Source organism: Pecten maximus, chromosome 6 (assembly GCF_902652985.1).
Source record: "Pecten maximus chromosome 6, xPecMax1.1, whole genome shotgun sequence".
In the NCBI taxonomy this organism is placed as follows: Eukaryota; Metazoa; Mollusca; class Bivalvia; order Pectinida; family Pectinidae; genus Pecten; species Pecten maximus.
This window is the reverse complement of record NC_047020.1, coordinates 28,843,595-29,131,952: the sequence shown is the minus strand read 5'-3', so window position 1 is coordinate 29,131,952 and position 288,358 is coordinate 28,843,595. Positions and strand designations below refer to the sequence as shown.

Below are 288,358 nucleotides of genomic sequence, written 5' to 3'. Positions count from 1 at the left end.
GCACACTCGATCTAAAATCACGTGACAGAGATGATTGTAAGCAACTCCTTTTATGGTATGAAAGCGAGGTGTGTATCTGATCGTGAAAAGTTAGAGTTCCTGGAAAATTGCTGTACCTTGAAAGGCGCAATTCGTATAAAAACCCCGGCTTAATGCGCTGTTCCCGTATTACTGGTGACGGGAGTGTAGACAGAATGGAAGCATTAGAGGACGACTCCATTTTTGTAACTTTGATGAACTGTTTATGAAATATTTAAGTATTGGATTAGTTAAGTGGATTTCCTATGGTTGAAAAATGAATACCAGGGTATATTTTATTCTATTTTAGCTTTGCTCGGAGATTTTCGTAAGACCAACTTGTTCTTTTCATCTAAACCCCAGGTCAGACATGCATTAAATAACGTACTGTAGCTGAACATGCATGCTTGAAATAACCCTTATAGCAAGTTGAACTACGGTAACTTGTAAGAGTAACGTCCCTCCATTTTGAAAGTAAATCTAGTTGGTCATCAGTGAGTTTTAATTAGCAGGTAGGAAAGAAATAGTGTATATAGTTTATGATTATAAAGTTTTTGGTAAAAATATATTTTACCTGTATTTGTGATTATTTTTGGTAGAATCAACTGTTTAATATATAGTAAAACCTCGTTATAATGCAACCCGTTAGACTGCCAAACTCGCTTATCGCCATGAATTTATTCAGAACGGATTTCCTTCCATGCTAATGCACCCGTTTTACCGCCAAACTCGCCTACCGCCATCCGCCATCATATTTCCGAAACAAACAGTTAAATTAACATTATCTTGACCTCGTTAATATCGCCAAATCTAGTCCAGAATGACGTGTGTGTTTAGATGTTATTGTGACGTGACTGACAGGTAGGCTAATTCGCTGTACGCCTGTGAGCACGTGTATGTACACACATGAAATCAATCGACCATGGCTAATCCTTTGTGGTTTTTCTACGGGTAAGTTTACAGGTAAGGTATCATAAATAAAGCTCTCTTCTGTGATTTGTACTTACTACAAATCTAAATTAATCCAAGATGAAACAGAAGGGACTCCGCCTCGAAAAAGACATCGTAGTGCTCATCATAAAAAGAAGCCCCCAAGTCTATTCTTAGATACCGCTACACGCTTTGTTAAAATCTCGTGGGACTCTGTTACTCCCGAGACAATCGCGAAATGCTTGATACACAGCGGTATCGTACCACGTGGCGACGCATCGTCATCGATACCGGAAACCCCTGACACAGACATGCAGGCATTACTAGTGCGTGTCCATGACGAACTGGACTTAGATCCAGAGTTGCGACTCACAATTAGACAATTCATTGATATGGACAAACATTTAGCACCGAGTGAAGTTGTCGAAGAAGGCAACATCGTGAAATCGGTGACCACAAACGCGATCTCGGACGAAGATGATGACGACATCGAGGTTTCCATAGCCCCGCCCCCTACTATAGGATCGCGAGGTTACATTGACTGATTGAATCATTCTCGGTAAAGTAATTGAATTTAATATGTATCTATTTACAGTGTACAGTTTTATCATGTATTATTTTGATATTAATAAAATGTTTTTGATATTTTTTTCTTAAGTAGTTTTTGATCTCCCAAGAATCCAGTTGTTATGGGAACACTACCGATAAATTTTGGACATCAAACTCGGTTATGAATGGCAAACCCGATATACCGCCACACTCGTTATATCGCCAAAATTTCGGAGAACAGAAGGTGGCGTTATATCGAGGTTTTACTGTACAAAACTTTTGTACACACAATACAATACGCGATTTGTATGCATGTAGTAAAGAATGAAGTGTAGTGAGGGGCGATAACTCATTAGAGTTATCGTTCCTTACGGAACGTAATGATAGTACGAGCTAATTCGCGATTTTTGCCGGCTATTGTAGCGATTTGGGGGTGGAAAAAATGACACATACAATTTTGATGGGCTTTTGAACCATTGTAAAACTCGGCTCCATCTAGGTCTGGATGTAACTGGTATCCCTGTGGAAATTCGTATTAATGAGATATTTTGGGTCAAACATGCCAAAATCGTCATTTTGACTAAGAGGTTCTGTTAAAACCACCCTCAAAATTCGAAAAAAAAATCCAGAAACATATACAATGCACATATACATAGATAAATGTTTCCTGAAGAAAACCGTCTGTTTAGTTTTTCGATATCTTTATCAGAACGGTCACAATATTGTATTAAAAATGGCCTATTTTTTCGACCCTCCCAGTATTTTTCCATTCGACAGGGGTATTTTGACAGCAGACGATCGCATGTTTTGATGACGTAACGCCCATCCTGAACTCCTCACGAAAGTTTGTTGTGGAAGCCGCATGTTGATTGAAGTTTACTGTCACTGCCAGTATATATTGCCATTTCCAATATCAGAGGCAATGCTCCAGGATATAGATGCTTTGTCACGATCATTGTATGTCGCTTTTCACAAACATGCATGCGAAAAATCAAACCAGCGTTCAGAATGTCAAGCAAATTCCCGAAGCATCGTAGGCATAACGCTGACGCTACTGACGGTAAGTAAACTTGTTTGTTTACGTTGATATAAACAAACGACGGTAGATATGCACGAAGAATAGTTCCCGTTTATTTGCTATTTACTGAAGGGATAGGCCTACTTTGTCTCCAAATTTAATTGATTTGAATTAATATTTCGATAGTCTGTGTATTTGTATAGCCTCGCCAGTGATGCTTGTTTACGTCTAAAAATACCAACGGGAATCTCCAGATTGAGGTGACAAATTGAATATACACAGAGCCATGTTCTCTCAGACACTAGGTTATCTCGTGAACGAGCACACCTAAGACTACTACTTTGCAACTTTTCTGATATATGAATTACTTTGTGAAAAGAGATATGAAATATAATTTTTGATTTTTACCGATCATATACTGACATAGACTTACTAGAGTCCCGCGGTGAAGGGATGCCTTACTCGGGCACGTCTGACTTGCTACCTATACTGACAGTATATAATCGCACGAGAAAGACTAGCATTATCGATGAACATTATACAAATCACTAAAATCATATGTAGAACGCAGGCGACTTAAATATGACTAAGATTTCATTTAATTTGGAAAACTATTTAAATTAAACCATCTACACTGCAGACTGGAAACTTCCTGCATGGAATATTCAATAATGTCAGCCTGTGTGACATTTTACGATTTGATAGACCAGTTCAAACTATTCAAATTATTTGCTTCACGTTACATTATCAACAACTTTTTTTTTTGCAATTAATTCATTTTTGAAATTTTTAATGAAATAGTATCTAGTACATGTCTATTATATTTAAATGTTTACAACTTGAAATTAAAGTCTGTAACATGCCCTTGATTGAGACTGTGCATTTGGACAGGTTAAATCATATCGTCTTTTGCATACATGTAAATAAACAAAATCAATATAGTAAATTTTCAAATTCTTTGTTTCAAATACCATACAACATATTTAAATCTTTCACTTACACACAACGAAGAGAAGTAAAATGCAAGAAAGCTGTTCTTACAATTTGTTGCTAAGATATTGTCAATTATTATGATTGCATTAACTGAATAAGTTAAATTAAGTTAATTTTGGGTGGGAAAAGATGTTATGTACAGTAGCTTATTTTAATATCTTGACTGAAAGTTCATTTCAACTTATTAGAAAAGGCATTATAGAAAATTATTTGACAATATCAGTGTTACCAGAATTCAGCTCTCACAATTTTGCAAAATATTCTTCGAAATGTCACCTGCACACACGAAAATTAGTGGATTTTCAAATATCTTTGCCTCAAATACCATACCAACATATTTAAACCTTTCGCTCGCATACACTGAAGAAAACAATGTGCGAGAAAGCTGTTCTGACAAATTTATGCTAAAATATTGTCAATTATTATGTCAAATTAAGTTAAATTAAGTTAATTTTGGTGTGAAAACATGTTATGTTATTTCTTTTGTAATATTTTGATTTAAAATTCATTTCAACTTATTATAAATGATATATTATAGAAAATTATTTGACAAAATCAGAGTAACCAGAATTCAACCATTACAATTTTACAAAATAGTCTTCGAAATGTCATCTGCACACAGGAAAACTATTGGATTTTCAAATATCTTTGCCTCAAATACCATACCTACATATTTAAACCTTTCGCTCACATACACCGAAGAAAACAATGTGCGAGAAAGCTGTTCTGACAAGTTTATGTTAAAATATTATGAATTATTATGTTACATTAAGTTAAACTCAGTTACTTCGGGCCTGAAAACATATAATATATATATTTTTTTTAAATATTTTGATTTAAAATTCATTTAAACTTATTACAAATGGTAACTACATGTACTTCATTGAACAACACATGAGAGGCCCAGAACTTTGGATTGGATTGATGCTAATTGAATCAACTTACTAATCATCTAATTTAATCAAGGGAAAATAAAGTGAATTAACTTGCTCAGTTGGTCATGATATTTATTTATTATAAATTATAATGTAGTGATTATTGATATTTCTCTTTCTATTCATGATCGATCAATAATTGATCATCGATTGTTTAGAAACTATGATGATCGATTGATCAAGAACTTTATTGTGATTCCAAACACTATAAGAAGTTGCAAACTGTTTAAATAAAACAAATGTAATAGACATTTCCTTATTTGCTTGATATGGACGACGGATGACACTGATCATGACTTTGAACTTCATGGAAATTCTCGAAATAGCATATTATTAAAATAGCTTGGGGAAAAAAACAAACAAATTTCCTTCTATCATACATGCTAAAAATTTGGATTTTCCTCACGCAAGTATGAATTATTAACTTTAACTCCAAGATTGAAATTGGCGCGAGCTAATTCCTCTAAAATCATGAAGATTTACATCTGATTGAGTTAATCCTTATATTGTGAGGAAATTGATTTAATCCCTATATTGTGAGGAAATTGTTCCAAATTAAGATATTGTCCTGTTTTAGTGATTTTTATACGCCCGACCCGACGTACATTATAATGTTATCATGTTGGCGGGGGGGCGGGCACATATGGTGTCCCGACCATAACTCTCGACCCAGGCTCTCCATACTTGACACAAATATACATCTTGATGACTCAGAATGTCGCATATAAATATCATGCCCCTTTTCCCCGTACTTGCAGAGTTATTCCCCTTTGCTGATTTTACTTGTCCTGACCATAACTCCAATACTACTTTACCCAGGCTCTCCATACTTGACACAAATATACATCTTGATGAGCCGGAGTGTCCCATACTAAAATCATGCCCCTTACCCCCGTATTTGCGGAGTTATTCCCCATTGATGATTTTACTTGTCCGGACCATAACTCCAATACTTCCTGACCCAGGCTCTCCATACTTGACACAAATATACATGTTGATGAGCCGGAGCACTACAACCTGTGAAACTACCCCCTTCCAAGTGTCAAATATTGCGCGGGCGTATGTTAAGGCCCTCCAATGGGCCCTTGTTTATTTTTATGTACATCATGGGAAATCAGTCACTTTCGTAACCTGATTTTCTCATTTTAATAAAATCGCTGCCATCAACTGAGCACTGCTTGGTTCAAATTTAGATATTGTCCGATTTTGATGAAATTTGATATGTAGGAACATCATTGAACACTTGTCGCTCTCGTAGCCTCACTTTCACATTTAAACAAAATGGTCACCAATTTCTGGCCTCTGATTGGTCGAAATGTATATAATGTTCAATTTCAATTAGATTTGCTATATGGGAACTGCAAATTTAACTTAATTGATGGGTTTTGTTACCTTTACGAACAACAGTCTTTTTTCAGTCCCATTTCTAGCAATCAGGAGAGCTCTAGATAACAAGGTCAAATTGAAATTGTAATTCTAATTCACTGTAAAGTATTCACAAATTTATTTATAGCTAATATGCAGCCTTGCTTCACTGTAAACGTTTGATGTATGTTCAGGAGAAGGCCTCGATAAGTTTGAAAACTTGTGCCCAAATCCTATTTGTCACTATAATTATGAACCATTTAAATGTTTAAACCAACAAAAAAAAAGTATTTTTATTGGTCGAAACTTAGATATTGAGCGATTTTGACAAATCATGCTCACACAGAGTTATCGCCCCTTACTTCACTTCATTCCATCTGTGACATCCTTCAGGTGTCACCCTCTAGTAGGACGAGTCGTGGCTCCGGGCGTAACACACACTGCTCCGGCTATTAGTATGTCCCGAAGTCCCGCATCGCCTAGTGTTATCAACCCAGGTTCGGTTAGGTTCTAACACTTGTCGGATATTGAAGAGATAACAAACTACATCATTTTAAAGTTAAGGATATTTAATATGGGTCGATGAATTATGTACAGATGAAAATACGCTCACACACAAATAACTATATACAGTCAAACCTGTCTATAGCGACCGCGCAAGGGGAGGCAGAAAAACGGTCACTATAGACAGGTTGCCTTTATAGACAGGTCAAAATTATTGCACCAACCAATTTACTTAAACCTGCCATAAATAAATTGTCATTGAACAGGGCATTCAGAAGACCAGTCAGAAGTTAAATAAATGCATAAACTTTATAAATCTGAAGGGTTTAATATTTAATGATTTGTGGACCCAAACACAAAATATAACTCAAAATGATCTTATGGATGATTTTTTTAAAATATTTTGTTCTGAAATAATGCTATATGTATCTATCAAATTATCTCCCTTTCTTTAAATAAAGAAAAAGAATACACAATCATTAATCAATTAATTATATTTGTGTTACTGCTAATTATTTTGTGTTATAGTCTTACTTCTTAAAACCAAAAATGGTTTTTTTCTGACCCAAGTTGAAATCCGGATATTTGTGTCAGTTTACGACTTTTTATTAGTATTGACTAATTAAAGATGGCGGCAGTACAAACGCTAGTACCGACAGCTACGATTAAGAAAGGCATTATTGGCTTTCATGTGAGTAAATCTTGTTGACAGATATGACCAGTGTTTGTTATTGAAGTGATGTATCCTAGTTGTAAAGACAAAATTAACTGACCGTGTCAAATGAAGCCACCTGTGCACTGTTGTAATGTAAAACCGACACGCATGGTGACCCGACTCCTCTCTTACCGAGCCCCAGGCCAGGGCAGCTACAGTAATTATAGGCTAACTAGGTGGAAGGGGTCTTTTGTTTATATACTCAGGCCAGGGTTGTGGTGGTCCTTTGTTTGTATAATCAAGCCAGGGTCGATGTGTCTGAATTTTCCGGGGATTTTATGAGGGATGACTGCCGAGAGCAGAAGATGGCTGACAGAAATCGGTCGCTATAGAAAACAAATTAGCGACCGCCGTTCCAAAATCACCGGTCGTTAGCCACATTAGACAGGTAGTCGCTATACAGAGGGTCGTTATATAGTAAAATCTCACGGGGAATCTTAAAACCGGTCATTATAGACAGGCAGTCGTTATATACAGGGGGTCGTTAGAGCAGGTTTGACTGTACATTATATCAGCCCTAGGACCCCTCCCTTGGTCATGATCTTACAGGAGCTTGACTTCCGCGCCACCTAACATTATGACCCTATGCCTAAGCTTACATACCCCTCTGCTGCTACTATAACTATCCAGCTAAGCGAAGGCCTGTTGGAATGTGGCACACCTCCGGAAACAAATCCGTTCGACTGCCCACTGAGCGAGCCAGACACCCGAATATATACCCGAGATTGCGCCCCAGGCATGCTCGTGTGAATCTATTTATAAACAGCTACAACTGGATAAGCAACAATAACAGGGTCAGCCAGACATGACCTGGCAACGTCACAATCCCCTCGATCGTCGTCGAGCTGACTGGTAACAAAATAATATAATATCTAATACTGTACGTTGTTTTTACGATGCTTAGTTTTAATCAGTCCCTGAAATCCTCTCCTACTACACAAATGTAATAGGAGTGGAAAAATGCAGGGCCAGACCGGGGTTCGAACCAGGGACCTCTGAACACTAGCCGGATGCTCTACCGATTGAGCTACCTGGTCGCCGATGATCGACTGGTCCAGTTCCGCTACACTCTTCCCTCCTATTTTTTTAAGTCTTCGACCCAGAAGACTTCACAACTCACAACCCAGGTTCGGGTATCCCCTTGTCAAGTATTCACCTCACTTGAAACAAAGTTTGGTCACAGGCACCAAATGTAATAGGAGTGGAAAAATGCACGACCAGACCGGGGTTCAAACCCGGGACCTCTAAACACTAGCCGGATGCTCTACCGATTGAGCTACCTAGTCGCCGATGATCGACCCGGTCCAGTTCCGCTACATGCATATGAATAATGGACTAAGCATATATTCTGAATTAGACATAGAAGGAAAATGGACACAAAAATAAAGCACCAGTACTTAAAATAACCACTAACATCAAATCTGTCTGATGGGACTTAATTTGGTGTAGATGTAGGTGTAGGTGTAGGTGTGATAACGCTGGCCCAGAGGATAGGGTATTTTTAGGCCAATATTTAATATTTCGAAATATTTATTAGGTGTTTAGATGGATGTAAAAAAACTTGATAAACCAAATTCACAGGGTAGGGCCTTCTCTCTTCTCCCTTCATCTTCGCTACGGTATGCGTAACTGCTACTAAACAGTGCTAGGTTAGGACCCATTCAAATCTGGGGGTCGCTTTCAAAAATCAATCACACCATCAATTAGACCATCTTCGCTAGCCAAGGCTTCTGATTACGTTACACTCCACGAACCCTTGGCGGATATAGTCGTGTTCAAACCGTCGCGCCCTGGAATCCCAGGGCACCCAATCAAATCGCGTTTTACATTCAGGCTTGGTTTCGCAGTAAACAAAAATTGCGGCACCCAGTACAGAACTACATTGTCGACTATGTCATGGCATTTTACCTAAATACAGAGACGAACAATCATTGGGTAAACATTCACAGTGTTTGATCAATTTGTATAAGTCATTGATCACACATCTAATCGAAATTGACACAAGCCTTCATGTGTGTCTGTAAATATCACCGATGAAGTACATTGGTAACGCTCATTTTGATTGGTCGAAAATTTCCTGAATAAAAGGAGGTAATTTCGAATCTCCGCTAGAGGGCAAGAACCGACGACTATATCCGCCAAGGGTTCGTGGAGTGTAACGTAATCAGAAGCCTTGGCTAGCGAAGATGCAATTAGACATGCGACTCTCTTCCACCCCACTCTCCTCTTTCATTCTACTCAATTTCATATCTGTTCTCGTCCACTGAAAGGCCGTAATAGCTGACTTAAAACCCATTCAATAGACAAATAAAAATATTTTGAATAAAGTTATCTTATATTTAAAGAACTGAACAAATATTGTGATTCTTTTTTCAGGTTCAAAATTTTTTTCGCCATACTTCATTCTTCCTATTGCGATAAATTTATTCCTGTGTGTTGTTTTTACACCGATGAGAATGGGACACTTAGGCCTTTTTAAAGTCTAATATCTTTTATTTATTTTTTTTTTTTCAATGCTTTCATTTTTCGTTTCGTTTGATTTCATTTCGTTTCGTTTGATTTCATTTTGTTTCGTTTCGTTTTCCTTTCGTTTCGCACTTTACAGGTACCCCACTCAATCACTATATACATTATATAGTGAAAGACAGGGGTAAACACATTTCTGTTGAGTAACCTGGGACGGAATCAAACTAGGGTCTTCGAGTATGATAATCTCCGGCTCTATCTCCCGAGGCAAAGAAGCATGCTTCGTCAGTTGAGTGACAAAAACCATATTTAACACAAGCCAACAGTACAAGCCAAACTGATTCGTTCATTTTACACAGACAATTTTGTAACACAGCTAAACTACATTGTATAACCCAAATAGACCTGTGTGGTTTGGTTGCATGAACTTGACTGAAGAAACATTTCAAGTTTACCTGAAGATAAATTATGTCGTCATCATTTTAGGAGAAAACGGATGATGTTGAGTTACCAATCTATAATGTGATTGTGCCAATTCTGAAATGGGTAAATACCAAATCTTTTTATGATCTGAAACCATCCAATCATGGAATTGAACTCCACCTCTCATAGTGACAGGCATTCTGTGATATCAAGTACACCACCTGATCACTCAATTTATTAATGACAATGTAATAAATAAATGAGACAGCTACTAAATTTACTTATCTAGTGTGTGTTAGAGTATGGACAAAAGACTATTAATTACACAAACGATGATCACAGCAACCTTTTGTTTACTCTTAGCTATTGAAGTATAGACAGAAGATTCATGTGTCTGAGACAAAAAACGGCCAGATTCCCGGTGGTGACCTACATACAGCTGGCTATCAGCTGGTGTTGTCGATATTTCAAACTCATATATCATGGTGTACTGTAGCTGTGTAAAGGGAGACAACTCACACATCCAGTACAGCGGTGAGCTGACACCATACACCATAACACTGATTCTCTGTACTTTAGCTTCAGAGCTTGCCATCATGCAGTTAAAATGGCTCAGTGTCATCAATATGACATACAAGTGTAGGTATTGGCCCGTATTGTGTTTAGTTATGTTGTCAGCCCGTCATATCATACAGGTTTATGTTCACATTCAATATACAGTCGAATCTGTATTAAGCGACCACTCAAGGGAAGTTGAAAAACGGTCTCTTAATGGAGAGTGGTCTCTTAATAGAGTATCTTAGATTTAATGAACGTTCATTAGCTTTTTATTCATTCAAGAATTGGCAATAATATAATAACTGATAATATAAATGAAAAATTAACAATTCATTTTGAACAATTTTTTTTTTTTTTTTATTAGGTATTAATTTTTTTTATTATTATGGTAATGTTTTATCATCGTATATATTTTTTGTAATTCTTTTAGCAGAGCAAAACACATCGATTTAACATTAGAAATATATTTTAGATTACTTTTTAATTATTTATTTATTTTTTTAATTCCTGAAATCTTGCATGGTCTTTATCCGCCCCGATTATTAGTTACATTACTGCATTTCCTACTACATGTATATAAACGGCGACTTTTTTCGATGGCAAATATCTGTTTTAATGTCTAAAAAAAGATAACAAATCATGATTTAACAGTAAGTGGACTGTTCATGCATTTCTTTATTATTATATTTCCCATGCAAATTTAAATATTATATATAAAAAGTCAGAAAATCGTCAGAATTCTAGACCACATCTTCGCCTCCACTCCTGTCCTTTTCATGAAAAGTAAAACTACTTGGGTGTTATCAAGGCGAAAATGGTAATGGAAGGCATTTTGGAGACTTCTGGTCGCTTATTAGAGAGTAATTGTTATCACAGGAATGAAAAATTGTGGTCGCTGGTCGCGTAAACAGAGGGTCACTTTATAGAGTTAAAATATATAGCGAACACGCTCGGGAGGAATTGAAATTGCCGCTTAGAACAGAGGGTCACTAAATAGAGATTGTCGTTTGGATAGATTCGACTGTAGTCTATATCCACAACCCAATGAATGGCATAATCTACTTACAGTACAGACAAGTGACAGGTGATCCAGTAATAGTCTACTTTAACATTTGTATGCACTGTATAGGTAGTTATTATCCAAGATAGAGAAAAATCAGGAAAACATTTCCTTCTAAAATGAAACTTTATGGGGGAAATCAATTTGTCTGTAAATCATTTCATTTCTGCAAATCTTCTTTTTATTGTTCGTTTTGCTTTGAACTGTGAAACCAATATTGAAAATTTTAACCTTCTCAGCATCTTATCATTCCAAGTATATTTTTCTGGCAGTATTTCTATGTAAACATCTTTGATATTAGAAATGTCTCTATAGATATTTATATTTATCAAATAGTTAAATGCTGTAAATAAGTAACTTTTTGAAATTTCAGCATCAGAACTTCATTTAATAATTAACACTACAATGGAGGTAATGGCTCAAAAGTAATCACATTAATGATAGAAGATATTAAAATATATGTCAAACTTTATTAAACCACTTTCAGATATCACTTCAGTCAAATTATATATTTGCAGCATACCTCATACAGCTCAAACCACAGATTGTGTACCTGATGGATTGGGTTGTGATGGACTATTGGTAACTCTGTGGCAGGTCAATACATATATCACAATATATACAGTTTATGTAGACTTGATGCTCAGTTCCTGTTATTTATATCAGCACCCAAGATTATTGGAATCCATTATTTTGTCAGTTTCCGATACATGTAATCATCTGTCCCGTCTCCGAGTTAATTGTATAGGTAACAATTTTGTTTGTATTACTGTGTTAAATCCTCAGGCAAGGTACATTACACTGAACAGTTTTTCTCTGTAAATGCGAGATGACTGAACAGCCTTTTCAGTGTAAACCTGTGAAAGCTGAACACTGAGCAGTCATTTTACTATAAATTTGTGTAGTGACTGAACAGTCTTTTTACTAGTGTAACTGTGAAAGCTGAACACTGAACAGTCATTTCATTATAAATTTGTTGTGGCTGAACAGCCTTTTCAGTGTAAACCTGTGAAAGCTGAACACTGAACAGTCATTTCATTATAAATGTGTTGTGGCTGAACAGTCATTTCATTATAAATTTGTTTTGACTGAACAGTCTTTTTACTATATATGTGTAGTGACTGAACAGTCTTTTTACTATGTATGTGTAGTGACTGATCAGTCTAGATCTTTACATGCATGATCATGATGATTTTGAACAATAATTTAATTCGGAAATTAGGATGAAGAAAATCCAACTCCACAGAATACATGTATATCACATATACCTTTTCTACCGCTGCAGAATATATAACATATACGCTTTCTGCCTCCATGGAATATATGTCATGATGAAAACTAAGGCTTTTAATGGGCTATATCTAATCAATGATAGGAGTTAATATGCCTGGAGCCAGCTGTTGCTGTGCAGAGTCAAACATAAACTGTTGATACACATAATTCAGTGGTTATCTTAATTATTTCAGCGCTTTTTGCAGTGGAAGTATTGGAATAAATATTAATTGTTCTCTATATACTTTTCATAGTAAATGGTGTCGGTCACTAATTCATGATTACACTTACCTGCTATTAATAGTAATTAGAACATGTTTATAAGACATAAAGGCCCCCCGCTGCCACTTGACACCCCGAAACACAGTTTGGTAAGGATTGCATCAGCAGTTCCTGAGATTAGCTGGTTACATTGCATCAGGACAGGGTGGGGCAGGACGTGATGAGACGGGATGGGACCCGACACGCTTAACACTATATGCCCCCCATTTCATGGTGGGGGCATAAAAATGGTTATGCACTAGAGTAGGAGAGGCCAAAAGAAGCGTTTTTACATTAATCATGTGAGCACAATTTTTGACCAGCTGAATCTCGGCATAGAACTTCCATATTCTTCAAAGTGAAGTGATTGGTTATTCCTGGTCTTCAACCAATGAAATGGTTGACCAAAATCTTTTTTTACTTTGTCATAATATACAATGTTAACAGTATATTGCTAACAAAACCCTTGAATTTTGTATATGATCAATAGTAATCTGAAACATATGTTATCAGTTTGTGGTTTGGCAAGAAGCCTTCACATGTTTACTCTCCACTCGACCAAATTTATCTGTCTGTAGGTTACAACATCAGCATCACAATTATCCATTTGTGATCGCAACCCAGAGATTTAAATGATTGTCATGTGGATATGTTTTAAGCTGAAACCATTCCATTAACACTTCTTTATGGCCAGAACACATTATATTCTAGATAGCCTACCTACTGTAGGAAAGGTCATTAGTCCAATAAAGAGTGACCGGCTGACCACTAGCCTCTTTATCACTACTCGACACTACATACAAATATCAACACTACATCAAAATATATATCGGCAGTAGGTTTACGTTTCCCACTGGAACACCCGTGCTAAATTATGAATGTGTTAGCTATAGTTTTTGTACATATTTTATATAATTATTATAATGTAGGTATGACAACTTATACTAATGTTAAAGACTGATGTCTGACATTAAACACAGAAAGTGCTGATAATGTTTATAATTACCATTACATTGAAGAATGTTCACAGCCTAATGATCCAATGTTTATAACAACCTCAATTATTATCTATCCATCTTTGTATTTGTCACGAAAAATTTAGGACTTATTTGTAGTATACAAGAGGCCCAGAGGGCCTGAATCGCTCACCTGGTTTCATGAGATATGAAACAAGAATGATGCTTAAGTATATTTGTCGCTGGTATTGCTATGTTAATATATATCATAAGCATTTTATATGGGTACATATACATTGGTTTTATTTTAATACTAAAAATGCCAAAAGGTGCATTAATCCATGAAATGAAATTGACTTTTGGCGCGACCCCATAGGGATGCTACCACAAAAATGTGAGTGATATCCATTGCTTAGTTTCAGAGAAGATCTTGTTTAGACCAATTGACCCCTTTTGACCCTGCCCTCTGCCCCATGGTGGTCAGCTCCTTCCTTTATACAATTTTGAATCCCTACCCCAATAGGATGCTAATAGTCAAATATGAGTTATTTCAGAGAAGTTGTTCATATCAATTTAGCAAAATTGACCCCTTTTGGCCCAGCCCCTCAGCCTCCAAGGGGTCGGCCCCATCATTTGTACAATTTTGAATCCTTAACCCAAAGGAATGCTACCAGTCACATATTAAAGATATCCATTGCTTAGTTTCAGAGAAAAAGTTGTTTATATAAATTCTGCCAAAATAACCCCTTTTGGCCCCGCCTCTTAGGTCCCCTGGGGTCAGCCCTGTCATTTGTACAAATTGAATCCCTACCCTAGGGGGTTGCTACCAGGCAAATATGAGTGATATCCATTGCTTAGTTTCAGAGAAGAAGTTGTTTATATCAATTTAGCAGAATTGACCCCATTTGTCCCGCCCCTCAGCCCCCAGGGAGGTAGACCCACCATTTGTACAATTTTGAATCCCTACCCCAAAGCGATTCTCACAGTCAAAATTGAGCAATATATATTGCTAAGTTTCAGAGGAGAAGTTGTTCATATCAATTTAGCCAAATTGACCCCTCTTGGCCCCGCCTCTCAGGCCCCCAAGGGGTCACCAACACCATTTGTACAATTTTGAATCCCCATCCCATATTGTTGCTACCAGGCAAATATGAGCAATATCCTTTGCTCGGTTTCAGAGAAGAAGTTGTTTAAATCAATTTAGCCCAATTGAACACATTTGGCCCCGCCCTTCAGGCCCCTGGGGGTCAGCCCCATCATTTGTGCAATTTTGAATCCCAACCCCAAAGTAATGCTACCAGGCAAATATGAGCAATATCCATTGCTCGGTTTCAGAGAAGAAATCAGTATTATCAATTTAGCTATATTGACCCATTTTGGCCCCGCCCCTCAGGCCCCTAGGGGGTCAGTCCTATCATTTGTACAGTTTTGAATCCCCACCCCAAAGTGATGCTACCAGGCAAATATGAGTGATATCCATTGCTCGGTTCCAGAGAAGAAGTTCTTAATATCAATATAGTTATATTGACCCATTTTGGCCCCGCCCCTCAGGCCCCTAGGGAGTCAGCACCACCATTTTACAATTTTGAATCCCCACCTCATAGTTATGCTTCCAGGCAAATAGGAGCAATATCCTTTGCTCGTTTTCAGAGAAGAAGTTGTTTATATCAATATAGCCCAATTGACCCATTTTTGCCCCGCCCTTCAGGCCCCTGGGGGTCAGCCCCATCATTTGTACAATTTTGAATCCCCACCCCAAAGTAATGCTACAAGGCAAATATGAGCGAAATCCATTGCTCGGTTTCAGAGAAGAAGTCGGTATTATCAATATAGCTATATTGACCCATTTTGGCCCCGACCCCTCAGGCCCCTAGGGGGTCAGTCCCATCATTTGTACAATTTTGAATCCCCACCCCAAAGTGATGCTTCCAGGCAAATATGAGTGATATCCATTGCTCGGTTCCAGAGAAGAAGTCGTTAATATCAATATAGCTGTATTGACCCATTTTGGCCCCGCCCCTCAGGCCCCTAGGGAGTCAGCACCACCATTTGTACAATTTTGAATCCCCACCTCATAGTGATGCTTCCAGGCAAATAGGAGCAATATCCTTTGCTCGGTTTCAGAGAAGAAGTTGTTTATATCAATATAGCCAAATTGACCCCTTTTGGCCCCGCCCTTCAGGCCCCTGGGGGGTCAGCCCCATCATTTGTACAATTTTGAGTTCCCTACCCATAGGGATGCTTCTGACCAAATTTGGTCAAATTCTGATCAGTGGTTATGAAGAAGTCAATTGTTGACGGACGGACGGACGACGGACGACGGACGCCACGGTATGGCATAAGCTCACCTTGGTCCTTCGGACCAGGTGAGCTAAAAATGTAACTTAATTCAGCCTCTTGGAGGAAAAGGATAATTCTAATCTAATAACCACAAAAAACATCTTTTTGTATGAATTATAGCCACTTCAGCAAAATGGAACTCCAGCTAACGAGAAGAGTTTATAGGAATGAAACAAAAAGAGTATACAGAATCCAGGTTTAACAGCAACTGTTTGAAATGAGATAAAGTATGATCATTAACAGGTGCATAAAGTTATTTTTTAAATGTAAATGGCTATAATCCATATACAGTGGACCCGCGATAATCTGGACGCCGATAGTCCGGAAAACTCACAGTCCGGATGGAAATGCACGGGAACGGATTTCCGTAACTTTATTTGTACTCACCAGTCCGGAAATTCCGATTCCGATTCCGGAACCCTATTTTGGGAACGGAATGTACTTTTCATTAGTAAATTCCCAGTAATAATCCAGACGATTTTTTTCACCATGTGGACGGAAAAATGTTGGGGCAAGTCATCCATGTCGACAGCTGTACAGACTATCGCTTGACACTGTGCGTAGTCATAGCGACCGCTGCCAGGTCATAGCCCTGGGTGTTTACCTGTGTTACAATGTAGCTCTGCTTTTATAACTTTTTAACTTATGTAAGAATCATAAAATCATGGACTGATAGTAAGACCATGTCTTTTTATTTCAGGTTTTAAACTTATGTAAAAAAACACAAAAACATGGACTGTTGGTAAGTTGTAAAAACCGGTCTTCTAATGTACGTGTAAAAGACGTACTTTGTATATTGCGGGTCATTCATTTCAGGGTTGAAATCATGGTAAAAAAAAACGTAAAAATATAGACGATGGGTAATTTGTACATCCCAGTCTTTTATTTCAGGTATTTAACGTTTGTAATTTCTACTCGTTTGTGAACCTCCGGGACGTGACACATGTGTGTTGTTTGTAGGTCACATATTCCCGCTATCCAAGTGTTTGTTCTAGTACACTATAGTTAAAACCCTTCATAAGGGTCACATTATACAATACACAACAAAATGAAGATTATACTACACGGTGCTGCTCAGAAACATCGGTTTGTATACCCTTTGACGTTGACCATGAAAAATAAAACAACTTTCATATTACATGTTTTTTTTAAAAACATTGTTGATTTTTTTTAGTTTCTACAAAATAAAACAAAAAAAGAATCATATCAGTAACATAAGTATATCTATTTTTAAAAAGACTGACAATTAGACGTGTTTATGAAATGTATGTATGTCATTTAAACATCCCACATTGTATATAGTCAAGGGAGCTAACTCTTACACGACAATTTTTTGACCTGGTAGACAAATTCGGCAGTCGGGAAAACTCGTAATCCGGACGGGGAACGAAGGTGTTCGGATTATTGAGGGTCCACTGTATACATTTGTAATTTCTAGCTGGAGTCATTAAGCATTAAGTCGTAGAATTACATACCCCAGATTTTTAGTATGTAATTCATTTATTCACCAATACAAACAAATTAAATTCCATAATTTGCTAGACCTTTTAGAGCAAATGTTAACCTCTAGGTGATAATTACATACTACAGATTTATAGAAGTTTTAGTGTTAAATGTGGAGCTCTAAAATCCAATGATATGAACCAAATGTTTGTAAACAATGTATACATCATGGTCAACATACAAATGGTTTGAAAAAAGGGTTGAAATTTTAAAATAAAACAAAACAAATCAAAAACAAAAACAGCAAATATGAGACTGTCTTAAACGGCCTAGCAAAATACCTACATTTCGTAAAAATATCAACTGATGGAGAGTAGCAGTGTTATGTAATTCTTATATAAGGTACAAATTTTGGAAACTATTGTTTAATTTCATTTCGCTTTGAAATCAAATGTTAATTTTGTTTTATTATTTTAATGTTTCAATTAAATTTTGTTTCTTTTTCTTCAGATAATATAGCTTATAACCATGCATGTTTTAGAAATAACATTAAATTTCAAAGCGAAATGAAGTGAAATACTATTTCTAAAACATGCATGGTTATACAGCTATATTATCTAAAGAAAAATGAACAAAATTTTCTGAAGAAATTCAAACATTCATGTGTATGTACAAATGTTGACCCTTACATAAGTTCCTGAAATTCTTTCCACTGCTGGCCTCTCTCTCACTCCGATACATCTATTTTCCATTTCTAAAATAAAAATCAGTACTTACCCATCTTCATTTGTCACCAAGATAAAATTTTCAAAATCCAAAGATCAGTCATAAAAAGTTAATGTACATGTATCCATACATCTGTTCTGGCTTCATAACACAGTTGTTCTAGCTTGCTCTACAGCTCCCGGCCACTATAGATAACTACAACACCATTAGTACCAATGGTGAAAACAGTTCCTTAACAGGTATCATTTGTCTGTGTGACGGAACACGGTTGTTCTTCAACACTGCTTATAAGGCTTTTCTCTGTCCAGCCTGGGTCAGATTGGTCAATAGTTGGGAGATGTGCCAATCTACAGTTGTACAGTTATACAAACACAATTTACTGGTAGATCCGTTTGTCTGGCAGAAACTGACAGGCTTCCATTAAATACAGTCATCCTCCTCCCTCTACAGGGACATGTTTTAGTTTCTGTCACACACTCATAAATCCAGGGATAGGCACACAACTTCTGTAATGAATAAATTCCATCATATCAAAGATCTGAAAGTAAATGATGTTTTCCGAGGCCCAACGTGTCACCAGACAAAAACAATATACATTGCACTAAATTACGATTGTACTAAACCTTATGAAGCTAATATCAGATACAACACTGTCATTCATTAGGACATGATACCTATTCAACTGTCACCAAAATCGCATTCATATAGACAATAATGAAATCTGACCCCTCTTAAATAAAAAATACATTGTATTTACATTTTATACATCATTTAAAAATATTCTTGTATCTATTTCATCAAATTCTAAAGAGTTTTTTTTACCTTGTATGTATATTGACTGGAAGAGCTTCCTGAAAATCATAATTGTCAAAATGCTGTGAAACATCCTCTGAGGGAAAGTGAAAAAAAATGTGCATATGCGAGTATGGCGCTAAAATGTCATATCAGTATCATGTGACCAGAATGTAACAATACTTCGGTGAATATTTAATCCAGATTAATACAGCATTAAGGGGAAAAAATAAAAATGTAATATTACCATGTGTTTAGAAAATATATTATTTTTTTTATTATAAAACATCATAAATTGATAGCAATCTTTCACATATTATGTTTAATATTTGAATGGTGTGTCATGTATACTCTTCAGCTTCTGCTACCACTATAAGTGCTAGGTAAGACTGATCTTGCATTGGATGGCATCGATTTATAATTGAATTTTACTTAAAAATCTTTTTTTTGTATTCCTGACTTGGCTGTTGCATAGCTGGTATTCTTTATCCTAACACCCAGTAACAACAGTTACCACAATGACATGGTGATATCGCCATGGTAACTGGAGTATAAAGAGAAATTTGTTGTGACCTTTAGAAACCGTCGCCATTTGGGATTTATTTGACAATCCTATATATCGCAAGACAGCTACCTGAAGAAGCCAGTCTCGTAGTTTATTGTTACTGAACTCTCAATATGTGTCCCGAGGGATGGTTAGTATTGCTTCCTGTAAAAGATCAGGGGATTTTACCGTGAAAACAGGCCAGAGTTAGTCTGACAGTGCTGTAGCAGTCATCTTCAAATAACAACTTCATCAAACATCTTTATATACACTAGTACTTTAACCGCTTAAATCCACAGATCAATCCAACATTTTCAGTTTTCATGAAATCAACCTTATTGAGTAAAGACATTGTATGAATCAACCTTATTGAGTTAAGATATCATATAAATCAACCTTATTGAGTTAAGATATCATATAAATCAACCTTATTGAGATAAGATATCATATAAATCAACATTATTGAGTTAAGATATCATATAAATCAACCTTATTGAGTTAAGATATCATATAAATCAACATTATTGAGTTAAGATATCATGAATCAACCTTATTGAGTTAAGATATCATATGAATCAACCTTATTGAGTTAAGATATCATGAATCAACCTTATTGAGTTAAGATATCATATGAATCAACCTTATTGAGTTAAGATAGCATAGGAATCAACCTTATTGAGTTAAGATATCATATGAACCAACCTTATTGAGTTAAGATATCATATGAATCAACCTTATTGAGTTAAGATATCATATAAATCAACCTAATTGAGTTGAAATATCACAAGAATTAACCTTATTGAGTTAAGATATCATAGGAATCAACCTTATTAAGTTAAGATATCATAGGAATCAACCTTACTGAGTTAAGATATCATATGAATCAACCTTATTGAGTTAAGACATTATAGGAATCAACCTTATTGAGTTCAGATATTATAGGAATCAACCTTATTGAGTTCAGATATCATATAAATCAACCTTATTGAGTATCAATCATCCTCATATGAACCTATTGTAGACAAAACTCAAACTGTAGTATGCATCTTCATATCAAACTATCATAACCATCATGAAACTGTAGTAGACATCCTCATATAGAACTATAGTATACATCCTCATATTAAACTATAGTAGACATCCTCATATAAAACTATAGTAGATATCCTCATATAAAACTATAGTAGATATCCTCATATAAAACTATAGTAGATATCCTCATATAAAACTATAGTAGACATCCTCATATAAAACTATAGTACACATCCTCATATAAAACTATAGCAGACATCCTCATATCAAACTATAGTAGATATCCCCATATAAAACTATAGTAGACATCCTCATATAAAACTATAGTAGACATCCTCATATAAAACTATAGTAGACATCCTCATATGAACCTATAGTAGATATCCTCATATAAAACTATAGTATACATCCTCATATAAAACTATAGTAGACATCCTCATATAAAACTATAGTAGATATCCTCATATAAAACTATAGTAGATATCCTCATATAAAACTATAGTATACATCCTCATATAAAACTATAGTATACATCCTCATATAAAACTATAGTAGATATCCTCATATAAAACTATAGTATACATCCTCATATAAAACTATAGTAGACATCCTCATATAAAACTATAGTAGATATCCTCATATAAAACTATAGTATACATCCTCATATAGAACTATCGTAGATATCCTCATATACAACTATAGTAGATATCCTCATATAAAACTATAGTAGATATCCTCATATAAAACTATAGTATACATCCTCATATAAAACTATAGTAGACATCCTCATATAAAACTATAGTAGACATCCTCATATAAAACTATAGAAGATATCCTCATATAAAACTATAGTAGACATCCTCATATAAAACTATAGTAAACATCCTCATATAAAACTATAGTAGATATCCTCATATAAAACTATAGTAGACATCCTCATATAAAACTATAGTAGACATCCTCATATAAAACTAGACATCCTCATATAAAACTATAGTAGATATCCTCATATAAAACTATAGTACACATCCTCATATAAAACTATAGTAGACATCCTCATATAAAACGATAGTAGATATCCTCATAATAATTATAAAACTATAGTAGACATCCTCATATAAAACCTAGAGCAGACATCCTCATATAAAACTATAGCAGACATCCTCATATAAAACTATAGTAGATATCCTCATATAAAACTATAGTAGACATCCTCATATAAAACTATAGTAGACATCCTCATATAAAATTATAGCAGACATCCTCAAACAAATTTGTAGAAGAAATTCTTTGCCTTTGAAATATGTCAAGTTTATTGAAGAATTAGCAAACTTAATAGTATTTTAATTACATACTTTGATTACAACAAGTAGATATCCTACAAGGAGGTGACTTCTGCCACATTTTGTTTCATGTCCTTAAATTGTTTAATGATATACACTCCATCTCTGAACCGTGGATAAAGAAAATATTGATGCTGCGTTGACAGTAACTACAATAGTACATGCAGATCCAGTACTAAGACTTCACAGATAAACTACGTAATGTTTGGCGGCCGTTAAGACAACCCACACGTCACTGCATATCAAAGTCTTCATGGGAGAGAAAGAAAAATGATCGGGTATGGTTTTATTGTGAATGGTGTGATTTATGGGGTTTTATCTATCAAGTTGTACCTAACTGTTGGGGGAACACAACGAATCATTGAATTGATAAATCATACAACAGTATACAATCTGTACAGGAAAGATTGATGACAATCAGGTCAAATTTTACTGCTCCAATCACTGGACCCAGCATAAACTACTCAATACTTTACAGTTACACAGATATTGGCTAGAGTCGATCGTGTGGAACTCTTGTCTACAGCCCTGTTTCACTTCATGATTAATTTGGTATCAACTTTAATTACTACCATTCAATTTCAACATCAACTCCTCCAATTCTGAAACCCTCAACACGATAGTAGATACCAGCATTTCCATACTAACAATTTTAATCTTAATCAAATCACTACTACATCTTTAACCTCATCTCTCACATCCCAAAATAGCACACCCAACCTCCATTCTCACATCCCAAAATATCACATCTAACCTCCAACATCTCACATCCCAAAATATCACACCCAACCTCCAACATCTCACATCCCAAAATATCACACCCAACCTCCAACATCTCACATCCTAAAATATCACATCTAACCTCCAACATATCACATCCCAAAATATCACACCCAACCTCCAACATCTCACATCCCAAAATATCACATCTAACCTCCCAACATCTCACATCCCAAAATATCACATCTAACCTCCAACATCTCACATCCCAAAATATCACACCCAACCTCTACTCTCATATACTAAAATATCACACCCAACCTCCAACACCTCACATCCCAAAATATCACATCTAGCCTCCAACATCTCACATCCCAAAATATCACATCCAACCTCCAACATCTCACATCCCAAAATATCACACCCAACCTCCAACATCTCACATCCCAAAATATCACACCCAACCTCCAACATCTCACATCCTAAAATATCACATCTAACCTCCAACATATCACATCCCAAAATATCACACCCAACCTCCAACATCTCACATCCCAAAATATCACATCTAACCTCCCAACATCTCACATCCCAAAATATCACATCTAACCTCCAACATCTCACATCCCAAAATATCACACCCAACCTCTACTCTCATATACTAAAATATCACACCCAACCTCCAACACCTCACATCCCAAAATATCACATCTAACCTCCAACATCTCACATCCCAAAATATCGCATCTAACCTCTACTCTCACATCCTGAAATATCACACCCAACCTCCAACATCTCACATCCCAAAATATCACATCTAACCTCCAACATCTCACATCCCAAAATATCACATCTAACCTCTACTCTCACATCCCAAAATATCACATCTAACCTCTACTCTCACATCCCAAAATATCACAACCAACCTCCAACATCTCACATCCCAAAATATCACACCCAACCTCCAACATCTCACATCCCAAAATAGCACACCCAACCTCCATTCTCACATCCCAAAATATCACATCTAACCTCCAACATCTCACATCCCAATCCAAAACACACCCACCTCCACTTCACATCCAAAACAACTAACCTCCCAACATCTCACATCCAAAATATCACACCCAACCTCCAACATATCACATCCCAAAATACACACCCAACCCCAACATCTCACATCCCAAAATATCACACTAACCTCCAACATCTCACATCCCAAAATATCACACAACCTCCAACACTCACATCCAAAATATCACACAACCCAACCCACATACACTAAAATTCACACCCAACCTCCAACATCTCACATCCAAAATATCACACTAACCTCCAACATTCACATCCAAAATATTCACCACACACATCTCCAATCCCAAATATCACACAACCTCCAACATCTCACATCCAAAATATCACACCACCTCCACAATCACCATCCCAAAATATACACACCTCCAACACTCACATCCCAAAATCCATCTAACCTCCCAACCCAACATACCCAAATTCACTCACACCAACCTAAAACATCACACCCAATCCCAAAATGTCACACTCCAACCCTCAAACATCTCACATCCCAAAATATCACATCTTAACTTGCCAAATCTCACATTCCAAAAATATCACATCCAACCTCCAACATCTCACATCCCAAAATATCAGCATCCATCCTCCAACATCTCACATCCCTAAAATTCACATTCTAATCTTCCAACATCTCACATCCTAAAATATCACATCTAACCTTCCAACACGTCTCACATCCAAAATATCACAAATCCTGACACCTCACCAATCTCACATCCCAAAATAATCACACCCAACCTCCAACATCTCACATCCTAAAATATCACATCTCACCTCCAACATCTCACATCCAATAAAATATCACATGCCTAAACCTCCAACAATCTCACATCCAAAATATCACACTACACCAACCCTCCAACATCTCACATCCAAAATATCACACCCAACCTCAACATCTCACATCCCAAAATATCACAAGAACCCAACCTCCAACATCATCACATTCCCAAAATATCACCCCCAACCTCCAACAATCATCACATCCCTAAATATCACATCCTAACCTCCAACAATCTCACATCCCAAAATATCACATCTAACCTCCAACATCTCACATCCTAACTAAAAATATCACACCCAACCTCCAACATCTCACATCCTTAAATATCACACCCAACCTCCAACATCTCACATCCCAAAATATCACACCCAACCTCCAACATCTCACATCCCAAAATATCACATCTAACCTCCAACATCTCACATCCCAAAATATCACACCCAACCTCCAACATCTCACATCCCAAAATATCACACCCAACCTCCAACATCTCACATCCCAAAATATCACACCCAACCTCCATTCTCACATCCCAAAATATCACACCCAACCTCCATTCTCACATCCCAAAATATCACACCCAACCTCCAACATCTCACATCTCAAAATATCACACCCAACCTCCAACAGATCACATCCTAAAATATCACCCCGTCGGCCATATATGGACCGTGGATTTGTCACTTCGTGGCAATGATCATGATGAAACACTTTATACGTATACTATATATCTAGCTACTATAACTTGTGCAAAGTCCTTGTGACAAAAGTACACATATATGGTCGATAACTTACCTCAGCATTTTTGATTGTGTATGTGATTTTTTTTTTTTTTTTTTTCATTCTTGAACGATGTGATCAGCATCTGTCAGGCATCACCACGTGCACGTCGCGTACCACTGTCTAAACTCCTGCCCGTAACCACACTTGGTATCCGGGATCCGGTACGTTTCGGCGACAGCTAGGTTACAATTGTCTTAATAAAGCTTCTAAATTGACGCCATCTATTTAAGAGAATAAAATGAGTATGGGTTATTTAAATTAATTTAACGCGTGTTTTCAAATTTAAGTGTCTATAGTATTCCTGAACATCACAGTTACTGGTAAAAAAAATCCGGAAAATATCGAAACTTATTGTGCTTTCATTTTCACCAGCGTAAGTCTGTCTGGGCCATTCCTAGTACTCGATATTTTTACTTTTGATCTTATTAGACCCTTTTAATTATCTCTTATACTATGATGTTCACGATTCTATGGTGATCCGTTAGGGCCAAATTTCCAATATCGCTCCTTCGACCTAAACGCGAAGGAGCGAGTTTGAACTTCTACTCTTATTAGATCTTTTTCATTATCATTATACTATGATGGTTCACAATTCGTGTCATTTTCGTCTTTCCATGATAAAACTTTGTAAGATTTAGTAGTGTTTTCTTCTTCCGTCTTATACTAGCTTGAAAACACTAAAGAAACTACATTTAGTGACTTCATGTTTTTGTTTAGAATCGAACCACGTACAATTTACCTCTCGGTTTCATATGGTTCAAGTCTGTCTCCGATGTTTCTCAAAAACTGGACAGAGCTGTCATTATCTTCCAAAGCTACCAAGGTCAAATGTATTGTGTTAAATTATTCTTTTATATTTTTTTGGGGGGGGGGGGGTGTATTTATTTATAGGTCTGTATGCTTGGACGGACGGTTTCGTCTCATGTTCAGCTTCATTCAAATGAATGACCTTGATATTACAACTTATATACATTATCGAAGAGATTGGTCAACTATGTACTATGTATGTACAATGCCTCATTGGGACATGGCCGAAATCAAGTTTGGACTCAGATATTTATGAAATGTATGGTGTTCCGTTAGGGCCAAATTTCCAATATCGCTCCTTCGACCTAAACGCGAAGGAGCGAAGGAGCGAAAATACGATGGCGAAGGAGGGAAGAAAACCGTCGTATTTTCGCTCCTTCGCCATCGTATTTTCGCTTCTTCGCTCCTTCGCTCCTTCGCCATCGTGTTTTCGCTCTTTATAGCGAAGGAGCGCTATTGAAAATTTGGCCCAAACGGAACACCATAGAAATGCTATTTATGAGAGTAGGATTGTGTGTACGATAATAGGAAACAAGTTTTATGATAAATATTCAAGAAATTTTATCTAGAAACAAAATTGCTCAAAGACAATTTTAGTCTACAATGTTACCTGAAGAAACCTATCGATCAATCATAAGTTACGCTGTCATAAGCTTGACATTGTTAGTGGAAGATTCCGAAATTTGGCAAGATCGAGTAGAGTAAGTACATTGTGTAATGCTAATGATATTGAGGAAGAGTTATATTTACGGGTCAGATACCTGAAACCATATTATTGGCGTTGTCCCAGTGTATTCAAACTTGTTGAATTTTTCAGTGTTAATAATATAAAAGATTTAATGATCTCGGAATGTATATAAAATTTGCTTTTAAAAGCGTGCTCAGACATCAAAGTATAATCACAAGTGTGTGCTAACCTACGGTATTTAAATACAATTATCTCTCCTGGACATGTTTACCAAGGCTTCGTGGTTGGACGCTCCCTTGCCGTGTTGGTTTGTGTTTCTCGGGAGAATTGAGAAACATGCTGGTCTGTACTGTCCTGGTTGTGTCCTTTGGCAAAGACACTTTACCCTTATAGTTCTGGATGGCATGCAACGGGCTTCTCATATGTTGTTCGGTGAAGTAGTCACCAACTACTGCAGGAGACCCCGTCTTAAAATGACACTGGCTGTGTATCTTAGTTTATGAGCTATCAGACTCGGCTAGGTGTTAATTTTCTGACGGCGGCGACGTCAACTGTTTTGCGTTTAGATCTGTTACTGAAAAAAGTTAAGTCCAGCTTTTGCTAAAACTTAGTAGATAACAAAGTGGACATCTCAACACATCCTTTTCCGCGGAATATAATCGAGAATTTATGGTCCAGTGACTGCATGGAATTGTGTTCTGAGAATGTTCATGTGGAATCTTCATTTTGAAATTTTATGTTAAGCCCTATTTTAAAGGGTATTAATCACTGATCCTCCTCCCTATTTTCAATTCAATTCCATTCTGTTATTGACTACATAGGCGTACAGTCATATATACACCAAACATGTAAGCATACAGTGTAAACATATGAGCTATTAACACACACGTACGTAGAAACTAGTATCATATATTTAAATTACGGCAATTAATACTAACACATCTATTATCTTATATAATGGTCTAAGGGAGACAACTGCATCATGCATTTAACATGTAAGTTATTTTAAATTGTCTATATAGTTGAAACACTCTTTCAAGTATTGACATAGTTTTTAGTAGATAAATAAGTCACTGGATTCACTATTGTTTTAATAGGGTCATCACCTGTGTACATGGTGGCATTAAAGATGTCTCTAAATTTTGACTTAAATAGTTAAGTTTCATTACAGTAAATAACAAAGTGTTTTTCATCTTCAACAAAGAATTTGCATGAATAACAAAAGCGTCTATTCTTAGGAATGGGTGGTTAAGAATACCTGCCAGTTTCAATATAAAGTGAATGCGCACTTATTCTTCGTTTGGTTAAAAAATATCTAGGCATATCAGATTTTCTAATTGGAAATTTAAGGTAGTTTTGTACAGTGTGGTTGTTGTGGATTATATTATTAGAACATCACTATAAAATTTTAGTTTACCAGACCCGTAAGTTCTGAGATATAATATCCAACTGTGTCTTTGATTTAATATTGAAAAAAAAAAATCCTTTTTATTTCTTATCAGTTGACATGGGGTGTCTAAGCTTTGGACATTTAGTCTTTGTTGAAGTGAAGATAGTAGCTTATTACAAGATTTTTGGTAGCCTTTCCCAGGTAAACTTAAGATCAGAGACATAATCTCTGTTAAGATGTTTAAAAAGTGAACGATATTTGATTACACTGCATCAACCGCCTAATGGAAAGTGACCCTTTTTGGTGAATCACAAGAACGCTTTAACTTTTCATCGCGGAGTTCGCTTTTCTTTCAAACGTTAAATTGACCTCGATCTTCCCGCGAAATTGCAATTCCAGCAATCCTGCCCGCCAGAAAGACACGATGAGTTTATGGGTTGATAAATACCGTCCAAATTCTCTCAATAAACTAGACTTCCACAAGGAGCAGGCAGCCCATTTGAAAAAGCTGGTTAGTATAACACAATCATTCTTGTTTTTCTTTTACGTTTTAGTTACATGTACGCAGCTGACAACACATGATCTGTTGAGTGTTGTCCTCCATCGAATAAACAATCGGGCTCTGATATTTCCGTGTTTCAGCAGCGAGATTATAATTTATACATGGGCTGGATTGATAACCGAGGTTTAGTCACATTGTCCCGTTCACTAGGCAAGACGTTTCTGTATCCATCTAACCACTTGAGTTTTTGGACTCTTGCATGTACGTGTTACCCTATAAGATAACCCTATGTATATATAGTATATAATATACGTGTGTGTGCAGCACATGACGTACATATATCTCATCAGTCTAACATCAATAGAAAGCCTTTTGGCTATGTAGATGTATAAATAGTATTTACAAATAAATGTTTAAAAAATTGTATTCGTATATATGATTGCATATATAGATGTACATGCTCAGTTAACCATCTTAGGAATACATGCAGTCCTAGATACTTGGTTGGGATTTTATGGCGTGATTCTTCCAGTGGTTATTTATCCTATGTTTAAAAATGTTCAGGTTTTCGGCTGAAACCACCTCCTGAGGGAAGGCATTCCAGGTATCTATTTTTCTATTGCTGGAAACATTCTGGGCGACATTCAGACGAAAGGGTTTCTTTTTGTTGTGTCCCCTTGTTCCGATATATGTTAGACGTTCTATTCTTACATTTTGCATGGATATATAAAGCTATTTATAGCTATGAAATTTTATACAGGTATGCATAGTGATACATGACATCTGTTTGATGATGCATTGTAATCCCATTGATGAAATTTATTTTAAGAAGATATTTTGAAGTAAAGAAAAATGCTTAGTCGACCTTGCCAATTCCCCATCACATCTGACATTACAGGTAAACAGTGGGGATTTCCCTCACCTGATTGTGTATGGACCATCAGGAGCAGGAAAGAAGACACGGATCATGTGTCTTCTGCGTGAGCTGTACGGATCTGGAGTGGAAAAATTGCGCATAGAGCAACACAACTTTACAACCCCTTCCAATAAAAAGTTGGACATATCCACTATCTCCAGTAACTACCACATAGAGGTCAACCCAAGGTCAGTAACTCATCGTCTGGCAGTGGTAAGGATTTGTATAGTACCAATTAATAATCTCACTGCTAGGTTTTTTTTATATTGATAATTGAAAATGCTGCAATCAATTCGAAAAGACTACTCAATGTTCAGCAGATAAACAAAAAAGTTGGGAAAGACAAAATGTCCATCGCTTACCACTAAATCTGTATAAATGTAGTAGTGTAAAGATTTCACTGTACCAAAGATTAATGGATTGACCGAAGAGATGTCATATGAGCCCATTGGGCCTCTTGATGAGAATAGATGTTTAACATAATTTGATCCTGTGTTTTACAGTGACGTGGGAAATAATGACAGAGTAGTCATTCAGGAGCTCATAAAGACAGTTGCACAGACAAACCAGCTTGAGTCATCATCACAGAAAAGCTTTAAAGGTATACATAATCTGTTCACTGTAAAGTATACAAACCAGCTTGTCATCTTCACAGAAAAGCTTTAAAGTATATCTTGTTGTTGATTTCTACATACTGGACAAAAGAGGTGATAAAAAAAGTTTTCATCTCATGTTGACCACAACCCCATTAAATAGGAGTGATAATCTTGTGCATTTAATACTGACCAAGGTTTTATTACAAATTCGCCATTAATGTCATCATGTGTCATTACTGAATAATTAACCCTTTATACTTGTACTGCAGTGGTCATTTTGACCGAGGTTGATCGTCTCAGTGTTGACGCCCAACATGCTCTACGACGGACCATGGAGAAGTACATGGCCACCTGTCGACTGATTCTCTGCTGCAACTCCACTTCGAAGGTCATTCCTGCTATCCGCAGTAGGTGCCTGGGGGTCAGGGTGGCAGCCCCTTCCATAGAACAGGTAAATATATCTACATGGAGTACATACAGCAGGTGTCTGTGGGTTAGGATGGCAGCCTCCTCCATAGAACAGGTTAATATATCTACATTGAGTACATACAACAGGTGCCTGGTGGTCAGATGGTAGGTCAATGATTGAACACTTATATTAACCCATAGAAAATGTAGATACAGGCATGTTTAGTCTGTCACCAAAGAAACAAGACAGATGTTATCCATGTATTTACTGATTTTGTGAAATGTGAAATCTTTGTCAGCACCACATGAATATGGCACTCTGCTTCAATTTCAGATAAGTCAGATCCTTCAGAGTGTTTGTAAGAAAGAAGGATTGACCTTGCCATTGGAATTAGCTACCAAAATAGCCAAAAAGAGCAACAGAAATCTGCGCCGTGCCCTGCTGATGTGTGAGGCATGCAGAGTCCAACAGTAAGTCATACGTAACTTTAATGCAACTTGAATGTAGTTTGTATAGACGTTAGTCTTAAACACAAACAGCTATTGACCACTGTCAGAAATATCTGGGTTTTTTTTGTCAAGCAGACAATGGAAAAATCCAAACAAAATGTAATGCAATAGTCTCCTATGCACTGGATCAATTTATTAGTCTTCTACCGGTGAAACCAGGGGACTATAGGTTTCATCCCCGTCTGTCAGTTCGTCCGTCCACTCTGTTTTCCGTACTTTTCTCAGTCGTGCTTTTAAGGAATGTTGATGAAAGTTGGAATGTAACTTCAGTAGGAGTAGATACAGATCAAGTTCGAGTTTCAGGATTTTTGGGTTAAGGACACTTACTATTTTTAGCAGGATCACTAGGGGACATGTATTGCTTCAGCAATATCCAGCATGCTTGTTTTTGTCAAGATTAAGCTACTTTATTTGAACTGTGGTACTTTGATTACTTTTATGTGTTTGTGTATAACATCAAACCCACAGGAAACTAGGAATATGTATATATATAGTGCCTGATACCTGTGATATGGAGGTGGAACAATTCACCTATATGGAATCATTATGATGTATAGGTATCCATTCCGACCTGACCAAGAGGTGACTGAGCCTGACTGGGAGTTGTACCTTAAAGAGACAGCAAATCTTATCGTCCAACAACAATCGCCAAAACGGTAAGTCGCTTCAAATCTTGTATTCAAAGTAAAGAACTGATTTGTCCAGTCATTTAAAAAATAAAAAGTTTTCAACAATCCTAGAATGATTGTTTATCATCAATCAAATGTTATCTTCTGTTGATTTCTGAGCACAAACAAAGTGGCAGTTTTGGCTGATACAGTAGATATGAAGAGAATCCAGAATCCCTTTTCTGTGGAGAGATCGTATAATGTAGAACAAGTTTATTCTAAATGACAAATGTCCGGTGAATTTTCAACAACTTGGTGTGATATCCAAGTTAGATAAAACAAAGAATATTTCAATCTTGAGTTTGTTGAGAGATGCTATTTATAACATTACAACCTTAACTATTGTTGCCAGGCTACTGGAGGTCCGAGCACGTCTGTATGAGCTTATCACACATTGTATACCGGCAGATGTTATCATGAGGGTAAGTATGATTTGTGTTTTTAGTTCACTTCACATGAAGTGACCTATTCTAATTGCCTTTTTGTCCATCATTGTGTGTCTGTACACAATTTGCATTTTTGACTTCTCCTCAGATCGTGATCGTTGTGTCCCATGAGCCTCTTGTTGTTTCTGTTAACGTCGACAGTTGTATGATATATACATATTATTTTGTTGTCACTATAGTCCAAGATATAAGAGCAGAAAACACCATTACATTTTATATATGACATTATTATGTATATTACCTGTGTTAATTCTGGAGAGACTGATCCTTCACGAGGGGTCAAATTGACCTTGACTAGTTTTGAGTTTGACCATAAGCATCGTGTTTACATTGTGTATATTAATTATCAGTTTTATATACAAGATAAAAGGGAAAATCCAAAGTCTGGTATTGCTTTCACCTGTCCATCGACATAGAATGGACATTGGTACTCCACGACGATGTACTAGGTGATATTTTCACAGGAGATATAATGTTGTTAATGTAACAGACCATGATTAAATTTAAATCACTGCCTCCGCTAGGAATGGAAGCTGGTACCTCTGGCTTGCTAGCCTTACACTCAACCGATCAAGCTAAAGAGATCTCTTTAGCCGAGTGGCATATTGTGACTAGTATTACCAGGGTTACACTAAATTTCACAGTCATTAAATATAGTGTGAAAATACATATCATAATGTAGTACATGTAACGGCAGAATGTTTACAAGGCATGATTTGGTGAAATTTGAAACCCATTAACTAGGTCTGACTGTGAGTGACAACTGAGAAATATTAGCCCTGTGAAATTGAACAACTCTCCAGTAAAGATACAGATTAACAGTGCAGAATAATATACTTTCATCTCTAAGCAGTTCTTGTAATTAACTTATTACATTAAGTATAACATTATACTCCTCCACATTATCAGTGGTTTGTCCTTTAGTTAATAGACTAATGTTGTGTTGTTTCAGGGCCTACTACAGGAACTGGTGAAGAATTGTGATGGGGAGCTCAAATTGGAGGTGGTGCAGTCTGCTGCATACTATGAACATCGTCTTCAGACTGGACAAAAGGCCATTTACCATCTAGAGGCCTTCGTGGCCAAGTTTATGGCTATTTATAAACGTTTTTTCGAGGAAGGCATTGCAGATCTGTTCTGATGATTTACTGCCTTCTGTAACGCTTCTTCAAGGAAGCTTGTTATGACTTTCTTTACCAGAGACAATTCTTTCACAAAGACATCTCAGATATGTTCTGATGAGACTATACCTCACTGTATAGTACAGTTCTTGTTGAGTTATGAATCTTCATCAGAATGGTTTCATTTACCATGGTAACCAGACTGTAACAATGAGATTTGTTTAAACTGTGGTGTAAGTGGTGAGGGCTTTGATTAACACTGCGGGAGCCCTAGTGAGGGTCTAGACTAACATTGCTGGGGTTCTAGACTAGAATTGTTGGGTTTTAGTGAGGGTTTAGATTAATCTGATGAAACTTGATAAGAGAGTGCTTAGTGATGAGATACATGTTAAACTGTGATTCTACATTAGAAACGAAAATTACGTCAAGTTTTAAAATGAAAAGTTTGTGTGTAAATGAAATTGTGCTATTAAAATGTAATAACATGTATAAATAGTCTGAATCTTTGTTGAATAGTGGCCATCTCAACAAAAGTACTGAATTACTTGTAAGCAATAAAATATAGGTTGCTGAAACCTATTTTTTGTGTGTGATGTACATCATCTTTCCAAAATGTACCGGTATCCACACACGAATAAGTAAGATCCCTTGCGAGTCAGTATTGTTCATGAAGATACAGTCCACAAGATATGAAGAATTGTTCAGAAGCTAGTTTTGGTTATCTTATTCCATTTTAGGCTATTTCTATAGATAGCAACTGACCATACATGGTGTCTTGGCCTTTCCTTCCCATTCCTTAATTACCTTGGCCTTTCCTTCCCAATCCTTAATCACCTCTGCCTTTCCTTCTCAATCCTTAGTAGCCTTAGCCTTTCCTTCCCAATCCTTGATAACCTTGGCCTTGCCTTCCCAATCCTTGATAACCTTGGCCTTTCACTCACAATCCTTGATAACTTTGGCCTTACCTTCCCAATCCTTAATCACCCCGGCCTTTCCTTATCAATCCGTAGTAACCTTAGCCTTTCCTTCACAATCCTTAATAACCTTGGCCTTTCCTTCCCAATCCTTAATCATCTCTGCCTTTCTTTCTCAATCCTTAGTAATCTTAGCCTTTCCTTTCCAATCCTTGATAACCTTGACCTTGCCTTCCCAATCCTTGATAACCCTTGGCCTTTCACTCACAATCCTTGATAACCTTGGCCATACCTTTCCAATCCTTGATAACTTTGGCCTTACCTTCCCAATCCTTGATAACCTTGGCCTTTCTTTTCCAATCCTTGATAACCTTGACCTTGCCTTCCCAATCCTTGATAACCCTTGGCCTTTCACTCACAATCCTTGATAACCTTGGCCTTACCTTCCCAATCCTTGATAACCTTGGCCTTTCCTTCCCAATTATTGATAACCTTGGCCTTACCTTCCCAAACCTTGATAACCTTGGCCTTTCCTTCCCAATCCTTGATAACATTGGCGTTTCCTTCACAATCCTTAGTAACCTTGGCCTTTCCTTCTCAAACCTTGATAACCTTGGCCTTACCTTTCCAATCCTTGATAACCTTGGCCTTTCCTTCCAAAACCTTAATAACCTTTGCCTTTCACTCTCAATCCTTAATAACCTCAGCCTTTTCTTTCCCAATCCTTGATAACCTTGGCCTTTTCTTTCCCAATCCTTGATAACCTTGGCCTTTCATTCACAATCCTTGATATTCCTGGCCGTCCTTTTGAATCCTGAAATAAAACTATTCTGGGATATTATCATAGTTGACCACTGTATATTTAATTGCATTGTAATTGTTAGAAATAAAGTTTCTGGGGGAATGATGCCACTGACTTATTGGTATGAGGAACACTTACATACCAAACTCTCCTTTACATGTACCATAACCCTTCTGTTTACCCTTGCCAAGGCTTTGTTACTTACATATATGTAATTCTGATAAATATTAGCCACAATACACTGCTTGGCTAGCGAGAACTTCTCTTTAGCTCAATTGTGAGACTAGTAAGGCAGAGGTCCCTAGCAGAGGCATTGAAATAAATTTAATTCATCATGCTTTGGTAGGTTGGTGCCCATCTAGGTACTTGTGAAAGGTTACTTTAACCCGTGGACAAGTTCTTCTCTGGAGGGGGGAGTATATAACCAACGTAAATACTAGCCACAATATACCACATGGCAGAGAGAGCTTCTCTTTAGCTTGATTGGTTGAACATGTGACTAGTAAGCCAGAGGTCCTGGGATTAATCACTAGCAGAGACAGTGAAATTAATTTATCATGCTCCCTGTTAAATTTATTAGAACCCATAGTGCACTCAACATTACCAAAGAGTCGGGTGCACTTAAAGAGCATAATGGTATCGTATCTTGGGTATGCATCGACTCCAATTGTGACCTCGACACAACCTTGATAATCTTCGCAGTTACCCTACCAGTTTATAGGTGAAAATGAAATAAAACAGACAAATTTCAAAAGTTAAGTTTGATTTAATATTCTCAAACATAAAATTAGTATGCATGATAAAATCCAGATTTACAAAAAGCATAACATATTCTTGAGAAGAAAAAATTAAATCAAAAATTATCAAAACAACTGTCCCATTACAGCTGTGAGTACATCAATCGGTATCTGATCTGGGACTGAACAAGTCTGGAGATAATGATAATAAATCTTCATTTCTCCAAGCCTCTCACTTTCAACTAAACCATTCCCTTCCTACCCTGACAAAACTCCCTCTAAACTATCGACACCCTTCCACTCTCCACTCTCCACTAACAAAACTCATTAAGGCTCACTCTTGTGCCAATACATTCTACATAATTATTTTGTTATATCCAATCCGTCTATATATATGAATTGATCAGAATATCCTGACAAATTTTGCATGTTCAAAGATATCTTCTGAAGTTTGAAAAAAAAAATTCTTTCTTTACCTAGTCTCCTGTCCGTTTCATATTCCTCAAAGCCCTAGCTAGTTCATGTATTTTAAGGATCCCTACATACCTATTTATTTCTGGATGTGTCAATCAAAAATAACTTCCCAATTAAGGATTTAAATATGGCACATTTGACACTTCTTTAATTCAATATACAGGTTAAAATGTGTATCTGCTGGTAGTACAGTCTCGAGTCACCGGGGGAAAGACTTACCCTGAGCTCATTCTAGAGACAACAAACTGTAATGGGACGCCAAAAACCGCACAGCATTTTGAAAGCACACAACAAAAACATCACAAATTATTCTTTGGAATTGATTATACTGCAAAGTTACAATTTGTAATCCATGATTGTATGAATTCATGCAAAAAATTATTCTGAAGCTTTCTACATAGTAAGTAGCAGCAAAGTTCTTATAAAAACTATGCACGACATAATTATACTGTATAACATCAAATGTTCGTGGGTACTTTCTTTCCTGGTTTGGAGCTTTCAGATTATTTTGTGGGTACAAAGCTAATGTAACAATATTACATACAACACTATTTGTTGCAGTCATATTCTTGGTTCCATAAGCAACAATAACACAACTAAAGTTAATCCACAATGAACATCTTATGTTATACAGTATGTAAACAAAATCATATTTACATAAATCTATACAGCAAAAGTGTATGGTCATACATCAGGAAGTAATACAAAATATGTAAATAGGTTGTGTATAAATGTTGATGGACACACTGGGAAATCTGGGACATTTGTATAGGGTTTTCAGTGATCTCAAATAGATGTAAAAGATGGGGGTTACTATAATTCTGTGTGTGTAGATATGACCTATTATACTTATATCTGGTTAAGGGGGTGTTACTCTACTTCTCTGTGTGTAGATATGATCTATTATTATACTTATATCTGGTTAATTAATTCTTTATAGAGAAAAAAAGCAACATGTAACAGCAGTCTTTCCTTTCTATGTGCAATATTGTTGATACAACTTTTTTTAGGTTCGGATCAAATACACAGGATTTCTCTTTACAGTACAGTCATCAACAGTGCACCACAGATGTAGGTTATTTCACGGTTCTACAGCATATTCCTTAATAAATCTTTTTAAAAATACAACTCTGTTATTTCATGCTGATTTTCTCTCAAACAAGTTATGAGTTTTCTCACTTCAACAAGAATGGCTGTAAGTGATACTTAAACCAAACAGTACCCATGTTGGGGAAACTTGGGAGAAAATGCCAGTCTTTCCATTAGAGGACAGATGCAATCGATAAATATTGCTTTAAAGTAACATTTATCAAATAGCAACTTGTTCAAATATACATCTATAAGAGAAATGCTTGAAAAGATGAGTAAAATTCTGCTTAATATGTGCAAATGATATTAATTTTGTAATACAAATTAAACTAAAGTTTTTTAATACCGCTTGATGTATGTATGACTTTGCTGCATTACAAAGTTATCTCCCCTTTGTATGGAAATCCAAACACACATCTTATGAAACTTAACATACAAGTGATATGTTGCAGATGATTTGAAATGAAACATGAATTATATGAGTTATGTCCCTTTACTATTAAGAGCAAGTAACCGACCTTACATCAGGCACAGGCGTTATTTCTCTGCAACAAAGCAGTAAAGTGGGTTTTGTCCTTTACCACATTTTCTTCCCATATATCATCAAAGTCTGCCCATAGAGGAGAACTACCAGTTTCACTGGTTCCTATAGTGAAGAATACGCCATTATCCTTCTTCATTGCTGGTTTCTTGGAACTGACAAACTGAGGCTGCAGGGTTGAAAGTGAGGCCACATCAAACTGTACCACATCTTTGTTCACATCTAGATCTTCTATGTGTTTGCGTACATAGTCAGTGAGGGAAGGAGATGACAAAGACAATGGGATAGGTTCAACAGGCTGCACCTTCACTGCTGGTGGCTCCACCTGGATAGGCTTTGGGATCCGTATCTCAAGCTGTGGCTCCGCAACAAAGTCATACATGTACTGCTCTGTATGGTAAGAAAAAGCATATTTGAATATCCTTGCACTTAATTTTTGTCATATGTTGTTGGAATGAATCACAAAAAATCTTTCTGATAATTTGACAGCTGTACTTGTTTATAAATATTCTTTTAATGACAACTTTACAGTTGTTTTTAATGGTTTTGCACTTACCATGGCAACCTGAAAAGTTTTGCAGCAGACATTTTGATAGATGAAAGTAGAATGTATAAATAAGAACTCAATCGAAAGATATTCCATTCATTCCTAGCTCAAAGAGTGCAAAATAAATAATGTACCTTTCCAGCTGGGAGAGACCGGATGACTTGGGCCCTCCAGATAGTAGATAGCACTCTCATTTCCTGCATCTGCAGCTTTCTTGTACAAGGTCATAGCTGTAACTCTATCCTCAGGTAATCCTATTAACAAACAAAGCACTTGTGATCTTCACCAACATCTTTGTTTGAAATAATAGAGGATTTATCTTTGCAAAATTAAAGAATAAGATGTTTGCCTTCGCATTAACTTTCACATTGTAACAAGGTGAAAGTAAAAAAAATCTTGATAACTGGCCCGAGGATCAGGAGTCTTAACATAGTCAGATGTTTTAACTTAAAACAACTAGCTTCATGAAAAGTAACCTCTTCTGTGATTGGCTAAGCATTTGAGTCTAAAACTGTTTCATGATCCTTGAGCCAGATGAAGTGAGACATATATAGATTTATTAATTAACACAATGTAATTTCTCTTATAAAAGACTCACCTCCTAATCCATGCTCATGGAAGAAAGCTAGGTTGTACATGGCGCCATCGTGACCCTTAGTGGCAGCCTGACTGTACAAGTCTGCTGCACGACACTTGTTTTCCTCCACCCCTAATCCCTGCTCGTAACACAATGCTAGGAAGTACTCTCCATCCGAGTCCTGTAAAAGTAGCAACACAATCCGTGGTTAATATAAAACAATGTCACCTTCGCTTCCTCCCTAATCCCTGCCCATAACACAATGATAGGAAGTACTCTCCCTCCGAGCCTACAAGTAGTAGCAACACGATCCGTGGTAAATTATTACTAAATATTAAACTATTGGGTCTTGGTGCTAAATAACATACTATACACTGCTTATGCCTAGTGCCAAATGTTGATAACTAATACAGTACATGTATTTCTATCTTGTCCTAAACTACTGGTATAATCTATTATTATCAGGGGTTACACAAATCTTGCATATTATATTTACATCATTATAATTTTGTAAAACAGCCGTAAACGTAGAGTTGTATCTCTGGAATTCCACGATACCTGTCTCAGACTTAAACTAATGAGGTTTGTGTGTAGTAACTGACAAGAAATCATGTTTCCATCACGCCAGATATATCATCACAGACAGGTACTCGGGTCTACATACCACATAGATTGTGGCTGACAAAGTAAGGGGAGGTAACTTACATCCTGATCTCCTGCAGCTTTGAAGTATGCAACTGCTTTGTCCATAAAGGGTTCTTTCTGCTCCATGATGTGTACTCCCATGTAGGTTTGGGCCTGGAATAGAGGTAGATGTGCAGATCTGTAATTATGTTTTCAAAATTCATGGGTTTCAAGTTCAAATAAATCTCTGAACCTTAAGATTTGCATCAATCATTAAGATGGTTTACTTCCAGTAGATACACATACAGGAAATTCTTTAATGATGATGAACATTTTTGTTCCCTTAACCTTTCACCCTCAAGTAACTTTAATGGACTCTGCCATTCATTCATCATTTGAAGTCCAATATGGTCAGTGGGGGTAAAAGGGTTAAATATAAATATTGAAAGGGTGATGAATTGTATGCATTGTTGATATTAATACTAAATACAATCTGGGAACTGATCATAATAAATGTATGTTGTCATCTTTTTACAACTTTTCCATTTAAGACTTTCTCAGTATCTGAGACACTTGTGTGTAGGACTTGTATTTCACAGGGGATGCATGGCGTGACTTTAATTTTGTCATGATATACTATGAGTTATCACAACATGTATGTCATAATTGTGACATCAAAGCAATGTCATATTTTCGTCATGTACATCTATAACACTTTGAATACAATTCAGATTAACGAGGAGTTAAAAGGAACTTGTAAATACACACACATGAAGGTCTGTACACTATAATTCCTATTGAATGTTTGTGGCCACTAATGTCAGATCTGTTCCTACCTTAGCCAGTCCCAGTTCAGCAGCCTCCTTCATTAGTTTTAGACCACGTGCGGGTGATGACAGACCCTCTTCCTCTCCCAGATACAGTAGAGCCAGATTGTACATGGCCTGGGAGTGGTTCTCCTTTGCTGCTCGCTCGTACAAGGTCACAGCCTGCATACACATTTGTACAGTTAATACAATAAAAGTTCCATTTCATAAATAATCATTATTTAGCACAGGTAATGCTCCAAACATGCTATCAGATATACACAGCAGACTAATATCTCTTTGAATAAAGAATCAGAATAGATCATGTCTATAAAGGACAAGTGTGCCACACTGAATATGTATGAAACCAATGTGGAATTTACACACTAGATACATTTCTGATTATCCTTAAACTTTGTGTGGAGTGAAATTACTCCGTGAAATTTGATGTTATCAATAACAATAGGTTATCAACATTCACTCTAATTCACTCTAATTTCCATTAAGACATGATTAAGCAAAACGTATCAAGGCATATTTAAACTAAGCAGGGCTAGAACTTTATTTTCAAAACCACTAGTCAGTCGGGCTAGCCATTCAAAATTTTACTAGTCCAAATGTAAATTTCACTAGCCCAATCGGGCTAGTAAAATTGAAAGTTGCTAGCCCGAAAAAATATTGGAAATATAACAATGAATATCTATGTAAAGTTGTGAAATATTTATTATAATGTTTCTCATGATATTGTACATGTATGTGTCCTCATGTGTAAGTTACTAACAGATCAGCAGTAAATAGTATACTAATCTGTTGTGATAATAATCAGGATATAAACTGTAATATTAATAACATCATAACTTAAATTAATAAAATAAATAAATGAGTTTTGGAATTTGGAGAAACGGCAGAATATGGTCGACCATGCTTTGCAACATAGAACACACTCAAATAATGCATTGACTCTCTTTTGTACAGTAGGATTTAACTTTTGACCACGTTTGTCAGACATTGAACTGTCAATGCATGAACAGTTAGTGTGTCTTTTCTCATATTAAAACAACCCTTACTTTTCTCATATTAAAACAACCCTTAACAAAGGCACCCTTACGATCACTTATCCCTGGATAGGCCTTGCATACCATGGACTGTCCTGTGGTGTCTATTTCGACCCACGGACATTCTTGTTGCCACTGTTCTTTGAACTTCCGTTCACGTTTGTGATCTTTTTCTCTTTTGTATTGCTTTCATCCTCATTATCATCAGAATTACGATCACCCACTTTCCGTTTCCTAAGACGTTGAATGTAGCGGTCCATATTCAGTTACTACGAACGCTTTTACCATGTGTCAAAAAACGAGCTGTCAAAAACGAACCTGAATGAGCCGTTAATAATTCATTTGATACAAACGCGAACATGACCAAGGCTTACCATGTGCTCAACATCGGAATCCTCGGACTTCATTATGATCGTAATGCTTTCGGAACTCTTGGACGCTTACTAATGTATACACACGACAAACATGTCGAGTGAAAACGGAAAGTGGAGGTCCGAGGATCGTTTTTCAGCGAACATACGAATAAATAATACACAAAGGTATGTGAGTTGTTCATTGAAATATTGTCGGGCATGTGACACTGTGATTTTTACTAGCCCGACATTTTGATCAAATAAAGTTATACAAGATTTCCACTAGTCAGTCGGGCTACCAGAATTTCAAACCACTAGCCCGGGTAGAAAATCTACTAGTCTCAGACTATCGGGCTACCTTTAAGTTCGAGCCCTGCTAAGCAAATATATTTAATATGACGTGTGATCAACTTTTATCTTCAAAACTGAATGAGAACAGATGATGTATAGCTGAAACCTTCACCTGCTTTATATTCATCTTCACTCCACGTCCTGTCTCATAGCAGAGCCCGAGATTGAAGCTTGCCTTGCCATAAGCCGAGCTGCTAGCTTCTGACCAGTGATTGGCTGCCTCAGTCAGCTGACCTGCCACAGCCTTCTTAAGCCCAGCAATGTTCTGTCCAACAGCAGCATATCTACGACACACTGTTTCAAACTCCTTCATTACAGTTTCCAAAGGATCCAGATTAGACTTTAAGGCCTCCTCGTCTTTCTTCCCTACAGCTTCAGCATCTGCCTTATCACCATCATCCTTCATAAGAAAACAACATGAACTGTATACATGATACTGTAGAGTAACAAATGGGCAAATATCATGGACACACTGTATCTGGTATTACTTAGGAACATAACTATCAGGATAGAAATTGTGAAAAGGTGGTATCTTTTATATTAGATGGAAAAGAATGTTGATATGGAAATAAATTTCACACAAAAGATCAATCGTAATTTGAACGGAATATTGAACTATAAACTTCAGCAGGTTTATATAAGTTACAGGTAAGTTCATTTTCTGTTACAAACATTCCATACCTTGACATCTTGTGAAAAGGTAAATGACAATCGCCACTGTTTTTCGTATTGGTCTGGCACTTGAGTGGTACGTTTTTCATCTGAGGGAGTAGAATCATTTATTTCAAGGACAGATCTCTTCAGCAGACAGGGTTCGGCCAAAACACTTTTTATCTTGTTGAACAAGCATTGTGAACCCTTATCTTTGTCTTTGAACTTCTCCCATCTGTCTATCAGCAGGTGATATTTGGTGATATGCAGGCCTACCACCACAGCTGTGCCCTAGAAACATCAACCAACACTATGGTTACACCAAAACAAGACTATCACGGTAACACCCAACAGATACAATGCTTATTAGTACATGTAATAAAAGATAACCCAGGAAACATCAAAATATTTCAAAATACAATAATATGTTCTTTATCAAAGAAAGGGACATGGATTATACACCTAATGGATAAATACCAAATTCAGACTTAATACAGGGAATATGCATGATTACCTCCCTTTGCAAACTTTCATTATTCAAAACTCTTGTTTCAAGAAATTTCAAAACAAACTGATTTGACTGATCAATCAGACACTTTTGATTACACTCACCCATCCTAAGGCCTCACATGAGCCTGGTCCACAGAACAGACTCCAGAAGTTAGGGGTGTGTCGGTAGCCTTTCTCCTTGTCAGGCCCCGCCTCCTGTTCCCATTGGTTGTCATCATGGGAACTCTGCTGATAGTCATTTCCAGCCCCTAGTCTGTAATATCATCATAGGTAGGTTTCTTTAGTAAAAGCAGGGTACAACCCATATACTTGTTATTAGACATGGATGTTATGATGCACTAATTCTATCATATACTAGCTGTCTAGCTATATAGGTAGCTAATGCCAGTAACACCAACACAAAAATGTATTTAACGGATAGCTATCAAAACGACCTGCTACAGAAAGAGAAACCGCTTTTAATTCAGTATTTTTCATGGTATCACACCATTAGGTATTTATTGTGACGGAAGTTCAAGTGGTGTACAGACGTACAACAGAACATGATTACAAAACCCTTAATTAGTCAGTATGCACTGATAATACTAAAACAAATTACATTTGTACATAGTATTTATCATCTGCTATTGCAAAAACAGAAATTAACAGTGTGTTTCAGTAGAAATATTCCTTGGAAATTGTATACAAAACTTATATCACAATTCATAGATGATATTATTTTTATATTAAAGATGCAGATTCTCAATTTAAGGTTTTTTGATGTCTCATGGCTCTTCAGGAGAATAACTTCTTCCTGGAGAATTCCTTGGGAGATATATTAAGTACCTATACTGGGCTCTGAAGTGCTGGTGACAGCTTTCTGCACATTTCTTTGCTTCATCTAATTCGTCTTCCTTACAAACACCAGAAGCTGAGGCTCTGGGACCATGGATGTGATGACGGATGGCTGAAGGAGAAAGGTCGGGTCAAAATTACCAATTGACAATATAAACATAGGTATGTAAATGTGATACAAATGTCAAACATGTGTACATAAAAATTAGGATGGCACTCCACATAATCCTGTAGTCTTACATAATAACATATCACTCCCATTGCTATAGAGTTAAATTATGCACCAAGCACATGTATGCATTTTTTCTTATACTTTTTTGGCATTTTTTTCTTTTACTTTTTTGGCGTATGTACTTATTGTTATAAACAGAAACCAGAATAAGAATACATTGTACTATTGTCTTAGAGGTTTTTTGATTAATTAATCTAGATCATTGAGTATCACTTTTTTGGGTTGTTTGACAGATTAATCAATAAAGAAATCTGTAATAGAGTTTTTTTTAAGAAATACCTGACATGATAAACAAAAGAATGTTATAGCGGATAGGTATATTATTTGAGAAAAACTTATCACATTCCATTGCTTGAATGTGGTTGATACCTATATCATAAATATATACAAGCATCTACATGACTGGAATGGTACAATAAGCACTATGAAGGAATGTAAAAAATGTTTAAATTAAATACCAGAGAAAGATGATTAAAAACTGATCAATTGGATAGACAAAACTGATGATCGAGAAGGAAATTTCAACCATTCAAATTATAAGACCATTAGACAAATTGCATTCCTCCGGAGTTAATGCAATTGAACCCATACCCTAAGTAAGATTAACCCATCCCTCAGATTAGATGAATTTGAGAACTCATGCCTCAAGTTAGGAGTTTCAGTAATTACAAGCTGTGACAAGGAAATAAGGCCAGAACAAAGTTTTCTTTGAAAGGTCAAAATGACAGTCAAATTTTTTTCTTTTTTGTAGTGACCTAGTTTTGAAACATGACACATTGCCATAACTTTTTACTAGATGAGCCCCTTACCCAAGTCTTGGGTTCCAGCAACTATTAGAAGTACCAAGTCAACCTAAACCCAGAGTAAGAAGTTCCAGTGACAAGTATAGCTATATATATATATATATAGTGCAGGAGATAAGGTCCAAATACTTGTTTCTTTGATGTAGTTCAAAGGTCAAAATGTAGGTCAAAGTGACCAAATTTTGAAACAAGACACATTGCCTCTCCATGAGAGTGTTGGAAATTTAGTCCAGACAAATTTTTTTCTTGAAGTATGTAGGTCCCAGTGGGGATAATGGATTAATAATTTATTTTTACATATATATATATATATATTTACAATTCCCTCTCAATTTAGATTAAAATTATACTTGCTGAATTTATCCTTGAATAAGCCCTGGGGGCCCCTCCCTTTGTACGTGTAAGAGTTCAGTATTTTGTAGAGTGTCTATATGTGAACCACTTTAAGTTGATCATTTTAAAAATTGATTGATTAGGCAAAGCAGGCACTCGCTATATGATGCTAGACATATATCATATATGTCCCTGGGTTGATTAACCATGTCGTAAATGATGGCAAAATCAGTTCTGACGCACATTCCAAGGAGCATTGCAGATAAATATAACGCAATGAAAACATTCATTAAAACTTATATTTGCTTACAAGTATGTGAGAAAAAAAAATCAAACATGGGTCTGTTCCGCAGACATGCTAGGATAACTCAATTTGAGTGTAAGAATTTGGCTAGCCAGCACCGGCAATCTTAGGGTTGACAGGCCAAACTCTTACACTTGGGTTGAGATATCATTGTCCACAGACCAATGTTAGATTCGATTAGTCTTTAACATATATTGTTTACTGATTGTTTTTGGTATACTTGCACCCTCTGCCACAGCAGACGTCCTATATTATGACTAGTTTTCTATCACTGTGTAAGAGGCATTGTACACTTACTTATTACTATGATATACACAAAAACTTGGTTATTTGCCAATACCCAATTCTTTTCAGGTGACACAAATCTGTGATCTGCTGATAACATATTAATTGGTGGAATATTCCACGAACACATGTATCATTAAATAAATAACTTTCATTTAAATTGTAATATTTTACAGCAAAACAATAGCAGGCGTTTACAAACGTTTGAATTGAGGAAGAAAATACAGTATGCACCACATGCATGCCTACTGCCGTCGAGTGAACATTTTTCTAGTACCCATTGAAAAATTTACACTGATTTTAATACCGAAATAAGGCTGTTTAATGAGAAAATTGATGAAGAAAGCGTTATACGGGTGCTTCTGAGGACGAGGAAGTATTTATCAGGGAGATCTAGATTATCAGGTCACCTTGGAGTTTTGTTATTGTTTTTACTGGAGCGTGACAATCCTACTTCAACACCAAACTAAAGAAATAAATGTAATAAACAATGTAATCGATTTTCATTGGAAAGTCACAAAACAACAGTTGCTTACCTCTGGGAATTCCACTGAGCCACCTCCACATGGCTACATATTTGTTGTAAACATCAAGATAACAGAATAAGAATTTGTTTTAGTGTCCGCTCCACCAAGCCGGACACACGTGATCTTCATTCGATGTTCTCGTATACTACTGTAGCATTTCGAAGAAAAAACCGTGACAGTTCCGAGTAGACATTTTTTGGGATTTCCTGTTACGTCAAACCCAAAATAGATTCAAGGGAGATCACCCTTTCTGAAACGTGGTTCTCTGCAACAAATCAATCATAACCGTCACTTGACACGAATCTGTCAAAACTGTCTAGCATACAATAGACTTGTGCATACGATGGCCCAGTAGGTTTAAGCTCACTCACTGACGCGGAAAACAACTGGACTGGACAAACGTATTGTCAGGTAAAGTTTTTTTTCTTATATAAAGAGAAACTGTATGAGGAAGTTCTATTTTCGGTTTGTAATATATATCCATAACATATATCTGTTGTATAATTACCTTAATTAATAACTTTATTCCCGTGAACGTCATCTTATTCTTTGTCTGAACAACGATAGCAATATGTTGAAATCAAATACAATTTCAAATTCTGTACTTTATTATTTTATAATTTTTATTTTATTCTGAATGTGTCAATATAACTGAAAACAGCAGATAATGAGTTTCTGTGCTCTATTTTGGCTTGTGTCTATACTTACCATACAAACTACAGGGGTGAAATTAAGTGTGACGCTAGTGCCATACTTTCCATGAACCTTGTTAATAAAATGACCTATATGTAGGCCTATGTATATATATAGATGTATGTATGTATAAAACGTCCTTGTTTTTGTGTTGTTTTGTTTTATATCATAATTTCTCTTCCTTTATCATTAACATACCTTTTCATCTGCTTTGCAAATACATTGTATAAGTGATGTGGCAGGGCGGATCATGTCGCCCATTAGTGATTAGCCTCGGGTAATTTGGTTGGTTGGTACATGTACTGTACATGTAGGTCCAGGTTAAAAACTCCCAGTTTGGCCTTTGTTTCCTTTCCTTTTTTAGCAATAGGGAAAATAAGTTTCACAAAATAAGCTAAAATATATTAAGATTCATTTACAACAATCATTTACAAATATTTACTTCAAAAACACATATTTATATACTCTGTCTTGTGTCTGATGTATTGTGTTGTAATGTGATGTTCCATGTCACAACTGATACCTGTTGTATGACTTTCTGTGTCACAACTAATGTGTTGTGTGAATGACTGAATCACAACTCATTCTTGATATCGTATCACTTACTGTGTCACAACTCACACTTTGAAATGTCATTTGACCTTCTGTGTTACAACTGATAGCTGATGTCACATGACCTACTGTGTCACAACTGATACCTGATGTCACATGACCTACTGTATCACAACTGTTACCTGATGTCACATGACCTGTGTTTAAACTCGCTTACCTGATGTCACAATACCTTTTGTGTCACAACTCACACCTGATATCACATGACCTACTGTGTCACAACTCACACCTAATGTCACATGACCTACTGTGTCACTATTCAAACCTGATGTCACATGACCTACTGTCATAGTTCACACGTGATGTCATATGACCTAGTGTGTCACAACTAATACCTGAGGTCATATGACCTGTGTTACAACTGATACCTGACGTCACATGACCTGTGTCACAACTCACACCTGATGTCATATGACCTACTGTATTACAACTGTTACCTGATGTCACATGACCTGTGTCACAACTCACACCTGATGTCATATGACCTGTGTCACAACTGCTACCTGATATCACATGACCTACTGTCATAATTCACACCTAATGCTTTATGACCTACTGTGTCATAATTTTGTTGTATGATACCTAATTGCTGAGCATGGTTACTGTACCACTAATGGGTTAGCAATATATTAAAGTCATTCCTTGTATTTCAGGTATTTCATTCTTTATCAAAAATGGCAAACAAGGTATTGAACTGCAGATTTCGCAGACCAACAGCCTCTTGTCAGCTGTTCTGTTTTCCTTGGGCTGGAGGAGGATCCAACTTCTACGCAAACTGGGGAAACATGGTTCCAGAGTCTATTGAAGGTGAATAGTTAAAATAAATTCAATTTCAAGAGTAATAACTGTATTAGATGAAATAGAGTTTTATAACTCATAGGTGAAACTCCCCTGTGTCAAAATCAGAAAATTGATGTTAATTGATTCATAGTCTATTTCAAAAGATTTTAAAACCTTGTCATGAATAATGAATGGAGTCATGCATAGATATTAGATATGAGTCATATTGATATTAGATAAAACCTGTGTACAAAAGGAGACGAGACATAAATATTGTCTATAAATATCTACTGAGGTATACATGTACATGTACAATACCCTTAAATAATAAAACCTTTTGATGAGGTTGATTCAAACCATATATCAGATGAAACCAAAAGACTATAATAGTTTGTTTTCTGAAAAAATGTGTGTTTTTTTTTTTTTTAGAATAACTCTAGCAAAAAAAAAAAAGTTTTCCCGACACTTAATCACTTAGCGCTCCAACTCTGGGATGCGAGTTCGAAACCTACGTGGGGCAGTTGCCTGGTACTTACCGTAGGCTAATGGTTTACCTCTGGATACTCCGGCTTTCCTCCGCCTCTAAAACCAGGCACGTCCTTAAATGACCCTGGCTATTAGGATGTTAAACAAAGTAAACCAATAAAAACCAAAAATGTTTTTTAAATAAACTATGTATTGCTATAGTGTTGTATCTGATTCAGTGACAGGAATAACATTCCCAGGACGAGAGGGTCGATTTAAGGATGCCTGCTGTCATTCCCTGGAAACCATGCAGAAGGAAATCATTGAAGCTCTTTTACCAAAGTGTCGAGAGCGGCCATTTGCTTTCTGGGGTCACAGGTATGTAAAATGGTTTGAAACTTTGTGCATTAAAACACAATGAGATTTCTATAGATATAAACTGTTGTTGTCAATAGTGATAGTGATGTCAGTTTATAGTGATAACGATATCAGTCTATAGTGATAGTGATATTAGTCTATAGTGATATTGATGTCAGTCTATAGTGATGTCAGTCTATAGTGATGTCAGTCTATAGTGATAGTGATGTCAGTCTATAGTAATGTCAGTCTATAGTGATGTCAGTCTATAGTGATGTCAGTCTATAGTGATGTCAGTCTATAGTGATAGTGATGTCAGTCTATAGTGAAGTCAGTCTATAGTGATGTCAGTCTATAGTGATAGTGATGTCAGTCTATAGTGATGTCAGTCTATAGTGAAGTCAGTCTATAGTGATGTCAGTCTATAGTGATGTCAGTCTATAGTGATGTCAGTCTATAGTGATAGTGATGTCAGTCTATAGTGATAGTGATGTCAGTCTATAGTGATGTCAGTCTAAAGTGATAGTGATGTCAATGTATAGTGATAGTAATATCAGTCTATAGTGAGAGTGATGTCAGTCTATAGTGAGAGTGATGTCAGTCTATAGTGACAGCGATGTCAGTCTATAGTGATGTCAGTCTATAGTGATGTCAGTCTATAGTGACAGCGATGTAAGTCTATAGTGACAGCGATGTCAGTCTATAGTGATGTCAGTCTATAGTGACAGCGATGTCAGTCTATAGTAATGTCAGTCTATAGTGATGTCAGTCTATAGTGATGTCAGTCTATAGTAATGTCAGTCTATAGTGATGTCAATGTATAGTGATAGTGATGTCAGTCTATAGTGATAGTAATGTCAGTCTATGTTGACATTGATGTCAGTCTATAGTGAGTGATGTCAGTCTATAGTGATGTCAGTCTATAGTGATAGTGATGTCAGTCTATAGTGATGTCAGTCTATAGTGATGTCAGTCTATAGTGAAGTCAGTCTATAGTGATAGTGATGTCAGTCTATAGTGATGTCAGTCTATAGTGATGTCAGTCTATAGTGAAGTCAGTCTATAGTGATAGTGATGTCAGTCTATAGTGATGTCAGTCTATAGTGATGTCAGTCTATAGTGATAGTGATGTCAGTCTATAGTGATAGTGAAGTCAGTCTATAGTGATAGTGATGTCAGTCTATAGTGATGTCAGTCTATAGTGATGTCAGTCTATAGTGATAGTGATGTCAGTCTATAGTAATAGTGATGTCAGTCTATAGTAATAGTGATGTCAGTCTATAGTGAAGTCAGTCTATAGTGATGTCAGTCTATAGTGATGTCAGTCTATAGTGAAGTCAGTCTATAGTGAAGTCAGTCTATAGTAATAGTGATGTCAGTCTATAGTAATAGTGATGTCAGTCTATAGTAATAGTGATGTCAGTCTATAGTAATAGTGATGTCAGTCTATAGTGACAGTAATGTCAGTCTATAGTGACAGTGATGTCATAATCTATCAAAGTTGGTAGTGTTGATTATGTCACATGACAGTGATAGTTGATACTGGAATCCTATTGTTTAATTAACATTGGTCTGTGGTACCTGCTAAGGCAAGTAATGTGATGGCAGGACATGGTTTATTAGATAAATGTGATGATAAAGTCAGCCATTTTTACAGTAAATGTTTTGCTTTAGTCTAGGAGCCTTGATGTGTTTTGATGTTGCGAGAACTCTGAAGAGTGAGTACAATCTTGAACCAGAGCGTTTGTTTGTGTCCGGAGTCTCCGCTCCTCACGTAAGTGTGCCAGCCTCTCTCTATATCAACCTGTTCTTGTCTTCCACTGCCCATGTTAACTTCTGTATCCTTGTGCTTGTGTTGAGTGTCTTCATGACCTTAGTTCTTTTGACCTTTAACCATGAGATAAAACAACCAATTGTAAAATTCTCTAATATATATTGCAAACACTAACTTACTATGATGTTGGTATGACATTGTGCCATCTATATCTAATGCACATAACCTACAATAACCCTGCCATTTGTATTATTTTACATCTAAATAGGCTGAAGAATCATAACCAACTAAATCTGAAATTTTACATCTTTTTCTTTTTTTATAGTCAGAGGAAAGAAAGAAGAATAAAGTGTATGTGAAAAATCTCAATGATGAAGAGTTCAAAAAATTTCTTAAGAAACTTGGTAAGTTAGAATATAATATATGGTGTTAAATCATGTCCATGGCTTTGTCTGTCTACAGACTAGAATACATAAACTTGGGATAAAATGGCTTGAGAGCAAACATTATTATCTTCCAGGCTATTTCAAACTGTGAAATAGCACCTTGGTAAGGAGCTGATTGTAACATTTTACATTTGTTCTAAAATTTCAGAAAATTGTCTATGGATTGAGTGTACTTGTAAGTTACATGTATATGATTATTGACCCCCATTCTCCTCTCCAATTCAAAAGTACAGATATAGGAAATTATTTTAATCATATATCCCCTAGGAGATGCTGTTACCATATTTGACATAGGTACTTTGTATATTGGTACTTCCTGATGTAATCCATTTTACCTCCTAAAGGTGGGACACCAGATGAAATTCTGAGCAGTGAGGAACTCATGGCTTTGTTTCTACCTCCCTTGCGGGCAGACTATGGACTGATAGACCAATATGAGTAAGTTTGAACCATCTGTTTTGGTTTCTCTTTTTGCCTTTCACATCTTACTTTTTTATCCCACCATCATCAGATGCCCAACAGGCAACCATCTTAGATTTTGGTGTTTGAAGTTTGTTTGTATCACTATTTCTTAAGAAGTACTTGAAGGATATTTCTCAAATCCTACATGTAGGTTCCCCTTGATCTCTAGTTGTGCCCATTTAATTTTAAGACTGATCAGGAAAACAAAATGGTGGACATGTGATTATCTCAGATATTGATGGTTTAAATTTCTATTTCATCGAAAGTTCTTTTTAGGTCTTTCCATCGCATACAGATTTTCTTTTTTTATCAGATTATTAAGAGGAAAGAAGAGGAAAGTAGAGAAAATATCAGTTTTACATCATTCTATATTTAAAATTTTGTTTTCTCTGAATTTAAAGTATCCAATTACCCTGATAGTATGTTTATATAAAATCTTTCAAACCTTCACATTAAGTTATTCAAGTGCCCTTTCCTTCTTTTTTTCAAGCCACTCATCCAAATTTATTAGGTTATTTATTTTAATCACAGATTTTCTAGTGACCATAAGAAAAATAAGAATATCTAAATCAATAGAGCACTAAAAATGACTTCTGTCTAATGAAATTAATCATCATTCTGTTGTAGCTATGACCTTGAAGCACCTCCACCTCTGACCTGTCCCATAGACATAACTGATGGAGAGTATGACATCAAACACAACCTAAAAGGTAGGTCATCACACAAAACTAACAACATAGAATATCAAACAATCTAAAAGGTAGGTCATCACACAAAACTAACGACATAGAATATCAAACACAACCTAAAAGGTAGGTCATCACACAAAACTAACAACATAGAATATCAAACAACCTAAAAGGTAGGTCATCACACAAAACTAACGACATAGAATATCAAACAACCTAAAAGGTAGGTCATCCCACAAAACTAACGACATAGAATATCAAACACAACCTAAAAGGTAGGTCATCACACAAAACTAACAACATAGAATATCAAACAACCTAAAAGGTAGGTCATCATACAAAACTAACAACATAGAATATCAAACACAACCTAAAAGGTAGGTCATCATACAAAACTAACAACATAGAATATCAAACACAACCTAAAAGGTAGGTCATCATACAAAACTAACAACATAGAATATCAAACAACCTAAAAGGTAGGTCATCACACAAAACTAACAACATAGAATATCAAACAACCTAAAGGTAGGTCATCACACAAAACTAACAACATAGAATATCAAACAACCTAAAAGGTAGGTCATCACACAAAACTAACAACATAGAATATCAAACAACCTAAAAGGTAGGTCATCATACAAAACTAACAACATAGAATATCAAACACAACCTAAAAGGTAGGTCATCATACAAAACTAACAACATAGAATATCAAACACAACCTAAATGGTAGGTCATCACACAAAACTAACGACATAGAATATCAAACAACCTAAAAGGTAGGTCATCACACAAAACTAACAACATAGAATATCAAACACAACCTAAAAGGTAGGTCATCACACAAAACTAACAACATAGAATATCAAACAACCTAAAAGGTAGGTCATCACACAAAACTAACAACATAGAATATCAAACAACCTAAAAGGTAGGTCATCACACAAAACTAACAACATAGAATATCAAACAACCTAAAAGGTAGGTCATCACACAAAACTAACAACATAGAATATCAAACAACCTAAAAGGTAGGTCATCACACAAAACTAACAACATAGAATATCAAACAACCTAAAAGGTAGGTCATCACACAAAACTAACAACATAGAATATCAACACAACCTAAAAGGTAGGTCATCACACAAAACTAACAACATAGAATATCAATCACAACCTAAAAGGTAGGTCATCATACAAAACTAACAACATAGAATATCAAACAACCTAAAAGGTAGGTCATCACACAAAACTAACAACATAGAATATCAAACAACCTAAAGGTAGGTCATCACACAAAACTAACAACATAGAATATCAAACACAACCTAAAAGGTAGGTCATCATACAAAACTAACAACATAGAATATCAAACACAACCTAAAAGGTAGGTCATCACACAAAACTAACAACATAGAATATCAAACAACCTAAAAGGTAGGTCATCACACAAAACTAACAACATAGAATATCAAACAACCTAAAAGGTAGGTCATCACACAAAACTAACAACATAGAATATCAAACAACCTAAAAGGTAGGTCATCACACAAAACTAACAACATAGAATATCAAACAACCTAAAAGGTAGGTCATCACACAAAACTAACAACATAGAATATCAAACAACCTAAAAGGTAGGTCATCACACAAAACTAACAACATAGAATATCAAACACAACCTAAAAGGTAGGTCATCACACAAAACTAACAACATAGAATATCAAACAACCTAAAAGGTAGGTCATCACACAAAACTAACAACATAGAATATCAAACAACCTAAAAGGTAGGTCATCATACAAAACTAACAACATAGAATATCAAACAACCTAAAAGGTAGGTCATCACACAAAACTAACAACATAGAATATCAAAAACAACCTAAAAGGTAGGTCATCATACAAAACTAACAACATAGAATATCAAACACAACCTAAAAGGTAGGTCATCACACAAAACTAACATAGAATATCAAACAACCTAAAAGGTAGGTCATCACACAAAACTAACGACATAGAATATCAAACACAACCTAAAAGGTAGGTCATCATACAAAACTAACAACATAGAATATCAAACAACCTAAAAGGTAGGTCATCACACAAAACTAACGACATAGAATATCAAACACAACCTAAAAGGTAGGTCATCATACAAAGCTAACAACATAGAATATCAAACAACCTAAAAGGTAGGTCATCATACAAAACTACCAACATAGAATATCAAACAACCTAAAAGGTGGGTCATCACACAAAACTAACAACATAGAATATCAAACACAACCTAAAAGGTAGGTCATCACACAAAACTAACAACATAGAATATCAAACACAACCTAAAAGGTGGGTCATCACACAAAACTAACGACATAGAATATCAAACAACCTAAAAGGTAGGTCATCACACAAAACTACCAACATAGAATATCAAACAATTACCTAAAAGGTAGGTCATCATACAAAACTAACAACATAGAATATCAAACACAACCTAAAAGGTAGGTCATCACACAAAACTAACAACATAGAATATCAAACAATTACCTAAAAGGTAGGTCATCATACAAAACTAACAACATAGAATATCAAACAACCTAAAAGGTAGGTCATCACACAAAACTAACAACATAGAATATCAAACAATTACCTAAAAGGTAGGTCATCATACAAAACTAACAACATAGAATATCAAACACAACCTAAAAGGTAGGTCATCACACAAAACTAACAACATAGAATATCAAACAACCTAAAAGGTAGGTCATTATACAAAACTAACAACATAGAATATCACACACAACCTAAAAGGTAGGTCATCACACAAAACTAACAACATAGAATATCAAACAATTACCTAAAAGGTAGGTCATCACACAAAACTAACAACATAGAATATCAAACACAACCTAAAAGGTAGGTCATCATACAAAACTAACAACATAGAATATCAAACACAACCTAAATGGTAGGTCATCACACAAAACTAACGACATAGAATATCAAACAACCTAAAAGGTAGGTCATCACACAAAACTAACAACATAGAATATCAAACAACCTAAAAGGTAGGTCATCACACAAAACTAACAACACAGAATATCAAACAACCTAAAAGGTAGGTCATTATACAAAACTAACAACATAGAATATCACACACAACCTAAAGGTAGGTCATCATGCAAAACTAACAACATAGAATATCAAACACAACCTAAAAGGTAGGTCATTATACAAAACTAACAACATAGAATATCAAACAACAAAAAAAAGGTAGGTCATCACACAAAACTAACAACATAGAATATCAAACAATTACCTAAAAGGTAGGTCATCACACAAAACTAACGACATAGAATATCAAACAACCTAAAAGGTAGGTCATTATACAAAACTAACAACATAGAATATCACACACAACCTAAAGGTGGGTCATCACACAAAACTAACAACATAGAATATCAAACAACCTAAAAGGTAGGTCATTATACAAAACTAACAACATAGAATATCAAACAACCTAAAAGGTAGGTCATCACACAAAACTAACAACATAGAATATCAAACAACCTAAAAGGTGGGTCATCACACAAAACGGGATAGTTGCAAGGCCACAACACTGCTGCATTCTATTAAAGATTTGATCAGTTCCTGTTTGTTGTTGTTGTTGAAGAGCAACTGGCCATTGATTATCTGTCATATATCTGTTACTGACAGCCATACTCCTTCGTGTTTCTCCGTTTCTCCAAAGTTCACTTTTCTCAGCAGTATTCAAATCATTGGTCATATCTTCTCTTCTTGATTCTCTAGAAGCAGCAAACGTCGTGTTAAAAGTCTTGTGTTCTTCCTGAAAACGCTAGTCTCTTGTTTTACATCTTCCTCGTGGTATAAATCAGGCGACTTGTAGAATCAAGGTCAGGATCTTGCCCCCGATTGACAGTAGGTGATTTAGTAGCGTCAAGGTCAAGATCTTGCCCCCGATTGACAGTAGGTGATTTAGTAGAGTCAAGGTCAGGATCTTGCCCCCGATTGACAGTAGGTGATTTAGTAGAGTCAAGGTCAGGATCTTGACCACGGTAGACAGTAGGTGATTTAGTAGAAACAAGGTCAGGATCTTGACCACGGTAGACAGTAGGTGATTTAGTGGAGACAAGGTCAGGATCTTGACCCCGATGGACAGTAGATGATTAAATAGACCAAGGTCAGGATCTTGCCCACGATGGACAGTAGATGATTAAATAGTCAATGTCAGAATCTCATAATCTGCCAACAATGGACAATAGGTGATTTATTAGAACCAAGTTCAGAATCTAGCCCACGAATGACAGTAGGTGATTTAGTAGAAACAAGGTCAGGATCTTGACCACGGTAGACAGTAGGTGATTTAGTGGAGACAAGGTCAGGATCTTGACCCCGATGGACAGTAGATGATTAAATAGACCAAGGTCAGGATCTTGCCCACGATGGACAGTAGATGATTAAATAGTCAATGTCAGAATCTCATAATCTGCCAACAATGGACAATAGGTGATTTATTAGAACCAAGGTCAGGATCTTGCCCACGATCGAAAGTAGGTGAAGTCGTCCTTAAAGTTAAGTGGGATATATCATACCATCAAATAATCAGGAACAACTGATGGACTTTCTACCGGAGACTAATTGTCTTCTTTGTATGTTCGTTGTCACATCCAGGTTCTTGTTGCCAGCTAGTGGCACTGCCTAAGGATTTGACCTAAGTTTACAAAGTGGATGCCGTCGATGAAGCACAGGCGAATATCCTTTCATGTTCTACTTGCACGTTTTGAAGAGTCTCTTTGTAAAACTGTTTTCTTTTCCTCTTTATTTATCAGTTTTGAGGTAGATTTGTGTGGTTTTGTTAAAACATCAGTGTTCCATGGTCACAGTCTTGTGTTTTGCCTTTAGAAAGCAGATTAATCACTCTTAATGTCAGTGAGAACATGTAGCCGATCAGGTCGTTAACCACTGACGAGGAGCATTTCAGTATGCGAACATACTACATACTGAATGGCTCCGCAATTTTTTTCTGTAACACGTTCTATGCGGTCATATTTATCATTTACACAAGTATAAGAGCATGCACTGGGTTTTATTTTTTAATTCTATCTTTCAATATATTTTGTATTGATTGATTTAATGATTTATATTGATTGAATGGCTCGGCACATTTATACGTGATCATTATTATCATCTATTAGATGCCAGTATAAGAGCATGCACTGATTTTAGGAACGTGATTTTATTTTTTACTTAAAATTTATCATGTTTTCAATTGATGGCATTTACTTTCTTTTTCAGCGTGGGGAGAATTGACCACAGGGAAATTGTCCATTAAAACATTACCAGGAGGTCATTTTTACCTGAAAGAGAAGGACAACATGATGAGGATTCTGGAAAATATATCATCGTACTACTTTGAATAGTATACATAATGTTAATTAATAGCTTATGTCTGAGACTGTATTATCGGCATGACCGGTATGGATGGTTGTATGATTGATACTAATATATTATGTTTGAGTTTGTAAAATCAGTACAGTTATATTGTTGATATATACGGAAGCAGGTATGATGTAGGTTGTATGCGTGACTTAGCAGCTAATGAAGGCATAGTGGACATAGTAATGATGGAGGTTGATATCGCCAGCGTGGCAGGTTGTAGGCTAGATACCAAGAGTGTTGACCAATCATATTAAATATTGTTTAAACATCAACATTATTTTTTCTTGTTCGGCATTATCATAATTAAACATTATTTAATTAAGATACCTTTGTTGTTATTTGTAATATCATTAATGGAATATTACCATCATAATTTTAATTTTAATGGGAAAATGACAAAGACCACTTACAGAAGATTGTTATTTGCCTTAAAGTAATCTTCGGAGAATTACATGATAATGGATATTTACACACGAGTCCCATAAGTATCGCTGTATAATTCAATTCAATTCTTTTAATAAGGATATATACTGATATATCGCACGTCTCTGGTATCACAGAGAGTTGTAGAATGCATTGCACTTAGTTAGGTAGGCCCACGGTTGGTGAAACCAACGAGTTTGTTCGGCCGCCCGGTCATGCTGAGTGACGTGATAAGCAATCATATCCAGCCAAAACAATCCGCAAGTGTCCCAATTAGTGATGGATAATTTTGCATGCATGACATAAGTTTGGTAGATGATACGACTGGGCATATCTAAAATCAGACAAGTTCATGTTCTGACCTAATTTTATCAACATATATCGCCTATTTTTTACAGTAGCGCTTTCGTAAACGCAACAGGTTCTGTAGACTTTGCTTTCAATGTATTAAACGGACCATTCATTACAATAATAAAGCGATAGTTTCTGAGTCAAATAAAACACATTACCATGAACAAGAACAGGAAAGCAATGAGGATTCCAAAACCTTCCAGATAATGGCCACTCGCTTTCTGAGAGCTGCATCACATGCATTTCTCGCAGCCAACGACCAAAGCTAAATCAACAGACACGCGAACGCGACAAATTATTTTTTCTCTCCAATTTTGAAAACCATAGACTGTAAAAGAAAATGATTGAAATGTATTTATTAATTTGAATTTCTATGTATCTCTTTATGAGGAATTAAAGAATGATGATGAGTCAAATAAAACACATTACCATGCGGAGACAACGTATCTAGCCTTTATATACAAATATGTTTAACTTTAGTGTACTGTTTAGGGGCCTATAGCTACACAATGCCCGTGTGGCTTCGCGATTAATATACGGCTCCAACATAATTATCGCGAAATGAAGAAAGTTTAACGATCAATTAGCATTGAATTGAATGAAATACTATCATTTTACTAATGTGCCATTGTTCAAGCCGTCGTTGTTCTGTATCAGATTTACATTGGATGTGTTTGTGTCTAATGATTTTACTCTTTGCTGAGATTTTCGTCGATATCGACTCGGATAGTTCGAACTCGCGCTTATTTTCTGAAGCATAATTTCGAATAATTTGAACAGGATCATCATTGTTTGTTTAATTTTGTTTGAATTATAGTCTCTCATCTTTGCTGACTATTCGACAATAACAAATTGTTTGAACTAACCGAATGTTTACCGTAATGCAATTGATATTCGACGAGAGAATACCTCGTAGATGGTCTTATAAAACGACAGGCGTTGGTTGTAGGTTTAACGTTTGTTAGACTTATTTTGATTCGTCTTGATGTTTGTTATACTAATTTGATTCGTCCTGACTTTTGTTAGACTTATTTTGATTCGTCTTGATGTTTGTTATACTAATTTGATTCGTCCTGACGTTTGTTAGACTTATTTTGATTCGTGCTGACGTTTGTAAGACTTATTTTGATTCGTGCTGACGTTTGTTAGACTTATTTTGATTCGTGCTGACGTTTGTTAGACTTATTTTGATTCGTCTTGATGTTTGTTATACTAATTTGATTCGTCCTGACGTTTGTTAGACTTATTTTGATTCGTGCTGACGTTTGTAAGACTTATTTTGATTCGTGCTGACGTTTGTTAGACTTATTTTGATTCGTGCTGACGTTTGTTAGACTTATTTTGATTCGTCCTGACGTTTGTCAGACTTATTTTGATTCGTGCTGACGTTTTTTAGACTTATTTTGATTCGTCCTGACTTCCTTTCTAGATTTCAATATTTTTGGCCCCTAGCATCACTGACGAATTATGCGATTTATATCCAATGATCGTCGTACGCGTTGCCTCAATCTAATCAAAAATACAGACTATCATTACACACTACATTATGACGTGGTATATAATGAACTGTATATCTATAAAATCTGTCATGAAATCATCGACATGTAAAACACAACCAGTAAGCTGATATAACATTAAATAATTGTTTATTTTTGAATAATAATAATTTTGATCGTAGCGTATAATATAATAATAAACTTTAAATTTTGTGTAACGTTCATACAGAATAATGTACATACTTATAAGATAGATACAATGGTACGTCTATAAGGAGGGGCGATATATACAATATACTACTGGAATATGTTAGGGTATCCTAAACATGGTAAAAATATGTCAATATTGAGGAGTATAAAATGTATGTGGTCCCCGTGACTTGGTCTATCTATAGAAAACCTGTAAGATAGGGCGTCAGGGTGAGGGGAACATTGTATACTCCGAAATAACATTACATCTGTGTTATTGTGAATAGATATTACCAGTTATACGAGGAATGTTTTACATTAAACATCTAGACAAAACACTAATTAACAACAGTAACAACAGTCGCCATGTACAGCAGCAACAGTGATGTATCCTAAATGGTATAGCCCCTCTCTGTTCTTAGAGTAATTAGTACTTACGACAGGGTGCAGAAAAGTCCATGTACTGGTTAAAACTACTCGATGAGGAGTTCAGAGAGGACTGACCAGTAGTGTGATGTCGTTTTAGATTAATTTGCGGTACAGATTATATCTGCTATTAAAATCATATTACCTGTATGCCATTTATACAGTTCCTGGACAGTTGATGATGTTAAGATGCATGTCACGCGTTCTGAACTCTAGTTCTGGTTAGGATGAAATACTCGGACATACAGTGATTCCGTCCAATATATCGAATTGATAAATATGATTAAAATGGTTTATACGCCTCAACGATATTTTGATATGAGTTTAAGCCTATTTTGATTGTTCTGACGGAATTACTATATATATTTCCACATTTATGACTCCCATTATCACTGACCAGTCTTAGAAAGTCAGCGCAACATTAGGCCTATACATATCGTTCCATAGTAATTATTTGGGCTAATGTTATTTTTGTTTTGTTTTTTTTACAATCCACGAGCAGCAAAGTCTGGGTTAAATGGAACACATACAGCAAATTCGACATTTTAAAAGAGATGATGTTAAAAGAAAAGATTTAAATATCGTGATTGCTATTTAGAATTTCTGAGCCGAAACTCATTCAGGAGTTCCATGTGACTAATGGAAGAATATGTGTTCTGAAAACGTTGACAGTACAGCAACGTCAAAATGGAAAGTGTTGTTTTGGATAAATGATAATTTTTACACCAACGACAAAATGTTCTACGTCATAACTGCTGGTACTACAATGTTTACATCAACGACGACCAAGACCTACGTCATCACTGCTGATACATTAATGTTTACATCAACGACAACCAAGACCTACGTCATCACTGCTGGTACATCAATGTTTACATCAACGACAACCAAGACCTACGTCATCACTGCTGGTACATCAATGTTTACATCAACGACAACCAAAGCCAGTGTAATCATTGCTGGCACATCAAACTCTTTGACAATATCAAGGTATACTATAATCAAATATTATAATGAAACATAACAATAGAATATACTTCTGCTCTAATATGACCTATATATCACATTAATAATGATACAGTTATGTCGGGTCATAAATAGGTATAGCAGGGCTGTGGATCTGCCCATGGGTAGACATTCTGGAAGTTCTGGAGCGAGGCACTACTACAAAACGCTTGTGGAAATGTCGGAAGAGGAGTTGTATCACACGGAGTTTCATTGATACCGGGAAAAGTCTGCCCTGGGAATGTCTGTTCGAGGAAGAGTTTATCCTCCAAAGATTGGCCGTCCGTAACACCCCCTATCCTTTGATCGGCGATAGGAACTTGAGGACTTTGGGTAGATGTAAATCCGTCCGCAAACACTGGTGGGGTTTGAAAGTTGCTTTCAGATTGTTGTGAAAAGAAGGAGGCAATCCAGTCGGAATTCTGATCTGAAATGCCTGGTGATATGGAGGCACTACTAGACATACCATCAGAACTGTCTGAGAATGAACGAGGACTACACGTATCGAGAGACTGGTCACATCGCGGCATGGCGAAATTGTCCCGAATACTGTCTGTCCAGGGTCCAGCAAGAAGTTCCTGTAACTCGGTTTGTCCGAGAATTGAATCCAGCGTGTCCGTCGGAAGTTCATGATTTGTCACATCTGAGCATAACTCTAGGTCTGTATGTGTATTTCCAGCAGATTGTAACACTTGGTCGGGATCCATTCCTTCTAGACTAGATGCAGGTTCAATAAAAAACGATGGAGGCAAGTTACGTTTTCGCAGTGGAACTTTAGTAGCTGTCGTGGTTTTCGTTGTCTGGTCTGTACAACATTTCGCGTGTAATGTTTTCGGGTCAAATAAGGCCTGAAGGGACTTAATTTGTAATCCTATTTGAGTCGTTTCCTTCCGCGAGCATTTTGTTTGGCCTCCATTACACAATTGCCCCGGCAGGTCTACCGGTCTGCCGTCCGAATAACCCGTGGAGGAGTTCCCGCACCGCTTTAATTGCTTTTGTAAATATTTCCTATGGTTAACTTTTCGTTTGGAGCGGGAGGGCTTGTCCAGAGCTAGTTTGATATTACTAGAAGCCATGTCCACGAAACTTAGTAAGTTGGATGTCTCGGAATCGTGAGGTCGTGAGTTGACCCGAGGCTCCCCTACTTCCGGTAAGAATGGCAGCGACACCATACTAGTCATTTTGATATTATACCAAGATATAACACACGAACTTGTCTTAATGTAACACACCACTATATGTATCCAAGATGGCAGGTTGAGTTCCGGTGTCGTCCAAGTTCAGTTTGTTTCTGAAGTACAATATGCTAGTCTACTTACGGCTGGTGACACAGTGATCTCAGCACCTCCAGTCATATACAAGTCCTGTCGGAATTCATATAACACCACATTGTCTCATCAATAAAAATCCTGTCACAAACATTTTCTCATATTCTTACAACGGAACGGATGGTATATCCATACAAGCTGTACACGACGCCATGTTGCTGAATGTATATCCGTTATAGAATCTCGATGGGAGTACAATAAATGCGGATATTTACCTGGTTGAGACGGTGTTAAGTGCTACGCTCATGAGCACCCGTTTGTCGACTGTGATATTCATTTGGTGTGCCGCGACTTAATCCCTATCACTGCTCTGACGCGCTCTTCATTAATGACCGTCACATCCCTCCCCAACTCAACAGCCAGAAAGGGGCCTCCAGGGGCCAGTCCGATCTAGAACAGTCAGGATGTAAATAAAATGAATTAGGTTCGATATGGGCATACATGTATAAATGTTCCTTAATGGGAGAAGTAAAGTTAAAGGAATGATCAGTCACAAATTCGATTACCTACGGAGACATCGTGAACAAAACTTATTGCCATTAAGGGCACTCAGTAATATTGTAAGGTTCTTATTCATAGAACATATCATTCCATACATCAATTTAATTGTTTCCCTCGTGGAGCCCCGTATGGTGATGAGTATATTGCGAGCGACCCTCCCCGTCCTTACCTTTCAGGTTTTACGGTCGAAGGCAGCACATGAATGGCTGAAGCCATCATACGAACAAAACTGCTATAAAGTGTCGACTCCTCGTTCTCTCCTACAGGTGCGTCCTTACCTTGCGAGATGTTCACCTCATAAAACTCTCCAATTTATCAGGCTTAAAAATCGTTTAAGCCTTCCGTGTCCTATAGCGCTTCTTGTTGTATTCATGGGGCTCAGTCAATATGTCTATTTGTTGGCGTTTGGGAAACCTTTAGGAATAGGATAATTAATTCAGTTTTATGTTTCAGACTTCCCTTGTAATTACATACCCATCATAGACTTGATCAATAACTTACAATCATATTCGACGAGGGGTTCGCTGGAATTGCACAACAACTAGACTGATTTACATTCAAATACTTTTTTTCTGGAATAATATATTTTAGTTATATCCTATATTTGCAACAATACTCCGTGATATTTATTTGTAAAACATTTTTGGTTTTAATGTTGTAATGGCAGATATTACCTGGCTTGTTAGTTTCCGGTCTATATCTAGTGATAGAAAATACGAAACAATATATAAAACAAAATAGTATTAACAAAAAAGAACTGGTACAAACTAGCCGAAACATTACAAACACCTGGCGTACTGTCGACAATGGAGAGCGTCCGTGTTTCTGTGTGTTGATGTAGAGAGTCAAACGTACAGTTGTTTATTTCTATTTCAACGAAAAGTAAAGTTCGGTGGGAATTCAACTCCTTAAGAGAGAAACAAAATCTTGACGAAAGAGAAACCTAATTTTGCGTAATAAGGAGCAGTGTTGATATGGAAATACATTTGCTATTCTTTTTATTTTTCAAGAAGAATTAAGAGGTCATGATACACGAATGTTAAGCATTGTCTCTCAACTAAACATTCTACTCGAGGGAAGCTGTTGGCAACTACCTTGTTACCTTATTCAGTCCTACGTGTGATTCGTGAGGGTCTAGGCCAATCTGGTGCTAGATTAAGAAATTATTATTTAATCAAGTTGGTAATTTGGTGAGCTTTGTCATTTTATAAGAACATTAGATAGATGTGTATATCATAAAGAGATGACATTATTACAATGGCGTGGTGTGTAGGGCATTGTCAAGTCATTCATTGTAGAGATTGTCATCCAACAATCCCAAGGATGAGAGAAAACATTATTTTTAGTTGGTAACCAACAAAGACATCGGGGAACTTAACATCTTGAAATGATTTAATAAGAATCAAAGCTTTGATGGAAAGAAACATTGAATGCGCGAAACAAAATCTGGATGGAAGTTAGTGTTTCATAAGAAACAAAGACTGATGGAAGGGAATGTTCCATAATGAGAAACAAAGACTTGATGGAAGGGAATGTTACATTATTATAGTATCCATGACTTAATCCAAAAACTCATGGGTGGATGACCAATGGCTAGTAAGCCAGTATGGACTTTTTAGGTCTGTATCCCATGGGTGGATGGATTATGTCTTGGATAATGTATTCTAAATCCTCCAAAATTTATACAAATTGAAAATACATTTAAGACAAGCCAAGTTTTATTAATAATAATCATAGAATTGTCCTTACTACTCAAATTACATGTTCATACCATATTATATTATATATGTACTAAGTAATATCTTTATTGCATTGGAATTACTTAATTCTATTAAATTAGCAATTTTATATAATTATATATGTATATACACTTTGTTACAAGGAGATAACTTATATAGGCATATGCCTGTTGTTAAATTCTTTTCTTTATTGAATAAAATTTTGTGAAATTGAAAAATTAGAAACAAAGACTTGATAAAAGGAAATGTTACATTATGAGAAACAAAGACTTGATGGAAAGGAATGTTCCATTATTAGAAACAGAGACTTGATGAAAGGGAATGTTCCATTATTAGAAACAAAGTGGAAGCATTTCCATTGTCCAATAAAAACAACAACCTGACCTACGGAATCAGTCGTGTTGTTTAATGAAAGGAAAACCTTACTGGAGCTTATATTCTAGCAACGAGAAGAAAATGCTTGATAGAAAATTATTTTTGTACGGAAGAGAAACATTGTCACTGAAACAGGAGTAGTGAGTTCAAAGTATTTTGAAATCACTTAATGAGAAACAAAGATATGATGAAAGGAAATATTGATTTGTTTATTGAGAAATAAAAAATATGGTTATAGAAGTATTTTTGACGAGCAAAACAGATCTACGATTAACGATTTTACGATTTATTGCAAAACGAGCAGTGTATGGGGAAAAAAGTTTTTTTGCTTTCTATTGAGAAACGACAAAACTGTATTAAAATGGATACAAGGACCTGATAAGAAAAACGTTTTATTCATAATTGAAAACAAAGACTTTATAGGAGGAACTATTGTTGTTCTAACAGATAAGCGAGTAGGTCCGATGAAGGGAAATATTCAAAACTGGATAATATAAAGAATTTTGGTATTATTATTAACAGAACTGGCTCTTATAATCGTAAGATGTCCTTCTATACCATTCAGTAGTCGGTTTTCCTCACTGAATATCTGAACCCCCATGGCTCAGTTCTCCTATCTATTTTTACCTACAGGTCAATAAAAACAACTTTAAGTATCGTGAATCACTGCTTAAAAATTTAAATACCGGGTGAAATGGCTTTTTATACAATTATATATCAAATGATGTAGGCCGAACTTCCCACACTTTCTTTAACAATTTTACGATAAATACGATTTAATCCGCGCCGACCAGAACAGGCGGCCGGTAGACAGTAAGTGGCGAGTTTTGTGTATAGATGAGTTTACCTATAATAGAAAAAAGTTATGTTTATTTGAATGAAATGGTCATTTTATGTTTTCTGAATCACACATACGACAGAATATAAAAACGCGCACCGACTTGACGCAACTAAATTCGATTACACCTGTAAAAAACCTACTGCGCATGTCCGATCCACATTTACCCGTCGTAAAACTTGTGCTCTAAAAAGAGACATAAATATGTTATTCCCTATGTGGTGGTGTGAACGGCCTGGAGAAGGGGACCCCCGCCGGGTTTAATCCTGAGATTAGTATGATACCCGTGAAACAACTTATGGGACCGACGGGTCATTAACACGACCAGACGGGTGAAGGGCGTGAGAATAATGTCACCCTCTTGTCCATCCGTCCGTTTGACAGTTTTCAATATTCACTTTCGTGTTTACTTCCCTATTTGTAATTCTACACTATTGATAACTCTATTACCTGTTGAAATTAAAATATACTGAAACGAAAAAGAAACGCAACTTCAAATTGTAGGTTTAATAAAATAATACTTGTGAGCATTATGTTTAAATTTCATATGTAATAGTTAATATTGAATATTGATGTAACATCCTTTAAATGTTTAGAGATTTTTAAGAACAGGTCACTTTGCTAGAAGGTCATGATTGGTAGTACCCTACGTGAATCCAAGTTGAAATGGCAGCAGTTTTGAAACCGTGCCCTAATATCGTGTGTGTCCTCCTCGAACAGTTATCACATCTCTAATTCTTTGTTGCATTGAGTTCATCAGGGCATTGACTTTCCGTATTGGAATGTTATTCCATTCTTGGACGAGTGCATTTGCTAACTGAGGGAGGGTATTTGGGGGGTTACGGCGATTTCGAATTCTTCTGTCTAATTCATCCCACAAATGCTCGATTGGGGACAGGTCGGGGCTATATGGAGGCCAATCTATAGGAACAATGTTCTGTGTCGCAAGAAAGTCTCTACAGACTCTTGCAACGTGTGGTCTCGCGTTATCTCGCTGAAAGGTTAGATGATGCTGCCTAACAAACGGCACAACATGGGGCCTAAGGATCTCATCCCGATAGCGTACGGCCGTTAAATTCCCATTGACTATCACCAAAGGCGTCTTCAAACCATGGGAGATTCCCGCCCAAACCATAACTGATCCACCCCCAAATCGGTCGTGTTCCAAAACACAGGCGTCAGCAAAACGTTCGCCTCGACGCCGGTACACACGTTGACGGCCATCTGCTCGAAATAACGTGAATCGAGATTCATCGGTGAAGAGCATAGACCTCCAACGTCTCATAGGAAAACGTCTGGGCATATGTGCCGTTGCCCATTGCATACGACGTGCTCGACGTTGCGGTGTTAGTGGTAAACCAACGTACTGTCGCCTTGCACGCAAATTAGCCTCACGCAGTCTGTTGATCACTGTTTGGGGATGAATTCGACGGTTATGATTACCAATCGTATTCCTTGCCGTTTCAGCGGCCGTTAATCTCCTGTTACGCAGGTGTGCCAACCTAAGAACCCGGTCTTGACGTCGCGACGTTACGCGTGGACGTCCTGATCTCGGCTGGTCATCGACTCTTCCTGTTGCGTTAAGACGTGAAACTAATCGACTAATAGTCGATTTGTGAACTCTGAATTGTCGAGCGACGTGAAGTTGCGTGTTCCCTGCCAGAAGCATCGCTATAGCACGTCCTCTATCAACCTTTGATAACCGTGGCATAATTGTAAAAGGAATTATTGTTTGCAAAAGTATTGGCGATGATGTGGCTCAATGTTAGTGATGAATTGATACTGGTTTGAATGAAAAAAGAACGCATATGTTTGTACAGGCACGGTTTTTGATGTTTTTACCGCGCCGGAAGTGCATAGGTCTCTAGTCACACTTGGGTGATTTTGAAGATTGGTATGGGTGTTAGGCAGGGTGCATGTTTATTTCCGCGATTTTTATACAGATATGTATATTTAATACAAAATTAATCACAATTTTCCATGTTGCGTTTCTTTTTCGTTTCAGTATATAAATGTTTTATACTGAATCGCTTTTGATTATCATCTAAATTAGAATTATCTGAATTAACGTTTTGATAAATCTACAAATCTTGTTATAAATTTACCGCAAGAGCATAATATTGCTATACACAGCATTTATGCATGGGGCATTAAGAGATATCGACTATGCGAAAGAATCCAGACAAATTGCCCCGAAGAAGGTGCTTGGCAAAACGAAACATGTATCTGAATTCAAAATTATATAAACATCAACTTAGCTCTCAAACAGCTACATATATGAATTAAATACTAGTATATACTGGGCATTGCTAAAGCAATATATGTCTCCTATCGGCCGCGCTAAAGATAGTAAAAGTGACTTGATACTGAAACTCGACTTTGTCAGAGGTAGTATGGTCATTTATCATTGTGTGAAGTTTGATCAAAATTTATCAAAGAATGAAGCCGCTAGAACACTGACAAACTTTGGTGTTACGGACTGACATGACGGACGGAGAGGAAACCTACAGTCCGTTCTCACCAACAAAAGAACACTGCGACTTATAAAATAACTGTAAAACCAGGTCTGAATAGGGCCAAGAGAAATATAGGCACGGGAACTTTGGAATACCTTTGAAAAGTAAAATGGGAGTAAGCTCATTTACTAAAAACCAACAGAGAATATCGACATAATAACGAAACTACAATTCTAACTCACAATAGATAAAACGAAAGCAAAATATAAACAAATGATATTGATTGCATGGGGAGCATGCATGATAACAAGACCAGGCGTTCCGAAGGGTATGCGTCTTCTGCTTCATGGACGATTCTCGCAAATGTAAGTCACTTAATACGGGTTAAGATATAAGCACCTAATTAGCGTTTTCGAAATTTCTTAATACGCCTACATTCCCTGAAGACTTCCCTCGTCTATTTTCAGACATAATTCTAGCCAAATATACAAAGTAGTCTGTAACCCTGTCGGCGATGTGCTGGTTAAAAGAACTACCACACAATCGCAAATTGTCAACAAACTCCGTCGAATATCGACGTTGACAATTAGATCCTGGTATATAAGCTTTATCTATCCGTTTCAGCTCTGATACAATACAGCAGAAAAACCGAGTATACTGTCGATTTTTGAAGCCCGGCGGAGAGTACAGGTAAGAGTTGTATTTGTCAAAGAGCTGAAGGAATAAGTACAAATGCATGCGATAAAGTAGGTTAACTTATATGGTGTATTTTGTGATTTCTGGTTTTGTTTTCTGTTATTATGCTTTAATTTTTCATTTAATGTTAGGGGGTTGTGGTCGTATTTTTGTCTGTGTGTGTCATTTAATATATTTCATCATATTTTGGTATATAGAATTTTGTTTTATACTTTGATGTTCATCTATCATGTTAACTAAACACTGTAGGGTATTTTTTCACGGGAATATCGTAGATCTTATGTCTTAAACTAGAATATCTCAGATGGTATAGGAGTCGAGGGTGAATGGCGAGACTTGATGATTTAAAGGTCCCGACAGTACTATACAAGTAACCTAACTGGTGGGGTGGCACTGATCGGCTGGATTTATTGCAATGCTTTGTTTGGATCTGCGTAAATAAAAACACATAAAACGACTCAAATTGAAAGTTTTTCTCTCACACGGCGATACCTTTAAAACATCCCTTTTACAAAAACCAATCAATTTCATGAAATCCCAGTTTGCGTGGAAGACATTTTACCCCGGTTTCTAAAGAAATGGGCTATTGTTGTGTTATATATTTTCTAGTTTCCGGAAATTTGTGATTTTATGTTCTAATTGTGTATAAAACGGATGCACACACATTCGTCACGACCCTATTGATTTGAGCTCAAACAGAAAATGAGCATTAAAGACTTTAGCCTTATTTATATTACTGGGGTGTTTGGTGATTTATGGTAAACCCTGGTGTTTAGTCGGGGGTACCCATGAGAAAGGCCAGGATAGGTTGTGATTGACACGTCATCCGACTCAGTGCATGGCAATGATTGTATTACATTAGTATATCAAACTATTCATCAAAAACAAGAATACAATGGGAGAAAAAAAATCCAAATACGTCTTAGCAAGTATTGCATTTTTGATAATTGTCAATTTATACAAAAAAAAAACAACAAAGATAAAATAAAACAAAAAACGAAGAGTTAGAAATGAACGTATTCGATATTTAATATGAATACAGATGATGTATTCAATTAAACTCTTGATTAGCATTAAAAGTTACTTGTTCCTAAATTGTATCGGTTGAAATGAATATATTATTGCGAAAAAAAATGGAATGATGAATAGATCGAAAGGAAATATAGCAAAATGATTTTGCCAAACGCATACAAGTGTACAACAGCTTTAAATGTAAACTTCGTACAAACAGTAGGCCACAGTATATAAATGTCAAATACTGGATACAACAACTTAATGATTTAGCTGTTTCGTTCTTCCAGGACTCGCCAATAATGCTCGGGACATCATACAGCTGCTTCGTCCTGCTAGGACTCGTCAGTGGTGCCGGAGATATCAAACAGCTGTTTCTTCCTTTCAGGAGTTGTCAGTAATGCTAGAAACATCATACAGCTGTTTCTTCCTTCCAGGAATTGTTGGTGATGCTGGGTACATCATAAGTTGTTCCTTCCTCATGGAATTGTCGGTGATGCTGGGTACATCATGCAGCTGTTCTTCCTCCCAGGACTCGTCAGTGATGCTGGGTACATCATACAACTGCCTTTTTCTTCCAGGAACTGTCAGCGTTGTTGGAGACATCATACAACTGTTCTTCCTTCAAAGAATTGTCAGTGATGCTGGGGACCAATAGTTTGTAAATCAACAAGCGAAGGGTAAACAAAAATAAATGTCTAAACAAATGTTAAAATATACAGGGACCCTAACCCAATAATTCAATTCCTCTTTAAAAAGACTCTTGACCTCCTCGATCAATTTTCAAAATATTCAGGATGAACACCTAATTTTGGTAAAACAAAAACAGTTTGGAAAAAAATCCGAAGTTAAACTGTAGAGAATGGAATTTGGAATGGACAGATAAACCTTTCGTGGTTTTGGTTATAACTTTTAGCCTTGATTTAAAGAAAATTACAGAGATAAAATTCAAAGCAAATTAAACACAGGTAAAAGAGAAGACTTACTGTTCTGGTAAAATAGCCATTAAGTCCTTACTTAATCCAAAACTGACTCCTCTTTTTATGAGTCTACTAAGACCAGATGCTAATTTTTTGAAGGAGTAAGAGAGCATTGGAAAAATACATATCTGGAATAGTAGAGATAGAATTGATAGAAACAAGATTATTCAAGATTTTAAAAATGGTGGGTGTAGAGTGACCCTTTACTGTCCTTTAATAGCACATTAAAATTGACATGGATGGGGAGAATTGTAAAAACAGAGGCTAGTTGGAAAACAATATTATTAGATGTGTATTATACGACAACCAGTAAGTTAATGATGTTTGGTGACAATTACTATACATGTGTAAAGTTATCTTGTAAATACCAAAATCATTTTTGGTGCGAGGTTTTTAGAATATTTGCAGAATGTACCTTAAAACATGATGCTCACACACCTGACTGAGATTGTCACTATGGTTTAATACTAAGGTAAAGGTGAACAAATCTGCTATATGTTACCAAGATTGGCTCGATAGAGGGATTAGTTGATGAGGGTAATAATTGTATCTAAGTCTATGATTTTCAACCGGCATGTATATTGTCTTATGGTCTGAGAAATGCCTTGATGCCTAGATGGCATTCATGTACTCAAAATACTGGGTTTTTTTCAACCCTTTATACCTATTGTTTTTTAATTAATAAATAAAAAAGAAGGGCTGTAGACTTATGCATGATATTTTTATTTGAAGTATTACCTTTACAACCAAATATATTGATAAATGGTCAAATGTACTCAATATAGATGTGGTAGATTCAAATAGATTACAAAGTGTTATTTTATACACAAGAAAAGATGTGACCCTTATGTGGTTCCAGTATAGAATTAAACATAGGCTACTGGCAATCAATAGATTGTTAACACATACTGGCAATCAATAGATTGTTAACAAAAATCAATATTTTAGATAATTCTCTCCGTACTTTTTGTTTTATATATATATATATTATATATATATATATATATTGAGAACTGGATAATCTTCCAAACATGTGTGCTTATTCATATTATCAAACGAGATTATTTTTTGTAAACATGGTAAACAATTTCACGTGCAAAACATAATTATATTGATTGTAAAGCATCACATTCACAAACAGCGTGTGAAAGGTGATATGTTATACATAGAAAGTGTTCAGGAAGAATTACTATAATACTGCAAAGTAAATATCTACATGTAATGATAAGGTTTTCATCAAATATGGAGATTACTAGCAAATTCAGTGACAATTGGATAATTGTGAATCAATATCAAATATGTGTGTAAATGTATATTCTGAATCGGCGCCATTATCCGGAAGACGGTAAACCTCGAATGCTAAAAACTCACACAAAAGAGATTATCCCCCAACATAATTACACAAATACACACAAAATTTTTGTATATAAATATAGGAACTATTTATGCCGAATAATGGATATGATACTGCATCATACAGCTGTCTCGTCCTTCTGTCAGATAAATACAGTGCAGGATATTCAGTAAAACAAAAATATGTATGGTATTTGTAAGTGAAATATTAAGATAATGAAAATACCCCAATTATGTTAAATCAAAGGGAGATATTCATTTCTTAGTGAGGAAACAAAGTAAACGTCGAAGGGAAATCGCTGCTAAAACAATTTACTATGTAAGGTATACGTCATACTGCAACTATTATCAATAGGCGACAGACACCAACAGAGATGGTGGACAAGGAAGCTGGCGGTAACTTACAGGGGCATGTATCAGTGGGGTGACAGATGGGTAATGCACAGGGGCATATATCAGTGGGGCGACATGGGGGGAATGTACAGGGGCATTTATCAGTGGGGTGACAGAGGGGTAATGTTCATGGACATATATCAGTGGGGCAACAGATGGGTAATGCACAGGGGCATATATCAGTGGGGCAAAATGGGGGAAATGTACACGGGCATTTATCAGTGGGGTGACAGAGGGGTAATGTACATGGACATATATCAGTGGGGTGATATGGGGGCAATGTACACGGGCATTTATCAGTGGGGTGACAGAGGGGTAATGTACAGGGGCATTTATCAGTGGGGCGACAGAGGGGTAATTTACAGGGGCATTTATCAGTGGGGTGACAAATGGGTAACGTACAGGGGCATTTATCAGTGGGACGACAGAGGGGTAACTTACAGGGGCATTTATCAGTGGGGCGACAGAGGGGTAACTTACAGGGGCATTTATCAGTGGGGCGACAGAGGGGTAATGTACAGGGGCATTTATCAGTGAGGTGACAGAGGGGTAATGTACAGGGGCATTTATCAGTGGGGTGATATGGGGGCAATGTACAGGGGCATTTATCAGTGGGGTGACAGATGGGTAATGTATCCGGTCATTTATCAGTTGGTTGACAGAGGGGTAATTTCAATGTACACAAATTTATCGGGCATTTATCAGTGGGATAACAGCTAAAGAGGTAATTAACAGGGATATTTATCAGTGGGGCGAAATGGCAGTAATGTAAATGGGTGTTTATCAGTGGGGCGACATGGGGGTAATGTACATACCTTTTATTAGTGGGAGATACAGGGGTAATGTATATTACGTTATCAGTATGGTAGACACATGGAAGGGTGGAGAGAGAGAGATCAGTGGAACCTTGCAGTCTTACACGTTGTGTTCCCCCAGTAGACAAATAACATGTATAAGGTAGATTCGGAGGGCACTGAAAGGCGAACTCCTAAAAGGGATGACCCCAGAGGCTATGGATAATGACCGGAGACCCCCTGCTGAGATGTGAACCCCGGGGATGATGGGCAAAGCCCGCAGCAGCCAAATGGACACTTGGTACACACGCCTACATGTTTAAAACAGACATAAACACGTTCAATAGTGGCACTTAAATTGGCCTCCCACCATAAAGTCTACTTAGTCAGGGGAGCTTACTCGCAGACTTTATCGGAGTTTGATGGCCAAAGCTCGGTGCGGTAGAATCAAACGGTTGTAAAATATAATCCAGTCATTAAATCCAACTATTAAATAAAATAAAACTTTTGTGCAAATCAACAATTTACTGTCGTCCAGAAAAATGAGTAATTTTATGTTTTAAATTATCGGTGGGAACCTAACGGGCAGCTAGTTTTCAATAAGGTACCCAAGAACTTAACGATATAAGAAATACAGCTTTAAATTCACTGAGAAATGTTCAGGTATGTAACATATTACGTGTTTTTAAACTTTAAGCCATACTAAGCGAAATTCCAGAGAGTGCGGCTTTAAATTTGAATAGAAATAAAATGGTTTTATCTTTCTGCTGAAATTGTGAAACATTTCCCAGATTTATCTATTTTACTCTATATGTTTTCCGTACTTGATGACCCAGCGAATCTTCCTTTTTTCATTTAAAACTATTTTATAAAACCAAAGGATTTAACGGGAATTGAGCAGCAGGCTATGATTGTCCAATCCCTCTCCTGTGAGATACATAAATTTCAAAGTTACAATTTATAGTCATTAACATATTAACAAAGGTTTGAAACATTATATATCAATTATATCTCCTTGTGCTTCTCTGAGTAGTAACAACGTCTTTTATAACCGATATATTGGTAGCTCGATTTTTAAGATAGAGTCCTATAAGCTACAATAATGTCCTAAGGGGTACCAAGTTAGTTCATTATTGCCATAGCTATACCATGAAAAATAAAAGCAAATGCCACAAAAGATCCAATTTATTAAATTCATAATATAAAGCATGTGAATTACACATTCATGAATACAATTTTTCAACCTAAATATCAACAGCCAAATCACAAATCTGATACAAAATGATTTATAATTACAGAAATAAACTTATAAAAAACAGTTACAGGTAAGCTTCATATTTTATCTTTTTTAATCTCAAAACAATTTCCCACAACCAATCAAACGATTGAACAAAATACACAGACGTAATATTATACAATAGAATAATAAAATAGTACTTTCCAATATGAGATTAGTAATAGAACAATAAAATAGTACCTTCCAGTATGAGATTATAATAATAGAATAGAGTCCTGATGAAATAAGAGAATGTGTTGACATGAGGTTGCCAAACGAGGCAGTACAGCGAGAAAGACATATTACACCAACGATTGACGACATTTTGGTGGACTTAAATGAAGCAACTGTTTTCTCAAAACTCGATTAAAAATCAGGATATCACCAAATCGAACTGGCGCCGGAATCATGATACCTCACTGCATTCACTACTCATGTAGGCCTTCGCAGGTACACGAGACTTATTTTTGGCATATCTTCCGCGTCTGAGAAATTTCAGGCTACTCTCCGCGATTGTCTTGATGGAATTGATGGTGCTAGAAATATCAGCGATGATATTATTATTTTCGCGAAAGATCAGGAGACACACAATAAACGTTTGCGCAGTGTCATGCAGAGACTCAGAGAAAAGAATGTGACTCTAAATAGGTCAAAGTGCGAGTTCAACAGAAGCGAGGTTGAATTTTTCGGCTATGTCTTATAAAAAAAAGGCATCTTAGCAGACCCTAAAAAGGTGGACGCAATTCTCAACGCTGAAGCACCTTAAAATGAATGTGAAGTCCGCAGCCTCCTTGGACTTGCTTACTATGTCTCCTCTGCTCCTCTGCTCCTCTGCGCATGTTAACAGACAAAACTGTCAAATGGAACTTGGGAAGGGCTGAGGAATGTTGTAGGAGAAACTTGTTGGCGAAGCAATGATTAAATTCGATCCCAAGAAAAGCACAAAAATATTTGATGATGCAAGCCCTGTAGGCTTAGGAGCAGACTATATGTCGCGACACCCTACCAACACTCAAAACGTAACTCGACAGTCGAAGATTGCTGAAGAATATTTGAACTTTATCGTTAATCATGCAGTTCCAGGAGTAATAACTTTGGAGGAGATTGCTGAAGAATCCAGCAAAGATGAAACTATTCAAGAAGTAATTGAGAAAATTGTGTCTGGCAAATGGAAAGAAACTTTTCGAAATGTCACTGCAAAACAGTTTGTAAGATTACGAGAGGAACTCATTGTTGCCTCTACATGTCATGGAAGTGTAATACTGCATCATCGCGAATTGTTATATCTACTACACTCCAACAGCATGTGATCGACATCGCTCATAAGGGACACCAGCAAGTATGAGATTAGTAATATAATAGTAAAATAGTACCTTCCAGTATGAGATTAGCAATAGAATATTAAAATAGTACCTTCCTGTATTAGATTAGTAATAGAATAATAAAAACGTACCTTCCAGTATTAGATTAGTAATATATTATGTACATGCCGAATAATTAATATTGATTACTTCACCAACAGTGCTTCGTCATCCTAGGACTCGTCACAAATTGAAGGGAACAAATGTATGAGAATCACCGAACTTATTGAATAATTAGACTATTGATTTCATTGTTTCCGATGTCTCCTATGTTTCAACACATTGAAGACGGACCTGTACAGGTGTAAATGTTAACATTGAAGGCGGACCTGTACAGGTGTTAGTGTTAACACTGAAGATGTACATGTACAGGTGTTAGTGTTAACATTGAAGATGGACATGTACAGGTGTAAATGTTAACATTAAAGATGGACATGTACAGGTGTAAATGTTAACATTGAAGATGGACATTTACAGGTGCAAATGTTAACATTGAAGATGGACATGTACAGGTGTAAATGTTAACATTGAAGATGGGCCTGTACATGTGTTAGTGTTAACATTGAAGATGGACATGTACAGGTGTAAATGTTAACATTGAAGATGGACATGTACATATGTCAGTTTTAACATTGAAGATGGACCTGAACAGGTGTAAATGTTAACATTGAAGATGGACCTGAACAGGTGTAAATGTTAACATTGAAGATGGACATGTACAGGTGTAAATGTTAACATTGAAGATAGACATGTACAGGTGTTAGTGTTAACATTGAAGATGGACATGTACAGGTGTAAATGTTAACATTGAAGATGGACCTGTACAGGTGTTAGTGTTAACATTGAAGACGGACCTGTACAGGTGTTAGTGTTAACATTGAAGATGGACCTCTTCAGGTGTAAATGTTAACATTGAAGATGGACATTTACAGGTGTAAATGTTAACATTGAAGATGGACCTGTACAGGTGTAAATGTTAACATTGAAGATAGACATGTACAGGTGTAAATGTTAACATTGAAGATGGGCATGTACATGTGTAAATGTTAACATTGAAGATAGACATGTACAGGTGTTAGTGTTAACATTGAAGATGGGCATGTACAGGTGTAAATGTTAACATTGAAGATGGACATGTACAGGTGTAAATTTTAACATTGAAGATGGACCTCTTCAGGTGTAAATGTTAACATTGAAGATGGACATGTACAGGTGTAAATGTTAACATTGAAGATGGACATTTACAGGTGTTAGTGTTAACATTGAAGATGGACCTGTACAGGTGTTAGTGTTAACATTGAAGATGTACCTGTACAGGTGTAAATGTTAACATTGAAGATAGACATGTACAGGTGTTAGTGTTAACATTGAAGATGTACATGTACAGGTGTTAGTGTTAACATTGAAGATGGACATGTACAGGTGTAAATGTTAACATTGAAGATAGACATGTACAGGTGTAAATGTTAACATTGAAGATACACCTGTACAGATACAGACATCAATTCTAACAATTGTTTACATATTAGATAGTTGATGATTTTAGTATGACATTAAATACGTGTATAAACTATTCATCATGTTATAAAAGTGAAATGGAAACGACAAACTCGGGGACTTAAAGTCCACTGACAAAACTTATCACCCAGTATTATCAAATGATTTTACGATATACGCGCGTGCCTTCTAACACGAATTAGGTTATAGACAATACTGCACCATCTGTTTTGTCCAGGTGATCGTGTACAAACCAAATGAACTCTATAATGTGATAATACCGTAAATATTGTATAGTGGATACTAAAAAAACAAAACACGTGTGTGTATTTCAAAACGCCGATAACCCCAGGAGCACCAGCATTGTTTTTCTTAATTGCAAAAGACGTAAATAATATATACCGAAATATTGATAGCAACAAAATCCTATCTAGTTGGGGCAAAGGTCTAGATCCTCTAATATATCTCTTTTGACGTGAAAAATCTACTTCTTTGAACTGTAGTTTGCTTTGACAATTGATGTACAACTGATCAAATCTCTGTAAGTCGGTTTGGGTCGCTCTAAATCTAGACAGTAGATTACGGCGTTAAACTAGGTTGGCCCTGTTAAAAAAATCTTCAATATTGACCTTTGGTTGTAGATCTGGTATATGTTATCCTATATAACTTATATTCATATGGCTTTATAGAGGTCAGTCAATCAATTAGAGATTTATTATATTATCCTTGACAACTCGACTTCTATAAAACAAGTGTGGAGATTATAGGCCACCGTACTATCACAGAATATGTCATTTTTCATTATTCCTATTACACAACAGTTAAAACACAAGTGATCAACCATTTGTGTATCATCGGCTATTATAAATGTTTATATTGTACATTGAAATATTAATCTAGTGACTTTTCCTATGTTTTACCTCAACAGAGAACAGATAATACATCTATCTGTGTGATTTATACCGATAACAATAAGAGAATTTACTGACGTTTTTACAAATTTTCCCTTGTATCCAAAATCTATAAACCAAGGACAAACTGTTAACAACACAAGGATTTTATCAGACCATGTGTTAGGAAAGAACAAGCGTCTTTAACTTCATCAGCCATATCCGCCATGTACATGGACGTAGTATGAGATAAGGCCGGTATACTGACAGAGAAATCACTTAATATAGTAATATAGTAACTACAACAAGGAAATCGAAGACAGCCGTACATTTTTCGAAACCCTTTTAAAATGATTTTGCCGTTAGACGTCGACTTCTACGATGGAAATCGTGATAAATAGGAAGAAGCGTTTGTTATGTTAACAGAATAGTTCGGGGAAGGAGGGAGTTACTATCTGTTTAATTTCTGACTTACGGAGGTGACAACAACTATATGGAAAAGTCACGAAATGATTTTTGTCGTTAAATATAGTACCCGTCATATAGACTGAGTTAGTCCGTCGTTAAACACGTTACCCGTCATAATATCTAAGTATTGTATCCTTAACGTTACATACCCTAACATTCCGTAGTCATACCGTAGTCATATCATTGTGAAGTATGTCGGTAGGAGACAAGTATTCAGTTACTGTATTTGTTAACACAATGATGATAACAATCAGACAATATGTGTAGAACTTAAAACTATGTCATACATACTCTTCACAATTTGTACTTTCATACAATCTGATTAAAATAAAATATTTTTATATATCGTCTGACAATTTCTGAGTAACGCATTTTTTGGACTGGATGTGTAATTGATATTTTATACTGAGGCTTTGCCATGTTGATTGTTTTAACAGACGTGAACTAAACAGTCTGTCTTTATTATATATGGTTGACATGGTAGGCACACTTCCCACCACTACACAGACACTTGGCCTGACTCCATAGGACATCGCAGGAATCATTCACGTCCAAGGAACGTCGTAAGTAAGACATTTCTCTTTATTCTTAACATGTCGTTTTATTGAATTGGTGTATTGACCAGTAAATGTTTAATTATTTATGTAATTAATTTGACACCCATCAACGATTACAATGGAATAAGTGTACGCGTCATAAACGTGAGTCGTGATGTTTATATTAAAGCATTGCACTACTTTCAGTTGGCAGTTATAGGCTGATAATGCCAACTGGACATAAACAAATTATACATGAAATGCTAGCTATTTTGTTTATATCTCAATATCAGGTATATACACTAGACTATCACTGTCCTCGTAGGTTTTTGACATTATCTAAATCTTAGTTATAATGTTGGTGGACGCTTCTGTTTTTATAACTATGGCCAGTAGTACGTACATACCCACTACTATGGCCAAGTTTGTTATTTATTGTATTTATTCAATGAGAAAGTTTATTCTTACATTATTTGTTTTATCTCATACAATTTTATTAAACACTGGATGAACGTTGGTCTATGAATGAATGACAACTTAGTTTGTCAAAGTATACGGTCGGCGATGTTTGTTGATGACGCGTTCGGGTAAGTAGTGACGTACATGACTAATACTAGTCACCGCATAGTAAACGTAGAGACGGCAGGGAAGGCACCACCTCTTCCACATAATGGATAAATTTAAAGATATTCTAATGAATGACTTAGATACTCGACAGTATTCTGAGCCTTTAGGGGAAGGCTATGTTTTACCCCCCCCCCCCCCCCCCCCCCCCCCCCCCACACACACACACACACACACACACACTTTTAGTTATAATTGGATTGTTCAGGAAACAGCATAAATATAAATGAGTTTACCGTTTAATGTTTTAAATGTTTCCAATTAGAAAAATATTATTTTTGAAAACCTAAATATGAATAAATTGATAATTCCATTTTAACTCGTCGAGATGCCTAATTTATAAGTATTTTTTCTTGACTCATTGTAAATATAAATGAATTGACAAACACTTCCCTCCGAGAATATATAACCCTTAACATTACATGCCCTGTGTTAGTGTATGACGTCCTATCTGATCATCACAAGTCCTATTTGACATGGATCTGAATTAACCAGACGGTTGCTCGTATTAATTAATAATCGTACGTAAATGTCGTTATTATCAGATTGATTAAGGTTATGCCAACTATTTAATGTAGCCGCGGTACTATGCCTGGCCTCTCCACCACCCGGGGAGACTTATCGCCAAACATTTACCCGCACCGCTAGTTATAACTTAATGGCTAAGGATCCATGGAACTGGGACCAGTGACTGTCAATACACCCGTTCAAGCCATTCACGAGCTAACGTTCTAAACAATGCACGTGACATGTGTTGTATACCCTAATCTGTATCTGATTGTTTTATACACATTAATGATTAAATATATATGTATCATATGTATATATGGTGTCGCTAATTATACCTTGACCAATCTTCTCTTTTAGCATTAACGGCGGAGTGACTTATATTTACCAGGATACAACAGTATTGCAGTAGTATTGAGAGCAGGCTGGGCTGGTGTAAGTGGATATCCGTCCAACCAAACAACGTATCCAATGTCCCATTGGGCATAGGACAAAGGCCCTTAACCAACCAACATACAAACAACTACATTTGGATGATAAAAAGGAGATGAAAAGAGTTTGGACTTTCAGATTGGACAACATATTAAATGTAGAATTATATATTGCAAACTTCATCTGTGGTTTAGAATCTTGTTAGTGTGGAAGATATTAACATGATCTTATATCAAGGCAGCGGAAAAGGGAATTTACATTGACGGAATTCAGCTTGTGTGATGTGGTTTCTATGACGCCGATACAAGATGGGACAAACATGCGCGGTGATCAAAAGTTCAAAGGTTAGTGGTAAACAGGACGAGGAAAAGGATGAGATCTTAGACGACATCTCCGAATTTAAAATCAGCATCCATGACACCAATTCCAAGGTGACCGTCAATGATACTATACACAGTGGAAATGTCACTGAGATCCATTCCAGAGTGGTGGATTTAGAGGATACTGTGTCGCGGGGAAAAGACAAAGGTGGTGGTTTGTGGGTCACTTATGACGTCATAAATAAACCTGCGTTCAAGCTCCTTGATGATCCAATCATTTTGGCATCGTTTCCTTGTCCCTGCGATGTGCACTCCATATGTCCAAACGCACGTGGTCAAGCATGGACATGTGACATGTTCTCGAATGACATCACGCTCATAGACAACATCGGTTACGTGTTACAGAGGATCGCGTGCCGTTGGCTCGTAGACGATATCAGCCTAGCAGACGACCGACACCAGTCGCCATTTCTATTGTGTACGAAGAAGAAGACAGTAATGGACCTTCGGTGCCCCAAGTCTGTTTTTAAGACTCACCACAGACCTACATCAATATGTTACAAGAGTCCGAATCAAGTGGTGGTAGGGACGAAGAAGAAAATTACTATACATACGAACAAAGGTGACGTAGTCAGAAGCAGTTCCTGGCAGGACATCGGTATCATTTGGCCATGGCGAATATCTGTGTGTCCTATCTCTGGTAACATCGCCGTCATAGACATTGACCTCGAAAAGTATGGTGGTATGGGCAAACCGAATATTCTCGTCCTAAACAGCTTGCTCAAACTACAGTTTAGGTACAGAGGCCGAGGATCGGTATCCGGTATGAAGGGGCCGTTTGAGCCGTCGGATCTGGCCTATGACAGCTATGGTAACTTGGTGATCGTAGACTGCAACAGTCGGAGTTTGGAGCTTATCAGTGGGGAGGGGCAACATCTTAAGACTTTACATACAGACAAGGGTCACATACAGGCCGTGGGCGTTCAGGCTCCAGGTACAATGATACATGAGGGTGACCAGGAAAGGCATTCTGAGAACGTTATATGGACGTCTGTTTATTACCCCGAGGATGAGGATGAGATGGACCAGGTCAAACTATTTAGATACTACTCCTGATGCTGTGCTAGGGTCTGAACGTGGCACTTGTTTGGAACAAATTCATACTGTGTTTTTATGACAAATGGAACTAAACTATACAAGTGTAGCATGCTTTGAATTCAGTTTGGTTATGTGAGAGCAGTACTCAAAGAGTTTGATAAAGTGTTATTTAAAAGTTTCTGGTGAGCCAGTGATATGAATCAGTCGCCTTTAATTTTGACTGTGATGTTATATACTGAAGGAGCAACAAAGCAATGAGAAGAATTCCTTAGAAAATGAAGTTCATTTCTATTGAGTTCTACTCCCCATTCATTTAGCTGTTACTTCCTAATGACACTTTTGTGAACATGAAAACGATCCTGAATGATATTTATTGCACACTAATTATGTTGAGAATACCAGTTTCAAGCAGATGACAGACGAGTCGTAACTTAAAATTTACATCCGCGCTGAGAACAGGGATCCGTCATCACAATACACTATTGTTATTGAATTGTGCTTTGAAATTCGAAATAAAAGACGCTTTCTTACAGAATACAAACGCGTACCTTTCTGATTCATCCTGTGCTTCGTTTTGTACACGTTTTCAGTGTAGAGAATTCTGATGACGAAAATGGTAGCTGTGACTTGTCTCAGAATAAAATAGCACAGCTAAGTTGAGAAATTGTACCCTCAGAAGGTAATCAACACAGAGCCGCCATTTTCCGTTATGATCCTGACAAAGTGAGCAATGGTTGGCGGATTTAATTAATGAGACATTGAAAAACTATAGGGGACGAATAGATGCCTATCCTATTTAGTGGTGGAGTGTTGACAGTACCAAAGTAAAAGTTCGTAGAACATCTGCTTGAAACATTCTTGATCTGAATAATCAGTTTTCAACTCATAGTATGTTGAATAATTTTCAATGCCCCCAACATTTTTAGTATCGAATAATTTTAAATGAGATAGTATTTAGCAACAGTCGTTGTAAAGCCGTGTTATATATATGTATATATCAATATATATATTGACCAGCTAAGACGGTTATATTGTAGTTATATATTACTTTACTGTTGAACTTATCTGTAGTATACGTTACGTAAGTATTAAATAAACTAGGTATGGAGTTTATGATTGTATTATGTTTCTTATTAGTGAATATTGTACTTATAAAACAGTGGTGAGAGTTTGGCTTGGAATCAATGAAAAGTGAATTTCACTTTATTTAGACAGTTTGTTTGACAATGTTTGCCTGAATTATGTTCATCCACCCATATTTGGCACAGAGTATCAACCCATGGTCTTTATAAACAATGTATATATGTGGGCCGTGGATTTGGAAGTTGGGCCAAGTGGTACCGTCTACCTTCTACACACTTACCAAAGGCTTCAATATGCTTGTCATAGCTCATATGTATTCGTCCTTATTATTTATCTATCGGTTATTTTAATTTCATGTAATTTCTCATCACGCCTCGAACATATATTTTAAGTACATCCTATTCAATTCGCTTGTTTCCGTTTTTATCAAATGTAATTTTAAAGAGATTTTATTATGTTCCCAAGCGGTTTTCATTATTTCTTATTTTTATGAGATATTGTGATCTCCATAGTAACCCACACATCACCAAACAAGATAATGCCTACTACTATACAGAATCGTAATCTTAACTCAAAAACGATGGCACGTAAGAAAGTTTAAACGTAAATTAAAATGGTAAAAATACCAAAAAAAACACTTGCACTGGAAAATCGTAATCTTATCTCAAAAACGATGGCATGTAAGAAAGTTTACACGTAAATTAAAATGGTAAAAATACCAAAAGACCGCTTGCACTGGAAAATCGTAACCTTAACTCAAAAACAATACCACATGGGAAAGCTTACACATAGATTCAAATGCTAAAAAATACCAAAAGACCGCATGCACTGGAAAAAAGTAAACTTAACTAAAAAAAAATGGCACGTAAGAAAATTTAGAAGTCAATTCAAAACTTCAAAGGATCAAAGGACTATAAACCACGTGCTCCTATATAATATACTAACCAATCTAATTGAAATTAGACTGGTTATTTCCGTAAATGTGGTGTCTCTCTTGCTTATCAATATGATCAATCATTTTTTAATACCCTGCACTATAAGATAAGTTACTGTTGCTGCCACTAGGTCTTGATTTTCAGCTGAGGTTTCAGTGTGTATCAATAGACCGTTTCACTTTGACTGAGATATTTGGTAAACTCTGAAATGTTCACGATGTACACCATGATTGATTGCTTGCTGCAGCTGATGCTGAACATTGGGCTGGGATCCTGTTATTGAACCGTCCTCACTCTAAACTAAGCTTCTATCTTAAGCCTACTTCGCTGTGTCACTGATTTACATTCCCGACATTTTATATTCTAATGTTAGGAAAGTCTCTCCAGAGAATTAATATCAACTACCGTTTCCATTATGGCGAGTTTACTATTGAACTGTATGTTTTCCCAGCTAGGAATGTATGGTATAATGGTGTATTTCGTTTCGCTTTGATACGTATTCAGACACTTTAAGGTGACATCCCTACTACTGTACATTCACATTCAAGTCAGATTCATAAAACCTAGGTTACAGTATCCTTTATCATTAGTATCATTGCAATTGTTCATATATACATTGTATATTAACATATATATTATTTATTCATATTCCCGATATGTGGATTTAAATCGTTTGTGTAGCAACTAGAAATGCTGTGACCTGGTATAGTAATGGATATGCTTTCATGCTTTTCTGTCTACAATTAATTCACTCTTGTATTAAAGCAGTCAGCAAATGTGTTGCCGATGTCAATTTGATTTTATCAAAGAAAGTAAGTATAGATAAAAAATGCTATGATAACATATAAGTAACAGTGGAAAGCAGACACGAACAAGAGTGAACTGATTTGAAACCTTATCAGACCAGGTAGGAAAGAGCTTGTCAAGTCAGACAGTCGTAAGGAGATACCTAAAATGTCCAGATCGAGGGATATGTCTAGGGATTATATGAAAAACTAATAATGGAGTAAAACTTACATAACTCACGAGCCATGCCTGAATACATGACCTGTGCTGTCTACAGGTATAATCTGGCATGTTCTTATTATCTCAAGTCTCCAGCCTTGGTTAATTTATGCCCAGATGTAATATATTCGATAGAAATATGTCAGTTTAGAATCTGAAGCACTCCACTAGTTTTCTCGGTAATGATAAAGAAAGAACATTTCATGATTACAGGTATGTAGTTATAATTTCAAAGATTGTGACAATGAAGAAGGTTTGAATCAAAAAGAATATTTTATCAAATACCCATTTTCAAGCGAATACATCATGGTTGCATGGTATCATCAATGTCCAGATTTTGAAAATGTGTTGGATAACTGATGAAAAATTTACTTTCATTCTTTTCCATTTTAATGACTACTTATTGCCGAAAACAATGTTACACTAGTATTTTCACGGATTCAAGGTTTAGCTTAATCTAATGTTGTCTGATTTGACACTTTACATGAAGATACGACTTTGTATTTAACATGTGCAAAGGTCGTAAATATATATAATTTCATTAAGTCAAAAGTTACTTCCAAAATATACATGTACATTATTCACATTAAAAATACGGGCTTTAATCAAGGAGATTTATCGGCTAGCACGATCAAAAGACATGACTAGTTTACCACACATAGACTTTTGTTTCCCGGATAAGAATGACAATATGGAAAATATTCACTTGCACACAGCGCTGCATATTTAGTCCCTCAGTAAGATATTTGGATCAACCAGAACACCTCCGCCGTTCCCTCCGAGGTTTATTTTCTGGAAAAAACCTCGAAGTTTTCCGGGCGAAGACATAATGCGCTAAAGTAATATTGCTGATGAAATAGAACAAAGAAAGAAAGTATTGCAATAAATGGCCTAGTCTAAGTTGAAACATAGAAATTCGTCTTTTGTTCCATCGATTGACTTAAAAACTCATAGTACTGTACTGTCTTCTCTGTCATTTATGAACACCGGTTTAGGCAACAACCAATCGACAATAGTTTTAATATTGAAGGATTTTCACGTGCGATACATCATTGTCGCCTTTAAATGCAGCCCACATAACACCACCAGTGTGCATACCGATCGCCTGAGAACTCCCGGTGTCTGTGAGCAATGTCCTGATATGGTTTCCAACACCTGTGACGAGATCGAGAGTACTGCTAGTGAAATCCCCTACCAACAGGTAGCCTTTGTCGTCATACTTCACGTCAAATGGATCAAAGTAAGCCGACGCTGCCGAGTTCGATGTTTCACATTCTCCTGTATAGCGAAATTTGACCGATAATCCGTTGTCAAGGACGACAACATGGCCATTGTCTTTGCCATCACTTTGAAAGCTGGTCTTTTCTAAGAAAGCAATGTTTCCAGTCAACGGACATTGTGTGAGTCGTGTTGGACGTATAACTCCCGACATTGCGGTATCAGTCGTTATAATCACGTGACCTTCAGTGTTATGTAACGTGATTTTGTTTTCCGCTCCCACTAAGACATGTTCGTTGTCCGTTACACACACGCAACGTGGCCAAGATTCTGTGGTAAAACGGCGCATGCGTGTGTCGGTTTTTGGGTTCAGTTCTACAACGCGACACTTCCACGTGCAGTACCAGAGGTGATGGGTTTTTGGCGACAAACTGATATCATTTACGTTAGCATTACAAGTTACTCTCTTGATGATATTACCTGCATTACCAAGAAGTGTTAAATCACGTGACTCTTCGTCACAAGTCCATGCATGACCTTCGGAGGTCAGACAGATGGACGTGATTGCACAAGGCGATGGAAATTGCGACAAAATGACAGGGTGATGAATAGTTCTTTTCGATGCAGCTTTACGCGTTCGTTCCGGTTTTGGAGGTGGTACTTCGGTAGCTTTTGGTTCTTGATCAGGAGAAGAAAGTTGTTGGTCGGAGTTGTTCTGTGGCAACCTTTCGATAACCTCCGTAGCCTTCGCTTCAGGTTTGCGTGAAGATAAATGGTGATTTTGTGGTTCGATTTCATTTGAAGATACTTCAACGTGTCGTAGCTCAGGTTTCTGTGGTGAATGGTCGATATGTGGATCCTTAGGCGGAGAAGGTTCGTGAGATGAAGACAGGATAGCTTGTAGAAGCGATGGAGACGAAGCGTTGGACGGGGGCTCAGGTTTATGAGCCGAGGGTAAGCTCATAGACCGACGTTCGTGTCGTCTAGATACTGACATGGACACGTGCTGCTCGTCTCGTTTTTGTGGAGACGATTTTACCGTAATCATTGGACGAATGTCTGAAGATGTAGATGGACGAGCTGTAAGGAACCGGTGGATGGAAGAGGGAGCGTCCATTGAATTCCTCCTTTTGAAAATAGCGGATCGTGGTTGTGACCTTTGGTGGTATCTGCTTTGGATAGCTCGGGAGACTTAACCCTCACTCTATCAGACGCAGGTCTTGGTGGATGACGGCCAGATCTGAGACCAACAGACTGCTGGGGATTTGGGCGGGCGGAAGACGTGTTATGCCTGGGGGGTTCCTGGGGTGGCTCTACCTGATCTGTAGACTCTAGCGTGTTGCCATTAGCAGTTGGTGATGGTTCGTTCACCGATCTCTCAATGACGACATTAGATACTTGGCTTTCTGGGCCCGACTGGCACTGTTTAGTGGATGGATGCTGACTGTCAAAGGAGGTAGTCAGCTGCCCTAGAGCTTGTTTTAGGAGATCTGTGACGACTTCACAAGGACTGAAATGTGCCGTGTGTAGAGAGGGACATTCGATCGCGTCGTACGTGGGCACATTACACAAAGCATCAAACATGTTGATGTTAGAACCCGTTAGCATCACGTGACGTCGGTATTTTATCTGCTCAATTAAATCCTGTAATCTCGCCTTGTGCTCGGCCATGTATTTCAGCAATAGTTCCATATTTTCCTTTCCCAACTTCTCACACACTGAAACGCACTCATCGACCATATCGTCTAATTCGTCCTTGCACTTGTTAGCCTGTAATTTCATCACACAAACGATATCTTTGATCTGTTTAGTGTTGTCTAGTAGTCTCTGTTCCGTCAATTCGATACAGCTTTGTACCCTGGGTAACTGTTCAGTCTCCATAAAGTTGATACTCAGGTCAAGTTTATTCTTGATGCTGGGCCAAGCATCCGACAATTCCTCCATTATGTGCCCATGGTGGATCGACGTCACACACTTCCCACATACCAAGCTGTTACAATCATAACACACGAAAGTAACCTTTTTGTGTGAATGTGTGGCACACCTCGCGTCTCCTTCAGGTCGGAGTGGGTTCCCGTTAACAGACTGCTCTCTGGTTCCATCCTACAAAATAAATATGAGTATCACGTGACTTTACCGTTTCTAAAATGTCTGTGATTTGGAAAAACGGTGCTTGTTTTCTCTAACTCTAACAATTAACTCGATCCCTATTTTATTTATTCATAGTCTCTTACCACGATCAAGCTATAATGTTAAGCCAAATATTGACACTTCATCGAGCTATACTTAGGCATATTGTGTAGCGGGGACGGCCAACCGTCGTGACCAGGTCCAAACGTCTCATGGCTAGTGTCGGTCTAGATTTCGGAGGTCTCGGGTTCAATCCCATCGTAATACGTACACTATGTTTTTTTTTGTTTTGTTTTAAATAGATACGTACGCCAACAAGCAACAAGAAAATACATTCCTTAAACTGTAGACTACGTACATTTAATCTATACGGCAATAACATTCCATCCTAAGTACAACAATACCTGTGTATTGTACATATGTACATTTTGTATACAGTTTACATGCATGTACAGTTTTAATTAATAATTGTACAACAGATACAGCATTTCACAACAACGTTACTTTATACCCGTTCATATAGTCGGGTATGGTTATTACATGTACAATACATTATACAATAGATTACAGTCCGTATAAGCTATAATAGGTACACCATTCTACAATCATATATATACCCGTATGTACACAAATAGCCCCATACTGTATCTTACCTGGTTTTAGTTCCGTGGTGTTGTGTTGCCGTGACAACAGGACGTCGCCGTCAGTTGTCACTTACCTTCCCTGTTATTAGTGGTGAATATTTATAATAACCATACATGGAATATTAACTGAGAACATGTCAAATGACTCTGGTGAGTACGGTATTGGTCACTAAGTAGCACTGTCGCGGACAGTCTGGTATTCCTGTAGTACATACATTTCACGTGTCCATTATTATTTGTTCCAGTACCGCCAGGCGCGGCTACGTTATTATGACACCGACTACAGATCACTCTGTCACACGACAGTATAAACTATTCGCTGTACTGTTCCTGTGAAATGGTATTGACATTGTACATATTTATAGGTTACCACCCCGAACACCCACACACCCGGAATGTAGACGGCATCACACGAGATAGGGAGATATAAAGATCGCAGACAGAGAGAAACACTGGCTACATAGTGTACATAGTATCAATATTAATTGCTCACGTTCTTAATATAGCAAATAAATTAACTTCAGTGTGTACAACAAATTCCGATATCCCTGGATTAAACTAACCGTACTTTGGCCGAGCGATCACGGGTAGCGCCGATCAACAACTCCCACACAAGCTTTGATAGCTAGCAACGCTGTAATGTCGATCCTCAAGTATCGATTATAAATATCGATATCTCTTGATCGTTTTATGAAAACTTTTTTTAAATACACCACAATAATGACGTAAGCATGCGGACAGAGATACGATTGAGTAAACTAACTGGACCTGATGTTTGATTGAAAGCTGACTAGCCATGTCTAGGTAATTGCAATCAATCGGCCTGGTAGTAGTGCAGATTATATACATAATTTAAATGTTTTGTCAAACGTCTCGCTCTATTACAGCCTAGGCCGTCGTCCACGGGCGGTTAGACATATATAGCAGGTATTTTCATGTATTTACAGGTACACTAGAAAACAACGAAACATTGTAACCCTTATCTGGTGGTAGGGCAAGTCATGAACTTGTCTGAACAACATATCTATAAACTTGACAGTAATACCGGATTTGTGATAGATAATAATACGGATCCTTCCGGACTCTGCATGGACACACCGAAGTGTCTATACAAAAAAAAATCAAACAAAAAACAAAACGAGGGCCCCCCTAGAAATAAAACGACTTTACCACTTCCAGAGACTTGTATATCAGGTATATATGTCTCTGCCACTTCCCCAAAAGGCTAACTTAAAACAAAGATAAAACATACACAAAAGAGTAACAGTGACAGTGTAGTACACAGGTGATATTATCAAATAATGCCATGTTCTCATAATAGGACCGAGGTAGCGATAGCCAAAACACAGCAGTGAGACTGTGTTCAGCTGGTGTTTCGAATTTGGAAAATTTTGATCAAATCAAGAAGAGCATTCTGGGCATCAAGCAAGGGTAGCTAGAAGAGCATTCTGGGTATCAAGCAAGGGTAGCTATCTCCGCAAGCAGGGAATGCAATAGTGTTTGCAGACAAGGAGCAGGGTATTAGAAAATCTACTAAAAGTCGATGTGTATGGATTTGATATCGTGATCGTTATTATTGATTCCATGCACTAATTATTTTTAAGGGGTTTGGACAAAATGGATTCAATCCCCCCTGAAAAGTGAAGTCCGATATGACCTCGTTTTGCCTACTGTCAGGTGGGCGGAGTCTTCCATGGAACCCATCTCATATCATAAAACTTGCACGCCATTTAATAGGAGTCTGGGTATTTTTGGCGCTTGAAGATCGCTAATTTCTATATGTCTATTTGGATTGTATCCGTATGAAGAGGCAGAAAAGGTACACCTTGAAGGAAGAATTCTTCATTGGTCAAATCAGAGACTTGTATATCACATTGTGATATACAAGTCTCTGGTCATATTAACTACCGAAACGTATATAAAACTGTAGTTTTTTTCCCCCGAATTATCAGCAGTCGAAGTATCATGGGTATGGAGAAACGTTTAAATTCGACCGAAAATTAAAAAAATCTACAGGAAGACAGCGCGTCCAGTTGTTCCCTAGTTACGGGGCGATAGTTTTCACCCATCACTGTCGATTTCAGTTGCGTATCACTATAATTATATAGCTAGCTATCTTCAAATACTTGGAACCGGCCAATGACTTGGACACGATTCCACAAGCAATGTCTCGACGAAAAGGAAAGTGATTAGTTAGCAGGTTTTGCACAACCGGATTGCTGGTGCGAGTTACGCAGACTTTATTCAGTACAGTATATTGTCGGATTGATAATTTCACATTTCCAGCCAGGGTATTCAGCGAGATAGAAAGGTTGGAGATTGATCAATACAGCATTAATTGCATTCTGTTACTTTATGTCAATAATATTCCATCACACATTGAAAGAGAAGTGAATTGGTCACATTAATCTCTATTCACCTGCAGTGCGTCATCTCGCACTTGTCACTTCCCCCGAGAATCCTTTCGTACCAAGACAAAATTCGGGCTCATAGCAACCACATTTGCCCGAAGAGGTGCACGTTCATAGGTTTAGTACCAGAAAAAACTGACTTAATACTTATTTTTGCGATTTTGTCGACCACAGTTAAATGGCGCATGAGCAGTGATGATCACCACGCAGGTTTTCCCCAGTAACTCTCAGTCACGGTTTCTACTACCCGAGTGGTTTGGTGAATCATATTGGTATGACTCTTTCTTCAAATGTTGTACAAGACAACGGGAACAACAGTATACACAAATAGCGGAGAAAAACGAGCATCAACATTAAGCCTACAGTTCTTCCATGTGGAAATCGTCCATTACAATACCCACATATGGACTGTTTAATGGTAGATAAAATGGCTTAAAAATCGTCAAAACAGCTCTAATGATTATATCAATATACTTCTGAAACAGAGATCTACAAATGGAAGATACAGTAGGTCGTGAGCTCGACGTGCTTTAAAATCCGTTGCCAAAAAACTGGGTCATTAATGAAGTGACTGCGTTACAGTTCCGTGCCTTAGGCCTATCGAGAATTATCAGGGCTTTAAATTATTGCACGATGACAAGATCGCCACATTATTCTATACTCATCACGACCTCACCAAAGTCGCTGTTATTCCAAATAAGCACTTTGATATTATGAATTTTTGTTGATAGACAATGTATTGCTGTTTATGTGATGTGATATTTTCGTCTACGGAATCTTACAGCATTAAGTCTTATGATACCTTTTTCTTATTCAATTATGAGTTTTAAATTCCCCCGGGTATCAAAATGAATACTAACCTCGTCTACGGTACCAACGTGTCGACGTTCAACGATCTAGTGACACAAAAACAACACGTTTAGAGAGACAATTGTTTACGAAGACTGAGGTATCAGAAATATTTCTTATCTGATGTGATATGACGACCGATAATTATTATACCCGGTGATTTCGTTGTCACTACCACTGGCCCTCACTGGGAGAACATGCCATTGCATGGACATCTAACATATCTCATCGATTCAGCAGAAGATGCTTACACTTTTGAAACACCTGGTCTTGATATCATCTTTTAAAGCACACCAGTGTAAATCTTACATTTGTTCATATCTTACCCTCCTCTCGGTGATTTGGAGTTAGAAGAGCTGCTTTGTTTACATGTTGGTAGACCCTTCTATATATAATATGAGGTTCTGACACTACTTAAAGAATCTTGCTTCTCAGAACACCTGGTCATATTTTCATTGTACTTTTCTGATTCTTTTGTTTTTTTTAATTAGCCTGTATTATGATTATGACAATGTTTTTACATATTTTTCATACAACATGAGGCAAATATAATATTGTGGAGTATTTTATTCTCTGTAATAAATTGTTAAGTTATATATATATAATATAATACAATGATACATATATAATATTATCTGTAATGAACAATAATGTTGAGATAACGATTAACTAGTGACCTCTGACCTGGTCAATTGAATATAATAAAATTTATGTAACAATTGAAAACTACCAAATTACCTCCCTTTAATATTTAGCATACGATTACCTCCCTTAATTCATTTTTCTACCAGTTAGCTCACATTTTACATCAAATTACCTCCAAATTTTACCGTTTACTACTAGAAGCAAGCATATATCCTCAAACTACCCGTTTTTGCCCTTTACTACAAGTAATCTAGCATCATATTACCTCCCTTTATTGCCCTTTACTCTCAGAAAGCCATCATTATGAATCATATTACCCCCTCCCTTTCTGTTCTCTGTGTACAGTTGTTAGCCAGCTGTCTCAAACAAGGGTTGGTCTTGACCAAAACTACATTATACAGAAAACAGATATACTTTATTAACTTTTTTTAAACTATGAAAGAAGGAGCACATCATGGGACATAAATGCAGTTAAAATGTTGATGACGGGTAATATTTTTCATTACCAGGTATATTTTGGCAGTCATCACTGACAACATAAGTTTCTGGTATCACAAGTCAATGTCACTAATAACTAAGTCATCACTGACAACATAAGTTTCTGGTATCACAAGTCAATGTCACTAATAACTAAGGGAGGTAATTTAGGAGTTTTCCACCATAAAGAACGTATACAACGATAATGAATTAATGTCCTAATAATTCTACATTCAGTTATTGTATTTCTCTTTATGAAGTATACAATAGTGTTCAAGGTCAGAGATTTGGTGTTCCCTATGGTAAGCTAGATTTATAAGTTATACCTTACATATCTCATACACACTAATACAGTTTCCACCCAACAAACACTTGTCTCTTACATAGTAACATAACAAAAGTCACTTTATTTTTCTGAGTTTCCTCTCATTAATTTATGATTTTAATCATCCTCAATATGAATTCCAAATATAAATGTCTTAAAACCTTAAATAATGATCGGTTACAAATCTATTGAAATATATTGCCAATCTTTTCAAAAACAAGGAACATGTATTCACAAAAATGACTTGGAGAAACCTAATGAATAAAACGACTCTCTCAAGTATCTCATGTGCTTGCTGATACATTTAATATCTAGTACTTTGGAGCTTCTTGCTGAATCAATCTGGTAATTGATATTTTTTGTTTAAAAAATCTCAATCATCTTGGTCATGATTTTGAATTTGATAACTTATTATGTTAAATCTTAATCTAGATACCAAGTTATATAATAACTACCCTTAAACTTTCCCTCATTCACGTATGTCAATGAACCAATTAAAACCACAAGGGCTCCATATGATGTACATTCTAAGCAGTTGTCTAATATGTGTGTCAATATTGTTCACCTGTCACGTGTTTGTTTGGTTTTTACATCCTGGAACAGTCTAACCTTTCCTAGTACATATTTATGCTTGCATCCCTGATAATTTGTAAATAGTCTGTACACAGAATGTTCTTGCAGGAATTACCCAAAATGATACAATTCATTTATTCATTGTGAGCAAATACCAGACAAATATGTGGAGGCCTTGTACAAGCGTGAGGATTCTACATAGCCCATGTCTGTGGAATGTAGCTGTAAATCCCTGGAATGTCTCACTGATGTTGTAGTTCTTACTGGCAGTAGTTTTGGAGATTGAAATTAATGCTTAATTGTTGATTGAAAATATTAAAATATTTGTGACACAAAGAGTGAGGGAAGGGCCATCATGACCAGGTTGCTTGTTTTAATACTATACAAGTTTCAAATTGCAGTTTGGCTAAATGTGGTCTAACTTTGGGCGTCACCATAGATACAGGTAACTCCCGATTGTATTCTGAGTCTTTCATACGTTTGAAGTGTATTTGGTTACATATAGTCTGATTAAGGGTATTGGTGAATGTGGAAAACAACAGACATAAGTGGCTATAATGCTTTATATCACAGTCTATATATAGTAACAGAATCCTCTTGGTCTTAAGCTTTAACTCAATAACATTTGGTAACAAAAACACTGGTAATCCTCAATAACATACTTCATACAAAAATAATAGCCTATTATACCCCTGGAAATTATGCATCGGTTTCTCAGTATATATTGTAATACAAAAAGTTATGCATCATTTTTGCTCTAATGATTTCAATGTTTTCAGTAAGTTGCTAAGTAGAGTTGCTAGGTTGGTTGCCTGGCGCATGAGATATCGCATATGAGGATCACCGAGGGGTTTGCCAACAGCTGCATGGGCTGCGTTAACGGTGCTCTTGTAGGCATTGGTGACCTTTATCACCTCAAAACCAAGGTGTTGGGCCTGATGAACTGCTTCCATCATTAACATAGTCGCTTGGCAATGAAGGAAGATTTTAGCAAGTGTGTGCATACTTTTGTTGAGATTTTTGGCCATTTTGTCCCGTGTCTGTGTGGCATTACTGACCAGGAGCTTGGCATCAGTCACAAATAATTTGACTTGACCTATCAACTCCTCCTTACACATTCCAAATTGTATCGGCTGGCGGTCGATACGCGATTCTTTCAGTGTCTCCATTGTCTGTTTCAGTTCTGACAAGAGCTTGTCCGAGTCCTCATTGGCACAATGCGAAACTTTCTACACTGTACGTCCGTTTGAGAATGTGTTTCACACTGTCTGAATGATTTTTACTGACATTCTCACGTAATAAAGCAAAGCAATCCTCAGACAAGGAGTCTTTAATGTCTCCATTGATAGAGGAGGTTGGAGAGGATGACAATGAGGATGAAACAGACGATGATACTGAGGGAGCAGGGGTAGTTTTACGAGGAGGTCGTACGGGGGATGGGACTGGGACCGGGACCGGGGCTTGTTTCACTTTGGTCGAGGTACGACCTTTATTTGTAACCTTTTCTGTAGATAAGTCTCTGAGAAGGTCAAAGTTGTTGTATGTGTGAGTCTCAGGCTCGTCTGAGGACGAACTGCTGCGTGACATGGACATGGGGCGCCACATGCTGCCCACGGTCCCAAACGGACTCACTTTCAGGTCCTTTTTGGCCTGTGATGTTTCGGTCACTGATAAAGATAAATCATCCTTTGTTGTGATTTCCACCGGGTCTGGTTTATTGTAAAGTGACAGACGGAGGGGTTCCAGAGGTCGCCGCTCATCACAGCTGGAAATCTGGCCGTCTGACGCAGTCAAAAGAGCTTTCATTGGTCCCATCTTCTTACTGCCCTTCTGGAAAATCAAATGTAACCCAAATAAGCAGCTGTCATGATTTTCTTTTTTAAAATTAGTCTCTTTTCTAAAGTATAATGGGCATGATTGATGAGTGTTTAACATAAAATCTACTGTGATAATGAAAATCACATGATATAGTATCTACATCAGCTGAAATCAAAATAATGGAATTTCAAATCAGTTAAAATTATCTTACATAATGGTATCAAAGTCATCTGATATTCGGCTGATGAAAGAATGGAATGGGCAGAGATGGTTATTGGTTGAACTCATGATGATTAACATAATTCACATCTACTAGGATATTGTATTGTACATCAGAACGCCATGACACTGGAAGGTACAATCACTAAAACTCTGTGGAACTTATATTAGTCATATTAATTATCCCAAAAAGCGTGAGTGGAATGCCGTACTAATTGTAAGCGTGAAATCATTGTCAAATCCAGGTTTACATAATAATATCTCCACTTCAATCAATTAATGTTTTACAATTTGTAAATGTATATATAATTTAATACACAAACACCACACCTATGGCAAATGTTATGATATATATATAACATCTATGTAATTATCTCATACTTCCCTTAACCTGCATTCATGCTGTAAGTCATATGTATTAAGACTAGCTGTGTGAGGAGTAAATGTTTGTCGAGACTGTGTGAGGTGTAAATGTGTGTAGAGACTGTGAGGTGTAAATGTGTGTAGAGACTGTGTGAGGTGTAAATGTGTGTAGAGATTGTGTGAGGTGTAAATGTGTGTAGAGACCGTGTGAGGTGTAAATGTGTGTAGAGATTGTGTGAGGTGTAAATGTGTGTAGAGATTGTGTGAGGTGTAAATGTGTGTAGAGACTGTGTGAGGTGTAAATGTGTGTAGAGACTGTGTGAGGTGTAAATGTGTGTAGAGACTGTGAGGTGTAAATGTGTGTAGAGACTGTGTGAGGTGTAAATGTGTGTAGACTGTGTGAGGTGTAAATGTGTGTAGAGACTGTGAGGTGTAAATGTGTGTAGACTGTGTGAGGTGTAAATGTTTGTCGAGACTGTGTGAGGTGTAAATGTGTGTAGAGACTGTGTGAGGTGTAAATGTGTGTAGAGACTGTGAGGTGTAAATGTGTGTAGAGACTGTGTGAGGTGTAAATGTGTGTAGAGACTGTGTGAGGTGTAAATGTGTGTAGAGACTGTGTGAGGTGTAAATGTGTGTAGAGATTGTGTGAGGTGTAAATGTGTGTAGAGACTGTGTGAGGTGTAAATGTGTGTAGAGACTGTGTGAGGTGTAAATGTGTGTAGAGACTGTGTGAGGTGTAAATGTGTGTAGAGACTGTGTGAGGTGTAAATGTGTGTAGAGACTGTGTGAGGTGTAAATGTGTGTAGAGACTGTGTGAGGTGTAAATGTGTGTAGAGACTGTGTGAGGTGTAAATGTGTGTAGAGACTGTGTGAGGTGTAAATGTGTGTAGAGATTGTGTGAGGTGTAAATGTGTGTAGAGACTGTGTGAGGTGTAAATGTGTGTAGAGACTGTGTGAGGTGTAAATGTGTGTAGAGACTGTGTGAGGTGTAAATGTGTGTAGAGACTGTGTGAGGTGTAAATGTGTGTAGAGACTGTGAGGTGTAAATGTGTGTCGAGACTGTGTGATGTGTAAATGTGTGTAGAGACTGTGTGAGGTGTAAATGTGTGTAGAGACTGTGTGAGGTGTAAATGTGTGTAGAGACTGTGTGAGGTGTAAATGTGTGTAGAGACTGTGTGAGGTGTAATGTGTGTAGAGACTGTGTGAGGTGTAAATGTGTGTAGAGACCAGTGAGGGTGTAAATTGTGTAGAGACTGTGTGAGGTGTAAATGGTGTGTAGAGACTGTGTGAGGTGTAATGTGTGTAGAGACTGTGTGAGGTGTAAATGTGTGTAGAGACTGTGTGAGGTGTAATGTGTTAGAGACTGTGTAGGTGTAAATGTGTGTAAGGAGGTGTAAATGTGTGTGAGGTGTACAATGTGTGTAGAGATTGTGTGAGGTGTAAATGTTTGTAGAGATTGTGTGAGGTGTAATGTGTGTAGAGACTTGTGTGAGGTGTAAATGTGTGTAGAGACGTGTGAGGTGTAAATGTGTGTAGAGACTGTGTGAGGTGTAGATGTATGTAGAGACTGTGTGAGGTGTAGATGTATGTAGAGATTGTGTGAGGTGTAGATGTATGTAGAGATTGTGTGAGGTGTAAATGTGTGTAGAGACTGTGAGGTGTAAGATGTGTGTAGAGATGGGTGAGGTGTAAATGTGTGTAGAGACTGTGTGAGGTGTAAATGTGTGTAGAGACTGTGTGAGGTGTAAATGTGTGTAGAGACTGTGTGAGGTGTAAATGTGTGTAGAGACTGTGTGAGGTGTAAATGTGTGTAGAGACTGTGTGAGGTGTAAATGTGTGTAGAGACTGTGTGAGGTGTAAATGTGTGTAGAGACTGTGTGAGGTGTAAATGTGTGTAGAGACTGTGTGAGGTGTAAATGTGTGTAGAGACTGTGTGAGGTGTAAATGTGTGTAGAGACTGTGTGAGGTGTAAATGTGTGTAGAGACTGTGTGAGGTGTAAATGTGTGTAGAGACTGTGTGAGGTGTAAATGTGTGTAGAGACTGTGAGGTGTAAATGTGTGTAGAGACTGTGTGAGGTGTAAATGTGTGTAGAGACTGGTGAGGTGTAAATGTGTGTAGAGACTGTGTGAGGTGTAAATGTGTGTAGAGACTGTGTGAGGTGTAAATGTGTGTAGAGACTGTGTGAGGTGTAAATGTGTGTAGAGACTGTGTGAGGTGTAAATGTGTGTAGAGATTGTGTGAGGTGTAGATGTGTGTATAGACTGTGTGAGGTGTAAATGTGTGTAGAGACTGTGAGGTGTAAATGTGTGTAGAGACTGTGTGAGGTGTAAATGTGTGTAGAGACTGTGTGAGGTGTAAATGTGTGTAGAGACTGTGAGGTGTAAATGTGTGTAGAGACTGTGTGATGTGTAAATGTGTGTAGAGACTGTGAGGTGTAAATGTGTGTAGAGACTGTGTGAAGTGTAAATGTGTGTAGAGACTGTGTGAGGTGTAAATGTGTATAGAGACTGTGTGAGGTGTAAATGTGTGTAGAGACTGTGTGAGGTGTAAATGTGTGTAGAGACTGTGTGAGGTGTAAATGTATGTAGATATTGTGTGAGGTGTAAATGTGTGTAGAGACTGTGTGAGGTGTAAATGTGTGTAGAGACTGTGAGGTGTAAATGTGTGTAGAGACTGTGTGAGGTGTAAATGTGTGTAGAGATTGTGAGGTGTAAATGTGTGTAGAGACTGTGTGAGGTGTAAATGTGTGTAGAGACTGTGTGAGGTGTAAATGTGTATAGAGACTGTGTGAGGTATAAATGTGTGTAGAGACTGTGTGAGGTGTAAATGTGTGTAGAGACTGTGAGGTGTAAATGTGTGTAGAGACTGTGTGAGGTGTAAATGTGTGTAGAGACTGTGTGAGGTGTAAATGTGTGTAGAGACTGTGTGAGGTGTAAATGTGTGTAGAGACTGTGAGGTGTAAATGTGTGTAGACTGTGTGAGGTGTAAATGTGTGTAGAGACTGTGAGGTGTAAATGTGTGTAGAGACTGTGTGAGGTGTAAATGTGTGTAGAGACTGTGTGAGGTGTAAATGTGTGTAGAGATTGTGAGGTGTAAATGTGTGTAGGGACTGTGTGAGGTGTAAATGTGTGTAGAGACTTGTGAGGTGTAAATGTGTGTAGGGACTGTGTGAGGTGTAAATGTGTGTAGAGACTGTGAGGTGTAAATGTGTGTAGAGACCGTTGAGGTGTAAATGTGTGTAGAGACTTGTGAGGTGTAAATGTGTGTAGGGACTGTGTGAGGTGTAAATGTGTGTAGAGACTGTGTGAGGTGTAAATGTGTGTACAGACTGTGTGAGGTGTAAATGTGTGTATAGACTGTGTGAGGTGTAAATGTGTGTAGAGACCGTGAGGTGTAAATGTGTGTAGAGACTGTGAGGTGTAAATGTGTGTAGGGACTGTGTGAGGTGTAAATGTGTGTAGAGACTGTGAGGTGTAAATGTGTGTACAGACTGTGTGAGGTGTAAATGTGTGTACAGACTGTGTGAGGTGTAAATGTGTGTAGAGACTGTGTGAGGTGTAAATGTGTGTAGAGACTGTGTGAGGTGTAAATGTGTGTAGACTGTGTGAGGTGTAAATGTGTGTAGAGACTGTGTGAGGTGTAAATGTGTGTAGAGACTGTGTGAGGTGTAAATGTGTGTAGAGACTGTGTGAGGTGTAAATGTGTGTAGAGACTGTGTGGTGGGAAATGTGTGTAGAGACTGTGTGAGGTGTAGATGTGTGTAGAGACTGTGTGAGGTGTAAATGTGTGTCGAGACTGTGAGGTGTAAATGTGTGTAGAGACTGTGTGAGGTGTAAATGTGTGTAGAGACTGTGAGATGCAAATGTGTGTAGAGACTGTGAGGTGTAAATGTGTGTAGAGACTGTGTGAGGTGTAAATGTGTGTAGAGATTGTGTGAGGTGTAAATGTGTGTAGAGAGTGTGTGAGGTGTAAATGTGTGTAAATGTGTGTAGAGAGTGTGTGAGGTGTAAATGTGTGTCGAGACTGTGTGAGGTGTAAATGTGTGTAGATATTGTGTGAGGTGTAAATGTGTGTAGAGACTGTGAGGTGTAAATGTGTGTAGAGACTGTGTGAGGTGTAAATGTGTGTAGAGACTGTGAGGTGTAAATGTGTGTAGAGACTGTGTGAGGTGTAAATGTGTGTAGAGACTGTGAGGTGTAAATGTGTGTAGAGACTGTGTGAGGTGTAAATGTGTGTAGAGACTGTGAGGTGTAAATGTGTGTAGAGACTGTGTGAGGTGTAAATGTGTGTAGAGACTGTGTGAGGTGTAAATGTGTGTAGAGACTGTGTGAGGTGTAAATGTGTGTAGAGATTGTGAGGTGTAAATGTGTGTAGGGACTGTGTGAGGTGTAAATGTGTGTAGAGACTTGTGAGGTGTAAATGTGTGTAGGGACTGTGTGAGGTGTAAATGTGTGTAGAGACTGTGAGGTGTAAATGTGTGTAGAGACCGTGAGGTGTAAATGTGTGTAGAGACTTGTGAGGTGTAAATGTGTGTAGGGACTGTGTGAGGTGTAAATGTGTGTAGAGACTGTGAGGTGTAAATGTGTGTACAGACTGTGTGAGGTGTAAATGTGTGTATAGACTGTGTGAGGTGTAAATGTGTGTAGAGACCGTGAGGTGTAAATGTGTGTAGAGACTTGTGAGGTGTAAATGTGTGTAGGGACTGTGTGAGGTGTAAATGTGTGTAGAGACTGTGAGGTGTAAATGTGTGTACAGACTGTGTGAGGTGTAAATGTGTGTACAGACTGTGTGAGGTGTAAATGTGTGTAGAGACTGTGAGGTGTAAATGTGTGTAGAGACTGTGTGAGGTGTAAATGTGTGTAGAGACTGTGTGAGGTGAAAATGGTTGTAGAGGACTGTGTGATAAAGGTTGTAAATGGGGTGTAAAGAGGACTGTTGAGGTGTAAATGTGTGTAGAGACGTGTGAGGTGTAATGTGGTAAGCCCGGGTTGTGAGGTGTAGACTTTGGGGTGAGATGTGTGTAGAGGACTGTGTGAGGTGTAAATGTGTGTCGACTGTGAGGTGTAAATGTGTGTAGAGACTGTGTGAGGTGGTAAATGGGTAAGGACTGTGAGATGCAAATGTGTGTAGAGACTGTGAGGTGTAAATGTTTTGTAGGGGACTGTGTGAGGTGTAAATGTGTGTAGAGACTGTGTGAGGTGTAAATGTGTGTAGAGACTGTGTGAGGTGTAAATGTGTGTAGAGATTGTGTGAGGTGTAAATGTGTGTAGAGACTGTGTGAGGTGTAAATGTGTGTAGAGACTGTGAGGTGTAAATGTGTGTAGAGACTGTGTGAGGTGTAAATGTGTGTAGAGACTGTGTGAGGTGTAAATGTGTGTAGAGACTGTGTGAGGTGTAAATGTGTGTAGAGACTGTGTGAGGTGTAAATGTGTGTAGAGACTGTGAGGTGTAAATGTGTGTAGAGACTGTGTGAGGTGTAAATGTGTGTAGAGACTGTGTGAGGTGTAAATGTGTGTAGACTGTGAGGTGTAAATGTGTGTAGAGACTGTGTGAGGTGTAAATATGTGTAGAGACTGTGTGAGGTGTAAATGTGTGTAGAGATTGTGTGAGGTGTAAATGTGTGTAGAGACTGTGTGAGGTGTAAATGTGTGTAGAGACTGTGTGAGGTGTAAATGTGTGTAGAGACTGTGTGAGGTGTAAATGTGTGTAGAGACTGTGAGGTGTAAATGTGTGTAGAGACTGTGAGGTGTAAATGTGTGTAGAGACTGTGTGAGGTGTAAATGTGTGTAGAGATTGTGTGAGGTGTAAATGTGTGTAGAGAGTGTGTGAGGTGTAAATGTGTGTAAATGTGTGTAGAGAGTGTGTGAGGTGTAAATGTGTGTCGAGACTGTGTGAGGTGTAAATGTGTGTAGATATTGTGTGAGGTGTAAATGTGTGTAGAGACTGTGAGGTGTAAATGTGTGTACAGACTGTGTGAGCTGTAAGTGTTTGTAGAGAGTGTGTGAGCTGTAAGTGTGGGTACAGACTGTGTGAGCTGTAAGTGTTTGTAGAGAGTGTGTGAGCTGTAGTGTTGGTACAGACTGTGTGAGCTGTAAGTGTGGGTACAGACTGTGTAATACAGTAACAGTAGCAGGATTGATACTCGGATCATACGGTGCAGCTATTTCTCAGACTCATTCATGTGAAACATGTAGCAGTAGTAATGGCTGAGCACATGACGCTGTGAGTAGCAACTACAATAAAATTTCTGTCACCAGATTACACAATAAATGATATTACCTGTTCCTTAAGGTGTTCTGCTTCCTGAAAACAATATCATCAATAACATGAACTACGAGATATGATATCATTGTCTTTTATGACATGAACTATGAGATATATCACTGCTCTTATGACATGAACTTCGAGATATATCACTTTTATGACATGAACTATGAGATGTATCACTGTCTTTTATGACATGAACTATGAGATATATCAATGTCTTTTATGACATGAACTATGAGATATATCACTGTCTTTTATGACATGAACTACGATATATCACTGTCTTTTATGACATGAACTACGAGATATATCACTGTCTTTTATGACATGAACTACGAGATATATCACTGTCTTTTATGACATGAACTACAAGATTATCACTGTCTTTTATGACATGAACTACGATATATCACTGTCTTTTATGACATGAACTATGAGATATATCACTGTCTTTTATGACATGAACTATGAGATATATCACTGTCTTTTATGACATGAACTATGAGATATATCAGTCTTTTATGACATGAACTATGAGATATATCAATGTCTTTTATGACATGAACTATGAGATATATCACTGTCTTTTATGACATGAACTACGATATATCACTGTCTTTTATGACATGAACTATGAGATATATCACTGTCTTTTATGACATGAACTACGATATATCACTGTCTTTTATGACATGAACTATGAGATATATCACTGTCTTTTATGACATGAACTATGAGATATATCACTGTCTTTTATGACATGAACTACGAGATATATCACTGTCTTTTATGACATGAACTACGATATATCACTGTCTTTTATGACATGAACTATGAGATATATCACTGTCTTTTATGACATGAACTACAAGATTATCACTGTCTTTTATGACATGAACTACACGATATATCACTGTCTTTTATGACATGAACTATGAGATATATCACTTTTATGATATGAACTACAAGATATATCACTTTTATGACATGAACTACGAGATATATCAGTCTTTTATGACATGAACTACGAGATATATCACTTTTATGACATGAACTACGAGATATATCACTGTCTTTTATGACATGAACTACAAGATTATCACTGTCTTTTAGGACAGGAACTACGAGATATATCACTTTTATGACATGATCTAAGAGATATATCACTTTTATGACATGAACTACGAGATATATCACTTTTATGACATGAACTACGAGATATATCACTGTCTTTTATGACATGAACTACGATATATATCACTGTCTTTTAAGACATGATCTAAGAGATATATCACTTTTATGACATGAACTACGAGATATATCACTTTTATGACATGAACTATGAGATATATCACTGTCTTTTATGACATGAACTACGAGATATATCACTGTCTTTTAGGACATGAACTACGAGATATATCACTGTCTTTTATGACATGAACTACGAGATATATCACTTTTAGGACATGAGCTACGAGATATATCATTGTCTTTTATGACATGAACTACGAGATATATCATTGTCTTTTATGACATGAACTACGAGATATATCACTTTTAGGACATGAGCTACGAGATATATCACTGTCTTTTATGACATGAACTATAAGATATATCACTGTCTTTTAGGACATGAACTATGAGATATATCACTGTCTTTTAGGACATGAACTATGAGATATATCACTTTTATGACATGAACTACGAGATATATCACTGTCTTTTATGACATTAACTATGAGATATATCACTTGTATGACATGAACTATGAGATATATCACTTTTATGACATGAACTATGAGATATATCATTTTTATGACATGATCTAAGAGATATATCACTTTTATGACATGATCTAAGAGATATATCACTTTTATGACATGAACTACGAGATATATCACTTTTATGACATGAACTAAGAGATATATCACTTTTATGACATGAACTACGAGATATATCACTGTCTTTTATGACATGAACTACAAAATATAACACTGTCTTTTATGACATGAACTACGAGATATATCACTTTTATGACATGATCTAAGAGATATATCACTTTTATCACATGAACTACGAGATATATCACTGTCTTTTATGACATGAACTACGAGATATATCACTGTCTTTTATGACATGATCTAAGAGATATATCACTTTTATGACATGATCTAAGAGATATATCACTTTTATGACATGAACTACGAGATATATCACTTTTATGACATGAACTATGAGATATATCACTGTCTTTTATGACATGAACTACGAGATATATCACTTTTATGACATGAACTATGAGATATATCACTTTTATGACATGAACTATGAGATATATCACTGTCTTTTATGACATGAACTACGAGATATATCACTTTTATGACATGAACTATGAGATATATCACTGTTTTTTATGACATGAACTACGGGATATATAGAGGATATCTAACAGTGTTTTCAGTAATACCAAATATATTTCACGAGTGGGGCTAATATTTTGACATTTTTCACGAGTGCGCAGCACGAGTGAAAAATATCTAAATATTAGCCACACGAGTGAAATATATTTGGTATTACTGAAGACACTGTTAGATATTCTGTTTATTACATTTTTTATCAACGAAAAACCTACCCAGTATGCTAACTAGGCCTACAGCGATAATTTGTAAACAAAAAATGTAGTTCCCCCTGTCCAGGTGCTGAGATATATGTCGGGCTTTCTGATTGGTCAATTATTTTGGTATTTTCTCATCATTAATTTGATTGGTCAAATCAGCAAAAGTGATATTTTTCACTAGTGATAAATATGATATTTTTCACTAGTGAAAAATATCACTTTTATAGAATGAATAATTTTTGATATTTCACTGGTAAAAATGTAATAAATCACTGTCTTTTATGACATGAACTATGAGATATATCACTTTTAGGACATGAACTATGAGATATATCACTTTTATGACATGAACTACGAGATATATCACTTTTATGACATGAACTACGAGATATATCATTGTCTTTTATGACATGAACTACGAGATATATCACTGTCTTTTAGGACATGAACTATGAGATATATCACTGTCTTTTATGACATGAACTACGAGATATATCACTTTTAGGACATGAACTACGAGATATATCACTTTTAGGACATGAACTATGAGATATATCACTTTTATGATGATTAACAATTTGCCACACAACTTCTCCTACCTAACTGTTCTACACATTTGATAAAGTTCCAATGGTGTGTAGTTGAGATATATTGGATGGGTTTATTTACCCAAAAACAAAAGACAAATTAAAAGTTGATGTCTGTAGAACATGAGAACCACAGGACAGGGAACAATATACAAATATACACCTATGCCACGCTACAGTGATAAATATTTTGCAAATATAATTGTTTAATGATGATAATAATCAAATCTGTCCCGAGTTTTCATGGTATTTAAACTTTATATACCGGGGGTACTGTTGCTCATACTGGTTAGATATTGTATAGCTGAATACATAAAGGGAGATAACTCCAAGATATATAAGGGGCTTGATAGCTTTCATGAGAATATTGTTACTTAAAAAGTTTAAATTACATTCACATGATGAACATATTGGACATGTACAGACACTGAATGTTCTACCCCTCCCTGCCCGTCGGTCAGAACTGTGTATAAAAATAATAACGAAAGAGAGACAAGTAAAGAAACATACTAAATTAATTATATATACGGTATTTCCTTGTAGTAAGAAATATTTTTTTCCCTTAATGAATTGAATATAGTGCCACAATACCAGTGTTATCACTACTGTCTCACACTTCTCATTGATCCTGACACAGATAATCCAGCTCTTATCCTTTAACAACTCCATGATTTATATATAACTGGACAATGATTACATGATCTGGCCTATTTTACAACGAAATACAATTCTACCATCTATGCTTTTACTTGAATATCAATTATTATCTTACCTACATTTTCTGTAATATCATTTGACCTTTTTTGACCTTGACTTACATTTTAACTTATTTTTTATGACCTTCAGGGTATCTGTTATGTTTAAAAATATATATATAAATAAATAAAAAATACACATATACTACTGTACATCAGAAAGCATATGAGAAATGCAAACCTTAGTCTGACTGTGTAGGCAACACCAGTGAGGCTGAAAACTAAAAGTTAATTCTCCAGTGAACACATCACACTACACAGTGTATATACATCACATGACACACCCTGCAGTCTGGTAACCATAGCAATGCTTCTACCAACATAAATTTCTGCCATACTTCAGAATGAAAATTTCTTTTGCAATTTGGTCAAAGATCACCACTACATGTTGGTCCGATGACCATGGTGGTCCCTGATCACCAGCTGAAGGTTGCCTGAAGGTCACTTGACTGCCAGACTGCTAGAGAGACATGTTAGATCTGTTTGGGATGGAACACAAAGAAAGTGGTAGTGACTGTTATTGGAGGAAAGGTTTAAGGTCAGAGGTCAACCTGTACTAACCTTCCCACGAAGGGGGTATGTGTAATGCTGGAATGGCAAAGGTCAAAGGTCATACAGTGACATTACCAAAACTCATACATAACATGTTTCTAGTGGAGGATCACATTATTTGTTATCCATTGTTTTTCTATCAACTTTGAATTATGCGTGGTTACAGTGAGAACTCGTGACTGCGACTTGTATGACGTAGACAAACAGGCATGTGAGGGTCAAGGTTACATACCATGGAGTTGACCCGAGCATGCAACTCTGACTCTAAGTCAGAAAGAAGGCCCTGCAACTGTACATACAACATAGGGTTTATAGGCCCTTATCCTGTATTCTCACTTAACCTTAGCGAAGGAGTTAACTTTGGTACACCTTCTACATAAAACTGTTACTTTGAATCTGTGATGGAAATTAATGGATTATGTTCAAAGACATATACTGGACAGAAGTTGTAAAGTAGTTTTGAATCTTGACCTGAAGAAGTTACCATCTAAAATTTAACCTGGTATTACATTTTGTATTTCATTGTTATTTTATTTTCTAATATCACTAAAGTAAACAATTTCCACTTTTCTTTTGTAATACAAAATATTTGAATCTAGTGACTGAACAAGAAATAGTGGTCAATACTAATTATACCTACACCTAAAATTGTATAGTTATATAGTGTACAAGTTTTAATCCACAACAATTCATGGATATTAACTTGCACCCCACATATTTCTTTTCTGACTAACAAAGTTGTCCGCCTACATTAAGATGCCTATATGCTTTTACCCAAGCTATCAACAGTGATTTATATAGTAAATTAGTATGACTAGTTTCATCGTTGTTTTATTATATACAGCAAAATTTACAAAGACTATCACGTTCTGAACTTAACAATCCTAGAAACCTTACCTTTTCCTCATAAATTAACCCAAACAATAAAGGTAGATTCCAATGTAAGTGTATAGGGTGTAAGTACCAGTTCTACCATTGTTTGTAGATAAAGGTGCTATAAGTTAATACAAGGTCTATCTACAGGAGAATGTTGTTTATAGATTTAACAAAAAATACATATTTACATGTTCTATGTAAAATCTCACCTGAACTGAAAAAGCCGAGTGACTTTTTAACTTTGACCTTGTTACAGCTAACTGGTTCATTAACACTGGCGTCTTTTTGTCAATCCCTTCAACACCTTCTTTCTTTCTGATTGGTTGATCTTTATTTAAAGCCAGGTCACTACCTGACCTACGACCTTTATCATCAGACCCTGACAAGGATGACCTGCGCTTTAACCATCCAAGCGTGAAGGAGTTTGACCTGTGTAAGGAACTGCCATTTTTTTCACTTCCCTCATCACTAGAGATACTAGATCGCCTGGAGTCTTTTGTTCGAGAGGAATCCTTTGACTTGCTGAGAAGGAAGTCTCGATAGGATTTGAGAGTGGCCTTCAGTGAGGCCAGGGTGTCACTCGTATCACTGCCTGAACTATCTGACCATATATTGTCATGGTTCTCCTTGTTAGCCTTCACATCAAACGAGTGAGTCCTCTGTAGACGCCGTGAATGGTGATCCTGTGATGTACCAGGGGAGCTAATTCCTGGTCCATTTTTGTGACTAGAGGGTGATCTCCCTTGATTGTCCACATCTCGTCTTCTGTGTCTTGTTTGGAAAGAGTTACTCCTCCCAAATTTAACAGCAACTGCATTAACAGAATCAATAGCCTCCTGCACAACATTAGCAGTGTCCGCAGATGAACTGCGTGACAGTTTGAGTGAGGATGTGCGCCGAGTGTTTCTACTGAACCGTTGAGAATCTTCTCCAGGGATCGGCATAGATTGCAGTAATGTGTTCAGTCTTTGTGACACTGATGCTGGAGATTCAAAGTCCTTCAGGGGTGGAGACCCACCACTAGGTAAGACCAACTCATTCGGAGGATTTCTGGAAGGGGACAATTTTGGGGGTGATGAGGCTGGCAGTTGTGGAGGTATGTCCTCCGGCGGATCAGTACAGGATTCTGTACCACCATCCTCCACAGGAAATTTAATGAAAAATGTGTCTAAAGAACTAGAACGTCTATGGTGTCTCTTCCTCATCTTAATATCAGCTTCAGTTTGACCTTCTATAGGGGGAACTATTGCAATATGTTGGAGAGCTGTGACTGACTCCCCAGGGGGTGGGGGGATGACAAGGTCAGAAAAGCTCTCGTCTATTGGCATGTGGGCGTCAACCTGCCCTCCCTCCTCCTGTGTACCTTTACCTTCCTCAACAGAAGAAGGAGGTGGTGGCACTGTTAAGTTAGCGATTAGCGAATCAATATCTTCGTCAAAGAAATCAGGTGTGTCGCCTACACTGGCTGACCTCACTAAAGCAGGTGGGTGACCTTCAACTTGACCTACGAAGTGCAAAACATAACATATACAACTACAGTCAAGGAAGCAGTTTGGAAATAGTTTCAGTTTATAAACTATTATCATGAATTTAACTTAAATTGATTGCTCAATATTCCATGACTTCCTCTGTAACCATTACAACTCTTAAACAAAAAGGTTTGGCATTATTGAGATTTCAGATATTTTGACTTTCATCAAACTAGAAAATGTCTGTAGGACATAAATGTCCCTGGTGAGGACTGCATCAGCAGTTCTTGAGATTAGCTAGTTACATTGCATAGGGACGTGACAGGACAGACATGGGTAACACTATATGCCCCCTTCCAATTTCATGGCGGGGCATAAAATGCAATTTTTGTTATAACTGATGACAGAATTATGTCCCTTACCCATACTGTGTAGGTGGCTCTGTAACATCTCCGGGCTCCACGTACCATAATGGCTTACTGTGTTCCCCATGTTTGGGGCCTCAAGTGGAGGTAGCAGTGTCAAATCTATAACAGATACATAAATAAAGATCAGACATACACAAACATTGTCATTTGGGGCCTGAGGTGGGGTAACATTGTCAGACCGACACCATACAGACAATGTCATTTGGGGCCTCAGGTAGGGTACAAAATGTAACAGTGTCAGACCGACATCATACAGACAATGTCATTTGGGGCCTGAGGTGGGGTAATATTGTCAGACCAACGACATACATACAATGTCATTTGGGGCCTGAGGTGGGGTAATATTGTCAACCGACACCACACAAACATTGTCATTTGGGGCCACAGGTGGGGTAACAGTGTCAGACCGACACCATACAGACAATGTCATTTGGGGCCTCAGGTGGGGTAACCATGTCAGACCGACATCATACAGACAATGTCATTTGGGGCCTGAGGTGGGGTAACAGTGTCAGACCAACATCATACAGACAATGTCATTTGGGGCCTGAGGTGGGGTAATATTGTCAGACCAACGACATACATACAATGTCATTTGGGGCCTCATGCGGGGTAACAGTGTCAGACCGACATCATACAGACAATGTCATTTGGGGCCAGAGGTGGGGTAACAGTGTCAGACCAACATCATACAATGTCATTTGGGGCCCGAGGTGGGGTAACAGTGTCAGACCAACATCATACAATGTCATTTGGGTCCTCAGGTGGGGTAATATTGTCAGACCAACATCATACAGACAATGTCATTTGGGGCCTCAGGCAGGGTAACAGTATTAGACCAACATCATACAATGTCATTTGGGGCCCAAGATGCGGAAACAATGACAAGTCTGCAGTAGATACACAAACAATATCATTTGGGGGGTAACAGTGAGAAGTCTACAAATACAATGTCATTTGAGGCCCATGGTGGGGTAACAGTGACAAGTCTAAACATATAATATCATTTGAGGCCTAAGTGTGGTTAACATTTTCAAGCCTTTGGATACACATACAATTTCAGTGGCGGCCTCAGTCATGGACATCAATAGTAGATACACAAACATGAAATGTCATTTGGGCCTTGGGTGGGATAATATGATACTGTAAGATTTAATATGTTAATACATAAATTCATTTGTAAAAAAAAAAGAAACAAGCAATGCATAGCTCTGAATAACACTCAGAGTGCAGTTATTACAAAGTCAATACATAGACTTGTGTCACAGAGCCCCTTATCAGCAATGAGAGTATAGTAATATATAGCTGAGTCAGTATTTATAATATATAGCAGATTGTAGTAATAAATAGCTGAGACCGTGTCCAGAGTGCATTATACCATGTCAATATAGCTCGTCGTGTCAGGCTAAAGATTATAGTAATAAATAGTTGAGACCATGTCGAGAGTGAAGTCCTACCATGTCAATATAGCTTGTCGTGTCAGACTAAAGATTATAGTAATAAATAGTTGAGACCGTGTCGAGAGTGCATTTATACCATGTCAATATAGCTCGTCGTGTCAGCATTAAGATTGTAGTAATAAATAGTTGAGACCGTGTCGAGTACAGCCATACCATGTCAATATAGCTTGTCGTGTCAGCTTTCAGATTGTAGTAATAAATAGCTGAGACAGTGCCGAGTACAGCCATACCATGTCAATATAGCTCGACGTGTCAGTATAAAGATTGTAGTTATAAATAGCTGAGACAGTGCCGAGTACAGCCATACCATGTCCATATAGCTCGACGTGTCAGCATAAAGATTGTAGTTATAAATAGCTGAGACAGTGCTGAGTGTTCAGTTTAAACATGCTCCAGATTTGTATGATATATTTGTACTGCACTGTATGTATACTGTTTCATGGTAACTATTTCCACTGAATTCATATTACACGATAAGAAAAATCATGTGATTTGAAGGATTACCACAGAACCTAAACACACAGTATGCTGATGGAAAATGATGATAGAAATGCTTCTGAATACCCAATATTTTGAGTTTTGTTGAGGTAAAGCTGATACTGGTCATGCCCTACTCCTATAAGTAACTATTGTCTCTACTGTCCTTACAGATCCTTCATGCGGTGATACATTTTATAGTCAATAGTTAATGTTTGATAACAAAACACAAGAGTGGCCAATATACTAATGCATGCTCACTCCAGATTCTAATGTAACCTTGAACTTTAGTAAAAACTCCAGATTCTGATGTGACCTTGACCTTCGGTAATCAAAGGGCCAAAGGCCCTGAGAAATGTCAGGGTCTGAGGTCATATTATAAGAAATTTAAAATTGGATTTTATAGTCAGACAGTTACATTTGCATCAGATGAAATGTCTTCATCTGGCCCTGGTATTTCTATTCTATATATATTCAAGAAAACATGTATAACATATATATCAGCTGACAAAAGCTGAGTATAGTTCTTTCCTGATTTCTTTATTGCTTGTGGAAGATTATTGATATACTCCTGAATCAGTAAAGCTGCTTGTAAACTTTGAAAAAAGAATCAACTGAGTGACAAATCGGTCTATTAACAGAACATGTTGTCAAGTAACTACAACTAAAGATAAAATCCAAGATGTACACAGCCGAAGTTTTCTATTCTAGCGACTTACAAATGAATTTGAAACTGCGAACGGTCGTTGGTTTAGTTACAGTCTGGCTGACTAGTGTCGTGAAGAGTCACGTGACAGCTGAAGTTATCTCGTGGAATGCTCGGGTGCATTTGACTACGTAAATAGGATTGGTTTTAAGCTATAAAATGTTCCTGCATATTAACTCAGGATGAACAGATGTGGATAGTTTCTCTGTGAATGCATGTAAATTTCTACGATGATCAAACTGATTTTTCTACTTTCGTTTTCAAGGCAGTATCGAGACGGAACTACGTAATCCTACGCCAACAAAATTGTATATACTGACGAAGGAAAAGGTTAATAATTATACTCTAAAATAATCTAGAACACCAAACATTAACATTTCATTTTAAATAATTGCAGTAAACACGGTTTACATCACTTAAATTGTGTCAATAATTGCTATCAAAATAGGAACTATATTAGGCTGCGGATGTATATCATTTGTATGACAGAAATGAGGAATAGTTAGCCGGAACAGATCTATCAGTAACAACATTTTCCCACCACGCCTATAACGGCAGGTGCCAAAGGCACCCTGACGTTAAAAACTTCAGATTCTGATGTGGTCTTGATGTTGATACAAAGTCTGGATGTAGCCTACACATGTATTTGGAATTACATATCATGGGGAACAACTCTGTCAGGTTAGGAAAAGTCTTTTATGAGATAAACCTCTTCCATCATAGATGCCATCAAAAATGCATGTAAAATATCAGCTATAACCACGACAAACTAATCAAAGGGAGGTAACCACCAGGGAAAACTAGCATCACTCCATGATGTGAAATAGTTCAGAATTAAGGCTGCTAGGAAAAAAAATCCATGGAAAACACAAAGTGGGGATTGAGGAATATGACGAAAATCAAACAATTCAAAGGGAGAAAACCAGGAGAAAGGAAATTAATGTCTGATAAAAAAAATTATTCTCAAATGGAAATAACCTGGAAATATGGATACAAAAGGTACAAAGCACCTGCTTTACCTTCGACAAATAGTGTTGACATCTGTTTGTAATCAATTTAAGTAATCAAGTGATAAATTAAGTTAAATCAAATTTATCTGAACAAGCATGATAGCTCTCCATACTAGCAACTTGTCTGATATAATACATTTTACAGAAAAGCAAATTCTTCAATCACTCACAATGCCCCTCAACTTTAAATGGTTTAGGTTAAACTTCTTAGGAAACAATGAATAAAAAGTCATTGATTGGGAGAAAGGAGGGGGTCACAGCAATTAGAAAACAGGGGTAACTAACAGAACTGAAGTTGGGACAGAAATCAGTGTTCTTATTGCTACATAACCACCATGTGTTTGTGATTGGGCTGGAGGCACTCCATGATATTGTGTATCTGTGAATGGTCTGGAAGTACTATTAGATAGAAGTAACTTCACTTTGGCAGGCAAAATCAAAGAAATGGATTAATAAAAAAATAAATATTGTATTTATAGATGATGCATCCAGAAACTTACCAATCATTTCAGATTTACATGAAGCTAAAACAAAATGGTGAACATGTCATATTCTATCAACTGAGCAGAAAAGAAAATTCAATCTACCATAGCTCTACATTTACATAACTTTCCATTATAAAGAGTGATCTCCCCTTTATATCTGAATTAATATAGATGGCACTGGAAAAATGTGAGGATAAACAGTGATCTCCCCTTATCAATTATATCAGGATTAATTTCGGTGACAATGAGAATTAATGTGAAGATCAGCAGTGACCTGCCCTTACCTATGATATCTGGATCTATGTAAAGCTGGCGCTGAGAAAACATGCGAGGATCAAGAATTCCTTCCTCTATTCCTGGTGGGATCTTATCAGGACTTAGCAACCCAAAGCTTGAGGCAATCGCCTGGAAATCAGACTCAGACCGAGGTAACACATCTGGACTATGAAGACCAAAACTCTCTCCATCAACTGTAAGATAAAAAGGAACAGTGGAGCTGAAAGACAAGCATAGATACATAGGGGTATCATTGATTAGGATCAATTCCATATAAGCTCCTGCCGACAAATAAGCCCCATTCTTCATCTTTGAAGAAAAAATAATTTAAATAGTAAGTTAAAAGTGATTCACAAATTAAAGCCCTTCCCTAAACTTTAATACTAAACTTTTACCCTGAGTGAGGAGGCTTAGTTGAGGATGAATATGGTGCTAAACTTAAACACTAGGTGAGGGGGTTATTAGAAGATAAATATGGTACTAAACTTTTATACTAGGGATAAGGGTGTGTGTGTGTGTGTGTGTGTGTGTTAGAACTTTTGTACATTAAGGAATTGAGTTTATTTAGGGATAAATATGGTACTTTACTTTTCCACTAGGGGAGAGGAATTATTTTATATGTATGGTACTATATAAGAAACCATTTCGTGATAGATAAACAATACATTAAACCAAACAATATTCCATTGTTTTCAAGCCTTAAATTACACATCCAATCATATCCTGTTTTGTATTGAACCACATGAGAACCCAGATGAATTAGATTTTGGTATTAGTCATGGTAATGTATCTGGGGAAACTTAATTAAGTTCACAGAGGAAACTTGGTGCCAACCATCGGAGATAATGTAGTTAAATAACAGAAGATGATTTGTGATTCTGAGACCTGTATTTAAGCATGTTATCATGATTTACTGGAAAGGAGAGTAGCATTTCACTTGAACGGCAATGACCATAAACATATATTGCTGAAGAGTTGGGCTCCTTGGGGGTCATTGTGAGCTTTATCAATTGTCTTGGTTATAATTGTATTTCTATTCAATTGCTGTATTGAGATTTAGAAAACTCTTCAAGGCTTCAAGCAGGAAAGACAATATTTTCAGTTATTAAAGCAATCTTCCTGAAACCTACAAATAAATATGATCGTGACTCTGTTAGATATCTGTCATATAAAGCAATATATTTGGGTTAGAGAGTGCAATATGTGACCAGTACAAAATATGTCAACCTTCCCGACCGAACTGTAAAACAGCTCTTAGATATACCTGCAATGATACACACCTCCTTATTCCCCACTACAGTGATACACCCCTCCCTGTACCCCACTACAGTAATACACCCCTCACTGTACCCCACTACAGTAATACACCCCTCCCTGTACCCCACTACAGTAATACACCCCTCCCTGTACCCCACTACAGTAATACACACCTCATTGTATCCCACTACAGTAATACACCCCTCCCTGTACCCCACTACAGTAATACACCCATCACTGTACCCCACTGCAGTAATACACCCCTCCTTGTACCCCACTACAGTAATACACACCTCATTGTACCCCACTACAGTGTTACACCCCTCCCTGTACCCCACTACAGTAATACACTCCTCCCTGTACCCCACTACAGTAATACACCCCTCCTTATTCCCCACTACAGTGATACACCCCTCCCTGTACCTCACTACAGTAATACACCCCTCCCTGTACCCCACTACAGTGACACACCCCTCCCTGTACCCCACTACAGTAATACACACCTCCATGTACCCCACTACAGTGACACACTCCTCCCTGTACCCCACTACAGTGATACACCCCTCCCTGTACCCCACTACAGTAATACACCCCTCCATGTACCCCACTACAGTAATACACACCTCCCTGTACCCCACTACAGTAATACACCCCTCCCTGTACCCCACTACAGTGACACACTCCTCCCTGTACCCCACTACAGTAATACACCCCTCCTTATTCCCCACTACAGTGACACACTCCTCCCTGTACCCCACTACAGTGACACACCCCTCCCTGTACCCCACTACAGTGACACACCCCTCCCTGTACCCCACTACAGTAATACACCCCTCCCTGTACCCCACTACAGTAATACACCCCTCCCTGTACCCCACTACAGTGATACACCCCTCCCTGTACCCCACTACAGTGACACACTCCTCCCTGTACCCCACTACAGTGACACACCCCTCCCTGTACCCCACTACAGTAATACACCCCTCCCTGTACCCCACTACAGTGACACACTCCTCCCTGTACCCCACTACAGTGACACACCCCTCCCTGTACCCCACTACAGTAATACACCCCTCCCTGTACCCCACTACAGTAATACACCCCTCCCTGTACCCCACTACAGTGACACACACCTCCATGTACCCCACTACAGTGATACACCCCTCCCTGTACCCCACTACAGTGATACACCCCTCCCTGTACCCCACTACAGTGACACACCCCTCCCTGTACCCCAATACAGTAATACACCCCTCCCTGTACCCCACTACAGTGACACACCCCTCCCTGTACCCCACTACAGTAACACACCCCTCCCTGTACCCCACTAGTAATACACCCCTCCCTGTACCCCACTACAGTAATACACACCTCCATGTACCCCACTACAGTGACACACTCCTCCCTGTACCCCACTAGTAATACACCCCTCCCTGTACCCCACTACAGTAATACACCCCTCCCTGTACCCCACTACAGTGATACACCCCTCCCTGTACTCCACTACAGTAATACACACCTCCATGTACCCCACTACAGTGACACACTCCTCCCTGTACCCCACTACAGTGACACACCCCTCCCTGTACCCCACTACAGTGACACACCCCTCCCTGTACCCCACTACAGTAATACACTCCTCCCTGTACCCCACTACAGTGATACACCCCTCCCTGTACCCCAGTACAGTAATACACCCCTCCCTGTACCCCAGTACAGTAATACACCCCTCCCTGTACCCCAGTACAGTAATACACCCCTCCCTGTACCCCACTACAGTAATACACCCCTCCCTGTACCCCACTACAGTAACACACCCCTCCCTGTACCCCACTACAGTAATACACCCCTCCCTGTACCCCACTACAGTGATACACCCCTCTGTTTACCCCACTACAGTGATACACCCCTCCCTGTACCCCACTACAGTGATACACCCCTCCGTATACCCCACTACAGTGACACACCCCTCCCTGTACCCCACTACAGTGACACACCCCTCCCTGTATCCCACTACAGTAATACACACCTCCATGTACCCCACTACAGTGATACACCCCTCCCTGTACCCCACTACAGTGATACACCCCTCCCTGTACCCCACTACAGTAATACACCCCTCCTTATTCCCCACTACAGTAATACACTCCTCCCTGTACCCCACTACAGTGATACACCCCTCCGTATACCCCACTACAGTGACACACCCCTCCCTGTACCCCACTACAGTGACACACCCCTCCCTGTACCCCACTACAGTGACACACCCCTCCCTGTACCCCACTACAGTAATACACTCCTCCCTGTACCCCACTACAGTGATACACCCCTCCCTGTACCCCAGTACAGTAATACACCCCTCCCTGTACCCCAGTACAGTAATACACCCCTCCCTGTACCCCACTACAGTAATACACCCCTCCCTGTACCCCACTACAGTAACACACCCCTCCCTGTACCCCACTACAGTAATACACCCCTCCCTGTACCCCACTACAGTAATACACTCCTCCCTGTACCCCACTACAGTGATACACCCCTCCCTGTACCCCACTACAGTAATACACCCCTCCCTGTACCCCACTACAGTAATACACCCCTCCCTGTACCCCACTACAGTGACACACTCCTCATTGTACCCCACTACAGTAATACATCCCTCCCTGTACCCCAGTACAGTAATACACCCCTCCCTGTACCCCACTACAGTAATACACCCCTCCCTGTACCCCACTACAGTGACACACCCCTCCCTGTACCCCACTACAGTAAATACCCTTTAATGTAATTAAATATACCTATAATGACACACTCTGTCCTTCTGTAACAATAAATCCTACAGTGCAGTGTGGATTAGTACTCACATATAGGGAGTGATTGCGGCTGTGCTCTACCTTTGTCAGGATTATTTACAGGTGTGCCCCAGCTGTCCGTATCACTACCTCCTTGGTCACCCTGCCCACCAGGAACCCCAGACTCAGGAGTAGGAGGGTCCTCCAGGGTTATCTTTCTCTCCGACTCCACCCCACTGTCCGTATCGGAGAGTTCATCACCACTGACAACTGTTTTTTGGTCATGGATTTCATCATAAATATCACCATTATGATACACATGTCCATTCTGTCCTAACTCAGGAATGGATGTCTTGGGTTTCTTTGATTTAGGAATATCTCCCCCTTCCTGGGGCCCCTGTCGGCGTATGGCCTTGTTATTATTTTCAGGTCTCTTTCCTATTATTATCACACTTTTGTTGATACTTGTCTCCGTTCCATCCACCAAGTCAGTTCCTTGCTCTTCCACAAGGGAGATAACTGCATCGTCTTCATTCACCTCACCCTTCTACAAATGTTATGTATCATAAAATCTTTATTGTTTTTTGTAACCTAAATGAATTGTTTAGCTTATGACAAAAGAATATATTATCCATTGACAGAATTTTATTCTTAAAGAAACACAGTCCATAGTTAAATTATAATACACTTCACATTAGGTGCCTTACTTATTGAGTGTCTATGACATGCAGATACTTTGAAAATAGTCTCAATGGGTCAACTGAAATTAAATTTTTTATTATCAAAATTATTATAATTTGACAATTCAGATTAGCTACAGTGTACACAAAAGGGAATATCTTCCTCCTTAATAGAGAGTTATCTCCCCTACATTAAGAATTATCTCCCCTGCATTAAGAGTGATCTATCATACATTCATTGAGAGTTATCCTCCCTACATTAAGAATTATCTCCCCTACATTCATAGAGAGTGATCTCCCATACATTCATTGAGAGTTATCCTCCCTACATTCATGGTTGTAATTCTTCTATTGTCATGGAGTGATCAGTCCTACCTTAATGCCGAGGTCAATTTTGATGCGATTGATGTATTCCTCATCATCCTCGTAGGCAGGTGGTCCCTGACAGAGGTCAATGAGGCGTTCGTTCTCGGTGATTTGTTCCGTCAAAGTCTGTGATACAATGTCTTCCGGATAACTCCATGGAGTGGTTAGAACTTTATGTTTACTGGTGTAGGGGGGTACTGTAACAGTCAAAATCAACAGAATATGACCATTAATCCCTAAACCATGCAAATTATGTACAAAGGAAGCACTTATATGGAACCAATCGAAACAATTAAAGGAGGATAAGGCCAAGTGTTATGGAGGGTTCAGTATCTCCTACATGGGTATGAGTGATGTAAAGAACTATTACAGCCTGGTTTTGTATTGTATAACATCCTATTAACATCTACGGTCATTTAAGGATGGTAAAGAACTGTAGCTTGGTTTTGTATTGCTTTATCATCCTATTAACATCTATGGCCATTTAAGGATGTAAAGAACAAAGAGAATATTACTATCACATCAATAATTAGCTTACTCTGTCTGAAAGGTTTTTCTTCAAAATTTATCAGAGTATCATCCAAAATCAAAACAGATACACCAGAATATCACCACAGTCAAACTTGATATCTCCATATTTTAGTGTATACTTAACTAGCTATAGGCCTATTTGACCTTTATGTTCAAAACTCCCTCCCCATATAAATAATATGTATAACGGTCACCCTAAACTGACCATCAGGGTCGCCTGTCTGTTTGCTGGCAGGTTTCTCCACTAGGCAGGCATCTGTGTCCACAAAAATACGATAGTATCCCTCCACAATTCCAACAAAGTTCTGAACATCATCTTTCAGCAGGCCGAGGTTTAGCATCTAGTGGATTAAGTGAAAGCATGTAAAATTTTGTGGAGACTGCAATCATGGAAAAAGTACTATCACAAAACCTCAATAACTCACTTTTATGTAGTCTAGCTCTATAATTAAAAGGACCATACACACAAAGTTGTTACTAGATTTATTAGCATTTTATGTGTAAAACTTGATGTTGATGTCCCAGCGCAGCAACATCAAAATATCAAAAAAAAATTCCTAGAAGACTTCTCGTGTAATACCGACAATAATCAATAGTGCCTACTGCCTTTCTAGCAAAAGAGCAGTGAATTTGCATCGTTTATTTTTGTAATATTTTACCAGCTCTAGACAAAGAGACAACCAAATGCCTGTGATATGTTTAAACCTCTTTTATTTGGTATGTATTATCCCACAACTTTAGTGTAATCCTCCAGTCGATGACAATCTGGACCTAACAGACATTGTTGAACAGAGATGGTCTGGAATGTCACACAGTCTACAAGTTAATATACAGTCTACTTGATTTTGACATCATTAAATCTAGCTGAAACTTGACAAAGGCTTACCCCAGCTTCCTTGCCTTTGACAGTGACCTCTACTCTCTGCATGTTATTATCCTTCTCCTTGGAAACTTTGATCTTCTCGATCTCACTGAAGTCGGCCAGCATGGATAACTATAAATGACATCCATTGTGTTTATAATCCGGAGTAAAGAAAGTTCGAGTTCAGCTGCTATTTGACAGAATTCAACCCATTTTTATAACTATGATTATAGAATGTCATTTGTTGACAAAATAAAATATCCCTGTGAGGTATATGGAAGAACATCTTGATCAAACTCACAGAAAAAAAAGAAGATATACTAAAAGAAAACAAGAGGCCCCTGGGCCTTAACGGTCAACTGAGTTTTGATATATGTAAGCACATTTGGCTCCCTGTGGCTTTGAACAAAGGTCAAGGTCATCCATTTGAACATGCTTCAACCTGATATTGGGTCTCTGCGCCTTTTGGTTATCAAGAAGAAGTCGTTCAAAAATTTAAGCATATTTGACCCCTGTGACCTTGAATGAAGGTCAAGGTAATCCATTTGAACAAACTTGGTAGCCCTTCATCCTATCATGCTACAGACCCAATATCAGGTCTCTGGGCCTTTTGGTTATCAAGAAGAAGTCGTTCAAAGATTTAAGCATATTTGACCCCTGTGACCTTGAGGTCAAGGTCATCCATTTGAACAAACTTCGTAGCCCTTCATCCCATCATGCTACAGACCCAATATCAGGTCTCTGGGCCTGTTGGTAATTGAGAAGAAGTTGAAAATGTAAATTGTTTACGACGCACGCGCTGACAAAATGCGATCACAATAATTCAACTGAGACTTTGTCTCAGGTGACCTAAAAAAATATATTTTTGTGTAAGAGATCAATTAATTTCAGTCAAGGTGCGATATTCTGTAAAAAAAAATATCATTGGAGGATAAAAGATCATTATTCTTGCACCTAATCTTATCAAAATGGCATACACACTTTGTGAAATGTCTTTCTCTTCCAAATTCTCCAATTCTACTGAATTACCTCCCTTGTTTTTTATGCCCCGAAAAGACAATAGGATATAATGTAATTTTAATTATTATGTAACGTTACGTAACGGTACCTATACCAGATGGACTTGGTTATGTATAATATGATTACCCTGTCTTTTAAACAGGATAACTTGATCAACCTGTGAACACAAGGCTATCTGATGAAGCTAGTACCAACACTTTAGCATTAGGATAGCTCAATGATTGAAGAATCTAGTAGTAATTTATTATGTTTGTCTCAAGGCCACTATATAAAATGTCTACATTGTGATTCAATCCTCTGTCTCCATTACTACAAATACTGGGATATTAATTTAGTTCTGAAGAGAAAATTTGTATTTTCAAATACTATACAGTGGCCATAGAAACCTACACAGGGTACACAACACACAGGGTACACAACACACTGAGATATATACATTGTCAAATACTATACATCGTCCATAGAAACCTACACAGGGTACACAACACACCATGGTATATACAAATTACAATGTCAAATACTATACATCGTCCATAGAAACCTACACAGGGTACACAACACACTGTGATATATACATTGTCAAATACTATACAGTACGCGTCAGGTGTTATGGTTCTCTTTCACCCTCAGGGTTGCGAGTGTCACTCGAGTGTAGGGGATTAAGTACACCCCGTGTTTCAACTCGGGTGTTTCCACCGGCCACCACCGGCCGGGACCTGGCGAGTGTAGGGGATTAAGATCGTAGGAAAAGGTGTGAAGACTCACAGCTGGAGACGTGGTCGTGGTCAGAGTTTTGCGACCTTTCACCTTTACCTGTACTGATTGTTTTACCATGTAACAATTCATTTACATGCTCCTTCGCATTTTGAGAAAACGTAAAATACAGTATAGCCGTAGATTTGCTGAATGATCATGAAGTCAAACGTAATTTTTATTAATTGGCAACGAACTTGTGTCCTAGCTGCTATTACTCTCACGGACGTCAATTATCACAAGTATACCTAGTAAGGCATCAGTACGTGGGATGATTATCAATTTAGACAAAATATTTCTGGTGTTTTTAAAACAAGCACTAACTCATAGAGTTTTCGTACCTGTCTCCATCGCATCACGCCACACAAAACGCCCGAACCTCGTCTTGCAGTACAAACTCTAATGCTTTATACACATGTACATGTAAATGTAATAAAGAATTTGTATATCGATTCAAGGGTGAGCAAATGGTATTGATTTGAATTGTGTAACCATAATTATGTTTTAAACATTTGATCGCTGACAAGAGTAATATTGTCAACGCTACGAACCAATCACAATCCATGATTCTAAAACCACGCCCACAAATGGTGCAGTGAGTGTCAATCAACGCATCAGAGCGAAACGTGTCACATATCTTCACGTTGTATTACATCCGCAAACATAATTCAAAAATAAATAAAATACTCTTTTTACTTATATCTTATAGAAACATCAGCACCCATAACCAGAAAATTATTATCAGCTAAGCCATTTTTTTTATTTACTTTCATCGCACGTTCATTTTAATACTTGTTTGGGTTTAGTCTCGTGAACCGAATCAGACTTTAGTTGGTTCATATAGCGACAATGCAGCGCAAATGTAAATATTTAAGTTCGTATTCCGTATTGTATCAAAACGATATTCAACTAGTTATTGATGCATGCCGCGCTAACAAAAATGTATCGTTTGTGTTCTTAATTTTTTTTAATTGCACACATTTCCCTTAACTTGTGAACAAATCAAAAATTTTGATGAAAAGGTGCTTCAATTTGTAATACCAGAAACATATATAACAGAGATAAGTAGCTCTCTATTTGCCCCGAAGTGATACCCTCATGAGCAAAGACCGAGTTACCTGTGCTCGTGTGTGTGATGGGGGACAAGGCCTTTTCGATCAGGGATATGTTTGACTGGTCACAAATAAAAGGAGCCATGCACCAGTTGTACGGGTAAATAGCGATTTTATTTATCCCTAATACGCGTTTCTGGTAATACGTCCAAATATTTTTTTTAGTTTACCAGAAATTAATATGAATCTATGTAAATATACAATATACGTACATTGTATCTGCCTGTACATTGAACTAACCGAGGCGTGTGATAGAGCCGCGGTCGTGTCTGGATTCATGGGTTAATATATACTAATTATATAATTAGCGTCCGGTAGTAAAAAGGCGGTCATGAGCATATATGGCTTCATCAAGTTTTCATAATGATACCATGACAACTCTTTGTTTATTTAACATTCGGAAAAAAAATTACTTTAAAACTCTACTCATACTCAAACTGTCAAATTGTAATAATTATATCGTGGCTCTTATACATATTATAAGTGTACATGTACGTTAAGTCAGCACACTCGATACACTAGTACCGATAACATATTTTCTGTTCAATATGCCACCTCGGAATATTACGAAAGGATGTTCAAACTGTTTAGTTACATTTCATCAGAGACTTGTGTATATCAGGATATATACGTCTCAGATTTCATGATACTAGTTTAGTTGTTCTGAGATCCAGGATTCTTTGTGATGGTAGTGTTACGATAGACCAGGTGTATAGTGTTCAATGGGGGCATAAACAGACAGAAGTGTCAGATGCTTTTTTTTTGTTTTAGTTAAGTTATTATTATATTAATCATTCAAGACTTACTTCAAAGTCAATCGAAAGCCGAGCGGGATTTACTCGCTCGCGCTCCAATCACAATATTGCTATAAATAACACAAACACCAAGGCGACAAAATATCGTTAAATGTTACAGTGTTTTGTTTTCTCGATTTCCCGGTAAACATTTGTGGTACTCATCTAGCTAGGATTTAAAAACTAAAAACGTACATAATTTGGAGTGTATATATGTACCGTACATTTACAACACAATACATCTGTAGTATCGCTAGTATAGATCGTGATTTCATTACATAAAAAAATATCTCCGTTTTCTCAACACCGGGCTGGGATACTGCAGAGACGTGTATATCAGATATATCACGTTTCTGGATACTGTAAGTACAAAATGTAAGTCAAGCTACAGAGTACCTGTACTGTACGACAAGGTATGTTCCAACAAACACATCACGGTATCAGGCAGTGTACCTGTCAATCATGAATCAGGACCTTTGTTCCACTAATCCCCAACACTCTTCCACACCGTGTCGCGCGGTGTCAGTAAACAGGTGAACACTCGGGTTTTGAGCCGGTGTCAGCCGGTGTTTCAACCGACAAGCCACCGACTGAGTGAGTGGAAGGGATTAGACCTCGCCACTGTGGCGGTGATTGGGGACCATACCACCTGACGCGTACTGTACATCGTCCACAGAAACCTACACTGGGTACACAACACACCATGGTATATACAAATTACATTGTCAAATACTATACATTGTCCACAGATATTTATTACATTTTACCAGTGAAATATCAAAAATTATTCATTCTATAAAAGTGAAAAATATCACTTCTCTGATTTGACCAATCAAAACACTCTAACGACAATTGCGAATATTAAAAGCTGGCCTGGTATATTTGCTAAAAAAATGTAATAAACCTGTCAGAATATGTAAGTGTCTCCAGTAATACCAAATATATTTCACTCTTGTGGCTAATTTTCCAAAATATTAGGCCCATTTGTGAAATATATTTGGTATTACTGAAGACACTTAGATATCCTCTATGTATATGCTACAGAACAAAGGTACTGATAATTCCTCAGGGGAGATAACTCACTGTGTAGCGTTTGATGTTGGTTATGAGGCTGATCCCAGACTTGGGTCCCACTAAAACCATTGCCTCCATCTTCTGGTCCTGTAAAAGCACACACAGTATATATAAGTCACCATAAATTCTCTTCCCTATATCAACTTCTTACTGTGTATATCAGAAATCTTATGTTTTATTGCAAATGTAAAACTTTAGGATATAAGTATACTTGCATTTGTTTACAATTTAAAAAAGATTCATGAAATAAGTCAAAGTAGTTTTCATTTTACAAAGCATCTAGAAAGTAAAATGAGAAATGTATTGCCGACTTTCATGAATCCCATCTGAAATGAAAACAATTATAAGATTCTATTTATAACATACCAAAGTTCCAATCTATGAAATTGTGACATCACACTTGAAATAATGGGTAACATAGTCCAACTCACAGCTTCTAAATAAGAAAGGTATGTCACGTATTTTACCAGTTTACTCAAACATATATTTGGTTAAAGGGTAAACAATGTAAGTGGTGTAAAATATTGATGACTTACCAGCAGAGTGACCATGAAAACACGACTACCGAATGTCTTAAGTTCACTGACAATCTTTACGTAGTGGAGCTTTGCCTGTAGGGCTGACAGCTGCTTTCTGGCCAGGTGGTGTGAGGTTCTGGTTCACTTTGAGCTGTTGACTGAGCAGTTTACGTAGATCCTTACCCTTCATACTCTCTAATTGTGTGGAAGGCACAAACTTCTCCAGTCCACATTCTTTTCTGTGAAACAACCATAACAATTATGTTTTACCTATCCCTCACTCCTGTGAGACAATGTTATATCGAACACACTATGTTACTTAGTATACCAAATTCAGACTCTTTCCACTGTCACACCGACCCTAGTTTTTATAAGGGGAGACAACCATACTTTTATAGGGGTACTTCAGTTTTATAAGGGGAGACAGCCATACTTTTATAGGGGTACTTCAGTTTTATAAGGGGAGACAGCCATACTTAGGGGTACTTCAGTTTTATAAAGGGAGACAACCATACTTTTATAGGGGTACTTCAGTTTTATAAGGGGAGACAACCATACTTTTATAGGGGTACTTCAGTTTTTTAAGGGGAGACAACCATACTTTTATAGGGGTACTTCAGTTTTATAAGGGGAGACAACCATACTTTTATAGTGGTACTTCAGTTTTATAAGGGGAGACAACCATACTTTTATAGTGGTACTTCAGTTTTATAAGGGGAGACAACCATACTTTTATAGGGGTACTTCAGTTTTATAAGGGGAGACAACCATACTTTTATAGGGGTACTTCAGGTTTATAAGGGGAGACAACCATACTTTTATAGGGGTAATTCAGTTTTATAAGGGGAGACAACCATACTTTTATAGGGGTACTTCAGTTTTATAAGGGGAGACAACCATACTTAGGGGTTCTTCTGTTTATTAGGAACACTTACTCTATCGCCTTAATGTTGATTTTTCCTGTTACATTGTTGTGCATGGCATGTTGTTGTATTTGTAGTGCAGAAAGCTTCAACACTGTCTCTCCTTTTAGCTCTGGGAACTTCTCCTGTACCACATCATTACAGCACTGAAACATAGCCACATATCATCTAGTCAGTGTCTTACAATCATATTATTACATTGTGATAATCTATTTATCTAATTATGTCAGATCTATGTCAGATCACTAAGAGTTGGATATATTTCTCTAATCATGTCAGATGACTAAGAGTTAGATAATCTATTTCTCTAATTATGCCAGCTCACTAAGAGTTAGATAATCTATTTCTCTAATTATGCCAGCTCACTAAGAGTAAGATAATCTATTTCTCTAATTATACCAGCTCACTAAGAGTTAGATAATCTATTTCTCTAATTATGCCAGCTCACTAAGAGTTAGATAATCTATTTCTCTAATTATGCCAGATCACTAAGTGTTTGATAATCTATATCTCTAATTATGCCAGATCACTAAGAGTTTGATATAGTTCTCTAATCATGCCAGATGACTAAGAAATTGATAATATATTTATCTAACAAGCTCATTAAGAGTTTTATAAGCTTTTTCCAATAAGCATTTAGTTTCAAATTATGTAAGGTTGAGTGCCTGATGTGTTATATATGTATTCATGACACTGACACCTACCTGCATGTAGAAGTACTCAAATGCCATTGGCTCCTCATTCAAAAGATCAAAGGCATCGCGGGGAACAAACATCACACGAAACAAACAACGGAAGTGACGAGCCCCTGGTCGAGCTGCAATCTGTTAAAAAATATTGAAAATTTCAGTCATGTGCCACTGGTCTAAATAAATAAATGCAATCTTAATACTTCTTACACAATGATACACACTAGACCGGCGCCAGGGTTGGGGCCCCACATCAGAAGACCTTCAGTACCGCTGTAGTAATAATGGAAATAAGGAATCGTTTTTTTCTATGTAATCTGATAAGCAGTATTTACCACAAAGTAGGAGCAAAACCAGACCCACATATCAGACGTAACAGCCTGATTGGTCCCTGCCAATCAGAATCCATGATGTTTCCTAGGACTATAGGATTTGGATGTGTCCTTATCAACCTGAGTATATGTCACAAAATTGTGTTGTTTTCTTACAAAACTTTATACTGTTACTCTCACACAAAAAAATGATATAACAATCAATACCTGGTCGTCCGAATAAATTTATCATCAGAATCAAAAGTGACATGTACAAGCCATAAATGTCACTCTAGTTTTATCTTAGGTAACAGTGACCTTGACCTGTGGTCCTCATTGATTTTGGTGATATGGCATTATTCATGTAAGAATATCCGTCAAACATCAGTTGCTATCAGAATGAAAAGTGACAAGTTATAGATGGCCATACAATGTTGTGTCACTCTTATTTTACAAACTATACTCAAAGGTATGTCTAATGTTCGATTGGAAATCTTTTTTCTTGTGAGATAGCATTTCATGAGTGTTTCATATCCAATTAAATTAACAGTGGAGACTAAATTAACAGTGACAAGTCAGGAGAAATTTCACAATAACTCATACGACAGGCTTTGACCACTGTATCGATACAGTCAACAGAAATGGACAGCTAAACTCTGAGGTAACCATTTATGACATATATATCTCTTGAGACACTGAGCTCTGATGAATAAATAGCTAATTAAGGAACCAAGAAAATATCTTTACACTAATTGAATAAAAAAATAATACCAATTACATATATAAAATGTAGGGATTAGTAACGTAAAATAATGACACAACATCTCTATGAAATGTCCATAATGACACCCACTAAAAGCTAAATTCATTTTTTATCAGCATCCCATGAATAAAAAGTCCATAGCTGACGTTGATCGTTACTGATACACGGCGACTAGAACTGCCCGTCTGATGCCCTTGCCGTCTGTAACGTATTTAGGAAATAATATTTGTGAGTTGATTGGATTACAGCCAGCAAAAAGTAACCAAAAGGGCCAAGCAAATTAGATTTAGGCTCCATCACCGATCACAGATTGATCCAGGAGTGATTTGATGTTGGCAGAATGAAAACTTATTCTACGAGTAATGCAAGATCCAGGTTGGCATAAGGCTCTCATAGTAAAATTGGTATATATTCAGGGTAAGGATTAGATGTGACATACAGTAGGTTTATGGTGTTAGGATTTCTGACTATTCCACCAGACTAACGTACAGTAGGTTTATGGTGTTAGGATTTCTGACTATTCCACCAGACTGACATACAGTAGGTTTATGGTGTTAGGATTTCTGACTATTCCACCAGACTGATGTACAGTAGGTTTATGGTGTTAGGATTCTGACTATTCCACCAGACTGACATACAGTAGGTTTATGGTGTTAGGATTTATGACTATTCCACCAGACTGATGTACAGTAGGTTTATGGTGTTAGGATTTCTGACTATTCCACCAGACTGACGTACAGTAGGTTTATGGTGTTAGGATTTCTGACTATTCCACCAGACTGACATACAGTAGGTTTATGGTGTTAGGATTTCTGACTATTCCACCAGACTGACATACAGTAGGTTTATGGTGTTAGGATTTCTGACTATTCCACCAGACTGACATAAAGTAGGTTTATGGTGTTAGGATTTCTGACTATTCCACCAGACTGACATACAGTAGGTTTATGGTGTTAGGATTTCTGACTATTCCACCAGACTCACAAACAGTAGGTTTATGGTGTTAGGATTTCTGACTATTCCACCAGACTGATATACAGTAGGTTTATGGTGTTAGGATTTCTGACTATTCCACCAGACTGACGTACAGTAGGTTTATGGTGTTAGGATTTCTGACTATTCCACCAGACTGACGTACAGTAGGTTTATGGTGTTAGGATTTCTGACTATTCCACCAGACTGACGTACAATAGGTTTATGGTGTTAGGATTTCTGACTATTCCACCAGACTGACATACAGTAGGTTTATGGTGTTAGGATTTCTGACTCTTCCACCAGACTGACATACAGTAGGTTTATGATGTTAGGATTTCTGACTATTCCACCGGACTCACATACAGTAGGTTTATGGTGTTAGGATTTCTGACTATTCCACCAGACTGATGTACAGTAGGTTTATGGTGTTAGGATTTCTGACTATTCCACCAGACTGACATACAGTAGGTTTATGGTGTTAGGATTTCTGACTATTCCACCAGACTGACATACAGTAGGTTTATGGTGTTAGGATTTCTGACTTTCCACTAGACTGACGTACAGTAGGTTTATGGTGTTAGGATTTCTGACTATTCCACCACACTGACATACAGTAGGTTTATGGTGTTAGGATTTCTGTCTATTCCACCAGACTATTATAAAGGGTATGTACAGTAGATTGTCCCATATCCAAATCGTTCAGGGGACATTTTTTTTATGTGAGGGACAAGTTTACACAGATAGTTGAAAGTTCTGATGAGTAATGATCTGATATGTGGCGCTCTTATGTACAAGGATTTATTGTTATTTCACTAGATTAATTTTGTGATTGATCCCTCAGCTATGATACATCCCGCGGAGTCTATGATTAATATGATCACCAGCACAACATGACAGAGGTTTCAGGCTTTCTCTCTCTGCCAAACAAATTCACTGATAACATCTCATATCTCCAAATAATTAATTAGACCTTTAGAGTTCAGTGTTACCAATAAAGAGAAAATATAGGCAAACACTTTACAGACAAGGGAGAACATAAATATAGGGAAACACTGTACAGACAAGGGGTAACATAAATATAGGTCAACACTGTACAGACAAGGGATAACATAAATATAGGTCAACACTGTACAGACAAGGGAGAACATAGATATAGGTCAACATTGTACAGACAAAGGATAACATAAATATAGGTCAACACTGTACAGACAAGGGGTAACATAGATATAGGCAAACACTTTACAGACAAGGGAGAACATAAATATAGGTCAACACTGTACAGACATGGGATAACATAAATATAGGTCAACACTGTACAGACAAGGGGTGACATAGATATAGGTCAACACTGTACAGACAAGGGGTGACAGATATAGGTCAACACTGTACAGACAAGGGGTAACATAAATATAGGTCAGCACTTTACAGACAAAGGATAACATAAATATAGGTCAACATTGTACAGACATGGGAGAACATAAATATAGGTCAACATTGTACAGACATGGGAGAACATAAATATAGGTCAACATTGTACAGACATGGGAGAACATAAATATAGGTCAACACTGTACAGACAAGGGGTAACATAAATATAGGTCAACACTGTACAGACAAGGGATAACATAAATATAGGTCAACACTGTACAGATATGGGGTAACATAGATATAGGTCAACATTGTACAGACAAGGGGTTACATAGATATAGGTCAATACTGTACAGACAAGGGATAACATAAATATAAGTCAACACTGTACAGACAAGGGGTAACATAAATATAGGTCAATACTGTACAGACATGGGGTAACATAAATATAGGTCAACATTGTACAGACAAGGGTAACATAGATATAGGTCAACTGTACAGACAAGGGGTAACATAGATATAGGTCAACACTGTACAGACAAGGGGTAACATAAATATAGGTCAACATTGTACAGACAAGGGAGAACATAAACATAGGTCAATACTGTACAGACAAGGGGTAACAGATATAGGTCAACACTGTACAGATAAGGGGTGACATAAATATAGGTCAACATTGTACAAACATGGGATAAAATAAATATAGGTCAACACTGTACAGACAAGGGAGAACATAAATATAGGTCAACACTGTACAGATGAGGGAAGACATAAATATAGGTCAATACTGTACAGACAAGGGGTAACATAAATATAGGTCAACACTGTACAGACAAGGGATAACATAAATATAGGTCAACACTGTACAGACAAGGGATAACATAAATATAGATCAACACTGTACAGACAAGGGGTAACATAGATATAGGTCAATACTGTACAGACAAGGGATAACATAGTAGGTCAACATTTTACAGACAAGTGGTAACATATATATAGGTTAACATTGTACAGACAAGGGAGAACATAAACATAGGTCAATACTGTACAGACAAGGGGTAACAGATATAGGTCAACACTGTACAGATAAGGGGTGACATAAATATAGGTCAACATTGTACATACATGGGATAACATAAATATAGGTCAACACTGTACAGACAAGGGAGAACATAAATATAGGTCAACACTGTACAGATGAGGGAAGACATAAATATAGGTCAATACTGTACAGACAAGGGGTAACATAAATATAGGTCAACACTGTACAGACAAGGGATAACATAAATATAGGTCAACACTGTACAGACAAGGGATAACATAAATATAGGTCAACACTGTACAGACAAGGGATAACATAAATATAGGTCAACACTGTACAGACAAGGGATAACATAGTAGGTCAACATTTTACAGACAAGTGGTAACATAGATATAGGTTAACATTGTACAGACAAGGGAGAACATAAATATAGGTCAATACTGTACAGACAAGGGACAACATAGATATAGGTCAATACTGTGCAGACATGGGGTAACATAAATATAGGTCAACACTGTACAGACGAGGGGTAACATAAATATAGGTCAACATTGTACAGACAAGGGATAACATAAATATAGGTCAACACTGTACAGACAAGGGATAACATAAATATAGGTCAACACTGTACAGACAAGGGATAACATAAATATAGGTCAACACTGTACAGACGAGGGGTAACATAAATATAGGTCAACACTGTACAGACAAGGGATAACATAAATATAGGTCAACACTGTACAGACAAAGGATAACATTAATATAGGTCAACACTGTACAGATAAGGGATAATATAAATATAGGTCAATACTGTTGTAAGTACAAATCTGCAGTCTGGACTGTCTTTATTTGCAACCATAAAAACTTTTGATGTAAAACTTTATAAAACCTGCAGACTATATCACTGGATAATAATTTTTTACCTTTGACCTACACCTTGGATTGCTATGAAATTGAGGTTTTTGTAGTAAAACCAATGTTTATGATATAATACTCACCACCATATAGATAATAGCGTATCGCCTCCGGCAGCCCATAATTTGCATAACAAAAATGAAAATAAATATCCCGTGAGAGGACCCTTAATGCCCGATACGAACGCACCGCGCATGACCCAAAACCTCACTTCCGCAACCAAATAAATTGGATGAGGAGACGAGGGGAGGAGGGTGGGAACTCTAGTATATGGTGGTGAGTATTATATCATAAACATTGGTTTTACTACAAAAACCTCAAGTTTATTTCAATAATAGCTCACCACCATATAGATAATAGCGAATTTGTCTTACCGTAGAGGAGTCTCCGAGGACAATGACCTCTTGAAAAGACCGCAACAAAGACATCAGTTAAAAACCCCTTAAGGGTCTGGGATATTTACAATAAAACTCTTTAAAAACAGAAACCGCAATGGAACCTCCCTAAGGATTGACTGGGGGACAAGTGACTGACTGAGCAGTGACAAGAGGACCCAGAGAATATAACCCATCTGCATGGGAGGACAGCGACCGCAGATAGAAGTCTGCAAAGGTGTTGCGGCCTCGCCAAAAGGCAGATGCCATGACCTCATCATATGAGGTTCCATTGAGAAAAGCCCAAGAGGCAGATAGAGCCCTAACTTCATGTGCCCTAACCCGAACACTGTCACGAGTCTCTGCAGTAGACCCCTCATAGGCTTTCTGAATAGTTTCACAGATCCACCTGGAAATAGTCTGAGAAGATATATCAGACTGCTTTGCCTTGATGGACAAGAACAGACGAGGTCTAGGACCCTGCCGCCCCCCCTTAGTTTTATCAAGATAAAACTTCAAAGCCCTACAAGGACAAAGTAGCAGATCCTGATCATTGGGACCAGAGACAGCCTTTAAGGCAGGAATCTTAATAGGATCTGGTGAAAAATTGGGAACCTGGTTTTTCGCCAAGAAGGAGGGGTCAGTGAGAAGGGTCACTAGGGAATAGTTTCGTGACCACCTGAGACATGACGGAGAAGAAGAAAGAGCATGTATTTCACTTCTCCGCCTACCTGAGGCAAGTGCAATCAGGAAAACAGTCTTCCAAGAAAGGAACTTAACAGAAGCAGAAGCCAAAGGCTCATAAGGAGACCTTGTAAGAGAGTCCAAAACTAAAGCCAAGTCCCACTGGGGTGTCAAGATTCTTACCTTAGGCTTCTCCAACGAAAAAGACCTGAGGAGATTAGAGAGAGTGGAACATGTTCCAACATCTGAACGACCCCGAAAAGAAAATACATTGGCTAAGGCTGAACGATAGCCTCGAATGGTGCTAGGCGCTAGTTCCCTAACCTTAAAAAGGTAGAGGAAAAACTCCGCTATTAACTGAATAGAGGCACCGAGTGGATCAATCTTCCTGCTGATACACCAACTGCAGAAGACTGACCATCTGGACTCATAGATGGCAGATGAGGAAGATCGAATAGATCTTGTGATGCCATCGGTAACTTCTGCAGAAAAGCCTGCCTGCAAGAGACAGACCGAGATAGCCTCCACGCGTGAAGGTGTAGGTGTTCCGGATTGGGGTGAAACTGTCTGGATTTGGGCTGGCTGAGGAGATTCCACCTGGCCGGAATGGCCAAGGGGAGATCTACCAGCAAATCCAGAAGAGCCGGAAACCAAGGCTGTCTGGGCCACAGAGGTGCTATCAGGAGAACCGAGCAATCGTGATTCCTGACCTTGTGAAGTACCCTGCCCAGGAGGTTGAATGGAGGGAAGGCATATGCCAGAAGACCCTCCCAGCTCAGGGATAGAGCATCTACTTCCCAAGCCAAAGGATCCGGAACTGGAGACACGAACGTCTGAATCTGGAAATTCAGAGCTGTGGCAAACAGATCTACAAGAGGAGTCTCCCAAACCATGCAGATGGCCCTGAATATAGACCTGTTCAGGGTCCATTCTGTGATAACTGGACTCCGTGATCTGGATAGCGTGTCTGCTAAAACATTCAGGTGCCCTGGAAGATGCCTCACTGAGAGGGACAGACCCATATCCTGACAAAGAAGAAGAATCCTGATAGTGAGGGCACATAGCTTGTGAGACTTTGTACCCCCCTGATTCTCCAAATAAGCTACCACTGTAGCATTGTCTGTAGCCAGACAAATGGACTGATCCTGCAGCAGAGGCTGTAGGGACTGAATGGCTAGCAGAACTGCTCTCATCTCCAGCACATTGATGTGTTCCTGGAGTTGAGCCCCCTGCCAGACCCCTGAACGACACTGACCGTTGAGGTAGGCACCCCAACCCGTCATAGATGCGTCCGTATACAGAGTTACTGTAGGGGACGCTCTCTGAAGAGAGACGCCCTTCAAAACATTGGCCTCCAAAGCCCACCACATGGCCGAGGCCTTGACGGAAGCTTCCAATGGAATCCGAGCATCCCACTCGAGGGATGCAGGTTTCCATTTGGAAAGAAGAAACATCTGAAGAGGGCGAATATGGAGCCGACCCAGGGGTACGACATCCGAAAGGGAATTGAGGAATCCGAGAAGCCTCAGAAACCACCTGACCTGAATATAGTCCAGACTGTTGAGCAGAATAACCAACTCCTTGGCTTTCTGGAACTTGGACTGAGGAGGAAGAACGAGGCCCCGATCCGTAAGGAAACGGTTTCCCAGGAAAATGAAGTCCTGGGATGGAAGAACCTCGGATTTCTCCCGTGAAGGGATAAAACCTAGGCGTAGAAGAGTTGTCAAGACCGACCTGGTGCTGCAACGCAGAGAGACTGGGTCTATATGCAGCATCAGGGAGTCGTCGAAATAAATATGGATATCTACTCCGCGACTGTGTAAATAGCCCACAACCACCTGAAGTAGCTTGGTGAACACCAAAGGGGCGGTGGTCAGACCGAAGGGCATGGCCTTGAACTGGAACACTCTGCCCTGAGAAGTGAATCTCAGGAATTTCCTGACCGATTTCTTTATCGGTATATGGAAATAAGCGTCCTTGAGGTCGATTGAGGTCGCCCACATACCTGGAGCTACCGAAGTCAAGATACTTCGAGGTGTCTCCATTTTGAAGTGTGGCGAGACTACATGCTTGTTGAATGCACTGAGGTCTATAATCGGACGCCAGGCCCCGGATTTCTTCTTGACAAGAAACATCCGGGAGTAAAAGCCTGGAGTCCAGAGTGACCTTGGAAGCTCCTCCACAGCACCCTTGGCTATCAAGGAATTGACCTCGTCTAAGAGGGCTTGAGCCTTCTCTACATCGCCTGGTGGAGGAAAGAAGATAGGGTCCACAGACAGAGGAGGATCCTTCAAGAGAGGAATACCTAGACCCTCGGAAACCACCGAAATTGCCCACTTGTCCTTGGTGAGCTCCTTCCATTCTGGTAGGAAGGAGGATAGACGACCCCCGACGGGCAGATCTGGCTTTGGAAGCTGGAGACCTGACCATGGATCGTCTAATGGGGAGGACAAGTGACAATGAGGAACCGAGGGCCTGAAAGAGTCAGGAACTCTGTCCCTTCTTGCTGGGATTCTTCTTTCCACCCCTTCCCCCTCTGTGACTCTGACTGCCCCGACCCCGAGAAGAGTGCCCACCTCGAACAGCCGAAGCTACAGGAGGCTGAGTCTGAGTCTGAGACTGAGTTGTCTGAGCACCCCTCTTAGGCTTACCTGGACGCTGCACCCGGCCAGGTTTAGGCTTAGCCCTAAGCTTCTCAAGCCTAGCTGAAGCCGCCTTGTCATTGTTGACTCGGTCCATGACAGAGGTGAGAATACCTCCAAACATTTCTGAGCCAGACAAGGGAGCAGTCATGAGATCGGAAATGAATGGCTCACCTACAGCTAGTCTGGGCTTCAGAACTGCTGCACGGCGGGCCAAAACAAAATCAGCAAGAACTGCCAAAATGAGCGCGGTTCCATCCATGTGGGCCCGGTTCATGGCCTTGCTGAGTTCAGCCAGAAGCTTAGTCTTGTTAGGTAGGCTCTCCTCAGAATGAGAAGATGCTACGAACAAAGCAGAGGAAAAAGAATCTGCATAAGCCAGCACATGAATGGCAAGACGAAGCAGTCTTTCCATGCGACTATGCTCCTTAGGAGATAAATGAACAATATCATTTGATCTCCCAGGCCAGCGATGGTCTAAGATAAGATCCACCTTGGCTGGAGTAGGTTCAACTGAGGAATTGTGCACAGAATATCGAGAAGGACTAAACCCCTCGATATCGCTAACCCCCAGAAGCAAACCAGAAAGATCCTGCTTCCTATTAGAAGAACCTTTGGCCTGCAGAACCTTTTCAATTTGGGCCAATGCTGAAGAGACCATAGTCCCTTCAGCCAAAGACCTACCTGATGCCTTAGCTTCTGGCTCCGAGGGAAGAAAGGCACTTAAAGTTGAAGTCCTTTCTGGGAGGCTAGAAGCAGAGGGAGGGGGACAAAATTCAACTCCCAAAAGGGAAGCAACCTCCAAACGAAGGCTACGAAAGGAATCAAGATTCCTCTCTGCCTGAGATGCAGCCAGACCTAAATCTGAGTCGGGGTTATCAGCCTCAGAGTGAAAAGACTCATGATCTGACCCCTCGGTAGGTACTGATGGGAGCCATGAGCGAGTCTCGGCATCCACATCAGACCCAGCATCCAACGACAGAGTGTCCCCATCATCAGGCAAAGTCAGCTGACCAACATCCTCAGTCTCGGACTCCTCAAAATCCATATCCTCAGTCTCCTGAAGATCAGTTTGAGGAGACTGGCCAAAACTGGAGGTTGACCGAGACACAGTCTGGTCTGGAGCCTCCATTCTCCTACACTTAGAAGCAGAAGAAAGGCCAGCACTAAGATGAGAGAAGTTGACTTTACGCTTAACCCTGCTGGGAAGCGATGACCTGGGAGTCTCAGCCAATGTCTTCGAGGGACGGTGAACCCTTTTAGACTTAACAAGGCGTGAGCGAGAAGGGGGGGGGACCCAACTCAACACCTGACTGATTATAGACAGCTGAGGAAACCCAAGGTTGACCAGTGTAACCTGGAAAGGTTTGACCATACCCAGGGTATGGAAATCCCATAGACTGGGAGGGGCCCCAGTGTTGGCCGAAGCCAGAATACTGGGGAGAAGGCAACATTCCGACACCCGCAGGACCAGGAAATGAATTGCCCCCTACTGGAGACCTGCCTGGCCAATATGGCTGAAAATGGCCAAAATTGCCAGGAGACTGCAAACTACCACCTAACCCGGGTGCAGAATGAGGGTAGGGATAAGGTGGGGGATGCCCTGGAGCACCCATAAACCCCACTGAGCCAGGAGCTCTAACTGGAGGAGGACCAGATAGAGGCAAGGCAGACCTAGGAACCGACGGGTGCATAACCCCGGAACCCAAACCAGACTCAAAATACGGTAAACCAACGCCTGGGAGTGAAACAGAGACACTCCCAGCTCCTAGTGCAGCCTCTCCAGAACCACCGTAAAAACTGGCAGTACCAGCCGGCCTACTGTCAGTGGGTACGCCGGCACCCCTCAATGGGGCCCGGGTCGCATGACTGGCCTGTTCGGTAACCATTCCGCTAACGGAGATGGTACCTGGACACTCGCTCCCTTCGACCTCCAAGGAGATTCCCGGGTGAGTGCCCTTCTGATGACCGATAGAACCCAAAGGCCCTACCGCCTCAGAAATATGTGTGTGAATAGGTTCCTCTGTAGCCAAAGAGTGCCTACCACTGTGAGACAAAATTACTTCCCCTTCAGGGGGTAAAAATGCCTCACTGCCAGGTGGGAGGCTGACAACAGCACCACACTGGACTTTAGGTTGACGTTTACTGTCTGCCCCAGACTTAGCACCCTTATTACGGGCGACAGACTGATGGGACAACACCCTGTCCCACAAAGTGTTTGACCATGTCAAACAGACGGAACACATGTTGTCCCGGGAGCAGCCTCGGCAGGTAGAACAGGTGTCATGGTCATCCCCATCGAGGATGACATGACCGCAGTCTCCTGACCGAGTTTTTGGACCCGAAGTAAGTCTCTTACCTCGCATTCTGCTAGGCGGGCAGCTTCCAGCAAACGAGAAAATCCAGCCAAAAAACGGAAGAAAAATCCACCGATAAAATTACGGAAAAACGTCCCGTCAACTGGAAATAAGTACAGAAAAGTACAAAATGAAAAAGAAATAAAACAACTGAGTTGACAAAAGCAAAACGGTAGCAAATAAAGCGAGAAAAATAGACACCGAAGTGGTCTACTAGACCGCGGTACCGTAGCGAGACAGTCCACGTGTGCAGTAACCACTCGACAAAAAAGACGAAATACGACACACAAACGGACTGACAGTTCAAACGAAAATGAAAAACTTGTCAACAAAGATGAGAATAACAAATTACGAAAGCAAAGCAAAAGAAAAACTAATTAAATGCAACAAAAACCCTGGGAAAACGAGCTGTCGTCAAAATCCTTCTGGGATGATGGCTGCCATAAGCGGAAGTGAGGTTTTGGGTCATGCGCGGTGCGTTCGTATCGGGCATTAAGGGTCCTCTCACGGGATATTTATTTTCATTTTTGTTATGCAAATTATGGGCTGCCGGAGGCGATACGCTATTATCTATATGGTGGTGAGCTATTATTGAAATAAACTGGTAATGTATAGCCTTTAACTTGAACTTACCTCTGCAAGTGTCTCATGGTCTTGTAGAATGGTAAGACGACCTGGTATGTGACTTTTCATGTTTTGCAGAACCAAGTTAAAATACTTGACACTCTTGATCCCAAGTTTCTCCTGTAGTGAATTAGCTACATCCTGGAAACAAAATCATACAATCACATTTACAAGAGATCCCAGAGGGATCTTGGCGCCCACCATTGAATGATCTTCATAGGTTCCATGTCAGATTGATCTTTTCTCTACTTTTCCCTTCATTTTACTAATCTGTGCAAATTGAGACATCCCTCCAGTACTTTTCAAACAAGGGAATCCTAGCTATATAAGAAATTTGAGATTTAACGATAATGGCTGTTTGTTTGTCAGGTTGTTTTCAGGACAGACTGGTCCAAAAATGCAATACCAAGGGGAACCTACTTATGAAATTTGAGAAAGATCCATTCAGTACTTTGAGAAATAGAGATAACAAACTTCAATTGTCAAAATCCAAGATGGCGGTCTGTCCGCCATATTGTTGTCCAATTGATCTCAAAATGCAATAAGCATAACGAGGCACCAAGGGGAACCTCACTATGAAATTTGAGAAAGATCCCTTCAGTACTTTCTCAGAAATAGCGATAACAAACTTCAATTGTCAAAATCCAAGATAGCTGCCTGTTGGCCATGTTGTTTTCCGATTGGTCTCAAAACGCAATATGCATAACTAGGCACCAAGGGAAACTTACATATGAAATTTGAGAAAGATCCATTCAGCACTTTCTCAGAAATAGCGATAACAAACTTCAATTGTCAAAATCCAAGATGGCTGCCTGTCGGCCATGTTGTTTTCTGATTGGTCTCAAAACGCAATATGCATAACTCGGCACCAAGGGAAACCTACATATGAAATTTCAGAAAGATCCATTCAGTACTTTCTCAGAAATAGTGATAACAAACTTAAATTGCCAAAATCCAAGATGGCTGCCTGTCGGCCATGTTGTTTTAAGATTGGTCTAAAACGCAATATGCATAACTAGGCACCAAGGGAAACCTACATATGAAATTTCAGAAAGATCCATTCAGTACATTCTCATAAATAGCGATAACAAACTTCAATTGTCAAAATCCAAGATGGCTGCCTGTCGGCCATGTTGTTTTCGAATTGGTCTCAAAACGCAATATGCATAACTAGGCACCAAGGGGAACCTACATATGAAATTTCAGAAAGATCCATTCAGTACATTCTCATAAATAGCGATAACAAACTTCAATTGTCAAAATCCAAGATGGCTGCCTGTCGGCCATGTTGTTTTCGAATTGGTCTAAAAACGCAATATGCATAACTAGGCACCAAGGGAAACCTACATATGAAATTTCAGAAAGATCCATTCAGTACTTTCTCAGAAATAGTGATAACAAACTTCAATTGTCAAAATCCAAGATGGCTGCCTGTCGGCCATGTTGTTTTCCGATTGGTCTCAAATCGCAATATGCATAACTAGGCACCAAGGGGAACCTACATATGAAATTTGAGAAAGATCCCTTCAGTACTTTCTCAGAAATAGCGATAACAAACTTCAATTGTCAAAATCCAAGATGGCTGCCTGGTGGCCATGTTGTTATCCGATTGGTCTCAAAACGCAATATGCATAACTAGGCACCAAGGGGAACCTTCATATGAAATTTGAGAAAGATCCATTTAGTGCTTTCTCAGAAATAGCGATAACAAACTTCAATTGTCAAAATCCAAGATGGCTGCTGTGTCGGCCATGTTGTTTTCCTATTGGTCTCAAAACGCAGTATGAATAACTAGGCACCAAGGGGAACCTACATATGAAATTTGAGAAAGATCCCTTCAGTACTTTCTCAGAAATAGCGATAACAAACTTCAATTGTCAAAATCCAAGATGGCTGCCTGTCGGCCATGTTGTTATCCGATTGGTCTCAAAACGCAATATGCATAACCAGGCACCAAGGGGAACCTTCATATGAAATTTGAGAAAGATCCCTTCAGTACTTTCTCAGAAATAGCGATAACAAACTTCAATTGTCAAAATCCAAGATGGCTGCCTGTCGGCCATGTTGTTGTCCAATTGGTCTCAAAACGCAATATGCAGAACTAGGCACCAAGGGGAACCTACATATGAAATTTGAGAAAGATCCATTCAGTACTTTCTCAGAAATAGCGATAACAAACTTCAATTGTCAAAATCCAAGATGGCTGCCTGTCGGCCATGTTGTTTTCCGATTGGTCTCAAAACGCAATATGCATAACTAGGCACCAAGGGGAACCTACATATGAAATTTGAGAAAGATCCCTTCAGTACTTTCTGAGAAATAGCGATAACAAGAATTGTTTACGGACGGAGGGACGGAGGGACGGACGGAGGGACGGACGGACGGACGGACGGACGACGGACCACGGACGCAGGGCGATTTGAATAGCCCACCATCTGATGATGGTGGGCTAAAAATCCAATTTCAAAATCATATTTGCAAAAGACTCTGGACTAAAACTCATTATTATTACATACTAAACATATTGTACTTGTGTTCTATCCACTAATCCTACTGACTATCACACTTCTGTTCTATCCACTAATCCTACTGACTATTACACTTCTGTTCTATCCACTAATCCTACTGACTATTACACTTCTGTTCTATCCACTAATCCTACTGACTATCACACTTTTGTTCTATCCACTAATCCTACTGACTATTACACTTCTGTTCTATCCACTAATCCTACTGACTATTACACTTCTGTTCTATCCACTAATCCTACTGACTATCACACTTCTGTTCTATCCACTAATCCTACCAACTATCACACTTCTGTCTCAGCCTCTAATCCTACTGACTATCACACTTCTGTTCCATTCACTAATCCTACTGACTATCACACTTCGGTCCCAGCCTCTAACCCTACTGACTATCACACCTCTGTCCCAGCCTCTAACCCTACTATCACACTTCTGTCTCAGCCTCTAATCCTACTGACTATCACACTTCTGTCCCAGCCTCTAATTCTACTGACTATCACACTTCTGTTCTATGCACTAATCCTACTGACTATCACACTTCTGTTCTATGCACTAATCCTACTGACTATCACACTTTTGTTCTATGCACTAATCCTACTGACTATCACACTTCTGTTCTATCCACTAATCCTACTGACTATCACACTTTTGTTCTATCCACTAATCCTACTGACTATCACACTTCTGTTCTATTCACTAATCCTACTGACTATCACACTTCTGTTCTATCCACTAATCCTACTGACTATCACACTTCTGTTCTATCCACTAATCCTACTGACTATCACACTTCTGTTCTATTCACTAATCCTACTGACTATCACACTTCTGTTCTATTCACTAATCCTACTGACTATCACACTTCTGTTCTATTCACTAATCCTACTGACTATTACACTTCTGTTCTATCCACTAATCCTACTGACTATCACACTTCTGTTCTATCCACTAATCCTACTGACTATCACACTTCTGTTCTATTCACTAATCCTACTGACTATCACACTTCTGTTCTATTCACTAATCCTACTGACTATTACACTTTTGTTCTATTCACTAATCCTACCAACAATCACACTTCTGTTCTATCCACTAATCCTACTGACTATCACACTTCTGTTCTATCCACTAATCCTACTGACTATCACACTTTTGTTCTATCCACTAATCCTACTGACTATCACACTTCTGTTCTATCCACTAATCCTACTGACTATCACACTTCTGTTCTATCCACTAATCCTACTGACTATCACACTTCTGTTCTATCCACTAATCCTACTGACTATCACACTTCTGTTCTATCCACTAATCCTACTGACTATCACACTTCTGTTCTATCCACTAATCCTACTGACTATCACACTTCTGTTCTATCCACTAATCCTACTGACTATCACACTTCTGTTCTATCCACTAATCCTACTGACTATCACACTTCGGTCCCAGCCTCTAATTCTACTGACTATCACACTTCGGTCCCAGCCTCTAATCCTACTGACTATCACACTTCTGTCCCAGCCTCTAATTCTACTGACTATCACACTTCTGTCTCAGCCTCTAATTCTACTGACTATCACACTTCTGTTCTATCCACTAATCCTACTGACTATCACACTTCTGTTCTATCCACTAATCCTACTGACTATCACACTTCTGTTCTATCCACTAATCCTACTGACTATCACACTTCTGTTCTATCCACTAACCCTACTGACTATCACACTTCTGTCTCAGCCTCTAATTCTACTATCACACTTCTGTTCTATCCACTAATCCTACTGACTATCACACTTCTGTTCTATCCACTAATCCTACTGACTATCACACTTCTGTTCTATCCACTAATCCTACTGACTATCACACTTTTGTTCTATCCACTAATTCTACTGACTATCACACTTCTGTCTCAGCCTCTAATTCTACTATCACACTTCTGTTCTATCCACTAATCCTACCAACTATCACACTTCTGTTCTATCCACTAATCCTACTGACTATCACACTTCTGTTCTATTCACTAATCCTACTGACTATCACACTTCTGTTCTATTCACTAATCCTACTGACTATTACACTTTTGTTCTATTCACTAATCCTACCAACAATCACACTTCTGTTCAATCCACTAATCCTACTGACTATCACACTTCTGTTCTATCCACTAATCCTACTGACTATCACACTTTTGTTCTATCCACTAATCCTACTGACTATCACACTTCTGTTCTATCCACTAATCCTACTGACTATCACACTTCTGTTCTATCCACTAATCCTACCAACTATCACACTTTTGTTCTATCCACTAATCCTACTGACTATCACACTTTTGTTCTATCCACTAATCCTACTGACTATCACACTTCTGTTCTATCCACTAATCCCACAGACTATCACACTTCTGTCCCAGCCTCTAACCCTACTGACTATCACACTTCTGTCCCAGCCTCTAACCCTACTGACTATCACACTTTTGTTCTATCCACTAATCCCACTGACTATCACACTTCTGTCCCAGCCTCTAATCCTACTGACTATCACACTTCTGCTCACACCCCTAGTCTACTATAAATCTCCACAGAAATCACTGTACCTTCACTGTTGTTTTGTTGTCATACTTGAATGATTTTGTCTGACCATTCTCCAAGAACACTTTGAGGACATTTGGCATAAAAGGCACATAACTCTCATCTGGCGATGGCTGTAAGATAAACCAAATTATAAGATAGAGAGTGCAGTAATGATAAGTTGAAAGGTACCATATCACAAGGCTAATGGTGTACGATAAATCATAACAGTACCGGTAAGTAGAAAGGAACGCTCTGATCACCACCTCAAGATAAACCACAACATCTAAACAGGGACAAACGTTTCAGGTCAGTTTTTTTTAAATACTGATATACAGTAATACCCTATTGTAATGCCACCTTTTAAACCATCAAACCCTCATACCACCATTAATTTATTAAGAAAGGCTATATCCCCCAACATTGAGGCACCCGTTGTACTACCAAACCCGCATACCGCCATCCCCCATGTTATTTTCAAAACAAAAGGATAAAATAATATCATTATAACCTCATTAAATACCGCCAACTTGGGTCAGATGGGGTGTACTGACGGGAATATTACGTTTACATTATATTGTTACACACGCCCGACTGCTGACTAACAATTGGTGTGTGAACACTTCGAGTTTAAATGGTAAATCTGATATACCGCCAAACTTATTATATCACCAAAATCACAGAGAACAGCAGGTGGCAGTATAATGAGGTTTTACTGTAACTACACAATTAAAATCATCCTAGTTCCTACAGCTGTAGCTGTTTCAATCTGTTCTAAGTATCCCTTTAGCCTCTCACTCCAAATCCAGTTAAAACTTTACTTAGGATAAGAAGTTAATCAAGTTCTCTTTGTAGGAATGGCATCTAGAGCCATTTAAATGTACATTTATCTTAATGACATATTCTCAAACTAAGATAGTCTTCTAGTGTGTCTTAAGTCCTCTCCAATCCACCCCCATTTTGGAAGTCTTGTTAAAAAAAAAATGGATCTATATCAATTGAGATTTAACTTTTGGAAAACAAATATCTCACAACAGAACATCGGACCTAACTATCTTTTACTTTATCCTAGATGAATACGAGGTTATGAGGAACAATCTATCACTACACGAAAACTTCTACAGTTAGGACATTTCCGACTGTATTTGGTCAAAAAAAAACCTCCTAATAATGAGAAAATTTACACAGGTGACAAAATAATTTTCACTTACACTTTGCATACCATTCACCATGGTGACAGTGACTGATTCAGCGAATCGCACACGAGAAGGGTTGTTTTTCAGCTTGGCCTTCTTGGCTGCGGTAAGGAGAGCGGACTTCCTGGTAGACTGTGAAGTAATCAAACGACAACATCAATCAGCATCCGTATCTCTTACAACCTCATACATAATGGTTCCCTACTGCGACACTCTCTAGTAAGTAAGTGACCAGCTCTCTAATGCCTCACTCCATATAGTGACCATTCCTAAAGGGATCATGCTTCATATGAAGCTACAGCTGTAGGTATATATGGGACTGACAACGAAAAATGGCATTTTTTTTTAGGATGCCGCTAAAATCCAATCTAACAGCTAGCTCATGAGTCAGTCAATTTGCAATTGCAATATTATCTGATCATCAAACTTTATTCTCCAAGTTAAGAAATAAACAACAATATTTCACATATATTCAACTAACACACTGCTTGTTGTTCCTTATAGATAGGACACATTATCCTGATTGGTATAATCTACCAGGTTGTATAAACAAGCATCACCTTAACATCACCAGGATATGGTGAGGCAACTTAAAACACCAAAATAATTTGTTGTTGTGAACATTCTGAAGCACAGTAGTTATCTTTTCTATTTTAACAGCCAATATAATTAATGTCATCAGTCAAAATCTGCTCAAAATCATCAGAGATTGGCCAGGAAGGTTTCACGCTTGAAATTACCAGTAAGATTTTTTAGCTTAATTCAAATGCTCTGAAGGAATGCACAAAATAATATATCAAAATTATAATTTTTTACTTCTTTATGAGTATAAGGAATACGTAGGTGATAATGTGGGGATAAGTTTGATGTTTGTATAACCATGAAAATTCCAGCATTCAATGTTGTCTTATCATCTGTATCAAAAGATGTTAAAACAAAACATATTCAAAGCATATCTCTATTCTAACTCTGGAAATTACAACAGACATTTTGTAGATAATTGTGCGAGAAAAAGAAAGGTGTTGATATTTAGACTGGCTCTGTATAGTGTAATCGCTTCTGTAGGAAAGACTAGATAACTTGTATTGGTGGATACAAGATCTATCTGGACAGACAGACTATATCCTGGTAAATACGTTACAGAAACCTTACATACCAAAACGACTGGAGGACAGTTTGACTGATCAAAGAACTCATTCAGTTGCCAAAAGGACAAAATGGCAGGGGGTGTTGGGTATTGCGTAAATGTATGAGGTAGCTATTGGGATGGGAGTTTTATGGATAGAGCTTCATATAAACATACATACTGAACATAAAAGGTCACAGACTCAAGGTCACCATGTGTCATTTTGGGGCAGCTTGAGCAATGATGAGTAAAAGATTGAACTTCAAATACATGATGACCAGCATTTAAAAGGAAGAATCTCTATAAAACATCCACATATGTATTTTGTCTTTTCGTAATACAGAGTTATCTGCTCTTGTAAGCAGGTATTGATTGGTACAACATTTGTTTGTGACAGTTATGTCATAAATTTGTAAGAAAATGAGAAAATAATATATTCTTGTGCAAACTTATGACATTACCAATCAATACCTTCTCACAAGAGCAGATAACTCTGCATTACTAAAAGACGGAATACAGGTGAAATAGGATTCTGTACTGCAATATATATATAAGTCTTCTTAACTACCTACATCATAATCTACCTAGAACTGTCAAATTCACTAAAGTTACTTATTAAAAGTTCTGGACCTGCATGCCAGCAGTCATTTGGATGATAACTAATCCCAGATCAACTACAGGGAAATTTAGTATGTAGGTATAGGCCCAGCTCCTGTATATCAAAGAGAACAGTAACCTAAGGCCAGCACCACAAAAATAGCACAAGTAAACCCCACAACCACAGCCGGATAGTCTGAACCTTTTCCCCAAATAAAATCTCTCATTAGTCAAGACAAATTAGCTTGAAAATTTCGCCACAACCAACTGAAATCACAAACCAAATAAGATTGCAAAAAAAAAAAAAAAAAAATTATGTAAAAATAAATAAAACTTAATCTAAAATCAAAATATTAAAAAGACTTTTAAATAGTCAATAAATCCTAGTTAAGAAAAGAAGCAAGAAAACCTGAGGTGTTTGGAATGGAAACCTTGACAACAGAGGTGTATGGAATGGAAACCTTGACAACAGAGGTGTACGATAAACAGACTACAGATGTGTGTGGAAATTGGTACAGGGTACAAACTCCACAACACTGGTTACAAACTCACGAATGACCTGAATGCATAAAAAAAATCAGTGTTAACAAAATGTTTTACAAACCTGATCATCCCCCTGTATTTTGGAAAGAAAACAATTATTTTGTACTACATGTCACATGAACAATACTTCATATTCACCATCAATAAGAATCAATATAGATTTATTTATCATACTGAAACATTCTAAGTCCATATGGTCTATCACTCACCTGTCTTAATTTGTTATTGGACAGACAGGAAGTTTCTGGCAGATTGGTACCATTGTTTAACTAATATTGTAAGCTAAATGCTTAACTTAATATCCCCTGCTCCCACAACCATCAGTTAAATAATTTTGAATCCCCTGGAGTAGATGCTAAGAAATCAACAAATATTCAAAGATGATGGGGTACGATGAGTTGCTTATTAAAATATTTCATTTAATTATGCAACATTGACCCCGAAGACCCAGGGTTTATCCAAACCTGGCACTGGAAACTCAACAGAAAATATCTACTTACATTGTCTGAATATGGCTGACAAACTGTCAGAGTCATGGTTTCCCGACAGGATCTGTAAAATAAACACACATAAAATTTATCATATTATATTATATATGGGTGTACTAAATAGGTCAAGACTGTCATTGTTATAACACAGATGTACCAATATGTTTCATTAATCGCCCTGCATACCTTGGGTATACAAGCCAAAGCACAGTGTACCACTAAACAACCTTCCCTACTTTGGAACAAATGTTCGTCTTATTTTCTGTTGTTTTCATTCACGAAAACACTAAGTTTTTATTCAAGAATACTCTGATTTCACTTTTCTCTTTATCTAACAATTAAGCACAAACTATGCAACAGAACTTGCCAAAGCCTTGGTTGCCTACAAATACAGCTGACAAAATGTTTCCTTACCTCACCAAATCGATGACATATTGTCGGGGTGCCTTTTTCACATCCTCGCCATTAATTTTGATGATTTGGTCACCTGGTAACAATTTGTCAACACTTGGACCACCTGTAAAGATAACATGATATGTTTTGTTACTGATATATAATTAGATATCAACAGCAACAGTGATTAGATCTAAGCAGCCAGTAAGGATAGATATCCAACCAACCAATCAGAATAGAAATCCCACTAGCCAATAAGAATAGAGAAGAAGTCCTGACAGCCAATAAGAATAGAGAAGAGGTCCTGACAGCCAATAAGAATTCGAATAGAGAAGAGGTCTTGACAGCCAATAAGAATAGAGAAGAGGTCGACCAGCCAATAAGAATAGAGAAGAGGTCCACCAGTCAATAAGAAAAGAGAAGAAGTCCCACCAACCAATAAGAATAGAGAAGAGGTCCCACCAGCCAATAAGAATAGAGAAGAGGTCCACCAGCCAATAAGAATAGAGATCCCAGAAATTCCACCAGCCAGAAAGATCACATATGTAGAAATAGCATATAATATAGATACAGAAACCAGCAGTCAATATGAATAAAAAAACAAGCACCCAATGAGAATAAAGGAATAAATTAAACAGCCAATGAGAATTAGAGGAACAAACAGCCAATGAGAATTAGAGGAACAAACAGCCAATAAGAATACATAAACTCAAACAACGCAATAAGAGCAAAGAAGCCACCAGCCAGGACGAATTGAAGACATATATGATCTAAATGTTCTTTTGTATATCGAAAACATCATGGATAATTTAAAATGTTTGGTCAACAATTTAGACTAGTCAATGGTTTGGTATAAAAGTTTGGTAGAGTTGATTGAGGAACATGCCCGTATTGAAATATCAATTACGTATCCCTAATATGGCATAACATACTTAGAACCAATTACCACATCATATTACACAGTGAGGCCTAAGTTGTAAGAATATGTCAAACAAACTCAGGCTTTGACAACAAAGTTACTTAATACATTTAAACTGATCTGTATATTTTATTTTTTATTTCATCCCTTGAAATCTGTAATTTGTGCTTGGATTTGTCGATAAAATTACTCGCATCATAAAACCAAATCAGCAAAATATGATAGAGTTCGACAATAAAGTTAAGGTACGAAAACAGGAGGAAGATAACCTCTTGAAATCATACAATATCCAGACTATTATCATTTAGAAATGCTTGACAAAAAGATTAGCCATGGAAAACTAGAGTCAATCCAAATTAATTCCCTCATCAAATTAAAGTTAAAGTTACAAAATTAGTATGATAAAGTCTATGTAAACAATATGATGAGGTATATATATCACCAGACAACATCTTGATGTTTGGTAATACATCTATTGTATATCTGGACGACAGCAAAAGTTGAACACTGTACCAGACACAGAGACCAGTGTCTTCATCGTATCTTCATTCCAAACCACATCAAAAATTCTCTAAATAAACATAAGTCGACAGTCCGTCAATACTCGGGTATCATAACCAGGACGGGTTGATGACAACTACGGTAAATTGGAAACCATTACATGGCAGACAAACTTGATGGATTTATGAGTCAGCTTCATCGTGATTGGTCAAACAGTAACTAGGTATGTAATTAAGGCTGGACCAATCTTGACTGATTCCAAGTTAAAGAGGTTCTATCTACAACTCAGTAATCACAATGTATTTTATGGCCTAAACTGTGACGCCATTTCAGGTCCGACATAAAAATTATAGGCCCCCATTTACCAGTCTGCCGAGATCTATAATAAATATAGCATTGTCAACATGGACTTGTAATATTCCTTCTACTTCAAGCAAATATGGGGAAAAGACATTAATAACAGTGATTATATAGTGAAATCTCACCAGCCATTATAGGACTTGTACTGATTGAAAACCTGATTCACAGAAAGGCTTTAAACACCCAACAAATAGTCTGTACATATTGCCTTTTAAGAACAGTGAGGCTATGTAAAAGGTACCATATTCTAGCAACTGAAAGGTACATAAAGGATACACCATCACTATTTCAGGACCTTTCATAATCAACAATGTTTCTGTAGACAGAGGCTTAGAGGGCCTGTATCGCTCACTTAGATATTGAAGTAAATATGGGGAAACACTCATTTCTACATACTAAGAATTATTTTAAATAAGTTGCTATATTTCCCCTATTGCCATCCCCCCCCCCCCTCCCCCCTTCCCTCCCCTGGAGGCTCAGATCCACCATTTATACCAAAATTTATACCAAAATGGTTCCCCTTCAACCAAAGATGCTTCAAACCAAAGATATATCCCCTAAAAATCTTCTAGACTAAAAACTCAATAAGGTAAAAATGGGGTGTCCAGGTTGCTGAAAATGTTAACCGATTGTTTTCTGAACAATCTACATTTACAAGCTTGAGCATCAATCTTTGCTATGGGAATTTCAACACGACAGAAGCTGAGCAGGTCATATATTTAATGGAAAACCTACTTTTTGCTGATGTTATCTATCTTTCAAGTGTTATAAGTATATTGGTATGAACACCAATAATCATTTCTGTGACCAAAACAAATGTTTTGAGTGAATTCTATACTGGTAAGCATAGGTTAACCACTGCGGTTTTGTAGCAATTGACCTGTACCATACTGGTTAGGATACTGAAGTCTGTAACTATGGAGACCAGCCCAGTGATGCATTTATGGTTCTTTACCTGCCACAAATGTACCCACCTAATTGTATTGTCATCCACAGATGTGCAATGTTGGTGCATTATTGAGTTTGAGAATAATTACAAAAAATGACTGGGAAAAGAAGCAAAACAATTAACTCAATGAGCTGACTTTGTGTCATTTCACCGAAACAAACACTGCTATCATTGGTTGGTGTAAAGAGTTTGATGCCTGGTTGTAGAACCAAGCTTTGACAAGATTTCATAAATTACAAACACAAGACATCTTGGATCACAGCAAATTGAAAATTATTACAAACATGTATTGTTAAAAACCAAACTATCCGTAATAAAAAACAAAAACAACAAAAGGCCAAAAGGCCTTTATCATAATGGTCAGCTGAGTTCTGATATACCTGTGGTTGATTTTTGTATTTTTCAGGCAAACACAGCAAGATCTCTAATAAGTATAGATTTGCCAACAACATCATAGGGATCAAAGTGTATCCAGAAGTCAGTGTTGAATATCCCAGAGGTTAATGTTGAATATCACAAAGGTCGATGTTGAATATCCTAGAGGTCAATGTTGAATATCCTAGAGGACATAGTTGAATATCCTAGAGGTCTCTGTTGTCTTAGAAGTAATTTAGAATTTCATAGACATCAAGGTTTAACATATCATATATAGAGGTCAATGTTGAATATCCTATAAGTCAATCTTGAATATCCTCTTGACAATTTTGAATGTTCTAGAGGTCAATGTTGAATGGTCTAGAGGTCAATGTAGAGTGTCCTAGATGTCAAAGTTGAATATTTTGAAAGCCACCAAAGTTGAATGTCCCAGAGGAAAATGTTGAATCTTAGAGATATGGAATACTCCATGGGTTTTAATGGTGTAGCATGTAGAGCAAACACAATATTTATTATACTGACAGTTGATATAACAGAATGTATTATACTAAACATTGACATTTGGCAGTAATCTTACAATGAATCGGGACAAATATTACTTACCTTCAGTCACAAAGCGTACAACCACAGGCTTCTCACTCCCCGCTACGAAGCCAAATCCTTTTTGTGAGTCGCGTGAGAGTTCAATCTCACGAGGTTTGGGAGGTTCCACATAGTCCGGATCATCTCTGGGATCATCTCGGGTCGTGTACTTGTCTACATGGCTGGAAAGACAGAACATAGAAGGAATAACACTAGAATGCTAGGACACATATCATACAGTATATAAGGATGTAAAGAATCAGTAGTCAAGGACACAAAATACAATACATCTAGGTCAATTTATGTAGGTCAATGAAGCTGGTAGTCAAGGACACTATATATGTAGGTCATTGTAGCCTGTACAAAAGGAAACTAAATGTAGGTCGTTGCAGCCTGTAGACAAGGAAATCATATGTAGGTCAAGTTTCCCACATGGATTTATCTCCATGACAACTTAGAAATTAGAGAAATCCTAAGAATGAATGACAATTTATTTGATTCAGAATGTGTTATTACATTTTCTCATGTTCAATAAAACTCCATCCTATTTTGTTTCTACATGCACAATCTTATTTATCACACACATTGAGCTCTGTGATATAATACAAATCCCTTCAAAATGGACTCACGTTTCCATTTGATTAATGATTCACTGTAAAAATAACATGCCCCTATTGATTTTCTTTTATTTCAAAACAATCAATTACCGGGTATGTCTTTTTCTTTTTGTAACTTAACCCTCAAACCATTCTAACAGAAAAACAGGATTAGCGTGTTATGTAAACAGACAGGGTGATGGATTGAATTCCTTTTCGGTTAAATGTTTGGACCATTCATTTCTGAATATACCAAATAGGTCCTTTATGATCATGAAATCATAGAAAACTCTATACGTTACATTACTAAACATACATACTATGTATGTTTTCTCACTCTTTAGGACCAAAATTAAATACATTCAGGGAGGAACATGTTCTCTAACTCTATGTCTTATCTCGTTAGGAATACAAAATACTGCAGGCGAAATCAAGTCTCCTAATTCTTCGTGAAAAACAAGTCCTCTAACACTTTATAATAAAATAGTACTAGGGAAGAACATATCACCCAACTCTTTATAGAAGTGGAAACTGTGGGAAAAACCTGTCATCTTTCTCCATAAGGACTTTTTAAACTGTGTTCTAATTATGTTTTTAATTGAAAATACTTTTTTAAGCTTTGTTTTACTGAAAATTTCATATTAAACTGAAATTATGCAGGTAAATAAGATTGAAACCATCACTGTTTCAGGACCTTTCATAATCAGCAATGCTTCTGTAGACCGAGGCTCAGAGGGCCTGTATCTCTCACTTAGATATTGAAAGTAAATACGGAGAAACACTCATTTCTACATAAAAATAATTAAGTTGCTTTAGTTCCCCTATTGGGCCCCACCCCCTGGCCCCTGGAGGGTCAGATCCACCATTTATACAAAAATGGTTCCCCTTCACCTAAGGATGCTTCAAACCAAATATGCACCAGATCCTCTCCTTCCTTCAGACAAAGTATTGTAAACAATTACATATATTTCCCCTATTAGGCCCCATCCCTCAGGCCCCTGGGAGGCCCCTGGGAGGCCAGTCCCATTGTTTTACCGCTCTGCCATGGCATAAGCTCGCCAGTCCTTGGGACCAGGTGAGCTAAAAATTATCTTGTCTTAGAAAGTAAGTGTTAATGAAGACAATGCAGAGTTTTCAGTGCAGTTTTGGTACAGATGTAATCTGTTTAAAGGTATGTGATATACTGCTTTGATCTCAAACTGATAGCATAGTCATCGTGACTAGTGGTACTATCAGGCTTCTGATCCATCATACATACACTATGACTGGCTTCTTTAAAGAAATAGTTTTTGTTTTATCTATATTTTTACATAAGAAATTGTTGATGCTTTGGGAATAGGCCATACCAATTTCGTTTTTGTTACCAGGTATATGTACTTGGATTTAGTCGAGCTCATATTTCTTTTGAATTTAAGAAAAAAATATGTTACCACTGTTTTTTTGGGTTTTTTCTTTTGAAGCATAAAAAATAAATCTATTTCTATAATGTGGTTCAAACTTTAGGAATATCCTTTTTTCTGAATCGCTGATGCCTTTGAAACAACGTAGTCTTTAAAATCCCATGCAGCTATTCAAACATTTTATTTTCATCAACTCTACATGTGGTTTGCTTACAATCAAACCTGCTTGAACACCTTGAATAAGCGACCACCTCTGTTATGCGACCAGTCTGTCGTCCGCCCAATGGAAAATACTATATAATGAACCTTAAATATACGGTCACCTGTCTAATGCGGCCAGTGGTCACTAAATCTGGCGATAGGTGAGATGATCACATGACCAGATTTTATTATCAATCGTCACATGATTTGTTCATATTCGGACCATTCACATTTGTCGAGTCTTTGCAGGATTAAGCGTTATCATGTAAACCGAGGCTGGTCATGACAAACTTTATATGAAATGTAGCAAACAAACAACAATTGAAGATATTTTCAGAAGCCATAAATTTATGAAAACTTAGTTTTTTTGGTGTGGGTTTCTGGTGAACCTGGTTTTAGCAGCCACCTGTCTTAAGTAGCCAATTTCTGTCGGTCCCTTAGGTGACTGTTTATTACAGGTTTGACTGTAGTTTATTTTGAAGTTTTTGAGATTCTTGTCTTAAGCTGATATGGTTTATAAATTGTCAACAGACTTAAACAAAGGCTAGATGCCACTCCAAAAATATAACATGGTCAATGATATCAATTAACATGATGGTCATAAAGTGTTTCCCTGGTCATTTATATGAATTCAACTATGGAGCAATCTTAGAAACAGACAGAAATAGCATGTGAAGTCCTGAAGTATAAACATTTGTGGTTAAGATAATGACAGCTCATGGCACGTCAGCGGGGTGGATAAAGACAATATCGGCTGAAAGACGTGGCCATGTTACATGTGGAAAGATACTTTTAACAGACGCTTGAATTGCCAGTCGGAAATTTTTATGCCTGATAAATGTTTGGCCAACCAGCATCTGTTTAATAGTCGAGTGTTTGTTGATAAAATCACAACTCCGTATAGTGCAGTGTTACTTGGACATGCAAGTCCATTAAAGTTGGACAGCTAGCTTTAGGCTTTTACAGACATATTTCTTCTTCAGATATATATGTAGGCTGTCTTATTTCAATGATATTGCAGTGAATTTGGTGATCATGAAAACTAATTCCAGACCCCATTCGTACTAAGTATTTCTTATTTTAAAATTCTGTCCTGACAGTTATTTCAGACTTGCACAATGATTTTGTAACAGTCCTATTCAACTTGAAGTCAGTATTAAAATACATTTACAATATATAAATATCTATACTAACTAGTACAGTATACCACTTCTGCTTTCAAATGCATCATCCATAGAAGCATTCATGAAATTAATACAAGAGGTCTGCATTTCTCATTTGTATGCTTTGAATATGACTTAATAGATTCTATCAGAAGACTTTGTTCATGTGACTTTTAAAGTTGATTTAGATAACTAATGTAAATCCCATATACACCCTTTATTTTAGCAAATTGGTAGCTCTTCATCAAAGCTGCTGTGATTCATGGTTACTCAAAAGTTTTTTTCACAAAAATGTTTTTTTAACATCTTTGACCCCTGTGACCTTCGTTGTCAGTCCTTAGACTGTTAAGAGAACATGAACAATGTTGACAGGCCACTACAGGAAGCATTAACCATCATCATCTTGTTGATTATTGATGTGAGGAGACTGCTGGATCTTATTATGAGGATGTGAACTTCAACTTAAATGTCTCAGACTGCTGGATCTAATGAGGATGTGAACAATGTTGATGGACTACGACAGGAAGTTCTACTGGCTCAGCCTGCTGGATTGTCTTATGAGGATGTGAACAATGTTGACAGGCTATAGCTTATACTTTTGCACAATTTGAGTAGACTTTCTAAAAATAAGTGGCTTTTTTTATTTTCAATGCATCAAAAGTCTATGAGGGTGTTAACAGGAGTCGATAATCTCCTCATCCCTCATGTCCGATAATCTCCTCATCCCTCATGTCCGCTCCATGACCTTGAATGTTCTCTAAGTCGACAAACAACTTTGTTTACTTATTGTAATTACACTGGGTAATTAGTTATATAGATGTCTAGGTTTCCATTACAACCTGTTGCCATAGTAACGTGGCTAACACTCCTGTGTAACCCAAGGTGTCTGTCAATATAGCTAGGTATAGGTTAATGCAGCTGAGCTATTCCATGGTTGCTGGACAATGTCCCTGATACACAGATGTATCATTAAACCAAGAAATACCTTGTAAACATGTGGTGATCTTCTGACCTTATCAATTAATTAATTTCCACGAGGAGGTGGCTATAATCCATATCATTGATTTGTGAGTATACTCTAGGTCTTAATTCATGAAATTTCTGAAAATACTGGAATTTTTTTTTTTTTATTTTAACATCAAATTTATTTTTTGCATTCGCTGGTTGTGTTAAAATAAACTATTAACTTATTTTCGTATTTTCATGCCTAACAACTTTTTCACGGTGATTTGATTTTGCAATTTAAAGTCATCAAAGGCCTACTGTACCTGTGATTAAAACTATTTCACAGCCATTAATTTTCGCGAAATTTCATTGCCTGGAAAATATGTGAAAATTATTGGTTTACAATATTCGAAATATTTGACAAAACAAGAAAAGACTAGAAAATGTCTGTAAGACATGAATGCCCCTGCTTCCACTTGACATTCCGAGACACAGTTTGGTGGGAATCGCATCGTTACATTGTATCAGGACAGGACCAGACGGATAAGGGTAACACTATAATATGCCCCCCCCCCCCCCCCCCCCCCCCCCCCATTTCATGGCAGGGCATAAAAACATTTTATATTAACAGTGACCTTCACCTTGGCCAAAATAAAGTTACATATTTAAAGTTTCCTATTTCACTGCCATATGGCATGGACTGTAATAAGATGACAAGAGGCTTTTATCCTGCTTCTTAGTAAGTCCTGGTCCTGCCTATATAGCTATATATGGTACCAGAATATTGCAGGGTCAGCCAAGCTTACTGGAACAGACTGGTGTATATCAGACTATAAAGGTTCCCTTATGATCAGTCTGCAGGAAGTCTTTTGGTCCACACCACCAGTGTATATCAGACTATAAACGTTCCCTTATGATCAGTCTGCAGGAAGTCTTTTGATTCACACCACCACTCCAAGTGTGACATGCATTTGGAATAATACCTTGATTTAAGAGGCTGACCTTTACCAAATGGGCCATCATCACGGATTATGTCTTCATGTCAATTCAATAAAACTATGCCTGAATCACAATTGCACCTACAGCCTGAACATTAGACTGGCCATGCCCACCAGCCCGTTAGATTTTTGTTGACAGAATTGCTCCAATAAGTTCTAATACTAGATTATCTGCCCTTTAGTTTGAAACTTAGGATTCAGACATATACTCAAGACCGAAATCATGAACCTCAATTTCATTTATAATTTTAATATTCTAGAGACAGGTGGCCAGTCTAACTGAACATCATATATCCCTTGTTTTCTATGCTTTGGACTAGACTATCAGATTTCATTTCACCATTTTCTGTTAAAAAAATTATAAATGAAGGTTTGCTTTATTGATTTTGTGAGAAATTTAGCATCTACAATACAATTTTTTTAACAAGGAGCTTTCAATGACAGGAAAAAACCCTGATTTTAAAACTGAAGTATTGAACTAAAATTTTGAGGACAATTATACAAGTATATTAACATGATGTGTTCTGTTCTCTGTATAATTGATATAAGGCTACAGGAAGTATACCCTGTATTAAGTATGAGTAGTCATATTGTAATCGTTAGATAACTATAGGTCTTCATTTCTACAGAAATCCTCAAATACCAGTGTTGCAGTCACACATATAACTTTATTCTAGATTTGAATTTCTGTTGTGTAATTGTTCTGATATGTAACTATGGTAGCGACTGCTTGTGTTAACCTTATCGCCCTTCTCACAAACTTAGACTATTCCTGCTAACAGCCGTGAAATCCTTGGACCAGAATCCGAGGGGAAGCTGTCAGAGCGGGTTAAATTGTCCCATTTCAAGCAAGCCATGTAATACTGGAACTTCTAATAGCTTCCTTAACCTTGTTATTGATCCAAGATGTCTCTATAACATTGCTTGGAAATAATAAGGAAAACTTGACATTTTAAAAAGAATGTTGAAGTGATGAGTCTGAAATTGGTGTCCCTGTCAGGTCGGTTTGCTCACCTCACCGGTCCTGTAGAGAATTAGAAGCAACAGATTCACACTTCCTTCTAACCATGAGCTGGTGAGCTACTATATACCCATAATGCTTTGTGGTCAGCTTTAAATCTTGTCATGGATCCATGTTGTCATGGCAACAATATCATATGACCCTATTTTCATGACAGCAAGTCGACATGAAGACATTCTTATGACATTATTATGTAGTCATTATATATATATTTACAACCATATGCTAAAATATTGAAGGCCACTTCCATGGTTAAATTTAAGAATCTAGTGAACTGCTACACAGACTGCAGTATCACAGCCATTGTGTATGTATATATAGAAGATGTTACTTATCCTGTATACATGTAAATAGATATTGATGTATATAAAACAAACATGCTGAGTATTGCTAAAGCAATACATGTCCTCTACCGACCCCTGCTAAAAATAGTGAAATTGTGAAACTCGAAGTTGATCTGTTGCTATACTCATAATGAAGTTACATACCAATTTTCACAAACATATATACCTAAATAAACTGAGTGGACAGACAGACAGACGGACAGACAACAGACAGACGGATGGAGGAAACCTATGATAAAGCAATACATGTCCCCTACTGGCCCCTGCTAAAAATAGTGAAATTGTGAACAAAATTGTGAATTACAGACTGTATGACATATATCATGTGTCTTCATGCTTGCTTGCCAAAAACAACAACTTCTTATTTTGGAGAACAGACATGATTTTCAACCCTTATTTTCTGCATGAGTTTTCAGTAAAACTCATCTATTATTCATAAACTGAAATATCCTAATTATAGTCAACCAGGAGGAACAACTCAAACTATTCTGTTTTAATGTATTTGTTGGTTAAAATTAGGAGGTTTAGTAATTGTCGTAATTAACACATGCACAATTTCCATCATGAAACTTTAAGAAAGATGGAGCTAAAATCGTCAAGCTATTAATACTTCCTTCTGAATCTGTAAAGGAGAAAATGTGACGTACTTGATGTAGTATGGCTTGTTGTTTTTGTCCGTAGCACATTCCCAGCCATAGGGAAGTCCCAGAGCTCCAGGGTCCCAGTTGTCTGGGGGTGGTACCCATGATGACACTTGGTTACCATGACTGCAATAAATCATAATATTCACATAAAATCATGATTAATGAGTATTTGTCATCAGCTATATTTTACATATTTTTCAACTGGTTCCATTGAAGATATCTTCAGGACCTGTAATATAACTGTACCCCTGCAAATTGAGATTACTTCAAATAGTGCCATGAACCTAATATCACTGAGTATCTCAAGAATCCAATATCAGATTACAAATAATATCACTGTAATGTGTTAATAACTTATGAAGTGTTTATTTTTTCATAAAAGATTCCTTTACCTAATTGATCCATGTTAGTAAATGTCCATGTTATATTAGCTGTTGAACAATATTGAATATATAAAAAACCTTTCTTTTACTGCTTCTAATAGTCATATTGGGCAGCATATGATTTTGATTCCATACCATATTCATCCCCAAATAAGCCCCCTCCTCTGGTGTAAAGGTTTAGTACCATATTTATCCTCAAATAAGCCCCCTCGAGCTCTCCTAGTGTAAAAGTTTAGCACCATATATATTCATCCCAAAATAAGCGCCCTCCCCCAGGGTTAAAGTTAAGTAAAAAAGTATGGTTGGAGGACTTCTAAAATGAAGGTGGGGGGGGGGGATAACCACCCCCATTTGTCTGTTTTCAAAAAGATTTCCTTTCAAAAATTCCGAAATAGTAAACCAGTGGAAAACTTTTCAGTTTTAAAGAATATCGGTATATCTAAAGTATAAAGTAAACGAGTATACTTTCAGCTCTTGTAAATCTGGAGATCCGCTATTTAATTTTAATTTAGTCTGTTTTGACAGAAACCTTTACCCTATCACACCACAAACTTCCCATGTCCAGATTAGAGGCCTGAAATCTCCCTATAGTTAAGCTTACTTCAATCTTAATAGTTCTATAGAATCTACACTAATATATAACATATTGTATGGTGGTTCAGTAATGGGAAACACTAAATAAGTTTATCTACAATGGCTACACAATGTATAGCAATTAGAGATTTACAATTAATATGAATACAGGATTGTCACTTCTCTCCAAAATGTGGAATTGTCTATCGCAAATCATTACAGATATCTCCTGTGCCAATCAGAGGTCTTTGATTGTTTCTGTGTGGACAAATTTCATCAATACTCTCCGGCACACTCTATCGGGCCACAGAATTCTGAATCTGACCCCATTGTTGATGCTGGTCAGAATGTTTTATTCACAAATTATGGATACAGAGTTGTGTCCAAGTATTTCTCCTGTTTACCAGGACGATGGCCGAATACTGATAGACTACATATACAGCTAGCATTCAACATGTTGATACCGTAAATGCCCCAAGAAAAAACCACCACCAAGTTCTCCGTCTTAATTATTGTTTAAATATAATTAAAGTATCAACTGGAAAAAACCACCAAGGTCACTCAATCACAAATGAAACTGTTGATACCATCCAGCTGCTTATCTTGAGTGAAAAGTGAATTTGATGTGACTGTAAGGTGAGAAATGAAAATTTGGAATCAGAGTACATATAATTCTACTGAGAACATGGAAATATTTCCAAAATTACTTCTACTTGAAAGGATTTAGGGAAGTGACATATAAGATCCATCCAAAACTTCTAGAGGAACTGCAATAATATTTAACTTCAACTTTAATTTCATCATCCAAGATGGCCACCTGTTGGCTTCTGAGAATCCAAGCAGCCTCAAAAACCATGCACAATATAAACCAAGGGAAAAAACATACATTGAACCTTTTTAAAGATCCACTGAAGCCTTCTTGAGAAATTATAACAAAGGACAGATGGACTGATCAGATCTTGAACCATAGACACTATGCAATTTGAAAAGTTCACCATCTCACGAATGTGGGATATAAAAGCATTATAGACTTAACGTTTATCACAATTATTTATTTCAACAAACAAGAAAGAAATCTTATCATACATCTGTTGAATGTTCAGCAACTTTACTGAAAAAAATGTGCAAGTTGTAGAAAATACATGTGGTAAAAATTAGGGCATAAACAACTGCCAACTATTTTTACTTCACATAATCGGAGTTAACAGAGGGTTTGAAGGATCAGTTAAGTTCCTATCAATTAGCAAGCACCTGTATGAAGTAGACCCAAGATCAATGTCTAAAGCTAGTCATTATTGTAAATGAAAACTAACATGAACTTTTATGAGAACATTGCGTCTGTGATGTTGAGATAATGGTGTTATGAAATTCCAGTAAAAATTCCCCCAACATGGATGTTCATCTGGTCAGCCTTGTCAGATTGATGCTTTTGTCTAATTGTGATCAAAATTTAGGATTACAACATTTTATCAACTTCAATCTTAAAAGGAAATGAAAATATATATGTTAAAAGTTTTATATACAGAAAATAGAATTATGGAATGCCCTCTGATGGGATTATGTGGTTAAAACAATTGGTTAAGGATGCCACACCAATATTGCCATCCTCCACCCTCTACATAGGGTATCTGTTCCTGATCTTCAACTCTGTAACAAAGAGTGGGTAACGATTTGTGGAGGCCCAGACACTACCTGTCTCCCTTATCACAGGAACTAGTGCAGATCTCCAGCACCCTCACCACACTGTTAGTGCTAGGGAATAAAGGACTGCAGTTCCTGTGTACGACTATATTTATATGTTTATATAATTATATACCAATATATCCTCCCATACGTGATCCGATCTCTCCATCTTCACCCCTACCATCCACTTCTGATATTTTCAACCTCAAATTATTTGAAGATTAATCTGTTTTGTAGTACGAATTCCTCTCCAATGTTATGCCATTAGGGACAATTTCATATTTCGTGTGTATATACTAACAGTTTGACTACACAAGAATTGTGAAGTTTGTGCCAAATCTATCTTTGCAGCTCATACTGGTGTATCTTATCGACTGTCAGGATGGTCTGTTCTTAAAATCATTCAAATGTTGCAATTAAACAACAGATAATGATGGTTCTTCGCTCAAATCCATTCAGAAGCCAAACTACACAAAAACTGACAGTTTTCCCATTCAATGTGCCAAATCCCACAAAATCTAATGGTATTTCAATACCATTTTATTTCTCTGGCACAATGACTAAAGTTCTACTTCTATAATTGTTTGCAGGACAAAAACCCAAAATCTGACAATTTCAGACAATGGTATATATATATGTATATGAATATTAGACCTGGACACAAAATATTTGTCAAACCATTGGAATGGCTTTAAAAAATAAGCTAAATTACTTAATATAGTTTTAATAAGATATGACCAATATTCAATTTCATTTACAATGATGTTCTCTAGCCTAATATTTATGTCAAAGTGTATCTTAACATGTTACCATGGTAACATTTCTGCCCCTGGGGGCTGTGCTTTTGAACCCTAAATGAGCAGCGGACTTATCCCTCAGAAAGCATCTCTGAAGGAGGGTGATAGGAAATCTTTACTCTATGACAAGAAATCAATTTGTGGCTTTTCTTTCAAACCCTCTCTGTGGACCTGATTTCGAGGCAGATACAGGGACTTGGTGGCGAGGATTGGACATGTATCAATGACACAGTGTTGCCAAGTCGATCTGAACCCAACAAGCTTTGATTGGTGGAGTCGATAGCAATGTTTTCATCTGATTTATAGCAATACCAAGTTTTAAGTGTACAACACTCCTCCACGGAACAAGACATTAGACAATTCTCCAGAGGGATTAGTAAGCACACATTCCTGTTAAGGTCCCTATGAAGTGATAGCTATATATGTAACGTGCTATCAATATACTACTATACTGCCTTACGATTTATGTATCTTCTCTCTAAAACAGTTTCACATTAAACGAGGTGAATGAACTCGTACTTCAGACTTGACAGAAATTGAGCCAAACACTCAAATTTTGACCAGCTCTTTTTAATCCTAAAAAATGTATACTAGCAGACAGAAAAAAGAAATATTCAATAAGTAGTTTGGAGAATATCTACTCAACAACAATTTCATATCTTGATATTGGTAAAACAGAAGTTTACGTGTCACCAAATATGAAATATCCTGGTTCAAATTGAATCATTATTGTTGAAGAATTCAGAATGAAATATGATAGACTGATAATGAAATGGCCTTTTATTGCTCCCTCATAACATCACACGACCCATGGATTCGTTATACAGTTAACGAAGTTCCACTATATAGTCTATGCATCTTTGGTAATATCTTGTTGTATAAATACTGGGGTACCTTTAATTTATTAGACATAACATAAATCAAAATGACATTTTACATTGTCACTTTTACCATGTAAAACACCATGTAATATCTCACAAATCGTGATATGTCAAAATTCTGTAAGACATCAAAAATACCAGTTCCCAATGCTAATACCATCCTAGGTGCAAGACATGCATGTCACCCGGTAAAAGTTAAAGACATTTTGGACTTGTAATTTTGTAATTGCAGGTAATTTCATAGAATTTTGCTTTTGTTAATTTTCCTGGGTTCCATTAAAATTCATTTGTATCAATTTGATAACTATACATAGTGTATAATCATCAGCTGTACATATATATATTGGGCTTTAATAATGTTTTACTAAAACAATTATATAGTAACAAAGGCAGCTGAGCTTTGCTCTTTCATTCAGCTTTCAATATTTCACACCCATGCATCCTATATTTCAGTGTGTTTTGACACATGAATGTTGATTATCAAATTAGTTTTATACAGTAATCAATACCAAGTGACATCTAACAAACACTGGTATATACATCAAAGTTGTTTATAATATATTGATAGATATATATCCTAACACTCGATAGAATTCCTTCCACTCTATAACAGCTACTACAGATCGAGAATTCTCCAAACTAGATGTTGCAGTACTGTGCTAGTCTGTTTTGATTAGTTCCTAGCCACATATCATTTGTCTTTATTTACCAGTCGGGTTCGACCTTTCAATATCGACAGGAACATGCCGTGATCAGCACAGTTGCCACCTAATGGCAGAGCTGCAGTTCCGAAGGCAGTAATTTCATTTTTATGGCTTCATTGTCTTTTTATATCTATTTTTTACATTTCCCATTTAAATGTTATGAAGATATTTGTCCAAACAGAAGCTGTACACATTCAAGTTGATACAAAACTACAGCGATGGCTCAGCATGTATTGCTGGCTGTAGAAAGTACTAGTCCTATTGTCATATTTTACATAAACCAATTTTAATATCGACATTATTTTTTTTACTCCTAAATTCTTGACATAATAGAAATATCAAACCTTAGATACCCTGCACTGGTGAGTAACAGAAGCTTACAAGCCTACCTCCACTCTGTGGGTATCGGCCTAGCGATCTAGCTGTAGTAGCCAGCCCGTATGTAAAAATTGTCTTATCAGTTTTATAAGTTGGTATATCATACTGCACAGCAGCTGTAGCTAAACCAGGTATGATATCAACTTTAGCTAATAGACTGTTTATATACAGGGAAGTTTACCCCTTAGTTAACTAATCCCTTACTGCCCCACACAGCTAGGCCCAGATTTTACAATTTCCCTAGTACTAATAACAGGTGACAACCCACAGCTAACTTGGACCTCACATCACTTCTATGTCTAATACAGATGTAAAATTTTACACCTTCCTTAATCATAATGGATAAACCTGTGTTTACCTATATAGCTATCTATATCTCTGACTGACCTGTGTATACAGACCTGTGTATACTGACTGTCCCGTGTGTACAGACCTCTGTATACTGACTGTCCCGTGTGTACAGACCTCTGTATACTGACTGACCTGTGTATACAGACTTCTGCATACTGACTGTCCTGTGTATACAGACTTCTGTATACTGACTGACCTGTGTATACAGACTTCTGTATACTGACTGACCTGTGTATACAGACTTCTATATACTGACTGACCTGTGTATACAGAGGTCTGTATACTGACTGACCTGTGTATACAGACCTCTGTATACTGACTGACCTGTGTGTACAGACTTCTGTATACTGACTGACCTGTGTATACAGACTTCTGTATACTGACTGTCCTGTGTATACAGACCTCTGTATACTGACTGTCCTGTGTGTACAGACCTCTGTATACTGACTGTTCTGTGTATACAGACTTCTGTATACTGACTGACCTGTGTATACAGACTTCTGTATACTGACTGTCCTGTGTGTACAGACTTATGTATACTGACCGACCTGTGTATACAGACCTCTGTATACTGACCGACCTGTGTGTACAGACTTCTGTATACTGACTGACCTGTGTATACAGACTTCTGTATACTGACTGACCTGTGTGTACAGACCTCTGTATACTGACTGACCTGTGTGTACAGACCTCTGTATACTGACTGTCCTGTGTGTACAGACCTCTGTATACTGACTGACCTGTGTATACAGACTTCTGTATACTGACTGACCTGTGTATACAGACTTCTGTATACTGACTGTCCTGTGTGTACAGACTTCTGTATACTGACTGTCCTGTGTGTACAGACTTCTGTATACTGACTGTCCTGTGTGTACAGACATCTGTATACTGACTGACCTGTGTACAGACTTCTGTATACTGACCGACCTGTGTGTACAGACTTCTGTATACTGACTGACCTGTGTGTACAGACCTCTGTATACTGACTGACCTGTGTGTACAAACTTCTGTATACTGACTGACCTGTGTATACAGACTTCTGTATACTGACTGACCTGTGTATACAGACTTCTGTATACTGACTGTCCTGTGTGTACAGACCTCTGTATACTGACTGTCCTGTGTGTACAGACCTCTGCATACTGACTGACCTGTGTATACAGACTTCTGTATACTGACTGACCTGTGTATACAGACTTCTGTATACTGACTGTCCTGTGTGTACAGACTTCTGTATACTGACTGTCCTGTGTGTACAGACATCTGTATACTGACTGACCTGTGTACAGACTTCTATATACTGACTGACCTGTGTATACAGAGGTCTGTATACTGACTGACCTGTGTATACAGACTTCTGTATACTGACTGACCTGTGTGTACAGACCTCTGTATACTGACTGTCCTGTGTGTACAGACCTCTGTATACTGACTGACCTGTGTATACAGACTTCTGTTTACTGACTGACCTGTGTATACAGACCTCTGTATACTGACTGACCTGTGTGTACAGACTTCTGTATACTGACTAACCTGTGTGTACAGACTTCTGTATACTGACTGACCTGTGTGTACAGACTTCTGTATACTGACTGACCTGTGTATAGAGACTTCTGTATACTGACTGCCCTGTGTATACAGACTTCTGTATACTGACTGACCTGTGTATACAGACTTCTGTATACTGACTGTCCTGTGTATACAGACCTCTGTATACTGACTGTCCTGTGTGTACAGACCTGTGTATACTGACTGTCCTGTGTGTACAGACCTCTGTATACTGACTGTCCTGTGTGTACAGACTTCTGTATACTGACTGACCTGTGTATACAGACCTCTGTATACTGACTGACCTGTGTATACAGACCTGTGTATACTGACTGACCTGTATGTACAGACTTCTGTATACTGACTGACCTGTGTATACAGACCTCTGTATACTGACCGTCCTGTGTACAGACTTCTGTATACTGACCTGTGTGTACAGACCTCTGTATACTGACTGACCTGTGTGTACAGATTTCTCCATAATGACCATCCTGGGTTTACAGACTTCTCTACACTGAACACCCTGTATCTATATTAACTTGTCTAATAATATAAATTGACCATCTTTTGCAGTTCTTAAAATTGTGCCTTCTGATATTTTATTTGGAAACCTCTTTGAAATTCAAAAATAAAATCTATAAGTATTAAAACAGTGAATATTAGTTTCAAAAGTTTGTATGAATTTACTTTCATTATTAAACAGGTATCATAGACTACCTTAGACTAATGTGCTCCCATGTGAACCTATATTGTATACCTAGAAGGAAGCATGTAGGTGGTTCCATTAACCTGCCAGGTAACTCCTACATATACACCTGTAAGAGTTCTACCACAGAGTATATATAGTACAAACCAATCATAAGACATGCCAGAATATAGCATAGACAGGATATATCATTTACATGGCAACCAAAAATTTAGATAATTAACTGAAAGCCATATTTTTTTTCAAATTGCAGCTATCTACTTTTAACAATACCTGCTAAGATATGTGAATACCCAGGGGTATTTGGTGACCACAAATGGTGGCATTACCTGCTGACAGAACTTTACATCTTGTGTATGTGTACAAGGTTCAGCTAACCTCATTTTAAATTTCAAATTAACCTGAATTGTCAATTTGATAGTGATAATAGTTTACCTGAACTTGTCAATCTGATAGTGATAATAGTTTACCTGAACTTGTCAATCTGATAGTGATAATAAAGCTTACCTGAACCTGAACTTGTCAATGTAAAAGTGATAAAATAGCTTACCTGAGGTTGTCAATCTGATAGTGATAACAGCTTACCTGAACTTGTCAATATGATAGTGTTTAGGGTGAGCTTTTCGTCTGCTAGGAGATATACAGGCACATGTCCCTAAATTCCTAGAGCTAGCATTCCCCATCGAAAAGTTCACACAAAACTTTTCAGAAAGGAATTTTCAGAAACTCGTAAGTTGACTTAAGTTCCATAGTGTAGGAGCCTCCCTGGTCGCAGGAACTATATTACGTATAGCCTGGACCGAGTGGTAGTGAGGTACTGACGACTGAAGATCTCTCTCCCCACTCGATGCATATGGTATACCATCACTATGGTACCAGCCACTCTACAGCCTGCTTACTCCACCGACTGTAACTTCTCCCCTCCACAAATAGCTGGTGTGTACAGTCTTTGGAGTTAGTCTGGGAACATGGTACCACCTGTGGTGCTGTGACAGCAGTACCACCTGGATACAGTCATTGGGTATAGGTACTGTGTTAAAAAATACAGGTGTGTTGTGTTAGGATTGCAAGTTCCTCTGAGTACTAGTACTTTCAGGGATACAAGTATCCTTGACAACCCTGGTGTTATAATAGCCACACTGTTAACCAGTCAGATGCAGTATTGTTAGGAAAGATTCTGTATATATGGACACTAATTCCTGGAGTAGGATATCCATTTGTCAAAGACAGCTGCTGGACAGTGTAAATGGACAGATTCCTGTATGGACAGTGTAAATGGACAGATTTCTGTATGGACTATCACAGGAACAATGCAGAATGGATGACCAGCCGACAAATATCTGATTTCTTAAGCAGAAAACATGGGTGAAATCAGCACATGAAACCAGGTACAGTATATATGTGTATTTATAAATAATCAACATTTTTACAATTTTTTACAATACAATCGCCTAACTCCAAATATACCTATAGCTATCTTATTACAAAAATGTTCCTGTAACATGCTATATATATATATATATATACACACCACTACAGAAGTACATCCTGTAGAGCCCTATTAAAGTTACAAACAGTGTTCATGTTCCAAATGTCACCTGTCATATAAGCCCATCCATTTCTATAGCAGTTTGGTTCAAATGTCACTTCATTGCAACTTATTTCAATAAGCTGGATTGCAATATTTTCCATCGTGCATACCTTGCCTCAAAGTTGATGTATTGGACCATAATTAAACTGGGATTATTACAGGATAAAAACTGAAATGTTTAAGCTGGGTTTATTACAGGATAAATACAGATACGTATTACCCTGGTTGCAGCTTTCATGATGCTACTAACAATTCCACTTCATCTATAGCACCATGAATGCATGTGATTTAGATTTTGGTGATTGTAGCATCACTAATTATAAGTGGTGGTGTTAAATTAACAGGAATTGCTATTTTCCTTTTTACATGAATGTGATGGGGGAAAACTAGCTGATTACTAGATAGGGAATTTACTTTTTCTAAATATACATGCATGAGTGTTATATATATTGATTCCAAGTGTTGGGGGAACTCTGTAACTGTAAATGTAAAGAATGCTGAATATATTTTATAGTTTAACATAATACAATCGTATACATGTATTTAAAAAATATATATGTAAGAATTGCATGCATTAAATTTATGTCAATCAAATGAATGTAGTATCATTGCTATGCCAGTCTAAACTCCAGCAGAGATCAGATTTACAATGAAGAGCTAGCAGTAATTGCTCCTAAGCTTTTGGCCTGACAGTGCAAGGGACATAACTCTGACCACCCTAACAAAACAAAGCTGACACAGTTATGTCCCTTCCTCACAACTTGTCTGCACCAGGGAATGCAACTCTTGTAGTACTACAGCAGTATGTGTACAATTCAGGAAGAAGACATATTGGACAAGGAAGATAGCTTACTATAAAAACAAATCATGAGAAAGCACAGAGAATACAGCCTCTGATAATTTTCATTATTCAGATCACAGACACACTCTTGCATATGGCATCCATTCTGACCTACGAGGCCAATAATGTTGGTAATAATAACATTCAGCATTTAACATATGCATGGATAATTACTGTTACCAGTGTCACATGAAAGCCTCTATATGATTTGTTTATAAATATATACAATAATCTATGAAATTAAACTTCATAATCCCCTATTGGTTATATCTTCCTTGAATTTCCGTCAAATCTGCTCGTGCAATTACATCAACAATGCGTAAGTAAAGTATGTAATAAACATCTAAAAATATAATGTGAATCAACCCTGCATGCACAGATTTACATCCCTGAATGGCGTATATAGGGTAGTCGTCATCAGAACGGTTCTGATAACTACCCTCGGTGGCCGAGTGGTTAAGGTGTCCCGACACTTTAACACTAGCCATCCACCACTGGGTTGCGAGTTTGAAACCTACGTAGGGTAGTTGCCAGGTGCTGACCGTAGGTCGGTGGTTTTTCTCCGGGTACTCCGGCTTTCCTCCACCTCCAAAAAACCTGGCACGTCCTTAAATGACACTGGCTGTTAATAGGACGTTAAACAAAAACAAACCAAACCAAACCCTATAGCTGAAAATTGTCAACAACACTCTCCAATAAATCGGACCATTTTGAATCATCGTGTTGGGCTCACCATTTTTATGCATACTTTGTATTTATTTACATTGAATCTCACAAGAACTGACTTTACCTTAACTACATTTAACAGCTTGTCTCACACAGTGAAGTTATATTTTGTATGTAATTATACTATATGTACATAATTAATAAATAAGACAATTTTGTTCCTTGGTTGGCTGACTGGACTAAACTGTAACACATTAAACATTTACAACAATGGTATTTACTTTAATGAGAACAGAATGACTGTTGTGGGAGAAACACACCAGGATTTCCAGTCGGGTACACCCTTGTCAACAATACCTCACATCTTATCTAATATACATTGTGTATACCAATAATATCCAGCCATCCATGATAGTCTTCACACAATTCTTCACGCCAGACTGTTGTTTACAGGCTAAAGTACCCCTACCATTATCTCAGCTTTCATTCTAAGTATAGAACCTTTTATTTTACAGTATCTTAAAAGGGAACTTATTGAATAGCAAAAAGATAATGAAAAACCTTGGTGAAATAGTGACAATGTTTATATACTAAAGGGATACAGGACTACATCGGAACCAAACCTGTGATGTTAAAATTCTAGATGCTTGATACAGCATCCTACCAGATCTAATGGTAAATGATCTCTCAGTCCAGTTATATTTACATTTCTCCCGTATGTAACAAAACTTGTCATCCCAAAGACATAAAAAAAACCTGTAAACAGTCCTTCTGCAGCGTACTTGGGTATACATATATTTAGATGGAGCAAAAAATGGGAAAATACAACACTATAAAGGCCTAACTGAGACTCGAACCTGGTACCTCTTGAACTCTATAGATATGCTGGATTTCTAAGTATCTGAACTCTATGGGACTATATGTATATACCTGGCCAATGCCTGGTGTCTCCAATACACATACAGGATATATCATCATTTTTTTCTCACATTTGTCAAATTTACTTGCATTTTTTTGTCTTCCATATTGATCCAGATTATATCGATTTTTATCCAAACCATTGATGTTCATCCAAAAGATTATGACATTTTATAAGACAAACACTATGCTTTACACATCCTGATCAATACACACAACTAAGATATCTTCTGTTCATAAAAGTCACTCAACAGTTGACAATCCCATTCCGCCAGGGTAGCTATAGTCACCCTTTGTCAACTCATTCATATGTATACTAAAATTTTATGTAAAATTCTAAATTATTTAAATTCATAACTGATATTAAACTGTAATACAGATACAAAATCATTGTCTAAGGGAGAAATCACAACTGATTTTCAATGATATTGATCTGAACACTTCCTTGAGCAATGCCTGGTTAAGCTGATCAAGCTTTAGGCCTGGGATACCTACATTGTAGCACTGACGGGTTTATTAATAATGCAAAAATGCCATGAAGTGAAACAAATTATGGGTAGGTGTGACCTGAATATGGAACAGACCCCTAGTTTTTTCTGCAATATCATACCACAGAAAATGTGGGGGAGAAAAAAGTTATGCTACACTATAGCACTGTTATAAAGCAAAAAGGAGTGTGTCTGTGTGGTTGTCATCGTGTTAAATGGTTCGTTTGCCTAGTTTGAATACTCTGAAGTCCCACATTCGATACCTGTGGGGTAAAATGACAGAAATACCTTTTCCTGTACTTATCAATAGGTCTAGTTTGTATTTACACCTCCTTCACATCTCATTTAGTTCCAAATAGCACTGAAAAAAATAGTTCCAAATAGCACTGAAAAAATTAGTGCCAAATAGCACTGAAAAAATTAGTGCCAAATAGCACTGGAAAAATTAGTGCCAAAAATCAATGAAAAAAGACAATCACAATCAAGCAATGCATCAAATTTCACCTGTAAATCTGAAAGGCAAACATTTAAACAATATTTATTTGAAGATCTCCTAGGACTTGTATAGGAAGAACAGAATATTTTACCATATTCTCTGAATGTACCATACTCGTACATACATACATGTATATGTGTAGATATTTAAAGTAACGTCTAGTATGACTTAGTGAGATATAAAAACTCTTTTAGACTGCCTGTAGATTTTGACAGCTGGATACCAGATACAGTAAGGAATAAACTATATTGTAGGTAGGTCACTCAAGGTCACCAGATAAATCATATTAGCTACTAGAGAGATAAGGTATTGACCAGTAACCGATACTGACCACTACATAAACCCAATAAACCTGGCCGCTTTATCCAGGGGTGTAAAGGGTTTATCGATCTATGGGATATGGCTTGTTTCTATTATGTGCCCTTCCTGGGCCTTCCTAGGTCGTTTTCACCTGAAGATAACGAGTTTACAGGTAGACAGATACAAGAAGCTTTATGATTCCACAGGCAAGGATTAAAATCTCTATGCTGGGGAAAACTATCAATGACCTTTAGACCATACTTCCCTTCTGTGGTTTAATGATCAATAACGATCATTTCATGTTATAATGTTTATGGTCAGAGGAGTAATTAAACTTTAAATGAATCATATTAATTCCTAACCATGCTTACCAGCTTTTAAGCTCCTGCCAGATATATGAGCGTATTTCTGGACTAGGATGATCGCTGTGGCCAGGTAGCTCGTTTGGTTGGAGCGCTCATCCAGAGTTTGTGTGCCCACCTGGTTTCATTGCATTTTCTATCTCTTTTTGACACCCAACTAAATGCACTCACAGATGGTGGTATAAAGTCTCGTTCATGTCATGGCATTTTCTTTCTCCTTTTTTGGCACCAAATTAAATGCACTCATGGTGGTATAGAGTCTTGTGTGTTTCTTCAGGGTATAAGACTTTATTGACGGAGGATCGAAGAGTGTAGGGAACAGGACTGACAATGGACTGATTGCCAGCTGTAGCCAGGTAGCTCAATTGTTTAGAACTTCTGTCAAGAGTTCTAAGGACAAGGATTCCTGGACTCAGGTCATAGTGATGATCTTTCTCCTTTTACATATACATATCTTATCCTGCTATAGTTATTTTAACCAAGGTACTGTTGATTTGATGGTTAAAAAACTTTCTGTCCAAACCGTACTGTTTCCTACATTAATATCTTTATGTCATATAATGATCATCTACAAGACTTTTGTCAGTATAATAATTTTGTAGTCTCCGACTGTTTATCTCTACGACATTAAAAGTCCCTTTTAAGGGATGTTGTGGCATATCATAAGTGGTTCAGCAGCTTCTGAGTTAGGTGGCTTATGGTATCAGACTGTGAGTCGGGACTAAAATGCCATAGATGGAAGATGATTGGACACATTTTGAGGCAAGATGAGCAAAATGACTACAAAATAAATGTGGGAAGACCTCAGAAGGGAAAAGGAAGAGACGACGACCAGACGACGCAGTGAAGAGAGAGAGAGAGAGAAGGGGTCGGAGAACGTGGAACAAAGAGCAGACAGCAGCAGTCTGGGAGAGGTGGGAGAGCTCTCAGTGAGGCCTTATTATGTACCACAATGATATAGTATTAATTCTGTTATATACACACACATATATATATATCATCAAGTTAAATCTTACAAGTGAACAGCCTTAAGTTCTAATCTACCATATTGGGTAACCCATGATTATATACAGATGCCACATTACAGCTGAATTGTTTTAAAGGGAATTTGCAGGGGTTGGTTTTACTAATCGGTACTAATATTAATATTTTCTGCTGTTAATTTGTTAGATAGTGATTAACTACCTACATTACTCCACCTATTGCTAGGTTTCGTCTCATCGACTACATATATATACTGTCAGTGTTCTACCAGCGTGAGGGAGTAGCCCTCCGTTACGGAACTGTACCATAATATGTTTGTAAGTAGTTTTAGAAGACAGTTCGTCCTAAAAGTGCCCTAGACATCACTATAACTCATCATATCATTGTGACCCGATGTGGAAGAAGTGAAAAGAATGGTATTGATTAATATGATTAAAGCTATAATTTTGATGTCCATCTCTTTCCTAATAAATAGTCCCTAAGAGTTGCCTATCCCTAACCTAAAGACTGGCATATAATATTCACTTGTATTGGACAAATTAACTGCAGATTGAGGGATCTATTTCCTGCAAGATGGATATTTAACACAGATTTTTTTCTACATCCTGGCAGACAGTACATCCAATCATCAATCAGTGTTTGAATACAGTATGTCCATTCATTTCGTATCAATTTATCTTTAAAGTAGAGTCATGATATAATTAACACCACTGTGACAACAGAAGGCCCTCAAATGTTAGCGTAGACTTGCGTGTACAACGTGCCACACAAATTGTCTAAAGTCTCTAATTTGTTCTTATATTATGATTACTACCGGTGTAAGTCGGTTAACACCTTGACACAAGAGTAGGTTAGAAGTGGTGTAGACGAGAACACCAGGTATAATTTTGCACCGGGTGCTATTTCTGGTTCACTGAAGTCTATATAGAGACTGTTACCTTACAACAGTTTGGTCAACTTAAAGTTATTTCAAGTGTGTGTAGCCTAGCCTGAAATTCCTTTTAAACTAAACTCTTATTTGCCCTGTTTTGCATTCAATTGCATTCAATATGTCACAAGAAAACCAAGCATGTACTGTACTGTCAATACAGGTAACAAGCGAGGTTATAATATAATGGTGTTTACAAAAAAAAAACATTCCTCAATACCACTGCACACAGGCAATCTCCAATACAATTGAAGCAAATCATTATTTTGTAATTTAAATACCTGTAGTAAAAATTCCTCTTGACTAGAGATATGGACAAACCATCTAATAGTTCGATCAGCTCACAGGAATGCCAATATACATGTTTGTTGTGTAATGCTGGCTCAGAATTTTACAGGTAGATTAATTAAGAAATTTACAGGTAGCTATATATATTAATAAAAAAGTTTACAGATTGATTAAATAAAAAAATTACAAGAAGATAAATTAAGAAATTTACAGACAGATTAATAAGTAAGCTTAATTACATGTCCATAAGGTTTAATTAAGACCTTTATACATAATGTGGTAAAGCTCATTATAGTAGAGGCTGTAAAAGTTGTAACTGACTCATAATTAATCTATCTATAGTAATTTGTAACTGACTCATAATTAATCTATCTATAGTAATTGATAATCTTAATGCCTATATATATATACTACAGTATATCATAACTACGTTTCAAAATTTATCACTTCCTCATGCCAATATACCACCACAGTAAAAACTACTGGTGTTACTGGTGATTTAAACGTGTTTGTTAGGGACAGGATACAGCTTTTTAAGCTCAATGGAATGGAAAGCTTTCATACAAAGTACTCTAAATAAAATACAACTTTTATCTAGTCTGACTTTAAATGTGAATTTAGGAAATTCCTTTGGTATACCAAGTAGGTACAATTTAATAGGTGCTTTCAGTTAATTCTCATTTCTTTACTTCTTTCAGTCCCCACCCAGGGGTATACTTAAGCTTTCAGTCCCCAAATTTCCTGTACACACTTTGAGTTACCATCGGTTAAACACACCTATGTACTTTTTCAGACCTGTAACCTCCTCAGGAAACATATTTCTCATGTCTTTACTTCTTTCAGTCCCCACCCAGGGGCCCCCTCCTCCTCCTACACATTGTGTACTTTCAGTCCCCAAACTTCATGTATACACCCAAGTTCCCAGTGGTTCACATACCTGTGTACTTTCTTAGACCCACCCTCCCCAAGAAACATCTTATTTCTCAGTTGTAGGTATATATATATATATACATAACCATGAAATTTCAGTCCAATGACCATTTCATTCTTCCTCTGCAATGGCTCATTCAATTTCCAACCACTTTAATTTATAGATGAAACCTTTCACTCTTTCTGTGCTGGCATTGAACCAACTTGCACCAAAGGTAAAATGGCAAATTCTAATTCTGCTGGGCTTGCCCCTGCCAATGAACAGGTGAGTTAAGGCCCAATACCTACTGCCTGACCTCACTAAAGCCTTGTTTAAGTTAAACATTAATTGTTGGGTAACTATATACCTGTCTGCCCCAGGTTGGCAGCCAAAAGACACCTCTGTTTTCACCTAATTCACCTGCCGAACAGCTAGGTAATTGGGGTACAGGTGTATATATGTATAGTAAGATATCCTATACTGGAACACACTTCCTAAACAAAGGCTATCCTATGGAAGACTGACAGTTGAAGATTGGTACTTATCATGAGTAAATAAATTATTTATCCTGGGATATATACTCAGGTAAAATATGTACAGAATGCTGGATCTCTGGTGTCAGGTGTGACAAATAGGCCTAGATAGAAGTCGATTGGCCATAATTCTGATATTCAAATCTACACGTAAAGTGTACCGTCTTAGATTATAATATTTATACCCTACAAAATCAAATCAAATGGTCTTTTATTCCAAACTTAATCAAAGTCTTTAATGGCCAATATAAGAAATAAAATGGTTTTGTTTAATGCAATTAACACCATCATCTTTTATTCTGGCATATTCAAGACACATATTCAACAGCTAGGTTTCTGTTTGACGAAGTGTTAAAACTGTGGCGTATAATATGACCCAATCATTATCAATACCCAGTTCCTTTTCGAACAGATTCATCTATTATCATGAAGCTTCAGTAATAATGAGACCCCTTGATGTATGTTCATTCACTACCAAACCAATTTGTAGAAAAGCAGTTTTCAGCCCAAATCAGTGGTATTGCATGGTGACAGAGGCTGCAAATTGGGTAGAGAATCCCATGTCTAGTCTGTAGTAGAAATTCCTATAGTAAAATGTCAAACCTCCATACTAGGCCACTTAGGAGCTTCTATACAGGGAAACAATAGAGTATTGGTCAGTAATTATATATAATGCGATTTATATCAAATTAAATCATCGTGTGATCAATTTGTCCATGACACTGACCGGTACTGCCCATTTCTATCACTGATGATGACCTGCCAGGCAATTTCACCAGGTTACCCATGATGTCCTTCGATCAATAACCATACCAACAAAATCTCATCAAATTCAATAGGAACAGCATTCGTCTGGATAAATCTGTCCCAACTAGTACAATAAACACTGCGGCCAACATCCTACCACAGATGTATCATGCATATCTGTATGGTTCAAATTAATTCCAATCACCGCGGAGACAACAACAACTGGCCAATCAGTGCTGTAGGCTTCTTTATAGGGAGAATCAATATCAGACAAAATGCATCTCAAATAATCCAACTTGCTGTCATGTTTGTAATTAATTTACCTGAAAATAACCTATCAATAAATATACCTTAATGATATTTATGTTTTTTTTCAGAAAAAAATAAAAATAAATATACCTAAATGATATTAATGGGATTTTTCAGAAAACATAATGTTGACTTTGTTTTTATCCATTTGAAATTATTTTGAATTGTTATTATATATAATTTATCAATGACTGATCTGAAAACATCTTTTTGGTGTAAATGGTGTAAGACTTTACCCTGCTGTCTATATTATAGCTCCTAGATAACCCATTAGTGCCTGATCAGCATAAAAACAGCATACCATAAAATGATATAATTTATAGTGTTTTTAAAGACACATGGAGACCATTTCATGTTCCTAGCTGTTCACATGATAAATTAGGTATGGCAGTTTACTTTGTCAGGTCCCCCACAGGTACATATATACCTACCTATCAATAGATTTCACTAACAACCAACTTATGACAGTTTATACAACAAAGGATCTTTGTCAGGTGTAGACAACAGCAGAAGACCACCTGGAACGACCTTGTGAACCATTGTGATACTACTTCCCTCAAAAATTTACATATAGATATATAATAAACAAACCCAGTGATATACAGTCGAATCTGTCCAAACGACCATCTCTATTTAACAACCCTCTGTTCTAAGCGACCATTTCAATTCCTCCCGAGCGTTTTCGCTATATATTTTAACTCTATTAAGCGACCCTCTGTTTATGCAACCAGCGATCACAATTGTTCGTTCCCGTGATAAGAATAACTCTCCAATAAGCGACCAGAAGTCTCCAAAATGCCTTACATTACCATTTTCGCCTTAATAACACCCAAGTAGTTTTACTTTTCGTGCAAAAGGACGGGAGATGAGGCGAAGTGACCGTCTGGAATTCTGACGATTTTCAGACGTTTTATATACGATATATCAATTTGCATGCGAAATATAACAATGAAGGAATGCATAAACAGTTAACTTACTGTTAAATCGTGATTTGTTATCTTTTTTGAGACATTAAAACAGATATTTGTCAGTGAAAAAGTTGCCGTTTTTAAAGTAGGAAATGCAGGAACGTAAATAATAATCGGAGCGGAAATCCGGACCAAGATTTCAGGAATTAAAAAAATATATATAAATAATTTGAAAGTAATCTAATTAACCAATGAAATATATTTCTCATGTTAAATCGATGTATTTTGCTATGTTGAAAGAATTTCAAAAAATACATATAGTGATGAAAAATTAGCACAGTAATAATTATTAAAAAAAAAAAACATACACCAAAAAAAAAAAAAAAAAAAATTGTTTTGTTTTATTCAAAGTGGTGGTTCATTTTTCACATATATTATAAATCATTATTGCCAATTTATGAAGCAAAAAAGCCTATGAACATTTATTAAATTTAAGATACCATCTCTATTAAGAGACCACTCTCCATTAAGAGACCGTTTTTCAACTTCCCTTGAGTGGTCGGTTAATACAGATTCGACTGTAGTTGCTTCCCCGAAAACTCACACATATATAAAATAATCACCAATAACCCAAACCTCATATAACCTATGTAATCATCAACATTTAAAAGACAAGACTACATAATATACAACAGTGTCATACCCAGAACCAGCATGGTACTTACCCCCCCAAATAAAACCCCATATCATACCTGTATATATATGTAACAACCCTCAGAACCACTACCTATATATATGTAACAACCCTCAGAACCACTACCTGTATATATATGTAACAACCCTCAGAACCACTACCTGTATATATGTAACAACCCTCAGAACCACTACCTGTATATATATAACAACCCTCAGAACCACTACCTGTATATATATATAACAACCCTCAGAACCACTACCTGTATATATATGTAACAACCCTCAGAACCACTACCTGTATATATGTAACAACCCCAAGAACCACTACCTGTATATATATGTAACAACCCTCAGAACCACTACCTGTATATATATGTAACAACCCTCAGAACCACTAACTATATATATGTAACAACCCTCAGAACCACTATAAATATATATGTAACAACCCTCAGAGCCACTACCTGTATATATATATGTAACAACCCCAAGAACCACTACCTGTATATATATGTAACAACCCTCAGAACCACTACCTGTATATATATGTAACAACCCTCAGAACCACTAACTATATATATGTAACAACCCTCAGAACCACTACCTATATATATATAACAACCCTCAGAACCACTACCTGTATATATATAACAACCCTCAGAACCACTACCTGTATATATATATAACAACCCTCAGAACCACTACCTGTATATATGTAACAACTCTCAGAACCACTACCTGTATATATATATATATATGTAACAACCCTCAGAACCACTACCTGTATATATGTAACAACCCTCAGAACCACTACCTGTATATATATAACAACCCTCAGAACCACTACCTGTATATATATAACAACCCTCAGAACCACTACCTGTATATATATAACAACCCTCAGAACCACTACCTGTATATATGTAACAACCCTCAGAACCACTACGGTCTACCTGTATATATAACAACCCTCAGAACCACTACCTGTATATATGTAACAACCCTCAGAACCACTACCTGTATATAACAACCCTCAGAAACCCTCAGAACCACTACCTGTTTTAATGACAGAAATTGCAGAACACATCCCAAACATACCTCACAAATATCTTACACATGTCCAACACCTATCTTTTTCAGATATAAAAACACAGCCTACAGTTGCCAAACATATCCTATCATATATATATACATAATTTAGACATCAGTGAAATCTATTGATGTATACATGCCTGTGGGAGACATGTCGAACATGTGTCATAGCTAGTTTACTTTACCTTGTAAACAGCTATAGTTAGGTCTCCTATATCTTATCAATTACACTTTTATTACTACCTCCTACCATTTTTTTTTTAAATTTGTACTTTCGTTATCTAATCTATAAAGGATCTTACACAAGTTTCCATTTAATATAAGGTTTAGAAAATAAGTAAGTCTTAAAACAATTATTATGGCAATTAAACATCTGTCGAAACAAAGAATAATTTCTGACAAATTCATAGATCATGTATGAAATGAATACAATTCACATAATAAAACATTATTTCTCTATAGCTGATCATGATATGGAATCTGAAATGGTGATAACATCATTCTGATGTTATTTCACAACAGATGAGGAAACTTATAACAAACAGATCTAGATCTGGTAGGAGTTATTTCATGTATTAGACAATTTATATAATGAGAGTTATATCACTGATAATGGGCCGGGGTAGTTGGATGGTGTTATATACTTACATATGTATACACCTGTTTTACAAGAAATGTAGGTTTTGTCCCTGAGTAAATTAATTCATATGTGAATATATAAATATTCATTCTAAATCTTTCTGCTGTTTAAAACATACTAGAATATCTAGTATAAACCATTTCTAAAACTCACATTAATTTTACATAGAGCAATTAATGTGAAACTTTTGAAGAAAACCAAATACAAAATGAGCATTAGGACTGGATTTTAGATCAAGATTACATGTACATCTTGTATAATAACAGGACACGGATATATAAGTTCATATGATATATGCATAACAACACTTTTTTTTTTATTTCTCCATTACAAGGAGAAAATTGAGGTAAAATAACCTGGGTTTTTTTATATAAAATACTGCATATACTTTGCTCTTGACTACAGCAGTTAAACTGTGATTTTTAAGGTTTATCAATGATTCCACTGAATACCTCTAATCTCAGGTTTAACATACTGGCCCAATAAGTTATCTCCCTTCTTCAACTGGTGACAAACATGCAGCTCAGGTCCTATATATATATATATATATTATATATATTACCAGGTTTTGATATTGTTTCAGTGGATTATCTCCCTTATTTGTCTAGTGACAAGCAAGTAGCTTGTCTTATACCATGCAAGGTTGTGACAATGTTTCAGTGGATTATCTCCCTTCTTTGTCTAGTGACAAATATGTATCTAATCCTTATAGTTGTACCAGGGTTTAACATTATAACATTCACTCTCACTGTAATTACTATCAAGGTTAACATTGTTTCAATGAATTATCTCCCTTCCTCATTTAATGACAAATTTTGAATACCGATTTAATGGATTATCTCCCTTCTTCATTTGGTGACAAACATATAAAGCTGGTGATCATCACTGTAAATACCTCCAATGTCTCATTTCCTCAATGAGTGTAGCTGCTTGATTTATATTTCGTCAGTGTCTAACTTTGGTCCTTGAATATCTACCTAGATTTCAAGTTTCATATACATTGTATATATGTAAATTGCAGGCAAGTTTCTCATATAAGTCAATTTCATTTCACAGCCATATTGGGTTTATGCCACAAACATTGATTACTTATATATAAGCAGTGTACCTACACAGAGATTACACAATATTATACTTTCTGTAAAGATATGACAACATGCTCCCATTATATAGCATTTGTTTATATGACTTTTTTTTTCTTAACATCATATAATTAACAGCCAAGGTCATTTAAGGACATATCAGGGTTTGGAGGTGGATGAAAGCCGGAGTACCTGGAGAAAAACCCGGAGAAAAACCACCGGCCTACGGTCAGTACCTGGCAACTGCCCCACATAGTACAATTTATGAGATTCTGAAGTATATGTTCAGTTCATGTGACATGCGGTTGATTAATTTGAAGTTCTTATATACCATAATGTCACAGCAATATAGCCCTTTAAAAGCAGTTCACAAATTTTATACATGTTGATCAGACCTTTTAGCAGCCACCTGTTTGCAACTGTTAGGTCATATATAGTGCAGCATCCTACCACTAGACCATGATGCTCCTGTGTTGCAGTTTCAGATAACTGAAGCAAGGTGTGATTCAATGTTGCGTTGATTCACATTATAAAAAAAGTTATTAACCAAACTTTGCATAACAATGTTTTTGTAAGCTAAATCTATAACGATCTTCCATGTTTATTAGTGTTAATCAATATGCTGCATTGCTGTGAATTTTTAATGGCTACAAATTGTACCACCTCCAATCCTGTACAGACAGGATGCTTGTTATGTGTCAAGGTAGATGATTTTAGTGTCTACAGCATCCTTTATAAAACACATTCTGTAGAATATCAGTCACAGTTTCCTGTAGGTCCAAATTGTTGAATTTTGATTCTCATAGTAATGGCGCCCGGCCCGCAAGCACACTATTACACTATTTTTCCCATCCTGCAAGTACGTATTGGTTTAGATTTCTCAACCATGTTTCCTTGACATGTATAATGTTGTAATCACATTCTACAGGTGGATACAACCTAATGGTAAATGAGATTCTACTACAGCTCTGCTCCAGACATTTGATGGATTATCTGTATGAGGATACCCGACATTAAATATAGACATTAGAAATTCGTTACATACAGCTAACATATGCATATTCCAGATAATACCTATATTAGACACCCTATATACCAACAGATTATATTGCTGGGATAACATTTATATTTAACATTTATCACTCTCTATATTAACTGCCAAATGGTCCAGTTTTAGATAGTGTTTGAGTTACAACAGCCTTTCAGGCAATATTTGGGGGCAAATGTACGTGACCTTGACGACTTCAAAGGATACGACATATATACTAAAAAAGATTTCATATACTCGGATATATATAAAACTCATTGTTATTATTTCATAAATATTCACCAAATCCGATTCACACACAAAATACAGGAAGAATTCTTTAATACAAATAGCATCAGTCCCAATTCACCAATCTATGGCTTAGCCAATTTTCTTTAATATAAGTGTAATTGCATACAAATGATGATTTTAGGGTCTCTGTATACTATACAGCTAGTTCACATTATGTCTCTCACACAGTTCTCTTACCTAAAAAATATAATTAGAGGTAAATATTTGGGATAATGTATGTTGGGTCAAACATGGTTTGACCTAGCTCCGACCTCAGACGTTGGACAAATTAGTGTGATAACATTCATGTACACCCCTCTATGATAAATAACCCTTGTGTTCCACTCAACTCAATACACACTGTCTGTAGTTTATAAGCTTATTAGATAGAATAGCCACAAGCGATTAACACTGTAAGATGCATTCTGTGCTGTCTGCATGGCTACACAGCAATGATAGAAAAAGATCTAGTATTGATTGGTGCCGGAGACGTAAAGTGAATCCTTCTTTGACAACCTATAGGACTAGCTGTCATAGGACATCATTGGACTGTTTTAGGACAATGGAGGACATTGAAGCAGGCAATCTTAGGACACCATTTAAAATCTTCCAGTAACTACAATCCCAACCAAGGTAGAACCTCTATGCAGTGTCTACATCCAGCCTATCCAAGATGATAGCTCATCATAAACAAAACCAATGACAAGCCTTTTAGTGACATGTCCGTATGGATTAGCGTCTGGCCATCAGTGTCCTCACAGCTCTACTTTATTTCAAGGCATCCAACCCCACTGATTTCTAACAAAATGCACCAGGGATATAGAAATAAGTTCTAGTCAGACAAATGAGTGATATCTGTAATGGGTAATGGGAATAGATTCCTGACTAAATGTAAACCTTAACTGATGTCAATAAGATATAGTGTGACTACAGGTACAGTTAGCTATATGATGGCAACTCAAATGATGTTTGTGTGACAGAGAGTGGGGGCAGGGAACCTTAAAAAAAGTGATGTGTGTGATAGAGAGTGGGGCAAGGAACCTGAAATGATATGTGAGACAGATAGTGGGAGCAGGGAACCTTAAAAAAAGTGATGTGTGTGACAGAGAGTGGGGCAAGGAACCTTAAGTGATGTGTGTGGCAGAAAGTGGGGGCAAAGAACCCGAGTGATGTGTGTAACAGATAGTGTGGGCGAGGAACCTTAAGTGATGTATACGAGAGATAGTGGGGGCACAGACATACAGTAGGGCCAGGGGCCTTCAGTGATAGAGTCTATGACAGTGGGGCCAGGCCCCTTTCAGTTATTGTTGTGACAGTGGGGCGAGGACCCTTAGTGATGTTACGGGATAGTGGGGGCACAGACATACAGTAGGGCCAGGGCCCTTCAATGATACAGTCTGTGACAGTGGGGCCAGGCCCCTTCAGTGATACAGTCTGTGACAAACAGTGGGGCCCGGCCCCTTCAGTAATACAGTCTGTGACAGTGGGGCCAGGCCCCTTAGTAATACAGTCTGTGACAGTGGGGCCAGGCCCCTTCAGTGATACAGTCTGTGACAGTGGGGCCAGGCCCCTTAGTAATACAGTCTGTGACAGACAGTGGAGCCAGTCCCCTTCAGTTATATACAGTCTGTGACAGACAGTGGGACCAGGCCCCTTTAGTAATACAGTCTGTGACAGACAGTGGGGCCAGGCCCCTTCAGTAATACAGTCTGTGACAGTGGGGCTAGGCCCCTACATAATACAGTCTGTGACAGTGGAGCCAGGCCCCTTCAGTTATATACAGTCTGTGACAGTGGGGCCAGGCCCCTTCAGTAATACAGTCTGTGACAGACAGTGGGGCCAGGCCCCTTCAGTAATACAGTCTGTGACAGACAGTGGGGCCAGGCCCCTTCAGTAATACAGTCTGTGACAGACAGTGGGTCCAGGCCCCTACAGTAATACAGTCTGTGACAGTGGGGCCAGGCCCCTTCAGTAATACAGTCTGTGACAGACAGTGGGGCCAGGCCCCTTCAGTGATACAGTCTGTGACAGTGGGGCCAAGCCCCTTCAGTAATACAGTCTGTGACAGACAGTGGGGCCAGGCCCCTTCATTGATACAGTCTGTGACAGTGGGGCCAGGCCCCTTCAGTGATACAGTCTGTGACAGACAGTGGGGCCAGGCCCCTTCAGTGAATACAGTCTGTGACAGACAGTGGAGCCAGGCCCCTTCGGTGAATACAGTCTGTGACAAACAGTTGGCGAGATCTTTGACAGATATTGGGGCTTGGAACCTTAAGTAACATGGCTGTGAGGAACAGCGGGGCTAGGAACCTTAAGTGATGAACAGTAGGGGTAATCACTGTTTAAACACAGACTGTGATACAGGTAGATATAAGGAAGACAAGCTGATAACGAGCCTCCTAATGATACCTATTATCTACCCAAGTGGTGATGGATCTGAACACCCCTGACCCAAACATAGAAAATGATCTGATAACAGTTCCGTTATTGCTGATAACAGAACCTTTTCTGTGTATTTCGATGCTGATCAGCTTCAGAAACAAGTGGGTTACGGCACCAAATCCCGGTAGTTCTGGTGGCTTTAACTACATCTTATAATCCTATAGTCTGCAGAAAAAATGTAATTCTTACATTTTATGACTTTGCGGTCATATCTTCAAAAAACATCTACTTTGGCTGTAATTCACAGTTTACAGTGAACTTTGATCCACCATAACAATGTCAAATACATTTCAGTTATAGAGGATACCTTCTCTTCTAGTTTAGGTGGGCGATGTAAAGCAAAACTGATATCATGTTTATTAGCCTCATGACCTTCTGTAAATGTCAGAATGACCTAAATTCTGTTGCGTAATTCTTTGAATCATATTTTTATTCTATTCATTTTTGTGGTAGAGTGGAGAGGAAACCATATACAGACTAACATTTGATGGGTTTGTGGTGGGATGGGAGGAACATTCCATAGGTATCAGTTGGAGTCTATTTGACAAGGGATGGTGGCCCTTAATCCCTTAAACAGAGATTCTGGGGAACATTCCCCATCTACACAGGACCTAGACTGCATGCAGGGTATCTGTACTGGCCAGGTGTTACCTGGTATCTTAGGCATCATACCTATCCCATCTCGGTCAGTACCTGTCTATCCTACATAAATAGTGCACTACACGGAACTTTTAGTACTGCACACATAAAGTATTATGTCACATATAGACTGCAGGCCCACCAGTCCTAAGTTTTCGTGAAGAATAGCCCAGCTGAATTCTTAATACTAGATTACCTCCCCTAGTTTAAAACTTCTAGTATCAGACATACCAATAAAGTACTATGTGAAATAGACTGGCCATTAGCCCTAAGTTTTCGTGAAGAATAGCCCAGCTGAATTCTTAATACTAGATTACCTCGAGAACCTCTAATATTCTAGAGACTGGGGCCAGTCTATAATTTTTAATGTGATATATATAACAGTTGCTATACCCTATATCTACCCATACAATAGTTGCCAATTTGTAATATAAACATCTGTATCCATACATATGGTTCATACAGACTTTGATTCATCAAATTTTAAGACTTTTCCAGGCAAATGCTGAAATTCAAGGACTTTTTATATTTGTGGAAGCCAAGTGTATATATATATATCACACCTTTGGGATTAAAACAATGTCAGCAGAGCAAAGATATCAAACTCTATTATTTAAAGTAACATACATGAAATTGTACAAGATGGTGATGGTGAAGAACATTTACAAAATTTCATAACAATTGGATGAAATCACAGTTTATCTCGTAGGGCCAGCATGATCAGATAGCTAGTTTTGGAGCTTCAGAAGGGGTTGGTAAAGGACATCTATCTTACATGTACATTTGACTGTGGAATTAATACATAATAAATTTATGGCTACAATTATTTTATGATTCTTGGATTAAGCAAAATGAGGATTTTGTTCCGTTAATACATACTAACAACTATATACACCGTTATAAAGCCAGATCCCTAGGTCCCCTAGAGGACTTGATAATGATGTTAGTGTATGTGTCCTAAACTTTATATATATGGATTCAGTAATGAAATTTCATTTATCAATAAAATAATGTACATCAATATACCCAGACACAGATCAGACTTTATAAAGTTTACACCTATCATACGATGACAATGATCAGTACTTACTCTATGTAGTAGATTCTGCCGTGGTCAACAGTCAGCTTTGCCTCCCAACCTTCCGGCAAACTGTTGTTAATGCGACTGAGTAGGTTGCTGTTGGCCATTGCAGCCTCTGTGGCAGCACCACACCTGACTCAGTAATACACAACAACACAGAAAATTCCACCATCAGCTCATTATGTTTCATTAATTTCCATAAATCTCCAATTAATATTCCTCAATCAACTAGAACACACCACACAAAATGAACATGTTGGTGCTGAGAGTCCTACATCAGTTGAGTTGACTTGTCCACTTCTGGAAAAATAAGTAAACATTTTTAGAAAGATAATATTCCAATTATTCTTGATAGGTATTTACAGAGAGTAAACAAAATATAATCCTGCTCACAACAGGACACTTCAAGATCTTAACAAAATATACTTACACACAAGTACACAGCATTAACACACATACTACAAGGCTTGACGTTTATAGGTTTTGTGGGGAGTTTGTAGGACTAATATTATCAAGAGTTTCATGTTTTATATAAAATGTCTGTCTGATTCAACACACATTTTTCAGATTTCTGAGTTTTATACAACAAACATGGCTTAAACAACATAACAGAAATTCTTTTGATTCTTCCTGAACATCTCTGGAGTTATTTCAGTAAACAATTACTTGTATCTTCTCACAATGTAACATAGACATTCAATGTAACATAGACATTCTCCCGAGTTTTAGCTGCAGAACTACATTGATTTTCTTCTGTAATTAGTTAGATTGGTGATTTTACACATATTAAACAGTGTTTCTATTGAAATGTTACATTTTCCTTCAAGGTGACCCAAGTATAAAGGTTGTATGGTATGAGAAATGTTTATAGCGAAGGTATTTGTGAGGTCTCGACCTTCAAATAATATTCAGTAGTACTTTATAACTTATATTTCAGGGCCCAGTTGTTCAAAGGGTAATTATCTTAATCACTTAGTTAGGGAAAATCTCATTTCTTCAAAACTTCTGTGCATATTTTCCTTGAAATAGGCAGGTAGGAAGACACTGAAGCAATCTAAAAAGTTTTGTAAAATATTTTAAAGCTAGACTGTTAAGCCTATAATCACTCTTTGAACTGAGCCTAGATGATTAGCAGACCTGTGTTTGATATAGGCATGCTTTTCTGTCATAGTTCATCTCTGGACACAAGTTATGCAGGGAATCGACTATTGCCCTCTTGCTATGACCTTGACCTTAGAGAATACACAGTACCTGCGTATCAATGTATATATGATCACAAATCATGTTTAATACAGAAAACTTAAGTGTTGATGTTTTATCCTTTTAGAAATTAATCTATTGACCAGATCTAAAATGACTGCATGGTCTCATTAATTCACATGTACATTACTCAGTCAAACATAACATTCTAAATGTTATGATCTTGCAGAGTTTGATTACTTAAATTTAAGATTGCCAAAATATTTTCAGAAATTTTCAATTGAAACATAAATGAAATAGAATGTCATACAATTAATAAACAAAATATGTGTATTTCTTTATAAATTTCATTACGAATATCATCCAAATTGAGATTTTTCTAATTCTGTTTGGAGTGGAAATTCTATAGACAAGGTGTACATGACATTTGATTATTATGATGAGAAGGCTATAAATCAGACCGATACTTCAGTATTAATGAGCCAAGAAGTGGATGTTGACACTAATGTCACAGTGATTTTACCCTTTGTAAGTGATGCATTCAATCGGCTGTAAGAAGATAGGTCAGGGGGGGACAACTGACCTTAATTTGCCCTTCACTTAATTACTGAGTATTTTAGACTGGAGGGGATACTACTACAGACATGGTTCATTACAAGTATTATAGAGTATTTACTTCTTCATTAGCTCCTAGCACGTCCATGACGGACAGTATGCCCACAGCTACAGATCTTCACTGATCCACACTACAATGTACACAGGTAATTGGACACTCCACAACTTTCCTTCTCATCAGAGTAGGACAACATAACAAAAATCAAATATCACCTGGGGCTGTGAGGTACACATGGGACAAATCAATAATTTACAGTAGCATAATAATAGCCACCCAGTGAAACAGTTTCTTCATAAGACATTAAATTGATTTTCAAGTGTCAATTCAGTTGAAAAATTTACCTAAAAATTATTTAAACTTTATTTAAAGTGTTACAATGAAAATTCTTATGTTTTAGGGTCATGCAGTAAAACCTCATTTATCTTAGTTTTCATAAAAAAATCAATACATTCTATAAAACATATTGTGATGTTTAATATCAAACAGAATCCCTATTTATCTTATTAAACATTGACAAAGCGTCAATGCTATTCTCCCTAACATATTCTTGGTAGAATGTTTTATGACAGCTGTTTGTAATCCACAACATCACACAGCTATTATTCCCCTTTTGTTGCCTCTTTCACAATTTCATTTAACAGAGATTTATTATTATGCCATGATAAATAATAGCAAAACAAATACATTGCAAAGTTGTGACAAAACAAATTCGCTATATTTTCCAGGAAACTGAGATCACGGACTGATGAGTGAATGCAGTATCCTTGTTGTGCCATCAATCATAAATGTTACGGAGGCGAACGTTTTCATTAACAACATAAACTAGTTTTTAGGACCAACTTCAACATCATACTCTGAGTATATAGTATGTGTTTTAAAACTTTCAAAGTGTATATACAATTTTATGATACTAAAGTATGTGTGCAACTGGAAGGAAGTTGCAAAAGATAAATTTCAGTTATGGGACATCACAGAAGTCACACAAGACTTATATTGATGTCATTTAGTGATTCAGTGATTTGATGCCATATATATTGTTTTGACTAGAAACAGGGTGTGGCTATAAACACGACTGATCATGGTTATATCGCAGATTAGAACATGGTCCGTAATCAATCAAAACATGCATTGCAAACGAATCGTGTTGGGAAAGAAGCTTTATACTAATTACTGGATACTGGATGGTATATGTGACAAACCTCTTATACAGTTTATACAGTGATGGAACCGGCTTTAAAGACTTCTAACCCTTATATATTGTAACAGTTATGATTGTGTTTATAGTTTTATGTGATCTCCAAATCTGAACTCAGGAAACTAGAGAAACAGATTGAAGTAAACTTAAATACTAAAGACTAAAGAGTGACCTTAGAACTCTGAATATAATGATATCGACCTTGACCTTTGAACTTTACCATAGAACAAGTGGGACATCTCAGAATGACATTGACCTCTGGATTCTAAAAGACGTCTATATATATGTATGTAATCCATTTGATATCCATGTCATACAATCAACTGGAGGTCAACTGTGACCTCTTAGCTCTATTAAATCCTGATAACATTAATTTCAATAGATTAATTGTTTCATTAACAACCACTGTATATCTGAATTCTCCGATTTCCTTTTATCCTTTAAGCCAGCTCCACTCTTCTTCACCAAAACCTTAGTACTACTGCAATTAAGTTACAAATCTTACCAGCTAGCAGTGTTGAGTGTCACAGTAAGAAAATACTGGTGAGGCAAAGAACAAGTTCACACAAAAATTTAAACCAACAATAATATTACCATACCTATTTTTACAGTATATGTACCGACAATGCAGATTTGGAACAGAAGATGAGAACTGATTCATGTTTTGCATACAATAATAGTCTGAAAGATCATCTGTCAATCCCTCATGCATATTTGATGATTTTATGGCTTATTTAATTTCTCTTCCTAAATTAAAATAAATTGAAATAGAAGCTGAATATTAGATTGTAAAATGAATATAAAAATCAATGAAATAAATTCAATTTACAAAATAATGATTTACATCTAGGTAGATGTATACATGCACTTTTTTCTAAACTAAGGCCAGTTTAACAATTCAAATGACCATCAGACTGTTTATTTCAGTATGGTTAAAGCAGAAAGGATGTTGTTATTGGTTGACCAGGAAATCAGGTAAATTAATGAATAAAGAACATGAAATAAGACAGACTACATGGAACATATGATAGAGTATTCATATAGATGTAATTAAAAAAAATGTGAAAGGGAAGTAATCGTTTAAAGATTTTTTTCATGCAAGTACATGGCCAGCACACCATTTCCAATTTTATATGAGTCCCAATACTAAGAGAGATATTCCAGTATATAAATTTATATAGAAGGTCCCACAGGAAAATCAGGAGTCGTGGACTAATGCAAATATCCAAAAATCCCTGAAGGAAATAAAAGTTTCTCTCTTCTTTCATTTTTAAAGTAATAGTATATCCTTTGATTTATAGTCTGGGAGCATACAAATGTTTTCCTAGAAATCTGATCATTAAACAAAACAGGACATGTACAAATAACATCCCATAACATGAAATGGATTAGTTTTCCAGGACTGAAAAGCTATTATGAAGTTTAACTTGTTTGTCTAACCTATACTAAAATTGTTAGGACTTTTTAATGGACTGAATCAGATTTTATCATACAAGTCCTTAGGTCAAGCAGGTTTCATGGAGACTGTGATAAGTCTAAATATACCACAATCACCTAAAACTGATTTACATATTGGGGTCCAATATGTTTCTACTACAATGCCATTGCACGCCATGATTTATAAATCAGTATTTCCTGCTCCTAGTAATATAATTAGTCTTGAGAAGAAAAATTTGATTCTAAACTAAGATTTATGATTAATATATGATTTTTATAATTTTCTTATCACAAAGGTGAAAAAATCTAAGGGATTGATTTTGGTTGACTGCTTTGTGATATTGATGTTCATCAATTTAAAATATGCCGTAACCATACAATATAGGAATCTGTGGTCATGTGAAATTCTGTCAAGTGTACATGTAGTGGCATGAAATTATGATGTTTGACGCATGTTATATTGCAAAACTTGCAGTAAAAATGATAATTATTCATTTTACAACAATTGTGAAAAAAAAGTTATATTAACTTATACTAATCAATCTTGTTGGTCCAGATAGACGCGTGCTATGGATACATTACTTTGGCAGGAAATTGGGGTACCTGGATAAAACCCATGTGGTTGCATGGGCAGGTGATCCCTACACCTTTTCGTGTCTGATTGAGGAATCAATCTGCACAGGTGAGAGATGAGTGTGTTCTCAGCCAGGTTACCTGTGCCACCTGACCACCCTGGCTAATTGTAGGTAGATAGGACACCATATCAATTGTTATATAACAATAAACATTGAAAGGCTCAGTATGCTACACCTGTACACAACCTACCAACAATCTGGTAAAGATCTGACAGGTCTATTTTGATTACTTCAGTCATGACAGCAATAAAATTAAATCATTAGGATTACAGATTAAGACTTCATTTCGATAATGACGATTTAGATTTTAATTTCTACCATAAATTATTCTGTTAAAGAAAATATTCTGAGAATCTATATTCAAGAATATTTAATGATTACAAACTCAAGTGAGTACTCTACACACAGAGGGTGCCAATATTTCACATGTACATATGTGCTAATTCTGCCTAATGCGTACATGTATTAGCTGCATGAGAAGTACTGTGTGACTGTATACACCATACATAAATTGATTACTGTATACATGTAAACATTCTGTAAGTTTGATTCTACTTCTTTAGTAGAAATATAATTCTACTTACATCGTGATCAATTAGCTCTGATGTACTTTTTTATTTAAATAATATGATATCTTCTTTTTAATTTAATTTGTACATTTCAGTTCGTATCAGTTTTTTGAAAAGCTATTATAAATTTGGGTGTAATATGTATACACACATAGGTATTTCAGGGTTTTGTATAAATAATACACACATGTAACAGTTGTATACACCTCTGTTCGGCCTGTATTAATCCCTTGGTTAGTTGTAGACCACTCTGCTAGTGTGATATATTGTTACAACACTTGATAATCTTGCCTATCCTATAGGACGTATATTCGAGTTCACTTACTCATTACCTAGCGTGAACATGCATCAGAATCGTTGTAACTGTTGTAAAAATTTGAACTGAAATAGTTTAAATAATTTTACCATTGTTAAAAAAAACACAAGTGTTTATATATCTTGTAGCTTATCTGGGTCATCCTTAAACAATACCTTAGTGTCGTGTTTTGACACGCGTTGTATATCTCAGAAATATTTATTTAACAACAAACTTACAGAGCAGGCTTTCAAATTCATTACAAAAACACTGTTTTTAAAAATCTGGCAGATACATGGAGAAAACTTCTGTTGTATACACTGTGTATTTGCCAACGGGCACTTCCCTTATCAGATTGAGATATAGGACAGTTTATACCTGTACGTCTCTTACTTGGATCTTTAACACCGGCTTATTATTTTCCCACAAACAAATCTACCTATCATCGCAAAATTAAATCACGGCACACCTGAATGGATCAAACTAACAATAAAAACAACCCTGTAATACTCAACATCAAAATAAAGAAAATAGATGCTCACAAGACTAGATAAAAGTCTCAAATTAAAAAAAAAAGATTAACAAGAGGTATAAGTATATATTTGGAAAGTTAAAGTTTTATAAATAGATTTCAATTGAAAATTTACTATTATCCCCTGTGGTCAATACAGAGCAAGTAGGACTGTTTCTGTGATAGAATATAGCATGTTTATGTGATGACCGTGATGTCGGTACAAAGAGAAGGGGTGTAGGTGTTCCAGTGATTTATAACAAAAGCAAAAGCACACAGGTGTGACAAGTGGGCCACTGGCAATCAGGGCGAACAAAATCTACTTACAAATATTTCAAAGGATAACATTTTTTCTCACTTTTAAGCTTGAACTTCAGTAGCTAAATTGACTCTAAACTATACATCATTTATTTACATTGGTGTTAAACTGGTCTACTTACAAGTGAGAGGCATGACTTAGTCCGGTCGTTATGGAGTCCGTGAGACAGACGAGCAAGCGTCCGACATTTTCGGCCTGTCACTCTCAGTCGACATTCCTCGTGGTTTGTTGACAGCTTGAATGAACTCGTGTGTGAACGAGCACCTTACCGTGACGTCACAGTCATGTGACTCGAATGAAATCCAACATGGCGACCGGTGATAGATGCAATGTTAGTTGTAAATATTATTGAATTATTGTCGATGTTTACTTCGTATTTATATGAATGCCTATGATTATATTTTGTCAATAGTATGGCGTATTTATTATTTAAATGTAAGAGATGGTATTTTTTTTTCTTTCATCTGAAGACTGCCTGTTGAGTCATAGGCCGAAATCGTGAGGTTTGCCTGAGGACTTGTCCAGCATCTGAAGTCGCCGGTATTTACGACGTCCAAGCCTGGTCCAATCTTATACATACGGACATCTACTCTATCACGATGTCGACCGGAACCAATAAAGATGACCTCTTCAATGTTCCTCTCTCGAGCGACAGTGATACAGGTTTGACTCATAAAAGATCCCCTCCCGATAAAAGGAAAATTATCCATTTGATATGGGCATGACATGTACATCAGTCTATCCACACTGCACAGGATCACGACACTTTTTGTTAAATAATACAGGCGTTTACACAAATATTCTCCAAGAACAATTATCTTTAGCTATGTACAAGTGATTGTAAATTTATAATAGCTATTTATTAACACAATCATTTTCAGAACACAGCCTAAAATATCCAAATTTAGACAATTTAGTTTAAGCAGAGACCTATATAGGTCTCTGGTTTAAGGTTATAATATTTTTTTTAAATAGATTTTCATGACAAAAGATAATAAGAATGGATGTACTTTTCATTTCACGATGTCTTCAGTAAATAATCCAAAATCTATACCACCATAAGGTCCTTTTGACACCATAGGAGGTAAATGCACAAAATAATACATACCTTCAGGGACAGATAATTATATGTCCCTGGTACCTTGGTTGGTGATGGCTTCAATTCAGTTTTGCAAATTTATAGCAGCCTATGAAATAGTTTTAAATTATTGTTTGAAAGTTGTTACATACCATTACCATGACAATTGAAATCTTAGTTTCCTTATGAAAAAAAAGAAAGGTATATTCACCTGCTTTGTTTCAGGAGATGTAAAAGCATTTATCAACCCTGGAGAAGTGAGGACTGACACTTATAGCAGTAAGTCAAGTCTACAACTTCCTAAACACTACCCTACATATAATGTCATCAAACAACTAATGGAAATCATGACATATATAACAATTTTACCCTACATAATGGAGAAAAATATGCCTTCAATACGATAAATTCATCAGGAAAAATAATTTTTCTTTACTTGTAAATTTATATTATTGCTAAATTCTGGCTTTAAACCTTCTTCAAAGTATCTTGATTTATACCAATTTTAAAAATTCTGCGACTTTTCTCAAAAAATTTACTTTAGTGAATACGGTATGAAAAAAAGTATAGTATTTTGATAACAATGTTTCATCATTTCTGGAAAGAGAATGCCATATGGCTATAATAAGATGTTTTGTATTTTAGATAAAAATGTGTGAAAACTTGAAAATACCATTATTAACTGGGTAAACATTTTACACAGGTCTTGACCCAGATGTGAACCCAGACGAGGAGGAGGAGAAGCAGCGCCTCATTGCTCAGGTGATGGAGCTACAGAATACACTCGATGGTCAGTTGCTGTTATACTATTATATTGTTGATGCCGTCATGGTGCCACCTTGTTTAGCAGGAAGACTCCTGATACTTGCCATCATCCAAATTTAGACGAGAATTCCTGATTTTTGACCCAAACTTTAGACATAAATGATCTGAATAACTTATTGTTCAATTATCCCATCAGAAAGAACAGTCTCAGATATGTATCTCTTACTTATTAGTTTGTCTAAAGGTGTATAAAATTGTACTTTTTGAAGATTTGAAAACTTATCATGAATAATCATCCCTATGGAAAAAAAAGTTAGTAATTAAGGTTATATGATGACAGTCAGCTGAAACAGTAGACGTGGGTATCTAGCTTTGTCCCAGTGGTTAAGTTATAAAGCTGATTACATATACAATGTCTATTAGTGGAAAGCAACATGGAATTAGTTTCACTTACCACATACTGTTAAATTGATATAATTTTATTTAATTGTACATCTTCATTCCAACATCAGCATGTCTACATATTAAGCACATTCTTCCCCAAAATAAAGGATACAATTCATGTAGTGCCTTGGGTGATGACGTGAAGTATGAAAACTATCTTTCAATCCAGATTTATTGATCTAGTTGTGGATCCTCTGAGGCATCTTCAGTATTCCAGGGATTACAATCGCATAAACATCGGAGAGGGTATGTGATTGTAACTCCTGGAGTATCAAGGATGTGGTTGAAACAGCAGTTGCTCTATTGACAAGGGAGATAACTCGGTCTACAAAGCTCCTTGTAGTGTAGAGGTGAATAGATTGGTCATCTATATAATAATTCGATCTATATGTCATGGGTAGGTAGGTAGGTAGCACAGTAGTAACACACCTAGCTTTCACCTAGGCGGCAGGGGTTCAATTCTCTGATCGGATGTGAAAAGGTAGGTTTTCCCTGGATACTCCGATTTCCTCCCACACTAAGATCCTTTGAGTGCTTCCATCTGGGCCAAGAAAAGTTATTACTATAGAAGTATCACAACTGTGGTAAAAAAAAAGTTTATATTTATGTCATCAATTGCTGGTAGTTCCAGTATGTTTTATGACTTAATGACTTATATTCAAACTAAAAGGTAACCAAAACCCTGTGATGGCGTCATATCCTGTTCTGTTGCCTTGGTTTTAAACAATACTCATTGCTTTGTTGTCTTGGTTACAGATCTGTCGTCACGAGTGGACACAGTAAAGGAGGAGAATCTGAAGCTGAAGTCGGAGAACCAGGTACTGGGCCAGTACATAGAAAACCTCATGGCTGCAAGTAGTGTGTTCCAGTCCACTTCTCCAAAGAGCAAGAAAAAGTAAGAGTCATAGACGTATTCTTTACATTTGTTCTGTCATTCGTATAAGACCATGAGGTGTATTTAAAGCAATATCAAAACAGGGATCTTATTTGTTATTTTTCTGCCATGATTATTGCGATCTAGAAAACAACAAAAATTGTCTTGTAGTCCTAAATGATTAAATGATTTACCTCCATTTGTAGATCCTCAAAGAAAAAGTTTGAACAGTGAGAGGTGCCATCAGTGGAAACTCTGTGGGGAAGTGCAATGATGGGGATTCAATGTTGTACCAAAGTGAAGATTTTAGTTCCGAGAGGCCAGTTAGTTATGCTGTTCAAATGTATCTCACAAGCTACGAGCTGTCACTGCTACACGTGGATGACCTGCATTACTGCTAGTTTTATGTTACACGCCTATGTTGGTGACTGCCACATTCATCAGTGTAGATTTACAAGAGTTATTTACTTCATAAATACTGCATTCAGCATGGAACTTTGCATTAGATCTGTAATCCCATAAAGGAGTCCAATTTTCTACATTCTATTTATATTTGGTAAATTAGAATGATTTACTAAATTAGATATGTATGGGTTATTGACATGATATTTCAAATTAACCATCAAAGAGCAACATTCCTGTCTCTCAATATTTAGACTTCATGATCAGGTGCATTGAGCAAAATCAAACCCAAGGTGTAGCCAAGTTATGAAGTTTTTTGTGTAAAAATTTGTACATTTCAATAATTTTTTTTGTTTTGTTTGTCATGTTAATACAACGTACCAGGGTATAACCTTTTCTCATGTAAACTAGCACGTCAACCATCATACAGCATAGCTATTTCTTCAGTGTTTTGCACAACATTTATGTTGATTGTACCAAGCATTTGTGTTAATTTTCAACATTTCTGTAAAATTCTCCCGAACTTGTGGCAAATGTGATCTCCAAAATGACACTTCTTGGACAGAGGGAAAAACTTATCTCCAAAAAATTGACTTCTTTGACTTTGAGGGGAAAGTAATCTCTGAAAATAATGACTTAAAATTTGAGGAGAAAAAAAGAGCAACTTGGATTTTGAAGGGAAATAATCTCCAAAAGAGAGACTTTTTGGACATGTATGGAAAAGTGATCTCAAAAAAGATTTCTAGTTTGTATATTAGATAATTATTACACCAGGAATAGACAAGGAAGGAATGAAATTGTAAGGGCTTTACCAGTAAAACATCTACCCCATCCCAGGACTCCAGGTTTGATATAGAATTTATTTTATAAATTATATAGAATAGGAAAGAATTTCAACCGTGGATAGAAGTGATTCATTGTGGGTTCCTCGAGTCAGGTAGATATTTTAATGGATTAGCCCTAAACACTTTTGTATAAGAAATCCATTTTCAGACTAGGTTAGTCCTTGTTGAAAATTCTGCCCATTACCTTAAGAGAGCTAATAAAACTTGTGATTAATATCTACATGTCCCATAATAATAAGCAAAACATATTTGTCCATCAAAGATGATACTGTGTCACTATTATTTACAGTTTGCTTCAAGTGTGTTGAATAATGATCTGAAGCATCATGTTTGTCTTGTTCCTTATTAAATGTTCCAAATAAGCTTTGTGTTTGTTTTGTGTTCTTGGTTTATTTGTGACAACACTGGTCAAATTTCACGACCCTAAGCCTTCTAGAAATGAGAAGTGTTGGATTTTTAGGTCACCTGAAACAAAGTCTCAAGTGACTTATTCTAATCGCCTTTTGTCCGGCGTCGTGCGTCTGTAAACAATTTACATTTTTGACTTCTTCTCCAAAACCCCTAATTCAAATTCAAGGAAATTTGGCAGGAAGCTTCTATGGCTAAATGTCAACCAAAATTGTGAATTATATGGTCCCCTACCCCCAGGGGCCTGAGGGGTGGGGCTAAAAAGGGTCAAATTAACCGAAATTTCAAATCTTTTTCTCAATACCCAAATAATTTAGAATCAAATACTCTTCGTAGATGGAAAGGTCTTATGGTGCTTTACTAAAACTATGAATTTCATGACCCTGGGGTCACAAGTTTGCCCCTGGGGAGGGGGTAAATTTTACTATAGTTTATATAGGGAAATCACATTTTTGACTATAATTTGTTTGATTTCTATTGGAAGTCATTCTAACTTTGTTAACATAATCAACATGGGATGACAGCTTAATGGTATGCACATGTTGGTCCTGACTGACCCCTAGGGGCTGATGGGTTGGGCCAAAAAAAAATGGTCATTTAAATTAACTGAAATATTTCTAATCTCGGGTGACTGTTAAGGCCCATTGGGCCTCTTGTTTTTGCTTCAATATGTCTGAACAATTTTCAGATTTCTTGAAAGTACAGGACTTCTTGGGGCCTAGTTTTGCAACATCACCCACAGATACCATTGTGAAGAGCAAAAAATTCATTTCAGATTTTTCAGTTACAGTTTATTTTTATTTCATTAAAAGTACATACTATAGAGTTTAATGTAGATTCATCTCCAGTATTGTGCACATTCCCTCTTGGACTCTTCATGTGCAATACATGTATACCAAACTTTTATTTGGACACATGGAGGACACTATACAAACTAGATAACCATCTATGATTTTAGTATCAAGGTTTAAATCTTCCATAATCAGTTTGTATTTTGGCATAAAGAAACAAAAGTTGATTGAAATCACAGGTGAAGTTTGTCTGAGCTAAGGTCCAGTCCTTTTACTTGTAAATATTATGAATGACTGGTCTCTGGTCGAGGTCACAGGATAAAAAGTTCAGCTCAATATTTTATCTCTCTTATCTAATATAATGTTATCTTATGATAATGAAACAAGGTTGATTGAAATCAGGTGAAGTTTCAACAATAGTCAAGTCCTTTTACTGGTAAATATTATCAATGACTGGTTCTGGTCAAAGTTACAGGATAAAAAGTTCAGCTCAATATTTTATTTCTCTTAACCGATGTTATCTAATGATAATGTGTAGAAAACTGCTGTATGAAGTAAAGTCACCAGGTCAAAAGTAAACGATTTTCTTGATTGGTAAATTTTGTTTTTGCAAATAGTTATCAAATGTTGAGTTGTGTGAACAAAGGTCAAGGTTCAATTTATTCATACAACTAAAATGTACACCAAAGTCTCTTTTAAATACATATTTGATCCTAATTGACATTGGAGGTCATTAGCTCACCTGCTTATGCCATGGCGTGTCATCCTTTCGGCATAAACTTTATTTTTTTTACAACTTCTCAATAGCCAAGAGACCTAATTTTAGGCCTGTAGCATGCTGGTATGAAGTGTTACTAAGTTTGTTTAAATGAATGATGTTGACCTAAATTCAAGGTTAGAGGAGTCAAATAAATAGGCTTAAAGATTTCAATGGCTTCTCAATAACCAAGATGCCCAGGATCTTGGTATGCTGAGGTAAAAGGTTACCTAGTTTGTTCAAATATGTCCTTGACCTTCATTCAAGGTCATATGGGTCAAATAGACTAAAATGATTCCATGACTTTTCAACAACCAACAGCTCCAGAGACCTGATATTTGGACTAGCATGGTTGGGCGAAAGCCTCCAAAGTTTAAATGAATGACCAAAGAGGTCAAGTTGACTAAATATATCCATGACTTCTTTTCAGTAACCAAAATGTCCAGAGACCTGATATTTGGCTTGTAAAATGCTTGGGTGAAAGCTAGGTTTGTTCAAATGAATGATCTTGACCAGGATTTAAGTTAGAAAGAGTCGAATTGGCCGGAATATTTAAAAGAAAGCTTTTCAAATAACTTTGAGCCCCCAAGATCTTATATCTGGTCTCTGATACACTTGTTCTTAATCATGTTGAAGTATAGAAAGGATCACTAGATAGCAGGCGAGTGATTCTGGCCCATTTGCAGGGCTTTTTCTGAGAGCTTTTTGGGGCCGTTAATTGGCCCCATTCCCAATTGAAATTATTTCATTTTAAAGCCAAATTCCCAAAATTTGCAGTTAGCTCCTGAAAAAATCTTTCCCAATTCACCAATTTTCTTCCCAAAATGAGACAAAAAAGGTCCCTTCCCAAACCAGTGAGAAAAAGCCCTGATTTGGCACTTGTATTACTATCAAAAGTAGTGATATCAAGAATTGTAATGTACAGATCACAGCCAAAATCCATTTTGTACATTCCAGTTTGACAAACTAAAAACACTGATTTAACATAAAATTTTTCATCTTTTATTTTTCAGACACATTCATCACAATTGATCAGCGTGAATCAGGTCAACCTCATGAAATGTACAAACAGAAATAAATAGTGCAGATGATCCAATTCTTATACATGTCAATCTGATGTCCGTGTTACCACAGGTTCAGAAATACTGTTTCATCCATACACATGCTTGTACCAGATATACAAGCCTCTTAAACAAGCTTATATTTAACAAACATCTAAATAATCAGCGGAGTAAAACAATCCACTGAAATAAGAAACCATGCATTACATGGATTACTAGGTACTACAAACATGATTTAGCCTCGATCTTATAATTCGCTTGAAATGATAAATAAAGGCAGAAATTGTATAAAATGTTGCCTAAATTTTACAAAATGAAAATCTAACGAAGTCAAAACTCATCGCTTTTTTTTTCTAATTTGCTGACCCAAGAAGTCAAATAAAAGTGACCATGATAGGTCGAGTGATTCCCAGTAATATTGGCAGTACATATATTTGCTTAAGACGAGTGTGGAATAACTTCCCTTGTAAGTCGACTAGAAACACAGGTACCATATCCAACCTTAAAAGCCTCTACCACTTGGATCTAGTCCAAGTGTCCTTACAACTAGCTATAGCCCGACATCAATGATAGGAGAACATACATGGAAATTCTTATTTTCCAAAATTTGTTGAGTACCCGCGACACTTGGGTTGAATATGGTATTTGGACGTATTTCGGTGAAATCTTGTACCATGAAATCAGTGCTGACAATGATATACATGTATATAGTGAACTTTCATATTTTCTAAAGATTCATTTTGTTATAACGAATAATAAATGTTTACTTCTGACCCCCAAATGACTTCAGCAATACTGGGACAACATTAATTTACAAAATACAAGTTACATTTAAATATCTCTCTCAACATCGCTCTGTGATCTTGATTCTTGTTAGCTGCTCATTGGAATGGTTTACATCTGACAGCAAGACCTATCTGGTTTCATGATAATTATATATAAGGAGACTTTTTATTCTTTCATGTTGCAAGTACAGAATCCCCTAAACATTGAATGCTAGCTGATAAGCATTGTGGAATTCAAAGTGCTATTGACAACAACTTGGCTAAACTGTAACTGTAGAGGTATTCACCAGACAAGATCCTCTTGTAAAACAACAACAATTTGATAACGTCATATTCCTCTCACAGTTTGTTGCCTGTTAATTGTGAATATTTGTTTTGATCAGTGGTGCTCTTTAGAGAATTCCTAAACACTACGTCAGATCGTTCCGGAAAGACGCACCATTTCCTGGTTCAGAATCCTCAACATTTTGTATTATCTTTCCAGCTAAACACACCATTTCCTGGTGCAGAATACTCAGCATTCTGTATAATCTCTCCAGCTAGACACACCATTTCCTGGTGAAGAATAATTAAATATATACAGTTATCACATGGACAAGCACTTCCAATAAAATTTGCTTTAGCGGAAAATCCAATGTTGATATAAGTCATGCAAAGCCTGAAGACCAATGCCGCCTTCAAATAACAATTAGTCAAGGTGATCCCACTCTCACTGCCATTAAAGCAGTCTTTTGTATGGTAATAAGAAAACTAGACAATCCTCCATCAATCTACATCCATGTCCACTTTTGGGGCCTCTGTTGACTCGGCTGTAGTTTGTTCCTCTGACTTGGCATTTTCACTTGGTGTTTCCTTATCAGTCTTCTTCTCCTTCTTGTCATCCTTGGGTGGTTCCTCCTTGGGTTTAGGTTTGGATTTATTCATGATTGGATTGCACGTGCTTTCTAATAACTGCAAAAGAAACAAATATATTAAACATTCACTTGGGTCATTATTTTTACCTTCCAATATAAAGATGCTTGAGTTCCATATATTAAAGTTTATTACTCTTGAAGAGGTATCTTTGGAAACCATTAAATCTTACAAAAGACACCCCATATCTATGACTTGTAAAATATACATACAAACTATGCAAAGACAATTCCCCTGCGGACAGAGGGCAGGGCCCCAAAAGAGGAACTTCGCCGAAATTTTGCTTCAAAATGCTACTCCTCCTTAATGCAACAAGAACAATTGCAGAATCAAAAGAGACAAAAATTTAAGACTGTGTTTGACTCCTTGCTTAATGGTATTGATAATTAAGTGAATTTAAATAGTTCTACAAAATATTCAATCTTGAAACCTTACAACAGGTTTTTATGTACCTACCTTTTCCACTCGTATCTGTGAGACTAGTACAATGGGTTTTTATGTACCTACCTGTTTCTCCTGTCGTATCTGTGAGACTAGTACACTGGGTTTTTATGTACCTACCTTTTCCACTCGTATCTGTGAGACTAGTACACTGGGTTTTATGTACCTACCTTTTCCACTCGTATCTGTGAGACTAGTACAATGGGTTTTTATGTACCTACCTGTTTCTCCTGTCGTATCTGTGAGACTAGTACACTGGGTTTTTATGTACCTACCTTTTCCACTCGTATCTGTGAGACTAGTACACTGGGTTTTTATGTACCTACCTTTTCCACTCGTATCTGTGAGACTAGTACACTGGGTTTTATGTACCTACCTTTTCCACTCGTATCTGTGAGACTAGTACACTGGGTTTTATGTACCTACCTTTTCCACTCGTATCTGTGAGACTAGTACACTGGGTTTTTATGTACCTACCTTTTCCACTCGTATCTGTGAGACTAGTACACTGGGTTTTATGTACCTACCTTTTCCACTCGTATCTGTGAGACTAGTACACTGGGTTTTTATGTACCTACCTTTTCCACTCGTATCTGTGAGACTAGTACACTGGGTTTTTATGTACCTACCTTTTCCACTCGTATCTGTGAGACTAGTACACTGGGTTTTATGTACCTACCTTTTCCACTCGTATCTGTGAGACTAGTACACTGGGTTTTTATGTACCTACCTTTTCCACTCGTATCTGTGAGACTAGTACACTGGGTTTTTATGTACCTACCTTTTCCACTCGTATCTGTGAGACTAGTACACTGGGTTTTTATGTACCTACCTTTTCCACTCGTATCTGTGAGACTAGTACACTGGGTTTTTATGTACCTACCTTTTCCACTCGTATCTGTGAGACTAGTACAATGGGTTTTTATGTACCTACCTGTTTCTCCTGTCGTATCTGTGAGACTAGTACAATGGGTTTTTATGTACCTACCTGTTTCTCCTGTCGTATCTGTGAGACTAGTACAATGGGTTTTTCGAAGGTTTTCAGGGCGTTCTGTTGGTTGAGTTTTGTGTTGTACCAGTCTTCCTTTTCCTTCAGACACTTGGACACTTTGTCTACATCCTTACTCTCTATGTGACTGTATTTCTCGTCCTGACAAACAAAATACTTGTTAAGTTAGCATAATCTCTGAAATTATCATACAGTTTAATGTAATTATTCTGAGTTTATTTTAAATAGACATTGTAACAACCCTATCTGTTGTTAGAACATTAAACCAAGACAGTCCTTACCCAGCCTAATACGACATGAATTTTCCCCTATGTTATGAGGGCAAGAAGTGTCATGACTGTACTTAATGTATGAATAATCTGGCTATAAATCAGTTTCTACATCACAATATTAGCTTTGGAAGCCAGTACTAAATAACCGAACATTAATGTATGTTTAAAAACCCTTATTCTAAAAAAAAAAACGAAATACATAAAGTAAGACTCCAGAACCGAGTACAACAGTGGTATGTTCATTTAACTGACAATATTGTATCTGCTGTTTTCATATTCTGCACATAACACAAGATAAAACTGTATTCTGTAGTTTAATTCAACAGTATAGTTTTATTCTGTGTCTTCTGTTAGGGTAAGAATACAAAGAACATTCTGTGTCTTCTGTTAGGGTAAGAATACAAGAACATTCTGTGTCTTCTGTTAGGGTAAGAATACAAGAACATTTTGTGTCTTCTGTTAGGGTAAGAATACAAAGAACATTCTGTGTCTTCTGTTAGGGTAAGAATACAAAGAACATTCTGTGTCTTCTGTTAGGGTAAGAATATAAGAACATTTTGTAAGTGACTCCAGTCTTTGTCCATGACTAGACAAACATATATATGTTTACCTTTTGGGCGCAAAGATCCAGGAATTTCCGCACCATCATAATGGCCTTTCCAAAGTCCTCAAATGCCTGTGGCCGTTCCTGGAATTCACTGAACCTTTCCTGGATTGGGTTTCCCATTTTCTAAAAAACACAAATTTTCAAGTAACATTTAATAAAAATATTTTAGTGTACATATCAAAATCTATATAAAACAGGTTAAATCAAATCGTCAAATTTCAAAACAAGGTCTAATTATACTGTAAAGGGTCTTTTTATCATTGTCTGTCCCACCTGAAGATGCGTCTTTACAGCTTAAGTAGGTTGACCCTTATGAACCATGAACCTTCTCTAGAGGTAAGTAAACCCTGCCTTTGACCCTAGTAAAACTCGACTTGAGATGTCGTTTATAAACAATTTTACGACTGAAAATCTCACCTGGAGTTCTGCAAGTTTGTTGATGTAAACCTGTTTTAACTGGTCTTCTCCCTCATCGTAAAGCCAATCTTCTGTTTCACTCAGACATTTACTGAATGCTGAACGCTCCTACAAAAAGTGACAGGTTTTTAAAGTATAATATAAATTACATAAATACCTATGCATCTTCTGTAGATGAAATTAAATTTTTTTTTTAAATGTTCCTGAATTCAATTATGGTGAACTTCAACTTGTACCTGTATAAAGTCCCATCCGAATCCATTAAGAAGATGTTGAACGTATACCATTGACATACAACTTTAATCTATACAATTCTTTAGGCCTAAGATAATTCATCTTCTATTGATCATTTAAAAAGATAGTGTGCCTTGATAAAATCCTATCCGACCTAGAACTACATATGTTGGAAAAAGTCATTTAATCCCAAAATTATGTCTTAAACTTATATGTTTTAGAAATACTCCCAATATCATTGATCTGTTTTAAAGTTATTTTCTTATTTTTCAATTTTCTTCACATTGACAATTTAAATTGATTTTTTATAGATACATAAATATATATATATATATCATTGATCTTTACTTACTTCCTCCTTTGCAAATTCTTCGAGCTGTGAATATAATTTGTCGCGAAGGTCGTATACATACTCCTCAACAGCATTCTTTGCATTAGATCTTTCCATTTCCAACTTATCTTGCATAATCATCTGGTTCTGTGTAAGACCAAGAAGACAATATAATAATATCATTCTAAACTTGATTTATGAAAGAGAGTGGAAAGTAGGACCTTAATTCTGTTGAAAGCACAATATACGCAACATTTTGGAATTAAAATTTTCTTTTAAAAAATAAGAATTAATCTTTTGTATCTACCAAAAACCAAAATCCTTGGACATTAAATAAGTTTCCTAAGTTTCTTTCAGAAATGTCCTTAAAACAAAAAAAAAAACAACTAACCTCTCTCTCCAACAGGAGGTGTAGTTGTTCCTTGGACATTTGGGGTACTCTGGACTCAATTGGTAGATCTACCACTTTCACAGTTTTCTTCTTTTTCTTCTTTTCTTCCTTTTCAACTGTTTTCTCTTCCTGCAATTAATGAGAGATTTTCAATCAACTCATTTAATTATTTCTACACAATACATACCGAATGAACTACAATTTAACAAAAAATATTCCCACAATTTCAGGTAGAAATTGTTCCTTATTTCATTTTAAATGAGAGTGAACAAGATCAAGTGTACAGTAGAATGCCCCAAATCCAATTGTTCAGGGACACACAATTTGCTTGATTATGTAGATGTTCAAATATGCGATTCCATTAACAGTTAGGAAAAATTATAATGAGACATGACAGGAATTAGAAAATTAAAATTCGACTATTTTGCTTTTGGATATGAAGTTGTCTATTTTTTATATAAAAATGATGAAGTTAAGTTAGGAGAGTACTTACTGCCTTCTTTTCTGGTGACTGATCATTTGACTGTTGATCCTGGTCTGTTTGCATTGGTGTCTACAACAAACAACATATATTTAAATATCCTGTACTTAAGATTTTGATACAAACATTCCTTCTAATGACTTCGTGTATCTTGCTATTCAACAATATGACAATGAATCATATTTCCACTTGAAATGCTCTATTATTGGTCACATACTATCCAGTACAATTTGGATAAAGTGTTTTTGACACAACCACAACAGCACAGACCAGTCCATATCTCAGATTCCCAAGAAACACAAACCAACACAGGGGAGGATATGTCAAACTGATTCTTTAACCGACTGAGCTATCGCTGTCCCCTTTGTACGGTATGTTCCTTACATGTGTTTTATGTAGCTAGTCTTGTTGTAGCTTACCTCCTCTGCGGTTTGTCCATCTGTGCTGGTCTGTGACGGAGGGTCTCCTTGTCCATTATCATCCGACTTCTTTTCGGAGTCCGTGTCCATGGCCTCCAGGCCATTCTGATCACCCTGAGGTTCATCCTCTAATTTCTCTGTCATCGAGGCTGATGACACGGTGAAGATCCCATGGTTATTAATCCTGACCTTAACTTTGACTTTTGAACTTGATCCATCCTTTTGAGGTGCGACACTTGTTACATTGAAACGTCCTAGAAATCACAAATTAATATATATGTATGTCATTCTTCTAGTAACACACACAGAAACTGATGTCCAGGAATAAAAACAAAATCTATCATCAATAGAATCAATTCCATGGAAGAAGCGGAGATAAGGAAATGTCAGAATTGGTCAGAACGTTGGCTGGTCATGGTATAGACATCGCCGAGCATAAAAAAAACATTGATTGCACTACTATTGGTGACATAATTTAATACACAACAATTTGTGGTATATCAGAGACCACAACTACAAAACAAAGACTTTATTGGCCACTTGATTACAGAGCAATGTGTGAAATGATCACAATGGGACGTAATAATTGATCACAGATTGTGTGTTGATACCTACCTATGTGTGGATCAGGAATCGGTACATCTTTAGCATGTGTGTAGAAGGATTCTAACTGGAATGGTTCCTTACGATAAAATGTCATCATCTTGGCAAATGGAATCTGGTGGAATTTAGGGAAGACTTCCAGTGTACTGAAACGGAGGATAAATAAAACATGCTGAAATGTCTAGGAGAAATTTTTTGACAACAATGAACTAAGAGCTTGGGCTTGAAGGAACCTTGAATGGAAAATCAATCATTTACTAAAGGCTATTCCAGAATTATCTGTTTTGGGAGGGGTGGGAGGCACTCTTTTACATAATTTTGATAGGTGGTGGAGATAAAGCCTCATTTTTCTAGTAATTCTTCTACTAACATTATGTAATATTTGATGGGTGGCTAGGTGTGAAAGATACTTCCCACACCTTCTACATGGAAAATCTCTGAATAGCCCTAAAAATTCATCGAGGAAATATGTGAATATAACACATGATTGGCATTAACAGGTTTATGATGTTCATGTGTTTGTGTGTACAGTATGTGTTTTACTTACTTATCATCCTCCATGTTACCCTCCCAGCTCAGTGTTATAGGATAGGGCTGTGCATCAACAAGGGAGAAATCTCGCACACGGAACGTTGGTGACAGAATTGCACACTGAAATCAGACAAAAACAGTGAAAATACTTCAGCCATATGAGCATTTCAAGATTCTCTTTTCATTTCTTTGCAACAAAAAAAGTTCTCTATATATTTCATTAATTCTATGGTCATATTAAGTAATGCCATCAATTTGTATTAAAAAAAAATACCTGAAGAGCACCCCACCCACCCTGCACTAGCTATAGCTCCTTAAAGACTTACCTGAAGAACACATCCCCTAGCTACGACTTCATCGTAACTTATCAAGAACACATCCCCTCGCTACGACTTCATCGTAACTTATGAAGAACACATCCCCTAGCCACGACTTCATCGTAACTTATTAAGAACACATCCCCTAGCTACGACTTCATCGTAACTTATGAAGAACACATCCCCTAGCTACGACTTCATCGTAACTTATGAAGAGCACATCCCCTAGCCATGACTTCATCGTAACTTATCAAGAACACATCCCCTAGCTACGACTTCATCCTGACTTATGAAGAACACATCCCCTAGCCATGACTTCATCTTAACTTATGAAGAACACATCCCCTAGCCATGACTTCATCTTAACTTATGAAGAACACATCCCCTAGCTACGACTTCATCCTGACTTACAAGAAGAACACATCCCCTAGCTACGACTTCATCGTAACTTATGAAGAACACATCCCCTAGCTACGACTTCATCGTAACTTATGAAGAACACATCCCCTAGCTACGACTTCATCGTAACTTATGAAGAACACATCCCCTAGCTACGACTTCATCCTAACTTATGAAGAGCACATCCCCTAGCTACGACTTCATCGTAACTTACCTGAAGAACACATCCCCTAGCTACGACGTCATCCTGACTTACCTGAAGAACACATCCCCTAGCTACGACGTCATCCCGACTTACCTGAAGAGCACATCCCCTAGCGACAGCTTCATCAGCATTAAGTGTTGTACTTGGGTCCTTCCCAAACACTTGCTGTACCATATTCTTAACAGCTGGTATTCTGGAACAGCCCCCCACGATCTCCACAGAGTATATATCATTGGGTGACAACTCTAAAATCAAATCATCCAATTAAGCGTTAATTGTTATAATGTTCATGAGAAACGTAAAAAGTTAAATTTTATACTAAAGCAGAATAATTACATTTCTGATTTAGCTGATATGGTCACAAACATGGTTTTGTAGCTTTTCATTTTTAATCTTTTTGTATCAAGATGAAATTCACAGACCAGACTACGCTATAGCAATATCAACTGTCCATGATACTTACTTGTGTTTTGTAATAGGGCTTTGAATAGTGTCTCAGCCTTTACCATCAAATGTTTTGTCATTTCTTCAAACTTCTCCCTGTAATCAAAACAAATAAGTCAGACCTATTGTGACAGCAAAATCAAATGACTATAATGGTAAATGTGCAAAAACTAAGTCACTAAGTTCCTCTTCAAAAATACATTGTTTCCTGGTCACATCTTACCTGTCCATCCTGCCGCTGACGTCTTTATCATCCATGAAGCACTCTATATTGATTGGGATAGGGGTAGAGTTAGCACTCATCAATTTCTTCAGTTTCTCACACTCTTGGGTCAGTCGGACCAGGGCCTTCGGCCGTGTCATTGCATCTACCTTGAACCGTGTCTTGAAGTCATCCACAAAGTAGCGCACAAGTTCACTGTCAAAGTCTCGCCCTCCCAGTTTACGGTCACATTCCACACCCAAGATCTGAGGAAAAGAAAAAGGGAATACTGTGTTAGTTTCAAAATAAAATACATCTTTGAATTTGTTTGTCTATTTTTATCTTCTCTATTTCTATTCCATTGACCATACCATGTCCAATAACCTGTATTCTAAAATGTCTAAAAACATTAGATTTCCTACCTCTATCATGGCCTTATTTTCCAGTATCTATCCAACCCTTGTTTGTCTTAACATATCTATACATCATTTATTTGTATCTGCCTATCCTTGTCATGTTGACGAACTATATAATTCCTATCTTTATTTACATAAATCTAGCCTTACCTATTCGTCACCCTATCCTAACTTGCTTTAAAAATATCTCCCCTTGTTTATTTACCTGCTTCTTTGATTCCATATTTGATATCTATCATCAATAACCTTGATTTACCTACCAATCACCTGCTCAGTTTACTTACCTTCAGCTTGCCCTTGTTAAAGGCCACAGCTGCTAACTGTGTAGAACAGTAGCCCATGTCTACAAACACAACAGTACGAGCCTTTTCTGTCTCTGCTGGCAGGTCCTGTTTGTATATACCATAAGCCAGAGATGCTGCAATAGACAATTTATTATTAATTTATGGATAATAAATCAATAAATGTACAAATCCACAATTATGAACCACTTTTACAACAGTAACAAAGTCATGTGTAGGGAAGTGAGTGACAGATTTGGCGACAATCATCCAATCCGTCAAAACTCTTCCACAATAATCTGGCACTCTACTGAATGTTGACATCCAGAAAAAGATGGAACAGCAGGAAGAGTGCTCTCCCCTGTTGTCATAAAAATGAAATAATTACAGCATAACCTATCAAAACCAGTACTTGTCTAAGCCAGATCCCTGTATATGCTGCCTTTATTCTTTGGTCCCAGGATTTAGCTCTTAAATTAAAGTAGTCAAAACTTGTATAATCTAGAACCTGTTTATCCTGGAAGACAGCATTGTTTTACTGACCATGGTATAAGTACTTGCTTCTAAAATTAACTTGGTCAAAGTGTCATGTTTACTCAACAAGCAACAACTAAGAAAAGGCCAGGTTGCTGTTGATTAACTCTAAATTGGCATCTCATGGTAGTTGACAGCTGTTCACTACACCAAAAGAATCATCACATATGTGAATGTTGATACAGACTTCTGAGATGTTGATACTGAGGACGACCCAGAACATGTTAACAGTGATAAATGTTACATGCGATATCAAGGGAGTAATAGAAACTGAACTGACTTACTTGGGTGACCAGGAATACTTTTATAATACATGAAGTATCTTCATCTAACACAAAGAAAACACTGATGGACTTTTTGGACAAAAGTCGATTTTTTTTTGGTTCTAATTGTGCAATGGTAAATAAAACATCAAGATCGTAAATTAGCGATTTTTTTTCTGTTGTATTAATTGAATCACCAAAATGTACATTTTCTTTGTTTTAAATGTTGGCTATCACCGATCTCTACAAATATGCTGGTCCTGGTAAAATCCAGTTTAGACATGTACAGTTGCTACTTCATTAAAAAAAATCAAATCCATATTAAACATCAGAAAATGTTTGGAAATGATTTATGAATATGTTATGGTAATATCACTTGTTACAAAGTTTGATATCTCAGCAAGAACTGATGTGTCAGCATGGCCAGGATTACCATTCATATAAATAACCAAGGAGTGACCTTAATACCATCAATTTTTAAATTACTTAACTAAGTATTAAACTATCATAAATCAATTTACCAATCCTCTAACACTACTTAAACTCAAATACACACAATGAATTCAGAACCTCACATCTTAACAGGAACATTTATAAAGTAACAAAGTCATGTGTAGGGAAGAGAGTGGCAGTTTTGGCGACAATCATCCAATCTATCAAAACTCTTCCACAATAATCTGGCACTCTACTGAATGTTGACATCCAGAAAAAGATGGAACAGCAGGAAGAGTGCTCTCCCTTCAAATCATGAAATAAAAATATCAAGTATTGAATCCATATCAAGAATCAATATGAAGAAATGTTCTGGAACTTTCTGATTTTTTATGGTAACATGTACTATAAAAACACAGGAACAGAATAATGATGTTATTTTACTTGGTTAAGTATTTTTGATATCTCAGCATGTCATAATCTCCAGGTGTCAGTGACAGAGCGAGACAGTAAGATCAGCATAGGGTGGAATTTCTCATCCACAGAAGGCAAACATCCAAAGGGACATAGTGGAAAATTATCTCCCCTTAGTAAGAACAACAAGCATCAACCAAAAGAAATAGCATATAATTTCGAAACATTTCACACATTTATATCTTACTCTGATATCAATGTTTTAAGCACAAAAACAAAATTCCATAAATCTCACCTGCTGTTGTGTCACTCATGACTTTGAGACAATTCAGACCAGCAACTTGACAGGCATCCAACATAGCACGACGCTCAATATCTGTGAAAAATGCTGGAACCTTTAATATAAAAAATTCAAAAAATGAAGTATAAAAAATAAGTCATTTTAGTTTAACTTGCTGATGTATCTTTTTATTTGTAAATATTTTATAAAAAACAATCTGTACATAATTCCTTTTTCTTTATCAGTTCTTAATTAGTGAAATCTCATATATACATATTTATATGCATATCTCTATCTAGTGTACAGACAAATTCGTATAAATGAATATAATTTCCCCAAAGCAAGATTCATTAGTTGAATTTACTGTAATTGTTATATTTCATGAGATTCAACTGACAACATTTTCTTATTTTGAAAAGTATTTTCCCTTGTCCTTTGTATTTCAAGCCATAGTTTTTAACATACCGACACAACGACATCAACAACTTTAGTTTTCAAGGCTGTTTCAGAGGTTTCTTTGAGCTTGGTCAGTAGCATGGCAGTCATTTGTGTGGGCGTGAAGGTTTGTTTCTCTCCCATATAATTAACCTGCAGAATATTAACACATCTGATCAGTTCAACATTGTCACATGTAACCACCAGGCTACTACAGTAAAAGACTTTTTCTTTAAGTTTCCTTTTCAATGAATATTCCAAATGAAAAATTTCCTTCATGTAAGAAAGGTAAATCGCTAAATCCTTAAGAGCCATTATATGACATTTGAGATTTCCTTATTTTTCTAACACTTTACCTTCAAATTCAAACACTGATGTGACATCAAGAAGAGTGCTCTCTCTTTGGAATCAGTTTAATGAGAAATAGAACAAACTAGTAAAAAAAGAGATAAGAAAATATTGTTGAAATCAGAAACCATTGCTATTCCTAACAGGAATAAAACAAATATAGGCATAGCAGTTCCTAATAATATAACCTAAAGACGAACAGAAAAACAAGAGCAGCAAATCCCTCACCTGTATTGCAATCTCTCCTCCTGGTCCCTCTGTGACCTCATAAGGTTTGAAGTAGCATTTTAACTCCTCCTGTACTAAGGGATCATTGAATTTCCGTCCTATTAAGCGTTTGAAGCAGGAAACTGTGTTTTTTAGGTTAGTTGTGTTCTGATTTTTTGCAGAAACTCCCATGCAGCGATTCTTTTCATTCATAGACACATAGGCTCTGAAACATAAATTGGAACAAATTGAAAAGCATGCTTTATAATTCAGCATCAGAACATTTTAATTTAGAGACAGTATTCTAATATTCCCTACTACACAAATAGTATGAAACATGTTTCCATTTTCTCACTGTGTAAGCCATAGTGTATATATCATATACAGTGGACCCTCGATAATCCGAACACCTTCGTTCCCAGTCCAAACCGTCCGGATTACGAGTTTTCCGGACTGCCGAATTTCGTGTACCAGGTCAAAAAAATTGTCGTGTAAGAGTTATCTCCCTTGATTATATACAATCCGTGACGTTTCATAAACACGTCTAATTGTCAGACTTTTTAACAATAAATATACTTATGTTTCTGATATGATTCTTGTTTTGTTTTGTAAAAAGTAAAAAATAAACAATGTTTTTAAAAGAACATGTAAAGTGAAAGTTGTTTTATTTATAGCGGGCATATGTGACCTACAAACAACTCACATGTGTCACGTCCCGGAGGTTCACAAACAAGTAGAAATTACAAACGTTAAATACCTTAAATAAAATACCCGGATTTTACAACTTACCCTCAGTTCATGTTTCTTTATGATTTTTACGTACCAGAAACCCCAAGCTATATATTTAAAAGTACGCGACACCAGCGAGAACTACCCAAGATGTCCGAAAATTATTAAACCCGTATTCACTTAACAATGTGACGCTTAGTTAAGTATTTAACGACTATTGACTAATTTGTGTGTAATCAACCCAGTTCTTGTGATCGCTGCTTAATACGTAAATGTGTATGTAATTAATAACATGCATCTTTCAATGAATCGTCATTTCAAGTAACGGTGTTACAAAGCCGATATCCGTGTTTACCCAATACAAGTGTTAATGATGTTAATTACCGATCATAAATTTATTACATGTATTTGAGATTGATTAATTATCGTATCACGTACTGTATGTTTGTGCATAAATTCTGTAACATTTAGGTGGTAGAGAAAAAGCAATGTACCGTTATAAAAACAAAAGCTAACTGTTACACATTGTAACACAGGTAAACACCCGGGGCTATGACCTGGCAGCGGTCGCTATGACTACGCACAGTGTCAAGCGATAGTCTGTACAGCTGTCGACATGGGTGACTTGCCCCGACATTTTTTTCTCCTTGTGGTGAAAAAATCGTCCGGATTATTGAGGGAAATTTACTAATGAAAAGTATGTTCCGTTCCCAAAATGGGCTTCCGGAATCCAAATCCGAATTTCCGGACTGGTGAGTACAAATAACGTTACGGAAATCCGTTCCCGTGCATTTCCGTCCGGACTGTGAGTTTTCCGGACTATCGGCGTCCGGATTATCGCGGGTCCACTGTATACAAAATGGAGTTCAAACTGAAGCTGTATAACCAAAACGTTAACACTAAAGGTGGGCTATTTATCAAATACAATGAAATAGAAAAAATAAGTTGTATATAGGGCTCATTCAATCATAAAATGCATAGTTGTCCATCAAAATGGAGACTTTTTTACTTTCTGAAGGAGTTCCCAACATCGTATGAGTAACAACGAAAGTGACTTATTTCACACAAGAGATCTATATACATCTATAGTATTTCTTCCTGCTTCCTCCTATATGTGATAATATCCTGACTGATTTGATACATTCTGGTGCATTTTCAGGGCTTAATTTGTAGTTTAAAATGTCATACAATTTTAGATTTTATTGGATGTAATTTCCTTATCATTTCCAGTTAGTTTGTTTTTTTCATTTTATTTTTCCTTACACTGAAAGTATTTACTATTTGGAGTAATTTAAAAGGCATTTTATCAAATGAGTATAAAGTTCTAGATTGGATTTTGGATCCTCACTTAGCTTTGCCATTTACAGGCATAGTTTAAGTATTTTCTTCTTTGAACATTTAGCTATCTGAACTTACTATTAACTATTATAATGTGCACCAGCAGGAGTATAATGGAGCGATTACTTTAATATCCAAGTGCTGACAATTGACGCTGTTTAAATCAGTACATAGATAGGACACGCGGCTGCACAGCCACAGAAGCAGGATATTAGGCTTTGCAGCTGAATTACCCATAACCATGAATTGTAAACACTTTTTTACACATGCACTGGAACAGTGCAAGTAACCAAGCAAATTGGGGGAAAAGCTTGATTTTAGCCATCGGAAATGGGACTAGATCTAGAAATTCTGCCCCAAAACTGGCAAAACATTACACTTCACAAATTCAACACATATTTGAAGGATCCTGGAATAGGAACTTTTTCTCTTAATTATCAGAACTGGAAATTAACACTTGCAAACAATCGCATGCTAGAGCCTACTGCATGCTGAGATTTCCCATTTCGAAAATAAAGGTGTTTAACAATGAAAAAACAAACCATACACATTTAGGTTTAATTCAATGAAGAACTATCTGATTACTCGTTGGTGTAATTTTACCAGTAATTATGTTGTGAAATTTATTTCTTTGTGTGGTGATTTCGATGCTTTAGTAAAAAGGCTTATGTTTGTTGGATTTCCTGCAACTCTTTGCCAATCTGATTCCATATTTTATTACTGTATATCGCAGGAGTGGACTGTATAAACTGTTTCAAACGAGGAAGTTCTTCAAATACGCTCTCGCATCCTTACAATTGCCACCTTTAACTATTTGGATAAATAAATAACCTTATGTGGCATGATGATGAACAGATGCCGGTAAACAGAAACAGATTTACATCTCTTATATAACTATATATTTTTTCGAATTACTACTAGATTTATAGATTTCTCATACTTACGGGGTACATCGATCGCTATATTCGTTCGCGATGGTCTCGATGCCACCTGCCCGTGCCACTCCAACAAAACAGGTGAGACATCCCAGATCGAAGCCAACAACAGACATTCTTTTTGTCAATCGATCACCGGAAGATTTCTCGGGAGTAAAATAACAACAATTTAAGAATAATTAGAATCCACTTTCTAGCACCTGGTTTACGTTCTCGTATTCGTTTTATATTTCTCTCAAAGATATGTGTCTGGTCTTTCTGGTTGATATATTCTGTCGGCGAATCTTCTGGAACACACGTGAACCAAAACGCCTTCGATGGGGTCTTTCCAGAAATCCTAGTACAGCAGAAATTTCAGGAATATATTAAAATAAATAATGTTTCAATATCTCATTACTGAAACACCATGGAGATATCTAAATTTGATAGTTGAGTTCAAAAATAAATAAAACTTTTTTTTTAAATATATATTTTATTATTATTTAGTGCTGGACTAAAACCGGTTCAAGTTGAGGCGCGTCTTTGAGATTTTCAAAACATGGCAGATCACCCGGAAAAACATGAAGCCGAAACGGATTTTATTGACAATTTTATGTGAATCGATAGACATTGTTGTGATATATATGGCGAAATATATATATTCGGTAAAGTAATATTATGGCGGATCTCTTCAGTATGGGAGAATCTATCGACGTAAGTAAAACATAAAATATTTCGTGTTTTATCAAGCATGTCTGTTCTTGATCACATCGTCTGGTGTTTACGTATGCAATTGTATATTTTAGATGATGTACGTGATCATAAAAATATGCTGTTAAATCAATATTCTGTTAATTTTAAGTTGGCCATACATTTCGTTTGTTGCTAAGACTACAGTGTTGATCCTTCACTCCCTCCCCCAATAAAATGTCTATATGCTGTGCAATGTGTTCTCATGGAACCGTGGACTGATCACAGGTCCTAGCCTCGTCTGTCAATACACCCAATATATAATCTATTGGGTGTATTGACAGACGAGGCTAGGACCTGTGGACTGATTGGAGTCGACGGACGTAGCGGACTTACCTGAACGCTGATATTCGAGGAAAATCTTTCAAAATGTGGATAAATCTTTTAATGACGTGCAAATATTTCATGTCGATATACATATTTGTTGTCTGTCAAAAATAATTACATGAGCTTTAACTAAGTTTTGTAAGTTGATTAAGGGTGCTCTCATCGCTGTCAGCTGAAAGCTTGATATAGCTTCAGTAGACCATTCCTTCAGACACCTTTCACCTTCAATTCAGTTTAGGGGGCCGCGCTGGCTGAGTGGTTAGGGTGTACCGACACTTTAACACTAGCCCTCCATCTCTGGGTTGCGAGTTCGAAACCTACGTGGGGCAGTTGCCAGGTACTGACAGTAGGCCGATGGTTTTTCTCCAGGTACTCCGGCTTTCCTCCACCTCCAAAACCTGGCACGTCCTTAAATGACCATGGATGTTAATAGGACGTTAAACAAAAACAAACCAAAACCTTCAATTTATTTTTTGAATGGACCCTACCATGCAGTTCGCGTCCCGCACAGAGATTACATGTACGGATCCCTCATCTACTGGATACAATAATTACACACACTGACATCACTGGGGATCAATGTCCAAGGGTAATGTTGCATTCTGAGTCTCATTGTCTCTTTTTCTTTCAATGCACCTTACCTCTTTGACCGCCTACGACAAAAGTTATATGTGAACGAAAAAATTAGAACTACATCTAACATATACGTAGTACAATCTACTTGGGTACTCTCATACTGTTTTACACCCATGATTTATCCAAATTAGAACACCGACCCAACGTAGACATACCAGGCTATAGCTACCCATACTCGATCTTGCCATTGACGATCACAACTAATATAAGTGACTTCACAATAACAGCACAACTACGAATACAAATACGAATCACCAACACACACTACACCAGTGCAGATAACCACAACGGCGGATGGATAAGTTTACCTGCAACATATGTAACCACCCCTTTACCTAGAAATAGAGCCATACCAGAGGCATACTATAGTATACATGCATGCGACAGGTGGAATTGTTCACCTGCAGCCATTGTCAAAACAGAATACATTCTACTTGCACTTCAAAAGTGTCCTATTTATATTTGGATTTTAGCTCTTTCACCCTCCACATATATAAGAGAGCATCAAGCTCCATGCACCTCTGAAGAGTTACAATAGTAACGAAACCGGTCAGGTTCTCTGATCAGGTACCCAGACAAACCGGACGTCAGTAGACCATTCCTTCAGTCACCTGTACATGTTACAATAGTAACGAAACCGGTCAGGTTCTCTGATCAGGTACCCAGACAAACCAGACGTCAGTAGACCATTCCTTCAGTCACCTGTTACAATAGTAATGAAATTAAACCGGTCAGATTCTCTGATCAGGTACATATACCCAGACAAACTGGACAGCGGTAGACCATTCCTTCAGTCACCTTTCAGCAACAGGTTCTGTAGACTATGTGGTTTCAATATAGATATTTATTGATATATATATATATATCAAACGGACCATTCATTACAATAACATATTGATAGTTTCTGATTCAAATAAAACATATAACCATGCGCATGCGGAGACTCCACATTACATCTCTTAATACAAGTAAGTCTAACCTTTGTGTCAGAAATGAACGTGTAGACCTGTGTTTTGGGCCTATATATAGCTACACAATGGTCGAGCGGCTTGCAATAATACACAGTAATAGGCATAGATTTTGTATGATTGGAACAGATTCATGAATATTTGTCTAATTTTGTTCAAACTGACCAAAGGTTTACCATATATTGATTTTGATTAAGTAAAGTAGATCACTTTACGAGTTCTATGACACCAGAATAAATTCCTATATAAAGTCTGAATTGCAATCATGTTGTTAAAAACTGGTGGCAGACACATGTAAGACGTACTTGTGCTTTGTTTTTTTGCAGAAAAAAAAATTAAAACTAGTTTGTATAAAGAATCCTTTTCCGATACAAATTCCAAAGAAAAATCAGTCAGTGAGTGTGACCTGTTTTTGGTACTTGCATATAGTTAACTTAGAAAGACCGAAGGGAAATTGGAGACATCAGAGCACTTTCTCAATGTCTCAAGTGATCTTTGAATGATGATTATTTATTTACTTTTTTGAAATGCCTTTCCACATATGTTGTACTTTTAATTTGAGATGCTGCATTTTATGATTTTTAGGTCACTTAAGACAATGTATCTGTTAACCTATATTGCGATTGCCTTTTGTCCGGCATTGTGAGTCAGAAACAAAAATTTACATTTTCTACTACTTCTCCAAAATTGCAGAACCAAAGTCAATGAAATTTAGCTGGAAGCTTCAATGACCAAATATCAACCAAAATTTTGAATTATATGGTCCCCACCCCCCAGGGGCGTGAGGTTTGATTTTTATTGGAATTCATTCTAACTTTACATTGGAATGAACCCAAGTCACGTAGCAATTAAACATGTTTATTATCACAAATTATACAAATGGCGTGTTCAACGTTGAGAATTATAATTAAGGCTATTTCATAATTTGGTGATATTCTGATTGACAACCACATTGAATGTGTGTCATTTGAGGCATTGCTGACCCTCATGTTCTGAACAGCACATTTACAGTACGTATATAGATCCTGATTGGACCTCCCAATCTGAAGTCTGACCCTGTCAAAGTTTCAGGGCCAAGGCCCATTTGTTCAAAAGGTGATCATTAGCAAATTCCACCCAATAGGTTTATTTTTCCATGCAAGCAGTTGATTGTGGCAAGTTTTTCTTATACATGTATGTTATTCCAATCAGCTAATATTCTTTCCCGTATTATGATGCTGGCATTTCTGCTGAAATTTTGTTACAGATTTTTTACTCAATTAATTTGACAAACCTCCAACTCTACGTATACTGTACCATTGATTTAATAAGTGTAATTATATATAACTAGCCATGGATTTGAACTTGATTGACACTCCTCTGTAATCTTCAAAAGTAATGCATCAGCTCAGTGATTGGTCAGGTTTTTTTCCTGGCACCAATCAAATAGCTAGTTGTGTGCTTTCGATTTTTACCATGACATATTCCAGCTGGAGTGAAGAAAATGAAAGGGAATGTGTAACCCCAGGAGAATTGAGGATGTGTATATATATATATATATAAGTGTGTGTTCAAGACATAATGCAACAACCACTAAAAAAGTGTCTTTTGATCTAGATCTAGCTCTAGTTGATCTGTTCCTTAAACATTTTGCACATAGTAAAATATATGTACTCTGTCACCATCTTGATATCAAATATTTTAAGTCAGCAAAAATTATATTAATTCCCTAATCTTATTACACAGATTAATGGCAGTTTATGCAACAGTACTAGACAGACATTTCGTCTGTGGGTAGCTACTAGCTATAGCTGGTCTATTATACACACATACACATGTACAACCAACACATAGTGTACCTCAAGTTACAATGTCAAGCTATGGTCACTACTGGTCAATCACCCCTAACTGGACAGAATTACAATACAAGAGTATGTAGTGTTGGATAAAAAAAATCTGTACTAGAACCCTGATATGCTTAAAAATATGCTTATATATATTGATAAGTTATGTTCATTACTTGAGAGGATTGAATCGAAGTCTCCATTCACTGGCCTGGTCTCAGTTTGACACACAGTTGATCATCAGGTTAGATTCTATATTTATTTTAAAAGCTGCACAAAATTGTTTCTTGGTTCTATAATTTAAAAGGAAGAGGAGTAAAATCAATTTATTTTCAGAATTTTGATTAAGATTTGGTTAAAAATTGTAAAGTTTCAACTCAGAATTGAAAATACAATATTGCTTAATTAAAAACATTCATTTGAAAAAAATTGTAAGTGATGATAATGAACAGTTCATTTTGCTGTCATTGTGTGGTAGTAATATATTTAGACATCATTTGTACATTAAAAGAATTTGAAAAAAAAAATATCAGGATTTGTAACAATTTTATATGACTAAATTGAGCATTACATCATTTTTTTCTCAAAGTTAAAATTTAGGAGAGGGAATCGAGACAATTCAACGTGATTTTATGTAAGATAACCATACTTATGTATTGTACAGGCACTCATTGGAAGTATTGAAAACATGCTATAATACACTTAACATGCAAGTTATTGTTTCATGTTCTTAACACATGCACTCCCAGATATTTTCTTATACAGTGACTAGTTATACAATGGCATTCTGACAATCCGTTGGCACCTAATGCATGATTTGACTTTATTTTTGGCATTAAACTTAAAACTTAAGAAAGCGACACATTGAATGCACACCACTTTGTAATTTAGAAAGAAAATATTTAAATCTAAATATGATAATCCTGCATTTGTTCATTACATATGCACACATAAAGCTATTGAAAGTCCTGATATTATTTGGTTGAGCCACCTGTATAAGGAGTATGTACTATAGGATGCCATACTTACTGCAACATGAAACGTCACAGGTATTATAACTTAAGTTGTTACAGTGTTTCATTATTACATATACGGTATGTGCAATATTAATACTCTATGTAATTTTCATACCTTAAAGTGATAGAGAATTAAAAAAAAAAATCTATTTTAAAATTAAAATAGTAAACAAAAGAAAACTTATCCTGTACGTAGACAATAATTATTAGTTGGATTTTTTTTTTTTTTATTATTGTGTACTAAATTAGAAAATACTTCTTACATTTTCATATCTTTTCTGTGAACATCAAGGTTAATAAAATTTAAATACAAATTGCAAATGCTTTTAAAAACTATACATATAGCTTTATGATTGAGCGTTATTTACTAAAAATTCATGGTAATTAAAAGTAATTGATGAATAAGGAAAATAATCTTTTTTTTTTTTTTTTTTTACAAAAGATGACATTTTAAGTATAATGATGATTCATTATATATGTATTATGTATGTGTGTGATCTGACCAAATATTCAAACAATGACTCCTTTTTATGCATATTCAACAATTTAGAATTAATAAAAGATAAAATTTAAATGGTAACATTGCTATGAATGTTTTTTTCTTTTCAAGCAATGAAATTTAAAGATAACAATATTAATTGTGAAATGTATGTTGGAATTAATCCATTGGTTGTTGGCACATACCAATGTAATCTGATCTTGTAAGAGTATATATTGGTCGGTGTGCCTGAGCTTGTACATGGAGGATTGATCTTGTTACCTGTGTACACATAACAATGGCTCATTGATAAGACAATTGAGGGGGTCATTGGGATTCATTACTAACTGCCACCTTATAACTGCCCACCCTATGCCTCGCTGCCAGTAATCCTCAGCTAATCCCTCAGGTAAACAGCGGATCATAACCTGCTCAAACAGGTACCACTGTCACTGGGGCCTTTAATCTCAACATTTAACATCAATTGTATGTACAAGCAAGATCTAACTTGTATTTAAAAAGGAGAAATGTGGGCTTTTTATATTTGTGTGGCTATCGGGGATCTGGCATTTAAAGTTTGGCGTGTGTTTGACTTGGAAGGTTTATTATGCAGTAATACATTGTACCAAAGCTATGAAGTACACAAGTAGCTTTATAGATAGTTGGTACTGTGAGAGCCCCTTCCGAGTTATGTCCCCAAGGGACAACTCTGTAATGGATGATGTTTGTGTAGAAAGGATGCTGGAGGAGTCGCTACAGGTACAGTAGTAAACAGTCAGACACTGTATGAGGGAGTTGTATATTGTTGACATAACTTGACAACTCTGAAAAGGCTTGTTCATGTATTACAATCTACTTATTGATATTGTGAATGTATAGGTGATGGAACAGTATATATACTCTCATGATCATGTTTTAACATTATTAAGTAACTTGTTAATTGGTACATTCACCTGTTTAAGATCTAGATAAATTTACTTAAAAGTTATATCATAAATGATAACAAGACTTTTCAAGTGTTTGATATTTATGATAAGATAAGTCTGAAAACCTTCTTCTTCTTCTTCTTCTTCTTCTTCTTCTTCTTCTTCTTCTTCTTCTTCTTCTTCTTCTTCTTCCAATAATTACAGGACATGGCTTTTCCATGGAAAAAGATTGTGTGACAACAGGAACTTAGAGAAGCGGTTTTGACAGAAATTATGTGCATTGTAGTAAAATAAAAGTGTATTACTGCTAGTGGACAAGAGATCCTAACTATTTTATGATAAAGTATATACATCATAACTGCTAATTAACGTGTGACGATTTTTATTTGTTTACAGGACTACCAGGTGTTGAACCTCCTTGGGAAGGGTGGATTTGCATGTGTGTACCGTGCCCGCTCCAACAAAACAGGTCTTGAGGTGGCCATCAAGATGGTATGTGTAAATTCCCTATACTGTATACATAGCTATAGACTGATGTTTCTAAATATTACATTAATTGTACATCTAGAGCCAACAATGGCCCAACATGGTTTCTCAAGTCAGGTGGCTCCAATCAATAAGCGTGGATGTTTACATGCTAATCCTGACTGTATAATTACAATGTCAGGTATTTTGTAGCAAAAATGATAAATATTTACTCTGAAAATACAGGTCTATGCAGAGTTTTTCTAAATCTATCTAGGCAACTTTTACACACCAATCTGTATGCACCTGTTTACTTTATTTCCATCCCATTTATAATTTATTCCAATATCTGATAATACAACTAAACTCTGTTTTGCATTGTAAAAAATAAATACATGTATAAACAATCTCTCAGACTTATTCATTATCATAACTGATTACACTTTTTCAGATTGACAAGAAGTTAATGAAAGCAGCGGGCATGGTGGCCAGAGTAAAGAAAGAAGTAGAAATCCATTCAAGATTAAAACACCCGTCTATTCTTGAGGTACACCTACAATTGATATACTGTACACATACAATAAACAAGTAACTGGTATACAGGGGTTTAAAATTAAATCTGTTATAGACCACTATCAGAATGTTGTGTGACTTTTAGTGAACCTTTAATGGGTTATACAGCCTACATTTACCTTTTTACAGGTAGAGCACAGTTTATAAACTTATTGACTTTTATATAGGCCAGTAGTGATAAAATAGAAGTATTTGTAAAGTGAACTGGATATCTAAGTATAGATTCATATATATATTTATAGGTCATGGAAATATTTTATATCATTTTTGTTAATCATTTAAAACTGATTATATTATTTTTTAGTTTCTACTTGGTGCATTATTTTATTTAATAATTAAAACTTTGATAATTTAGTATTTTTTTTACTTTATTGAAATACTTCTAATAATCTATATGTAATATGTGATAGTGATGACTAATAATTATATACTGTAATTGATTTACTGATTTAAGTAATTAATGAATTTTGTAGTTTGGTAATTACCTTAGAACTAGCTTTGTTATAGACCAACATCTGAGGCTAACTAGAGTGTATAGATACTGATATGGTTAGTTATATAAAATATACATACATTAATATGTTACTACATTATTAGGGGCCACTCATGTCAATGAGGTATACAGTAACTACACCTAATAAGGATTAAGTGAATTCTGTCAGCTCATTACCAGGGTCAGTGTAAACATGTCACACCTTCACTGGTCACACTGACCACCATACATTACACACTAATCAATATTTGTGTTCTCTTATCAAGCATGCAGTTGCCATGGTTCATTTGCTTCTAGAATTCTATAAAATTTTACTTCTTTGAGTCTCATGTAAAACTAATCCGATTGTTGAAATGCATGAAATGTAACTGATTCATAATTTGAATGTCCAATTCCACAAATCAGACACTGTAGGTTGATAGTCTTTTAATATAGGTTAAGGAAAATCATGTTATTTGTTTTGAAATGTGTTGAGCTTGTAGCGAGTAGACCACCTTGGTGTGTTCAGTGGTAAACAAAAACACAACTGTAATATTTAAAGACTATTAGTGTAACACTGCTGAACATTTCATGAAAAGTTAATACCACTCTATTTGGTTCTTTTGGTATCAAAAATTTATATGCGGTCAAGATGTAAAATTAGATTTTGTATTAGCTCCATTTCTGACAAAGCAGGAGCAGGATACATGTTTCAAACATTCTCTAAAAGTTTATAATGATAAAACTGATACTATTGTAATGTTGTCTAAATAATTGGATGTGATTTTTTGTTGCAGCTGTATAACTATTTTGAAGACAATAACTATGTGTACTTAGTTCTGGAGATCAGCCACAACGGTGAGCTCAACCGCTACCTAAAGGCCAACTGTAAGGTGCTCAATGAGGCAGAAGGTATGTACTACTATACACCAAAGGGACACCTATTATTACTGATTATCAGATACATATAGAGTTTATAATTGGCCCTGTCTTGCATGACTGGTCATTTTGAGAATGTTTTGGATTATGTGCTGTATACATTTCTCAGTGTAATAACAGATGCATTTTAAATCTTACTTATGAGTTTTTATCCTTGTCCCAAATGTCATCTATGAAGTGAAGGAATATTATGAAATAATGATATTATTTATCCATACCCTACATTGCTACATTTGAAAAATTCTTTAATATATGTAAAACAAACAAAAAAATATGAAAATAACAAAAAAGCTGAAATTGTTATCTTTGACTAGTCAAAGTTAACCATCATCAAAGTTAACCATCATCACTAAAAGAAGTGTTATTTGTCGTGTGGTGATTATTTAACAGTCTTTGTTACTTACAGCTCAACACTTCATGAAACAAATAGTTAAGGGGATGCTGTATCTACACTCGCATGGAATCCTTCATCGTGATCTTACACTAGCCAATCTCCTCCTCACACGCAACATGGATGTGGTATGGACATTTAACTTTTGTAATTTGCCTTATTCAGAAAATGCTGCCGTTGTATAATAATTGCAAACGTCATAAATATTTTTTGGAAGTTTTTGAAGTCCAAATTTTGTATGTAAAATGAGCAAAGACTAAGCTTAGTTTAGATATGAGTACATAATTAAGTAGTATACTACTTTTGTTGCTTAAAGGTTTTTCACATAATAGTAAAATATATATACATTCTAGTTGGATTCTGTCGAAATTTGAATTACAAATGATGTAGAATTTGATAAAAAGTGAAAATTATAAATTAGTAGAATTTTTTTTTTTTTTTTAGTATCTATTTTGAAATTTTAATTGTAATCATGATTGTGTATTTTCTTTATTATAGAAAATTGCTGATTTTGGTTTGGCTACTCAGCTGAACATTCCTGATGAGAAACACTTCACAATGTGTGGGACTCCAAACTACATCTCGCCGTGAGTACTTAACTCAAATCCTAGTTACTGGTTTATCACCTACATGACTGCCTATTACTAGGTCTCACCTCACACACTGTAGTCTTTGTTCTGTTGGCATGTATCAAGTCTTTAAATAAGTTCTTTTGATCGTAAATGTTCAAAATAATCAAAACACATAGATGTGGCATAAATAATCAATAAATTTCACTTTAAATGAAAATAATGTTTTAACTTATTAGCATACTATACTATAAAGAATGTTTTTGTGATGTTTTTGTAGTGAGATTGCCATGCGCTCAGCACATGGACTGGAGGCAGATGTGTGGTCCCTCGGCTGTATGCTGTACACATTCTTGGTGGGCAGGCCTCCTTTTGATACAGAGGGTGTTAAGACTACTCTAAACCGTGTTATCTTAGCAGAGTTCCATCTACCTGACCACATATCTAACGAGGCCAAGGACCTTATCCAGTCTCTCCTGAAGAAAAACCCCAAAGAGCGTCAGAATCTCAAAGGTAGTCTCACGTCTCTATTTGTTAGTCATAGTCACATTTGTGTTTCAGTTTTATATAGATACTAGATTTTTTTCTGAAAATAAAAAAAAATGAGGTCAATTATTACTTGGAAAATGATAAACTCGTAATATTATTTGGTATTAGGTTCGTTTATTCTGCTGGCCATGAGGTAAGGCAGTATCTTCTTTATCAACTGGGTTTACCATGCAGCAGGATTTCCTCAAACCTCCACAATCACTGCCTGTGTTAACTGTTAATCCTTTGCTAAACAACTGTTGCTTGCTCTCTCTCCCAGAAATCCTCAGCCACCCGTTCATGACAAAGGATAACAGCAGCAGCCTTAGTAAGGGTTCACATGGCTTTGGGGAGACATCCATTGACAGTGGCAGAGGGTACCATGGCAACCATTTCATCATCACGTATGTCCAGTCATCCAAAGCCACGCCCATTTCCAGCATTCCCTCTGGAATCCCAAATCTCTGAGAATGAGGAGAGTTTAGCAAATGCCAAAAAACAGGGCTCCGAGCAAACTGATATGTTTTTTTCCTAAAAAGGGAGTCCCACCTCCCTCCAACCCAGTGCTGCGACATCCACCCTCTCCACCTGTGCGCCTACGAGATAGGTAAGTCTCTCATGTCTGTGTCTTTAGAAAAGCTACATAACCATATCTTTTGATGGAATAGTTCATTTTATAAACAAAAGGTATTTGAAATGTCAGATAAACCTCTACCTTGTCCAGTCATCTTGTTTATGTGTGGATTTTCTTGAAGGAGTGCTATGTCACTGCATATAATTTTGCAAAAGTTTTATGAAAGAGTGGAGGAAAAAAAAATCACAGTTAAGAATTGCCTATCATTGGCTAAAACCTGAACATTTCCATCAAAGTGGGAGTAGGTGTCATACTACAAACATTCTTTCTTTTCTCTGATCTGGACAAAATATTTCTCTTGTTTCCAAAAATAGATTTTGAATATTGTACTGCTTATAGTGTAAAAATAGTAAAACAGGTTTGCTTTAATAAATGTCTTCTGTTACAGTGACAAAGATGCTCGGCTGGGTAGCCAGCGCTCAACTGACCGCTACATGCGAACGAATAGTCAGGACAAATCTCAGGAGTTATATGGAGCACCGACTTTTGACCCTACCAAATACCAAGATACTACCCCCAACAGTTCAACAGGTTGGTCCTGCAGTCTGAGTACCCACAGTAATGATCCCCGGGGGCGCATCAGTCCCCCACAGCTGAGTGACACCAGTAAACCCTCCATCAGTTCTGCTATGTCGGACCTGTCCTCCCAGGAAGGTACAGAGTTCTCCCTCCAGAACACTAAAAAAGCTCTCAATTTTGATGGCGACGCCATGGGCAGTTGGCATGAGCGTTGTCCTCAGTTAGATCACTTGAGTGGCCAGCGCTACCAGGACAGTCACAGTCATTCTATGGAAGATATGCTGGGCTCCAACCGTAACCAAAGTAAAGACATCCAAAATGTTCACAGCAGTATCAAGGCCAGTAACTCTAGCAAGACAATACGTGATGTGGTGCTCCCCCTTAATTCATCAAGGCTGCGTCATATCAGACAGAGGACCAGAAATGCCATTGTAAGTGTTCTATGTTGGTTACATTATAATTTTTTATAACCCAGTATATTTCTTCAAATAGAATTTATTGAATTTCTTTCACATACAATATGTTAAGGATATATTCTATGAATGCAAAAAAAAAAAGGCTGTAGATGTAGAAAGTGAAGTTCTTTGTTGAAAGATCACAGTTGTTAAATGTTTGCATTTATGAGTCTGTTAAACCTGAATCCCAACTTATTCCCAGGTAAACATTTTGGAGTGTGGAGATGTATGTTTGGAGTTCCTCAAGCAAAAACAGAAGGTTGAGAAGGTTGTGGAAGTGTTTCTTATCTCCGTGGATGGACATACGGTCAACATCTACCAGCCCAACAATGGACGCGGTGAACCTGTCGGTGACGCTCCTGTACCTCTACCTCCTGTTCCCTCTAAATCATACACTTTCGACACACTCCCAGAGAAATACTGGAAGAAGTACCAGTATGCTTCCAGGTAAAGTAACCTGATTCCCTTATTAAATATGGCATTTAAAGAGGACATCACTTGTTCTTAACAAATCATAACAAATCATAGACTGAATATAAAACTTTGGTTAAAGCAAGTCATAAAGACCTGATGCATGATCTGGCTAACATTTTGGTTATCAAATAACAGATGAAAAACAAGCAAGTGAATTAATGAGTTTCTAAAACTTTCACTTTTCCTGTAGGTTTGTGAAGCTGGTAAGATCCAAGACACCAAAAGTGACTCTGTTTACCAGCAGAGCCAAGTGTATGCTGATGGAAAACTCGCCTGATGCTGATTTTGAAGCTATATTTTACGATGGTATGTTTTTCTTTAGACAATAGAATAGTGATAGATTATCAATAGAATTGATCAGTTTTGTTGTTGATTTTTGACTGAAGAAACTGATCCCAGTAATAAAATTGAGTCTAGCCCTAGTTAATCGAAATATACAGTAACATATTTCACATGAAAGATAACAACAAACCTGTGTTTTTATGTTTTAAGTTTTCGGAATTGCTTGTAAGAAAAGTTCAGAACTGTGTTTATAGAGAAAGGAGAATAAAATCTTTGGTGTTAATGTGTGGTGATATGAAGTTTATTCTGATGAGATTATGACATTCGATGGTACAGACTAACTGTAACAGTAATGTTTTGGTTGGCCACTGGAGATGGGATAAATTAAGTGTATTTGATATTCAATGATAAATCCTTGAATGTCCTATTTGTCATCAATAAATGAGTCATCAAAGAATATTTTTCCTGTATGAAAATTTCATAACTCTCGATGATATATTGACGTTAACATGTGACCATTGTAAAGCAATTTCAAGTTGTGTAATTTAGTGTCGAACAAACACTTGTGACTTCAAGTAGGTTGGACCTATTACATGAGGAAATGTTAGTGAGAGAAGAGTGAGATGTGATTTATATGGTATTTGAAGGGTCATATGTAGTGGATGAGACCGTGAACTCCACTGGTGGGGCAGGCAGATCTGCCCCTCCTCGCAGTAAGTTTTGACACCTGTGGCCAGACCCTCCACGTACAAAAACTCTCCGCCCCTCCACACTGAAACTCAGATATGTGTTCATGACTATTATAATGTAATCTTGGTAATTTAGATAAGATATGATATTGTTAAGATCTAAATCCAAATAAAACCTTGTGTCAAGTTCTGGATATAAAACAAGTATGCGTATATGCTTCTGATCTTAACAAGCATGTTTGTGTGTTTAATAATGTTTTATTCAAATTTTTAACAAATTAAAAAGAAATATGTCATACAAGATATTTTTCAATTATTTAAAAAATAATGTTGTACAAGTATTTTATAATTGTTTCATGAGAAAAAAAGAATACTGATTGATTTAGATTTTGCTATAGTTGACAGTGAAAAACTACATTTTAAACTTTTATTATTGTATCAAAGTTATGATTAGTGAATGATATGATTAATGTGTGGCGGAGAGTAACGTGGGTGTTGTGCCGTCTGCACACGTCTTTGGTTGTTGATTGGTGTGTTTCCTGGCCTTTGAGGTCAAATGTCATGCATGGTAACCTTTCCTACACAGTCCAATCCTTACATTTTTATCGTCCATTGCCATACTCTATCTGACGAGAGTGCTTTAGTACTGTTCCTGGTGTTTTTTGTTCTGTGAAGAGCTTTTCTACCTTACTACAGAAAAAAATTCCCAGCTTTTTTTATCTGTATACCAGCATGTGTTGTACAAACTGTTTCATGTCTTTTTTAAAAACTATTTCTCTTGTCCTGTCTCAATCTTAGTAGATGTGGTTTTCATGGAAATTTTTTTTTCTTTTTCAAATTGTCATAAATTAATAGCACTTGATGCATTTTAATATTGATATAAGCTACACTTTTTTATGTTTTAATATACAATGTACATGAATTTATTTAAATAATATAAATGGCTTTATATACAATTTGTATGCATTTATCCGTTGACCTGCATCAAATTTATCTTTTAGCATGAACATAGCTAAGCTTCAATATACCTGGTCTATATTGTAATCACTAGAAATTTTATTCTATTTATAGCAGTAATCAGTTATTCACTATATTATGGGTATTGAACAAAATTGAACAGAATTTTGTTTTGTTTCAGGTGCTAAATTTACCATAAACTCAACCAACACGAGAATAATCGAAAAGTCTGGGACGTCATTAGTACTGGACTCTGCAGCAGCAGAGGAGAGATTAACAGAGGAGACACTAAGACTGCTTGTTTATGTCAAACAGGTAAGTCACTAACGTTTCTATAGAAACCCCTTACTACCATTATTTATTCTGGGACTCAGATATTTGAATCCTGGACAAGTGCTTTTCTGTGGGACTCTATATATCTTATAACATCAGAAGTATATGAAACTGAAAATAAAGGAATACTCTATATGGTTTTACCTTTATGTGGTTAGGATGTTTAGGACGTGTCAAGCTGTATGTGGTTAGGATGTTTAGGACGTGTCAAGCTGTATGTGGTTAGGATGTTTAGGACATGTCAAGCTGTATGTGGTTAGGATGTTTAGGACGTGTCAAGCTGTATGTGGTTAGGATGTTTAGGACGTGTCAAGCTGTATGTGGTTAGGATGTTTAGGACGTGTCAAGCTGTATGTGGTTAGGATGTTTAGGACATGTCTAGCTGTATGTGGTTAGGATGTTTAGGACGTGTCTAGCTGTATGTGGTTAGGATGTATAGGACGTGTCTAGCTGTATGTGGTTAGGATGTTTAGGACGTGTCAAGCTGTATGTGGTTAGGATGTTTAGGACGTGTCAAGCTGTATGTGGTTAGGATGATTAGGACGTGTCTAGCTGTATGTGGTTAGGATGTTTAGGACGTGTCTAGCTGTATGTGGTTAGGATGTATAGGACGTGTCTAGCTGTATGTGGTTAGGATGTTTAGGACGTGTCAAGCTGTATGTGGTTAGGATGTTTAGGACGTGTCCAGCTGTATGTGGTTAGGATGTTTAGGACGTGTCTAGCTGTATGTGATTAGGATGTTTAGGACGTGTCTAGCTGTATGTGATTAGGATGTTTAGGACGTGTCAAGCTGTATGTGGTTAGGATGTTTAGGACTTGTCAAGCTGTATGTGGTTAGGATGTATAGGACGTGTCTAGCTGTATGTGGTTAGGATGTTTAGGATGTGTCTAGCTGTATGTGGTTAGGATGTTTAGGACTTGTCAAGCTGTATGTGGTTAGGATGTTTAGGACGTGTCAAGCTGTATGTGGTTAGGATGTTTAGGACGTGTCAAGCTGTATGTGGTTAGGATGTTTAGGACGTGTCAAGCTGTATGTGGTTAGGATGTTTAGGACGTGTCTAGCTGTATGTGGTTAGGATGTTTAGGACGTGTCTAGCTGTATGTGGTTAGGATGTTTAGGACGTGTCAAGCTGTATATGGTTAGGATGTTTAGGACGTGTCAAGCTGTATGTGGCTAGGATGTTTAGGACGTGTCTAGCTGTATGTGGTTAGGATGTTTAGGACGTGTCTAGCTGTATGTGGTTAGGATGTTTAGGACGTGTCTAGCTGTATGTGGTTAGGATGTTTAGGACATGTCTAGCTGTATGTGGTTAGGATGTATAGGACGTGGCTAGCTGTATGTGGTTAGGATGTTTAGGACGTGTCAAGCTGTATGTGGTTAGGATGTTTAGGACGTGTCAAGCTGTATGTGGTTAGGATGTTTAGGACGTGGCTAGTATACTACTAATTCAGTGTTTGACTTACAACAATCCTGGTTCGGCTACATTTCCATGATTGATATGCTGATGATATGGTTGTGTCTTGTTTTACAGTGTCGACAACAGTGTCTGGAGATAGAGTTGGTGATCAGTGCTGTTCAACAGAGATGTGCTCTAAAAACACACTTCTTCCCTATCATCATTGGCAGGTAAGCTCCAACAAATTTCGTCTTTCAAAATTTTCAATGTGGAAACAATTAAAGTCTTCTATAAATTAAGTATTGAAACCAATATCAGGGAAAATGTTTGTTAATGTATAAAAAATAGATTCCATTTGCCAGTTCAAATAATTAATCTCAAGTGTATATTTTGATGTTCAGTTCCTTCAATGTCTTCTGTTTACAATTTTCAGTCGTCCAAAAAACCAGAATTTAAATGACTCTGGTCGGTCCACATCGACGAGTGGGACAGGGCCAAGCTCAGGGGCATTTGAGAACATGAGCACACCTTCATCAGGATCACGACCTTCTCCTTCTGTGGTATGTCCAGTCAACATTTTTTCATGATCTGGAATATGTGTATAAAGAAGCCTTCAAATATGTTGATAGAATGTTCTGTCTGAAAAATGTACAGTTTAAACTTATGAATTTGTCAAATTTAGTTTGGTTATTTCTGAAGTGGTTTAATTTCTCAACTTGGATAGGTAAATTTTATGTGTGGGGGTATTTCTGCAAGTTTTTTTTTTTTTTTTTTTTCACCAGTTACATAAATACCACATACATCACAAAATGTGTGGGGTTAATTTTCACGGCCAAATGGGCTTTACGTATTTAGCATGAATTTCCATGTTTACAATATTCTGCCTAATTTTCAATCATATTTCATTGTATGTTTCTATAAATTGATGACAAAATAACCTAATGCTTGTTTATTTTACAGATGACCTCCTTTGATGGGACTGTGGTAAGCACGATGACTGATTGTGTTGACCAATCTGTGACTGATTCTCAGGACCGTACCCTTAAGTCAGAGGCTGTGAGATTATCAGCCGAGAAGCTTGGGCTGGATAAGCTTACCGGTGGGTTAGAGAAACTGGGCACTGGCGCAGAAAGAGGGGCCAACACTAGTCCCACCTCCAGTCACAGTGGAGGAAGTCAGCTGAGGAAAGGTGGTCATGACATCACACGCCAAGTCTATGTGCCTGATGTAGGCATAGCCTCGCAGGTAAATATGTGTTAGAATTAACATAAAGCTTTGATCTGATAAATACTTTAGCTGTGTAAAGCAATCTATGGTTGTTCTGTATGAATTAAAGTATTTTCAGACTTTTAAGCCATGAGGTGTCATGTTTATATCGGATGCTGATTGATTATTTAATATCTATTTACAGCTTACAAATGGTGAGATCTGGGTCAAGTTCAATGATGGCACTCAGCTTGGTGTTCGCTCAACCACAACCACTATCAAGTTTGTTGATACTCAGGGCAAGCTCTTCAGGTACGTATTACTCACAAATAACGTTTTACTTGGTTGAGTGGTCAAGTGTGAATTTTCATGTAAAAACAAACTTTCACTGAATATACACTGTAGTATGGAACGTAAATCCGACAGAAATGCTAGTCTAGTCTGATTGTACAGGTTCTAAATAGTGTATGATAATATGTTTGTTATAGTCTGTAATACAGACACCAGACAATTTATGGCAGTGATTGTATTTGTCATTAATTTTTTTAAAATTCAAGATATTTTTAACAACAGAGAAGAAGTATTAATAGCCAGCATTTTTTTATGACAGGTTTCAGAAGACAGATATCTTACCTGACCTTGTCAAGTCACGCCTGGGGAAGGTGCCGGTCGTGCTGGAGCACCTTACTACAACAAGAGCGCTCTGTGGTGGGACACAACCACGCTAGATAGTTTGGAGTGTCCAAATGCAACATTCTCACTAATAGTGCCATATTGAACTTGTTTTACTCCCAATCACTGTCATCTCACCTGAAGAACAGAGATAGAATTCTCAGACTTCATTAAGAATATTGAGATTAGTGTGTGAGTTGTCGGTGATGGGGCCAAGGTGCTGTGATATTTCTCTACTCAATTTCTGTTGCTCATATTTTTACTCTTACTGTCCATTTCTTCTCATTTCTCATAAATGTTTGTCTATGATGAATATTCACAATTCTGTTTTAACTAGTCAGTGATAATGATTCTTAATGAATGTATGACTTTGTTTTAATTTGTCGTGAATATACATTGATAGACTTGTCACTATTTATTTGTTAATCAATATTTAGTTTTTAAGTAAATCTTCCTAGGCAGCTATTTGTATATGTTAGTTTTAGTTAGTGTATAGGTGGCATTTGTACAGTCTGTAAGTAAGTGATATGTGTATGTACAGAGAGTATATATATGTGTATATGTATGTATTAGAAGAGAGATTGGTAGGCATTATTTACAGAAAGTATATATTTATATGTATGTATTTGTAAGTGAAACAGATTTGTATACATGTACAGAGTAAATATTTCTATGTATGTAAGAGGGCGTGGTATACTTTGTGTATACTCTATGTACAGAGTATATATAGTTTCATGTGTGTATATAGAGTTTATCTGTAAAAATGTAAAAAAAAAAAAAAAATAATAAATGATAATGATAAAGAATGTATGTATTGTAAGGGAAGGAAAAGTGAGAGAAATATGTAAAGTATATCTGTCGGCTTGGATGAAAAATGTGGGAAATGGAAATACTGCAAGTATTCCTATTGAAGATATGTTAGTTTGTATGTTTATGGTGTAAGAGTTGGGTGAATTTTGTATGTATAGATAGGTACATACATGTTATGACATAATCATGTGTCTGTTAGTCTCACCTGCACAACACCCCTAAAGCTTGGCCATCGATCCCGGTCGTGTTCGGGTGCGTTGATAGAGCTCCCGTTAGTGCTAGTTTGGTCTCAAGCTTGTCCACCTCATAGAATGACCTCATAGAATGACCCCAGTGAAAGAAAAAATCAAACACATTACTGTGCTTTACTTCAATGTCTGTTCAGCAAAAGTATAAAACATTTCAAAGACAGAATTTGAATATAATTTATAGTAGCACATTCCCTTTCGGGCAGACCCTGACCACTAGAGGCTATATCAAGTGTTTGTAGTGTATTTCCTGAGCCAACCCGACATCGTGCTTATCACATTGATCAGTGCTACACATTACATTGTTTTGTGCTAGCTTTTGCCACATTTAAAATTTCTCTGAAAAATATACAAATACACTGTTACTTTTAGAGATCATAGTTTTTAAGTTCTTTTATATAATTTTAGTAGTTTTTCTGTGATTCTTAAGTTATTTTTATTTAATTGAAATTAGAAGTACATGTATTTTATATACAAAATTTGTAAAGTAGAATGAAAGCAACATTATATGTTACATTTTAGTGTGGTTCCACCTCACCTGTGGATTATATTTATACAAATATTTTAGCAAATTCACAACAATGTCTGACAGACAAAAAACAAGACAAAGCATCAGTATTTTTACCTTTGATTAATTTTATACAATACATTTAATCTCATCGAATATGGTATTTAAGTATGGATTTGTTAATGAGTCATGTGACAGCATTCCTCCAATCATGAAGCCTGTTTCTTGCTGCCAGTAACGGCTTTGGACCTGATCATACAGTATGTCATACCTAGTCTATTGTATGTGAAATAAAGGCATTAATCCTAATAGTCTGTCTCCTTATCATTTCTAAGTATTCCAGTGATCTTGTTTAGATGTTATACATATGCTTGGGAATGTATTCCTAATTAATTAAGTGTAACCATCTTAGAAAGATATGTTTATATGAAACAGTTGAATACCTTCATCAGTGTTTAAGTCCTTTTTAGGCCACCTGAGATGAAGTCTTAAGTAACCCGCTCTAATCGCCTTTTGTCCATCATCGACAAAGTCTCAAGTGACCTGTTCATAGCTGCTCTGACGATGGACAGACAATTTCTGACAGATGGTCAGAGTAGTGTAGGCAGGGTATGGATATTTTGTTCTAACCTTTCTAATCACCTTTTGTCCGTCATCAACGAAGTCTCAAGTGACCTGTTCATAGCTGCTCTGACGATGGACAGACAATTTCTGACAGATGGTCAGAGTAGTGTAGGCAGGGTATGGATATTTTGTTCTAACCTATTCTAATTGCCTTTTGTCTGTCATCATGTGGCTTCCATAAACAATTCACATTTAAGACTTCTCAGAATCCCCTATACCAATTTCAATGGTATTTTTCAGAAACCTTCCATGGTCAAAGGTCAATGAAAATTGTATATTATATGGTCCCCACCCCCAGGGGACTGAGCGATGAGGTCAAAAGGTGTTGGTTTGACTGAAATTTCAAAAATCTTCTCAAGACTAAAATAAGAATCAAATTTTCTTCATGGATTAGGGTCTTGGGTGCTTTATCAAAATTGTGAAGTTCATCACTATTTGGTTGCTTGTTTGTCCCAGCGGAGGGGATAAACTACAGTTTATGTTTGTTAATAACAGTTTTATGTATGATTTGTTCAAATTGCCAATTGAAACAATACAAACCTGGTTAGGATTATCAATATGGGATGGCAGTTTGACGGTATGTATATGTTGGTCTGACTGATCCCTGGAGGCTGATGGACGGGGCTAAATTAACTGAAATATTTTAGAACTCAGATGACTATTACATGGGCCTCTCATTTATATTCAAAACAAGACGAAATTTATTGGTTTCAGGTACTGATACCTTTCAAACTTCTTTTTTAATTAATGGTATAAACATTTTTGAGGGAACTTTGCCATTGCTACCGTTTCCAGTTGCATAACAATTGATGCCAATCTGAGACTGTTAAAGAACTTCTGTAGCTGCATTATAATGTCATGATTGGTTCATGAGTTAACACAAATCCTATACATAGTATCCCACCCTTTCACAATTGTCTAAATAATAAGTATGCAAAATAGAAGAAATGATTTTCGAAAATATAAGCATTTACTGACATCACTGTTAACACTATCATTTACTGACATCACTAGTGACACTATCATTTACTGACATCACTAGTGACACTATCATTTACTGACATCACTGAGGACTCCATCATTTACTGACATCAATGGTGACACTATCATTTACTGACATCACTGAAGACTCCATCATTTACTGACATCACTGGTGACTCCATCATTTACTGACATCACTGATAACACCCATCATTTACTGACATCACTGGGGACTCCATCATTTACTGACATCACTGGGGACTCATTTACTGACATCACTGAGGACTCCATAATTTACTGACATCACTGGTAACACTATCATTTACTGACATCACTGGTGACTCTATCATTTACTGACATCACTGATGACTCCATCATTTACTGACATCACTGATGACTCCATCATTTACTGACATCACTGGTGACACCATCATTTACTGACATCACTGGTGACACTATCATTTACTGACATCACTGATGACTCCATCATTTACTGACATCACTGGTGACTCCATCATTTACTGACATCACTGATGACTCCATCATTTACTGACATCACTGGTGACACCATCATTTACTGACATCACTGGTGACACTATCATTTACTGACATCACTAGTGACACTATCATTTACTGACATCACTAGTGACACTATCATTTACTGACATCACTGAGGACTCCATCATTTACTGACATCACTGGTGACACTATCATTTACTGACATCACTGATGACTCCATCATTTACTGACATCACTGGTAACACTATCATTTACTGACATCACTGGTGACTCTATCATTTACTGACATCACTGATGACTCCATCATTTACTGACATCACTGATGACTCCATCATTTACTGACATCACTGGTGACACCATCATTTACTGACATCACTGGTGACACTATCATTTACTGACATCACTGATGACTCCATCATTTACTGACATCACTGGTGACTCCATCATTTACTGACATCACTGATGACTCCATCATTTACTGACATCACTGGTGACACCATCATTTACTGACATCACTGGTGACACTATCATTTACTGACATCACTAGTGACACTATCATTTACTGACATCACTAGTGACACTATCATTTACTGACATCACTGAGGACTCCATCATTTACTGACATCACTGGTGACACTATCATTTACTGACATCACTGAAGACTCCATCATTTACTGACATCACTGGTGACTCCATCATTTACTGACATCACTGATGATACCCATCATTTACTGACATCACTGGTGACACTATCATTTACTGACATCACTGTTGACACTATCATTTACTGACATCACTGGGGACTCCATCATTTACTGACATCACTGATGACTCCATCATTTACTGACATCACTGGTGACACTATCATTTACTGACATCACTGAGGACTCCATCATTTACTGACATCACTGATGACACTATCATTTACTGACATCACTGGTGACACTATCATTTACTGACATCACTGAGGACTCCATTATTTACTGACATCACTGAAGACTCCATCATTTACTGACATCACTGGTGACATTATCCTTTACTGACATCACAGTTGACACTATCATTTACTGACATCACTGTTGACACTATCATTTACTGACATCACTGAGGACTCCATCATTTACTGACATCACTGAGGAGTCCATCATTTACTGACATCACTGAGGACTCCATCATTTACTGACATCACTGGTGACACTATCATTTACTGACATCACTGGTGACACTATCATTTACTGACATCACTGATGACTCCATCATTTACTGACATCACTGGTGACACTATCATTTACTGACATCACTGGTGACACTATCATTTACTGACATCACTAGTGACACTATCATTTACTGACATCACTGGTGACTCTTATTTACTGACATCACTGGTGACTCCATCATTTACTGACATCACTGGTGACACTATCATTTACTGACATCACTAGTGACACTATCATTTACCGACATCACTGGTGACTCCATCATTTACTGACATCGCTGGTGACTCAATCATTTACTGACATCACTAGTGACACTATCATTTACTGACATCACTAGTGACACTATCATTTACTGACATCACTGATGACTCCATCATTTACTGACATCACTAGTGACACTATCATTTACTGACATCACTGAGGACTCCATCATTTACTGACATCACTGGTGACACTATCATTTACTGACATCACTGATGACACCCATCATTTACTGACATCACTGATGACTCCATCATTTACTGACATCACTGGTGACTCCATCATTTACTGACATCACTGAGGACTCCATCATTTACTGACATCACTGATGACTCCATCATTTACTGACATCACTGATGACTCCATCATTTACTGACATCACTGGTTACACCATCATTTACTGACATCACTGGTGACACTATCATTTACTGACATCACAGTTGACACTATCATTTACTGACATCGCTGGTGACACTATCATTTACTGACATCACAGTTGACACTATCATTTACTGACATCACTGTTGACACTATCATTTACTGACATCACTGGGGACTCCATCATTTACTGACATCACTGATGACTCCATCATTTACTGACATCACTGGTGACACCATCATTTACTGACATCACTGGTGACACTATCATTTACTGACATCACTGGTGACATTATCATTTACTGACATCACAGTTGACACTATCATTTACTGACATCACTGTTGACACTATCATTTACTGACATCACTGAGGACTCCATCATTTACTGACATCACTGAGGACCCCATCATTTACTGACATCACTGAGGACTCCATCATTTACTGACATCACTGGTGACACTATCATTTACTGACACCACTGGTGACACTATCATTTACTGACATCACTGATGACTACATCATTTACTGACATCACTGGTGACTCCATCATTTACTGACATCACTGGTGACACTATCATTTACTGACATCACTAGTGACACTATCATTTACTGACATCGCTGGTGACTCAATCATTTACTGACATCACTAGTGACACTATCATTTACTGACATCACTAGTGACACTATCATTTACTGACATCACTGAGGACCCCATCATTTACTGACATCACTGAGGACTCCATCATTTACTGACATCACTGGTGACACTATCATTTACTGACACCACTGGTGACACTATCATTTACTGACATCACTGATGACTACATCATTTACTGACATCACTGGTGACTCCATCATTTACTGACATCACTGGTGACACTCATTTACTGACATCACTAGTGACACTATCATTTACTGACATCACTGGTGACTCTTATTTACTGACATCACTGGTGACACTTATTTACTGACATCACTGGTGACACTTATTTACTGACATCGCTGGTGACTCAATCATTTACTGACTTCACTGATGACACCCATCATTTACTGACATCACTGGTGACTCAATCATTTACTGACATCACTAGTGACACTATCATTTACTGACATCACTGAGGACTCCATCATTTACTGACATCACTGGTGACACTATCATTTACTGACATCACTGATGACACCCATCATTTACTGACATCACTGATGACACCCATCATTTACTGACATAACTGGTGACACTCATTTACTGACATCACTGAGGACTCCATCATTTACTGACATCACTGGTGACACCATCAATTACTGACATCACTGAGGACTCCATCATTTACTGACATCACTGATGACTCCATCATTTACTGACATCACTGATGACTCCATGATTTACTGACATCACTGTTGACACTATCATTTACTGACATCACTGGGGACTCCATCATTTACTGACATCACTGATGACTCCATCATTTACTGACATCACTGGTGACACCATCATTTACTGACATCACTGGTGACACTATCATTTACTGACATCACTGGTGACATTATCATTTACTGACATCACAGTTGACACTATCATTTACTGACATCACTGTTGACACTATCATTTACTGACATCACTGAGGACTCCATCATTTACTGACATCACTGAGTACCCCATCATTTACTGACATCACTGAGGACTCCATCATTTACTGACATCACTGGTGACACTATCATTTACTGACACCACTGGTGACACTATCATTTACTGACATCACTGATGACTCCATCATTTACTGACATCACTGGTGACTCCATCATTTACTGACATCACTGGTGACACTATCATTTACTGACATCACTAGTAACACTATCATTTACTGACATCACTGGTGACTCTTATTTACTGACATCACTGGTGACACTTATTTACTGACATCACTGGTGACACTTATTTACTGACATCGCTGGTGACTCAATCATTTACTGACATCACTGATGACACCCATCATTTACTGACATCACTGGTGACTCAATCATTTACTGACATCGCTGGTGACTCAATCATTTACTGACATCACTAGTGACACTATCATTTACTGACATCACTAGTGACACTATCATTTACTGACATCACTGATGACTCCATCATTTACTGACATCACTAGTGACACTATCATTTACTGACATCACTGAGGACTCCATCATTTACTGACATCACTGGTGACACTATCATTTACTGACATCACTGATGACACCCATCATTTACTGACATCACTGATGACACCCATCATTTACTGACATCACTGATGACACCATCATTTACTGACATAACTGGTGACACTCATTTACTGACATCACTGAGGACTCCATCATTTACTGACATCACTGGTGACACTATCATTTACTGACATCACTGGTGACACTATCAATTACTGACATCACTGAGGACTCCATCATTTACTGACATCACTGAGGACTCCATCATATACTGACATCACTGGTGACACCATCATTTACTGACATCACTGGTGACTCCCATCATTTACTGACATCACCAGCTGAGACTTATTTCATTTGAAGTATTTTCTTAGTTTTTCTTATGAATGTTAACTACTTTGGTTGACAGTTGTGTATGTATTCTTTGATAATTTGTAAGATTGATGCCTGTTTGAACAATTCCCTTGATCCAATGTCATTTCTACCTCAATGGGACGAAGTCAAGGGGAGTTATTGCTATATCTCCAGCATTGTAGGCGCCGGAGTTGTAGACATCTAGGTTAAAGTTTTTATATAACAATGTTGTGTTAATACTAATGAGAATACAGCTGAGGAATTTCACATGCGTATCTTGTCACAAGACCTTTTAATTAGTTAATTTGCAGACCTACTAACCTTGACTATGACCTTTGACCTACTTCAAAAAAACTTTAACCTTGGCCACAATGTGTTAATTGTATGAAAAAGGGCTTTGTATACATGTACATGTTCCTTGTAACAAAACCTTTCCATTGGTGCAACATTTGGGACCTGCTGATGTTGACCCTGACCTTTGACCTAATTTCAGAATATTTATTCTGAAATTCAACCCACCTTGTGACTTATGTTGTCTGCTGACAACTCTTGTTCAGCAAAAAAGTAATTTCCCAACAGTTTCACTGAACATGATTAGCCTTTAAACCTTTTTACAAATTAAGCCACATAACAAATTTCAGAGAAATTTCATCTCTTGTCATGGCAAAATCTAATCTACAGATCAAATTGAAATTTTACTCTCATCAACCTTTTCATTAATTTTCAATTTAGCACCACATGGCAAGACCTTAATTCCTAAATAAAAGCCTGTGGGGTTTGTAAGGGCACTCACTGATGTAATAAGAGAACTCTGTGTGCTCACAGGGGCACGTTACAATAATAATGTATACATGGTATGTTTATACTAATCCACATATATTTTTGAAATCATTTCATGTACATTATTATTGTAACATGCCCCTGTGGTGTGCTTGTTTCATTTAGAGTGCGTGTCACCCTGACTAATGTTGATCTTTGTACACTGTTTAGTACACGTGTAATTATAGCCGATAGTATCTGATATACCGTAATGATCTTTGTTTTCCTGTCCACATGTTACCCCGTCCTGTTGTTGATCTTTGTACATCTAAAGTATTGATTTTTTTTTCTCAATGTTGTTTATTTGTAAACTTGACATCACAGATATTACTAATCCTGTATTACTGTAACCGCTGCTGAGAGTTTGAAGAGGTCAAAGGTGAAGTAGCTGTCCCTGTGGATACAGATAAGTGAGCATGTGCTAGGATACTGTACAGATAAAAGGCTGGACACACCGGACAGCACGCATCAGCCAGGTGAGGCATTTAATTCTAATTATTTTTATTATTCAAGTAAGTTAAAATTCAGTTCCCATGATACCCTAATATCCCACCATTTATAGCTATGATGGAATCAAACCTATAAGAGTAGTGACTGCCTAGCAAGATAGCATGAGGATCAATATTGTTAACATAGAGTATTAAGTGCAGACACTGTCTCTTCAGCTGATGGAAAATCTTCTATCGAGGAGGAATTTAACACTTCAGATAATACCTTTCCTTCACTATCGTGAAACTTAATTTTTAATGCCTTATCAAAATCTTTCTCTCATTCTTATAACTGGGAGATATCCATTTTTAAATCATTTTATCTAAATCTCTCGATCCCTACTATGGGGGAAACAGCAGTTTTCATATTTTATTAAAATCTTTCCCATGGTAACTGGGAAATTTCCATTTTCATAAAATTTTATCTAAATCTCTCCCTACTACACTGTACTGGGAAACTGCACTTTTTATTTTTTATCAAAATCTTTCTCAAGATAACAGGAGTAATTTCCATTTTCATATGTTACATAAATCTTTCCATCACTATTGAGTAAGATCAGTTTTCATAATATTCAATCTGCCTAAATCTTGTCAGACTTGACTAAGAAACTTTAGTTTCAAAAATGTATTAAGATCTTTCTCTCATTACTAGGAAACCTCAGTTTCTATGGTTCATTATTCAGACCTCTTTCAATTCCTCCAGACAACTTTCCATACTCCACACCTCCTACATTTCCTGGGATTTTTTTTTGTTTATCTCATAGCAGTGTTGTAACTCCAAAGCTTTGATTTCTTCATGGAAAACAGTCTGCATGGTCTAAAGCTTTCCACCAACTGAAGTTTCAATGTGTTTATTTTATAAATTTTGAGTTTTGTACTATAAATTGTTATTATGTAATTGTGTGAAACCAGGTAACTGACCAATCAAAAGTCAGGATGACTGACCAATCAGGAAAGGAGATGAGTGACTATCAGGAGCAGGGCCTGCTTCATGAGATGTTTTCACGACAGGCTGAGGCCGCACCCTCCCAGGTGGCACTGGTGGAGGCAGATGGCAGTCACATGACCTTTGGAGAACTTGAGGACCGTACCAACATCCTAGCTGGTTTCCTTCGTAGTCAGGGTGTCGTCACAGACAAATGTGTTGGGATCTATCTCAACAAAAGCATCAACTTCTCCCTCTCCTACATAGCTATCCTTAAGGCAGGCAAGTCAGCAAGTTCTTTATGGGAATTGGTTGTGGTATATAGATATAAACATGATATTATATAATATGATATAAAAGTAAGTTTGTAATAATGTATATTGTGCATGTATATTTGAAGAATTATATTGATAGGGAATATTTAAAAAAAAAAAAATTTTCATCACACACACACCAATATTTCTGTGCACTATGACAGGAGCAGATGTATGACAATAGTAATATACAATACATATGGAAATGAATATGAATATAAGATAACTATACACTTTCCAGTAATTAAAAATTCTGTTGTATGTTTCCACTCACAATTAACCCAGAGAAAAGCTGTTGTCATGATGAAGTTGTCTCCCTTTGTAGGAGGAGCCTACCTGCCCCTGGACGTAGCCTACCCTCCGCCCCTCCTACAGTCTATACTTAGTGATGCTGATCCTGTTGTTATAATCACTTCTCCAGAGCTGGTCTCAGCCCTGCCAGGTAATCATAGAGAAAATCATTATTATTACTTAAACATACCACATCATTTCAATGTGATACATATATAAGCGTTGCATCCTGCATTACCTCCCCTTGATAATAATTTAAGGGTTTTAACCTCAGTGGTGGGAATGCTATTGAGATAAACAGAACAATTGAAGATAATATTTTGCAACATGAATGTTAGACAAGAGGCAGCTACATTTGTATTACCTTGGTACAGTATTTAAAGTCACCAGCCACTGCCTTAACGACTGGGTTAGTACACTCAGTTTTGAACTCTTAGGAAGCAAGACTCACTGGTTTTATTCCCAGCAGCTAGATGCTAGATCCACAGTGTTATATTTGTTGAAACTGTTGTGCTTTTGATATTTGATCAGAACTATAATCATCAGTTAGATAGCATCCCCATAACACTGAGCAATTTGGCTAATATGTTTTGTCCCCAACCAAGTAATCCCCTGTTCATGTTTATTTTGTATCATTAAATGTCAAAATTTAATTAGTGAAATGTGATGATAATTAATAATCAATTATACTATTTATAAATATTTTCAACTTCTTCCTTATCTTTTGAAGACAAAGGGAATGTCCTGGTACTGAAGGAAGGGTGGTCAAAGGAGCTGGAATCCAAAAAACGGACAGACCAGTCAAACAATGCCGACAATTCTACAACACTGGACAGTCTGGCCTATATTGTGTATTCCTCTGGGACGACAGGAAAACCTAAAGGTGGGGTACTACAGCCTCAATGTGGTAACCTCATACACACAAAACATACTACAGGATGTCTTTTAGGGTATAAATCTTCACTATACAATATTAACAGGCATGCTGGGTATTACTAAAGCAATACAGGGTCCCCTACCAGCCCCTGCTAAAACTAGTAACCTTGACCTTGACCTAAAAACCCGTGAAACTCTTAACTTGATCTGTAGCTACTCATACTAAAGTTAAATACTAACTTTCACCAACATACCTTGAAGCATGGATGAGAAAAGTGCAGAAAACTGATTGGACAGACAGACTGGTGGACAAATGGACTGGGGAGAAACTCATATTCCCCCCCTGTTTCACTGGCAGGGAACTAATATCAGTAATATAGAATTTGATTATGAATGTCCTGTATATTTAGAAATTGCATCATGGAAGAAAATATCGTGGGGTTTTTTTCCACACAAATTTCATGAAATTGTTTCTTGTAAATTATCAATAATGTTCCATCTCCACTGCAGGCATCATGTGTCCTCATAGGGGTTCAGTTTTCTCCTACCACTGGCGCCATCTAGCCTTCCCCTACCAGTCTGATGACAGAGAAGCTTGCAACATCTTCTTCACCTGGGAAATGTTACGGCCTCTTCTCAAAGGTAAGAACTCAATGGCTACTCCTCAAAGGTAAGGACTCAACAATCACTCCTCAAAGGTGAGGACTCAACGGTCACTCCTCAAAGGTAAGGACTCAACGGCTACTCCTCAAAGGTAAGGACTCAACAGTCACTCCTCATAGGTAAGGACTCAACAGTCACTACTCAAAGATAAGGACTCAACAGTCACTCCTCATAGGTAAGGACTCAACAGTCACTACTCAAAGATAAGGACTCAACGGCTACTCCTCATAGGTAAGGACTCAACAGTCACTACTCAAAGATAAGGACTCAACGGTCACTCCTCAAAGGTAAGGACTCAATGGTTACTCCTCATAGGTAAGGATTCAACGGCTACTCATCATAGGTAAGGACTCAAAAGTCACTCCTCAAAGGTAAGGTCTCAACAGTCACTCCTCAAAGGTAAGGACTCAATGGTTACTCCTCATAGGTAAGGATTCAACGGCTACTCATCATAGGTAAGGACTCAAAAGTCACTCCTCAAAGGTAAGGTCTCAACAGTCACTCCTCAAAGGTAAGGACTCAACGGCTACTAATCATAGGTAAGGACTCAATGGTTACCCCTTGAAAGGTAAGGACTCAATAGCCACTCCTCAAAGGTAAGGACTCAATGGCTACTCCTCAAAGGATACGACTCAACAGCCACTCCTCAAAGATAAGGACTCAACAGTCACTCCTCAAAGGTGAGGACTCAACAGCCACTCCTCAAAGGTAAGGACTCAATGACTACTCCTCAAAGGTAAGTATACTCAACAGTCACTCCTCAAAGGTAAGGACTCAACAGTCACTCCTCAAAGGTAAGTATACTCAACGGTCACTCCTCAAAGGTAAGGACTCAACGGCTACTCATCATGGGTAAGGACTCAATGGTTACTCCTCAAAGATAAGGACTCAACAGCCACTCCTCAAAGATAAGGACTCAACAGCCACTCCTCAAAGGATACGACCTAACAGCCACTCCTCAAAGATAAGGACTCAACAGTCACACCTCAAAGATAAGGACTCAACAGTCACTCCTCAAAGATAAGGACTCAACAGTCACTCCTCAAAGATAAGGACTCAACAGTCACTCCTCAAAGGTAAGGACTCAATGGTCACTCCTCAAAGATAAGGACTCAACAGTCACTCCTCAAAGATAAGGACTCAACAGCCACTCCTCAAAGATAAGGACTCAACAGCCACTCCTCAAAGGTAAGGACTCAACAGCCACTCCTCAAAGATAAGGACTCAACAGCCACTCCTCAAAGGTAAGGACTCAACAGCCACTCCTCAAAGGTAAGGACTCAACAGCCACTTTTTAAAGATATGGTATGAATAGTCACTCCTCTCAGAAATATGACATCTTTAGAATAATGGATTTGAGTAAAACCTGTTGACAGTGTGCTTTCAGAAACTCACATGTCTTTTCTCATGGTGTAACCTGCTGTATATGTATCTTGTCTCCAGGGATTCCCATGTACATCATCCCCAACACAGTGATCTATGACCCACCCCTACTGTGCGACTTTCTTCATGAACATAAGATCACACGTATGCTGTTCACTCCATCTCTCCTGGAGGCTGTTCTGAACACCTCAGGACTTGACCTAAACACCAAGCTTAAAAGTATGAGGTAGGTTCTTCTGAACATCTTAAGACTAGAGGTTCAACTTTATCATCCAATCCTTAAGATTATGAGTTAAAACAGACAGTTCTGAATTTCACAGCTGAAGAATACTTCTAAATACCAGTCCACCTGACTCAAAACTCTAGTTAAGATACAAGTTATTGTGAACAAAAATAGTAATATCTATACAGTCAGTTATCATTTTCTGATTCACTGATCTGCTGTTATTTCTCCCAGGCAGATCTTTTTCTGTGGGGAGGTGGTCACAACAGCTCTCTTTGAGCGTTGTCGAAAGATGTTGCCATGGATACAGTTCCTCAACCTGTACAGTGTGTCAGAGTGTCATGATGTGGCATGTGAAGATCTGGGAGAATACTTCCAAAATAACCAGGTATGTTTATCATCTACAGGTTTATACTTTACAATAAGTTTTCAGCTTTTAATAAAAATTATTCGTATACATCAAGTATACATGATGATAAGTATTAAGCAAGTCGAAATTTTATGTTACAGGGAGCTATAAACTCAAGAAAGTTTTGTCCAGTAGGACGGATACTGCCTGGGGTTGAAGTGGTCATTCTAGATGACCAGTACAATCCACAGCCAGTAGGGAGCTCAGGGGAGGTAAGTCATATCAGTACAATCCACAGCCAGTAGGGAGATCAAGGGAGGTAAGTCATATCAGTAGGATCCATAGTCAGTAGGGAGATCAGGGGAGGTAAGTCAAATCAGTAGGATCCACAGTCAGTAGGGAGATCAGGGGAGGTAAGTCATTTCAGTAGGATCCACAGTCAGTAGGGAGATCAGGGGAGGTAAGTCATATCAGTACAATACAGTCAGTAGGGAGATCAGGGGAGGTAAGTCATATCAGTAGGATCCACAGTCAGTACGGAGATCAGGGGAGGTAAGTCATATCAGTACAATCCATAGTCAGTACGGAGATCAGGGGAAGTAATTAGAACTAGTACAATTCAAAGCCAGTAGGGAGATCTCAGTACAATCCATAGTCAATAGGGAGTTCAGGGGAGGTAAGTCAAATCAGTACAGTTCATAGTCAGTAGGGGGATCTCAGTACAATTCATAGTCAATAGGGAGATCAGGGGAGGTAAGTCAAATCAGTACAGTTCATAGTCAGTAGGTAGCTCAGCAGATGTAAGTCAAAAAAAGATCTACTGCCAGAGGGGAGCTAAGTCAAATAAGTACTTTCCACAGCCAGTAGGGAACTCAGGGGAGGTAAATCTAACTAAGATGAGAAGAGTGAAATGCCTGAGTGGTAAATTTTGTTTGAAAAAACCAAGGAAGTTCACAGGATTGTTTTTTTGTTTGATGTTTTTCCTAGATCTATGTGGGAGGACCCACTCTGGCTAGAGGGTATCTCAACCGACCAGAGCAGCAGGCTGTTCGGTTTATACCCCGCCCTGTAGCAGTACCAAGGGGGATTGGGGATAAGTTGTACCGTACTGGTGACTGGGGCTACATGCTGTCTGACGGGAGTCTGGAAATCTGTGGACGGTGTGACTCCATGGTCAAAATCAGGGGCTACTCCATAGAAGTACAGGTTAGTCTGTCAAACTGTACTTACTTGTCATCCCTCTTTATTTTTGAGCAAAACTTTTAGCCTTAACTTTTTATAACTTTTCAGTGTTTTTTGGGTTTTTTTTATCTATTATTCATATTTTAAAAATATTATATTATTACACCAGCAAGAGAAGCTTAAAATTAGTTATTTTTAAGTATTTGTTTGTCAGAAGAAGGTCCATAAATATACTTTTCTTGACACATTTCCTCCTTTCGAATTTCAATAAAGGTTTGCAAATATGCTACACATAAGCATTATATAATTTCAAACCTATCTATAAAGACCACTCACAGGAGAGGATAAAAAGTGGTTGTTATAGACAGGTGGTCCTGATAGACAGTATTACATTCATACTCTACTACACAGCTACATCGGCCAAACATAAAACAATAAAAATTTGATAGCACTATGATTTAAATACCTAGTATTGATGCTGTAGGCAGTGGAGACAGCCATATTGGAGTTACTTGAGGTGAACGCCTGTGTCATTCTGGTAGAAGGAGATGAGGGTGACAACAAGTTTCTTGTTGCCTACGTAGTTACCGAGGGTCAGACATCAAAGAAGGCTCTACGTGCTGCCCTTAAACTTAGTCTTCCCTTCTACATGATTCCTGCTTACTTTGTAATCATGCCAAGGTTTGTGCTTTGCTTTCTCTCAAACTCTTATCAACCGATTATCTCTAACACTCATCAAATTATTCCCTCACACAGTCACTCTTATCAACGGTTTCCATCAAAATCTTATCAAAAGATTACCTAAGAGTCTCTATTCAATGCTGCAATAGAAAGTTGCCTCCAAACAGCATCTTCTTTTCGATTTTTCTAGTGTTGGGTATCATTTCTTTTTTTTTGCAGCCTTCCAATTGTTGAGGCTACAGGTAAATTGGACAAGAAAGCCCTACCTCCATTTGACAACGAGAGTGAAAATGATATAGACAAAGAGGCTCAACCTTCCACAGACACTGAGAAGGAGGTGGCCCAGATCTGGAAACAAGTCCTACAAATCAAGGATGTGGACATTCAGGAGAGTTTCTTTGACCAAGGAGGGTAAGTTGTGTGGGTAAGATCATGCAAGGAGATGTGGTTAAGGAATATGGGAAGGGGGGGGGGGGGGGGGGGGGGGAGAGATATGATAATATTGGGGATGTGAGGGGTGATGTGTGAAATTGCAGAGAGGAGGAGAGTTATATCAGAAAATGATGGTAATAATGTGGGAAAGAGAAAGATTATATGTGGCAGGACAATGGTTATAGCAGAGGGTGGATGATAAGATAGGTGGTAATGAAAAATGGTTACATGTATATGGAAAGAGAAAGTGAAGAGGGAGTGATGTTAGATTTGAAGATGATGTGGAAGCTAAAAGGAAGTGGAATTTAAAGGTGATGTGGAAGCTGTCTGAATGTGATATAGCAATGATATTTATGTCTATTCCACAGTCATTCTCTCCTGGCTACACAGTTACTAGGCAACCTACGAGATAAGTACCAGGTGAATATCACTGTACGGGACCTCTTCATCCACCCAACCATAGCCAGCATCAGCCAGTTGATCGAGGCAAAAAAGAAAAACTCTGAAGGGGATCTCGTAGTTCCAAAAGTGACATTTGATCTTAAGGCAGAAGTGAAACGTCATGATATGGCCAAGGTTGAGTAAGTATTACACTAGGAAGTCGTAAGTGTACAAAATATGTATCGCTATTCAGACCGAGGACATCTCTCGGTTTGGTAAATCTTTGTAGTAATCCAAAGTTAATTTAGTAAATTATCAGTTTATTATACAATGTATAAAGTCATAATGTTAATATGTACATCATTAGTGGTCAAACAATGACCCGATTTCCGAATCTTTAAATGATGATGACAAGCCGGAAATATTTATGCTACAAGACAGACATAAAATAAATCCTCAGTATACTTATTTTTTACAAAGTAAACAGGCTGACATATTTGTTGTCAATTCAGCTTGTAAGTTTTAATATTAAGATTTGATATCTGCACATTTAGGTAAAACTATACAAGATATGCTAATTAGCAAACTCATCAGTGGTATGATAAACCTTTCTAACATTAACACAAATCTTTTGTCTTAACCTTTCTGACATTAATACAAATCTTTTGTCTGCCCAGCATTGACATGAAGCTGAGAGCATTCTGGAGGAGCTTTAACCTACACAACGAGAGCAAGTATAAAAAAGCCCGCGTCCTTCTTACTGGAACAACAGGTTTTCTTGGGGCCTTCCTCCTCAGAGAATTACTTCTCACCACCCAGGTAAGAACCTTCCTCTTCAGAGAATTACTTCTCACCACCCAGGTAAGGGCCTTACTACTCAGATAATTACTTCTCACCCCCCAGGTAAGAACCTTCCTCCTCAGAGAATTAGTTCTCACCACCAAGTAAGGGCCTTCTTCCTCAGAGAATTATTTCTCACCACCAGGTAAGGGCCTTCTTCCTCAGAGAATTATTTCTCACCACCAGGTAAGGGCCTTCTTCCTCAGAGAATTATTTCTCACCACCAGGTAAGGGCCTTCTTCCTCAGAGAATTACTTCTCACCACCAGGTAAGAACCTTCCTCCTCAGAGAATTACTTCTCACCACCCAGGTAAGAACCTTCCTCCTCAGAGAATTACTTCTCACCACCAGGTAAGGGCCTTCCTCCTCAGAGAATTACTTCTCACCACCCAGGTAAGAACCTTCCTCCTCAGAGAATTACTTCTCACCACCCAGGTAAGGGCCTTCTTCCTCAGAGAATTACTTCTCACCACCAGGTAAGGGCCTTCTTCATCAGAGAATTACCTCTCACCACCCAGGTAAGGGCCTTCCTACTCAGAGAATTACTTCTCACCACCAGGTAAGGGCCTTCCTCCTCAGAGAATTACTTCTCACCACCCAGGTAAGAACCTTCCTCCTCAGAGAATTACTTCTCACCACCCAGATAAAAAAAAATCAAATAGGATATGATTTTTACTATAGCCACAATTATTGATTTTTGATAACTCAATAGTGTTATTAGTCCATACCATATATAATATGACACAAGTCAAAAATTTGATAGCTTGTATTAAGTCCCATCTTTTAATCATGCAATTCAATGCTATTTTTGTTTTTACATGCCTCTGACAGACCACAATCTACTGTGTGGTGCGAGAGCTCCCTGACAAGAGTCCCACTGACCGTGTAGAAGCAACATTGAAACAGTTTGGAATCCTGGCTGGTTCAGAACCCCCTACAGAGGAGCAGACATTTCTTGCTAAGCAGTTTAAGGCACATGTTCATGCCATGAAGGGTGACGTGGCATTGGTCAAGCTTGGCATGAACGAGGATGATTACACATACCTGTGCACAGAGATTGATTACATCATACATGCTGCTGCATCTGTCAACCTGGTATACCCCTATAGTGTAAGTAACATTACCATGACAACATGTACACAGATATTGATTACATCATACATGCTGCAGCATCTGTCAATCTGGTATACCCCTATAGTGTAAGTAACATTACCATGACAACATGTACACAGATATTGATTACATCATACATATTGCAGCATCTGTCAACCTGGTATACCCCTATAGTGTAAGTAACATTACCATGACAACATGTACACAGATATTGATTACATCATACATGCTGCAGCATCTGTCAATCTGGTATACCCCTATAGTGTAAGTAACATTACCATGACAACATGTACACAGATATTGATTACATCATACATGCTGCAGCATCTGTCAATCTGGTATACCCCTATAGTGTAAGTAACATTACCATGACAACATGTACACAGATATTGATTACATCATACATATTGCAGCATCTGTCAACCTGGTATACCCCTATAGTGTAAGTAACATTACCATGACAACATGTACACAGATATTGATTACATCATACATATTGCAGCATCTGTCAATCTGGTATACCCCTATAGTGTGAGTAACATTACCATGGCAACATATACAGGTAAATGGATTACATCATACATAATTAAGGCAACATCAGGCAGCTTTGTGTACCCCTATTGTATAAGTAACATTATTATGACATCATGGACACAGAAATTGATTACAGTCAAACCTTTCTATAAAGGACACCAAAGGGACAGATGACAAGTGTCCTTTATAGCCAGGTGTCCTTTATACAGAGGTTAATCATATAGTGAATTCAAAGGTTTGGGTCTGATGAGCCTGTCCTTTATAGACAAGTGTCCTTTATATAGAGGTGTCCTTTATAACAGGTTTAACTGTACATCATACATACTGCAGCATCAGTCAGCTTTGTGTACCCCTATTGTGTAAGTAACATTACCATGACAACATGTACACAGAAATTGATTACATCATACTTGCTGTTACATTTACCAAGTACAATGTATGTAGTTTCAAGTTCTGTCACTATAACTACATATATTTTATATACAGACATATAATACGATATATGTCATATTTTATAACTTGTTTTGTGTAACCATTTTGTATGATATTGTTTTATAGGCACTGCAAGGAGCTAATGTCAATGGAACGGTAAACATGGTGTTGTTTGCCTGTACAGGGAAAATCAAACCATTCCATTACGTCAGGTAAGTCTCCAATCTACAAACCACACTTACACAAATATACCAGCTTTTCTGTAAAATCCTGTATTGATCATTAAAGGGAGTTTGCTTTACCTGAAATCCACATTGATATGTTGTTGATATATCTTTCTTTAAATATACAGGTTTTCTTACAATGGAAGACCTTTAAATGAAGCATGTGGTAGCATAGTTATTGATATACTAAGATGGATTCAAACTTGGAATATATGTTTTACAGTACTGATGCTGTATTCCCTAATGGCCTTCGAGACTGCCGAGAAAATGATGACATCACACCTTTCTGTGACCAGCTGACCGATGGATACTCACAATCAAAATGGGTGGCAGAACAACTGATATCAAAAGCTGATCAGAGAGGCATTCCTGTGGTCATCTACAGGTTAGGTAAGTAGTGACCATTGGTCATCTACAGGTTAGGTAAGTAGTGACCATTGGTCATCTACAGGCTATGTAAGTAGTGACCAGTAGTCATCTACAGGTTAGGTAAGTAGTGACCATTGGTCATCTACAGGTTAGGTAAATATTGACCAGTGGTCATCTACAGGCTATGTAAGTAGTGACCAGTGGTCATCTACAGGTTAAGTAAGTAGTGACCAGTGGTCATCTAAAGGTTAAGTAAGTAGTGACCAGTGGTCATCTACAGGTTAGGTAAGTAGTGACCAGTGGTCATCTACAGGTTAGGTAAATAGTGACCAGTAGTCATCTACAGGTTAGGTAAGTAGTGACCGTTGGTCATCTACAGGTTAGGTAAGTAGTGACCATTGGTCATCTACAGGCTATGTAAGTAGTGACCAGTAGTCATCTACAGGTTAGGTAAGTAGTGACCATTGGTCATCTACAGGTTAGGTAAATATTGACCAGTGGTCATCTACAGGCTATGTAAGTAGTGACCAGTGGTCATCTACAGGTTAGATAAGTAGTGACCATTGGTCATCTACAGGTTAGGTAAGTAGTGACCGGTGGTCATCTACAGGTTAGGTAAGTAGTGACCATTGGTCATCTACAGGTTAGGTAAATAGTAACCAGTGGTTATCTACAGGTTAGGTAAGTAATGCCCAGTAGTCATATACAAGTTAGGTAAGTAATGCCCAGTAGTCATATACAGGTTAGGTAAGAAATGACCATTGGTCATCTACAGGTTAGGTAAGTAGTGACCAATGGTCATCTACAGGCTAGGTAAGTAGAAACTGCTGGTCATCTGTTGGTTAGGTAAGTAATGAACGGTGGTGACCAGTGGTCAACTACAGGTATAAGTAAGTTGTGACTTGTGGTCATCTGTAGCTTAAGTAAGTAATGACCAGTGAATAAGCATAGAACCCAAAGTCTTGTGGATGGATACAGAGTGACTAGTCACTTAAACATTTTTATGATAAACCAGCCTGTTATCATCTTAGGTTTTGTGATATGACTCTTAAACTAAAAAGAGAACTTTTTGATCAAGTTAAAAACAAAAATTGTGTATGTTGCTAGGGAACATGTCAGGTGACATGACACAGGCTTACTGGAATCCCCAGGATCTGACATTAGTGCTGCTACAGGCGATCACCAGGCTAGGTGTGGCACCTGATGTTGACTGGCTGGTGGAGATGACACCTGTTGACTTTGCTGCCAAGTTCCTCATCAAAATGACATACAATCTATCTACAGCTCTGGGGAAGGTCTACCATGTCCTTAACTCCAAACCTATACATTGCAGGTGAGGCTTACTAATCCATAAACAAACAGAGAATACTGATATATACCAAAGAAACCATATTTCTAACTTAAAATTAATAAAATAAGAGCAAAATGTGAAAGAATTTACATTTGGTTGGTGGCCCTTGAAAAAGTACAAAGGTGAATAAGACCAGGTGTTCCTGAAGAGAAAGTGTCTTCATTGCTACACCGCAACACCTGCCATGTAGGTAAAATCTATTTATATTCACACAACCTATACACACATGCAGTTGAAACTTGCCTTCTCTTCTATGATGCCTTCAATTCATACATGCTGACCTTTGTATCCTAATGTCTGATCTAGTACTGACCTTTGACCTTTGTATCCTAATGTCTGATCTAGTACTGTCCTTTGACCTTTGTATCCTAAAGTCTGATCTCGTACTGACCTTTCTTACAATGGTATCTATCTTCTTGACCTTGACTTATCTTTATTAAGGTGGCTGTACAAGTGGATGAATGCAAATGGTTTTCCTGTGGAGGTCGTCAAGTTCACTGAGTGGAGAAAAAGGTGGGATATATAATACATCGTGTATGTAGATTAAAAAAATTACAAATTTATATTTCATTTAATCTATTTATTTAGCCTTTTTAATATTGATAAATATGTGAATAGGTGGTTATGGTTGATAGCTTATTGATAATAAAGGTTCTAGTATGTATAGTTTTAATTTTGTAGTAAGGTATGACTAAGATCAATAATTTTCAATTTATATTCTGCTTTGACAATGAGCTTGCCTTGAGTTGAGACAAAGATATAGATATAGAAATAACATTTGCTCCATCAAGGTAGAAGATATAGAGGTTACACAACGAGTGGTTGTTGGATATGGAATTTATTTCACACGAGTAAGTTATTTTTTTAAAGTTACAAAAGACACCAGGTTTAGCGAGTGTTTTTTGCAACTTTTAAAAAATAACTTACGAGTCGTGTGACCTGTTTCTACCACAATAATATCGGCTTGAATCAAAGGGAAACGTGGCTAAGTATTATTTCGCGTATGCAAATAAAGTGTACCAGTGATGTCCGGAACCCGGTGATGTGACGTCATTAGATTATTGATGACGTCAATAACAATTGCAGCTTGGGTCAAAGTTCACCGTGTAAGCCAATCGAAATGCGTACAGAGTTTATACCACGTGTGGTATAAACAGATTGTTAATCAACAGCTGTAATGATTAACTGATGGTCTGAGAGTTGAATAACACAGGGTATTGTGGTAGAAAGGTATATATATCTTTTCAAATAAATACTTTCCTTTTTGTTTGACTACAAGAGTTCTAGAAAGTACAGAAGTTGATGGCATGGCCGATCTACAGCGATTGTTGGAGTCATACATGAGGTAAGTAACACCTATATCAGGTAAGTAACACCTATACACTCATAATTACAAGGTAAGTCACTCCTATACAACCTACATCAGATAGGTGAGACCTATACAACCTATATCAGATAGGTGACACCTATACAACCTATATCAGATAGGTGACACCTATACACTCCTTTATCAGACAGGTGACACCTACACACTCCCATATAAGGTAAGTCACACCTATACACACCTTTATCAGACAGGTGACACCAATACAACCTATATCAGATAGGTGACACAATACAACCTATATCAGATAGGTGACACCTATACACTCTAATATCAGATAGGTGATACCTATACAACCTATATCAGATAGGTGATACCTATACAACCTATATCAGATAGGTGATACCTATACACTCTAATATCAGATAGGTGATACCTATACAACCTATATCAGATAGGTGATACCTATACAACCTATATCAGATAGGTGATACCTATACAACCTATATCAGATAGGTGATACCTATACAACCTATATCAGATAGGTGATACCTATACACTCCTATATCAGATAGGTGACACCTATACACTCCTATATCTGATAGGTGACACCTACACTCCTATATCAGATAGGTGATACCTACACTCCTATATCAGATAGGTGACACCTATACACTCCTATATCAGATAGGTGACACCTACACTCCTATATCAGATAGGTGACACCTCTTCACTCCTATATCAGATAGGTGACACCTACACTCCTATATCAGATAGGTGACACCTACACTCCTATATCAGATAGGTGACACCTACACTCCTATATCAGATAGGTGACACCTATACACTCCTATATCAGATAGGTGACACCTATACACACCTATATCAGATAGGTGATACCTATACACACCTATATCAGATAGGTTATACCGCTACACTCCTATATCAGATAGGTTATACCTATACAAACCTATATCAGATAGGTAACACCTATACAATCCTATATCAGATAGGTAACACCTATACAATCCTATATCAGATAGGTAACACCTACACTCCTATAACATATAGGTGACACTTATACACTCTTATATCAGATAGGTGACACCAATACAACTTATATCAGATAGGTGATACTAGTACCTATACACTCCTATATCAGATAGGTGATACCTATACACTCATATATAAGGTAAGTCACACCTATACACTCTAATATCAGAAAGGTGATACATATACACTCTTATATCAGATAGGTGACACCAATACAACCTATATCAGATAGGTGACACCTATACACTCCTATATCAGATAGGTGATACCTACACTCCTATATCAGATAGGTGACACCTATACAATCCTATATCAGATAGGTGACACCTATACACTCCTATATCAGATAGGTGATACCTATACACCCCTATATCAGATAGGTAACACCTATACAATCCTATATCAGATAGGTGACACCTATACACTCTTATATCAGATAGGTAACACCTATACATTCCTATATCAGATAGGTGATACCTATACACTCCTATATCAGATAGGTGACACCTATACACTCCTATATCAGATAGGTGACACCTACACTCCTATATCAGATAGGTGACACCTATACACTCCTATATCAGATAGGTGACACCTACACACACCTATATCAGATAGGTGATATCTACACTCCTATATCAGATAGGTGACACCTATACACTCCTATATCAGATAGGTGACACCTATACAATCCTATATCAGATAGGTGATACCTATACAATTCTATATCAGATAGGTGACACCTACACACACCTATATCAGATAGGTGATATCTACACTCCTATATCAGATAGGTGACACCTACACACACCTATATCAGATAGGTGATATCTACACTCCTATATCAGATAGGTGACACCTATACACTCCTATATCAGATAGGTGACACCTATACACTCCTATATCAGATAGGTGATACCTATACACTCCTTATATCATATAGGTGACACCTATACACTTCTATATCAGATAGGTGACACCTATACAATCCTATATCAGATAGGTGACACCTATACACTCCTATATCAGATAGGTGATACCTATACACTCCTATATCAGATAGGTGACACCTATACACTCCTATATCAGATAGGTGACACCTATACACTCCTATATCAGATAGGTGACACCTATACACACCTATATCAGATAGGTGATACCTATACACTCCTATAACATATAGGTGACACCTATACACTCCTATATCAGATAGGTGACACCTACACTCCTATATCAGATAGGTGACACCTATACACTCCTATATCAGATAGGTGACACCTATACACTCCTATATCAGATAGGTGACACCTATACAATCCTATATCAGATAGGTGACACCTATACACTCCTATATCAGATAGGTGATACCTATACACTCCTATATCAGATAGGTGATACCTATACACTCCTTTAGCATAAAGGTGATACCTATACACTCCTTTAACATAAAGGTGACACCTACACTCCTATATCAGATAGGTGACACCTATACACTCCTATATCAGATAGGTGACACCTATACACTCCTATATCAGAAAGGTGACACCTATACACTCCTATATCAGATAGGCGACACCTACACTCCTATATCAGATAGGTGATATCTACACTCCTAGATCAGATAGGTGATACCTATACACTCCTATATCAGATAGGTGACACATATACACTCCTATATCAGATAGGTGACACCTATACACTCCTATATCAGATAGGTGATACCTATACACTCCTATATCAGATAGGTGACACCTATACACTCCTATATCAGATAGGTATACCTATACACTCCTATATCAGATAGGTGAACCTACATCCTATCAGATAGGTAACACCTATACACTCCTATATCAGATAGGTGACACCTATACACTCCTATATCAGATAGGTGACACCTATACACTCCTATATCAGATAGGTGACACCTATACACTCCTATATCAGATAGGTGATACCTATACACTCCTATATCAGATAGGTGACACCTATACACTCCTATATCAGATAGGTGACACCTATACACTCCTATATCAGATAGGTGATACCTATACACTCCTATATCAGATAGGTGACACCTATACACTCCTATATCAGATAGGTGACACCTATACACTCCTATATCAGATAGGTGACACCTATACACTCCTATATCAGATAGGTGATACCTATACACTATTATATCAGATAGGTGACACCTATACACTCCTATATCAGATAGGTGACACCTATACACTCCTATATCAGATAGGTGATACCTATACACTCCTATATCAGATAGGTGACACCTATACACTCCTATATCAGATAGGTGACACCTATACACTCCTATATCAGATAGGTGATACCTATACACTCCTTTAACATAAAGGTGACACCTATACACTCCTATATCAGATAGGTGACACCTATACACTCCTATAACATATAGGTGACACCTATACACTCCTATATCAGATAGGTGACACCTATACACTCCTATATCAGATAGGTGACACCTATACACTCCTATATCAGATAGGTGACACCTATACACTCCTATATCAGATAGGTGATACCTATACACTATTATATCAGATAGGTGACATCTATACATTCCTATATCAGATAGGTGACACCTACACTCCTATATCAGATAGGTGACACCTATACACTCCTATATCAGATAGGTGACACCTATACACTCTTATATATCAGATAGGTGATACCTATACACTCCTATATCAGACAGGTGACACCTATACACTCCTATATCAGATAGGTGATACCTATACACTCCTATATCAGATAGGTGACACCTATACACTCTTATATCAGATAGGTGATACCTACAATCCTATATCAGATAGGTGACACCTATACACTCCTATATATCAGATAGGTGACACCTATACACTCCTATATCAGATAGGTGACACCTATACACTCTTATATCAGATAGGTGATACCTACAATCCTATATCAGATAGGTGACACCTATACATTCCTATATCAGATAGGTAACACCTGTACACTCCTATATCAGATAGGTGACACCTACACTCCTATATCAGATAGGTGATACCTACACTCCTATATCAGATAGGTGACACCTATACACTCCTATATCAGATAGGTGACACCTATAAACCTATATTAGTATCTTTTATCAATTTCAGTAAAGAAATTTCAATTGTTTGTTGATTTAGGGATGAAGGATTCTTCAGTGAGCTGAGTACCTACTGCACAGATAATCTTGACCAAGCCTTGTCACAGTTAAACATCAAGTACCCACAAACAGATGGGGACCTTCTCAAAACCTACTTCTCACAGCTGAGCAAACGAGGGATCATTTCATCAGGAGAGGGAACAGTAAGGAAGGGTAAGAAGGCTGAGTTACCTTGTGACCTCTATTTACCATCTGACCTTGACTCGCATAACAATAGTACTGGTTTTTCAGAGTATACCTTCAAAGCCATTTTTATGACGTATGCGTATAATAAATAATTAAAAGAAAAATACAGCTGGATAACAATTAAGGTTATTAGAATTTTTTAATCTTTCAATTTTTCATCTGAAAGGCAGGAATATTCATGGTTTATACAGATGTCTGATGATGAAAATTAAATGCTGAAATTTGGGGTTGTGGTCACAGTCACTGTCAGTGGTTATTTCAATCACATTATAGATGGAAAATGACCCAAATTCCCTTCAAGTTTGGTAAGAAAAATAAACCTGCAGAATTGAGAAAAAAGTGCTTGAAAATTTACTGGTTTAAATCTTGGTACGAAAAATCTGTACGAACCATGATAATTTGTCTGAAGTGTATTATATAAAATAAGAATCTTCATCACAATTTGATTTTTAAAAGATATGCAACCAGCAGATAATTTTGACATATCTTTAATTAAGTATGTATACCTTGGTGATGCATTTTAAGTTTGAAACTTTAATTTTATCAGAAAAACTGTAGTCAAGTTTATATGATTGTGTGTATAACTTGTAAAAAATTACTGGGATAAACCTTTAATACAATTGTATGTATTTGACATAAGTATTCAGTAGAAATGAAAGGCCGGGGCACAATTAATTGTTTTAAGGGAAAAATACCCATTTAGTTAATGTGCATTGTACATGTATTATAATTTATACTAGTTTAAATTAATGAGTACAACATGTGATTAATCAGATGTACTGTAGACATGAATATTTATTGAAAAAAAACTAAAACAAAGGTTTGGGACAAAGGTAACCATGATTCCATGATTATGTGATGTTATGTAACATTACACAATACACTGTATATCTTTTTTTATTAATTATAAGCAATAGAAAACACAGTCTACAAATTATGAAATACTGGTCTTCCAAACCTTTGATCCATTATCAACTGTATAAAAGTCATTAAAAAAGATATCTTGTTACTTAACATTTAGTCTCGGAAATGCTTAATGAGGGGCACGTGGACATTTAAATATATGTTTTAATTAAGGAATAATTTAACATATCAATTTAATTAGATAATAATGTACAATATCATGCCTCATAATTTATGGTAACAACATGTTATTGATATTACAATTAAATAAGGAATGTATTGTATTATAGTATAATTTTAAAGTGATAATACTGTTTTCTTTATTGGTTAAAGCTGTGTTACAGAGTAGGATAAGCTTAAAGTGGAGTAAGGGAGATAACTCTAGTTTGTGTACCATATAGTTGTTATTGTTGGTTGTTCGCTCCACATCACACACAGTTATGTCAGCAGGTAGAGCTATTGGTGAAGCAGCTCCTAAATTGGGTACATAGTCTGTATGAAATATTATACCATACCAGTTTACATAAATACCATCCCAATATGTAATAATTTACTATTCCCTCATGTTTTACACCATACATATCTGTAACATGTGTTTTTAGGGGCTGTCTCAAAAGGTAATTTATCTTGTATACCGTAAGGCAGTTATGATATGAATAGTAATTATGTGGCAAATTTCGACTTTTATTATGGTATACAAAGTGACATGGTCACCGTCTAGCTTTACACTAGACTGGCTGACTCAGGGAAGCTGAGGTTGTATGTTCGATTCACAGCAGAGATGATATGCATACTTATTAATAATGGAGGATCTTGTAGACTCTATCTGGTAGCTTTAATCACTGTCACTGAGGACTTGGCATTGTTAAAGGTCTATTCAAGCTTGTGGTGATGCATCTTAGGTTATCCAATATTGCGACATTAATATGGCCGCCCTTTCAAGCTTGCACTAAGAGGGATACCCTAGTTTCTAAGCTCAATCATCAGTAAAGCAGTACTGTAATGTAGGACTGCATGATGAGCCAAAAAATATGGGCCACAATTCTGCTATTTCTCAAGACTTAAGATTCCATATGTCTCTTTCAAATATTTAGGTAACTTAGATGCTTAATTTTCTGAAGATATAATAAGAGCATTACTGAAATATATGAATGTCATGAAATTATTGCTAAGATTTGTATGGAAGTCTAACAATATACATGTGGATTATATAAAAAAAAATCATCATCATTTTGCGGTTTGTTCCTTTGATTCAGATCCTGGACCACTTGACGGTAAGGTTGCTATAGTGACAGGGGCCTCCAGTGGTATTGGCAAGGCCATTGCCAAGACTCTGGCTGGAGCAGGGGCCAAGGTTGCCATGGCAGCACGACGAGTGGATCGGTTACAGGAAATAGAGAAAGACATCAGGACAAATGGTGGCGTTGGCATCTGCATCCAAACTGATGTCACAAGAAGGGATGAGGTAAGGTCAAAGGTCAAGGGAAACTCAGACCTTGTCAACTGTATATCATAGTTTAAAGTGAAGAATGCCCAGTGCAAATAAGTTTTAGAGAACTGCTAAAATGTCTGAATTGAACATTAATACTTGTTCTGACAGTTTACAGTCATATGTTTTGTGCGCAGATGAAACAGTTGGTCAGTCAAACAGAGTCCATCCTCGGTCCCGTAGACATTATGGTCAACAACGCTGGCACCATGTTCTACACGATGATGAAGAACCTTCATGAGGATGAATGGGAAAAACAGATAGATGTCAATATCAAGGTAAGTTTTACACAAATGTCAAGGTCATTTAGGACAGATGTCAATATCAAGGTAAGTTTTACACAAATGTCAAGGTCAGGTAGGACAGATGTCAATATCAAGGTAAGTTTTACACAAATGTCAAGGTCATGTAGGACAGATGTCAATATCAAGGTAAGTTTTACATAAAGGTCAAGGTCATGTAGGACAGATGTCAATATCAAGGTAAGTTTTACATAAAGGTCAAGGTCATGTGAGACAGATGGCAATATCAAGGTTAGTATGTTACACAAATGTCAAAGTCATGTAGAACCTAGTAACTATGAAACATTACAACATACCAGACACATTTTGTGGTGGTTAATATTTTTTTCATTGACCAACTACATACTCTGTTAAATCTCAAATAAGAATTTTGCAATAACTGACATTTTATGACTATTTCCGGTTTACATTTTTTTATGGTGTTGTATAAGACTTGTCAGGTGTAACAGTAGACAATATAGCATTCCTTATAGAAAACAAATGATACATTTTGTTATGGTGTTGTATAAGACTTGTCAGGTGTAAAAGTAGACAATATAGCATTCCTTATAGAAAACAAATGATACATTTGTGTCCTTTATGTGGCAATATATATATATATATCTACAGGGCCTGACTAACGGTATCGGGGCTGTCCTAGACGGAATGCTGAAGCGTCAGTCTGGACACATCGTCAACATGTCTTCAGATGCAGGGAAAAAAGTGAGTTAACATACTAAAAAGACAACATGGCCGCACAACAGATATTGCAACATGAACAGACCACACATCAAATTCTGAAACATCACTCGACCTCACAACGTCAGAAACATCACCAGACCTCACAACAACATCAGAAACATCACTCGACCTCACAACAACGTCAGAAACATCACCAGACCTCACAACAACGTCAGAAACATCACTCGACCTCACAACAACGTCAGAAACATCACTCGACCTCACAACAACGTCAGAAACATCACCAGACCTCACAACAACATCAGAAACATCACTCGACCTCACAACAACGTCAGAAACATCACTCGACCTCACAATGTCAGAAACATCACCAGACTATACAACAAAGTCAGAAACATCACTCGACCTCACAACAACGTCAGAAACATCACTCGACCTCACAACAACGTCAGAAACATCACCAGACCTCACAACAACGTCAGAAACATCACTCGACCTCACAACAACGTCAGAAACATCACCAGACCTCACAACAACGTCAGAAACATCACTCGACCTCACAACAAAGTCAGAAACATCACCAGACTACACAACAAAATCAGAAACATCACTCGACCTCACAACAACGTCAGAAACATCACCAGACCTCACAACAACGTCAGAAACATCACTCAACCTCACAACAAAGTCAGAAACATCACCAGACTACACAACAAAATCAGAAACATCACTCAACATCACAACAACGTCAGAAACATCACCAGACTTCACAACAACGTCAGAAACATCACCCGACCTCACAACAACGTCAGAAACATCACTCGACCTCACAACAACGTCAGAAACATCACCAGACCACACAATGTCAGAAACATCACTCGACCTCACAACAACATCAGAAACATCACTCCACCTCACAACAACGTCAGAAACATCACTCGACCTCACAACAACATCAGAAACATCACTCGACCTCACAACAACATCAGAAACATCACTCGACCTCACAACGTCAGAAACATCACCAGACTACACAACGTCAGAAACATCACTCGACCTCACAACAACATCAGAAACATCACTCGACCTCACAACAACATCAGAAACATCACTCGACCTCACAACGTCAGAAACATCACCAGACTACACAACATCAGAAACATCACCAGACTACACAACAACATCAGAAACATCACTCGACCTCACAACAACGTCAGAAACATCACCAGACCTCACAACAACGTCAGAAACATCACTCGACCTCACAACAACATCAGAAACATCACTCGACCTCACAACGTCAGAAACATCACTCGACCTCACAACAACGTCAGAAACATCACCAGACCTCACAACAACGTCAGAAACATCACTCGACCTCACAACAAAGTCAGAAACATCACCAGACTACACAACAAAATCAGAAACATCACTCGACCTCACAACAACGTCAGAAACATCACCAGACCTCACAACAACGTCAGAAACATCACTCAACCTCACAACAACGTCAGAAACATCACCAGACCTCACAACAAAGTCAGAAACATCACCAGACTACACAACAAAATCAGAAACATCACTCGACCTCACAACAACGTCAGAAACATCACTCGACCTCACAACAACGTCAGAAACATCACCAGACCACACAATGTCAGAAACATCACTCGACCTCACAACAACATCAGAAACATCACTCCACCTCACAACAACGTCAGAAACATCACTCGACCTCACAACAACATCAGAAACATCACTCGACCTCACAACAACATCAGAAACATCACTCGACCTCACAACGTCAGAAACATCACCAGACTACACAACGTCAGAAACATCACTCGACCTCACAACAACATCAGAAACATCACTCGACCTCACAACAACATCAGAAACATCACTCGACCTCACAACGTCAGAAACATCACCAGACTACACAACATCAGAAACATCACCAGACTACACAACAAAATCAGAAACATCACTCAACCTCACAACAACATTAGAAACATCACTCAACCTCACAACAACGTCAGAAACATCACTCAACCTCACAACAACGTCAGAAACATCACTCGACCTCACAACAACATCAGAAACATCACCAGACCACACAACAACGTCAGAAACATCACCAGACTACACAACAACGTCAGAAACATCACTCGACCTCACAACAACATCAGAAACATCACTCCACCTCACAACAACGTCAGAAACATCACTCGACCTCACAACAACATCAGAAACATCACTCGACCTCACAACAACATCAGAAACATCACTCGACCTCACGTCAGAAACATCACCAGACCTCACAACGTCAGAAACATCACTCCACCTCACAACAAAATCAGAAACATCACCAGACCACACAACAAAGTCAGAAACATCACCAGACCTCACAACGTCAGAAACATCACTCTACCTCACAACAACGTCAGAAACATCACCAGACCTCACAACAACGTCAGAAACATCACTCGACCTCACAACAAAGTCAGAAACATCACTCAACCTCACAACAACGTCAGAAACATCACCCGACTACACAACAAAATCAGAAACATCACTCAACCTCACAACAAAATCAGAAACATCACTCAACCTCACAACAACGTCAGAAACATCACTCAACCTCACAACAACGTCAGAAACATCACCAGACTACACAACAACGTCAGAAACATCACTCAACCTCACAACAAAATCATAAACATCACTCAACCTCACAACAACGTCAGAAACATCACCAGACCTCACAACAACGTCAGAAACATCACCAGACTACACAACAACGTCAGAAACATCACTCAACCTCACAACAAAATCATAAACATCACTCAACCTCACAACAACGTCAGAAACATCACTCAACCTCACAACAAAATCATAAACATCACTCAACCTCACAACAACGTCAGAAACATCACCCGAACACACAACAACGTCAGAAACATCACCAGACTACACCCTATGGTTAATTTTTCATTCTAGGTCTTAGGAATGTGTCAAGCCCCCTGTGACTGTAACCTGCATGTCACATAGGATTCAAAATATACACAATTATACTTGAATGTCACATCCGATTCAAAATATACACAATTGTACTTGAATGTCACATACAATTCAAAATATACACAATTGTACTTTTCTTTTGAAATCCAATATTGAATTTGAGATTCCTCTGTCACATCGAAGATTTCAACAATTTCTTGTCATTTGTACAATTGAGTCAGCTCCTTGTCAAGTCATTTATACAATTGATTCAGCTCCTTGTCAAGTCTTGTGTACAATTGATTCAGCTCCTTGTCAAGTCTTTTATACAATTGATTCAGCTCCTTGTCAGTCTTGTGTACAATTGATTCAGCTCCTTGTCAGTCTTGTGTACAATTGATTCAGCTCCTTGTCAAGTCATTTGTACAACTGATTCAGCTCCTTGTCAGTCTTGTGTACAATTGATTCAGCTCCTTGTCAGTCTTGTGTACAATTGATTCAGCTCCTTGTCAGTCTTGTGTACAATTGATTCAGCTCATTGTCAAGTCATTTGTACAATTGATTCAGCTCCTTGTCAGTCTTGTGTACAATTGATTCAGCTCATTGTCAAGTCATTTGTACAATTGATTCAGCTCCTTGTCAGTCTTGTGTACAATTGATTCAGCTCCTTGTCAGTCTTGTGTACAATTGATTCAGCTCATTGTCAAGTCATTTGTACAATTGATTCAGCTCCTTGTCAAGTCTTGTGTACAATTGATTCAGCTCCTTGTCAAGGTTGCTATAAACAAATACAGACTTGGAGGTTATATAGCCATGAATATCTAATGACAAAACCATGTACTGTAAACATTTGTTGACTTTTTCAGGGTTTTCCGGGTCTTGCTGTGTACTCGGGGACAAAATTCTATGTAGAGGGTTTGTCCCAGGCCCTGAGACAGGAAGTGTGCAAATTAGGGGTGCGTGTGACCTGTATACAGCCCGGTGATGTATCCACAGAGCTCCTGACAACAAATACTGACCAAGAGGTACCTATATCTGTTGGATAAAAATATAAGTGAAATATTTCATAAGACTCTAAAATAATTTACCTGAAGCTTTGTAAGTTGTATTGCTTTCATTGATTAATATGATAATTTTACAATGATCCTTGTTTCAGGCAAAGGAAGCTTATGATGGCAGCCAGCTATGTCGTATCTTGGATGCAGAGGATGTGGCAAGAGCTGTGCTTTATGCAGTCACACAGCCACCACATGTAGGGATTAACGAGATCCTGATCGAGCCCCGTGAGGCTCCAGTGTGATTCTACTAGGAGGAGCTTTCAGGCACATAATGGAAACTAAGTGCTACAATTTCAAGGAAATGTATTACAATTTATAGCTGTATATTTCATGGAAGAATACTGAAAGAACAGAAAGATTGAAAAAAATTCTGTCACATATACATTTTGTATAAGGAGATTTTACGGGTATATGAACATCCCGAATCTGAGTTATATTTAGGTTCTTGGATATCATAAATATGAGTGACATCTCGAGTGAACAATGAATTGATCACATGTCCTTTAGCTAGACATCCTAGGAATTATCATTGGTATATCAGATTTACACTCCCTGGCAGGATATATGTTATATGTATTTGTCAGGTATATCCCTGTAATCTACTGTTTGTACAGACAATTTTTAGGGTAATGAGAATTAATTGTCAATTAGTCATTCCCGAGAAATCCAAAGTACTAATGTATTATATATCATGTATAAGTTCTGTGTATAAACATAAAAACTCTATAAAATGTCTGCTTTTTACAAATTTGATTTATATACATGTATGTAGGATTTTAAATGAGATTTAATTTCATATAAGATTTTATTAAACAAGTCTGAAAGTTTTTAATTTTTTGGGTCTTAGTGAGCTACTTCACACAACTAAGAAAACATTTATTTTGACTGATTTTAAAGTCTAAATATGGAGGACAAAGTCAAGAGGAGGCAGCCAATTTGTACATTTTCACTTCGTGACGAAATAGCATTTTCCATATTATGATCTCACCGTTGACTCCTGACTGGTGCAGCCAATCAACAAGAGGCCCATGGGCCTCTATGGTCGCCTGAGTTTAGATAAATTTTTGCAGATTTGCTTCATGTGATTTTGAACTTGAGGTCAATGATGTTCACCCCAAGCATACTAATGGCCCAATATCAGATCTCGGGGCCTCTTGCTTGAAAAGAAGTCATGTAAAGATTTTAGCGTATTTGAACCCTGTGACCTTTAATGAAGGCCAAGGTCATTAATTTGAACAATCTTGAAAGCCCCTCCACCCAGCATGCTATAGGTCCTATATCAGGTCTCTGGACCTCATGCTTAATGAGAAAAAGTTCTATAAAGATTTTAGCATATTTGAGCCCTTTGACCTTGAATGAAGGGTAAGGTCATTTGAAAATCTTGATAGCCTTTCACTCCAACATGCTATAGGCCCAATATCAGGTCTCTAGGCCTCTTGGTTATTGAGAAGAAGTTGAAAATGTAAATTGTTTACGAATGGACGACTCACGACAATGGACAAAATGTGATTTGAATAGGTCACTAGTGACAAAACTATTACATGAGGAAAATATATGGTAAATGTTCAATGGTAGCTGTCAGATATCACATCCAGAGAAAGTGTTAACAACATGAACCTACTGTATGTAGTATACATGGTTGTCACATGGAACCAACTTTTGTCTACTCCGGATAACCTCTGTTGTATTGACTGGCATGTCAGATTTTCATGACACCAATGACAGGAAAGGTTGTATGATGTCTGGTTAACATTGATTTTGGTGACAATCAGGATAAGTCATAGGTGCTCAGATCAGAAAAGTAGCCATTCCAGGATTTAGAATTGTCCCCTCTCTGTCAAAGAAATAGAGGACCTCATCAGTGTATGTGATTACCTGTAACAGCTCCTTAAAAATTTCAAAAGTGGTCAAGAGCCACCTTTACCCCTTTATTAAATCTAACAATAGCACTGACACATCAGAAAGGGCCTCCAGTGTGTGTGCCTCTAAACCTTAGCTTAACCAGAGTGTTTGATTGTAATTGGCACCACAGCACTCAAAATATTGTGCATAGACTATGTTCTGTTTACAACAACAGGTGACCTTAACCTTTGACATTTGGGTCTGGAAAACTTTTTCAAGCAAATGCTTTCTTTGAAGAACCGGACAAAATCCGAGCCCTACAGAACTCGAGATATTGTTTATATACTGATTTGATATTCATAGTAACAATAAGAACACTGACAGGTCAGCAAGGGCTCAGTCTTGTGGCTATAAGAAGCCATCTTCCCATATCACTGAGGTAGATATTTAACATTTGGACTTCCAACATCAATCACAAAGAGGCAAAAGATACATTATACATGTACTGTGATGACTAAGTTTCCTTCCATCTCCTTATAATTCTATTTTATTGTCTGACGGAAATGTAAAATACCTCCCCTCCTCCTAACAGCAAGGGTCATTGTCAGAGATCGATTTTGTCCTTGACATTTACACCCAGATTACCTTGACATTTGACCCATGAAGTGACCTAGATCTTTGGCCAGTTGACTTCTTGTTTAATCCAGACCAATTTTGCTACATGTCACAAAATGTTCATCAGTGAAAAGATACAAAATTTGATTTCAGCTTTGACTCAATGACCTTGACCTTTGATCAGTTGACTGTTTAATTCCGACCTACTTTGCTTCATGTCATGAAATGTTTATCAGTGAAATACTATTCCAACCTTGACCTATGTACCTATAGCTAATATCCTTGATTTTTGTGAACTGAACATCTTGACCATTTCATGTAAATTGATCAATAAATACTTGAGTTATCAGCAGGGAACTAAATTGGTGGACAGAGTAATTGTTTCAAGCATGGTGAGAGGTTCATGAGGTATCTTTTACCGAAGCTTTTTACTTTTGCTATGAAGAAATGTACAGAGGGATGGACTCAATTCTATTTTAGACAAGAGAACATTTTTCAGTTAAAGATGCCTCAGCCAATCAAATCACTTACAGTGTTGATGTAAACTGTTTTAAAGTGAAACTTTTGATGACAAAGTAACACAAATTCTGAAAATACATATGTATGAAAATTTATTCCATAAACAATCTACCATTACACATCAGAGGTACAGTGATGCTCATTCAAATGTTTGCATGAGGTGACACACTCAAAATAATCTAGTAGTGAGGCACCCAACATGTACAGTTGGTTTTTCATCACAGCAGTACAAAGATACCTGACTGATGTCTCCTTCAACCAACACAAATGACAGCCCAATTAATCCACCAACCATGGCAGTAAATAATAGTAAAACTCTATTGTCACAACAAATAACAAGAGGCCCACAGGGCCTGTATCGCTCACCTGGATTTAAACATTTGAATCCTTACCCAAAAGGATGCTACTAGTCAAATATGAGCTGTTTCAGAGAAGTTGTTCATATCAATTTAGCAAAATTGACCCCTTTTGGCCACACCCCTCAGCCCCCTGGTGGGGTCAACCCTAAAATTTTGAATCCCCACCCCATGACCATGCTACCATACAAATGTGAGTGATATCCATTGCTTAGTTTCAGAGAAGAAGTTGTTTATATCAATTTAACCAAATTGACCCTTTTTGGCCCCACCCCTCAGCCCCCTGGAGGTTAGCCCTGTCATTTGTTCAATTTTGAATCCTTAACCTTAGGGAATGCTACCAGTCAAATGTTAGAGATATCCATTGGCTAGTTTCAGAAAAAAGTTGTTTATATCAATTCTGCCAAAATGACCCTTTTTGGCCCCGCCTCTCAGCCCCAAGGGAGGTCGGCCCCACCATTTGTACAATTTTGAATCCCGACCCCAAAGGGATGCTCACAGTCAAATATGAGCAATATCTATTGCTTGGTTTTAGAGAAGAAATTGTTCATATCAATTTAGCCAAATTGACCCCTCTTGGCCCCGCCCCTCAGGCCCCCATGGGGTCAGCCTCACCTTTTGTACAATTTTGAATCCCCACCTCATAGTGATGCTACCAGGCAAAAAGGAGCAATATATCCATTACTCGGTTTCAGAGAAGAAGTCGTTTATATCAATATAGCCCAATTGACCACATTTGGCCCCGCCCCTCAGGCCCCTGGGGGGTCAGCCCAATCATTTGTAAAATTTTGAATCCCCACCTAATAGTGATGCTACCAGGCAAATATGAGCGATATCCATTGCTCAGTTTCAGGGGAGAAGTCGTTAATATCAATATAGCTATATTGACCCTTTTTGGCCCCACCCCTCAGGCCCACAGGGGGTTAGCCCCACCATTTGTATAATTTTGACTCCTCACCCCATAGTGATGCTACCAGACAAATAGGAGCAATATATATATCCTTTGCTTGGTTTCAGAGAAAAAGTCGTTTATATTAATAGAGCCAAATTGACCCCTTTTGGCCCCGCCCCTGTGGGGTCAGCCCCACCATTTGTACAATTTTGAGTCCCCACCTCATAGGGATGCTTCTGACCAAATTTGGTCAAATTCTGACCAGTGGTTATGAAGAAGAAGTCAATTGTTGACGGACGGAAAGACGGACGGACGACGGACGCAACGGTATGACATAAGCTCACCTTGGTCCTTCGGACCAGGTGAGCTAATAAATGGAAAATAAACAAGTTTAAAAATCAAGAGACAATAAAATGTAAATAAATAGTTAAATGGATCACTCCTCCATTCAAAAGTCTGTGTAATGTTAATTTAAGTGAACCTAGGATTGCAATGTGTCAAATACACCAAATAGTGTTCAGATCTTGACCTGTGGAATTCCTATCTGGTGAATTAAAATGTTCCTCAACTCAAGCTTCAATCTGACAGATGGTCAGGATAGGGATCCAGATGGACACTGGTCTGTTGGACAGTGTACTATATGGGCATGCACACTAGTCGGTTGAACAGTGAACCAAATGGATCCTAGCTCTGTTGGACAGTGAACCACATGGACACCAGTCTGTTGGACAGTGAACTATGCAAAGACTGATCTTTTGATCTGTGAACCATGTGGACACTAGTCTGTTGGACAGTGAACCAAATGGACCCTAGCTCTGTTGGACAGTGAACTACATGGACACTTGTCTGTTGGACAGTGAACTACATGGACACTAGTCTGTTGGACAGTGAACTACATGGACACTAGTCTGTTGGACAGTGAACTACATGGACACTTGTCTGTTAGACAGTGAACTACATGGACACTAGTCTGTTGGACAGTGAACTACATGGACACTAGTCTGATGGACAGTGAACCACATGGACACCCAGTCTATTGGACAGTGAACAACATGGACATTAGTCTGTTGGACAGTGAACTACATGGACACTAGTCTGTTGGACAGTGAACTACATGGACACTAGTCTGTTGGACAGTGAACTACATGGACACTTGTCTGTTGGACAGTGAACTACATGGACACTAGTCTGTTGGACAGTGAACTACATGGACACTAGTCTGATGGACAGTGAACCACATGGACACCCAGTCTATTGGACAGTGAACAACATGGACATTAGTCTGTTGGACAGTGAACTACATGGACACTAGTCTGTTGGACAGTGAACTACATGGACACTAGTGTGTTGGACAGTGAACTACATGAACACTAGTCTGTTGGACAGCGATCTGTGAACCATGTGGACACTAGTCTGTTGGATAGTGATCTGTGAACCATGTGGACACTAGTCTGTTGGACAGTGATCTGTGAACCATGTGGACACTAATCCATAGGAGAGTGAACTACACACATACATATATGATGGACTGTAAACCACATGGACACTAGCCTGTTTGACAGTAATTTACATAGATAATCACCAATTGTACAGTGATCCACACGGAACACTGATTAGTCTATTGGACAATGCTCCACATGAATTTATAATACCTTGCTGAACTGTGACTTACATGGACTTAGTATGTTAGACTGTGATCCATGTAAGCAGATACATAACCTTTTGAAAAAGACAATTTCTTTATGGCATTTTATCAATTCCATATCCACTGATTCATCAAAGAGCCCAGACATGTGTACATGTTATATCATGCACAGAGAAATACAAATCATCAATCTTAAATCTATTTGAGCCCATGAAACCTGGTTCAATCCCTAGGCATTGTACTCATTCATAAATAATTGTTCTTGTTCATAATTTTATATGCACTTGGGCATGGGCATCTATGATAAAAATTCTGTTGCCACATTTATTGGTTGAACATATATCAATTAACAAAGAAACAAGTAATATGATATATAATTTCATATAGGTTAGCCAAGTAATCTCTCCATGAACAGGCCACTGTGGCGTCCATCATATGCAGCACTATAAATAGCTAGTTCACATCCAGGCCCTATTTGACTTTTAACGTAAGGCAGCTACAACCAGCTGAGATCCTAGAACACATATTTCATTGCTTGGAAGGAAAATGCTGAGCACTCATGGTGTTGATCAGTTGTGGCAGAGTGAGTTCAACCACACACACACCTTTCATCTTTGTATCAATTCAGCAGAAAATAACATAAATATAATTTCATCATACTCCAAAAAATATCAATAAAACAATCATTTGTCAAATTTCCTCATGACTTTGCTTGTATCCCCGCGACAATTCGGACAGTACCACTTGCCCTTGGGTTTGTTGACAAGATTGACACAGTTAAAATGGAACCATTCGATGACACAAGCATCATTGTCACATCCAATCATCTCTCCATATGACACCTGATCACATAGACAATATGTTGGCTCATCTGGATCAATTGGAGGCTCAATAGGTGATGTTGGAGCTTGATCCTTCTCTTTCTTTGTCTTACGTTTCTTCTTCTTCTTAGGCACTTTCTCCTTTTCTTCTTGCTGCAAAAGTCCAGTACATGTATAAGCATCAAAATACTTATCATACTCTGTTACAATACATTTAATTTTTTCAGTTCTTTCTTCCAAACATTTGTAGAGAAAAATACTTATTTGCTTCATTAATTTTCCAGTCTTGATCGACCAATACCTGTTCATAGCACATAGATGGTGATAATTTTTGTATTTTTTTTTTTAATTCAACAACAGAAAATACTGATATATATGTATGATAAAACCATAATTCAAACTCAAAATTTATCAATTAAGAGTAATATATTATGAATGAAAAATTTGCAAGGAGACATTGAAAAATCCAAGGAGACTATGACCAAGTGTTCAGAAAGGCGTCCTGTGCTTCATTGATGACTATCAACAATAGCAAGAAACCATTATTATACAAAACATGAAAACCACCATAAAGATGATGAAGAACATATCCCCTGGATCAAACTTACAGTATTGATGATCTAAGCAACTTTACACAGATAGATAACATCAGAACTGAATACTATATCAGCGTTAGTTTGTACCTTCTTTTCTTCTTCTTTAATGACAGTGTCACTTGTTTTCTGGCGTCGCTGTCGCTTCACAGCCACTTTCTCAGGTTTTGGTTCTGTATGCTGCATAACAGGTTTAGATGTTGTCGTTGTTGTTGAGTTAGATGTTGTAGTTGCTGATGATGTTGTCACCTTTTCTTCTTTTTCTGTTTCTTTTCCAAACATAGGATCTGACAAAAGAGTAATTATACTGTGTTACAGCTCATTATAAATGCTATTAAACTAGAATACCATATCAGTGTATTTCCGTAATAGTTTTTGCCATCAGAAAACAGCTCCAGCACTAGTGCAAATGGACGGCCAATACATACAGTATCACCCCTATAACTTTTGAATAGGTGTATACTGCCAAACTGAGCTGAAAAGTGAAAATATTGCCATAAATTATCCAAGGAAAGTGCTGGCTTGTCTCCTCTCAATTTGTCCAAAAGCAAAAGTTAACTGTTGTATATATCAAATGGGTAACTTTAGTAACATCATATTGCTGAAATAGTAATTAATCACTGTCTTACCTAGATTTTCTCTGTCTTGCTCCAGTTGTCTCCCCCTGTTATCAATATGTTCTATAATCAGGGCCATAAGGTGGAGCTTTTCATCTCCAATCTCCTGACATTTGATGAGTGCCCTCTGTATGGCTGAAAGAGCTTTTTTCTTTGTTGGTCCCTCTTGTTCCTTACAATAAACTTCCTGGTGGTTGTCAATGTCTTGGAGAATGTCTGCAAATGTAACAATTGAATCCCTCCATCATCAATGCTCCTGATCAAAATCAGTATTAGCTATAATTTAATCTTATTTGCCCACCACAGTTCCACCCATTGTATAAATAGTAATACACAATTTCGAAAACAGCTTAATTTGAAATAAAACCAAATCTCTGTGCAAATGCCTTCTTTGTTTTTTGTATTGATCATCATCCATTAATTTCAAATTGTTTACTTTGAAGTATCACAGATAAAAAGGAACAAAGAAATTGTAATAATCAGTCACTTCAATTTCTATGTATTCCCATCAGAGATTTGTTTTACTAAATCAGAGCACTTGCAACATATTTCCTATTTTGCCAAGTTTGTTTTTGACCTGGCCTGTAATTTACAATATTTTTTATGCATATATACACATACTGCATCCATCTCTTATTGAGTATTACAATTAACAGCAGTTAAAACAAAGGCTAAACGCATTCATACGCTGCATTGAATTAAAGTAATAGATCAATGAGGATACACTGAAAACTACACGTGTTTGCTAAAAATAGCTATGAACCGGAAGTGGTTGTATTTATTGTTGAGCGTCAGACGACGAATGTTTCCAACAGGTTCCCGCAATAATAAATATACAATTCTTTATCAATATGGGTTCCCTAGACACGTTTACAAACACCTGAATATACGAAAGGCTTTTTGGTATTGGCAGACGTCGTGATTCAATTCAAAACTAATCTAAAACGACAGGGAAAAGGTTGGTTGAACCTGCGCTTAGGCCAGTAACGTCACCAGGCTATAGGCCTACTTGATACTGATCCTTAGAACGAGAAGCTCCCATACCACCAAGGGCACTTCATAACACGAGATTATTGACATGTTATCCTACTTGAAGGCTAATACAAACCTCGACACTGAATATCTAGTTCGCGAAGCTGAGTAACGATCTTCTGTAAATCGTCCGGCAAATTTTCCATCGTGTCCAAATAATTCTCTAGATATGTAGCAGAGCAGAGGGCCTCCACCGCAGCTTGATTCAACATCGACATCTTCCCGTGTTGTGTTTGAAATCGTCACAAGTTCGTTGTCGTAGATACCATATATTAGCACTGCTGGATGCCCGACTGTTCTGACATTAGTTTACATGTTTTCCCTCCGAGTCTTGAAAGCAAGCCTCCTTGTGACACAGGTGACCTATATCCGTGTTTTGAGGCCTTCAAAGGGGATACGCTATGTAGTAATCATAATTATTATAACCGACGAAGTTCACAAACTTGGTAAAACGGAGTGAAAATAGTAACATTTTTATTTCAATCAAATGAACTACTTATGGAACAAATGATCATGTTTGCATTTGTGAATTCTTACAATTAAAGCACACCTTCAACTGTATTACCTCCCTAATGTGACCGGAAGTGATAATAATTATTGGGGAAAGTCTCAAAAGGTGCTTAGGGACTGCTTTCGTTTATTCGGTCGAACCGTTTTAATCGGTTAAACGTGAAAAGGAAATCACTATGGGTCGTTGAATTTTTTATTCACTATTTATATATACATTATCAAATATAAAAAATTTGATATATATATATATATGGGTCAAAGAAGTAATATAAACAGTACAATCCAGATAACACTGGATCCTCACAAGAATGTATGGAGGATACGAATTACTTGTAATGATTATATGGGGCAAAGAAGTAATTCAAACAGTGTGGACAATGAGGCTTGTTAAATTTTCGAGGCAATCCGCCCCTTTATCAAAACACAAAAAATACAAATACAATCACATAATATATATAAGAAGTACTGGAAATACAATAAAATACAATAAGAATAATGTTTTTTTTTTGTAACTGGAGAAACAACAATGAACCCTTCGGCAAACGTGGGACCGAAGGCGGATTGGGGCGGATTGCCTCGAAAATTTAACAAGACTGTTTGAATTACTTCTTTGCCCTATATATATATATAAGCTTTTGACATTTTGATAATAACATAAACCTATACTGAAGACAACGATAACAATATAACAGTTATACATTGTATTATATTTTAGGTCTCTGATATCAAAACTCATTCACTGATGCAGTGTATTAAAAATGGGTAATATTACTTATTTTTCGATTTAATAAATTGATTAGGTAACTCTTCATTATTTGATTTTTTTATCAAGAATACCATTTTTTTGATATAAAAAATTCAATCCTTTAATCTTCAGATTTTTTTTTTTTGATAGAGAAATATGCAAGCGATATACACATATATCGACATAAATGTGTGCATCAAGAAGAATGAATGGTATCAGTGGAAATATCATTTATAGAAGAGTATAATACCGGATAGGAGTCAACGCTGCCCTAATGCATTCTGATATCAGCGTTACCTCCCTTTGTCCCACTCCATGTCGGTCCCAGAATGTTTAGTTTAAATTTTGTTTAATTTCAATTTAACAGGGAAGACAATAGATGATTAGGTAATTCAGAACTTGGTCAACAGGAAATTTAGCTGGCCAGAATACCCTAAATGGGATTCTATAAGTTAGTTTATGTAAAAAAAAAGAGAGTCATTAATAGGACTTATACATGCAAAGTTCTTCATTTCAAAAGGGTTTTCGTATATTTTTTTAGTAATTTTGTCACTAATCGTCCCTTAAAATCATGTTAGTTAGATAGTTAGAACAACATGTGTTTTGTTTTCGTATTTAGAATTAATACAGGATAGTTGTGTTGTCGCATGACACCATTTTCCGTATCTTTTTTCTTATATTTAGAAAAAAAAAAAAAAAAAAAGTCCCGATGATAAACAATTACTGTAAAAGGTAAACACACAATAAATATAGTTTTATATATATCAAATTTTCAGTAGAAACAGTTATCATTCCTGTATTTCAAAATGTTGGGAACTGTCACAATTTGGGTACATCACCATAGTTAAATCAAATATATGTAGCGTTGTTCTTCTTTTCCGCAATTTTGTTGTAATGACATGTACCAACAAAGTTATTCTATTCCGAACGCTCACAATCTCCTTTCCTTATTGTTTCAGTACTTCGTCCGGTTATACTAACTTATAAGGGTATATATATGGACTTTACAACTGGCAAGGAAGTACTGCGGCTGGAAAGGGAATTTTTTATAGAAAACCTTGGCGTGTTGGTGGGTAGAGCATCTTTAACGCCAGTCAAAACATACTGTATATTGTTAACAGCTTCAGTCCTTTATATGACAAACTTGATATAACTTCGGACAAGATATTTCAATCTCACCCCGCCACCAGCTTTATTCCGAGCATTAGGTACCATGATCTGTACTGGTGAGGTGACTTATTCTCCCTCCAACGTTCCATAACTACATCCCCAGAGAGGACAACGATACGAATACATTGAACATATTTGTATTTGTGTGTGGATGAACTTCATGCAATAGGCTCTGCAGTGTTCCAACCCACAGGCATTTGGAATGAATGCATTTTATAATACATATATTTGGCCGTGGGTAAGGAATTCGTACCAAGTTCCTTCAAATGTTCCAGTCTAATAGTGGAGCAGATCATTGCCAAATATGGTCAAAGCCCTACGATGAGTACGCATTATCTGTGATTTTCCTGTTGGGTAGGTGAAAGATTTCTTTATAGCATGTCCAAAACACAATAGCCTATTGACATTGCGTTCCCATTTTGTTCCACTCATATCAATATACATTTGTAGGTATCAAGTGGAGCAATAGAGCTCCTGGAGTTTAGGTATCGACGAATCTGCACGTCTGGTGATGTTTACTTCGACGACTTATCATTTCATTAACTATCCATTGTAATCTGTTGGAATTGCCCCTGATTTTCGTTGATACTTGATACCTCTAATGTGTGAGTGAACAAGGAGATAATGAGGATATCTCGTTCTGGACCTATAATGTTTGAGTATACAAGGAGCCAATGTCACACCTCTTGCTCTGGACCTATGACGTGAGTGTACAAGGAGCCAATGACGATCTTCTTGCTCTGGACCTATGATGTGTGAGTGTACAAGGAGCCAATGACGATCTCTTGTTCTGAACCTATGATGTGTGAGTGTACAAGGAGAGAATGACGATCTCTTGTTCTGAACCTATGATGTGTGAGTGTACAAGGAGCCAATGACGATCTCTTGTTCTGAACCTATGATGTGTGAGTGTACAAGGAGCCAATGACGATCTTCTTGTTCTGGACCCACGACGTTTGAGTGTACAAGGAGCCAATGACACATCTCTGGTTCTGGTACTATGGTGTGGACTATGAAAACTCATTTAGAATGTTTGAACTATATTCTTCACTCTTATTAGGCACAAATGACTCATAACTATGGCAAGCCAAGTTGTCATTTATTCACGGAGCAACGTTGATCCAGGCATTACCCAAATTATATAAGATATCTTATAAACTTTATAAGATATCTTATATAATATATAGAATATCTTATATACTTTGTAAGATATCTTATATCTTTTATGAGATGTCTTATATATATTTTTTTATAAGATATCTTATATACTATATAAGATATCTTATATCTTTTATGAGATATCTTATATACTTTAAGACAAGTTTATAAGATATCTTTTAAAAGATATAATATATCTCATATATTATATATGATATCTCATAAAGAAAAGTTTATAAGATATCTTATATATTATATAAGATATCTTATATCTTTTATGAGATATCTCATATATTATATAAGATATCTTATAAACTTTAAATAAGATATCTCATAAACATATAAGATATCTCATAAACATATAAGATATCTCATAAACATACAAGATATCTTATAAACATGTAAGATATCTTATATAATATATAAGATATCTTATATAATTTGGTAAAATACTGGATCAATATTGCTCCGCGAATAAATGACAACTTGGCTTGCCATACATAACCCACTAATCACAGAGTTCACCCTCTACCTACACTATGAAGATATGATATACAATAGCCATTTAGGATAAATAATAACCTTCAAATTAGTAAATAACCTTCGAAATAGAGATATAACCCACTGATGTATAACCGTCTACTTAGGTAACCTGCAAATTAGACAAATGTCATAATTCAATAATCTTACTCTCTAGTACAATCTATTTTTAAAGGATTATCTCCCTTGAATAACACTTTCCAGACTTTCCTTATTTTTGTTATTTGTCTATTTGCCGCATTTTGTTATTTGTCTATTTAACATTGAAACTGGATCATTTTTTTAAAGGACAGGGCTATAGTGTACCTATCAGAACTAATCACAATATAAAATGTATAATCGCATTGGCTATTTTCTACTGTCCCATTACAGAAATCCATATCAGTTCAATATGTGACTTTACACTGCTGGACACTAGTCCTATCATTACAGGTTTTGGACAAACAGTATTGTGTTGGGCATCAGAGCTTTATGTAGACAATGAGATGTTCCATCAAGTCTTAGAATCTTAGTTATAGAATTCACAAATGTGAAGAAATTTTGTAGATAATAAAACACCCAAAACTGTGGGATTATTAATACATGGTAAATACAATGTACATTATGTATATCATTCAAAATTAAATTTAGATCTACTGTCAAAATAAAATATTTACATTTGCATTATATAAGTATACCTAGCATAAGTGGCACATATATGACAAAATTAATTCCAGAAGGATAATGGTGCCCACCATTGAATGATCTTGATTGGTTCTATATAACACTGATCATTTCCAATCAGTCTCAGAATTGAATATATAGACAGACCAGGGGTAACCTATTATTGAACTACAAAATGTTTGTGAAAGACCCACGAAGAACTTTCTGAGAAATAGCACATACAAATTTCAACTGTCAAAATTCAAAATGGCCTCCTGTCCACCTTTTTGT

General features: G+C 37.2%; 12 protein-coding genes across 13 annotated transcripts; 5 read left to right on the top strand and 7 right to left on the bottom strand.

Moving 5' to 3' along the window:
• Window positions 1-28,862: 28,862 nt before the first annotated feature.
• On the top strand, window positions 28,863-34,166 carry LOC117329479 (replication factor C subunit 3-like). The gene is made up of 8 exons (XM_033887435.1): window positions 28,863-29,021; window positions 29,911-30,116; window positions 30,432-30,529; window positions 30,794-30,975; window positions 31,267-31,403; window positions 32,000-32,098; window positions 32,463-32,532; window positions 33,509-34,166. The coding sequence occupies exons 1-8, from the start codon at window positions 28,935-28,937 to the stop codon at window positions 33,695-33,697; spliced, it is 1,068 nt and encodes a 355-aa protein (XP_033743326.1). The 5' UTR covers window positions 28,863-28,934; the 3' UTR covers window positions 33,698-34,166.
• A 1,977-nt stretch (window positions 34,167-36,143) lies between these two features.
• Window positions 36,144-47,161, bottom strand: LOC117329478 (DAP3-binding cell death enhancer 1-like). Its single transcript, XM_033887434.1, has 10 exons — window positions 47,036-47,161; window positions 44,534-44,654; window positions 43,811-43,961; window positions 43,229-43,489; window positions 42,660-42,947; window positions 40,819-40,971; window positions 40,064-40,156; window positions 39,380-39,539; window positions 38,916-39,035; window positions 36,144-38,624 (listed from the first exon to the last, which is right to left on the bottom strand). The coding sequence occupies exons 1-10, from the start codon at window positions 47,064-47,066 to the stop codon at window positions 38,218-38,220; spliced, it is 1,785 nt and encodes a 594-aa protein (XP_033743325.1). The 5' UTR covers window positions 47,067-47,161; the 3' UTR covers window positions 36,144-38,217.
• A 103-nt stretch (window positions 47,162-47,264) lies between these two features.
• Window positions 47,265-59,091, top strand: LOC117329480 (S-acyl fatty acid synthase thioesterase, medium chain-like). Its single transcript, XM_033887436.1, has 8 exons — window positions 47,265-47,437; window positions 48,985-49,138; window positions 49,816-49,954; window positions 51,608-51,707; window positions 52,033-52,111; window positions 52,498-52,591; window positions 53,243-53,325; window positions 58,626-59,091. The coding sequence occupies exons 2-8, from the start codon at window positions 49,006-49,008 to the stop codon at window positions 58,748-58,750; spliced, it is 753 nt and encodes a 250-aa protein (XP_033743327.1). The 5' UTR covers window positions 47,265-47,437; window positions 48,985-49,005; the 3' UTR covers window positions 58,751-59,091.
• Window positions 59,092-61,238: 2,147 nt separating this feature from the next.
• On the bottom strand, window positions 61,239-65,422 carry LOC117329477. The gene has a single exon (XM_033887432.1). The coding sequence runs from the start codon at window positions 63,838-63,840 to the stop codon at window positions 62,746-62,748; it is 1,095 nt and encodes a 364-aa protein (XP_033743323.1). The 5' UTR covers window positions 63,841-65,422; the 3' UTR covers window positions 61,239-62,745.
• Window positions 65,423-86,716: 21,294 nt separating this feature from the next.
• On the bottom strand, window positions 86,717-91,618 carry LOC117329476. Its single transcript, XM_033887431.1, has 2 exons — window positions 91,157-91,618; window positions 86,717-90,476 (listed from the first exon to the last, which is right to left on the bottom strand). The coding sequence occupies exon 2, from the start codon at window positions 89,488-89,490 to the stop codon at window positions 88,174-88,176; it is 1,317 nt and encodes a 438-aa protein (XP_033743322.1). The 5' UTR covers window positions 89,491-90,476; window positions 91,157-91,618; the 3' UTR covers window positions 86,717-88,173.
• Window positions 89,566-90,762, bottom strand: LOC117330132. The gene is made up of 3 exons (XM_033888349.1): window positions 90,691-90,762; window positions 89,691-90,476; window positions 89,566-89,577 (listed from the first exon to the last, which is right to left on the bottom strand). The coding sequence occupies exons 1-3, from the start codon at window positions 90,760-90,762 to the stop codon at window positions 89,566-89,568; spliced, it is 870 nt and encodes a 289-aa protein (XP_033744240.1).
• A 3,338-nt stretch (window positions 91,619-94,956) lies between the features above and the next one.
• Window positions 94,957-197,935, bottom strand: LOC117329473. Its single transcript, XM_033887428.1, is given in 26 exon segments — window positions 94,957-97,644; window positions 97,646-98,257; window positions 105,108-105,131; window positions 110,692-111,986; window positions 112,374-112,478; window positions 116,533-116,556; window positions 116,802-116,987; window positions 120,915-121,389; window positions 121,898-122,085; window positions 122,625-122,760; window positions 123,306-123,413; window positions 128,044-128,121; window positions 128,571-128,666; window positions 128,668-128,791; window positions 129,488-129,621; window positions 130,180-130,299; window positions 142,229-142,360; window positions 147,344-147,451; window positions 148,529-148,645; window positions 150,841-150,852; window positions 151,280-151,331; window positions 151,682-151,784; window positions 155,368-155,528; window positions 162,662-162,781; window positions 190,934-191,224; window positions 197,823-197,935. Coding segments are annotated over 25 exon segments (5,079 nt in total). The 5' UTR covers window positions 191,032-191,224; window positions 197,823-197,935; the 3' UTR covers window positions 94,957-97,173.
• LOC117329475 (short coiled-coil protein B-like) lies at window positions 171,954-202,472 on the top strand. 2 transcript variants are annotated; one of them, XM_033887430.1, is made up of 6 exons: window positions 171,954-172,053; window positions 198,172-198,364; window positions 199,005-199,058; window positions 199,483-199,569; window positions 200,745-200,883; window positions 201,069-202,472. In XM_033887430.1, exons 2-6 carry the CDS (start codon window positions 198,301-198,303, stop codon window positions 201,094-201,096), a joined length of 372 nt encoding a protein of 123 aa, XP_033743321.1. In that variant the 5' UTR covers window positions 171,954-172,053; window positions 198,172-198,300; the 3' UTR covers window positions 201,097-202,472. The 2 variants fall into 2 exon arrangements, with proteins under 2 accessions (XP_033743321.1, XP_033743320.1); XM_033887429.1 differs by lacking the exon at window positions 171,954-172,053 and adding an exon at window positions 197,919-198,032.
• A 2,572-nt stretch (window positions 202,473-205,044) lies between these two features.
• On the bottom strand, window positions 205,045-221,078 carry LOC117329472 (heat shock 70 kDa protein 4-like). The gene is made up of 18 exons (XM_033887427.1): window positions 220,748-221,078; window positions 217,758-217,962; window positions 217,212-217,334; window positions 216,762-216,861; window positions 214,827-214,960; window positions 214,148-214,392; window positions 213,944-214,020; window positions 213,574-213,725; window positions 212,576-212,679; window positions 212,041-212,174; window positions 211,426-211,679; window positions 211,019-211,078; window positions 210,526-210,654; window positions 210,156-210,281; window positions 209,570-209,677; window positions 209,156-209,275; window positions 208,253-208,414; window positions 205,045-206,862 (listed from the first exon to the last, which is right to left on the bottom strand). Exons 1-18 carry the CDS (start codon window positions 220,852-220,854, stop codon window positions 206,677-206,679), a joined length of 2,526 nt encoding a protein of 841 aa, XP_033743318.1. The 5' UTR covers window positions 220,855-221,078; the 3' UTR covers window positions 205,045-206,676.
• Window positions 221,079-226,887: 5,809 nt separating this feature from the next.
• On the top strand, window positions 226,888-241,071 carry LOC117329471 (serine/threonine-protein kinase PLK4-like). Its single transcript, XM_033887426.1, is given in 20 exon segments — window positions 226,888-227,474; window positions 228,038-228,133; window positions 228,558-228,653; window positions 229,949-230,063; window positions 230,497-230,609; window positions 230,980-231,068; window positions 231,331-231,563; window positions 231,859-231,952; window positions 231,954-232,100; window positions 232,102-232,185; window positions 232,601-233,162; window positions 233,389-233,633; window positions 233,851-233,966; window positions 234,590-234,655; window positions 235,770-235,903; window positions 237,454-237,548; window positions 237,752-237,878; window positions 238,279-238,563; window positions 238,730-238,836; window positions 239,135-241,071. Coding segments are annotated over 20 exon segments (3,048 nt in total). The 5' UTR covers window positions 226,888-227,348; the 3' UTR covers window positions 239,253-241,071.
• A 7,403-nt stretch (window positions 241,072-248,474) lies between these two features.
• LOC117329470 (linear gramicidin synthase subunit D-like) lies at window positions 248,475-275,198 on the top strand. The gene is made up of 25 exons (XM_033887425.1): window positions 248,475-248,594; window positions 249,519-249,813; window positions 250,171-250,287; window positions 250,867-251,019; window positions 251,523-251,654; window positions 253,119-253,284; window positions 253,516-253,669; window positions 253,792-253,902; window positions 254,618-254,836; window positions 255,297-255,493; window positions 255,713-255,904; window positions 256,294-256,506; window positions 256,984-257,125; window positions 257,978-258,256; window positions 259,352-259,437; window positions 259,673-259,839; window positions 260,926-261,151; window positions 261,611-261,682; window positions 262,449-262,514; window positions 266,732-266,904; window positions 269,097-269,305; window positions 269,467-269,607; window positions 270,241-270,333; window positions 274,179-274,337; window positions 274,469-275,198. Exons 2-25 carry the CDS (start codon window positions 249,543-249,545, stop codon window positions 274,610-274,612), a joined length of 3,882 nt encoding a protein of 1,293 aa, XP_033743316.1. The 5' UTR covers window positions 248,475-248,594; window positions 249,519-249,542; the 3' UTR covers window positions 274,613-275,198.
• A 5,160-nt stretch (window positions 275,199-280,358) lies between these two features.
• LOC117329469 (inhibitor of growth protein 1-like) lies at window positions 280,359-283,649 on the bottom strand. The gene is made up of 4 exons (XM_033887424.1): window positions 283,379-283,649; window positions 282,283-282,486; window positions 281,744-281,940; window positions 280,359-281,213 (listed from the first exon to the last, which is right to left on the bottom strand). The coding sequence occupies exons 1-4, from the start codon at window positions 283,518-283,520 to the stop codon at window positions 280,923-280,925; spliced, it is 834 nt and encodes a 277-aa protein (XP_033743315.1). The 5' UTR covers window positions 283,521-283,649; the 3' UTR covers window positions 280,359-280,922.
• Window positions 283,650-288,358: the final 4,709 nt, after the last annotated feature.

Excerpts from the sequence above, each read along its gene's own strand:
- LOC117329479 (XM_033887435.1), top strand. The coding sequence starts at position 28,935 with ATGAGTTTATGGGTTGATAAATACCGTCCAAATTCTCTCAATAAACTA. Across the intron at positions 30,976-31,266 it reads CAGCCCCTTCCATAGAACAG|ATAAGTCAGATCCTTCAGAG; the intron begins GTAAATATATCT and ends CTTCAATTTCAG. Across the intron at positions 32,099-32,462 it reads CAACAACAATCGCCAAAACG|GCTACTGGAGGTCCGAGCAC; the intron begins GTAAGTCGCTTC and ends TATTGTTGCCAG.
- LOC117329480 (XM_033887436.1), top strand. The coding sequence starts at position 49,006 with ATGGCAAACAAGGTATTGAACTGCAGATTTCGCAGACCAACAGCCTCT. Across the intron at positions 49,139-49,815 it reads GGTTCCAGAGTCTATTGAAG|TGACAGGAATAACATTCCCA; the intron begins GTGAATAGTTAA and ends TATCTGATTCAG. Across the intron at positions 51,708-52,032 it reads CCGGAGTCTCCGCTCCTCAC|TCAGAGGAAAGAAAGAAGAA; the intron begins GTAAGTGTGCCA and ends CTTTTTTTATAG.
- LOC117329472 (XM_033887427.1), bottom strand. The coding sequence starts at position 220,854 with ATGTCTGTTGTTGGCTTCGATCTGGGATGTCTCACCTGTTTTGTTGGA. Across the intron at positions 211,680-212,040 it reads GATTCCTGATCCACACATAG|GACGTTTCAATGTAACAAGT; the intron begins GTAGGTATCAAC and ends TGTGATTTCTAG. Across the intron at positions 210,655-211,018 it reads AGTCACCAGAAAAGAAGGCA|GAAGAGAAAACAGTTGAAAA; the intron begins GTAAGTACTCTC and ends CATTAATTGCAG.
- LOC117329469 (XM_033887424.1), bottom strand. The coding sequence starts at position 283,520 with ATGTCGATGTTGAATCAAGCTGCGGTGGAGGCCCTCTGCTCTGCTACA. Across the intron at positions 282,487-283,378 it reads ACTAGATATTCAGTGTCGAG|ACATTCTCCAAGACATTGAC; the intron begins GTTTGTATTAGC and ends TTACATTTGCAG. Across the intron at positions 281,941-282,282 it reads GCAAGACAGAGAAAATCTAG|ATCCTATGTTTGGAAAAGAA; the intron begins GTAAGACAGTGA and ends CTCTTTTGTCAG.
- LOC117329475 (XM_033887430.1), top strand. The coding sequence starts at position 198,301 with ATGTCGACCGGAACCAATAAAGATGACCTCTTCAATGTTCCTCTCTCG. Across the intron at positions 198,365-199,004 it reads CTCGAGCGACAGTGATACAG|GAGATGTAAAAGCATTTATC; the intron begins GTTTGACTCATA and ends GCTTTGTTTCAG. Across the intron at positions 199,570-200,744 it reads GCTACAGAATACACTCGATG|ATCTGTCGTCACGAGTGGAC; the intron begins GTCAGTTGCTGT and ends TCTTGGTTACAG.
- LOC117329476 (XM_033887431.1), bottom strand. The coding sequence starts at position 89,490 with ATGGACGCTCCCTCTTCCATCCACCGGTTCCTTACAGCTCGTCCATCT.
- LOC117329470 (XM_033887425.1), top strand. The coding sequence starts at position 249,543 with ATGACTGACCAATCAGGAAAGGAGATGAGTGACTATCAGGAGCAGGGC. Across the intron at positions 256,507-256,983 it reads CATGATATGGCCAAGGTTGA|CATTGACATGAAGCTGAGAG; the intron begins GTAAGTATTACA and ends TTGTCTGCCCAG. Across the intron at positions 259,840-260,925 it reads TGTGGTCATCTACAGGTTAG|GGAACATGTCAGGTGACATG; the intron begins GTAAGTAGTGAC and ends GTATGTTGCTAG.
- LOC117329478 (XM_033887434.1), bottom strand. The coding sequence starts at position 47,066 with ATGTGGAGGTGGCTCAGTGGAATTCCCAGAG. Across the intron at positions 42,948-43,228 it reads CCTTTTCACAAGATGTCAAG|GATGATGGTGATAAGGCAGA; the intron begins GTATGGAATGTT and ends TTTCTTATGAAG. Across the intron at positions 39,036-39,379 it reads CCATGAGCATGGATTAGGAG|GATTACCTGAGGATAGAGTT; the intron begins GTGAGTCTTTTA and ends GTTTGTTAATAG.
- LOC117330132 (XM_033888349.1), bottom strand. The coding sequence starts at position 90,762 with ATGGGATTGAACCCGAGACCTCCGAAATCTAGACCGACACTAGCCATG. Across the intron at positions 90,477-90,690 it reads GTTTGGACCTGGTCACGACG|GATGGAACCAGAGAGCAGTC; the intron begins GTTGGCCGTCCC and ends TTTATTTTGTAG.
- LOC117329477 (XM_033887432.1), bottom strand. The coding sequence starts at position 63,840 with ATGACTAGTATGGTGTCGCTGCCATTCTTACCGGAAGTAGGGGAGCCT.